This window comes from Loxodonta africana, chromosome 3, assembly GCF_030014295.1.
Source record: "Loxodonta africana isolate mLoxAfr1 chromosome 3, mLoxAfr1.hap2, whole genome shotgun sequence".
In the NCBI taxonomy this organism is placed as follows: domain Eukaryota; kingdom Metazoa; phylum Chordata; class Mammalia; order Proboscidea; family Elephantidae; genus Loxodonta; species Loxodonta africana.
The window spans coordinates 213,747,849-214,036,206 of NC_087344.1; the positions used below are offsets into that span (position 1 = coordinate 213,747,849).

Below are 288,358 nucleotides of genomic sequence, written 5' to 3' on the forward strand. Positions count from 1 at the left end.
AAACCATTCATGTAATCCACCATATAAATGAAACAAAAGACAAAAACCACATGATCTCATCAATTGATGCAGAAAAGGCATTTGACAAAGTCCAACACCAATTCATGATAAAAACTCTCAGCAAAATAGAAATTGAAGGAAAATTCCTCAACATGATAAAGGGCATTTATACAAAGCCAACAGCCAACATCATTCTAAATGGAGAGAGCCTGAAAGCATTTCCCTTGAGAACGGGAACCAAACAAGGATGCCCTTTATCACCGCTCTTATTCAACATTGTGCTGGAGGTCCTAGCCAGAGCAATTAGGCTAGACAAAGAAATAAAAGGCATCCAGATTGGCAAGGAAGAAGTAAAATTATCTCTATTTGTAGATGACATAATCTTATACACAGAAAACCCTAAGGAATCCTCCAGAAAACTACTGAAACTAATAGAAGAGTTTGGCAGAGTTTCAGGTTAGAAGATAAACATACAAAAATTACTTGGATTCCTCTACATCAACAAAAAGAACATCGAAGAGGAAATCACCAAATCAATACCATTCACAGTAGCCCCCAAGAAGATAAAATACTTAGGAATAAATCTTCCCAAAGATGTAAAAGACCTATACAAAGAAAACTACAAAGTACTAGTGCAAGAAACTAAAAGGGACCTACATAAGTGGAAAAACATACCTTGCTCATGGATAGGAAGACTTAACATAGTAAAAATGTCTATTCTACCAAAAGCCATCTATACATACAATGCACTTCCGATCCAAATTCCAATGACATTTTTTAAAGTGATGGAGAAACAAATCACCAACTTCATACGGAAGGGAAAGAAGCCCTGGATAAGTAAAGCATTACTGAAAAAGAAGAAGAAAGTGGGAGGCCTCACTCTACCTGATTTCAGAACCTATTATACAGCCACAGTAGTCAAAACAGCCTGGTACTGGTACAACAACAGGCACATAGACCAATGGAACAGAACTGAGAACCCAGAAATAAATCCATCCACATATGAGCAGCTGATATTTGACAAAGGCCCAGTGTCAGTTAATTGCGGAGAAAATAGTCTTTTTAACAAATGGTGCTGGCATAACTGGATATCCATTTGCAAAAGAATGAAACAGGACCCATACCTCACACCACGCACAAAAACTAACTCCCAGTGGATCAAAGACCTAAACATAAAGACTAAAACGATAAAGATCATGGAAGAAAAAACAGGGACAACATTAGGAGCCCTAATACAAGGCATAAACAGAATACAAAACATTACTAAAAATGTCGAAGAGAAACCAGATAACTGGGAGCTCCTAAAAATCAAACACCTATGCTCATCTAAAGACTTCACCAAAAGAGTAAAAAGACCACCTACAGATTGGGAAAGAATTTTCAGCTGTGACCTCTCCGACCAGCGCCTGATCTCTGAAATCTATATGATTCTGTTAAAACTCAACCACAAAAAGACAAACAACCCAATTAAAAATTGGGCAAAGGATATGAACACACACTTCACTAAAGAGGATATTCAGGCGGCTAATAGATACATGAGAAAATGCTCTCAATTATTGGCCATTAGAGAAATGCAAATTAAAACTACGATGAGATTCCATCTCACTCCAACAAGGCTGGCATTAATCCAAAAAACACAAAATAATAAATGTTGGAGAGGCTGTGGAGAGATTGAACTCTTATGCACTGCTGGTGGGAATGTAAAATGGTATAACCACTTTGGAAATCTATCTGGCGTTTTCCTAAAAAGTTAGAAATAGAACTACCATACAACCCAGAAATCCCACTCCTCGGAATATACCCTAGAGAAATAAGAGCCTTCACACAAACAGATATATGCACACCCATGTTTATTGCAGCACTGTTTAGCAAAAAGCTGGAAGCAACCAAGGGGTCCATCAGTGGATCAATGGATAAATAAATCATGGTATATTCACGCAATGGAATACTAGGCGTCGATAAAGAACGGTGACGAAGCTGTGAAACATTTCATAACATGGAGGAACCTGGAAGGCATTATGCTGAGTGAAATTAGTCAGATGCAAAAGGACAAATATTGTATAAGACCAGTATTACAAGATCTTGAGAAATAGTTTAAACTGAGAAGAACACATTCTTTTGTGGTTATGAGAGGGGGGAGGGAGGGAGGGTGGGAGAGGGTTATTTACAGATTAGATAGTAGATTAGAACTACTTTAGGTGAAGGGAAGGACAACACTCAATACAGAGAAGGTAAGTGCAACTGGACTGGACCAAAAGCAAAGAAGTGTCCTGAATAAACTGAATGCGCTCTTGAAGGTCAGCGGAGCAAGGGTGGGGGTTTGGGGACTATGGCTTCAGGGGACTTCCAAGTCAACTGGCAAAATAAATTCTATTAAGAAAACATTCTGCATCCCAGTTTGAAGTGTGGCATCTGGGGTCTTAAACGCTAACAAGTGGCCATCTAAGATGCAGCAATGAATCTCACCCCACCTGGATCAAAGGAGAATGAAGAACGCTAAGGTCACAAGGTAATTATGAGCCCAAGAGACAGAAAGGGCCACATGAACTAGAGACTTACATCATCCTGAGACCAGAAGGACTAGATGGTGCCCAGCCACAACCGCAGACTGCCCTGACAGGGAGCACAACAGAGAACCCCTGAGGGAGCAGTAGAACAGTGGGATGCAGACCCCGAATTCTTATAAAAAGACCGGATTTAATGGTCTGACGAAGACTAGAAGAATCTCGGCGGTCATGGTCCGCAAACCTTCTGTTGGGCCAGGACAGGAACCATTCCCGAAGTCAACTCAGCAGACATGGATTGGACTGGACAATGGGTTGGAGAGAGATGCTGATGAGGAGTGAGCTAGTTGCATCAGGTGGGCACTTGAGTCTATGTTGGCATCTCCTGTGTGGTGGGGAGATGGGAGGGTAGAGGGGGTTAGAAACCGGCAAAAAGTTCACGAAAGGAGAGACTGGAAGGAGGGAGTAAGCTGACTCATTAGGGGGAGAGTAAGTGGGAGTATGTAGTAAGGTGTATATAAGTTTATGTGTGAGAGACTGACTTGATTTGTAAACTTTCACTTAAAGCACAATAAAAATTATTTTTAAAAAAATGTGTGTCAGCTTGGCAAGGCCATGATTCCCAGTATTATATGATTGTTCACCATTTTGACATCTGCTGTGATTTTCCTGTGTGTTGTAAATCCTACGTCTATGATGTTACTGGAAACCCTTGTGGCATAGTGTTTAAAAGTTGGGCTGTTTAGCAAAATGTCAGCAGTTCGAGTTCACCAGGTACTCCTTGGAAACCCTACTCTGTCCTACAGGGTCACTATGAGTCAGAATCAACTCGACGGCAATGGGTTTTTGTTATGATATTACCGAGCTGGGATTATCAACAGTTAAGTTAATGCAACAGGACAAAATCCACAAGATAAGTTGCGTCTTAAGCCAATCTCTTTTGAGATATAAAAGAGAGAAGCAAGCAGAGAGACAGAAGGTCCTCATACCACCAAGCAACAAAAGCCAGGAGAGTAGTGCATCCTTTGGACCCAGGGTCCCAGCTCCTCGACCTGGGAAGATTGATGACAAGGTCCTTGTCTAAGAGCAAATAGAGATAAAGCCTTCCCCTGGAGCTGGCACCCTGAATATGGACTTGTAGCCTCCTAGACTGTGAGAGAATAAATTTCTGTTTGTTAAAGCCATCCACTTTTCGTATTTCTGTTGTAGCAGCACTAGATAATCAAGAACAGAAACAAACCCAAAATTTAGCTGAATTGTGGGTAGAAGTGCCACCAGCTGGTGTGGATGAACTCTTTGTTACTGGTGTGCTATAAAATAAGTATTACAAGTGAGTACTGAGACAGTATTATAGCAAATTGACAGAGTAATTATTTGGCAATTGAGTATAATAATAAAAATGGGCTTCTATTGCCTCCTTTTAAATTTTTGGCAATTCATATGTATTCATTGTAAAATTATTAGTTCTCTTCATATTGGAAATAAAATACTGCTCACTCACATTGAAAGTTTGAGAAGCCAAAAAATTTGAAATTGGATAAAGAAATACATTAAATTATTTGCTGTGGTAGATTTTTGAATTGCCCTCTGTAATAATTCAGATGATATAATTTTCCTCCTTTGAAACCCCATTAGATTTTAACATGTTTTTTAGGATATCCTTTAGTTGCTCCGTCTAACCCCCCTCAAAATTTACATATGCAAAAATTTGAAGGTACTATTTATGGGGTGTGCCAGGTAATGTTCCGGAATCTGACTCATATGTTCCACGATTGCAGTGCCTGGGGATACCCAGTTTTCACTCTTGCATTCACTTCTGGGAAGAAGCCCTGGTTGCACAGTGGTTAAGGCATTCGACTGCTAAACAAAAGGCTGGTGGTTCAAAACCACCAGAGGCTCCGTGGGAGAAAGGTGCGGCAGTTTGCTTACATAGAGATTACGACCTGCAGTCAGCTACAGGGTTGCTGCTGTGAGTCGGAATTGATGGGAGAGATTTTTTTTGGTTTTGGTTTTGGTTTTGGTTTCACTTCTGCACTTTCATATATACACACACTAAATGGACCTAAACTTATGGGTCCTATAGACAGTTACTGATAACCCTGATTATTAAGTTCTAATTCTGTGCCTATGCTGGGTGAACAGATAATTACTGTTGGTGATGATTAATTTTAGCTTTGCTTCTTTCATATATTGGAAGACATATTTAAGGAAGTTATGAAAATCTTTGAGGTTTTATTTAAATAATTTTAATCCTCAAGTTTGTTTTTCATTACACCATTGAATATTTAAAGTCAGCTAATAAATGCTTGTATTATTTCTCAAGTGAAGTTTCTAAAAGTCAATAGGAGCAGTTTGGTAAAGAATATAATCAAAAGCAAGAACATCTTCATAATTATAACTTTCTGTATTTGGAAGAAATTTTTATCGCTGTTCTTATTTTGCCAATTCTCAGGAGCCACGAAGTTTACTTGTGCCTGTAAACTCTCCAGAACTGTCTGAAGAGAACAGTCCTACTGATACAAAAGTTCCACTGCACCAAGAAGATTTCATAAGGAAATTACTAATAAATATTGATCAAAAAGTTAACAGTGCTTCTCTGCAGAAGTCTGCAATGAGCTTGGGATCTCCTATTATCAGTGTAGCTGACGTTAGCAGCTCTTATGATTCTTCATCAGGCATTGGTAAGTTTACTTTACCTTAAATGTATTTTTCCCAAGATTTTACACATCTGATTTTTTTTTTTTTACCTTATATATATAAAAAAAAAATAGACGTGAATTAATAAAATACCTTAATTCATTCAGTACTGATTTGCTGCGTGGTAGACACTCTACTAGGCATCAAGGGTACATGATTCTTGTCTACAGTGATAGATTATTAGTGAAGACCTAGATAATTATAACCAGGTGTCACAGAGGAAGTGCAGGTGGTTAGGGAAGTAAACAGGAGGGAATGAATATCCAGGGAGATAAAAAAAAATAAAAATAAAAAACAACCATTGCTCTTGAATCAATTCTCACTCATAGTAACCCTATAAGAAAGAGGAGAACTGCTCCATAGGGTTTCCAAGGCTGTACATTTTTTACAGAAGCAGACTCCGACATCTTTCTCCCACGGAGCTGATGGGGTGTTTGAACCACTGACCATTCAGTTAGCAGCCAAGCACTTAACCACTGTGCCACCTTTCCATCTCCTATGACCCTTTGCCGTCGATTCAATTCTGACTCATAGAGACCCTATAAGACAGTGTAGAACTGTTCTATAGGGTCTCCAAGGAGCTGCTTGTCTATTCGAACTTCGAACCTTTTTGGTTAGCAGCTGAGCTCTTAGCCACTAGGCTACCAGGGCTCTCTTTCATCTACACCAAAGCAGAAAGGAGACTGCAATATTTTATGCAAATAACAATTGCCTTCTATATTTCTTTGCCAAAGGCTCCCTCCCCTTGGGATGTATTTTCAGAAGCCCTGATATGCCATTTTTTCCACATGTTGCTGTAAAAAAATTAGCATAATGTGCTTATGAAAATACATTGCAGGGTAGGGAGAGGTTGGCAGACAAATATAGACCGTGGGTGTTATTTTCTTAAAAATATAGTAATTGCTTTTAAAAGGGGATATGAACTACAAAGCAACCTTATCATGGGAGTTTAATCCTAGGGATCAAGTCAAAAGAAATCCTTGGGAATCTTTGAATTTATGTGTGGCTCTCATGTTTTTTACATTGTATTCTCAGGCTACCCTACAAACAGTTTCTTGTAAAACAGTGAATTAGTATGGTATACCATGGATACTTTCAATTAAAATAGGAGATAAGACTTACACAGTGGTAACTGTGTGCTGGGCACTCTTCCACATGCTTTACGACTTGAAACTTTTTGATCCTTAGTGCAATAGGAATTATCATGTGGTAGGTAATGCATTTATCTCCATGTTACAAATGGGGACACTGACAAGGTCACACAATAAGTGGCAGTGATATGACTTTGACAGTAGGCTTGGTAGCTCCTTGACATCTGCTGTATTTATCAGGGATAGTAACAATGGGCTCAAGCATAAACGAGGATGTGAGTGTGGAGCAGTACCCGACAGTGTTTCCTACTGTAATACACAAGGTTGCTATGAGTCGAAACTTTCTAGATTGGCACCTAACAACAGCAACAGCTTTTAGAAAGGAAAGATCTCCAGTGATCCTGGTGCAATGATCCCAGTATAAAGTCCTCTGGCTCCCCAGAGGGCTAGTATATGGGAGACATGTGTTTGTCTATCAGATAGACAAGTACATGTCAGTCAAAGTTTTCCTAGTAGTCTACAAACGGGAAGCATCACTTAGACAAGGGATTTATGCTGACCAGTCCTTCACACGGATCATGTGGTGGGGCTGAAGTTGTGGGAGGTGCCTGTCAGATTCATCTGGAGGACTTTTCACAGGTCATAAATTCTCAGGCCCGAAGGAGCCCTGCTTGCCCAGTGGTTAAAGGAGTTGGCTACTCATCAAAATATCAATCATTTGAACCCATCAGCTGCTCCTCAGGAAAAAGATATGGCAGTCTTTCTTTACATAAAGATTTCTGCCTTGGAAACAATATGGGGCATTTTCTACTCCGTCCTATAGACAGGATTGCTACGAGTTGGAATCGACTCAATGGCAAAGGGTTTGGTTTTTTGGGTTTGGTTAGAGAGGATTGGGGTGAGGCCCAAATACATGTCTTTTTCAAAATCTCTCTGAGGTCACTGCTAAAGCAGGCATCTTCATCCTCCTCCTTCCTCCAAGGTGAAAACCACTGCTTTGGATTAATCAGTTTATTAAGCTATGTCTAGCTAGGATGTTTTGGTATTCTGCACAAAATCATTGTCCTGTCCAGTTGGGATTGAACTCTTAGTAGTTTGTCCTCAGATCCCTCGTGAACGCTTGAAGCAGTTTTACCTTCATCAACATTACTAAAGAGTGAAGCTGTGCTGTTGATTTTAGGTTTTAATAAATTTTAAATAGAATAGTTATAAATAGTATTTTATAATTTTTGTAATGTTTTAATTAGTACCATATACATGATTTTTTTGGTAAGTAATCATGATAAAAATTGTTTTGGTACTTATTTTAAAATTTTTATTGTGTAAACAAGTAACAAAAAGCTCGTCATTTTAACCATTTCTAAGTACATACAATTCAGTGACATTAATGACATCCACCATATTGTGCTACCAATAATTAATAGTAATTTGGTATAAATTATAAGTTTATAATTGTAATTGTTATAACTTAAAGGAGCCCTGGTGGTGCTAACGGTTAAGCACTTGTCTGCTAACCAAAAGGTTGGTGATTCAAACCCACCTTGACTCTGTGGACAAAGATCTGGCAATCTGCTTCTGTAAATAAAGATTACAGCCAAGAAAACCCTATGGAGCAGTTATACTCTCTCACATGGTGTCACTGTGAGTTAAAATCGACCGGACATCATCTACCAACAAGTATGGATTTGTTTTTTTCATTGCATTTTCCATGCTTTTTTTTTTTCCTTTATTATTTAAGAAGAAAAGAAGAAAGAACAAATACCTTTACAGAGAAAGAGGGTCTCCTTTGGTGGCACCCTTAGACCAGAAGTATTTGATAAACAAATGCCATCAAACATGCCTCTGAGAAGAGGAGAAACACCTAAGAAAAACAAATTTCTTGGGACCCAGCTTCCGTCTATTCTAAAGAAGACCGTTAAGGTAAATTTTCCTGTATTTTCACTCATATTTCATGTGTACATACTTGGTACAGGGTCTTTCCAAACTCCTGACACAGGAAGGGTTTCAATTAAGTCATTTTTTGACAAAATAAATAAATTACAAAAAAGTCTAAAGGAAAGCTCATCCATTTGGACGCTGGACAATAAAAATCTATGTTGTTAACTATGGTTGTAATACAGGCCAGGCACAGATAGGCCATGGAGCCTTTCCACTGAATAGCAAAGCTTCATTAGGTCCCCTGACAGCCACTCATACAGGGACACATAAGTGGCCTTGCAATTCTAGTAAAAATTTACCACTGAAGATAATTTGGGTGTATCTTAAAAAAAAAAAAAACATAAAACCCGTTGCCATCGAGTTGATTCTGACTCATACTGACCCTATAGGGCAGAGTAGAACTGCACCATAGGGTTTCCAAGGTGGATTTGAACTGCTGACCTTTTGGTTAACAGCTAAGCTCTTATTCACTGTGCCACCAGGGCTCCAAAACATAACCATATGGACTTTTGTATCATTTTGCTTTAGAATTTTGAGACTATTTTAAAGTCTTTAATTGTTAGGTGAAGAAAAGGAACCTTGTATGACCGAACACATCTACTATATGTCATCAGCTATTTAGAACCTTTTATCACCTATACCTAGGTTATGTTGTCCTCTCTTGTTTTTAGATGTGTATAAAGGTCTGGCTCCATAGCTCACCTTCATCTAGGGCCTATGAAGTCTCTGCTTTATTTTTGCACCAAAAGGAGTGGTGAGGGATGGGTGGTTTCCTCCCATTTTGGGGGGACTTAGAAGTGAGCAGCCCACCTTCCGTAGACCAAAGGGGATCAAATAGCCACGGGAGATATTTCTTCTGATCGGGACCAGAGCATTCTTGCCCCTCGCTCATCAGGAGGCTCCTTCCATCTTCCTCCCTGAAATTCCTCTATTAGAACCTGCTTGCTGCTATTGTTTTCTTTCTTTTTCCTCTAATGAGTGGGAATGACAGCCATCTCTACCTTGGTCTTCACATACAAGGTAAAAAAAAAAAAAAAAGTAGCACGGCTAAAACATGTGTTCCTTTATGATTAAAAAAAAACTGAAATTCTTAGTTAACTAGGCACTAGCAAACCACACATTAAAGTTGAAAAACAGGACTTTCAAAGACACATAAGGATATAAGGAAAAAACAAAGAAGAAATCATACTCCACAGATATGAGGTTACAATATGAGTGGCTTTTACTCGTCAATGATATTATTATTTAACGTAATATTATGTGTGCTTTTATGTTCTGAGTTTTGTTAATTTTGTTATTTGTTTATTATTTATGTACAGGTGCCAATGGACCAGGTTCCAAATGTGTTCAGTACAGGCTATGGAAACACTTCCTGTACGACAACAGCAGGGACAGCTTCTGTGGAAAATCTAAAAGTTCCTGAAGATTTTTCAGGTAACAAAGTCTTCCCTCCCCATTTCTGCTGTTATGACACCCCCCTAAAAAAAAACCCAGTGCCTTTGAGTCGATTCAGGCTACATCATTATACTTTGTTAGTATAAGTCTGTGCTTATTATTTATGCATTTGTTGTTGCATTGCTTGTGGAACTTAACTGCTAAGTTTGTTGTTGTGTGCTGTCAAGTCAATTTTGATTCATAGAGACCCTGTTAAATTTACCCCATGAGAATACACACAACTGGTCCTTATATTTGCCTATACTATATAGGGTTGCTGAGTCGGAATCAACTTCACGGCACTGGGTTTGGTTTTTTGGTTTTATCACCTTTATTGGAGATCTCTTTTTCTTTTTTTTTCTACTTTCCCACATGCAGAAGAATAACTGTGTAGTCTTCTTCTTCTGTCTTCAAAACTCCGTTAATTTTTTTTTTTTTCAGAGAAGGTATGGTGGTTATGAATTCCCACAACTTTATTTGCAATGTCTTGATTTCATTCTAATTTTGAATGATAGCTTTGCTGAGTAAAGAATTCTTGGTTGATAAGTCTTTTCTTTCACTACTTTAAATATGTCATTCCATTACTCCTGGAGCTCTGATGGTGCAGTGCTTAAGAGACCGGCTGCTAATCAAGAGGTTAGCAGTTCAGATCCACCATCCACTCCTTGGAAATTCTACTGTGGCCTATAGGATCCCTGTGAGAATCAACTAGATAGCAACAAGTTTGGTGTCATTTTCCTCCTGGCCTCCAGGGATTCTGAGGAGAAATCCACACTAATTCTTATCAAGGACCATTATATGTTATATTGTACTTTACTCATGCTGCTTTCAGGACTCTCTCCTTGTCCTTGGTTTTCAAAAATTTTATTAAAAATATATCTTTGTGTAGACCTCTCTGTATTCCTTCTTTTTGGAGTTCACCTGGCTTTGTGTATTTGCAGGCTTGACTCCTCATTCAGGTCTGGGAAATATTCTGCCATTATATCTTGGAAAATTTTTATAGCTCTTTCTATCATTCTGGAAATCCAAAAATCCTAATGTTGGCTTCCTTAATTGAGTCCCACAATTCATTTGGCTTCGTTCGCTTTTTGTTGCTTTTTTTCTCTTCTTTCTCTTGAGGCTTGATATGTTTAGTTACCCTGTCTTCTAGTCCACTTATTCTGTCTTCTGTCTGCTTGAATATAATTTGAATCCTTCCCTTGTATTTTCCATTTCAAGTATTTATTTCAATTCCAGTGTTTTTTTTTTTTTTTTTTAATGATTTCTGTATTCTTCTTTTGAGTTTCTTGTTTGTTTGTTTTTTCCTGATTTTCATTAGTTTGTTTCCTGTGTGTTCTTTACTTTCTGTGAGGATATTTAACATTGTTTGAAGGTCCTCTGTTTTTCACACTAACCTGGCCTACATAAAACTAATTTTTGCTTTTTTATGGTTTTCTTTTAATTCAGACATTTTCTCTCATGTTCATGGATGTCTTTTTTTGTGTTTTGTTGTACTTGAGGCATTTGAGTATATTATTGAATTAATTCCAAGACTCAATCTTCTCTTTTTCTAAATCATACAATTTTCCCGCTTTCTCCTTATTTCCTTGCTCTTCTCCAAATATCAAACTCACTCTTGCTATCAAGTTTTCCAGCACTGACTCAACAGTTCTGGGGACGTGTGTCCCCTCCCCTCTTCAATGGGAGTGAACCAGGTAGTTTTTTTGTTTGTATTTCATGGACTGTGCTTGCTTTTTCCATCTTGTATGCTGGCAGGATAGGAGGGAACCCTTTAATGAGATACAGAGTTTCCTTAGGCACCCAGTTTTAGGTTTGTGTGTAGTCTTCTCTGCCTCCGGTACCCATACATATGGCTGTCTGGCTAGCTACAGAGTCCAGGTCTCGCTGTATATCACACTCTCTTCCTTCCCAGGAACCACATGGTCCCAGATTTGACATGTCCCTTCTTAGGTCTGAGTGCACTAGCTTCACTGTTGTCGGTGCCCTCTCAGGTGGCTGGCTGCCTGTAGAGCCCTGGTCTCACTCTGTGCTGCATGATGTTCCCTTCCGGGAATGCCAGGGCACCAAGGTATCAGTGTGCCAAGGTGCCCTTTCCTAGGACCACTTTCCTATGCTTGCCTGTCTATGGGGCCCCAAATGGTGCTTGAATGTTTGAAAATTCCAAGTCTCACTGTGCTCTGTACTGGCTTCCACCCTCCCAAGTTGGCCGTGCTGTGCCTGGGAGGAGCGTGGGGTGAAGACACTCTGTGAACCCTGCTCTCTGGCAGTTAGCGTGTTACCTTTTACTTGATTCAGACTTCCCTTTGGTCCTCTAGTCCTTCATCAGTTGTCTGGAATTCTGAGGGTATTTAATGTTCCAATATGTTCTTGTTTTATTGTAGTTGTAGGGAATTTGAGGCATGGACTGCTTATACTGCATCTTGCTCTGACCCCTGCTTAACTGTTTCTTGAAACAAAGTCTTGTGAAAAGGTTTCCTTAAAACATTCATAGTTGAGTCATTAACAATAGTTGGCACTTGTATTCCACTTTCAGTTAAATATGTGTCTTAGTCATCTAGTGCTGGTGTAACAGAAATACCACAAGTGGACGGTTTAACAGAGAGAAGTTTATTCTCTCACAGTCCAGTAGGCTAGAAGTCTTAGTTCAGGGTGCCAGCTTCAGGGGAAGGCGTTCTCTGTCAGCTCTGGGGGAAAGTCCTTGTGATGGTTGCATCAGCCTTCCATCGGACTCGGAGCATCTCAGCACTGGAACCTCGGGTTCAAAGGATGCACTCTGCTTCCGACATTGCTTTCTTGGTGGTATAAGGTCCCCAAATCTCTGCTTACTTCCCTTTCCTTTTATTTCTTGAGAGTTAAAAGGTAGTGCAGGCCACACCACAGGGTAACTCCCTTTATATTGGACCAGGGATATGACCTGGTAAGGGTGTTACAATGCCACCCTACTCCTCTTTAACATAAAATTACAATCACAAAATGGAGGACAAACACAGAATACTAGGAATCATGGCTTAACCAAGTTAATACACATATTTTTCAGAGGACATACTTCAATCCATGACATTGCGATATGACTGTACAATGGGAGATTGTATCATACTAGTACCATGGCAAGTACACAGACTTTAGTTTTCATGTTACATTATTTTACCTGTGGCTTCCACTGTGAAAATATTTGGAGGAAGTTGAGATTTAAATCAGTGCAGAGAATCTTTAAATTTTTTTTTCCTGGCAGATTTTAAGTTGGAAGAGTTGTTTTACTGTTCAGTATATCCTATGCCAGTTTGGTTTCTATCAGAATCACATTTGGATTAATTAATCTTTAAAGAAACTCAAAAATCTAGAGACAGAATTTTTGATAGCATGCCTCATCAGTAAACAAATTTTGAGCTTATTCCATCTAATACTACCCTAGCAGCTGTGAAGAGATGGTTGAAACCACATATAGTAAGCCTAGAGCTCCAAGATCTCAGAAAAAGTACGAAAACTGAGAAAAACACGCGTGAGTCAGGAGAAAAGAAAAGAATATTCCCAAGACTATGGAGACATAATAAAGTATTCCCAGAGATTCCAGATCACCTAGAGAATCAGAAAAGTACAAAAAAAAGAGAGAAAAAAACACTTCAGTTAAGAAAAACATCAATATTTCCAAGACTCTGAAGTGCATTAGTATAAGCCTGTAACTCATGACAGACCTGGCCAGCATAAAAGATGGTATGAACTCACTACAATAACCAGGTGAACCAGTGAAGCAGAAAACCGATTCCTTAGTAAGCCCAAAAGGCAAGAAACTGATGAGATCATCATTAAAGTCAAAACATCCCCAATGACAACAGCGATATTAAACCTTTTAAAAACTACACAACAAATTGTGCAATCAGATCACCAGCAGTCAACAAGAAACTTGGTAGTGCTCCCAGAGAGAAGCCAGAGCCTCTGAGGAGCATCAGTAAACATCTAAGGAGGCCAGGTGGATGGAAATCTGGCAGGTTAGAAGAGCCTTGTGAAGACTCCTTGGGTATACCCAGAAGACACACAGATATTACCATGCTGTGACAGAAGCTGATCCAGGCATTCCCATCAATGCAGACACATTACAAGAAAGGCAGTTTCCTAAAAGACCTGTCATAAAAGAATTCCAGTTGAAGCCTTGAGGATGCAAAAGCCAACGGAAGGTGACTCTACCGAGTGTAAAGAAAGGTTAATTCACCAACTAAAAATAAGGTAAGAGCATTACATCATCATAAAATGTCATCTTGAGTGTATATTCTCAATTTCTGTATATTAATTTGTAAGAATATAATTTATAATAATTGGATATCCCTTTCCAGAAGAATTTGAATCCAAACTAATTCTATGTGATAGTAAAGGAAAAAAAATAACAGAAAAATGTTTGTGATTTTTAGAGGGACTATAGTAATTTGAAAAAAAAAAAAAAAAAAAACCTAGCTAACATTATTTTTCACATTTTAAGAACTTGTGGTCGCCAAGAGTCGGAAACGACTCGATGGCACTAGTTTTTTTTTTTTTTTTTTTTAAGGAAGGGGAGGAATGGTATTTATCCTCAAATGTGTGAAAAAGGGCTCAGAAAAAGGGTGGGCAGATCAATTCTGTGTATTTCCAGTCACTGCTACCAGGACCACTGCCTAGAAATAGTATAACAAATCCCAGGAATTTTTTTAAAATTAGAGCAATATAAATAAAGGGTGGGTATCCTTGAGAAGTACGTATCAGGATTGTTATAGAGATTTCTCCATTATGAGAAGTCTGATGAAATTCCAGAAATCAGGTTCTTCCTATTTAGATTTAGAAATTTTTTTTTTTTATAAATGATTTTTAAACAATTAGGAGTTCATGTATTGTCCATCTAATATGGCATTTTACTACAGTGGAACTTGTTATAATTAGATTTGACTTAGATCACATTCAAGCATGGTGATTGAAATTTATCTGAAATTCCTTATTTCTGGTTTATCAGTAGAGATTTTTTATTTTCATTGCTTTGTAGGAACATACTGTCAAGGCATTACCTTGAATATCTTAGATTACTTAGAAAATAAATTAGTGTAAAGTTTTGCAATGAATTCCTCCTTGAATTTACATATGATTAGGTTGTACTTCATGTTGGGTTTTGAAAATTCCTTTGCCTATGATCAGAATTTTCTAGACATCTTCTGGTATCTTTGGGATGGACAAGAAGACATCAGTCAAGAAAACTCCTTTTGTAATCTTTGTGAAGATGGTAAGTAGTCAGTTTCCTTTACATGTTATTTTTCTAACACCATATTTACGAGTTTGGGCAAAATTGGAGGGTTTTTTTTTTGGAATCACTGAAATCCCCGAGGTATAGGTTACCGTTGTAGCTGTTCATCTGTAATCTCTTGTCCCCAGTGTGCGCTCCCTGAGATTTCCAGGGACTAGCTGAAATCAAAGACGAGTTGTCATTCCTGTATGATGCTTTTGAGAAATTTACTGTGTATTCAGCATTCGGCAAGGCAGGCTGACCCTGTTTCCTTAGACTCCAGCCCACCCACCTCCCTCCTTCCTTCCTTCCTATGTTACCGTGGAGCACATCCTGGAAGCCTTGCTGTTGCATCTGTAAATACTCTGGCTATATCTGAAAAGTAAGCCTCTTAATGCATAGAACATCATTATCATACCTAAAACATGAGCAGTAATTCCTTAATATCATTAAATCGCCAGTCAGAGAACAACTTTACAATTTTCCAGTGAATATCAGGATGCAAGTAAGTTTCACACAGTGTAAGTGGCTGATATGTTTCTGAAATCTCTCTTTGTTTAAATCTCTTCCTCCCTCTCCTCTCTCCAATTTATTTTTCTATTTAAGGAGCAGGTTTATTTGTCCTGTGTAGTTAGTCACATTTTAGATTTTGCTGTGTCCCTGTGGGGGTCTTTTACACCTTCCTCTGTTCTCTGTATTTCTTATGAGTGGTACATAAAAGTAGGACTTGTTCATTTGCTTTTTTCTTGTTACCAAAGGAATTATTCAGTGTAACACTACAGTCCATTCAGAAGAATAAAAAAAAAAGTGTAATAGGACGTATTCTTGTATATATTTTATACTATCAGTGTTGTTCTTGTTTTTAATTGTGGTTTAAATGAATTTACAACTTCAAGTCAGTTTCTCATTCAAAAAAGTATACACACATTGTTATGTTACCCTAGTTGCTCTCCCTACAATGTGGCAACACGCTCCTCCTCTTCAACCTGTATTTCCCTTGTCCATACAACCAGCTCCCATCCCTCTCTGCCTTCTCGTCTTGCCGTCAGACAGGAGCTGCCCACATAGTCTTATGTGTCCACTTTAGCTAAGACCCGCACTCCTCACCAGCATCATTTTATGTCCTATAAAAAAAAAAAAAAATTAGTCATGTCTAATCTTTGTCTGAAGAGTTGGTTTCAGGAATGGTTTTAGTTTTGGGCTAACAGAGACTCTGGGGGCAATGACCTCTGGGGTCCCTGCAGTCTCAGGCAGACCATTAAGTCTGGTCTTTTTCCAGAACTTGAGTTCTGCATCCCACTTTTCTCCTGCTCCATCAGGGACTCTCTGCTGTGTTCCCTGTCAGGGCAGCATTGGTGGTAGCTGGGCACCATCTACTTCTTCCAGTTTCAGGCTGATGGACTCTCTGGTTTATGTGGCCTTTTCTGTCTCTTGGGCTTATATTTTCCTTGTGTCTTTGGTGTTCTTCATTCTCCTCTGCCCCATGTGGGTTGAGAGCAATCGATGCATCTTATATGGCCACTTGCTAGCTTTTAAGACCCCAGACACCACTCACCAGAATGGGATGCAGAACGTTTTCTTAATACACTTTGTTATGCCTGTTGACCTAGATGTCCCCTGAAACCATGGTCCCCACACCCCCAACCATGCAACTCTGTCACAGTGTTTGGTTTTATTCAGGAAACTTCTTAGCTTTTGGTTTAGTCCTAGCCAAAAAATTTTTTCCAGTCTGTTGGTTGTCTTTTTACTCTTTTGGTAAAGTCTTTGGCTCCATTTTTAGGAGCTCCCAGTTATCTAGGTTTTTTTTTTCCCCCAGTTATCTAGATTCTCTTCTGGTGTTGGTATATTGTTAGAAATGTTTTGTATACTCTTCAAGTATTAGGTTTCCTAGCATTGTCCCTATTTTTTCTTCCATGATATGTGTCATTTTAGATTTTATATGTAGGTCTTTGATGCATTCGAGTTAGTTTTTGTGCATGATGTGAGGTATGGGTCTTGTTTCTTTTTTCTGCAGATGGATATCTAGTTATGCCAGCACCACTTGTTAAAGAGACTGTCTTTTCCCCATTTAACGGACTTGGGGCCTTTGTCAAATATCAGCTGCTCATAGGTGGATGATTTTATGTCTGGATTCTCAATTCTGTTCCACTGGTCTATATATCCGTTGTACCAGTACCCGGCTGTTTTGACTACTACAGCAGAATAATAATTTCTAAAATCAGTTAGTGTGAGGCCTCCCACTTTGTTCATTTTCGATAATGCTTTACTTCTCTGGGAACCCTTCCCTTTTCCATATGAAGTTGGTGATTTGTTTCTCCATCTCATTAAAAAATGCCGTTGGAATTTGGATCAGGATTACATTGTATCTATAGATTGCTTTGGGTAGAATAGACATTTTCACACTGTTGAGTATTGCTACCCATGAGCGAGGTGTATGCTTTTCCAATTATGTAGATTTGTTTTCTTGTGGTAGTGTCTTGTACTTCTCTTTGTATAGGTCTTGTACATCCCTCGATAGATTTATTCCTAAGTATTTTGTCTTCTTGGGGGCTATTGTAAATGGTATTGATTTGGTGATTTCCTCTTTGACGTTCTTTTTGTTGGTGTAGAGGAATCCAACTGATTTTTGTATGTTTATTTGTACCCTGATACTCCGGCTCAACTCTTCTATTAGTTCCAGTAGTTTTCTTGTGGATTCTTTAAGGTTTTCTGTGTATAAGATCATATAATTTGCAAATAGAGATACTTTTACTTCTTCCTTACCAATTCGGATCCCTTTCTTTCTTTTTCTAGCCTATTTGCTCTGGCTCGGACCTCCAGCACGATGTGGAATAAGAAGAGTGACAAAGGGCATCCTTGTCTGGTTCCTGTTCTCAGGCGGAATGCTTTCAGACTCGCCATTTAGGATGATGTTGGCTGTTAGCTTTGTATAAATGCCTGTTATTATGTTGAGGATTTTCCCTTCTATTCGTATTTTGCTGAGAGTTTTTATCATGAATGTTGTTGGACTTTGTCAAATGCCTTTTCTGCATCAATTGATAAAATCATGTGTTTTTTTCTTTTGTTTTATTTATGTGATGTATTACATTGATTGTTTTTCTAATGTTGAACCATCCCTGCATACCTGGTATAAGTCCCACTTGGTCATGGCGAAATATTTTTTTGATATGTTGTTGAATTCTATTGGCTAGAATTTTGTTGAGAATTTTTCTGTCTCAGTTCATGAGGGATTATTTGTCCGTAATTTTCTTTTTTGTGTGCAGTGTCTGCGCTTGGTTTTGGTATCAGGTTATGCTGCCTTCATAGAATGAGTTTGGGAGTATTGCATGGTTTCCTTTGCTCTGAAATACCTTTAGTAGTAGTGGTATTAACTCTTCTCTGAAAGTTTGGTAGAATTCTCCACTGAAGCCACTGGGGCCAGGACTTTTTTCTTGTTGTTGTTGGGAGTTTTTTAGTTACCTTTTCAATCTCTTCTTTTGTTATAGGTTTATTTAGTTGTTCTATCTCTGTTTGTGTTAGTTTGTGTAGGTAGTGTGTTTCTAGAAATCTGTCCATTTCCTCGAGGTTTTCAAATTTGTTAACAGTATAATTTTTTGTAGTATTCTATTACAACTCTTTTAATTTCATTTGGGTCTGTTGTGATATCACCCATCTCGTTTCTTATTCGGGTTATTTATTTCCTCTCCTGTTTTTCTTCAGTCAGCTTGGCCAGTAGTTTATTGATTTTTTTGGTGTTTTCAAAGAACCAGTTGTTGGTCTCTTAACTCTTTCAATTGTTTTTCTGTTCTATATTTCATCTACTAATTCTCTAGTTTTTATTACTTGCTTTCTTCTGGTACCTGAGGTCTTCTTTTTCTGTTCTCTTTCTATTTGTTCAACTTGTAGAGATAATTCTTTGATTTTGGTCCTTTTCTTCTTTTTGGATGTGTATTTCTATTGCTATAAATTGACCTCTGAGCATTGCTTTTTCTGTGTACCAAAGGTTCTTGTAGAAAGCGTTTTCATTCTTATTTGTTCTATGAATTTCTTTATTCCATCTTTAACTTCTTCTATAACCCATTAGTTTCTGAGCAAGGTGTTGTTCAGTTTCATGTGTTTGATTTTTTTTCCCTTACTTTTTCTGTTATTGATTTCTACTTTTGTGGCTTTGAGGTCAGAAAACGTGCCCTGCAATATTTCGATGTTTTAGATTCTGTTAAGGCTTGTTTTATGACCTAATATGTGGTCTATCCTGGAGAATGTTCCATGCGTGCTGGAAAAGAGAGTGTACCTGGCTGCTGTTGGGTGGAGTGTTCCGTATGTGTCTAGGAGCTCAAGTTGGTTGATTGTGGCATTTAGATCTTCCATGTCTGTACTGAGCTACTTTCTGGATGTTCCATCCTTCCCCAAAAGTGGTGTGTTGGTCTCCTGCTATTAATGTGACGCTATTTCTCTTTTCAATGCCGTTAGAGTAGGTTTTATGTATTTTGGAACCCTGTTGTTGGGTGTGTAAATATTTATTATGGTTATATCCTCCTCGTATATTGACCCTTTAATCGTTACATAGTGTGGTGGATTTTACTTTAGTCTACTTTGTCTGAAATAAATATTACCACTATTGCTCTTTATGATTGATGTTTGCTTGATATACATTTTTCCATCCTTTGAGTTTAAGTTTGTTTGTGTCTTTAAATATTAGGTGTGTCTCTCGCAGGCTGCATATAGACAGATTTTTTTAATCCATTCTGTCATTCTTTGTCTCTTGATTGGTGCATTTAGTCCATTTACATTCAAGGTAATTATTGATAGGTATGAGTTTAGTGCTGTCATATTGATGTGGTTTTTTGTGTCTGTTGTTGACTTTTTCCACTTAATTTTCTGTGCTGAGTTGTTTTTCTTTATATATTGTCTTTTCCTCTTTTTCAGTGTTCTTGCTTTTGTATTTGCTGAGTCTTTATGTTTCTCTTGGTTTTTTAAAATTTTTATTTTGATGTGTTGTAGGATTGTTAGTTTTCTTTGAGGTTGCCTTAATATTTACCCCTACTTTTCTAAGTTTAAGTTCTAAGTTTTCTTTATATCACCTTGATTTCCTCTCCATATGAAAGATCTATGATGATATTTTTTAGCCCCTCTTTTTTTGATTTAATGCTGTCATCTTTTGCATAATGTCATCTCTCTTTCCCTGCTTTGAGTGTTTTAGCTTTATTTTTGTGATTTCCCTAATTGCATTGATATCTGGTTGCTCTGCCCTGTGTTCTAATTTTGGTTTGCTATCTGATATTGATTTCCTAACCAGAGGACTCTATTATTTATTGTAATTTTGGTTTTGTTTTTGCAAATTCTCAAATGCCCTAATTTTGCCTTCAAATTGCTGGACATACAATTTTTGGCTGGCAATTTTTTTTTCCTTCAAGTCTTTATATATATGGCATCACATTGTCTTCTTGCCTGCGTGGTTTCTGCTGAGTAGTCTGAGCTTAGTGTTATTGACTCTCCTTCGTAGGTGACTTTTCATTTATCCCTAGCTGCTCTTAAAATTCTCTCTTTATCTTTGGTTTTGGCAAGTTTGGTTATAATATGTCTTGGTGACTTTCTTTTGGGATTTACCTTGTGTGGGGTTCAATGAGCATCACGGATAGCTATCTTCTCATCTCAAGTTTTCCGCCAACAAATCTTCAGCAATTCTCTTTGTATTTTTTGTTATCACCCCCACTTCTTGTATTCCAATCACTCATAGGTTATTTCTTTTCATAGAGTCCCAGATAATTTTTAGAGTTTCTTTTTTAAAATTCTTTTATCTGATTTTTCCTCAAATATGTTGGTTTCAAGTGCTTTATCTTCAGCCTCACTAACCCTGACTTCCATTTCCTCCGTTCCACTCCTATGACTTTCTATCGAGTAGTCTAATTCTGAAATTTTATTGTTAATCTTCTGAAGTTCTGTTTGCTGTCTCTCTATGGGTTCTTGCAGCCTATTAAATTTGTCATTTTGCTCTTCTCTAATCTTCTTACATTCCTCTAATGTTATGTCTGTGTGTCCCTTGGCTTATCCTGTGTTTTGCCTGATCATCTTCCTGATCGTTTGAAAAGCTCTGTATATTAATCTTTTGTATTCTACCTCTGGTAATTCCAGGAAGTTGTCTTCATCTGGGAGATCTCTTGATTCTTTGGGAGCTTGCTGAAACCATCATGGTCTGCCTCTTTATGTGATCCGATATTGACTGTTGTCTCCAAACATCAATAAGTTGTATTTATTTATTTTGTTTGCTTACTGTGTCCTAGCTTCTTGTTTTGTTTTGATATGCCCAGATAGGCTGCTCAAGTGAGCTAGTTTGATTATTAGTGCCCTTGTAGCTCTAACGTCTTGTCCCCAGATGATTAGAGCTCTTACTAGGTTTAGGAGCCCAGGAGTCTGTTTACTTTTCTTGTATGGGTTCAGCTCAGGTGTCCAGGAAGTCGGTCACAAAGTGTGTGGTGCTGGCTCTCACCTACAGTCTTAGACAAGCAGGGGCGATTGTTGTAGGCACAGGTATTTGGCTGCAGTAGGCAGTCACATACTAAACAAGACGGGGGTGAGAACTGTCCCTGTGTGTGAGGAAAGCATGTCCTTGTTCCCTAGAGCACCTAGGTTGGTGGGTTTTGCCATCAGATTATGGGCACCCAATGCTGCTGGTTTTAAGGACTGGGAGGCACCACTTATCCTTGGACCCCTATTGTGGATGGCTATGTGGCACGGGGAAACCACCAGTCCTCAAGCCCCTGATGTGGGTAGATGAAGACCCTGCTTAACAGGCAGAGCAGTCTGGAATGTCACAAACCTGCCTCTACGCCATATAGCTGAAACAGTTGAAGTCAGACTTCAGGTATATACCCTGTTGTACCATGCTGATGAGGGCCTATGCTGTTGAAATGGGCTCACCCAAGACTATGCAGGGGTGAGGGCATTCAAACTCTGTGGGCTGCTTATGCCTGTGCCTAGGCAAAGGAGCTGTTTATGCCCTGAGTTCCCAGCTTAAGGGAGCCCGCAGATTGTTTTTTTTCCCCCATTTGTTAATTTGTTTCTTCTCCAAGGGCAGGAAATGGCTCAGGAAATGCAGCAGTTCCTATTTTCTGTCCAGAGAAAGCTTCTATCACTGATGCCAGTTTGGGACTTGGTGCAAAGCAAGGCACGGTCAGTTAAATGGGAGAGAATTTATTCCAAAGGGGTGTTTTTTGGTCTGCGTGTTGGATTAGACAGAAGTACTTATCTTTTACTGAAAGCATCACTTTTTGCTGATTCTGGAGGCGTGACTGAACTCTCCACCGCTCAGTCTCTCCCACTGTGGAAAATGCGTCCTGAATGTCACACTTGTGTTACTGCGCTGACGCCAGTAGATCCAGCCTACAGGGTGCCAGTTCCTGCAGGGTCAGGTCTGGCCATTCCTCCCTGCTTCTGAACCATCTCTCCCTCCCCTTGCCACTTAGTCTGATTCCTCAATTTTGCCTTTGATGTTCAGGGCTCCTAGATTGTCATATATAACCAATTCACTTGTTTTTCTTGGGTCTTTGTTGTAAGAGGGCCCACCGGAAGCATCTACTACCCCGCCGTCTTGGCCCAGCATCTCTTTTTCTTTTTTCATAAAATACAATCATACAGCACATGCTTGGTTTGGAAATTGAGTTTCCTTCACATAAGAAAATAGCATCTGCATTGCTCATTTAATCCTCTCATTCTCCCCGAGCTGGGAAGAATGGACTTGGTGGTCTTTCTGATTCTTCATTTTATTACAGCAGCTTCTCAATATGAATTTGAGTTTGAATAGGTTGTCTGTGTTGATACCACAACTTGTATCAAACTGAAGGAAAATTTCCTAATTTGTACATTCCAGATTTCAGCATTTAAATTAATAAATGTCATAATTTCTTTTGAGTATGGGTGATGGTTTCTTATACATGATGAGAAAATAGTGGCCTAAGCCTTGTGTGGTCACATCTGCTTTTCCCTTCCCCCCTACTTATTATTCCCATCCTAATTGTTTGCAGGCATTCACGTAACATTCTGGCTGCAGGGGAAGTGTGATGGTCAGAGCCACGGTGGACACAGCTATAAGGTAGGTCTAACTAGAGGATACTGAGCCTGAAATGCTGGACCAAGATGACAGAATTTCATTTCACGTGCACTGGGGGCTGTTGAAAGGTTGTGAGGAGCAAAGTGGCATACAGAAAATCCTGTCCTAAAAGCCTTAATCTGGGAGCCTTGCGTGGGACTCAGGAGAAGAAAGACAGATGTCTAAGAAGGACATTAAGACTGTCCAGATTTGTGGCCATGAGGGCCTGAGCTGACAAGGGAACAATGCGATGAGAAAATGGGCAGACTGTATGGGACTGTGGATGGAGAAATGTCCAGGTTTTGCTGAAGAGTAGACAGCATGCCCTTCCCATTGGGCACCACTGGAGAATTACAGGAGGCTGACCCTCCTGTAAGAATGGCATATGGGTGAAGGGTGGCACTACAAATGAACACAGGGAAGTTCAAGGAAGCAACTGACCTTCCTTACGGTTGATGGATTAGATTTTGGAGATAGACCCATAAACCCAACGAGTGCAAAAATTGCTAAGGATGTTAGGATTCATTTGGGCTAGTGGCCGCTGCAAGTGTTCCTAGGACCCGCACGGTCCTCTAGCGAGGACCAACCTGGAGCTGTGGGACACAGCTACCAGGGAAAGGCTAAAATGCCTGGGCTCTGCTTCTTGCCCCCTCTGTGACCTCACCCCACTCAAAACACACCCATATGTTTATTCATTTGAATAAAGCACTATAGGTTAAAAGAGGACATTTAGAAAACCACATCAAATTTTAAAGTTTGGAATCTGACTTCCTTGGAGGAGAATAATTTTTTCAAAATCACACAGGGCCAGTGCTTCCTCCCCTAACACAACTGATTTGGGATAATTTCAAAAGACCCAGTGAGAATGTCCAGGAGTCAGTGTGAAACACACAGCTGACCATTGAGGCAGCCATGGTGTCCTTGTTTGTTTCATCACAAACACAGGATGTGAACCTGCTATTCCCTGTCCCTGCCAGGAGCTAATAGGATCCCAGACACTGTGCATATCCTACCACAGGAAGGCTCAAAAAACCCATGCCTGCAGACAAGTGAAGAAGAATGTGAAAGAGAAAGGGTACTTGAGAGACAGGAAGCTTAATGAGAAAGTGAGGGATGAGGGAATGGTTTCAACACTTTTTTTTTTGCTTGTTTGTTTCAACTCTTTCGAGCCTAATTTCATTTTTCTATGTTTTCTTCTGTGCAAGAATTTATAGCATATCCCCTTTTCAGCAAGGAGCTGCAGCAGAGGACAGGGTTCATAGGCATGATTTTTCAAATGAAAGAGTTCACTAAACTGCACCCCTACTTTGAAAACTCAGATCTAGATTATCATTTCCCATACGTATGTATTAATATCTATTTAATATATATCTATTTTCAGAATTAGTAGGCAAACTTTTTCTGAGGACTAAAATTGTAGATCTAAAATGTCAAATATAAAAGTACAGTATATCACATTTCTTAGTCTATGGATTTAACTGCCTTACTGTAGTGTATCATTTTTATTATGAGCAGAAAAATCTGATTTTTTGTTTGTTTGTTTCAATAACCACTTTTAAATATATACTATGTGAAATTTCCCTTTCTTACTGGGCAGCAGGTTCATTGATCGTATCTTGGTCCTATTTCATGGGTTTTCTGTCTTTTTGCATGTCATGAGACTCAGTCCAGCTCATTTGTAAGACTGCACAGGATGCTCCAATTCCATTCCACAGTCTTTCTCGTGGCCTCTAATTTCTGTCTTGGGGTGATTCGAGGAGGCCTTGTTTGTTCTGAGGTGCCCCCCTAGATGCTTGCTCCTCTAGAGCTGTGAGCTGGAAGAAGGGTCCTGAAGGAAAGCAGCAGCAATTGCCTCTCATGACTGTTCAACATGCTAGAGATATGGGTGTATCCCGAGCCCTACTCTGGTTCTGACTAGTTTCCTTCAATGCTGCAAGCCTCTACTAACACAGTCTGGCATGCATTGTGCACCCAAGCCTCTCCACTGCTGGAAATCAGGGACAGATTACCCAGTAAGCACAGTAGGCATGTGCTTAGAGCATCAACAAAAGTGGCACCAGAAAAATCAAAAGCCACACTTCAGGGGACTGGCAGGACACTCAATTAAATTGATACCATTTTGCAAATTTGGTATATGACAACAATTATATTTTCTTTGTCATTTGGGACTGATCGAGTATAACCTCACATTCAGCTCTCTCTCATCGGCCACATAATGTGCCGGCAGCGCTATAATCACTTGACTCGTGAGGTATCTGGTCCTGCCCAAAGCTAACGAGAAAACGTCTTCAGATTGAGCACACCCTCGTATTTGTATCATGGTCTTTGCGATCACTCTCGTCTCCTTTGAGTATCAGCAGTGCTCTAGTGACCTGTGAAGATGCAGCATCAAAGGAAGGAAAGTGAACGCACAAGTTCTTAAATATTATTTCAGGACAAAAAACACTTGTAGAGACCAGCAAACACTGTACCGCAAACAAATGAAATTATATCCCACTGTATTGTAACTACTATTTCTTTTGACTATCGCAGAACTGAAGAAAAAAAATTATGCTCCAAAACAATTTTTTTTAATTACAAATTTTCAAATCAAGCCCTGGTGGCTCATTGGTTAAGAGCTTGGCTAAAAACCCAAAGGTTGGCAGTTTGAATCCACCAGCTGTGCCTTGGAAACTCTATGGGGGCAGTTCTACCCTGTAGGGTCACTATGAGTCAGAATCAATTCAACAGCAACCGGTTTTTTAATTTTCAGATGTAAATTTTTGTGTTAATGTCCAAATTCGAATGTAAGTTTTATTTTATAAACTGCACTCATTTTATAAATTTATTTTCACTCATTCAAATCTATTTTTATGGTAGAACCAAATTTAAAAAATGACAATTATATATCCAGGTGAAATAAAACAACTAAGTAGAGACCAAAAATGAGACCTTACAGAAGAAAAGCAGAATATCAGAAAGACGTTTACCTGTGTTTTATTGACTGTGCAAAGGTGTTCAACTGTGTGGATCGTAACAAATAACGTATAACAGTGCAGAGAATAGAAATTCAGGCACACTCAATTGTGCTCATGAAGAATGTGTACATGGATCAAGAGGCAGTCATTGGAATAGAACAAGGGGATACTGCATGGTTTGAAGTCAGGAAAGGTGTTCGTCAGGATTGTATCCTTTCACCATACCTACTCAATCTATATGCTGAGCAAATAATCCGAGAAGCTGGACTATATGAAGAAAACGGACCATGAGGATTGGAGGAAGCCTGGTTAACAACCTTCATTATGGAGATGACACAACCTTTCTTGGTGAATATGAAGAGGACTTGAAGCACCTACTGATGAGGATCAAAGACCACAGCCTTCAGTATGGATTACACCTCAACATAAAGAAAACAAAAATCCTTACAACTAGACCAGTAAGCAACATCAAATAAACAGAGGAAAGACTGAAGTTGTCAAGGATCTCATTTTACCTGGATCCACGATCAACACCCAGGGAAGCAGTAGACAAGAAATCAAAAGACACAGGAGGCAGGGCCAAGATGGCAGAGTAGTCAGACGCTTCCAGTGGTCCCTCTTACAACAAAGACCCGAAAAAACAAGTGAATCAGTTATATACATGACAAGCTACAAACCCTGAGTGTCAAAGGCAAAGTTAAGAAATCGGACTGAGTGACTGGGGAGGGAGAGACAGTGAAGAAGCAGTGAGGCGAGGCTAGTGGTAGTGTTCCAGGACGCCACTGCTTCAGCAACAGAAAGCAAGTGAAGTGGGGCACCCCTGACCCACTCATGTGACTGCCACAGGGCTGGCAGTGGCATTTAGGACACGGCTGCTTCAGTGAAAGAAGGCAAGCGAGGTGCCACAGCCCCAACCCCTGGTGCGACTGCAGAGCCAGTGCACACCATCTGCACACGCCTCTGGAATCTGAGATAAATCAGAGGTCCCAGCACATAAGTGATTTTCTCTAATTTACAACATGGATCTAATAGCTCCTCCTTTTGACAGAACTCTCTCCTATCTATCTGATCCCTCCTCCCTCTGCCCCAGCCAGCTTCATTAACATTTGATTTCCCTGGGCCTGAGATAGGTCCTGCTGCTCTCTCTGAGCCATTCTCCTGGCCTTGGAGAAGGAACAAATTAACCACAGGGGGAAAAATATTCTGCTGACTCCCCTAATCTGGAAACTCAGAGCAGAAGCGGCCCCAGTCCAGGCACAGGTGGACCATAGATTTTGTCTTCACCCCAGCATAGATCCATGTGGTCCCATTATAGCAGATAGGATCTGGCAGTTATATTGCAACGGCAAATCTGTTTGAGGACTGACTGTAACTGTTTCATCTGTGCGGTGGAGTGTCAGGGTTTTTGATGTTTGATACTGCTCTGCCTATTAAACAGGGCCCTCACCTACCCACCGCACACAGCAGGGGCCTGAGGACTGGACGCCACCTAGCCACCTGTGACAGGGCTCCAAGAATAAGCAGTGCCTACCAGACCTCCAGACCTTACAGTTAGAAGCACTGGATACCTAGAGTATGGCTGCAGAGTCCACCCACCAGAGCTCCGTAGAGAACAGGAATGTGCTTTCCTCACAGACATTCGGGGGAAGATTGTCAGCCCCCTACTTTCCTCAGAGTATGACCCCTTAGAGCTACCAGAAACCTGTGCATACACCAATCACCACTGCTCCTCTAGGATCATAGATAAGAGCCTGTACCACACACTTGGTGAGTGACTACTGGGACACCTCAGCTGAATATATTCAAGAATAGTGAATGGACTCCTAGACTCATATACCTGGTAACAGCTCTAGGCATCGGGTAACAGGACAGTGCTTCAAAGACTCCAGTAATCAAGTGAGCTCACTCTAGTAGCCTATTTGGGTATACCAAAGCAAAACAAAGCAAGAAGCTAGGACACAGTGAGCAAACATAAAATAAATTAATACAATAAATTATAGATGGCTTGGAGACACCTGTCAATATAAAATCACATAAGAAGGAGACCATGATTGTTGCAACAAACTCCCAAAACAAAGAATCAAGGACTCTTCTGGATGAAGACATATTCCTGGAATTACCAGACGTAGAATACAAAAGATTAATATACACAACTCTGCAAGACCTCAGGAAGGAGAACAGGCAAAATGCAGAACAAGCCAAGGAGCACAAAGATAAAGCAGTTGAGGAGGTTAAGAAGATTATTCAAGAACAGAATGAAAACTTTAATAGGCTGCAAGGATCCATACAGAGACAGCAATCAGAAATTCAAAAGATTAACAATAAAATTTCAGAATTAGACAACTCAGTAGGAAGTCAGCAGAACAGAAGAGAGGAGATGGAAGTCAGAATTAGCAAGATTAAACATGAAACATGTGGCAACAATATACTCAAAGAAAAATCAGATAAAAGAATTAAAAAAAATGAAGAAACCCAGGAATCATGTGGTACTCTATCAAGAAGAATAACCTACGAGTGATTGGACTACCAGAACAGGGAGGGATAACAGAAAATACAGAGAGAATTCTTGAATATTTGCTGGCAGAAAACTTTCCTGACATTGTGAAAGATGAAAGGATATCTATCCAAGATCCTCATCGAACCCCATATACGGTAGATCCCAAAAGAAAGTCACCAAGACATATTATAATCAAACTTGCCAAAACCACAGTTAAAGAGAAAATTTTAAGAGAGGCCAGGGATACACAAAAAGTTACCTACAAAGGCGAATCAATAAGAATAAGCTCAGACTATGCAGCAGAAAAACCACAGGCAAGAAGGCAATGGGATGACATATATAAAGCACTGAGGGAGACAAACTGCCAGCCAAGAGTCATATATCCAGCAAAACTGTCTCTCAAATATGAAAGTGAAATTGGGATATTTCCAGATAAACAGAAAGTTAGGGAATTTACAAAACACCGGATCAAAAAAAAAAAAAAAGAAATACTAAAGGGAACTCTCTGGTAAGAAAGTCAATAATATCAGATATCAACCCAACACTGGAACACAGGACAGAGCAACCAGATATCAACCCAGATAGGGAAATCACAAAAATAAATCAAGATAGAAAAGCGCTCAGAGAATCAGTGATGTCATTATGTAAAATATGATAACATTAAATCAATCAAGAGGGACTACATGAACTAGTTATAGATCTTCCATATGTAGAGGAACTCAGGGTGATATAGGGAGATACAAGTTAGGTTTAAATTTACAAAAATAAGGGTAAATATTAATGTAACCACAAAGGAGACGAACAGTCTTACACATCAAAATAAAATATAAGAAAAACATAAAGACTCAGCAAAAACAAAATCAACGACAATGAAAAAGAGCAACACCCAATTTACAAAGAAAAACTACTCAGCACAAAAAACTAAGTGGAAAAACGAAACTGTCAACAACACACAAAAAAGACATCAAAATGACAGCACTGCACCTATGCCTATCTGTAATCACGCTGAATGTAAATGGACTACATGCACCAATAGAGAGTTGCAGAATGGATTAAAAAAAAGATCCGTCTATATGCTGCCTACAAGAGACACACCTTAGACTTAAAGGCACAAACAAACTAAAGCTCAAAGGATGGAAAAAATATATCAAGCAAACAACAATCAAAAAAGAGCAGGAGTGGCTATACTAACTTCTGACAAAACAGACTTCAAACTTAAATCTACCACAAAGGGACAGTACACCAGGAGGGTATTACCATATTAAATATTTATGCTCCCAACGACAGGGCTTCAATATACATAAAACAAACTCTAACAGCATTGAAAAGCAAGGCAGACAACTCCACAATAATAGTAGGAGACTTCAACACAGGACTTTCAGTGAAGGATAGAATAACCAGAAATAAGCTCAATAAAGACATGGAAGATCTAAATGCCACAATCAACCAACTTGATGACCTCATAGACATATACAAAACACTCCACCCAACAGCATCCAAGTATACTTTCTTTTCCAACACACATGGAACATTCTCTAGAATAGACCACATATTAGGCCATAAAGCAAGACATAACAGAATCCAAAACACTGAAATATTACAAAGCATCTTCTGTGGCCAGAAAGTCATAAAACTAGACGTCAATAGCAGAAAAATCAGGGAAAAGAAATCAAACACATGGAAACTGAACAACACTTTGCTCAAAAACAAATGGATTATAGAACAAAATTAAGGATGGAATAAGGAATCCAATGAGAATGAAAACACTTCCTGTCAGAAACTTTGGGACACAGCTAAAGCAGTGCTCAGAGGTCAATTTATGTATAAATAAATGCACACATACAAAAATAAGAAAGGGCCAAATCCAAGAATTATCACTACAGCTTGAACAAATAGAAACAGAGCAACAAAAGAAACCCTCAGGCACCAGAAGAAAGCAAATAGTAAAAATTAGAGCAGAATTAAATGAAATGGAGAACAGAAAAACAACTGAAAGAGTTAACAATACCAAAAGCTGGTTATTGAAAAGATTAACAAAATCAATAAACCATTGGCCAGACTGACAAAAGAGAAACACGAGAGGAAGGAAAAAGCCCAAACAAGAAATCAGATGGGTGATGTCACAACAGACTCAACAGAAATTAAAAGAATCATAACAGAATACTATGAAAAACTGTACTCAAATAAATTTGAAAACCTAGAGGAAATGAACAAATTTGTAGAAACACATTACCTACCTAAACAAACACAAACAAATAGATACAGAACAGTGAAATAAACCCATAACAAAAGAAGAGATTGAAAAAGTAATAAAAAAATCTCCCAACAAAGGGAAGCCCTGGCCCTGACAGCTTCACGAAGAATTCTACCAAACTTTTAGAGAGGAGTTAACACCACTGCTACTAAAGATATTTCAGAGCACAGAAAAGGATGGAATACTCGCAAACTCATTCTATGAAGCCAGCATAACCCTGATACCAAAACCAGGTAAAGAAACCACACACACACAAAAAAGAAAATTACAAGCCTATATCCCTCATGGACTTAGACGGAAAAATCCTCAACAAAATTCTAGCCAACAGAATTCAACAACATATCAAAAAATAATTCACCATGACCAAGTGGGATTCATACCAGGTATGCAGGGATGGATCAACATTAGAAAAACAATTAATGTAATCCATCATATAAATAAAACAAAAGACAAGAACCACATGATCTTATCAATTGATCCAGAAAAGGCATTTGACAAAGTCCAACACCCATTCATAATAAAAATTCTAGAGGAGGGGGGCCAAGATGGCTGACAAGGTAGACGCTACCTCGGATCCCTCTTGCTACAAAGACTCGGAAAAACAAGTGAATCGACCACATACACAACAATCTACGAACCCTGACCAACAAACACAGATTTAAAGAGTTGACCTGAGTGACAGAGACCGAGAAGGAACAACTACGGGGAAGCAGCGACTGTTTTCAGAGCCTGGAGCCAGGGTCCCAGCCGAGGAACCTTGGCGCGGGGCTTTGGACTGGGTGCAGGGGAGCTGAGCACTGCATCCTGTGACGGCACAAACACGGGGTGCAGCCCTACCCCCCTGAACTGAACTCGGGAGGGGGCCCAGCTAGTATGCGCGGGTGGCGCGGCAACGCGGCTGGCAGGAGGAGAAGTCACCGGGAGGCAGCGACTGGTATTGGTGCCGGGAGTGCAGCGTCCCAGCTGGGAAACCTTGGCGCCGGGCTTTGGACTGGGAGCAGGGGAGCTGAGCTCGACATCCTGTGACGGTGCAAACACAGGGCGCAGCCCCAGCCCCCTGAACTGACCTGGGGGGGCCGAGGCGATCCGCGGGGATGGCGCGGCGACGCAGCTGGCAGGAGGAGAAGTCACCGGGAGGCAGCGACTGTTTTTGGAGCCTGGAGTGCAGCGTCCCAGCCGGGGAACCTTGACGCTGGGCTTTGGACTGGCAGTGGAGGAACTGACCCCGGCTTCTGAGACAGCGCAAGCAGGGGACGTGGGCCTGACCCTCGGGGGCAATCTCTACACAGCCAGCGCACACAGGCGACGCGCCCCTCGGGAATCTCAGATAGAACAGTCATCCCAAGCAAGATAAGTAACTTTGTCTATATTCTGGGGTGCTACTCTCTCCTGTTTTTCTGAACCCTCCCCTACCCTTCTCAGGCAGCTTCATTAACATTGGAATTTCCTGAGCCAGAGGGAGAACTGCTTCGTGGTTTTTCTTTTCTTTTTTTTTCTTTTTTGGTCTTTTCCTAACCCATTCTTCTGGCCTGAGAGAAGCAACCACAAAAAACCCAGGGACCAAAAATCCTTCCCTAATTGGACTAAAAACACAGAACCAGCTCCAGCCAAGCATATGTGATCCACAGTCTCGGGCTTTCATCCCTACAGGGAACAAAGTAGCTATTATAATGCAAAGGCATTTCTGATAGGGATCTGACTGCATTTGTTTTAGCGGATTTACTGGAAAGACAAGTTTCCCAGGTCTGATATCTCTGCGTATTCAACAGGGCCCTCACTGACCCACAACAGGGAACTGAGGGCTGAGGCTCACCCAAGACCACCTAGCCTCCTGCCTTAGGGTTCTAAGGAGGGTGACACCTACCCATCTCTAGAGGTACTTGCATTGGGGGCCTAAGGTACAGCTGCAGAGCCCACCCACCAAGGTGCTTTAGGAATAGAGACACACCTACCTCACTGACACCTGGGGGAAGCCTGTCAGCATCCTGCACCCCTGGAATGTGAACCCCAGCTGCTACTAGATTCTGGTGCACACAACTATCACCACTACTTCTCAAGGTGAATAGGTGACAGTGTGCATCACACGCCTGATGACCCAAAATCAGATTCTACTCAAGAATAGTGAATGGACTCAGGCATATATATCTGGTAACAGCCCAAACCAGCTGGTAATAGGTCATAAGTAAGTCAAGGGCTACAACAATCAAGACAGCACAATCTCGTAGCCCATCCACGTATATTGAAAGAAAACAAAACAAGATAAGACTCAGGGAGCTAATATAGAAAAAATCACTATAATATCTTAGTGATGGCTAAGAGACAGCAGTCGATATCAAACCACATAAAGAAGCAGACCATGACTGCTTCTACAACCCCCCAAACTAAAGAATCAAAATCTTTCCCAAATGAAGATACAATCCTGGAATTATCAGATACAGAATATAAAAAACTAATTTACAGAATGCTTCAAGACATAAGGGATGACCTCAGAAATGAAATAAGGGAATCTGCAGAAAACGCCAATGAACACACTGATAAAGCAGTTGAAGAACTCAAAAAGATTATTCAAGAACAAAGTGGAAAAATTAATAAGTTGCAAGAATCCATAGAGAGACAGCATTCAGAAATCCAAAAGATTAAGGATAAAATTGCAGAATTAGACAACGCAATAGGAAGTCAGAGGAGCAGACTCGAGCAATTAAAATGCAGAGTGGGAAATCTGGAGGACCAGGGAATTAACACCAATATAGCTGAAAAAAATCAGATAAAAGAATTAAAAAAAAATGAAGAAACCCTAAGAATCATGTGGGACTCTATCAAGAAGGATAACTTGCATGTGATTGGAGTCCCAGAACACAGAGGGACAACGGAAAACACAGAAAGAATAGTTGAAGATCTACTGACAGAAAACTTCCCGACATCATGAAAGACGAAAGGATATCTATCCAAGATGCTCATCGAACCCCATTTAAGACTGATCCAAAAAGAAAAACACCAAGACATATTATCATTAAACTTGCCAAAACCAAAGATAAAGAAAAAATTTTAAAAGCAGCCAGGGATAAAAGAAAGGTCTCCAACAAGGGAGAATCAATAAGAATAAGCTCAGACTACTCAGCAGAAACCATGCAGGCAAGAAGGTAATGGGATGACATATACAGAGCACTGAAGGAGAAAAACTGCCAGCCAAGTATCATATATCCAGCAAAACTCTTTCTGAAATATGAAGGCGAAATTAAGATATTTACAGATAAACACAAACTTAGAGAATTTGCAAAAACCAAACCAAAGCTACAAGAAATACTAAAGGAAATTGTTTGGTCAGAAAACCAATAATATCAGATACCAGCACAACAAAGGTCACAGAACAGAACATCCTGATATCAACTCAAATAGGGAAATCACAAAAACAAATTAAGATTAACTAAAAAAAAAAAAAAATGCTCAAAACAGGGAATCATTGAGGTCATTATGTAAAAGATCACAATAATCAAAAAGAGGGACTAAATACAGGTGGGATAGAACTGCCATATGGAGAGGGAGACAAGGCGATATAGGACAACAAGTTAGGTTTTTACTTAGAAAAAAAGGGGTAAATATTAAGGTAACCACAAAGAGATATAACAACTCCATAACTCAAAATAAAAACCAAGAAAAACGTTAATGACTCAGCAAACATAAAGTCAAATACTATGAAAATGAGGAACACACAATTTACAAAGAAAAACATCTCAGCACAATAAAGTAAGTGGAAAAATGAAATTGTCAACAACACACATAAAAAGTCACAAAATGACAAATCTAAACACATAAAAAAAAAAAAAACACATACTTATCTATAATTACGCTGAATGTAAATGGATTAATTGCACCAATAAAGAGACAGAGAGTCTCAGAGTGGATAAAGAAACACGATCCGTCTATACGCTGCCTACAAGAGACACACCTTAGACTTAGAGACACAAACAAACTAAAACTCAAAGGATGGAAAAAAATATATCAAGCAAACAAGAAGCAAAAAGAGCAGGAGTAGCAATACTAATTTCTGACAAAATAGACTTCAAAGTTAAATCCACCACAAAGGAGAAAGAAGGACACTACATAATGATACAAGGGACAATTGGCCAGGAAGATATAACCATATTAAATATTTATGCACCCAATGACAGGGCTGCAAGATACATAAAACAAATTTTAACAGAACTGAAAAGTGAGATAGACACCTCCACAATTATAGTAGGAGACTTCAACACACCACTTTCGGAGAAGGACAGGATATCCAGTAAGAAGCTCAACAGAGACAAGGAAGACCTAATTACTACAATCAACCAACTTGACCTCATTGACTTATACAGAACTCTCCACCCAACTGCTGCAAAATATACTTTTTTTCTAGCGTACATGGAACATTCTCTAGAATAGACCACATATTAGGTCATAAAACAAACCTTTGCAGAATCCAAAACATCGAAATATTACAAAGCATCTTCTCAGACCATAAGGCCATAAAAGTGGTAATCAATAACAGAAAAATTAGGGAAAAGAAATCAAATACTTGGAAACTGAACAATACCCTGCTGAAAAAAGACTGGGTTATAGAAGACATTAAGGAGGGAGTAAGGAAATTCATAGAATGCAATGAGAATAAAAATACCTCCTATCAAAACCTCTGGGACACAGCAAAAGCAGTGCTCAGAGGCCAATTTATATCGATAAATGCACACATACAAAAAGAAGAGCCAAAATCAGAGAACTGTCCCTACAACTTGAACAAATAGAAAGTGAGCAACAAAAGAATCCATCAGGCACCAGAAGAAAACAAATAATAAAAATTAGAGCTGAACTAAATGAATTAGAGAACAGAAAAACAATTGAAAGAATTAACAAAGCCAAAAGCTGGTTCTTAGAAAAAATTAACAAAATTGATAAATCATTGGCCAGACTGACTAAAGAAATACAGGAAAGGAAACAAATAACCCAAATAAGAAACGAGATGGGCCACATCACAACAGACCCAACTGAAATTAAAAGAATCATATCAGATTATTACGAAAAATTGTACTCTAACAAATTTGCAAACCTTGAAGAAATGGATGAATTCCTGGAAAAACACTACCTACCTAAACTAACACAATCAGAAGTAGAATAACTAAATAGACCCATAACAAAAAAAGAGATTGAAACGGTAATCCAAAAACTCCCAACAAAAAAAAGCCCTGGCCCGGATGGCTTTACTGCAGAGTTCTACCAAACTTTCAGAGAAGAGTTAACACCACTGCTACTAAAGGTATTTCAAAGCATAGAAAATGACGCAATACTACCTAACTCAATCTATGAAGCCACCATTTCCCTGATACCAAAACCAGGTTAAAAAAAAAAAAAAAAAAAGACACCACAAAAAAAGAAAATTACAGACCTATATCCCTCATGAACATAGATGCAAAAATCCTCAACAAAATTCTAGCCAATAGAACTCAAGAACATATCAAAAAAATAATCCATCATGACCAAGTGGGATTTATACCAGGTATGCAAGGCTGGTTTAATATCAGAAAAACCATTCATGTAATCCACCATATAAATAAAACAAAAGACAAAAACCACATGATCTCATCAATTGATGCAGAAAAGGCATTTGACAAAGTCCAACACCCATTCATGATAAAAACTCTCAGCAAAATAGGAATTGAAGGAAAATTCCTCAACATAATAAAGGGCATCTATTTTTTTTATACACAGCCAACAGCCAACATCATTCTGAATGGAGAGAGCCTGAAAGCATTTCCCTTGAGAACGGGAACCAGACAAGGATGCCCTTTATCACCGCTCTTATTCAACATTGTGCTAGAGGTCCTAGCCAGAGCAATTAGGCTAGACAAAGAAATAAAGGGCTTCCAGATTGGCAAGGAGGAAGTAAAATTATCTCTATTTGCAGATGACATGATCTTATACACAGAAAACCCTAAGGAATCCTCCAGAAAACTACTGAAACTAATAGAAGAGTTTGGCAGAGTCTCAGGTTATAAGATAAACATACAAAAATCACTTGGATTCCTCTACATCAACAAAAAGAACATCGAAGAGGAAATCACCAAATCAATACCATTCACAGTAGCCCCCAAGAAGATAAAATACTTAGGAATAAATCTTACCAAAGATGTAAAAGACCTATACAAAGAAAACTACAAAGTACTACTACAAGAAACTAAAAAGGACCTACTTAAGTGGAAAAACATACCTTGCTCATGGATAGGAAGACTTAACATAGTAAAAATGTCTATTCTACCAAAAGCCATCTATACATACAATGCACTTCTGATCCAAATTCCAATGTTATTTTTTAATGTGATGGAGAAACAAATCACCAACTTCATATGGAAGGGAAAGAAGCCTTGGAGAAGTAAAGCATTACTGAAAAAGAAGAAGAAAGTGGGAGGCCTCACTCTACCTGATTTCAGAACCTATTATACAGCCACAGTAGTCAAAACAGCCTGGTACTGGTACAACAACAGAATTAAGAACCCAGATATAAATCCATCCACATATGAGCAGCTGATATTTGACAAAGGCCCAGTGTCAGTTAATTGGGGAAAAGACAGTCTTTTTAACAAATGGTGCTGGCATAACTGGATATCCATTTGCAAAGAAATGAAACAGGACCCATACCTCACACCATGCACAAAAAGTAACTCCAAGTGGATCAAAGACCTAAACATAAAGACTAAAACGATAAACATCATGGAAAAAAAAATAGGGACAACCTTAGGGCCCTAATACAAGGCATAAACAGAATACAAAACATTACCAAAAATGACGAAGAGAAACCAGATAACTGGGAGCTCCTAAAAATCAAACACCTATGCTCGTCTAAAGACTTCACCAAAAGAGGAAAAAGACCACCTACAGACTGGGAAAGAATTTTCAGCTATGACATCTCCGACCAGCACCTGATCTCTAAAATGTATATGATTCTGTCAAAACTCAACCACAAAAAACTAACAACCCAATCAAGAAGTGGGCAAAGGATATGAACACGCACTTCGCTAAAGAAGATATTCAGGCAGCTAACAGATACATGAGAAAATGCTCTCCATCATTAGCCATTAGAGAAATGCAAATTAAAACTACGATGAGATTCCATCTCACTCCAGCAAGGCTGGCATTAACCAAAAAACACAAAATAATAAATGTTGGAGAGGCTGCGGAGAGATTGGAATTCTTATACACTGCTGGTGGGAATGTAAAATGGTACAACCACTATGGAAATCTTTCTGGTGTTATCTTAAACAGTTAGAAATTGAACTACCATACAACCCAGAAATCCCACTCCTCGGAATATACCCTAGAGAAATAAGAGCCTTCACACAAACAGATATATGCACACCGATGTTTATTGCAGCTCTGTTTACAATAGCAAAAAGCTGGAAGCAACCAAGGTGTCCATCAATGGATGAATGGTTAAATAAATCATGGTATATTCACACAATGGAACAGTGACGCATCTGTGAAACATTTCATGACTTGGAGGAACCTGGAAGGCATTATGCTGAGCGAAATTAGTCAGAGGCAAAAGGACAAATATTGTATAAGACCACTATTATAAGATCTTGAGAAATAGTATAAACTGAGAAGAACACATACTTTTGTGGTTACGGGGGGGGGGGCCGGGGGAGGGAGGGTGGGAGAGGGTTATTTACTGATTAGTTAGTAGATAAGAACTACTTTAGGTGAAGGGAAGGACAATACTCAATACACGGAAGGTCAGCTCAACTGGACTGGACCAAAAGCAAAGAAGTTTCCAGGATAAACTGAATGCTTTTTTTTTTTCAAAGGTCAGCGGAGCAAGGGCGGTGGTTTGGGGACCATGGTTTAAGGGGACCTCTAAGTCAATTGGCAAAATAAATCTATTATGAAAACATTCTGCATCCCACTTTGAAATGTGGCATCTGGGGTCTTAAATGCTAACAAGGAGCCATCTAAGATGCATCAATTGGTCTCAACCCATCTGGATCAAAGGAGAATGAAGAACACCAAGGTCACACGATAACTGTGAGCCCAAGAGACATAAAGGGCCACATGAACCAGAGACTTACATCATCCTGAGACCAGAAGAACTAGTTGGTGCCTGGCTACAACTGATGAGTGCCCTGAGAGGGAGCACAACAGAGAACCCCTGAGGGAGCAGGAGATCAGTGGGATGCAGACCCCAAATTCTCACAAAAAGACCATACTTAATGGTCTGACTGAGACTAGAGGAATCCTGGCAGTCATGGTCCCCAAACCTTCTGTTGGCCCAGGACAGGAACCATTCCCGAAGACAACTCATCAGACATGGAAGGGACTGGACAATGGGTAGGAGAGAGATATGATGAAGAGTGAGCTATTTGTATCGGGTGGACACTTGAGAGAGTGTTCCATCTCCTGTCTGGAGGGGGATCGGAGGATAGAGGGAGTTGGAAGCTGGCAAAATTGTCACGAAAGGAGAGACTGGAAGGGCTGACTCCTTAGGGGGAGAGCAAGTGGGGGTATGGAGTAAGGTGTATATAAACTTATATGTGACAGTCTGACTTGATTTGTAAACGTTCACTTGAAGCTCAATGAAAGTTAAAAAAAAAAAAGTTGGGGCATAAGGAGAAGCCATAACTTTAGAAATGTCTCAACTTTACATGTGAATGTAATTGCATTGCGACTACTCTTGCTAGGGAAATTCAGTTAGACTTGAGGGCCTTTGCCCTGTTGAGCGATTGGGAGTATGCTAGACTTGCTCTGGACCTGAAGATTTTTGAAGTATAAAGCAGATGTGTGTGGAAGAAAGAGCATCTGGCGAAGAGAACTTGCTTCACTGCATGACACTATTTTCCTGCACTCTAGTGGAGTATCTGTTGAGCAGTGGAATTTCTGTGGAGCCACACGACAGAGAGCATGTGTGTTGGATATATGTCAGCACAGGATGGGAAAGCCAAGCACACATATGACTAGTCCAGTGCAAATCTCATTTCTAATCCTTGAGTACACTTTTTCACTCTAGTACATTTCTTGATGTCATATATGTAAGATTTGAAGGTACGTTATCTTCAATCATCTTCAGCAGCCCCTGAGACGTCGTGGATTCAGTCTCCTGGTGCCAGCAGATCCACTTGGGCTCACTGTCTCTCCAGGTTCCCAGGAGCCGTCCCAGAAATATGCCAAGAAATTTGGAAGACAGCTACTTGGCCAATGGACTGGAAGAGATCCATATTTGTGCCAATGTCAAAGAAAGATGATCCAACAGAATGTGGAAATTATCAAATAATATCATTAATATCACATGAAGTAAAATTTTGGTGAAGATAATCCAAAAATGGTTGCAGCCGTACATCGACTGGGAACTGCCAGAAATTGAAGCCAGATTGAGGAGAGGATGTGGAACGAGGGATATCATTGCTGACATCAGATAGATTCTGGCTAAAAGCAAAGAATATCAGAAAGATGTTTACCTGTGTTTTATTGACTATGCAAAGGCATTCAACTCTGTGAATCGTAACAAATTATGGATAACACTGTGAAGAATGGGAATTCCTGAACACTGAATTGTTCTCATGAGGAAACTGTACATAGACCAAGAGGCAGATGTTCAAATAGAACAAGGGGGTACTGCATGGTTTAAAATAAGAAAAGGTGTGCATCATGGCTGCATCCTTTCACCATACTTATTCAATCTGTATGCTGAGCAAATAATTTGAGAAACTGAACTATATAAAGAAGAACATGACATTTGGATTGGAGACTCTTTAAGAACCTGCAATATGCAGATGACTCAACTTTGCTTGTGGAAAGCAGAGAGGACTTGAAGAACTGATGAAGATCAAAGATTACAGGCTTCAGTATGGATTACACTGCAACACAAAGAAAACAAAAATCCTCACTAATGGACCAATAAGCAACATCTTGATAAATGGAGAAAATATTGACACTGTCAAGAATTTAATTTATTTGAATCCACAATCAATGCCTATGGAAGCAGCAGTCAAGAAATAAAACAAGGTATTGCAGTGGGCAAATCTGCTGCAAAAGATCTCTTCAAAGTGTTAAAAGGCTAAGATGTCACTTTGAGGACTAACATGCTCCCAACCCAAGCCATGGTATTTTCAATTGCCTCATGTGTGTGTGAAAACTGTACAATAAATAAGGAAGACCAAAGAAGAATTCATACCTTTGAAGTATCATGTTGGTGAAGAATACTGAATATACCATGGACTGCCAAAAGAACAAACAAATCTGTCTTGGAAAAGTACAGCCAGAATGCTCCTTAGAAGTGAAAATGGCAAGACTGTCTTATGTACTTTGGACATTTTATCAGGAGACACCAGACACTAGAGAAGGACATCATGCTTGGTAAAGTAGAGGGTCTGCTAAAAAGAAGAAGACCCTCATCTAGATGGATTAACGTAGTGGCTGCAACAACGGGCTCAAACATTGGAACAATTGCGAGGATGTCGGAGGACCAGGCGGTGTTTCATTCTGTTATACATAGGGTTGCTATGAGTCAGAACTGACTTGATGGCACCTAACAACAACATCCAAATATTGTTGTATACATTTTAAGAAATAGGTTATGTTATGTAATATTGTGTAAGCTTAATTTTTTTACAGAGCCTCACAGACAAATGAAAATATGTAGTTTTTCTGCTTCATTTTGTTCTAAAAGCTTGCTTCAGTCTTGAACACGGTTTCTATTTTGTTATCAAGTTGCAAGTCATGAATACTGTGTTTTCATAAAACTGTTCTAAGAATCTCAATACTTTTTTTGAGAACTATTTCTTCTTGTTCTAAGAAACTTTGAAATAAATCAGTCTATTTGAAAAAAAAATTCTAAGCAAAATAGGAACAGAAGGGAAATTCCTCAACATAATAAAGGGCATGTATACAAAGCCAACAGCCAATACCATCCTAAATGGAGAGAGACTGAAAGCATTCCCCTTGAGAATGGGAACCAGTCAAGGATTCCCTTTATCATCATTCTTATTCAACATTGTGCTGGAGGACCTAGCCAGAGCAATTAGGCTAGATAAAGAAATAAAGGGCATCCAAATTGGTGAAGAAGTAAAGGTAACTCTGTTTGCAGATGACATGATCTTATACACAGAAAACCCTAAGGAATCCTCCAGAAAACTACTGAAACTAATAGAAGAGTTCGGCAGAGTCTCAGGTTACAAGATAAACGTACAAAAATCACTTGGATTCCCCTACACCAACAGAGAGAACATCGAAGAGGAAATCACCAAATTAATGCCAGTTACAATAGCCCCTAAGAAGATAAAATACTTGGGAATAAATCTAACCAGAGACATAAAAGACCTACACAAAGAAAACTATAAGCAACTACTGCAAGAAACCAAAAGAGACCTACATAAGTGGAAAAACATAACTTGCTCATGGATAGGAAGACTTAACATTGTAAAAATATCTATTCCACTCAAAGCGATTTATAGATACAATTCCAATCCAATTTCCAATGACATTTTTAATGAGATGGAGAAACAAATCACCAACTTCATATGGAAGGGAAAGTGGCCCCAATAAGTAAAGCATTACTGAAAAGAAGAACGAAGTGGGAGGCCTCACTCTACCTGATTTTAGAACCTATTATGCCACCCCAGTAGTCAAAAAAAACCTGTAACTGGAACAACAGACACACAGACAAATGGAACAGAATTGAGAATCCAGACATAAGTCCATCCACATATGAGCAGCTGATATTTGACAAAGGCCCAAAGTCAATTACATGGGGGAAAAGATAGTCTCTTTAACAAATGCTGCTGACAAAACTGGATATCCATCTGCAAAAAAAATGAAACAAGACCCATACCTCATACCATGCACAAAAAGAAACTCAAAATGGATCAAAGACCTAAATAAAAAATTTAAAACAATAAAGATCATGGAAGAAAAAATATGAAAAACACTAGCAGCCCTAATACATGGCATAAACAGTATACAAAACATGACTAACAACGCACAAACACCAGAAGAGAAACTAGATAACTGGGAGCTTCTAAAAATCAAACACCTATGCTCATCCAAAGACTTCACCAAAAGAGTAAAAAGATTACCTACAGACTAGGGAAAAGTTTTTAGCTATGACATTTCCGATCAGCATCTGATCTCTAAAATCTACATGAAACTACAAAAAATCCAATTAAAAACGGGCAAACGGAGAATGTCTTTCCATGAAGATCTCTGACACAGGGAGGGGGCCAAGATAGCTGCATAGGCAGACGCTACCTCGGATCCCTCTTGCAACAAAGACTCAGAAAAACGAGTGAATCGATCATATACATGACAGTCTACGAACCCTGACCATCAAACACAGATCTAAAGAGTTGACCTGAGTGACAGGTGAGCGAAAAGCTGCATCCTGAACCAGCGACCGCTTCTGGAACCCGTGACCCACCCCACAGCCTTGAGCCCCTGCGGTTCCCTGGTGCCCAGTGGCGCGGCTGATTGCGGCTTGCTGAGGTGGGGCTGGCACGGGACACAGTCCTAACCCCTAGCCCCCTGGGGTAACCTCCGTAGAGACTCAGCCAGCGCAAGCAGGCTGCACACTGTCGGGGCTAACGAGAGAACGAACAACCACGGAGAAGCAGCGACTGTTTCCGGAGCCTGGAGCCAGCATCCCAGTTAGAAAACCTTGGCGCCAGGCACTGGACTGGGCGCAGGGGAGCTGAGCAGGGCATCCTGAGATGGTGCAAACATGGGACACAGCCCTAGCCCCCAGAAGTGGCCTCGGGGGAAGCCCAGCCAGTGCACGCAGGCAGTGCAGCAACACGGCTGACAGGAGAAGTCACCGGGAGGCAGCGACTGATTCTGGAGCCCGGAGTGCGGCGTTCCAGCCGGGTACCTTGGTGCCAGGCTTTGGACTGGGAGCGGAGGAACTAACCACGGCTTCCCAGCAGCGCAAGCACGGGACTCAGGCCTGACCCTTGGGGGCAATCTTTACTCAACCAGCGCACACACGGTTGACGCGACCCTCGGGAATCTCAGATAAAAGTCATCCCAAGCAAGATAAGTAACTTTGTCTACATTCTGGGGGTGCTACTCTCTCCTATCTATCTGATCCCTCCCCTCCCCTCCCCTTCCCAGGCGGCTTCATTAACATTGGAATTTCCTGGGCCAGGGAGTGAAGTGCTTTGCGGTTTTTTTTTTCTTTGTTTGTTTTGTCTTTTCCTAATCCATTCTCCTGGCTTAAGAGAAGCAGCTACAAAAAACCCAGGGCCCAAGAATTCTTCCCTGACTTCCCAAAATTGGACTAAAAATACAGAACCAGCTCCAGCCAAGCATTTGAGATCCACAGTCTTGGGCTTTCATCCCTACAGGGAACAAGGTGGCTATTATAATGCAAAGGCAATTCTGATAGGGATCTGACTGTAATTGTTTTAGCAGATTACTGGAAAGACAAGTTTCCAAGGTCTGATATCTCTACCTATTAAACAGAGCCCTCACTGACCCACAACGGGGAACTCGGGGCTGAAGCTCCACCCAAACCACCTAACCTCCTGCCATAGGGGTCTGAGGATAGTGACATCTACCAATCTGTAGAGGTACATGCATTGGGTGCCTAAGGTACAGCTGCAGAGCCCACCCACCAAAGTGCTTTAGGAATAGAGACACACCTAACTCACTGGCACTTGGGGGAAGCCTGTCAGCATCCTGTCCCCCCCTGGAATGTGACCCTCTGCTGCTACTAGAATCTGGTGCACACAACTATCACCACTACTTCTCTAAGTGAATAGGTGACAGTCTACCCCACACAATTGGTGACCCAAAATCAGATTCTACTCAAGAATAGTGAATGGACTCTTAAGCTTGTATTTCTGGTAATGGCCCAAACCAGCTGGTAAGAGGACATAAGTGATTTAAAGGCTATAACAATCAAGACAGCGCAAACTAGTAGCCCATCTAAGTACATTGAAAGAAAACAAAACAAGAGAAGACTTGGTGAGCAAATATAAAATAAACCATTACAGTATCTTATAGATTGCTCGGAGACAACAGTCAATATCAAACCACATAAAGAAGCAGACCATGATTGCTTCTACATATCCCCAAATTAAAGAATCAAAATCTTTCTCAAATGAAGATACAATCCTGGAATTGCCAGATGCAGAATACAAAAACTAATTTACAGAATGCTTCAAGACATCAGGGATGACCTCAGAAATGAAATAAGGCAATCTACAGAAAGAGCCAAGGAACAAACTGATAAAGCAGTTGAAGAAATAAAAAAGATTATTCAAGAACATAGTGGAAAAATGAATAAGCTGCAAGAATCCATAGAGAGACAGCATTCACAAATCCAAAAGATTAACAGTAAAATTACAGAATTAGACAACTCAGTAGGAAGTCAGAGGAGCAGAATCGAGCAATTGGAATGCAGAGTGGGGCAGTTGGAGGATAAAGCAATTGACACCAATATAGCTGAAGAAAAATCAGATAAAAGAATTTAAAAAAGGGAAGAAACCCTAAGAATCATGTGGGACTCTATCAAGAAGAATAACTTGCGTGGGATTGGGGTTCCAGAACAAGGAGGGATAACAGAAAATACAGAGAGAATAGTTGAAGATCTGTTGGCAGAAAACTTCCCTGACATCATGAAAGACAAAAGGATAGCTATCCAAGATGCTCATCGAACCCCATACATGACTGATCCAAAGAGAAAATCACCAAGACATATTATCATCAAACTTGCCAAAACCAAAGATAAACAGAAAATTTTAAAAGCAGCCATGGATAAAAGGTCTCCTACAAAGGAGAATCAGTAAGAATAAGTTCAGACTACTCAGCAGAAACCATGCAGGCGAGAAGGCAATGGAATGACATATATAGAGCACTGAAGGAGAAAAACTGCCAGCCAAGGATCATTTATCCAGCAAAACTCTCTCTCAAATATGAAGGTGAAATTAAAACATTTACAGATAAACACAAGCTTAGAGGATTTGCAAAAACCAAACCAAAGCTACAAGAAATACTAAAGGAAATTGGTCAGAAAATCAGTAACATCAGATAACAACATAATACAAGGTCACAGAACAGAACATCCTGATATCAACTCAAATAAGGAAATCACAAAAACAAATTAAGATTAATTTTAAAAAGAAAAAAATGCTCAAAACAGGGAATCATTGAAGTCATTATGTAAAAGATCACAATAATCAAAAACAGGGACTAAATACAGGAGGCATAGAACTGCTATATGGAGAGGAAAACAAGGCGATATAGGATGATACAAGTTAGGTTCTTACTTAGAAAAATAGGGGCAAACATTAAGGTAACCACAAAGAGGTCTAAAAATTCCATAATTCAAAATAAAAACCAAGAAAAACATAACGACTCAGCAAACATAAATTCGACTACTATGAAAATGAGGAACACACAATTTTCAAAGAAAAACATCTCAGCACAAAAAAGTAAGTGGAAAAATGAAATTCTCAACAACACACATAAAAAGGCATCAAAATGACAACACTAAACACATTCTTATCTATAATTACACTGAATGTAAACAGACCAAACGCACCAATAAAGAGACAGAGAGTCTCAGAGTGGATAAAGAAACACGATCCATCTATATGCTGCCTACAACAGACACACCTTAGAGACACAAAAAAACTAAAACTCAAAGGATGGAAAAAAATATATCAAGCAAACAACAATCAAAAAAGAGCAGGAGTAGCAATATTAATTTCTGACAAAATAGACTTCAACATTAAATCCACCACAAAGGATAAAGAAGGATACTACATAATGATTAAAGGGACAATTGACCAGGAAAATATAACCATATTAAACATTTATGCACCCAATGACAGGGCTGCAAAATACATATAACAAACTTTAACAGAACTGAAGAGTGAGATAGACACCTCACAATTATAGTAGGAGACTTCAACACACCACTTTCGGAGAAGGACAGGACTTCCAATAAGAAACTCAATAGAGACACGGAAGAACTAATTGCTACAATCAACCAACTTGACCTCATAGACTTATACAGAACACTCCACCCAACAGCTGCAAAATATACTTTTTTCTTCTAGTGCACATGGAACATTCTCTAGATCACATATTAGGTCATAAAACAAACGTTTGCAGAATCCAAAACATCAAAATATTACAAAGCATCTTCTCAGACCACAAGGCCATAAAAGTGGAAATCAATAACAGAAAAATCAGGGAAAAGAAATCAACTACTTGGAAACTGAACAATACCCTGCTGAAAATAGACTGGGTTATAGAAGACATCAAGGAGGGAATAAAGAAATTCATAGAATGCAACGAGAATGAAAACACTTCCTATCAAAACCTCTGGAACACAGCAAAAGCAGCGCTCAGAGGTCAATTTATATTGAAAAATGCACACATACAAAAAGAAGAAAGAGCCAAAATCAGAGAACTGTCCCTACTGTCCCTACAACTTGAACAAATAGAAAGCGAGCAACAAAAGAATCCATCAGGCACCAGAAGAAAACAAATAATAAAAATTAGAGCTGAACTAAATGAATTAGAAAAACAATTGAAAGAATTAACAAACCCAAAAGCTGGTCCTTTAAAAAAATTAACAAAATTGATAAAACATTGGCCAGACTGACTAAAGAAATACAGGAAAGGAAACAAATAGCCCAAATAAGAGACGAGATGGGCCATATCACAACAGACCCAACTGAAATTAAAAGAATCACATCAGATTATTACGAAAAATTGTACTCTAACAAATTTGCAAACCTAGAAGTAATGGAGGAATTCCTAGAAAAACACTACCTACCTAAACTAACACAATCAGAAGTAGAACAACTAAGTAGACCCGTAACAAAAAAAGAGATTGATAAGGTAAACAAAAATTTCCCAACAAAAAAAAGCCCTGGCCCGAATGGCTTCACTGCAGAGTTCTACCAAACTTTCAGAGAACAGTTAACACCAGCACTACTGAAGGTATTTCAAAGCATAGAAAATCATGGAATACTACCTAACTCATTCTATGAAGCCACCATTTCCCTGATACCAAAACCAGGTAAAGATACCACAAAAAAAGAAAATTACACACCTATATCCCTCACGAACATAGATGCAAAAATCTTCAACAAAATTCTAGCCAAAAGAATTCAACAAGATATCAAAAAAATAATCCACCACGACCAAGTGGGATTTATACCAGGTATGCAAGGTTGGTTTAATATTAGAAAAACCATTAATGTAATCCAACACATAAATAAAACAAAAGACAAAAACCACATGACCTTATCAATTGATGCAGAACAGGCATTTGACAAAGTCCAACACTCATTCATGATAAAAACTCTCAGCAAAATAGGAATTGAAGGAAAATTCCTCAACATAATAAAGGGCATCTATACAAAGCCAACAGCCAACATCATTCTAAATGGAGAGAGCCTGAAAGCATTTCCCTTGAGAACGGGAACCAGACAAGGATGCCCTTTATCACTGCTCTTATTCAACATTGTGCTAGAGGTCCTAGCCAGAGCAATTAGGCTAGACAAAGAAATAAAGGGCATCCGGATTGGCAAGGAGGAAGTAAAATTATCTCTATTTGCAGATGACATGATCTTATACACAGAAAACCCTAAGGAATCCTCCAGAAAACTACTGAAACTAATAGAAGAGTTTGGCAGAGTCTCAGGTTATAAGATAAACATACAAAAATTACTTGGATTCCTCTACATCAACAAAAAGAACATCGAAGAGGAAATCACCAAATCAATACCACTCACAGTAGCCCCCAAGAAGATAAAATACTTAGGAATATATCTTAGCAAAGATGTAAAAGACCTATAGAAAGAAAACTACAAAGTACTAGTGCAAGAAACTGAAAGGGACCTACGTAACTGGAAAAACATACCTTGCTCATAGATAGGAAGACTTAACATAGTAAAAATGTCTATTCTACCAAAAGCCATCTATACATATAATGCACTTCTGATCCAAATTCCAACGACATGTTTTAAACTGACGGAAAAGCAAATCACCAACTTCATATGGAAGGCAAAGAAGCCCCGGATAAGTAAAGCATTACTGAAAAGAAGAAGAAAGTGGGAGGCCTCACTCTACCTGATTTCAGAACATATTATACAGCCACAGTAGTCGAAACAGCCTGGTATTGGAACAACAACAGGCACACAGACAAATGGAACAGAATTGAGAACCCACATATAAATCCATCCACATATAAGCAGCTGATATTTGACAAAGGCCCAGTGTCAGTTAATTGGGGAAAAGACAGTCTTTTTAACAAATGGTGCTGGCATAACTGGATATCTATTTGCAAAAAAATGAAACAGGACCCCTACCTCACAGCATGCACAAAAACTAACTCCAAGTGGATCAAAACCTAAACATAAAGATTAAAACGATAAAGATCATGGAAGAAAATATAGGGACAACGTTAGGAGCTCTAAAGAAGGCATAAACAGAATACAAAACATTACTAAAAATGATGAAGAGAAACCATATAACTGGGAGCTCCTAAAAATCAAACACCTGGCGGAGCCAAGATGGCGGACTGGGCAGACGCTACCTCGGATCCCTCTTACAACAAAGACACGGAAAAACAAGTGAATCGATCACATACATAACAATCTACGAACCCTAAACAACAAACACAGATTTAGAGACGGAGAACGAACTAATACGGGGAAGCAGCGATTATTTCCAGAGCCTGGAGCCAGCGTACAAGTCAGGTACGGCACAAGCACAGAGAGCTGCTCCACCCCCCTGAACTAACCCCGGGAGGGAGACCAACCGGTTCCACGGGCGGCGTGGGACGCAGCCGGTAGGAGAAGTCCCCGGGAGGCAGTGATGGGTCTTGGAGCAGGAAGAGCAGCGTCCCAGCCGGGGAACCGTCTCACCTGGATTTGGATTGGACGCAGGTACGGCATAAACACGGAGAGCTGCTCCACCCCCCTGAACTAACCCCGGGAAGGGGCCCAGCCGGGTCACGTGGGCGGCGTGGGACACAGCCAATAGGAGAAGTCCCCAGGAGGCAGCGACTGGTATTGGAGCAGGGAGAACAGCGTCCCAGCTGGGACACTCGGTCACGGCACAAGCACAGGGAGCTGCTCCACCCATCTGAACTAACCCCGGGAGGGGGCCTACCTGGCTCGCGGGGGCGGCACGGCCATGCGGCTGGAGGGACGAGAAGTCCCCGGGAGGCAACGACTGATTTTGGAGTCGAGAGTGCACCGTCCCAGTAGGGGAGCCTTTACGCTGGGCGTGGGGCTGGAAGCGGAGGATCTGACCGTGACTCCAGCGGGCCAGACCCCCCGGGGGCAATCTCCACACAGACCGCACACATAGGCGACGCGCCCGAGGGAATCTCAGATATAATAGTCATTCCAAGCAAGACAAGCAACTCTGGCTATATTCTGAGGTGCTACTCTCCTATCTCTCTGTTCCCTCCCCCACCCTCCCCAGGCGGCTTCATTAACATCCGAATAGCCTGAGCCAGAGGGAGAACTCTGATAGGGATCTGACTGCATTTTTTTTTTTAGCGGATTTTCTGGAAAAACTAGTTTCCCAGTGATGGCTCGGAGACAACAATCCATATCAAACCATTTAAAGAAGCAGACCATGACAGCTTCTCCAACCCCCCAAACAAAAGAATCAAAATCTTTCCCAAATGAAGATACAATCCTGGAATTATCAGATACAGAATATAAAAAACTAATTTACAGAATGCTTAAAGATATCACAAATGAAATTAGGATAACTGCAGAAAAAGCCAAGGAACACACTGATAAAACTGTTGAAGAACTCAAAAAGATTATTCAAGAACATACTGGAAAAATTAATAAGCTGCAAGAATCCATAGAGAGACAACATGTAGAAATCCAAAAGATTAACAATAAAATTACAGAATTAGACAACGCACTAGGAAGTCAGAGGAGCAGACTCGAGCAATTAGAATGCAGACTGGGACATCTGGAGGACCCGGGAATCGACACCAACATAGCTGAAAAAAAATCAGATAAAAGAATTAAAAAAAATGAAGAAACCCTAAGAATTATGTGGGACTCTATCAAGAAGGATAACCTGCGGATGATTGGAGTCCCAGAACAGGGAGGAGGGACAGAAAACACAGAGAAAATACTTGAAGAACTCCTGACAGAAAACTTCCCTGACATCATGAAAGACAAAAGGATATCTATCCAAGATGCTCATCGAACCCCATTTAAGATTGATCCAAAAAGAAAAACACCAAGACATATTATCATCAAACTCACCAAAACCAAAGATAAACAGAAAATTTTAAAAGCAGCCAGGGAGAAAAGAAAGGTTTCCTTCAAGGGAGAATCAATAAGAATAAGTTCAGACTACTCAGCAGAAACCATGCAGGCAAGAAGGGAATGGGACGACATATACAGAACACTGAAGGAGAAAAACTGCCAGCCAAGGATCATATATCCAGCAAAACTCTCTCTGAAATATGAAGGCGAAATTAAGATATTTACAGACAAACACAAGTTTAGAGAATTTGCAAAAACCAAACCAAAGCTACAAGAATACTAAAGGATATTGTTTGGTCAGAGAACCAATAATATCAGATATCAGCACAACACAAGGTCACAAAACAGAACGTCCTGATATCAACTCAAATAGGGAAATCACAAAAACAAACAAATTAAGATTACTTAAAAAAAAAAATACACATAACAGGGAATCATGGAAGTCAATAGGTAAAAGATCACAATAATCAAAAAGAGGGACTAAATACAGCAGGCATTGAATTGCCATATGGAGAGTGATACAAGGCGATATAGAACAATACAAGTTAGGTTTTTACTTAGAAAAATAGGGGTAAATAATAAAGTAACCACAAAAAGGTATAACAACTCTATAACTCAAGATAAAAGCCAAGAAAAACGTAACGACTCAACTAAAATAAAGTCAAACACTATGAAAATGAGGATCTCACAATTTACTAAGAAAAACGCCTCAGCACAAAAAAGTATGCGGAAAAATGAAATCGTCAACAACACACATAAAAAGGCATCAAAATGACAGCACTAAAAACTTATTTATCTATAATTACCCTGAATGTAAATGGACTAAATGCACCAATAAAGAGACAGAGAGTCACAGACTGGATAAAGAAACACGATCCGTCTATATGCTGCCTACAAGAGACACACCTTAGACTTAGAGACACAAACAAACTAAAACTCAAAGGATGGAAAAAAGTATATCAAGCAAACAATAAGCAAAAAAGAAGAGGAGTAGCAATATTAATTTCTGACAAAATAGACTTTAGACTTAAATCCACCACAAAGGATAAAGAAGGACACTATATAATGATAAAAGGGACAATTGATCAGGAAGACATAACCATATTAAATATTTATGCACCCAATGACAGGGCTGCAAGATACATATATCAAATTTTAACAGAATTGAAAAGTGAGATAGATACCTCCACAATTATAGTAGGAGACTTCAACACACCACTTTCGGAGAAGGACAGGATATCCAGTAAGAAGCTCAATAGAGACACGGAAGACCTACTTACAACAATCAACCAACTTGACCTCATTGACTTATACAGAACTCTTCACCCAACTGCTGCAAAATATACTTTTTTTTCTAACGCACATGGAACATTCTCTAGAATAGACCACATATTAGGTCATAAAACAAACCTTTGCAGAGTCCAAAACATCGAAATATTACAAAGCATCTTCTCAGACCACAAGGCAATAAAATTAGAAATCAATAACAGAAAAACTAGGGAAAAGAAATCAAATACTTGGAAAATGAACAATACCCTCCTGAAAAAAGACTGGGTTATAGAAGACATCAAGGAGGGAATAAGGAAATTCATAAAAAGCAACGAGAATGAAAATACTTCCTATCAAAACCTCTGGGACACAGCAAAAGCAGTACTCAGAGGCCAATTTATATCGATAAATGCACACATACAAAAAGAAGAAAGAGCCAAAATCAGAGAACTGTCCCTACAACTTGAACAAATAGAAACTGAGCATCAGGCACCAGAAGAAAACGAATAATAAAAATTAGAGCTGAACTAAATGAATTAGAGAACAGAAAAACAATTGAAAGAACTAACAAAGCCAAAAGCTGGTTCTTTGAAAAAAATAACAAAATTGATAAACCTTTGGCTAGACTGACTAAAGAAATACAGGAAAGGAAACAAATAACCCGAATACGAAACGAGAAGGACCACATCACAACAGAACCAAATGAAATTAAAAGAATCATTTCAGATTATTATGAAAAATTGTACTCTAACAAATTTGAAAACTTCCTAGAAGAAATGGATGAATTCCTGGAAAAACACTACCTACCTAAACTAACACATTCAGAAGTAGAACAACTAAATAGACCCATAACAAAAAAATGGATTGAAACGGTAATCAAAAAACTCCCAACAAAAAAAAAGCCCTGGCCCGGACGGCTTCACTGCAGAGTTCTACAAAACTTTCAGAGAAGAGTTAACACCACTACTTCTGAAGGTATTCCAAAGCATAGAAAATGACGGTATACTACCCAACACATTCTATGAAGCCACCATCTCCCTGATACCAAAACCAGGTAAAGACATTACAAAAAAAGAAAATTATAGACCTATATCCCTCATGAACATTGATGCAAAAATCCTCAACAAAATTCTAGCCAATGGAATCCAAGAACACATCAAAAAAATAATTCACCATGATCAAGTGGGATTTATACCAGGTATGCAAGGCTGGTTTAATATCAGAAAAACCATTAATGTAATCCATCACATAAATAAAACAAAAGACAAAAACCACATGATCTTATCAATTGATGCAGAAAAGGCATTTGACAAAGTCCAACACCCATTTATGATAAAAACTCTCAGCAAAAGAGGAATTGAAGGAAAATTCCTCAACATAATAAAGGGCATCTATGCAAAGCCAACAGCCAATATCACTCTAAATGGAGAGAACCTGAAAGCATTTCCCTTGAGAACGGGAACCAGACAAGGATGCCCTTTATCACCGCTCTTATTCAACATCGTGCTAGAAGTCCTAGCCAGGGCAATCAGGCTAGACAAAGAAATAAAAGGTATCCGGATTGGCAAGGAAGAAGTAAAGTTATCACTATTTGCAGATGACATGATTATATACACAGAAAACCCTAAGGAATCCTCCAGAAAACTACTGAAACTAATAGAAGAGTTTGGCAGAGTCTCAGGTTATAAAATAAACATACAAAAATCACTTGGATTCCTCTACATCAACAAAAAGAACATCGAAGAGGAAATCACCAAATCAATACCATTCACAGTAGCCCCCAAGAAGATAAGATACTTAGGAATAAATCTTACCAAGGATGTAAAAGACCTATACAAAGAAAACTACAAAGCTCTACTACAAGAAATTCAAAAGGACATGCTTAAGTTGAAAAACATACCTTGCTCATGGATAGGAAGACTTAACATAGTAAAAATGTCTATTCTACCAAAAGCCATCTATACATTTAACGCACTTCCGATCCAAATTCCAATGTCATATTTTAAGGGGATAGAGAAACAAATCACCTATTTCACATGGAAGGGAACGAAGCCTCGGATAAGCAAAGCACTACTGAAAAAGAAGAAGAAAGTGGGAGGCCTCACTTTACCTGACTTCAGAACCTATTATACAGCCACAGTAGTCAAAACAGCCTGGTACTGGTACAACAACAGGCACATAGACCAATGGAACAGAATTGAGAACCCAGACATAGATCCATCCACGTATGAGCAGCTGATATTTGACAAAGGACCAGTGTCAGTTAATTGGGGAAAAGACAGCCTTTTTAACAAATGGTGCTGGCATAACTGGATATCCATTTGCAAAAAAATGAAACAGGACCCATACCTCACACCATGCACAAAAACTAACTCCAAGTGGATCAAAGACCTAAACATTAAGACTAAAACGATAAAGATCATGGAAGAAAAAATTGGGACAACCCTAGGAGCCCTAATACAAGGTATAAACAGAATACAAAACATTACCAAAAATGATGAAGAGAAACCCGATAACTGGGAGCTCCTAAAAATCAAACACCTATGCTCATCTAAAGACTTCTCCAAAAGAGTAAAAAGACCACCTACAGAGTGGGAAAGAATTTTCAGCTATGACATCTCCGACCAGCGCCTGATCTCTAAAATCTACATGATTCTGTCAAAACTCAACCACAAAAAGACAAACAACCCAATCAAGAAGTGGGCAAAGGATATGAACACACATTTCACTAAAGAAGATATTCAGGCAGCCAACAGATACATGAGAAAATGCTCCCGATCATTAGCCATTAGAGAAATGCAAATTAAAACTACGATGAGATTCCATCTCACACCAGCAAGGCTGGCATTAATCCAAAAAACACAAAATAATAAATGTTGGAGAGGCTGAGGAGAGATTGGAACTCTCATACACTGCTGGTGGGAATGTAAAATGGTACAACCACTTTGGAAATCTATCTGGCGTTATCTTAAACAGTTAGAAATAGAACTACCATACAACCCAGAAATCCCACTCCTGGGAATATACCCTAGAGATACAAGAGCCTTCATACAAACAGATATATGCACACCCACGTTTATTGCAGCTCTGTTTACAATAGCAAACAGTTGGAAGCAACCAAGGTGTCCATCAACGGATGGATGGGTAAATAAATTGTGGTATATTCACACAATGGAATACTACGCATCGATAAAGAACAGTGACGAATCTCTGAAGCATTTCATAACATGGAGGAACCTGGAAGGCATTATGCTGAGCGAAATGAGTCAGAGGCAAAAGGACAAATATTGTATAAGACCACTATTATAAGATCTTGAGAAATAGTAAACCTGAGAAGAACACATACTTTTGTGGTTACGAGGCGGGGAGGGAGGGAGGGTGGGAGAGGGTTTTTTTTATTGATTAATCAGTAGATAAGAACTGCTTTAGGTGAAGGGAAAGACAATACTCAATACATGGAAGGTCAGCTCAATTGGACTGGACCAAAAGCAAAGAAGTTTCCGGGATAAAATCAATGCTTCAAAGGTCAGCGTAGCATGCGCGGGGGTCTGGGGAACATGGTTTGCGGGGACTTCTAAGTCAATTGGCAAAATAATTCTATTATGAAATCATTCTGCATCCCACTTTGAAATGTGGCGTCTGGGGTCTTAAATGCTAACAAGCGGCCATCTAAGATGCAGCAATTGGTCTTAACCCACCTGGAGCAAAGGAAAATGAAGAACACCAAGGCCACACGACAACTAAGAGCCCAAGAGACAGAAAGGGCCACATGAACCAGAGACCTACATCATCCTGAGACCAGAAGAACTAGTTGGTGCCCGGCCACAATCGATGACTGCCCTGACAGGGAGCACAGCAGAGGATCCCTGAGGGAGCAGGAGATCAGTGGGATGCAGACCCCAAATTCTCATAAAAAGACCAAACTTAATGGTCTGACTGAGACTGGAGGAATCCCGGCGGCCATGTCCCCAGACCTTCTGTTGGCACAGGACAGGAACCATCCCCGAAGACAACTCATCAGAAATGAAAGGGACTGGTCAGCGGGTGGGAGAGAGACGCTGATGAAGAGTGAGCTAATTATATCAGGTGGACACTTGAGATTGTGTTGGCAACTCTTGTCTGGAGGGGGGATGGGAGGATAGAGAGAGAGGGAAGCCGGCAAAATTGTCAAGAAAGGAGAGACTGAAAGGGCTGACTCAAGAGGGGGAGAGCAAGTGGGAGTAGGGAGTGAGATGTATGTAAACTTATATGTGACAGACTGATTGGATTTGTAAACATTCACTTGAAGCTTAATAACAGTTATTAAAAAAAAAAAATCAAACACCTATGCTTGTCTGAAGACTTCACCAAGAGAGTAAAAAGACCACCTACAGACTGGGAAAGAATTTTCAGCTGTGACATCTCCGACCAGCGCCTGATCTCTAAAATCTATATGATTCTGTTAAAACTCAACCACAAAAAGACAAACAACCCAATCAAAAAGTGGGAAAAGGATATGAACACACACTTCACTAAAGAAGATATTCAGGCGGCTAACAGATACATGAGAAAATGCTCTCGATCATTTAGCCATTTAGAGAAATGCAAATTAAAACTACAATGAGATTCCATCTCACTCCAACAAGGCTGGCATTAATCCAAAAAACACAAAATAATAAATGTTGGAGGGGCTGCGGAGATTGGAACTCTTATACACTGCTGGTGGGAATGTAAAATGGTACAACCACTTTGGAAATTTATCTGGTGTTTTCTTAAAAAGTAAGAAATAGAACTACCATACAACCCAGAAATCCCACTCCTCGGAATATACCCTAGAGAAGTGAGTCTTTACACGAACAGATATATGCACACCCGTGCTTATTGCAGCACTGTTTACAATAGCAAAAAGCTGGAAACAACCAAGGTGTCCATCAATAGATGAATGGTTAAATTATGGTACATTCACACAATGGAATACTACGCATCGATAAAGAACAGTGAGGAATCTATGAAATATTTCATAACATGGAGGAACCTGGAAGGCATTATGCTGAGTGAAATTAGTCAGATGCAAAAGGACAAATATTGTATAAGACCACTATTATAAGTTCTTGAGAAATAGTATAAACTAAGAGGAACACATTCTTTTGTGGCTGCGAGAGGGGGGAGGGAGAGAGGGTGGGAGAGGGTTATTTACTGATTAGTTAGTAGATAAGAACTTCTTTAGGTGAAGGGAAGGACAATACTCAATACAGGGAAGGTCAGCTCAACTGGACTGGACCAAAAGCAAAGAAGTTTCCAGGATAAACTGAATGCTTTGAAGCTCAGTGGAGCAAGAGCGGGGTTTTGGGGACTATGGCTTAAGGGGACTTCTAAGTCAATTGGCATAATAAATCTATTATGAAAACATTCTGCATCCCACTTAGAAGTGTGGCGTCTGGGGTCTTAAACGCTAACAAGCGGCCATCTAAGATGCATCAATTGGTCTCAACCCATCTGGATCAAAGGAGAATGAAGAACACCAAGGTCACACGAGAACTATGAGCCCAAGACAGAAAGGGCCATATGAACTAGAGACTTACGTCATCCTGAGACCAGAAGAACTAGATGATGCCCGGCCACAACTGATGACTGCCCTGACAGGGAACACAACAGAGAACTCCTGTGGGAGCAGGAGATCAGTGGGATGCAGACCCCAAATTCTCATAAAAAGACCAGACTTAATGGTCTGACTGAGACTAGAGGAGTCCCAGTGGTCATGGTCCCCAAAACTTCTGTTGGCCCAGGACAGGAACCATTCCCGAAGACTATTCATCAGACATGGAAGGGACTGGACAATGGGCTGGAGAGAGATGCTGATGAAGAGTGAGCTACTTGTATCATGTGGACACTTGAGACTGTATTGGCATCTCCTGTCTGGAGGGGAGATGGGAGAGTAGGGAGAGTTAGAAACTGGCAAAAGGGTCACGAAAGGAGAGACTGGAAGAAGGGAGTGGGCTGACTCATTAGGGGGAGAGTAAATGTGAGTATGTAGTAAGGTGTATATAAGCTTACATGTGACAGACTGACTTGATTTGTAAACTTTCCCTTAAAGCACAATAAAAATTATTTTAAAAAAATGGGCAAAGGATATGAAGAGGAACTTCACTAAAGAGGACATTCAGTTAACTAACAGATACATGAGTAAATGCTCACGATCATCAGCCATTACAGAAATGATAATCAAAACTACAATGGATTCCATGTCACTCCAACAAAGCTGGCATGAATCCAAAAAACACAAAATAATAAATGTTGGAGAGGTTGTGGAGAGACTGGAACACTTATACACTGCTGGTGGGAATGTCAAATGGTACAACCACTTTGGAAATCAATTTGATGGTTCCTTAAAAGGCTAGAAATAGAACTACCATACAATTTAGCAATCCCACTCCTTAGAATATACCCTAGAGAAATAAGAGCCTTTACTCGAACAGATATATACACATCCATGTTCACTGCAGCCCTGTTTATAATAGCAAAAAGATGGAAGGAACCAACGTGCCCATCAACGGATGAATGGATTAAAAAATATGGTATATTCACGCAATGGAATAAAACACATCAATAAAGAACAATGATGAATCCGTGAAACATTTCATAATATGGAGGAATCTGAAAGGCATTATGCTGAGTGAAATTAGTCAGTTGCAAAAGGACAAATAGTGTATGAGACCACTATTATAAGAACTTAAGAAACAGTTTAAACATAGAAGAAAATATTCTTTGATGGTTACGAGAGTGGGAAGGGAGGGAGAGAGAGGAGTATTCATTAAATAGATAGTAGACAAGAACTATTTGAGGTGAAGAAAAAGACAACACACAATACAGGAGAGGTCAGCATAACTGTAAAAAAAAAAAAAGCAAAGCAGTTTCCTGAATGAACTGAATGCTTCGAAGGCCAGCATAGCAGGGGCAGGGGTTTGGGGACCATGGTTTTAGGGGACTTCTAGGTCAATTGGCATAATAAAATCTATTAAGAAAACATTCTGCATCCCACTTTGGAGAGTGGCATCTGGAGATTTAAACGCTAGCAGGCAGCCATCTAAGACACATCAACTGATCTCAACCCACCTGGAGCAAAGGAGAATGAAGAACACGAATGACACAAGATAATTATGAGACCAAGAGACAGAAAGGGCCACATAAACCAGAGACTACCTCAGCCTGAGACCAGAAGAACTAGATGGCGCCCAGCTACAATCGATGACTGCCCTGATAGGGAACACAACAGAGAACCCCTGAGGGAGCAGGAGAACAGCGGGATGCACACCTCAAATTCTTGTAAAAAGACCAGATTTAATGGTCTGACTGAGACTAGAAGGACCCCAGAGGTCATGGTCCCCAGACCTTTTGTTAGCCCAAAGAGGAACCATTCCCAAAGCCAACTCTTCAGACAGGGATTGGACTGGGCTATGGGATAGGAAATGATACTGGTGAGGAGTGAGCTTCTTGGATCAAGTAGACACATGAGACTATGTAGGCAGCTCCTGTCTGGAGGGGAGATCAGAGTACAGAGGGGGTCAGAAGCTGGCTAAGTGGACATGAAAATAGAGTGGAGGGAAGGAGTGTGCTGTCTTATTAAGGGGAGAGCGACTAGGAGTATATAGCAAGGTGTGTGTAAGTTTTTGTATGAGAGACTGCCTTGATTTGTAATCTTTCAGTTAAAGAACAATAAAAAATTTTTAAAAAATGAGACTTGAGACACACCAGCCCAGGAACAAGGACCAGAAGGCAGGAGGGGCCAGGAAAGCTGGTAGTAGGGAACCCAAGGTTTAGAAGGGAGAGTCTTGCCATGTCATGGGGTTGTTAACCAATGTCATAAAAAAAATCTGTACTGTTTAATGAGAAGCTAGTTTGTTCTGTAAATCTTCATCTAAAGTACAACAAAAAATAAAAGAAAAAAATGAGCATGCAAAATAAAAGGTCGTGTAGTGTACATGCAGAAGAATAATAATTATTTTTAGTAATAAACCATATAGTATTATATTACTGTCAACAATAAAAATGCAAAGTGCTATGCATGAACACTTAATAACAAAAACAAAGATAATACAGAGACACTACTGTTAAAGGGGGTACTTTCAGTTAGTTTTCAAGTAGTGTCTGAATATTTATGCCAGGGCCCTTTTGTGCCTGGCAGCTTGTGTTTGCTGCTCTTATGATGGGAGCAGGTCTCATGACAGCTGCAGGGCCAACTAGTTCTTCCACGGATCAGGCAACAGCTTTAACCCTCCCAGTCCCGACCCCTAACCCAGGGAGCTGGAGTAATATCTCCCCATGTGGGCCCATCAAGCTAATGGCAAATCTCCATCACAGGGCAGGTCCTGCTTTGAAGTCAGTAAAAGTGAAGTTGTTTCCACAGTAATGGGAGAAAACGCTGATTTCATGGAATCAAAGAGAAACTCTAAACATCAGCATCTTAGCCATTGCAGCAGTGAGCATATTTACTGATCCAAGAGACACAGAAGTGGAAAGAAATGACCAGGGGAAGGAAGAAATGATGGTTGATAATAAAGCAATACTTTCTATGTTTAATATTCCACGGAAATATAAACATTGGACATAAAAGGTGGTTTTAGGAAACTGGGTGAAAATGTGAACATGTGGGAGATGTCATTAGGAAGTGAGAATGAAGTCACAGGGAAACACTATCCCTTAATTCAGCCTGGAATTTCTTATTTGAGCCTCATCTTTAGAAAACTCTCGTAATTTCTGGGCCTACTGGATTTTTCAACTACTCACTGTAAGCCATAGCACCTACTGCTCCATCCCTGCACCAGCAGAATCCCCTAGGTCCCTGGTTCTGTACCTTGTGCACCACTTCCCCATTGAACTCCCTCCCCGACAATCAGCACCTGACACCCAACACCTACGGGTACAACTGTACTTACATCACCACAGCTGCATTACTGCTTTATCCTCTAGGCCCTATGCTCCTGCTGCAATCTTTTGCACTTGCTTTGTACACATTTATATTTTCCGTGCTCATCTTGATAAAGAAAATACAGAAAAGTTATGTTTTCATTTCCCCCCATATCCAACACAATGTCTTGCAAATAACAAGTGTCCAATAAATTCTCACATGATTGATACCTGAATGAATGAATAAATATATGAATGAAGAGTTCAGAGTTAAGGGCATCTGGAAAATTACAGATTTGTTTTAAAATCCTATATTCAATTCTTTTTTGCTGTGCAAAGTTGAGCAAATTTCTTAACTTCTCAAAGGTTTAGTTTGCTTTTGTGAAAAAGAAACGTCCCTGTGTGGATCAGATGGTTTGTGCTTGACTCCTAACCTAAAGGTGGGAAGTAAAAACTCACCCAGGGGTACCATGAAAGAAAGGTCTGGTGATCTGCTTCCATTAACATTACAGCAATGAAAACCATATGAAGCAGAATACTCTGTCATATGTGGGGTCGCCATGAGTCAGCATCAACTTGACGGCAACAGGTTTTATGATTTTCTGAAGAAGAATGGGAAATCTAATAAACTGAATTAATTGTGATATTGGATGGTTAAATATTAAGATGTCTGTAAAGAACAGAATCTGAGACATTAAAGGTTTGAGGTTATTATTCTGTCTTAGAAAATTAATACTCTGGAAGGTTAATACTCTAACGAGGTAGTGAGTGAGGCATGATCATGGTAACAAGTGATGAGGCCCACGTCACCAAAAATCAAACCTCAGAACACACCTCCAGCCTATTTTGGGGTTACTCTTGAGTTCTTTAAAGAAATATTTAGCTTTTTCATTTAGATACTAACTTGAATCACATATACTCTGGATCATCCCAATGGGAACTACGGAATTCAGTCCTGCCATTTCATTTCACTGCCTACATTCATGTCTGTGCTTATAATCGTGTTTACTTGAAATTTCATTACTTTTACTCGAGAAAACAAAATAGAAAAGAGGTCAATGCAATACTATGAGTGATGTTCTTACCAAGTGAAAGTGAGATGAACTTACAGAGCAAATGAAGATTTTATTTTATTTTTGCAAATGAAAATTTCAGAGAGATGCACATAAAGGCAGGTAGAGGGGAAACTGAGTCAGGGAACACAGGAGACATCTACAGGTAGCAGGCACTCCTGTGTCCCTGCACCATCATCTTCGTGTCAGAAAACAGCACCATCAGTCGTGAGTGTTAATTTAAATTTCATTAGTTATACTAAATGCCTATTACAGAGCAGGTACTTTGCTCAACTCTGGGAATCTAAAGGTAAATGTGACTCAGTTCAAGTCTCCTCCAAACACAGTGTAGCCATAGGTGGAAATGAAAAAAAAAAAATTTTTTTTTTACATGAAAGGCTTTCCGTAAAAACCAGTTCTACTTGCACAGCTATTTAAAAGGCTGAAGAATATCAAATTAAGTTGGCAATGCGACTTTTACAACATCTCATGCCAACAATGATATCACTAGAGGAGGAAACCCATGGCCATCGAGTCGATTCTGACTCACAGTGACCCTATAGGACAGAGTAGAACTCCCCCATAGGGTTTTCCAGGAGCACTTGGTGGATTCAAACAGCCGACTTTTCGGTTAGCAGTCGAAGCTCCTCACCACTATGCAACCAGGGCTTCCAGAGGAAGAAACAGCACTTACGATATGCACAACCCTACACTTCGATCAGCATCTCGATCCAGACCTTAGCGTTCCAGACTACAATGAAGAAGTGCAGGAATCTGGCTTCCATGGGAGGCTGGAGTCTGTAGAGCACCACACTGTCTGCTTTGGTGTTTCCTGGAAAAGCCTGGGAGAAAACAGACAAAAGAGATCACTGTATTTGCAAAATATCCTCTTCACACTGTCACCTCTCAGGACAATGAGCAATGCGTGGTTCACTTTGTTAACATGCAAAACATTGCCTTCTTTAACAAAACTGCTGGTGTTTAACAGAGATGTGACAATTTACCCTCAATTCAGGGATTAGCTACCATTGTCTAAAAACCCAAAAGTTTCCTTATTTCCAAGGTAGTTTAAATTTCATGGAGCCTCTGGGTCATGCAAACAATTAACAGGTCCACATGATCAGCTACTAACTGAAAAATCAGAAATTGGAGTCCACCAGAGGCACCTGGGAAGAAAGGCCTGGAGATCTACTTCCAAAACATCAGCTAATGAAAACCCTATGGAGCACAGTTTTGCTCTGACATTGGGGTTGCCATCAGTTGGAGTCAACTGGAATAACTGGTTAAATTTCACTGGCACCATTAAACCAGCATCAAAAACCTAAATTTCTTAGAACCAAAAACAAATCATAGGTACCATACAGAACAGAGTAGAACTAACTGCCCAATAGGGTTTCCAAGGATCAGCCAGTCCATTTGAACTGCTGACCTTCTTGTTTAGTGGAACACCAAAAATTAGTGTAATGGAATATATTTATTGTGAGTACATAAGATTTGATTCAGGTGGTGCCACCTGAACATGTTGGGAAGGCATTCCAAAGAGGGGACAGTGAAAACATTATACAGGACATCGTTAGGTTAATTTCTCAGAAGATAACATCAAAGCATAGGGTAGATTACAGAAACAGTCACCAAGACATGCTATACATCCTAAAACAGCCTCTAGTCAGATGCTGGAGTTTCTGCTTCTGAAGTTGGCTGCACATAGATAATTTTCCAAAGGAACCCAATGCCTAAGGACAAACTTCTCTGCTAAACTGTTCCTACTAAGCTATTATTTGACCTGAAGGTGACTCCAAGGAACCAATTCCATCAAGGTTCAAAAGGACACCTAAAGTTGGATGGCCTATGTGGGTCACTCCAATTCCATGAACACAAAAACCTGGATTCCAGGAAAATCAAAATTATTTTGCCATTAGCTATAAAATACATGGTACCCTCAAAAGGCTTGCTTTTAGAAAGCAAACGGCAATTAAATTATTTTTTCCTAATCTCAGATTCATCAGGATACTCCCATGTAATCACACCATTAAGTATAATTAATCAGAATGGTAACTTGCAAAAAACATGCAGTAATGTAACAGACAGGGTTAAACCGTTCCCACTCCTCCCACGACCCCCTCCCCTAGACCTATGAGTTCCTGGTAAGACATTTCTGTGTAATAACACAAGGTCATCTTACTGCTTCTCTGCTCAACATCAGCTTCACTACTCACTCACCAACGGCTCCCCCCCATTCGCACATGAGCGATATGCCAGAAAGCTGTCCTTAGATAAACTTCATGTATCATAACCTCAACATGTCATATTGCACACCCACTGCACCCCATACATGTTAATTAGTTCCTGAAATTGCCCGCCTATTTCCAAAAACTTCATGAATTATGCATGAGTTCCCTATCCTGAACCCCATACATGTTAATTAGTTCCTGAAATTGCCCGCCTATTTCCAAAAACTTCATGAATTATGCATGAGTTCCCTATCCTGAATCCTATAACTGCCCTTAAATTCCCAACCACAGGGAGCTTGATTTGGGGCTTAGACTCTTAAGCTGCTTGCTTGACTGGCTTGTAATAAAGTCCACTTTCTCTTCCTCAAAGGCCTGGTTTCTGTCAATTGACTCGAGGGGTCACACCGGGCAGGACCCATTCCCATCAGGTTACAGTAAGAACCCTAGACCCTAGAATTTGAGAGCTAGAGGGACATGAAAAGTGTTGTAGTTCAAAACAACTTATAAATGCAAAACCAAAATCTAGGCAGGTAAAAGGTTCTCTGAAGAGGTGGGTAGGGTAGCACTTAAATAGACAGCATAGCCAGGACTAGATTTCAAACTCAGTGTTCTTCAATCAGGCAGTCCCCACAAACAAGGCTGCTCCCAGCAAGGCCTGTCTCATGCAGCACCTAAGAACTAAAGGTACCTGCAGGTAGCTTCTGGGGAAATCAAGGATAACACACCCACATTACCTGCCTCAGAGAGCGGAAGGCGTTTCCCAGCAGTCTCTGGGTTCTAACTACACTGGCGCATAATGAGAGCAAAGGAAGTTTTTTTACATGATTTTTGCATCCATTTTCTGTTGATATTTTTGCATAAGGGAATTTTAAAACAAGATACCTGAGAAGATCTGAAGTGTCTGATTTGAGGTTTGGGCGCTCCTCCTCTGTGGCTACTACCACGTCCACCCTAGGAATAGCCATTTTCCCTATGGTTTCTAAGAGAGGAATGTCCGGTAATGATGAGGTAACTACACTGTGACCTCCCCGCCCCCATCACATACCCTTATAATCAACACACTATAACTAATCAAAGAAAGAGACTTATATCCTTTCAAGGCAATCGCCTTATGAGTTTCCATTACAGGAAGTCTTGCCTTAGGAGTTCCTGCCACCGAAAGTCCTAACAGTTCCTGACACAGGAAGTCCCACCTTAAAATGATCTACTACCAATCAAGTAACATCTTTGGATGATATAAGCCTGTAATTACCAATCAAGCGATGTCTTTCAATGATTTAAGTTTGTGAATAGCAATCAAGTACTGTACTCAGGACCTTTTTTCCCACTTATAAAATGTTACTGTTTAGTCACCACATTGGATTATTGAATTCCACATCGTGGAGTTCACTCTATTCCCAGCTAGAGCTGTCTCTTTTCTTTCAGGAAATCTCTCAATTTTGCATTAATCAGAGATGAATAGTTACTGTAGGATATTTTTAAAAGAACAATTAGCATGTATGTGAAGAAAGGGTAGAAATTACTGTATACATAGGTTCACACAGATCTCTCACTGATGACTTGATTAGTAAATAAGATAAAACTATATGCTCCTTCAGAAGTGACAATGTTGAACTTCACCTGAGCCTGTGATCCCAGAAAATCCCTCTACCTTTGGTGTTCCTGGATGTGGCTTCCTACAAAGACCCACCATCTGACTTAGATGACACTCACAGATGGCTCCCGTGTTTATCTATGACAAGGCCAGGTACAGAATTTCAAAGTCTCACTCGTAGGCTCATAATTGATTACCTGAACTGCTTATCCCCACTGATCAATTAGAATGAAATGTTTGCTAACCAAACTTTAGCTACACTTCTCTCCTTTCCCCAGATCCCTGAAGTTTGGCCCACCTCAGCCTGAGCCAGCATACAGCCCCTCCTGATACCAGGCTGGCCTCAAAGTAACACATTACCTGATGACAGCACCCTCCTCATCCCACTTGCGCACACCTGATTTTTTCTAGACTTTTCTACTTCTCTATATAAAAGAAAAAACCCTTTTGCCTAACTGGAGTCCCTGGGTGGTGCAAATGGATAGCTTGGCTGCTAACCAAAAGGTTGCAGGTTTGAGCTCACCCAGAAGCACCTCGCAAGAAAGGCCAAATGATTGACTTCTGAAAAATCTGCCACTGAAAACTCTATGGAGCATAGTTCTACTCTGACAAACATGGGATCACCATGGGTTGGAATTGACTCATGGGCAACTGATTTGGTTTTTGCTTAACTCTTGAGAAGCTTCCTGATCTAATTCTCAGAGTGTTTTCTTTTCCCGTTGCAATAGTCCCACTTCCCCTATTGCAATAGTACCTTTTCCCGCTTTGAAATTATACTTTTGAATAAAGCCTCGCCTTACTATGTCAGGATTTCTTTTTTATTTGACAGAGGGAAGGGAAAACTTAGAAAATACAGCATCAACATTAACACGCAGGGTCTATTCCTAATAAGCCTTTTCTGCCAGCTTGGCAAATCTCTCTGTACTAGTGATTCTGAAGATATTCTGTACGTTTTACATAAAAAGGTGAATAAGTGAGTACGTAGTATTAAAAATAATAAAAATTCAACAAAATGTTAACATAAGGTTTATTGTGAGCAGTTGCTGTATATGCATACAGGGAGACCATTTTTTGTTTTAGTTTCCTTTTTTTAATTTTTATTGTGCTTTAAGTGAAATTTTACAAATCAAGTCAGTCTCTCATATAAAAATTTAGATACACCTTGTTGTATTTCCATGTATATTCAGCCAGCTTCTGTCCCCCTCTGCTTTCTCATCTCCCCTCCAGACAGGAGCTGCCCACATATCTCATGTGTCTACTTGATCCAAGAAGCCCACTCCTCACCAGTACGATTTTCTATCTTATACTCCAGTCCAATCCCTGTCTGAAGAGTTGGCTTTGGGAATGGTTCAGGTCTTGGGCTAACAGAAGGTCCGGGGGTCATGAACTCCGGGGTCCTTCTAGTCTCAGTCAGATCATTAAGTCTGGTCTTTAGATGAGAATTTAAGGTCTGCATCCCACTGCTCACCTGCTCCTTCAAGGGTTCTCTGTTGTGCTTTCTGCCAGGGCAGTCATCGGTTGTGGCCAAGCACCATCTAGTTCTTCCGGTCTCAGGCTGATGTAGTCTCTGATTTATATGGCCCTTTCTGTCTCTTGGGCTCATAATTACCTTGTGTCCTTGGCATTCATCATTGTCCTTTGCTCCAGGTGGGTTGAGACCAATTGATGCATCTTAGATGGCCACTTGCTAGCATTTAAGACCCCAGACGCCACTCTCCAAAGTGGGATGCAGAATGTTTTCTTAATAGATTTTATTATGCCAATTGACCTAGATGTCCCCTGAAACCATGGTCCCCAAACTCCCGCCCCTGCTACAGTGGTGTTCAAAGCCTTCGGTTTCTTCAGGAAACTTCTTTGCTTTTGGTTTAGTCCAGTTGTGCTGGCCTTTCCTGTATTGTGTGTTGTCTTTCCCTTCACCTAAAATAGTTCTTGTCTACTATCTACTTAGTGAATACCTCTCTCCTTCCCTCCCTCTACACTCTCATTACCATCAAAAAGTATTTTCTTCTCTGTTTAAACAATTTCTTGAGTTCTTACAATAGTGGTCTCATACAATATTTGTCCTTTTGCAACTGACTAATTTCACTCAGCATAATGCCTTCCAGGTTCCTCCATGTTATGAAACATTTCACAGATTCATCGTTTTTCTTTATTGATGTGCTGTATTCCATTGTGTGAATATACCATAATTTATTTATCCATTATCTGTTGATAGGCACCTTGGTTGCTTCCATCTTTTTGCTATTGTAAACAGGGCTGCAATGAACTTGGGTGTGCATATATCTGTTTGTGTAAAGGCTCTTATTTCTCTAGGATATATTCCAAGGAGTGGGATTGCTGGATTGTATGGTGGTTCTATTTCCAGCTTTTTAAGGAGCCGCCAAATCGATTTCCAAAATGGTTCTACTATTTTACATTCCCACCAGCATTGTATAAGTGTTCCAGTCTCTCCATAACCTTTCCAACATTTATTATTTTGTGTTTTTGGATTAATGTCAGCTTTGTTGGAGACGGAATCTCATTGTAGTTTTGATTTGCATTTCTCTAATGGCTAATGATCGTGAGCATCTCCCCATGTACGCATTAGCTACCTGAATGTCTCCTTTAGTGAAGCGCCTGCTCATATCCTTTGCCCATGTTTCAACTGGGTTAATTGTCTTTTTGTTTTTGAGATTTTGCAGTATCATGTACAATTTACAGATCAGATGCTGATCAGAAATGTCATAGCGAAAAACTTTTCCCAGTCTCTAGATACTCTTTTTGCTGTTTTGGTGAAGTCTTTGGATGAGACTAGGTGTTTGATTTTTAGGAGCTCTCAGTTATCTAGTTTCTCTTCCAGTGTTTGTGCATTGTTAGTCGTGTTTTGTATGCTGTTTATGCCATGTATTAAGGCTCCTAACATTGTCCCTATTTTTTCTTTCATGGTCTTTATCGTTTTAGATTTTATATTTACATATTTGATCCATTTTGAATTAGTTTTTGTGTACGGCTTGAGGTATGGGTTTTTTGTCATTTTTTTGCAGATGGATATCCAGTTATGCCAGCACCATTTGTTAAACAGACTGTCTTTTCCCCATGTAACTAACTTTGGGCCTTTGTCAAATATCAGCTGCTCATATGTGGATGCATTTATATCTGGATTCTCCATTCTGTTCCATTGGTGTATGTATCTGTTGTTGTACCAGTAACAGGCTGTTCTGACTACTGTGGCAGTATAATAGGTTCTAAAATCAGGTAGTGTGAGGCCTCCCACCTTATTCTTCTTTTTCAGTAATGCTTTACTTATCCGGGGCCTCTCTCCCTTCCATATGAAGTTGGTGATTTTTTTCTCCATCTCATTAAAAAATGTCATTGGAATCTGGATCGGAATTGCATTGTATCTATAGATCACTTTTGGCAGAACAGAGATTTCTACAAAGTTGAGTCTTCCTATCCATGAGCAAGGTATGTTTTTCCATTTATGTATGTTTCTTGGTTTCTTACAGTAGTGTCTTGTAGTTATCTTTGTGTAGGTCTTTTATGTCTCTGGTAAGAGTTATTCCTAAGTATTTTGTCTTCTTGGGGGCTACTGTAAACGGTATTGATTTGGCGATTTCCTCTTCAATGTTCTTTTTGTGTTGGTATAGAGGAATCTAACTCATTTTTGTATGTTTATCTTCTACCCTCATACCCTGCTAAACTCTTCTATTAGTTTCAGTAGTTTTCTTGAGGATTCTTTAGGGTTTTCTGTATATAAGATCATGTCATCTGCAAATAGAGATACTTTCACTACTTCCCTACCAATCTGGATGCCCTTTATTTCTTTATCTAGCCTAACTGTTCTGGTATAGAGATATCATTTTGATTCCAGAAAAAACAATGGTCCAAAGAAGCTAGGTACAATGAGGTTAAAAAAGAAAAGAGGAGGAGGAAATTTAGAAGATCAACCATTGGCTAATCTTAATATGAGTGACTGAACCCTTCCCTCCCTCTTTTATTGAGATCAACTGACATCAGGTAAGAAGACTGTCTCTGGCCATCCACCCACATATCTTTTGAAAGTCACATTCAGCAAGCCTGGCTTTGAACAGGAAAGAAAAGACTAGCAACTTTGGGTTAAAGAAGAGTAGCTGGAAGGATCAATCCAGGTCAGGAACTTCCTTACAGTGAGTATTTAGTTTTCTGCATAAGAAAATCCTAAAATCAATATAAGATATCTACTCTCAGTTTCTCTCTTTGACAGTAGATTTCACGGAACAACAGTTTCCTAATAGGTCAAATGTTTGAAAAGCGGCAATTATTCCTTATGATTTCAGAGTCAAAGGCCCAAGTTTCTGCCCTTGAAGCTCTATATTTCCTTTTTTTTGAATCACTGCAACATAGTCTTAATCTGATTTATCATCCTGTTTTCACCAGATGCTGCAGAAAGTTATAACACCACTAACTGTAATGTTGCATTTTAAGAGACAAATCCAGTCCCATCCAAGGGACCTATCAGTTTATGTTCTGAAAACAAGACCTAAGGGCTCTAAGTTCTTTTTGAAATCTACTGAAAAGAGTTAAAATTATCTTAATTCTATGTAAAAATATAATGCAGAGTTTTGGGTGTGATTTACCAAATTCTGTACATTTTAAGCTCACAAATTAAGCTACATGACACAGAAAGCGGAATACAGAGCCTTCATTATTTAACAGTAATGAAATTAGGGAGCATAGAGAGTTGCTTCTTTCTAAGACTCTCTTTCAGTGGAATGACTAACTCCTCGATGCCTGGGGCCTGCAAAAGATACAAATGCATGGAGTAGACCAGATATAAGAAAGACGTGAGTAATTAATTCAATCAAGAATGACATTTGCCTAGTTATTGTTATTTTGCTTTTTAAACATTACATCATGCTTAATAACTGTAGGGGTGAATGCAAACCAAAAACAAGGAAAAAACAAAAAACAGACACATATATTTCTGCCCACCCTTGTGCAAAAAGAAAAAGAGTACCAGTCTCTCTTTTTTCTTTTCTTTTTTTTTAACAGCATTTCTTCAGAGTGCTTGCAAGTTGAAATTCTTGGCGACCCTATAAGGACAGAGTAGAACTGCCCCAAAGGGTTTTCAAGGAGTGGCTGGTGGATTTGAACTGCCAAAGACATTTTGGTTCTCTACCAAGGTCTTAACCCCTTCACCACCAGGGCTCCTTTGAAATGCATATATATTCTTTTAAAGGACTAAATAAACTTGCCAGTTTTACAACCCAGGAAGGTTTTCTCGAGAACCTAGGATACATCTCTTTGAAATGTTAAATAACAGAAAGGTAGCACCCCTCTCTGCATGGGAGTTTAAGGTAGGTACCAGTTGCTGTCAAGTCTACTCCTATAGATAGTTGCAGTTTGGAACTGGTGTAGACTGGTTAAGAGCTTGGCTGCTAACCAAAAGGTCAGCAGTTCGAATCTACCAGCTGCTCCCTGGAAACCCTATGAGGTAGTTCTACAAACCACAGTTTCTGCAGTAATCAGCCCTCAAATGGTCAGGGCTTGGTCAATAACTGCCAGCTTCCCTAATTTTTTGCCTTCACTCCCAACTTGGGATCAGAGAAACATACTCCCCTGACCAATTATGTAGGGTGCCCTGCTTCTCCTTAGCCTTCGTCCAGCTTCCCATGCCAACAACGTCCAATAAGAGCACACCCTATGCAGCCGTTTTTTTTTTTCCCCACTGTTAAACTTTCCCTCTCCACTGCCTGCCTTTGAGTCTCTTTAAAATACAAGTGACGGTGGCTCACACCTTTGTCAGAGCCAGCTTTGAATAAACTGCTTTTGCTTGTGCTCACTTGAGTGGCCTTTGTTTATTTCCCCAAATGAAAATACTATAGAAAACTCAAATACCTTGGTGAATTCAGTCAATTACAATGCCACTGTATTTCTCAGATTTGGTAACATTTCCTCTCTTGCTAGCAAATGAAATGCCAGCTCTGAATCATTTAATCTTTTCTGTCTTTTTCAGCTTCAATGTAATCTTTACCTGCATCAGTACCATTCTGCAAATGCTAACAATTGCTATGCCAATTGCAGGTGAAACATTTACCTCCCCTGCATGCTTCAAAAGAGAAATTCAGAATGTCTGTCCACAACCTTTAAACTGGACATTGAGGCTGACCTGGGTAAAGAAGCCAAATCCCAGCTCTACCACTTCCCAGCATGTGGTCTTAGCTGTCACACTCTGCTGTAAGCTGCAGGTTGTTCATCTATAAATCTGGTTTAGTAAACCCTAACTCTAAAGGCTGGAGTAATAATTAAGTGAGATAATACATAAAAACAGTCAGCTCATCACCTAGCTCCAGGTAAGCATACTGCAATTGGTGCCTTCCCAGGTTGTACCTATGGTTGCAGCTGATGTTTTAATTACTGTCTTAGGCTGGGTTTTCTAGAGAATCAAAACCAGTAAAGCTTACAAATATATATAGGGAGGGAAATTTACATCAAGGAAATGGCTTACAGGTTTATAGAAGCTGGAACATTCCAAGTCCATGGGTCAGCATAGAGGCTTGGTTCTCCTGATTCATGTAGCCGCAGGGGCTGGAGAACTCAAGTTTGGCCGGACAGAGAGCAGAGCTCTTCTTCACAGGCTGTACAGACTGATGGATTCCAAGATCAGCAGGGAGGACCAAAGGTAAGCTGCTAGCTTAAGTACGAAGAGCTGAAAGTCAGACGAACAGGAGCCAGCTGCAGGATATAAAGCCAGCAGTAGACCAGGAACCTTGCCAGAATGTCCACTTCTATTCAATGCAGGCCACCTGACCAACCTTTTACTCACAGCAGATCCTATTATGGAGGTGATCACATTATATCAAATCTCATCATGGAAGTGATCACATCATAATACGACTGCCAAACTACATCACAACTGCCAAACCACTGAGAATCATGGCCCAGACAAGTTGATACACAACCTTGACCATCACAGTTACTCTTGTTGCAGTTAGCTGGGAAGGTATCTGTCAGGGACAACTCATCTGCCAGACTCTGAATCCTATTATTTATAATGCACGACATGTTCAATGCCCAAGACAACCAAGCAAACAGTCAAGGCAAGAACATCAGCTACTACATGCTCTTTGGTGCCCAAAGAATAATTCACTCTACTAGAACTAGAGTCAATATTTATTGAACTGTAGGTGACACATTTTGTAAACCTCAGAATGAATTACATAATAAACGTTTTCCAGGAAATCTACCTATAATTGTTCTATTTTCTTTATGTTTATTCTTTCCTTTCTGAATTAATTTGCTTTTGAATACAAACTCTGGAAAGTATACTTCTGATTGAAAGGGTCTAGTTTAATGGAATTAATGTAAAAGAATTAAAATTTAAGAAGTTTAAATATGCATAATCTATTTTAATAATATAGCAATAGTAAAGCATTAAAACACATTCTTTACAACTTCTGAGATCTTCACACTAAGCAAAAAAAAAAATCATGACATAGTATTGTTTGTTGCCATTGAGTTGATTCTGACTCATGGCTACCTCCTGTGTGCAGAGCAGAACTGCCCTATAGGGTTTTCAAGGTTGTGGTCTTTTCAAAACAGATTTCCAGGCTTTAATTCCAAAGCTTTCTAGATACATTCAAACCCCTAATCTTTTGGGTAGTAGTCTAGCACTCAACCATTTGCACTACCCAGGGACCTGTTCCTGACGTATAGTTTCATATATATTCAGATGATTGACTACATTACTCATACTCATTGCTGTTGAGTAAATTGCGACTCATAGCTACCCTATAGGACAGAGTAGAAGTGCCCCATAGGGTTTCCAAGGCTGCAAATATTTACAGAAGCAAACTGCCACATCTTTCTCTTGTGGAGAGGCTGGTGGGTTTGGCTGGTGGGTTCCAACCGCTGACCTTTTTGTTACCAACCAAGCGCTTTAACCACTGTACCAAAAGTGCTCCATATATATATATATATATACACACTTATTTTTCCATTAAAAAAAGAACTTCAGTGTAAGGCACTGTTGTCCAAGAGTTAAATGGAGACTAAAAGTCCACATGATACCACCTCACTATAATGCTTCTCAAACATGTCATTTACCCTACCACAGACATGAGGGTAATAATAGCACTCACTCAGCAAGCTATTTGAAATGGTATTCCTCTCAAAGCACTAAATGGTGTTTTTCCTTAAAAAAACAAACAAAAAATAAAACTTAAAAAAAACGATTATTTTATCCTAACAACAATAATTACAGAAGAACTAGCGAATGTCTTGAAAGGGGAAAAAAAAAAACTGTACCAGCTATTCCAGCCTAGAAAAAGCTTTCTGATAGTTCCTGTGTTTTTGTAAGAGTCCCAAGGAATGCATTTCCTCTGTTGTCTAGTAATCCCCACGATAAGAAGGGATAAAGTTAGAAGTGTGTCCTTGGTTCAGATGGTGTTTAATGAGAAGTTAAGAGCTACCTGTACAACTGGGCTCAAGAATCAAATTTCTCTTGGTCCTCTAAGGATTCAAAATACTCACCTAATGTCACATCAAGGACAGGATCACAAATTTTTAAGAATATCTTAATTTACTATCATGAAATACATTAGCACTGAAACTTCAGGAAAACTGGATTCATGAATTATCAGAAGTCTGCAACATGGCTTTTAAGTAAAAACAGGCACTTTGCTCTTTAGTGCTTATCTGCTGTCTTTCAGTAATAGTTTTCTGGGATAACCATTCCTCCCATGGGTAACAAGACACCTAAAAGACACATTTTTTTTCAAGTTCTTACCAAAAGTTCATCTGAAGGTAAAAAAGTCATCCAGGAAAGTAAAACTTTAAGTAGATAAAGTATTGTTTATATGCACTACACCAAGCAATCCACTCAGGGTTTTAACAGTTTTAAAAATTAAACCACGGTACGGGTGAACAATGACTGGTGTAGTTTCGATGAGGTATTACTTTGACATTTTAGTCTCAGAAGGGGTTTCCCCAGTATCCAATGTCTTCAACAACCAGAAAAGGCCAGCAGCTTCTTGTATCCTACGGGATTCAATACAGAATGCCTGCACCTCTATAAACAAGTCCTGCACATTAATAATTTTGTTACGGATCAAGGATCGGAGGAAGACACAGACAAGGTGCACCAAATGATACTTAAATTGTTCACAAGTAGAGATGTAATTGGATATATAAAGGTGGATAAATTCAAGAGGTAGATCAACAGCTGTAGTTAGCTGATTTAGAACTTTCACTGAATGTAAGGACATGTCCATATTGACCAGCACTTAAAAATACTTGGTTATCTGGCTCAACTGCATTAATTTCAGCAACATTTCTATAGCAACTAAAGACTTCTTTTCCACGAGATCAGGAAGATCGGCTGGAGTCAGGCCAATATGATAGACAAGTTTTGCATTTTTTTTCCAACTCACCAAGGAACGTGTTTGTTGAGGAGAAGATAAGGGGTATTTGAAGGCTTTGGCCATTGTTTGCTTCATCTCTATACCAGTGCTACTCTTAACAGACATTGACTTATCCCACTGAATTGCATGGTCAGTCTCTGTCAGATTTAGCCATGCCAACTCATCCTCACAAACATGGAGTGGAGGTGTTAGAAAAACGCTGGTCGAAAATGGCTTTCAATAGGTGGTTTTGGTCCACTGACTAAAGCTTCCGTGTTTTGAGAGGCAACCAAGCTGTCAAATCCAAAACTGGAAGAATTGAGGTCTGGGTCACTGAGAATGCTAGGGAAGCTAGCTTTACTCTGTGTTGGCAATTCTGACTGGCACTCAGCTAAGGCTGCTTGAAGCCCACTTATGTCCACACACTGGCCCCTGTTTCCAACACCCATGAAAGCAATCTGGCAAGGTGCTTTTAGAAGAGTTCCCTTGATGGTTCCAGCATCGGCTGGGAAAGAAAAAACTTTTCTCTTGGAGTTATAGGAGGTAAAAACCCTGAGAGTCGTGGCCAGTCTGGCTCCTGGCTGCCACGCGCAGGCTTCACAGGGTTGAACAGGTGCTTGAAACTGGTAATAAAGGGGTTGGCAGTGAGCAGGTTGAAGTTGTCAAGGATTTCATTTTACTTGGATCCACAATCAACACCCAAGGAAGCAGCAGTCAAGAAATCAAAAGACACATTGCACTGGGCAAATCTGCTGCAGAAGACCTCTTTAAAGTGTTGAAAACAAAGATGTCACTTTGAAGACTAAGGTGCACCTGACCCAAGCCATGGTATTTTCATCGTATGCACACAAAAGCTGGACGATGAATAAGGAAGGCTGAAGAAGAATTGATACCTTTGAATTGTGGTGTTGGTGAAGAATATTGAATATACCATGGAATGCCAAAAGAACAAACAAATCTGTCTTAGAAGAAGTATAACCAGAATGCTCCTTAGAAGCAAGGATGGCGAGACTGTGTCTTACGTACTTTGGACATGTTATCAGGAGGGATCAGTCCCTGGAGAAGGACATTATGTTTGGCAAAGCACAGAGTCAGCAGAAAAGAGGAAGACCCTCAATGAGGTAGACTGACACAGTGGCTGCAACAATGAGCTCAAGCATAACAACGACTGTTAAGGATGGCTCAGGCCCAGGCAGTGTTTCATTCTGTCATGCATAGTGTTGCTATGAGTCAGAACTGATTTGATGGGACATCGCTGTTACCCTGTGTTGGGCTTTGTTTTTTGCTTTTTTAATCTTGCTTTGTTTTTTTGGATTTCCCTGTCTGGGTTGATTTCTGGTTGCTCTGTCCAGTGTTCTAGTCTTGGGTTGATATCTGATATTATTGATTTTCTAACCAAAGAACTCCCTTTAGTATTTCTTGGGTTTTGGTTTGGTTTTTACGAATTCCCTCAACTTGTGTTTATCTGGAAATGTCTTAATTTCACCTTCATATTTAAGAGACAGTTTTGATGGATATATGATTCTTGGCAGGCAATTTTTGTCCTTCAATTTTTTAAATATGTCCTCCTGTTGCCTTCTTGCCTGCATGGTTTCTGCCAAGTAGTCCGAGCTTATTCTTATTGGCTCTCCTTTGTAGGTGACTTTTCCTTTATCCCTCACTGCTCTTATACTTGTCTCTTTATCTTTGGTTTGGGCAAGCTTGATTATGTCTTGGTGACTTTCTTTTGAGATCTACCTTATGTGGAGTTTGATGAGCATCTTGGATAGATATCTTCTCATCTTTCACAATATCAGGGAAGTTTTCTGCCAACAAATCCTCAACAATTTTCTCTGTATTTTCTGTTATCTTCCCTGTTCTGGTACTCTAATTACTTGTAGGTTATTTCTCTTGATAGATTCCCACATGATTCTTAAGGTTTCATCATTTTTTTTTTTAATTCTTTTATCTGATTTTTCTTGTGTCAAGTGATTTATCTTTGATTTCAGAAATTCTAGCTTCTACTTGCTCAATTCTGCTCCTCTGGCTTTCTACCGAGTTATCTAATTCTGTAATTTTATTATTAGTCTTCTGAATTTCTGATTTCTGTCTATGGATTTTTCCAGCTTATTAAACTTTTCATTATGTTCCTGAATAATCTTTCTAATTTCTTCAATTGCTTTATCTGTGTGTTCATTGGCTTGTTCTGCGTATTGCCTCATTTCCTTCCTGATGTCTTGAACGGAGGCTGAGAACATTTCCCTTGAGAATAAGAACAAGACAAGGATGCCCTTTATCACCACTCATATTTAACATTGTGCTGGATGTCCTAGCTAGAGCAATAAGGCAAGAAAAAGAAATAAAGGGCATCCAAGTTGGTAATGAAGAAGTGAAATGCTCCCTCTTTGCAGATGATATAATACTATACATAGAAACCACAAAAGCCTCCATGAGAAAACTACTGGAACTAATACAAAGATACAGTATAGGCACAGGATACAAGATAAACATATAAAAATCAGTTGGATTCCTATACACCAGTAAAGAGAATGATGAAAAGGAAATCAGGAAAACAATACCATTTATAATATTCCCTAAAAAAAAAAAATACTTAGGAATAAATCTAACCAGGGATATAAAAGGCTTATACAAAGAAAACCATAAAACACTATTGCAAGAAACCACAAGAAATCTACGTAAATGGAAAAACGTACAACAATCATGGATAGGCAGACCCAAAATTGTGAAAATGATAATTTTACCCAAAATGATTTACAAAATATGATGTAATCCTATTCCAAATACCAACAACATTCTTTAAAGAGATGTAAAAATAATCATTAACTTATACAGAAAGGGAAGAAGCAGGATAATGAAGCACTACTGAAGAAGAAGAATAAAGTAGGAGGACTAGCACTACCTGACCTCAGAGCCTACCATACAGCTACGGTAGTCAAAACAGCCAGGTACTGGTACAATGATACATTGACCAACTGAACAGAAATGAGAACCCAGATCCAAATTAATCCGCCTACACTTACCAGATCTTTGACAAGGGTCCAATGTCCATTAAATGAGGAAACGACAGTCTTTTAACAAATGGTGCTGACAAAACTGGATGTTCGCCTGTAAAAAAATGAACAGGACCCATACCTCACACCATATACAAAAACTAATTCAAATTGGATCAAAGACCTAAATATAAAACTAAAAAATTCATATAAGAAAAAATAGGATCAACGCTAGAGGCCCTAATACACGGCATTACCCGGATACAAACCATAGCCAACAACACACAAACTTCAGAAGATAAGCTGCATAACTGAGATCTTCTAAAAATTAAACACTTATCCTCGTCAAAAGATTTCACCAAAAGAGTAAAAAGAGCACCAATAGACTGGGGAAATTTTTTAGCTATTATAAATCATACAAAAGTCTAATCTCTAAAATCTGCAAGAAAATCTAACATCTCTACAACAAAAAGACAAATAAACCAATTAAAAAATAGGCAAAAGAAATGAACAGACATTTCACCAAAGAAAACTTATTCAAATGGCTGACAGGTACATGGGAAATGCTCAAGATCGCTAGCCATTAGAGAAATGAAAATCGAAACCACAATGAGATACCACCTCACCCCAGCATTACTGGAACCAATCAAAAAAACAGGACATAACAAATACTGGAGAGGCTGCGGGAAGATTGGAACTCTTATGCACTGCTGGTGGGAATCCAAAATAATGCAACCGTTTTGGAAATTGATACGGTGCATCCTTAGAAAGCTAAAAATAAAAATACCATATGATCCAGCAATCCCACTGCTAGGAATATATCCCAGAGAAATAAGAGTCATCACACAATTAGACATATGCACACCCATGTTCACTGCAGCATTGTCCACAATAGCAAAAAGATGAAAACAACCTACATGCCCATCAACAGATGAATGGATAAAATACTATAGTACATGATGAATGGATAAAATACTATAGTACATACACACAATGGAGTATTATGCAAAGATAAAGAACAATGATCAATCTGTGAAGCATCTCACGACAGGGATGAATCTGGATGGCATTATACTGAGTGAAATAAGTCAATCACGAAGGACAAATACTGTATGAGACCACTACTGTAAAAGCTCATAAAAAGGTTTACAAACAAAAAGAAACAATCTTTGCCGGTTACAAGGGAGGGGAGGGACGGGGATGGAAAACACTAAACAGACAAATAGATAAGCAGTAACTTCAGTAAAGGGTAAAACAGTAGACAACACTGCGGAGGCCACCACGACTTGTACAAGCCAAGGTCATGGAAGCTCCTTAGACACATCCAAACTCCCTGAGGGACTGAACCGCTCGGCTAAGGGCTATGAGGCCCATGGTCTCAGGGAACATCTAGCTCAATTGGCATAACACAGTTTATAAAGAACATGTTCTACATTCTACTTTGATGAGTAGTCTGTGGGGTCTTAAAAGCCCGTGAGTGGCCATCTAAGATACTCCACTGGTCTCACCCCTTCAGGGGCAAGCGAGAATGAAGGAAACTAAAGATACAAGGGAAAGATTAGTCAAAAGGACTAATGGACCACATCTACCACGGCCTCTACCAGACTTAGTCCAGTAAAACTACATGGTGCCTGGCTACCACCACTGACTGCTCTGACAGGGAACACAATAGAGGGTTTGGACAGACCTGAAGAAAAATGCAGAAAAATATTCTAACTCACAAAAAAAATACCAGACTTACTGGCCTGACAGACTGAGAAATCCTGAGAGTATGGCTCCCAGGCACCCATTTAGCTCAGTAATGAAGTCACTCCTGAGGTTTACCTCTCAGCCAAAGATTAGACAGGCCCATGAAACAAAATAAGACTAAAGGGGCACAACAGACAAGGGGCAAGGACCAGAAGGCAGGAGGCAGCAGGAAAGGTAGTAATAGGGAACCCAAGTTTGAGATGGGACAATGTTGATATGTTGTGGGGTTGTTAAAGATGTCATAAAACAATATATGTATTAACTGCTTAATGAGAAGCTAGTTTTTTCTGTAAATCTTCCTCTAAAGTACAATAAAAAACACAGTTGGAAACAACCCAAGTGTCTATCGAAAGATATGAATACACAATACGTGACATAAAGATACATGAAATATGTTGCAGCCATAAAGAGCAACGATGGATGAACCCTGAAAACATTCTCTTGAGTGAAATAACTGAAATCCCAAGAACAATTACTGCATGATCCCACTTACTTGAAAATCTACAATATGCAAAGATATAGAGCAGAATGAAGGCTAGGAAGGCTGGAGGCAAAAATCATGGGGAGTAATTGCTAAAAACAAAGCAAGGACAACAAAACAAATATTCAAAACCAAATGAAAAGGAACCTAAGAAATTCTAAAAAAAAAAAAAAAAAAATTTTATTATTAATAATATATTTAAAATATGTTATAGCTTACTATATAAAGGCAGGCCAACCACCATTCTGCCAACAAACCAAAAAAACCCAAACCCAGGGCCATCGAGTCAATTCGGATTCATTGCGACCCTATAGGACAGAGTAGAACTGCCCCCATAGAGTTCCCAAGGAGTGCCTGGCGGATTCGAACTGCTGACCCTTTGGTTAGCAGCCGTAGCACTTAACCACTACGCCACCAAGGTTTCTACAATATGCAAAGATATAGAGCAGATTAAAGGCTAGGAGGGCTGGAGGCAAAAAGCATGGGGAGTAATTGCTAAAAACAAAGCAACAGCAGCAAAATGAATACTCAAAACCAAATGAAAAGGAACCTACGAAATTCTACCACATACTGTTAATATTGTATTTAAAATATGTGATATTTTACTGTATAAAGGCAGGCCAACCACCATTCTGCCAATGAAAGAGTACATAATTACTACAAAATGTGGTCGTACCAGAAGAAATAGATGGTGCCTAGCTACAACTGATGACTGCCCTGACAGGGAACACAACAGAGAACCCCTGAGGGAGCAGGAAAGCAGTGGGATGCAGACCCCAAATTCTCATAAGACCTGACTTAATGGTCTGACTGAGACTAGAAGGACCCCGGTGGTCATGGCCCCCAGACCTTCTGTTGGCCTAGGACAGGAACCATTCCCGAAGCCAACTCTTCAGACATGGATTGGACTGGACAATGGGTTGGAGAGGGATGCTGGTAAGGAGTGAGCTTCTTGGATCAGGTGGACACTTGAGACTATGTTCGAACCTCCTGCCTGGAGGGGAGATGAGGGGGTGGAGGGGGTTAGAAGCTGATGAAATGAACACGAAAAGAGAGAGTGGAGGGAGAGAGCGGGCTGTCTCTTTAGAAGGAGAGTAATTGACAGTGTGTAGCAAGGTGTATATGGGTTTTGTGTGAGAGACTGACTTGATTTGTAAACTTTCACTTAAAGCTCAATAAAAATTATTTTAAAAAAATGTGGTCGTCATGTTGGAAATAACATACACAGCAGGCTGGTTAGGCTACAAGGAATCCATTTGTACTACAGAGAAGCAGTTACTGGATCATTCCAGAAAGAGGTGTAGAATACACTATAAGGAAGGAGACTCACCATAAGGCACAGAAGTCCTTGGGTGGGTACAAGCAAGGTTGGAGGCCTGTGTGGAGTCAACTGGGGTCCATCATGTTCACCTGATACCCTATGGTTTGTCTGTAGCTGCACATAACATTGGGGAAAATAAAGAAGGTCAGGTCACCCTATCAGAAAAACAGAACACTGAGATGAGCCTCCCAGTGCTAGCAGCATCCTAATGGCTTCAGAAAAGAAAGGAGTTAGGAAAATAAGATCATGTCTATTCACAGGTGGGCTTCCCCATGCTCTCTAAATCCACCCTCCCTCAGGGCCAGGGCTTCCCCAACGCCCTCCCTTGTCACTTATCTGACCTCAACCCCTGCCTTGCTTCTCCCACTCCCACTGAACTGGCACCAAGCCTACCTGGGAAAGTGGGGATCAGAACCGAGAGATGAGACACACCAGAGGAAAGTGAATACATTCTCTCTTTGGGGTCCCGAGGCCTCCTGTGACAGAAGAGACAAGCGGTGTGGCTGGGAAGTCCTGCTACAAGAGGGATCTGTCATATTCTTCCAGATTGTTCAAGGAACACACACCCAGTTCCTCATCTCCCTTACCTGTCTGCTCCCCTGAGCCACCAGAGTGAGGCCCGGCCCCACATACCTGCTCAGGTTTGACTGAAACCTTCACCTGGATATCAGGTCTCCCAGCACAGGGACACATGAGAAGGTTCACACTGCCCACAGCCACGGCTGGAGAGATTCTGGCTGTGAAAGTCTGGCTGTTTTTCAGCTAACTGAGGTCCCGTCAACTCAGGGTTCTTGGGCCCTTTCTTTCCAGGCCCAGGTACTAACATATTTTCCTACCTTCTGGTTACTGGTGCTCTGAGGGGCAGCCTTTTGGTAGGACTGCCAAGCCAGGCTTGGGCCAGGTGCACCTTTCTTATCAAAGTGAAATCTTTCATTTTTACAACTTTAAGGGGGTCCTCTACAGCAGATCTGCCCAACATAATATGTCCTCTGATGTCCTGATTATTACTTCCATGGTTCTTGATTGTTGATTAAAAGGCCATGAAATCCTTGACAATTTCAAATATGTCTCTATTTCCTTCGGTTGTCCAGTGTGACAAATTTCATTTTCTTTATGTTCAGCTATAATTCATACTGAAGGTGTGATCTTTGACCATCATCAGGTAGTTCTTCAAGTTTTCTTCATTTTCAGCATGCGAGGTTGTGACATCTTCATATCCCAGGTTGTCAATGACACTCCTCCAATCCTCATGTCCCATCCTTCTTCATATATTCTGGCTTGTCAGATTATTTGTTAAACATACAGATTGAAAAATAGGATGAAAGGATACAATATTGCTACACCTCTTTTCCATGAACACATGGAAGGGCCTACATACCCCAAATGCCCCACTCACAATCTCTGATAAAGTACCTCAATGATGTCTAACTGTTCTTGCTTAGCACATTCTAATAACACACAGGCACTTACACAGACAGATACACACACTCTGACAAGTGTTGTAAATATTTATCAATTCACTCTCCACTGGGAGCACTGCAAGCCTTGATTTGTAAAGGCTGACAATTTACCTGATACAAATAATCCCGCCACGGCCCATTTCAAGGTGCCAGCCTGATGTCGCTGGTCCACAGTTGGGCATATATATGCTCCATCTACTATCCCAAGTTAACAGGAGCTGATTCCAGCATAACTGATCCACTCTCCTATGAGTATGTACACACATTCCACCTGCACCACGAGAAGAACCCTTAACTCCCATCCCTAATATGTAAACCAAATATCACTATATATCTCCAGAACACGCATCTCACAACTCCTGAACACACACATACAAATACTACCCATACCCTGGATATACAGACATACCACTTTTACTACCTATAGTTTTACTAAAAATCTATGGACCGTGAATATTCACAGCCATTCCTACAACTATATATATGCTCTCCACACTTTCCTGAACAGGCCCATGTACAACCAAGAGTACCCATATATACTCAGTGACCACCGTACACACAATCAAGCTCTCTATCACCACCAAGGTCACAATGTCATCTCATAGGCCACCGTAACACAGACCCACACAAAATACCACATCTCTAAAACACATATAATACACAATTCCCAAAAAGCATGCCCAATTTATATAAACCCTCTCAGTTTCCAAATATGCATACTTAACCTCCTACATCCTCCAGAATAAACACCCTAGAAAACCAATGAAACTAAATACAAACACAGCCACATACAATCTATATTATAAATATATATATACGTATACCACACAAACACAGAAAATGCACATACAAGCTATTCCACCGAATTCTGCAAGAATTAGACCAGAATAGGCACAAAGAGGAACCCTGACTGCTTTCATACAGACAAAACCCCCATACACTCACCCGAAACCCAACCATGAGTATACACCCCCAACATTCAGAGATGCAGATAAAACTCCAAAACACCAATAATCCTAGCACTCTAGCTAATACACAGATACAACCTACACCCCTACCTGCCCAGGTGCGCACACATACCAGACACCACACACATGCACACACACGGACACAAATATCCCCAATTCCTCAAAGTATATATCACCCAAAACACTATAGATTATAACACATCTCTAGAATATAGCCTCACTTTCCCAACCTCCACATATGCCCAAACACACATAGAAATACCCTAACATTCTCCAAAGAAATACAGGTAGAATACTCCAAGAACAACTCACGCATCCACTCATGACTTACACACACCAGTATATACTCCCCACTCACAACGAAATATCTCTTGCACTTCCTATATAAATACACTGAAACCCTATTCCAGGTCCCATAGCCCACTTTTCTAAACTGCTGCATTCTCAAAGTCTCACACATAACCATATCAGCATGCCTCTAGTATGTGTAAATACAATTATCCCACTCTCCGTGCAAATACAGAACCTCATCTTTTCATCAGATACACACGCCCTCGTTTCCCAGAAAATAGCATACCCCTTACTAAAAAATATTACACTTAGCCCTAGAAAATACTCACCCAAACTGCCGTGCCCCTTCATGAAACACACAACCTCATTACACATACAAGCTGTCCTCATATCCCAATTATAACCTAAAGTATCCAGGATACAAAAAGTATGCTAAAATATGACTCTGTATCTTCCAATACCAATGTAACCTCACGACGCCTACCTATACATAATCCAACAACTCAAAATACTCAAACAGAAATCAATCCCCAATTTTCCAGAATACAGAATTATAGAAACCCCAGAATAAACATGGAAGGATGCATGTGCAACTCCAGAAAAGCACCCAAAGCAACACAACCATACAACATGCCCTGAGTACACACCAGTGACTCTCCCTCATTCCCCAAGTATATAAAAAGAACTGGTCCTACACCCAAACTAATATACACAGGTACACTCCCTCAAATGCCCTGATGGAAAGCAGAGAAACCTGCCATTATGTACACTCAAAGACCCAAAATTCATGGCAGAAGAGCCACACCCAAAGTATTCCACCGAGCCACAAACTGTAAACAGCTCACCTCCAAGTCTTTCAGTGCACATGCCTATATCTCATGTCCTGCACACTCCCACAAAAACACACTCATATTTAACCCCAAATATTCCTGTAGACACCACCAATCCACACACTTAATACAAATATCAACTTCCCATGAACCCATTAAACACATACACAGCCTCCAAACTGGGAATTCATATAAACACATTTCCAACAGCGCCCCTATAGGTGAGTAAAGCATAGTAACAAAATTACTAAGGATAAGTTTGAACAGCCTTTACCTTTGTTTGTAAGAGAATTGACAGGAGGAAGTGAAAGAGCAGCGCACTGCTGTGTGCAGGGTCCGAGGCCTTGCCCGCATACAGCCTAGCCCAGCTGCTAGACCTACCCTTAGGGACCCTGCCTTCCCTGCTCATGCCCACATGCCTCCCTGAAGAGGACCTTCCGCAACTGATGCCCGAGGACTTTAAAGGGCAGCAGTTCGAGCACCCCAGAGCCCTCTCCCAGGAAACGGTGTGCATGCGTGACCCCCTAAAGCAAGGCGGGAATGGGATCACCTGAGCCCTCGCGGTGCAGTGGTTAAGTACTAGGGCTGCTAACCAAAAGGTCACCAGTTTGAATCCACCAGCCATTACCTGGAAACCCTATGCGGAAGTTGTACTCTGTCTCTAAGGCAATGGGTTTATGGAGAGCAGTGCAGGAGCAAAAAACAGAGCATCTGGGGTGCATTCCGAGGCTTCCTGGAAAGCAGGCTACACCTCCTCACCTGGAAGCTCCACGTTAGCCCTTCCACCAAAGCAGCATGTCTGAAGCTACCACTCATGATTTGTAAAAATTGTGGTCATTGCTGTTTTGTGCCATGGAGTCCATGCCCCCTCACAGGCACCCTATACGACAGAGTAGAACTGCCGATTAGGGTTTCCTAGGCTGTAATCTTTATGGGAGCAGACTCCCTGCTCTTCTCTAGAGCCAGAGCCTCAGTTGCTGGGTATTTGGTTAGCAGCCCGGCAATTAACCTTGCACCATCAGGGCTCCTAACCTAAAGCATACCCTTTTCCATGGAGTCAATTCCGACTCACAGAGATCCTACAGGATAGAGTGGAACTGACCCATAGGGTTTCCAAGAAGTGGATAACGGATTTGAACTGACAAATTTTGGTTAGCAGTCAGGCTCTTAACCATTTGGCACCACTTAAAATATAATATCCTCTAATTGGGGATAGTGCTCTTACACATTTAGATACACTTTGGACTGCATTCATTTCTTCTTCTGAATGGACTTCCAAAAAATACTATTTCTTTTTCCTATTCACTCTGAAAATTCTATTACACAACTGCACCGCCAAAGAATTTTAGACCTGGGAAACACTGTAAGATATGCTTTCTCCTGACACCATTCTTATGTTTTTTCCTACTATGTTTGCTGTCATACAGTATTTTTCATGCTGCATTTATTCACTACATAGACATTTCACAATGAATGTTGATGTACCAATGTTTTGTCCGAAAAGTACTTGTTACCTTGAACAAGACAGCTGAGAGGCAGGTCCCAGAAAGTAGCCCTGGCCTCACCTAGGTCCTTCCTCCTCACAAGCTGAATGGCTTAAGCTGTATCCTTAGCATTTATAAATTGGATAAAAATTTGTGGAATTTTTATTCCAAAATAAATATTTATGGAATGAAAACAACTCCATTTACAACAGCATCTAAAAGAATAAAATATATAGGAATAAATGTACCCAGAGATGTGAAAGGCTTATACAGTGAAAATGATAAAATACAGCTGAAAGATATTAAAGCAGACCTAAACAGATGGAAAGACAGTTGGTGCTCATGGATTAAAAGACTTAATATAACCAAGATGTCAGTACTACACAAAGTGATCTACAGATAGAAAACCCTAATCAAAATTCCTACAGCACTCTTTACAGAAATGGAAAAAAAATCCTCATTTTTCTATTGGAAGACAAGAGACCTGGATGGTGAAAGCAATTTTGAAAAAGAATGAAGTAGCAGACCTCACATTTCCTGACTTCCAAACATATTACAAAACTACAGTAAATCAAACCAGCCTGGTGCTGGTTTAATGATAGACATACAGACCAAGGGAACTGAACTGAAAATCTGGAAATAAACCCAAACCTCTCTGGTCAACTGATTTTCAGCAAGTGAGTCAAATCCATTTAAAGGCAAAAGTATAGTCTCTTCAACAAATGGTGCTGGCTAAACTGGATTTCCTCAGGCAGAAAAATAAAATAAGAACCATACCTCACACCATAGACAAAAACTAAATCGATATCTATTAAGGACCTCAATTTAAGTCTAAAACCATACAGTTCTTGGAAGAAAATATAGGAGCAAACCTTTTGGACCAAACTGATTTTCAATGATAGATTATCAAACACAATAATGAATGTACAAGGATCAGAAAATATATAACTGGGACCTCATAAAAAGTTAAATAATGGGGGGCGGAGCCAAGATGGCGGAATAGACAGATGCTTCGGTCTAGCTCTGTTTACAACAAAGACCCGAAAAAACAAGTGAAACGAGTATATTTGTGACAAGCTGGGAGCCCTGAGCATCAAAGGCAAGCTTAGACAACAAACTGAGGGGCAGGGGGAGGAAGGGGCCGTTCAGAAGTGGAGAGGAGTTACTGGGCCTGAATCATGGGGAGCCCTCAGGCACCATTCCCAGAGCGGCAGCAGTGGGCTGATACTAGCGTTCGGCTGCAGTTTCCTCATGAAGAAGCAGCCAGCCACACAGCTTACTCACACCTCAGGAACCCGAGGAGAACAGCGCTCTCGGCAAAAGCTAAGTACTTGCGTATATTTTACCGCGCCCCCCTTCACCCACAAGTTGGCTTCAGCGGCTGAATCCTTGGGCCTGATAGACCCTGGTGAGCACCTAGAGCCTCAGGAAGGAAAAAAATTTGGAACTGGGCGGAAAAGATAATTTGCTAGCTCCATTAACTGGGGGAGCTCAGGACAGAAGCGGCTCCTGTCCAGGCATAAACTGTCTGTGGACCTTGAGCACCTTTCCCTTCTGCATGGGCCTGTGTGGGCCTATTTTGGGAGAATAGGCCCTTGTTGGCAAACTCCAACCATTTCAGCTGTGTGGTGGAGAGATGGGTGTTTGACGTTTGACACTGCTTTGCCTATTAAAAAAGGTCCTCACCTACACACAACATGTACCTAAAGACTGGTAGCTCCACTCAGGTCACCCAGCCACCCGCAAAAGGGGTCCAAAGATAACTGATACCTCCCAGTCCTTACAACCAAAAACTCTGGGTGCCCACGGTCCCTCTGCAGAACCCACCTACCTGCACGCTCTAGGGAACAGAGACGCATTTTCCTCAGAGACACTTGGGGGTCGGTTCTCAGCCCCCTGCCTTGTTCAGAGCATGAGCCCCTGCTGCAATCAGATACCGGTATATACGCCAATCACCCCTGCCCCTCTAAGACTGTAGGACAGAGCCTGTACCACACACTTGATGATCAGCTACCTGGAAACCTGAGCTGAATTCATACAAGAAAACTGAATGGACTCCTAGACTGATATACCTGATAAGAGCTCTAGCCAGCCTGGGACAGGACACCAGAGCTCCAAAGGCGAAAATAATCAAGCTAGCTCACTCAAGCAACCCATAGGGGTATACCAAAATGAAACAAAGCAAGAAGCTACGACATAGTAAGCAAGCATAAACTAATACGTTAACTTATAGATGGCTCAGAGACAACAGCCAATATCAAGTCACATAAAGAAACAGGCCATGATCACCTCAACAGGCTCTCAAAACAAAGAATCCAGGGATCTTTTAGATGAAAGTGCATTCCTGGAATTACCAGATGCAGAATACAGAAGTTTAATATACAGAACCCTTCAAGAATCGGTTCGATTCTTGTCCATTCGGCTCCACTTGGCTTGAATACTGTTGATTCAGCTTGATTAGGCTCGATTCAGCTCGATTCAGCTTGATTTGGCCCAATTCAGCTTGACTCGGCCCTATTGGGAACTATTCGGCTCTTTTCTACTCTATTTGACTTCTTTCGATTCCACTGCATACCATTCTACTCCATTCTACACTATTCTACTCTACCCTACTCTAATTTACTGTAATCGATTCGATGCGGTTCAACGCGATTTGTCTCGTTTTGTCTCCATAGGAATCAATTCAACTCTATTCGACTCTGTTCTTCTCTACTCTATTCTACTCTACACTATTCTGCTCTGTTGTACTCTTTTCTGCTCTATTCTATTGTATTCTTTCTATTCTCTTCTACTGTGTTCAATTCTATTCTACACTATCCTACCATACTCTAATCTATTCTATTGGATTCAATTCCACACATTTCAATGCGATTCAGCTCAAATCGGCTCCGTTCCACTCCATTCATCCCCATTCAGCTCAAATCGGTTCGATTCAGCTCTAATCAGCTCTAGTCGGCTCTATTCGGCTCTAATAGGCTCTGTTCAGCTCCATTCGGCTCTATTCAACTCTATTCGACTCCATTCAACTCCATTCTACACCATTCTACTCCATTCTTCTCTATTCTATTGTATTGTACTCTACCCTACTCTAATCTGTCCTAATCGATTGGATTCGATTTGACGTGAATCGATGGGATTCAATGCGATTCGATGGGATTCGATGCGATACAGCACGATTCCGTGGGATTCCACGCGATTCGTCTTGATTTCTATCAATTCGGCTCTTTTTGGCTCTATTTGGCTGTATTTGGATCATTTTGGCAATATTTGACTCTACTCGACCCTATTCTATTGTTTCAGTTCTGTTCTGTACTATTCTGTTCTGTTCTACTGCATTTTATTCTACCCTACCCTCCCCTAACTTATCCTACTGTTCGACACAGTTAAAAGCGATTCAACCTGATTCGGGTCGCATCGGCTGGATTCGGCTCCTTTCTGCTCCATTAAGCTCGATTTGGTTCTACTCAGCTCTTTTCCACTCTATTTGGCTCTTTTCGGCAGTATTCTACTCTATTTGACTCTACTCTACTCTGCTCTACTATATTCTATTCTTTCTGTTCTGTTCTATTCTTGTCTATTCTATTCTACCCTACCCTAACCTTACCTGCCCTACACTAATCTACTCAATTTGATTAGACACATTTCAACGCGATTCAACATGATTCGTCTTGATTCACCTCAAATTTGGTCGATTTGGCTGTATTCAGCTCTGTTCGGCTCTTCTCAGCTCTATTCAACTCTGTTTGACTCTATTCTACTCTTCTCTCCTTAATTCTATTCTTTCTATTGTGTTCTGTTCTATTCTAGCCTCTCCTACCGTACACTCCTCTACTCTAATCTATTTGATTCAATCCAAAGCATTTCAACGCGATGCCATGCAATTAGGCTTGAACTGGCTCGATTTAGCTCTATTTGGCTTGAAACGGGTCAATTTGACTCGATTCTGTTCAATTCAGCATAATTAGGCTAAATTCGGTTCGATTTGAACTTATTTGGCCCTGTTCAGCTCTATTCAGCTCTTTTCTACTTTATTCGTCTCTATATGGCTCCATTCGATCCCATTCCACACCATTCTACTCTGTTCTACTCCATTCTACACTATTCTATTCTGTTCTACCTTACCCTACCCTAATCTATTCTAATTGATTTGATTCGATTCATCGCGATTTGTTCCATTTCCTTTCCATTCGACTCAATTCAGCTCGAATTGGATCTATTCATCTATATTCTGCACTACTCGACTCTGACTATTCTACTCTACTCAACTCTACTCCATTCTACTCTTTGTATTCTCTTCTGTTCTATTCTATTCTACTGTCCCCTACCCTACCAAATCCCACCCTAACCTACCCTCCAACCCACCTAATCTATTCTAATCTATTCAATTTAGTTTGATTCGGTTCAATTCGACACCATTCCACCTGATTTGACACAATTCGATGGGATTCGATGAGATTCCACAAGATTTGACGGGTTTTGGTGGGATTCGATGGGAATTGATGGAATTTGATGAGATTCGATGCAATAGGATGTGGTTAGGTTAGGTGCGATTTGGTTCGATTTTGCTCGGTTCATTTTGTCTCAATTCGGCTCGTTTTAGCTCCATTTGGCTGCATTCAGCTCGAATCTGGTCGATTCAACTCAGTTTGGCTTGATTCAGCTCGATTCGCTTCGATTCGGCCCTATTTGGCTCTATTCAACTCTTTTCTACTCTATTCATCTCTGTTTGACTCCATTCAACTCCATTCCACACCATTCTACTCCATTCTATTCTACAGAACCCTACCCCACCCTACCCTATCCTAATCTATTCTATTCTTTTCTTTTCTATCGTATTCTATTTTCTCTATTCCATCCTATGCTATTCTACCATGCCCTACACTAAACTAACCTACCCCGACCTATGCTGTTCTATTTTATTCTATTCCACCCTATGCTACCCTACCCTATGTTACCCCACTGTACCGTACCCTACTACTTAAGGGTACTAGTTAAGTGTACTACTTTGGGGAAGGGTACTACTTAAGGCAAGGGTACTAGTTCAGGCTACTAGTTAAGGCCAGGGTACTAGTTAAGGTAAGGATATTAGTTAAGGGTACTAGCCAAGGCCAGGATACTAGTTCAGGGTACTAGTTAATACATGGGTACTTGTTAAGGGTACTGGTTCAGGCAAGGGTACTAGTTAAGGAAAGGGTACTACTTCAGAGTAGTAATTCAGGGTACTTGTCAAGGAAAGGGTACTATACAAGAAAAGGGTACTATACAAGACTAGTTGTCTAGGCTACTGATCTATGCCACTAGTCTAGCTGACTAGTCCAACTTACTAGGCTAGGCTATTACTCTAGCCTTCTCTTGTCTATTCTACTGTAGTCTACTTTCGTCTACCCTATCATAAACTACACTACCCTCACCTATTCTATTCTTTTCGATTTGATTCGATTGAAAGCATTTCAATGCGATTGGACACGATTATGCTTGAATCGCTTCGATTCAGCTCGATTCTGCTCGTTGCGATTCGATTCGGCTCGGTTCAGCATTATTCGGCCCTATTTGGCTCGATTCGACACTTTTCTACTCTATTTGTCTCTATTTGACTCCATTTGACTCCATTCTATGCTATTCGACTCTATTCTGTTCTACCCTACCCTACCCTACCCTAATGCATTCGATTCAACGCGATTCGAAGCAATTAAACGCGATTTGTCTCATTTTGTTTCCATTTGGCTCGATTTGCCTAGAATTGGCTCTATTCAGCTATATCCTGCACTATTTGACTCTATTCAACTCAATTCTACTCTACTCTACTCTAGTGTACTATATTCTATTCTTTCTCTTCTGTACTGTTCTATTCTACTCTATTCTACCCTCCCCGCCCCACCCCTACCCTTCTCTAATCTATATGATTTGATTCCACGCATTTCCACGTGATTCGACGCGATTAGGCTTGAATCAGCTCGATTCGGTTCGAATCAGTTCTATTCGGCTCTATTTGGCCCCATTTAGCTCCATTCGGGTCAATTTGGTTCAAATTGCGTCAGTTCTGCTGGATTCTGCTCGATTAGGCCTTCTTTGGCCCTATTCTGCCCTTTCCTGCTCTATTAGACTCTTTTCTACTCTATTCATCTCTATCTAATAGTCTCTATTGACTCCATTCAACTCGTTTCCACACCATTCTACACTATTCTACCCTTCCCTACCCTAATCTATTCTAATCAATTCGATTCGTTTTCATCTGATTCGAAGCGACTGACGCGATTCGTCTCGTTTTGTCTCCATTCGGCTCAATTTGCCTATGTTCAGCACTATTTGACTCTATTCTGTTGTATTCTTTCTATTCTGTTCTGTTCTCTCCTATTCTGTTGTACTCTATTCTACCCTACCCAATCCCACTGAATCCCACCCAAACTTACCCTACATTAACCTATTTGATTCAATTCGATGCGATTTGACGGGATTCGACGAGATCCGAAGGGATTCAAAGGGATTCGAAGAGATTTGAAGAGATTCCATGCGATTTGATGTGATTCAGCAGGATTCTATGAGATCTGACGCAATTCGAAGTTATTCGACATGATACGACGCGATTCGCCATGATTTGACGATATTCGACAATTCGACGCGACGTGAAGTGCTTTGACCCGATTTGATGCGAAAGGACGTGATTTGAAGCGATTCGACACGATTCGATTCGATTTGATGCTGTTCTGTGACAGTCGGTGTGATTCTGCTTGATTCAGCTCAATTAAGTGCGTTTTGGCACTATACCTCTTTTCGGCTGTATTCAGCTCCATTCAGCTCTATTCGTCTCTATTTGGCTCTATCTGACACTGTTCTACTCTACTCTCCTCTACACTATTCTGCTCTGCTCTACTCTTTTCTACTCCATTCTATTGTATTCCTTCTATTCTGTTCTACTGTGTTCAATTCTATTCTACTCTATTCTAGCCTACCCTACTCTATTCTACTGGATTCAATTCCATGCATTTTGATGCGATTCGGCTCAAATCGGCTCCATTCCACTCCATTCATCCCCATTTGGCTCAAATCGGTTTGATTCGGCTCTATTTGGCTCTAATAGGCTCTACTCAGCTCTATTTGGCTCTATTAGACTCTACTCAACTGAGTCCATTTAACTCCATTCTACACCATTCTACTCCAACCTACTCTATTCTTCTCTCTTCTATTGTATTGTACTCTACCCTACTCTAGTGTATTCTCATCTATTGGATTTGATTCGACTTGAATCGATAGATTTCAATGCAATTTGATGCGATACACCACGATTCTGCGAGATTCGGCACGATTCGTCTTGATTTCTATCGATTCAGCTCTTTTTGGCTCTATTTAGCTGTATTTGGCTCTATTTGGCAATATTCAAATCTATTCTATACTCAACCCTATTCTATTCTTTCAGTTCTGTTCTGTTCTACTGCATTCTATTCTACCCTACCCTACTCTAACTTACCCTACCATAATCTGTTCAATTGTATTCGACACACTTGAACGCGATTCGACCTGATTCAGGTCGTATCGGCTTGATTCAGCTCCTCTCAACTCCACTAGACTCGATTCGGTTCTACTCGGCTCTTTTCCACTCTTTTCAGAACTATTCGACTCTGGTCTACTCTACTCTACTGTTCTCTACTCTATTCTTTCTGTTCTGTTCTATTCTACCCTACCCTTACCTGCCCTACACTAATCTATTTGACTTCTAATCCAAACAGAAATTAAACAAAACCTCAATCATTTAAAAAAAAAAACAAAAACCAAACCCACTGCCTTTGAGTCAAATCTGACTCATAGCAACCCTGTAGGACAGACTAGAGCTGCCCTATAGAGTTTCCAAGGAGCACCTGGTGTATTTGAACTGCCGACCTCTTGGTTAGCAGCCGTAGCACTAAACCACTATGTCACCAGGGTTTCCCAATCATTAATAGCCTCAAAAAATAAGAGAAGATTTACATCCTAAGAAAGAAACAGGTGCTATAAAAACAATCATTCAGAGAAAAATAATTTTCAGAAAGCTCATAATGATTAAAAACATACTAACAAAAATAAAAATAAAGTTAATAAAAAGCTTGGGAGATAGAGTTGAATAAATCTCACACAGAGTAAGAGCCCACCCCTCACTCAAAAAAGAAAACAGTGAAAAAAGATACAAATGTTAGAGGACAATTCCGTGTGTCCAGCACAGAAATAATAAAATTTCAAAGAAGTAGGGATATGAAAACAACATTATCAACAAAATATTTCAGACAGTTTTTCAGAGCTAAAGGATTTAACATTTCTAATTTAAAGGGCTCTACCATAATTCTGGCACCCTGGTTAAGTTTTGGGCTGCTAGCCGAAGGGTCAGTGGTTCAACTGCACCAGGTGCTCCTTAGAAACCCTGTGAGGCAGTTCTACTCTGTCCCACAGGGTCACTTTGAGTTGGAATTGACTTTACACCATTGGGTTTTGGTTTTTTGGTACTGTAATTCAGGAGCCCTGGTGGTGTAGTGGTTAAGAGCTCAACTGCTAACCAAAATGTAAGCAGTTTGAATTCACCAACCACTCCTTGGAAACTCTATGGGACATTTCTACTCTGTCCTATAGAGTTGCTATGAGTTTGAATTGACGACAACAGCTACCACAATTCAAAAAAAATGGACGAAAACTGACCTAAGGACACATCGTTATAAAATTTCACACGCTTTAGAAGAAAAAACATGGCATGTATTAGAATGGCTTTTGATTCTTCATTGTAATACAGGAATCAATAATACAAATAAAGAAAAGAAGGACTTCAAAATTCTGAAGTTAAATTATTTCCAACATAGAACCTTGTACCATGTCAAACTATTAATCAAGTGTAAGGGTATGATTTTCAACAAAGTTCAAAAATATACATCACACACACTCTTATCAAGAGGTTTCTGTAGGATAGCTTCTACCAAAAGGGAGACTAAACCAAGAATGTGACAGATGTTCAATACAGCCAACAGGAGAGAGACAAAGAGAATCTAAGTGAGGATGACAAAGTGAGATTCCAAAATGGCAGCTCTATGATAGATGTAGAAGACTTCAATCCAGAGTGCATCACTGGAGCTTATCATTGTGACTCAAGAAATAGACACATCAAAGGCACGTCTCCAATGTGCATGTTGATATTCTTTTCCTCTTTTTATATTACTTTATTAAAGTACAATTCACATACAGTAAATTGCAAGATATTATTGTTTTAATCTGAAGACAACTGTCACATAGACTTGGCCTAGTTTCTTTCTGAACTTAACTTTTCCTGATGGGTACAGATTCTTCTCCCCACTCCACTTCCTTTGGCTTGGATCAACTGGATACATTTATTTTACCTAACAGACATAATTTGCTTTGATCTACAGCTAAGAATGAAAGTTAGGAAAAGAGATATAAAAATAAAAAATATAAAACAACACACATTCAAGACAGACTTGTGCGTACTATTTTAACTTTTAGAACTAAACAATATATTGTTTAGTAAAATACACAGAGATGATAGAATTGCTTTTTTCTAAAAAAACAAAATGTACTTAGCACAACATCAGGGTAATGGTTAGTTTCTGTGAGACAGAAGGATGAATTTAGGGATAGGCCGTAGTTTTCCAGAATGGGAATTTCAGAACACTTAATTGTGCTCATGAGGAACCTGTACATAGATCAAGAGGCAGTTGTTCGGACAGAACAAGGCGATACTGGATACTGTGTGGTTTAAAGTCAGGAAAGGTGTGCATCAGAGTTGTATCCTTTCACCATACCTATTGAATCTGTATGCTGAGCAAATAATCTGCGAAGCTGGACTATATGAAGAAGAATGGGGCATAAGGATCAATGGAAGACTCATGAACAACCTGTGTTATGCAGATGACACAGGCTTGCTTGCTGAAAGTGAAGAGAACTTGAAGCACTTACTGATGAAAATCAAAGACCACAGCCTGCAGTATGGATTGCACCCCAACATAAAGAAAACAAAAATTCTCACAACTGGACCAATTAGCAACATCACAATAAATGGAGAAAAGGTTGAAGTTGTCAAGGATTTCATTTTACTTGGGTCCACAATCAACATCCATGGAAGCAGCAATCAAGAAATCAAAAGATGCATTGCATCAGGCAAATCTGCTGCAAAAGACATCTTTAAAGTGCTGAAAAGCAAAGATGTTACCTTGAAGACCAAGGTGTGCCTGACCCAAGCCATGGTATTTTGAATTGCATCACATGCATGTGAAAGCTAGATGATGAATAAGGAAGACAGAAGAAAAATTGACACCTTTGAATTGTGGTGTTGGGGAAGAATACTGAATATACCATGGACTGCCAAAAGAATGAACAAATCTGTCTTGGAAGAAGTACAAACAGAATGCTTCTTAGAAGCAAGGAGAGCAAGACTACATCTTACATACTTTGGACATGTTGTCAGGAGAGATCAGTCCCTGGAGAAGGACATCATGCTTGGTAAAATACAGGGTCAATAAAAAAGAGGAAGACCCTCAATGAGACAGAGTGACACAGTGGTTGCAACGTGGCCTTAAACATAAGGATTGTGGGCATGGTGCAAGACCAGGCAGTGTTTTATTCTGTTGTACACAGGGTTGCTACGAGTCCGAACCAACTCAACAGCACCAAACAACAACAACATCTGTTAACGATACAAACCATTTTCAGGAAAAAAAACAAGTTTCTCACATGCCAGGGTATTTATTTATAGTGCAAAGACAACTGAAAAACATGTATAATTTTTACAAAAGCTCATGAAAAATGAGCTATAATAATTTGGTTATAAAATTTAAAAGGTAAAAAATGTAGCACTGTAAGCTAAATATAAATACAATTGACATAATATAGGCTTATTCTTTTTAAAGAGGTAAATAGCAGGAAATTATTTTCTCAATAGAAAAATACAAAAAGGAGGAATGCAGAAAGAACAAAAAATATTTAAAATGGCAAAATAAAGATAAATAATAGTTTATAATAATGCATGTAAATAAGATATGCCAAGAAAACACAGAAGCCAACTGAAAGAACTTCCAGTGGCAAATCTGGAATAATTTGAGCAAAAAAACCACAAAGGATTGGATTATAACTCAAAGTACAAAATAAATAGTCATGAGCCCACACCAATATAAATACATGACTGAATACTTTAATAAATGAAGAACAGGCAATCCTTTCCTGCAGAAGAATTCCAAATAATTCTCTGCCACCACAAAGGTTAAACATAGCTCCCTGTTACTTAAGCATAGTTATGCATGACAACTTCCATTCAAAGAGTGTAATATGAAAAGCAGAAGAAAAAGAGTAACATTACAGTGGAAAAACCTGACAAACACTATCTTAGCTGGGTGATTAAGGTCAACATCAACAGTGATAACTCAGGATGACAGTATTTACTCTTGATAGATGTGATGAAAATGGCACTTACCCTTGTGATCTTCCTCCCAGCAACGCACAACCTCAATCTAATCTTCAGAAAAACATAAGATGAATTCCAATAAAAAGACAGTCTATAAAATACATAACAAGTACTCCTAAATACTGCTAAGGTCATTGAATCAAACTAAAAAATTAAACCGATTGCTGTCAAGTCAATTCTGACTCATAGTGACCCTATAGGACAGAGTAGAACTACCCATAGGGTTTCCAAGGAGTAGCTGGTGGATTCAAAACTGCCAACCTTTTAGTTAGCAGCCTGAGCTCTTAACCACTGTGGTATCCTGGTTGGAATCTTGGAACAGAAAAAAGACATCAAATAACAAATAAAGAAATTGGAATAAAGTATGGACTTTAGTTAATATATCAATATTGTTTTACTAAGCATAACAAATTTAGTATACTAATGTAAATGTTAACAATAAAGAAAACTGTGTGTAGAGTAGATGGGAACTCTGTATTATCTTTCCAAATTTTCTGGAAACCTCAAACTTCTAAAAATATCTTAAAAAAAATTGTATTTTATATATTGGCAATGAACACATGTACATCAAATATAATACCGTAATACCATATAGAACTGCTAAAATAAAAATAGTGGTAAATAGAACATCTATAGGACTTATATGATGAAAACTAGAGAATGCTGACAAAGCAAACCAAAGATCCAAATAAGTTGGGAGACATACGGTGCTCAAGGATTGGAAAATTCAACATAGCAAAGATGTCAATTTTCCCCAGATTTATATACAAGTTTAATGCAATTTCTATCAAAATACCAAAGATCTTTTTTAATGTTTTTATGAAAATATACGTTAAAAAAAAAACCAAACCCGTTGCAATTGAGTCAATTCAGACTCATACATGAAAAAAGATATACCCTTCCAACAAATTCTACAAGTACAATCCAGTACCATTGTTTACATTCAGGTTGTGTAGCTGTTCTTGCTCTCCCTTTACTCCACAACCATCAGCATACAGTAACTGCCTCCTGAGCCTCTCATCTAACCCTTTAAGATGCTGTTGTCATTGTGATCCCACATAGATAAACCTTTGAATCATTTCCTATCCCACTGCAGTGCAGGAAATGCGTAGTGAAAGGTGCCGTTTAAGCAGATAATGGTGCATCAATATTCTATAGTGTTATAAAAACATCAAAATTCATACATTTATAGAATATTTAATAACATTGATAAATGTTTTTCTGTACACAAAATGAGTTAAGTGAAAAGATAACAATGAAAAAATTCCTAAAGTGTGGTCCCAATTTTGAAATACATATACATGCATGTGTGTACATATATATACACTAATATAATTAATTTACATTTGATTAATAAATATTATAAGAAAGTAGAATAAAATGCTTACAGTGGTTGTTTCTAGGTTGTAAAACTACATTTTTACAGTATTTCACATGCCATACACTGAGTAAATATTTAGATCTAAAAATTCTGGAACCAGACATATTTTGAACTAGAAGTCTTGGAAAATAAATTGTGTCCACTAAATGATGGCCTTAAAAACATCAGTGAGAGGATCATTTCCCACATAATTTTCTTTTCACAGCATCTCTCACATCTGTTTCTCAGACTGTATATTAGAGGGTTCAGCATTAGAATTATAACTGTGTAGAACACAGCAATGATCTTGTCTTGCTGGGGTGAGGTGATGGCCCCAGGTTGAGCATACATGAAGAACACAGTCCCATAGAATAAACTCACCACTGCTATATGGGAACCACAGGTGGAGAAGGTCTTACTCCTGCCCTGAGATGAGGGGATCTTCAAGACAGTGGAAAGGATATAAGCATAAGATACCAGAATAGCCTTTGTCGTAGCAATGATGATAAAAGCAGAGAAAACAAACAGCACAATCTCATTCACAAAGGTGTCAACACATGAGATCTCAATCAGGGCTGGGACATCACAGAAAAAGTGGTCCAAATCTGTTTTCTTCACAGAAATGCAAACTCAAGGTGAAACCTGTTTGTACTACGGAGTTAATGACTCCACAGATATAGGAGCCAGTTACCAACCAAACACAGACCTTCATGGGACATGTGCACTGGGTAAAGGAGAGGAGAGCAAATGGCTGAGAATCGATCAAATGCCATCACAGCCAGAAGAAAGCATTCAGTTGTGGCAAAGAGGGCGAAGAAGAAAAATTGGGCTGCACAGCCATTGTAAGAAATTTTCTTTTCATTAGACAAGAAGTTGGCCAGAGTTTTAGGAGCAATGTCAGTGGAGTAGCGGAGGTCTAAATAGGACAAGTTTCTAAGGAAGAAATACATAGGGGTGTGAAGCCTGAGTCCACCCAAATGACGAATATCATGCTGATATCTCCGAACACAATGACAATGTAGATTAGCAAGAACGCTAGGAATAAGAGCATCTGTAGCTCTGGAGGGGTTCTGAGACCCAGTAGAATGAACTCAGTCACCTCTGAGTAATTCCTATTCAGCTCATTCTTCATGCCTGAGGTATAAGTGCAACAAGAGGGACAAAAAAAAGAAATAATCGGAATACTTTTTTTTTAGTAAAAATAACTCAACCGATGAACCAGCAGAGAAAAAATTTTCCTTCGTCATATTGTTCCCTATATTTTCCAAAACAGCAATGAATGTTCAAAGACTGGGTTACGATGTGAACAGGTTTTCCTAGTGAACAGTACAATTTGATTGATTAGATATGCAATATGCAATATACTTATTTGCAAATGAAGCAGATTAGCCCTCTAGGCGTGCTCTAGAAAAATGGATATTCTAGGGAAATATCTGAAACCAACAGCTGTTTTTTATTGCTTGATTCATTATCAGTTTTCTGCCAGTGAAAGTTGCCTTCCTGAGTGAAGGATGTATCTCCCTGATAGCCTGAGTCATTTTAGATTTTTATTCAGAGTGAAAACCTGGCTCAATTGATAGTCTCATTTTCTTAAAAATAAAAAATGTTATTTTAGTTTTCTTTATCTGCTATAGGAAAATAATATACAACAATTATATCTGGAGCCCTGATGACACAGTGGTTATACAGCTTGGCTACTAACCAAAAGGTCGGCAGTTTGAAACTACCAGCCGCTCCTTGGAAACGCTATGGGGCAGTTCTACTCTATGGGTTTGGGGGTTGTTTTGTTTTGTTTTCTTGTAGTAGAAGGATGGCATCAGTCATTATAACAAATAATCTTGATAAATCAAAGCTTTGTCTTGTTACACATTAGCTTCATATCTTTGTTTCTTCCATCATTTTTGTCCCTATGATTGTATATAATCTTAGCGGCACAGTCCATGTGCTAAAAGCAGAAGTGATTCTTGCTTATATTCACTAAACTTGTTGAAATGAGGCTTTTATTGTCTTCCTTTCTTCTTTCCTTCTTTCCCTCTTTTTTTCCCTTTAGATTTTGCAGATTGGAATGCAACTGGAGAGTTCTAAGGTCTTGGTCAGTGAGTTTTCTGTCTTTTCAGATATAGACAAACCTAATTACAAATCAAAAGTTCTATGCATATGAATAACAGAAGGCACACAGGACAATTCAGCTCAAAGATGGTTGTAAATGAAAAAATGTAATAAATATGTATTAACACAAACTTGAGTTACATTTATTTCAGTTTATCTTGCTATGACTATAAAATATTCTTAAATAAAATACAGTGGAGAGGTAGAGAAAGAAAGTAATTTTTTATTCTAACTTTATGAATGGGGGAACTGAGACAAAAACAGATTTAAGAGACTTGTATGGATCATGAGATTGATCAGTGTACTAGTTTTCTCTTCAATGCTTTACCATTAAATGTACAAAAAAAGAAAACCTGACAAATTATAAATTCAACAATTCTCATACTATGAAATTGCCATGTTGTAATTTTCATTATTGTTATGGTTTCATCAATATTTTGACATTATTTTAATGCAGTTTGGCTCTATGGAAATATATTAGAATTAATTTGGTCCAGTCATAAATTCTACTTTTTTGAAAAAAATTAAAGCTGAAGGTAGATGTCAATTGATTCTAGAAAGCAGAGGAATGGTCAAAAGTACCTGTTGCAGAGCCCCTCAGCTAGAAAACTTCATATTTTACATAATAAGTTTCTGATTAGGACAGTACAAAAGAAAAAAGGGGAGAAATGTAACTAATACAATCTAAAACAAAAGGGTATGGAGAATAAACATTAGGCAAATATAAAATATCATCAAGAATGAATGCTACTTCTTATGTTATTAAACACTTTCCTATGTGTAAAGTCAAGCACATGCATGAAGAAACAAAAATATGAAAGGAAAGAAAGCAAACCTTTGTTTCACAAGAAGTCTTTCTGCATTTCCTCGCTGCCCAGATCAAGTTTCAACTTGCTAAGATGAACAAGTACTAGTAAAAGTTGTAGTCTATCTCTTATTTTTTATTCTTGGTTTACTTTTTCATTGATTGGACCAACAAATAGCTGTGGGGCAGATCCTCAGAGAAATTCTCTTGTGGGGAGAGAAACTAAAGCGGTGGGCATTCCCTCTGCAGGCTATTCACCAGGGACTCACAGTTCCTCTCGCCAGCCAAGCATTTTGTGTTACAATGCAGAAAGAAAAATGAGAGAAGAAATATCAATTAATAAACTTATCAGACATTTGGAAAGTTAAAAGTCTTCTCTGGAAGACATTTGAGCTAATCTACTGACAGAAGAGAATAATAAACATAATTGGACAAGAAGTACTTGATTCTTCTTTTATCTTCATGATTTATACCCAGTGCTATTTATTATTTTTCATTTGAATTAATTACAACCCTTACTTTGAGTAATTTATTTCTTGCCTCTACTGTAATTAAATTATGCTGTGGTAAGTCAGGATTCACTTAGGAACACAGAAACCCTTTTAATTCAAACAGAGGAAAATTCATAAAGTGAATAGGCTAAGCAGTCAATGAAGGAAATGAAAAAAATAAAAGCACGTGATGTTGAAGTAGCAGAGATCAGCAATAGCAGACAGTCATAGCAATTACCTATGATTTCAAGGCACAGGGGGAGGTTGTGGAAAAGATCGTTGAAGCCCTGGAATTTCTTCAAGAGTGAGATTCATGCTGGGGTTTGACTAGCAGGAGTTAGGACCAAAGGAAAAAAACACCCCAAGAAGCAGATGAAAAGAAATACCCTCTCTTCATTCCTCTCCAACTTGCCTTTGTAGTATTAAAGCAGCTATAGACAATATGTAAACATATGGGTGCAACTGAATTTGGCTGACCTCTACTCTAAAATATAAAAAGATCCCTCAACTAACATTTTTTAAGGAAGAAACAATCTTACAAAAAAAAAAAAAAATCCAAACTCTCAACAGTCATATTCTGTGTCTTCATAGAAGGTTGGTTGGTACCTTTGTTCAAGCAGTTTCCCTATAGTAAAATATGTTTGATTTGTTCAGTATAGATGGTAAGTTAAAACATTGCAAAACATCTTAGTAATAACAGAGCATATAGTTCTAAACTGATATCCACTGATTATATTGCAGGTTACCAAAAACTTTATTTACAAGCAAATTCTGAGTTATAATGAAACAACTTAGAGAAAGAGGACAGGAAGTCTCCAAATCACTGAAGAAAACATAAATAACATTTTTATGATTTGAGAATTTTTTGTCAAGTATTTTAAGACCTGTGCTTTTCCATTTTTTCACATATCATTAATTTGCTCATTCATCTTAACATGACGCTACACAAAATTTCTCATTTCCTTTAATTAATGATTAAACCGTTTCTGCTGCAAAATAACAATAGTTAAGTGATACAGTGTGAGCCAATGGACAGTTCGTGATGCCCATTGCCATTTCGAATTATGACTCATAGCAACCCAATAGGCCACAGCAGAACTCCCCCATAGGGTTTCCAAAGCTGTAAATCTTTACAGAAGCAGACTGCCACATCTTTCTCCTGCAGAGCGGCTGGTGGCTTCAAATCTTTCAGATAGCAGCCAAGTGATTTAACCATTGCCTCACCAGGGCTCCTAGCTGGTGATAATGATGTCTTAAACCCTTTCTGTATCTGCTATGTATAAATAATGAAGAAAACCCTAAAGTCTCTCCTTAGATGCAGGAAAAGTATTTGAAAATATTCAACAGCCACTTATGTTACTTTTTAAAAATCAATGTTTATGTATTGGTTAGATTTTTAGGTATAAAAATTTGTATTAATTTTTAGTGATTATTCTTGAAGAAAACAATATATACTCTTTCTTAACTTTTCATGGGGTATTTTAGTTAGTAGTGTATCACTTCATGCAAACTCTAGAAACCTTGTGACCATGTAGGTGTATTGACAAATTTGCTACTGTGTTTATCCTATATAAAGTCCAAAACACAGCGTCTTGGGCTGGGTTCTCTAGAGAAGCAAAACCAGTAAAGCATATAAGTATGTATATACAGAGAGAGATTTATATCAAGGCAACAGCTTGCGCAATTGTAGAGGCTGCAATGTCCCGTCTGTGGATCAGGATAGGGCTTCTCCTGACTCACTTAGCTGCAGGGGCTGGCGAACCTGAGATGGTTATTTGAAGAGCAGGATTCTTCCTCACAGGCTGTGAGGACCGAGGAATCCCAAGATCAGCAGGCAAGACCACAAGGCTTCTCCTGATTAACCTAGCTTCAGGGGCTGAAGAACCCAAGATTGGCAGGTAAGCTGCTAGTTCAAGTCCCAAGAACTGGAGGTCAGATGAATAAGAGGCAGCTGTAGAATCCGGAACAAGCCAAAAGCCTTGGCAAGGTGAACAGGAAGGAAGCAGGTGGCAGAGGGCAGAAAGATGCAGGCTGAGGGGGCTGCAAGCCGCCACAGGTCCTGCTCCCACAGGTACCACTTAGCAGATTCCACCATGGGGGGTGATCACATATTAAATTTCAACGGGGAAGTGATCACAACATTATATGACTGCCGAAACACTGAAAATTATGGCCCAGCCAAGCTGACACACAATCTTAACCATCAGACACAGCTTTATAATTTTGGCTTCAAACAGTTGCTTATATTTCAAAGAGAATAAGAGAATAAAAATTGTCTTTATATTTGCCAATGCCAGTATTTTTCATACATCTCTGCAGATCCTACTTTATGATTATCATCTGCTTTTAGCATAAAGAACCTCCTTTAACATTTCATAGAGTGGAAATTTGGCATAATACATTCTCTTAGTTTTCCTTTACTAGCAAAGTGTTTTATTATTCTGAAATTTTAAATTGTATTCTTCCTAAAGATAGCATTTTGGGCCCCTCCCCAATAACACTTTAAAACATTGCCCCCATAGTTTCTGAAGAGAAGTCCACAGTTATGAAAATTGTTGTTGCCCAATATATAATGTGACATTTTCTCTGGTAGCTTTCAAAAGTTTTTTATTTTGTTTTTCTTTTCTTTCTTTTTTTTTCTTTCTTTTCTGATTTCTCTTAGGTTATGAGTATATCATTTTTAATACCATTTTTATTTATATCATTTTATAAATCATTTTTATTTATCTATTGTGACTACAAGGAGCCCTGGTGGCACAACAGTTAAGCACTCAACTGCTAACTGTAAGACTGGTGATTCAAAGCCCCCCAGAAACTCTGTGGGAGAAAAGACCTAGCAACCTGCTCCCAGAAAGATGACAGCCTACAGAACCATGGGACAGTTCTGTTCTGTCACATGAGGTCAGCATGAGTTGGAATCAACTCAACAGCTCCTAACAACAACAAAAATGGTGATTATGTATCTGTGTGTATTAGTGGATGCTTTAGGGGCAATATATATACTTAACTTCTCACAGTCTGCTAAGAGTCAATATTTTACCACTTTTTTAATGTATTTACCACCTCAAAGGTTTTATATCTTCCCCCTTATATTTGTCTTATATATCAAATTTACATACATTGAAAACAACATTATAATTTTTGCTTTCATCTAACAAATGTATTTTTTCTTTTGTGTTTATTTTATTTTATAGACTTTCATTTTCAGAGTAGTTTCAGATAAGAAAAAAATCTACAGGAAATACAGAGTTTCCTTATACTCCCTCTCCCCCCCAGCACACACTCACACTGTTTTTTTCTATTATTAATGTCTTGCAGTCACATGGCATATTTCTTACAGTCGATAAACCAACATTGATACATTATTATTAACTAAACCCTAGTGGCGTAGTGGTTAAGTGCTACAGCTGCTAACCAAAGGCTCGGCAGTTCGAATCCGCCAGGCGCTCCTTGGGAACTCTATGGGGCAGTTCTACTCTGTCCTATAGGGTCACTATGAGTCAGAATTGACTCGACAGCACTGGGTTTGCTTTTGGTTTTTTATAGTTTACATAGGTCCCTGGGTGGTGTACATGGTTTGTTCTCCACTACTAACTTAAAGGTTGATGGTTCAAACTCATCCAGTGGCACCACAGAAGGGCCTGGTGATCTGCTTCTGTAGGGATTATAACCAAGAAAACCCTATGGGGCATAGTTCTACTCTGTAACACATGGAGCCTCCATGAGCTGGAATTGACTAGATGGCAACAGGTTTGGTTTTTGGTTATAGTTTACACTAGGGTTCATTATTGTGTTATATAGTCCTACGGATTTTGACAAATGTATAATATCATATGTCCACCATTACAGTATCATACAGAATGCCCTTCATTCTACCTCTTTATCCCCCTCCTCCTGAACCCTGGGAATCACTGATCTTTCTAGAGTCTCTATAGATTTACCTTTTCCAGATGCCATATAGCTGGAAACATACACTATGAACCTTCTTCAAATTAGTTTCTTTCACTTAACAATATGGTTTTAAGGTTCCCTCTTATCTTTTCATAGCTTGATAACTCATTTCTTTTTATCACTGAATAATACCCCATTGATGGATGTACCACAGTTTATCCATTTACCTATTGAAGGACATCTTGGTTGCTTCCAATTTGGGGCCATTATAAACAAAGCTGCTATAAACATTCACGTGCAGACATTTTTGTAGACATATATTTTCAACATAACAATAACAACACAGTAAGCCTATGTTTTATTTTTTAAGAAACTGCCAAATTATCTCCCAAAGTTATTGTAAAATTTTGCATTCCCACCATCAATGAATAAGAGTTCCCAGGGGTATTTTTTTAAACGTCAGGGGACATGAATGGTATATTTCCCAAAAGGTTTATCATTTCCATTGTTCTCCTTTCATTTTTGATGTTCCAGGTTTCATCTGGTATCATTCCCATTTGTTGGAAGATCTTTTTTTTTTTTAGCAGATTTGATTTTTTTTCTTTAAATAGTTCTGATGGCAACAGATAATTTTAGTGTTTGAGAAGATGTTTATCTTCATTCCTGAAGAATATTTTCACTGGCTATTAAGGTTCACATTTCTTTTTCAGTACTTAAAATATGTGCCACTTCCTTCTGGCCTCCAGGTGTTTCAGATTAGAAACCTGCAGTCATGTCAATTACTGATTCCTTAATGTTAATGCTTATTGGTGATGTATTTTGCTTTGTCTGTTTTCAGGATTTTTTTTTTTAATTTTGTCATTAGTTATCAGCAGTTTGATTTACCATGTTCCTGAACATGGTTTTCTTTGGTTTGTTCATCTTGGCTTTCACTGACCTATTTCAGTCTGTAAATTTATGTCTTTTCCCAAATTTGTGGTGGGTATTTTCAACTGTTAATTATCTTTTCCTGTGCACAAGGGGATTTTTCCCAGTTCCCTGTATGCTGCATAGCTTTGTACTGTGTCCTGAACATTTTGAATATTATGAGACTCTGAGTTTTGTTTAAATCCTATGGAGAATATATTAAATTTTCATTTTACCAGAGAATCAACCCAGTTGAGTTTAGTCCACAAATTCTGACCACCTTTCTGGAGGTTGTGGCTTCAATGTTATTTCCATTTTGTAATCTTTGCAGTGTTGCTCTGATCAGCGTTATTCTGCACTAGCTGGTAACCAGTCAGGAACCTGAGCAGTTTTCTGTCTCTTTCTTCACTCCTCATGGCCTTTATTATGCCATTCCTTATCATATCTTTGCATGTACATTTTAGTAGTGAACCCAAGAATTCATAAAAAACTTTATTGACTCACTTCCTCAAGCCTTTCCTTCTTCATGATCTCCCCAGTCCTTTGTTTCCTTGAATCAGATTATCATATGGTCTACTATGCCAGGAACGATAACTTAAAGAGACATGGCATTGCATTCATCATCAAAAGGAACATTTCTAGACTTATTTTGAAGTATATCACTGTCAGTGATAGGATAATACCCATACGCCTGCCAGGAAGACCAGTTAAACGACTATAATTCAAATTTACATACCAACCAAAGGCCAAAGATGAAAAAATTGACGATTTTTATCAACTTCTGCAGTCTAAAATTAATTGAACATGCAATCAGGGTGCAATGATAATTACTGGAGATTGGAAGGTGAAATTTGGAAACAAAGAAGAAGGATCTGTAGTTGGAAAATATGGCCTTGGTGATAGAAATGATGCCAGAGATTACAGGATATAATGTTGCATGACCAACAACTTCTTCATTGCAAAAACCTTTTTTTCACCATAAATAGAGACTATACACATGGGCTTCACCAGATGGAATACACAGGAACCAAATCAACTACATCTGTGGGAAGAGATAATGGAAAAGCTCAATATCAATAATCAGAACAAAGCCAGGGGCTGACTGCAGATCAGACCATCAGTTGCTCATATGGAAGTTTCAAGCTGAAGCTGAAGGAAATTAGAACAAGTCAATGAGAGCCAAAGTACCATCTTGAGTATATTCCACCTGAATTTAGAGATCATCTCAAGAATAGATTTGACTTGTTGAACACTAATGACCAAAGACCAGATGAGTTGTGGAATGACATCAAGGACATCATCCATGAAGAAAGCAAGAGGTCATCAAAAAGACTGGAAAGAAAGAAAAGACCAAAATGGATTCAGAACAGACTCTGATACTTGCTCCTGAACATCAAGCGGCTAAAGCAAAAAAGAAGAAATGATGAAGTAAAAGAACTGAACAGAAGATTTCAAAGGGCTGCTTGAGAAGACAAAGTAAAGTATTATAACTACATGTGCAAAGACCTGGAGATAGAAAACCAAGGAGAAGAACACACTCTGCACTTCTCAAGCTAAAAGAACTGAGGGAAAAATTCAAGTCTCAAGTTCTAATATTGAAGGATTCTACAAGGAAAATATTAAACAACTCAGGAAGCATCAAAAGAAGGTGGAAGGAATACACATTCACTATACCAAAAAGAATTGGTCAATGTTCAAACCACTTTGGTAGGTAACATATGAGGAGGAACCAATGGTACTGAAGGAAGACGTCCAACTGCAGCGAAGGCACTGGCGAAAAACAAGTCTCCAGAAATTGATGGAATACCCATTGAGATGTTGCAACAAATGGATGCAATATTGGAAGTACTCATTCATCTATTACAAGAAATTTGGAAGACTACTGCCAACCAAATGGAAGAGATCTATACTTATCCCTATTTCCAAAAAGGGTGATCCAACCAAAAGCGGAAATTATCGAAAAATATCATTAATAGTACACACAAGTAAAATTTTGCTGAAGGTCATTCAAAAGTGGCTGGAGCAATACATTGACAGGGTACTGCCAGAAATTCAAGCCAGATTCAGAAGAGGATGTGGAAACAGAGCTATCATTGCTGATCTCAGATGGAACTTGGCTGAAGCAGAGAATACCAGAAAGATGTTTACCTGTGTTTTATTGGCTATACAAAGGCATTTGACTGTGTGGATCATAACAAATTATGGATAGCATTGCAAAGAATTGAAATTCCAGAACACTTACTTGTGCTCACAAGGAACCTGTACACAGATGAAGAGGAGATACTGGATGGTTTAAAGTCAGGAAAGGTGTGCCTCATGGTTGTATCTTTTCACCGTATTTATTCAATCTGTATGCTGAGAAAATAATATGAGAAGCTGGACTATATGAAGAAGAATGGGGCATAAGGATTGGTGGAAGATTCATTAACAACCTAGGTCATGCAGATAACACAATCTTGCTTGCTGAAAGTGAAGAGGACTTAAAGCACTTACTGAAGATCAACGACCACAGCCTTCAGTATGGATTATACCTCAACGTAAAGAAAACAAAAATCCTCACAACTGGACCAATAAACAACATCATGGTAATTGGAGAAAAGACTGAAGTTGTCAAGAATTTCATTTTATTTGGATCCACAATCAACACCCACGGAAGCAGCAGTCAAGAAATCAAAAGACGCATTGCATTGGGCAAATCTGCTGCAAAAGATCTCTTTAAAGTGTTGAAAAGGAAAGATGTCACCTTGAAGACTAAGGTGGGCCTCACCCAAGTCATGGTATTTTCAATCACCTCCTGTTCATGTGAAAACTGCATAATGAATAAGGAAACTGGAAGAATTGATACCTTTGAATTGTGGTGTTGGAGAAGAATATTGAATATACAATGGACTGCTAAAAGAAGGAAAAAATCTGTCTTGGAAGAAGTACAAGCAGAGTGCTCCTTAGAAGCAAGGATGGGTAGACATCCTCTTACATACTTTGGACATGTTGTCAGGAGGGATCAGTCCCTGGAGAAGGACATCATGCTTGGTAAAGTAGAGGGTCAGCGGAAAACAGAAAGAATAAAATGGATTGACATAGTCGCTGCAACAATGGGCTTAAGCATAATAAGAACTGTTGAGGATGACGCAGAACCGGGCAGTGTTTAGTTCTGTTGTACATAGGGTCACTATGAGTCGGAACCAACTCAACGACACCTAACAACAACAACTTGAGACCACAGATCCTCCAATTGAAGTAGTTTTCTCTGTTCATATTGATGTACACTTTTGGGGTTTGGTTTGCATTGGCTCTTGTTAGGGGTGTACAGAAGGAAAACAATGGTAAATGGTCAGTTCAGTAGTAGTTTTGATTCTCCTCTTCTTCCCCAATGCACTCGCTAATATTTGCTAGTTGTGCTGTTGAGTCAATTCTGACTGACAGCAACCCTATATGACAGACTTGAATTGCCACATAGGGTTTCCTAGGCTGTGATCATTGTGGGAGCAGATTGCCAGGTCTTTACTCCCAAGGAACTGCTGACCTTTCTGTTAGCAGCTGAGCACTTAACCATTGACCACCAGGGCTCCTTTTATTTACTTTTTAGTGTCCTTTAATAGCTATTTCAAGAATTCTGTCCAAGTTTTAGAGCTGAATTCAATGGGAAAGATGCGTGCTGACTACATCTAATTAATTTTCACCAGTAATATAGTTATTTTCACCAGTACCGTAATTCTATATTGACAGTATTTTATTTATCACTTTAAAATTGTCCTTTCACTTTTTTTGGTTTACATTGTTTCTGACAAAAAGTCTGTAATTAACCTTTTGTTTCCATGTAATGTAATATCTCTTTCTCTAATGACTTTGACAATATTCTCTTTTTCACTCATTTTCAGAGGCTTTTTTTTTTTTTTACACTAATGTGCCTTGGTTTTCTGTTTATCCTTCTTGGGGTTTTGTGAGCTTATTGGGTATTTTGGTTTGTGGTTGTCTTCAACTTTGAGAATTTTTCAAACATTATTGCTTCTAGTCGACTGGATTTTTTCCTCGATTTATGTTTGTAATTTTTTTCCAGTGGTCACTGTTTTTGTTTTTAACTTACCTTTTTTTTATTTCATTTGTTTCAATTGCTGTATCTTCAGATTCATAATCTTTTCATTTGCAATGCTGACTCTGCTTTTAATTCCACCCTGTCTTTTTTTAGTTCAGATTTTTTATATTAGTATTTCCACCTGTTCCTTTTCTCCATTTTCCATTTCTTTTCTCATTACATTCACGCTTGCCTTTAAATTCATGTGAATATTTATGACAGTTATTTTATTGTTTATGTCTGCTAATTTATTCATCTGTCCTATGTGCATACGTTTCTCTTGACTTACTCTTCTCCTGGTGATGGATCATATTTTTATGTTTCTTCCTTTGTCTAGAAATTTTTGGTTCTATGTCAAACATTATATATGTTTTAATGTTCTATGTTTAGATTTTTTTTCCGATTTTTCCTTTTTGTCTTTCTAAAGTGTATGAGTGTTTGTTTTGGTAGACAGTTATTTGAAGATATCAACTTTATCCTACTGAAGATTGTTTTTAAGGGATATTAGGAATGTTTTTCAGCAACAGATGCTCTAGGGTTACTTTAGCTCAACTATTAAACCATTAAAAAAAAACTACTAGGGTGTGCCTTTTAGGGAGACTAAACTGACTGCCCTATGGAGTCAATGAGGTCTCTCCATTTTGGGTATAAAATTTTATTGTTTCCCAAACCTGTGTGAACTCTCAGAATTTTTTGGTTTATAGCTGCTGGGTAGTTTTTTTTTCCCCCTTATTTTTTCCCCCCTAGAGTCATGGATTTTTGTCCATGGTGTCATAGTGGTTAAGAGCTACTTCTGCTAACCAAAGGTCAGCAGTTTGAACCCACCAGGTGCTCCTTGGAAACTCTATGGGGCAGTTCTACCCTGTCCTATAGGGTCACTCTAAGTCAGAATTGATTCAACGGCAATGGGTTTTTGTTTTATATACAGATTATTATTCAGCCAAAGATTCAAGGTGACACATTTCCTGATTTCTGGAGTTCTCAGTGCTGGTCTTTCCTCTCTTGAAGGCTGCTTTACAAATTCTAACAGCCTTGACCTCCCTTAAATTCAACCTCTGATTTCTCAATAGGTTCATGAGGCTCTGCTTTCTTGACAATCTCCCTGCTCTAGAGTCATAGGATATACTTGGTTTGTCTCATATTTCTTGGAGATTATAGGATATACTTGGTTTGTTTCATATTTCTTGGAGATTACAGGCACTCATGGCTTATTGTACAATATCTGAAAATGGTTGGTTCACATAGTTTTCTCCAGTTTTCATGTTTTGTGACGGAGGACAAATCTAATAGGAGTTATTCTTTCATGAGTGGATGTGGAAGTATCTTAAAATTAATTGATTTTTAAATGTTTAACCATCTTTATATATGTGGTATAAACACACTTCAACGTGGCTTATTATTCTTTACGTATTGATTTATTCTGTTTGTTATTATTCTCTTTAAACCTTTTGAAGTTATGGTTATGAGAGATGTTTATCTATTTTCTTTTCTTTTATGATGGACTCAAATACAGTTAGAAATTATTCTTTTTGTAACTATTCCTGAGAGAATTTTGTAAGATTGGTCTTGTTCCTTAAATGTTTTTAAAATAAATACTGGTGAGGTAATTTGTGCATGGACATTCTTCATGGGGATATTATTAATAAAAATTCAATTTCTTTAAAAGATATTTTAAAATTCAGTTTCTCTTTTATATATCTTTTTTCTTTTTAAATATTTTTATTTCACAAAAAATCAACTTTATTATTAAACATTTTGCTTGTTTATTGCCTTATTTTATTTTTTTAAATATCTTGAAGTACTATATTGATAGTTCCTTTCTAATTCCTGATACTTGTGATTTATAGTTTTGGTTTTTTTTCTTCTGTTAAGTTCGTTAGGGTTTTATATATTTTATAAATCTTTCAAAGAAAAATATTAATTCTTATGGATAGTCTTGATTTGTCTAACTTTTTATCTATATTATTTTCTTTATTTGGTTTAATTTGATGTTTTTTATCTCACCGTGTTAAGATAGAAGCTTCATCCATTAATTTTTCTGCTTTTCTTTTTAAAATAATATTTGAATATAAGACTTACATATACCCCTATAAGTACTTTTTTTTGCTGTATTCCAAAAGTTTTTTTGTTTTATTATCATTTAGTTGATACTAAATTAAAATTTAGTTTAATTCTTTACCCATGAATATTTAGAAAGTGTTTATATTTAATGTCATGCCTATTGGTTTTCCTAGTTATCTATTTCTTTTTTACCTCTATATCAAGTTGTTCATGATCAGAGAACATACACTGAAGAATATAAATCCTTGAATTTGTTGAGTGTTTCTTTATTTCCCACTCTATTCCCAATTTTGGTAACTTTTTGTATGTATTTAAAAGTAGCACATTGTTATTGCTAATGTAGTTGTTGGAAGTTTAAGTATGGGGACATTTATGTTGGATTTTGATATATTTTATAGATTAGATATCCAATACCCATCTCATGTTCTTTCTGACTGAAGATGTTGAGAAGCTACAATGTTTCCTGTTGCTGTGATTCTTAACACAGATTTCATCCTACCAATTAGATCCATGCTAACAGAATTTGAAAGACCAAAGTGAAATGGAGATCATCTTCCTATTTCTATTGGCTTTTTCTGCTGGTTAGGAAGATTATGGAAACATGTGGGGTTTATTATTATTATTTTCTGCAGCAATATTAAAAAAAAATAAGTATTGTGAATTCTGAGGTGGTGATGTCTGTTTGCTTCCATGCATCTGATCACCGTTATGACATTGTGTTTTTAAATCATTCCTCTATTGGTGGACTTTTTTTGGGAATTAATCCTATATTGATCTAGGGATCATTACAAGATCATCAGAAAAATTTCCTCCAATCTTTCCAAATTTTACAGGCCTCAATTCTGCTTAATGAATATCTTTGAATTTATAATACCTAAAGTGTTTTCCGGAAAGCCTGGTGGCATAGTGGTTAAGTGTTATGGCTGCTAACCAAGAGGTCAGCAGTTCGAATCCACCAGGCGCTCCTTGGAAACTCTATGGGGCAGTTCTACTCGGTCCTATAGGGTCGCTATGAGTCAGAGTCGACTCGACGGCAGTGGGTTTTGGTTTTTTAAAGTGTTTTCCTTTGCACACTGACTAAATTTTACTAATACTGTATTAAAATAAAGAGAAGCTCTGGTCCTGCATCATTCTGCCATCAGGACACTGAGAAAGTTCTAGATCGATTCTAGTAATATATGCTGACTAAAACCTGGATCTTGAAAAATCATAACATTAAATTAAATTATTGAAAGATTTAAGAAAAATGACATTCTTATAATACTTAGCTTATTACAAAGAGTTTCATGTCTCTAGTTCTAATCTAGTCTTTCAATCACTCAGTAGTTATTATGGATTGAATGGTATCCCCCCAAAATATGCATTGAAATCTGAACCCTGTGCTTGTAAATATGACCCTTTTGGAAATAGGGGTATTCTTTTGTTGTTTTTGAGGTCACGACAAAGTATGGTGTGTCTGAAACCTAATCACTTTTTTGAGTTATAAACAGAACAGGAGACACATAGGTGGGAGACACCATATTAAGACACAAATGGTAGATGTACCTACAAGGCCCCAAAGGCCAAAGATTCCTGGCAGCTACTGGAAGCTAAAATACACAAAAAAAGAAACTTCCCCTAGAACCATGACATGAATTTGGACTTTTAGCCTCCTGAACTGTGAGAAAATAAATGCCTGTTCTTTAAAGCTACCCATCTGAAGTATTTTTTGTTATGTCAGCACTAGGTGACTAAGATGGTAGTTATGAAGGGATTTTTAAATATACGTCCTCATCACTTGTAAAGGTTTTTACAGTGTTGGTCTCTGCTACTGGCAGGTTGAGTACTCAGCAGTGGCTGTAGGCAAGGAGCCCTTGTTGTTCTTATCATTGTTAGGTGCCATCCAGTCAGTTCTGACACATAGTGACACTATGCACAACAGAATGAAATGCTGCCCTTTCCTGTGCGATCTCCGCAATGGTTGCTACGCTTGAGCCCATTGTTGCAACCACTGTGACAATCCATCTCATTGAGGGACTTCCCCTTTTTCACTGACCCTCTACTTTACCAAGCATGATGTCCTTCTCCATGGACTGATCTCTCCTGAAAATATGTCCAAAGTATGTGAGACATAGTCTTGCCATTCTTGCTTCTAAGAAGCATTCTGGTTGTACTTCTTCCAAGACAGATTTGTTAGTTCTTTTTGACAGTCCATGGCATATTCAGTATTTTTGTCAACACCACAACTCAAAGGCATCAACTCTTCTTTAGTCTTCCTTAAATGTGTCTTTCGATTTCTTGACTGCTGCTTTCATGGATATTGATTGTGGATTCAAGTAAAATGAAATCCTTGACAACTTCAATCTTTTCTCCATTTACCATGATGTTGCTTATCAGCCCAGTTGTAAGGATTTTTGTTTTCTTTATGTTGAGATGTAATCCATACTGAAGACTGTGGTCTTGGATCTTCATCAGTAAGTGCTTCAAGTCCTCTTCACTTTCAGCAAGCAAGGTTGTGTCATCTGCATAATGTAGATTGTTAATGAGTCTTCCTCCAATCCTGATACCATGCTCTCTTCATATAGCCCAGCTTCTGGGATTATTTGCTCAGCATACAGGCTGAGTACGTATGGTGAAAGGATATAACTTTGATGCACACCTTTCCTGACTTTAAATTACACAGTACCCCTTGTTTTGTTCAAACGACTGTCTCTTGATCCATGCACAGATTGCTCATGAGCACAATAAAGTGTTCTGGAATCCCTGTTCTCCACAATGTTATCCGTATTTGTTATGATCCACAGTTAAATGCCTTAGTCAATAACACAAAAGTAAACATCTTTCTGGTATTCTCTGCTTTCAGTCATGATCCATCTGACATCAGCAATGATATCCCTGGTTCCATGTCTTCTTCTGAATCCAGCTTGAATTTCTAGCAGTTCCCTGGACCAGTTAAGCATAAGTCGGTTGATTGTGGCAATTTGATCTTCCACATCTTTATTGAGCTTCTTTCTGGATGTTCTGTCCTTCACCAAAAGTGGTGTGTTGAAGTCTCCCACTATTATTGTGGAGCTATCTCACTTTTCAATGCTGACAGTTTGTTTTATGTATCTTGCAGCACTAAAAAAAACCCTTTTTGTGGGTTTTTTTTTTTTTAGTTTGTTTTATGTATCTTGCAGTGCTGTCATTGGGTGCATAAATATTTAATATGGTTATACCTTCTTGGTATATTGTCACTTTAGTCATTATATAGTGTCCTTCCTTATCCTTTCTGATGGATTTAACTTTAAAATCTATTTTGTCAGAAATTAATATTGCCACTCCTGCTCTTTTTCGATTGTTGTTTGCTTGATATATTTTTTCCATCTTTTGAGTTTTAGTTTGTTTGTGTCTCTAAGGTGTGTCTCTTGTAGGCAGCATATAGACGGATCTTGTTTTTTAATCCATTCTGTCACTCTCTGTCTCTTTATTGGTGGATTTAGTCCATTTACATTCAGCTTAATTATGGATAGGTATGAAGTTAGTGCTATCATTTTGATGTCTTTTTTTGTATGTTGTTGACAGTTTCTTTTTCCCACTTAATTTTATGTGCTGAGTAGATTATCCATATATATTGTCCTTTCCTCATATTCGTTGTTGTTGATTTTGTTTCAGCTGAGTCTCTATTTTTTTTCTTGTATTTTATTTTGATGAGTAGGATAGTTTGTCTCCTTTGTGGTTACCTTATTATTTACCCCTATTTTTCTAAATTTAAAACTAACTTTTATTTCTTTGTATCGCTGCATCTTCCTCTCCATATGGAAGATCTATGACTACATTTCTTAGTCCCTCTTTATTGTTTTAATGTTGTCTTCTTTTACACAATGACATCGCTGTTCCCATTTTGAGCATTTTTGTATCTTGATTTATTTTTGTGATTTCCCTGTCTGGGTTGACTTCTGATTGCTCTGCCCAGTGTTCTAGTCTTGGGTTGATACCTGATATTATTGATTTTCTAACCAGAGAACTCCCTTTAGTATTTCTTGTAGTTTTGGTTTGGTTTTTACGAATTCCCTAAACTTCTGTTTATCTGGAAATGTCCTAATTTCACCTTCATATTTGAGAGACAGTTTTGCTGGATATATGATTCTTGGCTGGGAATTTTTTGCCTTCAATTTTTTATATGTCATCTTGCTGCCTTCTTGCCTACGTGGTTTCTGCCGAGTAGTCCGACCTTATTCTTATTGACTCTCCTTTGTAGGTGACTTTTCGTTTATCCCTAGCTTCTCTTAAAATTCTCTCTTTATCTTTGGTTTTGGCAAGTTTGATTATAATATGTCTTGGTGACTTTCTTTTAAAATCTACCTTATGTGGAGTTTGATGAGCATCTTGGATAGATATCTTCTTATCTTTCATGATATCAGGGAAGTTTTCTGCCAACAAATCTTCAACAATTCTCTCTGTATTTTCTGTTATCCCTCCCTGTTCTTTTACTCTAATCACTCCTAGGTTATTTCTCTTGATAGAGTCCCACATGAGTCTTAAAGTTTCTTCTTTTTAATTCTTTTATCTGATTTTTCTTCAAATGTATTAGTGCCAAGTGTTTTATCTCCAAGTTCAGAGATTCTGCCTTCCACTTGTTCAATTCTGCTCCTCTGGCTTTCTATTGAGTTGTCTACTTCTGTAATTTTATTGTTAATCTTCTGAATTTCTGACTGCTGTCTACAGATTTTTCCAGCTTATTAAATTTTTCATTATGTTTCTGAATAATCTTTTTAATTTCTTCAATTGCTTTATCTGTGTGTTCCTTGGCTTTTTCTGTATATTTCCTCACTTCCTTCCTGATGTCTTGAAGGGTTCTGTGTATTAATTTTTTGTATTCTCCCTCTGGTAATTCCAGAAAGGCATTTTCATCTAGAAGATCCCTTGATTCTTTGTTCTGAGTGCTTGTTGAGACGATCCTGGTCTGTTTCTTTATGTGTCTCAATATTGACTGTTGTCTCCTAGCCATCTATAAGTTATTGCATTAGTTTATTTTATGTTTGCTTACTGTGTCCTAGCTTCTTACTTTGATTTGTTTTCATATGCCCAAATGGGTCTTGACTGAGCTAGCTTGATTATTTTTGCCTTTGGAGCTCTGACATCCTGTCCCCAGATGGCTAGAGCTGTTATCAGGTATATCAGTCTAAGAGTCCATTCACTTTTCTTCTATGAATTCAGCTCAGGTGTCCAGGTAGCTGATCATCAAGTATGTGGTACAGGCTCTGTCCTACAGTCTTACAGGGGCAGGGGTGATTGGTGTACGTACCGGTATCTGATTGCAGCAGGTGGTCATGCTCTGAACAAGTCAGGGGGCTGAGAACTGACCCCCGAGTATCTCTGAGGAAAGCACATCCCTGTTCCCTAGAGTGTGCAGGTGGCTGGGCTCTGCAGACGGACCATAAAATAGGCACCCAATATTTTTGGTTTTAAGGACTGGGAGGTATCAGTTATCCTTGGACCTCTGTCATGGGTGGCTGGGTGACCTGAGTGGAGCCACCAGTCTTTACGCCCCTGGTGTGGGTAGATAAGGACCCTGTTTAATAAGCAAAGCAGTGTCAAACATCAAACACCCCCCTCTCCACTGCACAGCTGAAACAGTTGGAGTCTGCCAATAAGGGCCTATTCTCCTGAAATAGGCCCACACAGGTCCATGCCGAGGGGAAAGGTACTCAAAGTCCATGGACCATTATGCCTGGACAGGAGCCACTTCTGTCCTGAGCTCCCCCAGTTAGTGGAGCCGGCAAATTATCTTTTCCCCCAATTGCAAATTTTTTCCTTCTCCAAGGCTGGGAAGATGGCTCTAGATGCTTAACAGTGCCTGTCTCAGGCCCAGGGAATTCAGCCACTGAAGTCAGCTTTGGGGTGGGGGGAGGGGTGTGGTAAAATATATGCAAGTACTTAGCTTTTGCTGAGAGCGCCATTCTTCTCTGGTTCCAGAGGTGTGAGTAGGCTGTGTGGCTGGCTGCTTCTCCCTGAGGATACTGCCGCTGAATGCTAGTACCAGCCCACAGCCGCTGCTCCGAGAACAGTGCCTAAGGGCTCCCCCGCTTCACTTCCGGTGACTCCTCTCCGCTTCTGAACCATCTCTTCCTCCCCCGCCCCACTGTTCTTTCTCTAAGCTTGCCTTTGATGTTCAGGGCTCCTAGCTTGTCATAAATACACTTCTTTCACTTGTTTTTTGGGGGGGTCTTTGTTGTAAAGAGGGCTCGCTGGAAGTGACTGTCTATTCCGTCACCTTGGCTCTGCCTCTAATTTGGTGCTTCCTTAAAAAGCTAGAAATAGAAGTACTATATGATCCAGCAATCGCATTCCTTGGAATATATCATACAGAGATAAGAGCCTTCACATGAATAGACAGATATATGCAAACCCCATGTTCATTGCAGCACTGTTTACAATAGCAAAAAGATGGAAACAACCAAGGTGCCCACCAACAGATAAATGGGTAAACAAATGGTATGTTCACACAATGGAATACTACACAACGATAAAGAACAATGATGAATCCGTGAAACATCTCATAACCTGGATGAATCTGGAAGGCACTGTGCTGAATGAAATTAGTCAGTCACAAAATTACAAATATTGTAAGAGATCACTATTATAAGAACTCAAGAAAAGGTTTAAACACATAAGAAAACATTCTTTGATAGTTCTGAGGGTGGGGAGGGAAGAAAAGGGGTATTCACTAATTAGATAGTAGACAAGAATTATTTTAGGTGAAGGGAAGGATAGCACACAATATAGGGGAAGTCAGCACAACTAGACTAAACTGAAAGCAAAGAAGTTTCCTGAATACAACCAATTTCAGGGACAGAGTAGCTGGGGCAGGGGTCTTGGGACCATGGTTTCAGGGGACATCTAGGTCAACTAGCATAAAGTGTATTAAGAAAACGTTCTACATCCCACTTTGATGAGTGGCATCTGGGGTCTTAAAAGATAGCAAGAAGCCATCTAAAATGCATCAATTTGTCACAACCCACCCGGAGCAAAGGAGAATGAAGAATACCAAAGACACAAGGAAAATACAACCCCAAGAGAAAGAAAGGGCCAAATAAATCACAGACTTCATCAGCCTGAGACCAGAAAAACTAGATGGTGCCCAGATACCATAAATGACTGCCCGAACAGGGAACATAACAGAGAATTCTTGATGGAGCAGGAGAAAAATGGGATGAAGACCTCAAATTCTAGTAAAAAGACCAGACTTAATGGTCTGAGTGACACTGGAGGGACCCCAGAAATCATGAAGCCCAGACTGTCTGTTAGTCCAAAACTAAAACCATTCTTGAAGCCAACTCTTCAGGTAAAGATTAGACTGGACTATAAGACATAAAATGATATTGGTGGGGAGAGTGCTTCTTAGCTCAAATAGACACACAAAACTATGTGGGCAGCTCCTGTCTGGAGGCAAGACAAGAAGGCAAAGAGGGACAGGTGCTTGTTGAATGGACATGGGAAATACATGGTGGAGAGGAGCGTGCTGTCACATTGTAGGGAGAGCAACTAGGGTCATATAACAATGTGTGTATAAGTTTATGTATGAGAAACTGCCTTGAATTATAAACTTCCACTTAAAGCACAATAAAAAAATAATTAATGGGAAAAAAATTGCCAAAACCAGTATTTCTAACAAAAATATGCCACGATAATATCTCCTATTATGCAGAAAGGCAATAAAGTTGGTACTTTGATAGCACTTACCTCAGCAGAGGAAATCTGAAGGGGACAGGGAGTACAAGAGGCAAAATACAATGGACCCACTGTGGTGCCAACAAGCACTCCAGTTCTCCTGGAGATCGGAAGAGAAACACGCTAGTGAAGACTCTGCTATTGGCGCACCAGTCTGTCGTAGAGACGTAACTTTCACCAAAGCCTTCTGCCACAAAGAGATTTTTATTATGACATATCGGAAAGCAGAATGGGAATTTGACTGCAAGTCCTGAGGCTAGTAACAGACCAAAATCCAAAGAAGTACAATGTAAAAGTGCTTTTTATAGAATTTTGACAGGTGCTGATTCATTATGACTCACAGGCTGTTTTTTCAATTGCCTTATACACATGCAAAAGCTGGATGATGAATAAGGAAGAGCAAAGAAGAACTGATGCCTTTGAATTGTGGTTTTGGTGAAGAATATTGAATACGCTCTGGACTGCCAAAAGAACAAATAAATCTGTCTCAGAAGAAGTACAATCAGAAGGATCCTTAGAAGCAAAGATGGTGAGACTACCTCTTACATACTTTGGACATGTTATCAGGAGGGATCAGTCCTGGAGAAGGACATTATGCTTGGTAAAGTGGAGGTGTGACCCTAATACCTCGCAACATGCTTTCTCCTTTTCAAAATAGGTTATAGAGAGCTTGATTATAACTAACGCCATAATGATAGTCTAAGTAACCTATACTTTTTTTGTTTTTTTTTCTTGGCATTTTGTACACTCTCACTTTCAAAGTCCTTTTTGATTATACTAGCTGCACTGGTCTCTTTCCAAAGGGATGTGGGGCCTTCTCAGCTCTTGCGGCCTTTGCTTCCTCCCTTTTCTTGTTCTCTCGGGAGATGGCCTTCAGCCTGCAAGAGGGCAGCTAGGAAAGTTGCCTGGTGCTTTTGGTCTGCAACTTTCTTTCTTATGCCTTATCTCAATCAGAATAAACTTGACTGGCCAGTTCCACTAGCCAGGAGATTTTCATTTTTTCATTTTTTTGCCTGTTACAAACCTACAGATTCGAGTCCAGATGTCCAGCATGCATATCTTTAGTCTAATAAAGGGTTTCTTGTAGTTGTTTTGTGATGCATACACAGCGGACCATCTGTGGGCTATGTGCCTGAACACGTTAGGTAATCCTTGTAAAAATGATGTATAAGCTCTTATGTAGAAACTGCTTTCCAGGACTCCAAAAAGAGAGCCTGTGTTGCTGCCGGATTCCCCATTGGTACCACCTCCTAGTAAACTTTCTCTCTCTGACTTGGAGTACGTTTCATTGGCTGGACTGCCCCAGTGCACTGACCTCAATCAGGTAACAGAGGGTCAGCAAAAAAGAAGACCCTCAAGGAGACGGTTTGACACAGTGGCTGCAAAAATGGGCTCAAGCATAATAATGATTGTGAGGATAGTCAGGCCAGGCAGTGTTTAGTTCTGTTCTACGTAGGATTGCTATGAGTTGAAGCCAATTCAATGGCACTTAACAACCACAGACACATCCAAACACCTTGAGGGACTGAGTTGTGGGGCCTGGAGGCAGGGAACCATAGTCTCAGAGTACATATAGGTCAATTGGCATAATACAGTTCATAAAGAAAGTGTTCTACATTCCATTTTGGTAAGTAGGGTCTAGGGTCTTAAAAGCTTGCGAGCGGCCACCTAAGATACATCTGTTTTATCTATAAGTTTATTCAAAAACATTTCAGTAAACATTTAAGGTAGTATTATACAGAATTATTTACTGCATAACCAAGTAGTATCATCGAACCTACTAACAAAAAAAAACAAGGAAAGTAATTTTATATAACAAAGCTTATGCTGCTCAGAGCATGTTTTGTTTATAAAGGCAAGGAAACTTATAGCTCTTATTTCAGTGTTTTGATTTCAGACCAGGATTTTCTTGCACAGTATTTTTTCCCCCGGTTTTTAATGTCTGTCTTGTTTTTTTGTTTTGTTTTGTTTCTTCTTATGAAAACTGACATAAGACCTTATAACAAGAAACTTCCAGGTTGTGAACTAATTGCACAACAATAATCTTTCTTGTTGAAAACCTGTAAGAATACTGTAGAAAAATGTATTTCTTCTACAGCATTCTCCTTGTTTCCTGTCCTAGTTGAAAGAAGTCTTTATTTCTGCACAGTGTGTTTAATGGTTTGACCAGACACCATAAGTTCAAGTGCCAGGTAAGATCCTTATTCACCATGTTGTTATGTATGGGTCAGTTACTTAATCTCTGTAGAAATGTCAGCTTGTTTGGCTGCTACTGTGGCAACTGTGCTCATCCCATTACACAGTCAGAGCAAAATAATATTCTGCTTCCTTAAATCAAATAAAAGAAAAATAAAAAGAAATCTCGATATTCCCCATAAGTGGCCGACTCTAACAAAAACAGCTCTATTCCTGAATTTTGCAGTGGTTATGTCTGCAACTATGTCATTGTCTTCAGGATGTAATAAAATTCTTGTTTTTACCAGTAAGCGCAGACTAAGTAGATTATCAGTAACTTGATTAACATTTGAGATTTTTTTTTTTTTTTTCTTTTTTGCCTTTAAATGACTGTTGCTTTTTTTTTAATCTGGTAATTCAGCCCTAAAGCCTGGACCCGTCAACAAACGTTCATTGCAAGTAAACTACTTCCTTTTTTTTTTTTTTCTCTGAATCTTTGCAAGGTAAACTGAGAGTGCCCAAGTGGACTCATATCAAACCTGACCAAAACCTCATAGCCTGAGATTTACGACTCATTGGCTGTTTTCACATTCCCTTTTTCAGTTACAAGGTGAATGCCACGTGACAGTACACCTCTGACACTCGCTTTTTTAATAAGTGTTCTAGTTCTTGGTGAACTCTGATTCTGATTCTGGCTTATGGTTAGCCTCATGTTTCCCCTTAAAGATCTGGTATCATGGTGTGACAGTCTCTGTTGGAGAGCAGTTGACAGGAAATCTGTCCTTTTTATTGTCTGAAAGCTTTGTTATTTGCTGTAGTTTTGTATTGTTGTGACCTGCAACCACTTAAAAAGAAAAAAAAAAAAGTCCTCTCTGGAAGGAAGGCAAGATCTTTGAAATCTGGAACTACTGTGACCAGTTATGGACCTTTGTGCTATGCTCACTTAGCTGAGGTTGAAAACTGACTCTTCTAGCTCTCATTGTGAATATGTGAATGAAAAATGACTTTTTTACCCTCAAAAAAGGAAGGAACTCAATTTTTTCACAAAGATATTTTGCAACACTTTCTTTGCTGTGACCAACTCTTTTTATCTCAGGAAAAAATGTTCGGAAATTAATTGGTTATAAAACTATTTGTACATGTTATACTGATATATTTCATACATATTACTACGTAAGGGCACAAATATTTAAAGGATTTCTAAAACTTTTTTAAACTAGTCTTGCGTGGCAGAAAGTTCTAATTCTTAGAACTGTTCATGGTTTGATTAACAACTGTGTGAAATAGTCTCAATGAACAAAAGAATGGCAATACAAGTGAATGGGAAAGGCTACTTTTGATTTGTCCAGAGTGTTATGACCTTGTGAAAAATCTAATAGTGTAGTGTTGAATGCATGTTTTTTTCTCTCTCCTCTTTCACATGAAAATTAGAAAGACTTATAGAAATATACGAATGAAGACTCAAGCTGGGAAACATGCTCCACCTGCTAAGAAGGAGTCTTAAAAGGGTCCCTAGCTCTACCTTCAATTTTCCTGAACAAATACAACTCAGAAAGCAGCACATAATAAATAGGGAGAAATTCAGCCAAAAAGTGTTTCTGAACTTGCTAGTTTACTCAATAGTTGAACAAGAATACTTTGTTTTATGAGTGAGAAATATATTGTCAGCAAACAGATTGGTATAACTTTACTTACAGAGATAAATAATAAAGCAGATTAAAAAGTTCCTTACATTTAATAAAGTTACTGTATTATTGGCTCATAGAGATGTAAATGGCATTTTCGAAAATGATAAAATTGTAACATATTCTAGGGAAAAAAAGGATGAGAGATTCCACATTAAATGCTTCACATTTACTGGCTACTTTAAGCTTCAGACACTTGCTGAAACTGTTACACAAAAAGGAAAAAAATTAGCTCAGAATTAAACTAGTGGTCTTGGTTATTAAGCTAGGTGGAAAGAGCAAATGAGTGAAATTTGCTAAGAAGAGAAAAATGCAAAGTAAAATTGAGTGCTTTAAAAAAAAGGTAAAGACATTTTTATTTGATGTATAAACATAAAAAATAAACATAGTAAACAGTTATTAATTTTACTAATTAAGGTAAATATTTCAGTGAAATAATTATTTTGGCCTAGAAAGAATGATACTTAATTTCCCTGATTTTATCACAGTTTTAACCTGAAAAATAATTTTTTAGTCTAGTCAACATTTAGGATTCTTTTCTCATGTAAAGACTAATCAGTTTAAATTTCCTAAATTGCCTCCACTAGTTTTTTACATCAAATATGTTATTATTGGTATAACAAAATGATTAAAATTATACCTATTAAAATTTCAACTGAATTGAAGGTGAAGTGTTCACTCTTGTGAGCTTCTGGTAATGCTGCATGTGAGAAGGTTTTAGTTATTCCATTTACACTCTTTTGGGAAAAAAATTAAATATCTTTCTGTCAAAATGCTGGATCTCCAAGTATAAATTTAATATGCACCTTAATCTCTTTTTACATGTAATATAAACTGGCCATTACATATTTGAAAAAATATGCAGAATTTGGGATTGTGTTATGTTCATTTTTCACACTTTAAGACATCAGAGAAGGTGCATGACTATAAGAGAAAGTGTACAATGTAAGAAAAGGAGAGTAATGTTAATTTAAAGTAAAAAATCTGGCTGTGCCAACATTCCCACACGTCTGTCAGTTTGTCATACTGTGGTGGCTCGTGTGTTGCTGTGATGCTGGAAGCTATGCCACCAGTATTCAAATACCAGCAGAGTCACCCATTGTGGAGAGGTTTCAGCAGAAGTTCCAGACTAAGACAGACTAGAAAGAAAGGCCTGTCGGTCTACTTGTGAAAAACTTAGCCAGTGAAAACCTTATGAATAGCAGCAGAACATTGTCCAATACAGTGCCAGAAGATGAGCCCCTCAAGTTGCAAGGCACTCAAAATACAACTGGGGAAGAGCTGCCTCCTCAAAGTAGAGTCAACCTTAATGACACGGATTGAGTCAAGCTTTCAGGACCTTCATTTGCTGATGTACCACAATTCAAAATGAGGAGAAACAGTTGCAAACATTCATTCATAATCAAACATGGAATGTACAAAGTATGAATCTAGGAAAATTAGAAATCGTCAAAAAAGAGATGGAACGCGTAAAGATCGATATCCTAGGCATTAGTAAGCTAAAATGGAAATGGTATTGGCCCTTTTGAATGGGACAATCCTATCGTCTCCTAAGCAGGGGATGACAAAACATCCACTTTTCTATGCTTTTAAACAAGATTTTAACAAAGTCTATTTCTGAATAAGTTGGAATTCCAAATTACTGTTTTTACTATTCTGTTCATTTTCACTCTGGACTGAGACTGTAACACTTTCTAATGGCTTATGCTCATATCTTATGTCTCTTTCATCAACTTTTTGCCAAATTCAGGCTTCAAATTCAGAATAATGAAACAGTTTAGATCTTTCCCAGACAACATTTACAAAGATTTTACCCAAACGTTTTAACAGAAGAATTTCATGACATTTTCCAAATTTATAATTAACTGATCATTATGGTGAAAGCCTTCCTGTTTGTCAAGCCTACAAATGAAAAGAAGTGGTAAATCTAAAAGAGATAGAAGCACCACCCTGTCCCACCACAGCAAAGTCTCAAAAAGCTAAATAAAACAGAGACAAACGTCAGTCCTGGGACCCTAAACATCAAACGGAGAGACAAAGAACTCAACCACCAAGCACAGAATAGAATAAGAAGAAACTGACAGAGAACACAGAGTGAGGAAAGATACAAGTGGAGGTCCCCTATCAGCTAACGCAGCATGGATTAGCCATCTTGGACTCCTGTCAGAGATCAGCATACAGAGAATAGGGAAAGCAGAGTCACAGAGCTCCCAGCAAAAGACAGAGCACCTGGTAACCAATGACACAGGCTTTCCCACACCCCATCCTTCCTTCCCCTTCTTGGCATCTGCTGCTTTCCAGCAGGCCAAGTAACGACTTCCCAGAGGGCCAATCCGCCACTTTCCAGCAGGCCCCAACCGTGGCCCAGGAACCACCAGCCCTGTGCCATATGGATTCACTGGGTCCACACCAGCAGGCTCCTTCAGTGTCATTTCTTTGCTTCTGGCGTTGCTTTTTTCAGCTTCTTTTGGTTTCTTTCCTGCCTTTCACCTCCTCTCCCTCCTTTCTATCAAAGACTTCACTCCATGTGCCATCTTTGCTTCTTTTTGACAGACTGTGAATCTCGTTGCTTGGCTGGGGAACTGCTTCCTCAGTCTGTGCCAACACCCTGGTGGGATCCCTGGGAACTTCTTTTTTTCCTCTTTCTCTTTGATTTGTTTCTCTTTCATTTTTTATTTTTCTTCATTTCTCAGTTTCTCGTCTCTTTCTACTTACCTTCTTTTCCTGTCTCTTGAATACCTGGTGCTGTGTGTCATCTCTATCCATTCTAGCCAGGCTGTATTGGGCGGTTTGGGAGCCACTTTCCCAGTCTTTGCAGCAGCACCAGTGGGATCCCTGGGAGCATTTGTTTTTCTTATTTCCTTTTTGTTTTTCTTCTTTTCTCATTTCTTGTGTCTCCACTCCAACAACAGGCTCCCTGAGCACTTTCTCTTTTTTTTTGGCTTCTGTTTCTCTCTCCTCTTTCTTTTTTTCCCATACCCAACAGAGCTCCACACATCTAACTCCCCTCTCCTCCTCCCTCCTGTCTATCTGCACCATGTTATGAACATCACACTTCCAAGCAGCACAGGCATGGTGTACTGGAACCTGCCCTGCACTTACCCCGGCATGCCCTGTTGGCCCCAGTACATAGCACAAACAACTCATCCAAGCACCTCCCCTTCAGCTGGACCTATCATGCTGCACCATAACTGAGCGACTTGCCCTGCGCATTGCACAAGAAGGTGAAAAGTATCGTGTATACAAGTGAGCAAACAAGAAAGAACGCATAATCCACCTGCTCAGACATAACCAAATAAAACAATAAAGCAGGACAAAACAAAAAATGTATAATTAATATAAAAAAGGAAAATAACTACTCAATGTCACCAAGGCAGGTGACAATATCAAAACACATAAAAAACAGGACTGGTCGGTTCCAGTAGACATCCAAAAAAGAAAAAAAAAAGCACCAGATGACTTTCCAGTAGAAGAAAAGGCACTGGAACTACCCGATAGGGGATTCAAATCTCTAATATTCAGAGCTGCCCAGGAGTTGAAAGAAAAAGCAGACAAAAATGAGGAAAAAATAGACAAATTCATGGAAAATGCAGACAAATCCATGTAAAATACAGAAAAAAGATAAAATAATTTGGGAAAATAATACAGGAACAAAATGTCAAAATTAATTCACAACTGGAAATCTTACAAAAACAACAATTAGAAATCCAAAAGATAACAAGATTTCAGAAATGAATAATGACATAGAAGGTCTAAAGAGGAGGTGTGAAACAATAAAAGAGGATCAGCGAAATAGAACACAAATACTCGGATATTATTTTTGAGGAAAAATCTGAAAAAAGAATGAAGAAAAATGAAGAAACCCTGACAATGATGTGGAATACAATCAAAAGCAAAAATTTGCGAGTGATTGGCATTCCGTAACAGGCAAACAAAATGTAAAACACAGAGGATCATTGAAGAATTGCTTATAGAAAACTTCCCCAATACCATGAAAGATGAAAAGCTGACCATCCACGAAGCTCAATGAATCCCATACAGGATAGCCCCCAAGAGAAAATCACCAAGACACATCATAATCACACTGTCTAAAACCAAAGACAACAAAACAATCCTGAGAGCAGCTAAAAAAAAAAAAAAAAAGTCACGTACAGAGGGGAAACAACTAAGCTCTGATTATTCCGTAGAAACAATGCAGGCAAGAAGGCAATAGGATGACATATATAAAACCTTGAAAAAATAAAATTGCCAACCACTAATAATATATACTGACAATTCTCATTCAAATATGATGGTGAAATTGGGACATTTCCAGATAAACAGAAATTGAGAGAATATGTAAAAACCAAACCAAACTTACAATAATTATTAAGGAAGTCCTTTGTTCTGAGAACAAAGAACATCAGACCACAGCCTGAATCTAAGACACAAGAATGCACCAGCCAGATACCAACCAACCTAGGAAATAAACTCTCAAGGGCTATTCAAAACCAAAACATTTACAACAGGGAACCAGAGAGGTTAATCTGTAAATGACAACATTTCAGAACAATAAAAGAGGAAATAAAGAGTGTGGATACAGAATTTTCTAACGGAGAGGAAGGAAAGGTGATACCAAGTAATAATAATAAAAAAAATTCAAACCTGGGAAGAGAAGCGTAAATTTCAGGGTAACCACAAAGAAAGTTAACAAACCTACTCATCAAAATAAAGAAGAAAAACATAAAGTCTCAGTAAACACAAAATCTACAAAAAAAAAAAAAAACACACAAACAAATTAGCACAGGAGAGTAGGAAAAACAAAGAAATTGTCAGCACCACAAAAGAAAAAGCACTACAAAATAACAGCAATAAAAGTACCTATCAATAATTAAAGAAAAAAAAAATTTTTTTTTTTTAATTATAGCAAATGTAAATGGTCAAAATGCACCCATAAAGAGACAGAGGATGACAGAATGGATAAAAAAACAAGAGTCATCAATATGCCGTCCACAAGAGACATACCTTTAGAAACAAAGATATAAATTTATTAAAAATCAAAGGACATAAAAAACATTATCAAGAAGCAGCTACCAAAAAAGAGTAAGAGTGGCAATACTAATCTCAGATAAAATAGACTTTAAAACAAAATCTGCCATAAAACACAAAGGGGGACACTATATAATGATTAAAGGGATGCTCTATTATGAAGGCTTAACCATAATAAACATCTGCACACCCAATGACAGGGCTTCAAAATACATAAAGCAAACTCTAACAGCACTGAAAAGAGAAACTGACAGTTTCACTGTAACAGTAGGAGACTTCAACACACCACTCTTGGTAAAGGACAGAGCATCTAGAAAGAAACTCAACAAAGATACAGAAGATCAAAGGCCACAATCAGGCAACTTGAACTCAGAGACATATATAGAACACTCTGCTCAACAGCTTCAAAATACACATTCTTTCCCAAGGCACGTGGAATGTTTTCCAGAATAAACCACATCTTAGGCCACAAAGCAACCATCAACAAAATCCAAAACACTGAGATAATACAAAGTGTCTTCTCTGACGACAATGCCATCAAGGTAGAAATTAACAACAGGAAGAGCAAGGAAAAAAAGTCAATTACATGGAAACTGAATAACATCCCATTTAAAAACAACTGGGTAATAGAAGAAAACAGAGATGGAATCACAAAATTCCTAGAATCAAAAGAAAATGAAAACACATCATACTAAAACATTTGGGACACAGCAAAAGCAGTCCTCAGAGGTAATTTAGAGCAATCGATGCACACATTAAAAAAAAAAGAAAGGGACAAAATCAAAGCATTAGCTACACAATTTGAATGAATAGAAAGAGAACAGGCAAAAAAGTCCACAGCCACCAGAAGAAAGCAAATAATAAAGATCAGAGCAGAAATAAATGAAATGCAGCATAGAATTAAAAATATATATATTAGAATCAACGAACCAAAAGTTGGTTCTTTGAAAAGATCAAAAAAATCGACAAACCACTGGACAAACTGACAAATGAGAAACAGGAAAGGATGCAAATAACCCAAATAAGAAATAAAATGGGGGACATTACTACAGACCCAACTGAAATAAAAAAGGATCATAACAGAGTTTTATGAAAAACTATACTCCAATAAATTTGAAAACCTAGAGGAAATGGACAAATTTCTAGAGACACTGTACCTACTCAAATTAACACAAAATGATGCTGAAAATCGGAACAGACCCATACCAAGAGAAGGGGTTGAAAAGGTAATCAAAAAAACTCCACGCCCCCCCCCCCCCCAAAAAAAATAAAGCTCTGGACCAGATGGCTTCACTGGAGAATTCTACTAAACATTCAGAGAAGAGCTTACACCAGTACTACTTAAACTATTTCAGAACATAGAAAAGGAAGTGATACTTCTGAATTCAATCTATGAAGCCAGCATAACCCTGATACCTAAACCAGGCAAAGATACCACAAAAAAAGAAAATTACAAATCAATATCTCTCATGAATATAGATGCAAAAGTTCTCAACAAAGTTCTAGCCAACAGAATTCAGCATCATACCAAAAAAATAATACACCATGACCAAGTAGGATTCATACCAGGTATGCAAGGATGTATCAACATTAGAAAATCAATCAGTGTAATTCACCACATAAATAAAAGGAAAGAAAATAATCATATGATCATCTCAATGATGCAGAAAAGCTATTCGACAAAGTCCAACACTCATTCCTGAAAAACTCTCAATAAAATAGGTATAGAAGGGAAATTTCTTGACATAATAAAGGGCATATATTCAAAACCAATGGCCAACATCATTCCTAATGGAGAGAAGTAGAAAACATTCCCCTTGAGAACAGGAACAAGACAAGGATGCCCTTTATCACCACTCCTACTTAACATTGTGCTGGAGGACCTAACTAGAGCAATAAGGCAAGAAACAGAAATAAAGTGCAACCAAAGTGGTAATGAAGAAGTTAAACTGTCCCTATTTGCAGATGATATGACACTATATATAGAAAACCCAAAAAACTCCACGAGAAAACTACTGAAAGTAATAGAAAGATTCAGCAGAGAAGCAGGATACAAGATAAACATTCAAAAATCAGTTGGATTCTTATACACCAAAAAAAAAAAAAAGAATGATGAAAAGGAAATTAGGAAAAAAATAACATAATAACCCCTAAAAAAATAAAATACTTGGGAAAAAATCGAGCCAGGGATGAAAAAGACCAATACAAAGAAAAACACAAAACACTACTGCAAGAAACCAAAAGATATCTACATAAATGGAAAAATATACCATGTTCATGGATAAGTAGACTCAACTTTGTGAAAATGACAATTCAACCCAAAGCGATTTACAAATGCAATGCAATACCAATCCAAATACCAACAACATTCTTTAAAGAGATGGAAAAACTTATCATTAACTTTATATGGAAAGGAAAGAATCCCTGGATAAGTAAAGCACTATTAAAGAAGAATAAAGTAGGAGGATTCATACTACCTGACCTCAGAACCTGCTATATAGCTATGGTAGTCAAAACAGCCTTGTACTAGTACAAGATTGACAGATACATCAGCCAATGGAACAGAATTGAGAATCCAAATGTAAATCCATCTACCTATAGTCACCTGATTTTGGCCAAGGGCCCAAAGTCCATCAAATGAGGAAAAGGTAGTCTTTTTAACAAATGGTGCTGGCAAAACCGGGTGTCCACCTGCAAAAAAATAAAACAGGACCAATGCCTCATATCATATACAAAAACTAATTCAAAGTGGATCAAAGACCTAAATATAAAGCCAAAAACTATGAAGTTCATAGAAGAAAAAACAGGATCAACATTAGAGGCCCTAATACATGGCATTAACAGGATATAAACCACAATCAACAACACACAAGTGCCACAGAATAAGCTAGATAACTGGATCTTCTAAAAATTAAAAATACACTCATCAAGAGAATTCACCAAAAGAGTAAAAAGAGAACCTACAGACTGGGAAAAAATTTTTGCTTATTACAAATCAGACAAAAGTCTAATCTCTAAAATCTACAAGAAAATCCAACACCTCTACAGCAAAAAGACAAATAATCCAACTAAAAAATGGGCAAAGAAATGAACAGACACTTCACCAAAGAAGACATTCGAGCGGCCAACAAACACATGAGGAAATGCTCACTATCTCTAGCCATCAGAGGAATGCAAATCAAAACCACAATGAGATACCATCTCACCCTGGCATTACTGGCATGAACCAACAGAAAATAACAAACGTTGGAGAGGCAGCGGGGACTCTTATGCACTGCCGGTGGGAATGCAAAATGATGCAACCATTTTGGAAAACGATATGGCGCTTCCTTAGAAAGCTAGAAATAGAAATACCATAACCCAAACCCAGTGCCGTCGAGTCGATTCCGACTCATAGCAACCCTATAGGACACAGTAGAAATACCATATGATCCAGCAATTCCACTCCTAGGAATATAACCTTTAGAAATAAGAGTCATCACACGAATAGACGTATGCACACCCATGTTCACTGCTGCATTGTTCCCAACTCCAAAAAGATGGAAGCAACCTAGATGCCCACCAACAGATGAATGGATAAACAAATTGTGGTACATGCACACAATGGAGTATTACGCAATGATAAAGAACAACGACGAATCTGTGAAGCATCTCATAACATAGATAAAACTAGAGGGCATTATGCTGAGTGAAATAAGTCAATTACAAAAGAACAAATATTGCATGAGACCACTACCATAAAAACTCATGAAAAGGTTTACTTACAGAAAGAAACAATCTTTGATGGTTATGAGGGATGGGAGCAGTAGAGATGGGAAAACACTTAACAGACAATAGGGAAGTGGTAACTTTGGCAAAGGGTAAGACAGCACACGATACTAGGGTAGCAACCACAACCTGTACAAGGCCAGGCCAAGGTAGCTCCACAGTCACATCCAAACGCCCTACGGGACCGAATTGCTGGGTTGAGGGCCGTGGGGATGATGGACTTCAGGAATATCAAGCTCAACTGGCATAACGTAGTTTATAAAGAATATGTTTTACATTCTACTTTGGTGAGTAGCGTCTGGGTCTTAAAAGCCTGTCAATGGCCATCTAGGATACTCCATTGGTCTCACCCCTTCGGGAGCAAGGAATAATGAAGAAAACTAAAGACACAAGAGAAAGATTAGTCCAAAGGACTAATGGACCACATTTACCACGGCTTCCACCAGACTGAGTCCAGTACAACTAGATAGTGCCTGGCTACCACCACTGACTGCTCTGACAGGGATCACAACAGTGACCTGGACAGAGCTGGAGAAAAATGTAGAACAAAATTCTAACTCAAAAAGAAAGACCAGATTTGCTGGCCTGAAAGAGCCTGGAGAAACCCTGAGAGTATGGACCCTGATACACTTTCAGCTCAGTAATGAGGTCACTCCTGAGGTTCACCCTTCAGCCAAAGATTGAACAGACCCATGGAATAAAACAAGACTAAAGGGGCACACAAGCCCTGAGGCAGGGACTGGAACCCAGGAGGGATCAGGAAAGCTGGTAATAGGGAACCCAGGGTTGAGAAGGGAGAGTGTTGTCATGTCTTGGGGATCTTAACCAATGTCATACAACAGTTTGTGTACAAGCTGTTTGATAAGAAACTAGTTTGTTCTGTAAACCTTCATCTACGTTTGAATTTAAAAAAAGATAAAAAATAAAAAAATAGATAAAATAAAATCAACAACGCAATTGGTAGAAGATAAACGATAATCAAAGCATGGTATTTTTCTTCTCTAGAAAATTTTTTACAGCCTCTCTGACATCTTTGTTTCTCAGAGAGTAAATCAAAGGATTCACCATGGGGGTGACTAGGGTGTAACATAAGGAGGCCACTTTACTCATTTCAGGAAATCTGTCAGGAGTGAGATACATAAAAAAGACAGCACCATACAGCACACTCACGACTCTCATGTGGGAGCTACAAGTGGAGAAGGTTTTCTTACGTCCCTCAGTGGAGCGTATCTTGAGAACTGTAGTCACAATATACATGTAAGAAACAATAATGACTCTGATGGTAGGCAAGATGATGATGGTACAAATAGAAAAAGACACCACTTTCTAGATAAAGAGATCAGAACATGAAATCCTCTGAAGTGGGTGAATATCACAGTAGAAATGGTCAGTGGCCTGAGAAGCACAAAAGGATAAGGTGAATGTCATGCTGGTCTGAAGAACTGAACTGATGCAGCCACAGAAATAGGAACCAGCCACCAAATGAGTGCAGAGACCTGTTGACATCTGAATAGAGTAGAGGAGTGGATTGCAGATGGCAATGAAGCGGTCATAAGCCATGGCTGCCAGGAGAAATCCCTCAGTCACAATAAAGAGGGCAAAGAGAAAGAACTGAGTCACACAGGCTGCAAATCAAATGGACTTGCTCTCGGACCAGAAGTAGATCAGGGCCTTGGGCACAATCTCAGATGAATAGAAGAGATCAATGAAGGAGAGGTTGCCTAGGAAGAAATACATTGGTGTGTTCAGCCGGGGATCAGTCATGATAATGGCCATCATCCCAACATTCCCTAGAAGAATTACAGCATATACGAGCAGAAATAGCAGGCAAAGGAGAATACGCAGGTCTGGGCTGACTCTGAAGCCAACAAGAATGAAGTCAGTCACTTCCGAATGATTCCTCCTTTCTCTGGTGCTGAGAGGCACCATGCAAAATAAAGGAAGGAATGCTTTGATTTGACCCTAGTGTTACACTTAATTCTTTAGTGTTAGAATTTAAAGCTACTTTGTAATAATTCTTAATTTTAGCCTTAGAACAGAGATACTGTGACATAAATGGAAGCCAGTTACAATTGATAATGAATTCAAAGGTTAGTTTCATTTCCTAATTCCAGCAATTGGTGGAATTAACTCTTTTGTCTCTGTTCGAGTGCAAAGTCTTCCCACCGCAATGCATTTCACATTTACAAGTACCACTTCTCTGTGTATTTTCCACCCATGATTTACACAATAACTTCAATATCATGAAACGGTTGTTGAAAGTGAGCAAATATAACTGACATTTTCTAAACAATTTATATAGTCTCAGTTTGGAGATAGAGGGGGCTTCATTGGCCAAAGTGAGGAATAATTCAGTACCAATGAATACGAAGAATGTGAATGAATTGAAAAATCACCTAGGAGATGCAATTATTTTTTGTGGGTCACAGGTACTATATACCCTCTAGGAGAAAAGTTGTGCACATCAAAACACAAAAATAATTTTCCTGCCTTTACCAGGATTTCTCTTCTAGATGGACTCACAAAGCCCTAGCATAAACAAAAAATTTCTGCATTTCCTGAGCCCAAGGCTTACAGTTCTGGGAGAAGAAGACCATACACAGTTTAGCTAGAGGACATATTTTAGAAATGGACACAGAACAAAAAGATACACATGAGGAAATCCTTGAAAGCGTATTTGTTTATCTTCCAATATACCTTTCATGGGCATCGTTAATTCATTCACCACATAGCTCAATTAGACTTTGAACTCCTTGTATGAACAATATGGCCTACCCTTTCTCTCGCCTCAGGCCTTTATATGCATAATTTTCTCCAAGCAAGAATTAAATACCAAACATTTATGCAGTATTTATTATATGCCAGGCCCTTTTCTAAGTAACTTACAGAATCTATACAATAATAATATGAGAGAGGTCCTATGATGTTCCCTAGTGTACAGATGAGAAAACTGAGGCACAAATATATGAAGAAGACTGTTGAATGTCAACTGCTAATGTCAGAAGCAGAATCTGAAGCCAGGAAACCTCCAGAATCCAGCTCTTTATTACTATACTACACCACATTTTGATAAGGGGCACTTCTAGTGTCCTTACCTGACTTACTATAGAGGTGAGTTGAAGTTTCACATCTTCAGAATAAGCTACCTAATTCTCCAGTCTTCACCAAAACATCTTTGTATACATCATGCTTCCAAGGTTATAGCTGTCATCAGAGTATTTCAATACTCTTTCAATACAAACAAGTAGTCCATTTATGACCTATTATTTTAAAAGGTACTTTTATCTCGTATCCTCTTGTAACTTCTTAGATTCAGTTAAAAGTGAAGAATTGCAATGTTTTCCTCCCTAGACAATAATTTTCTTAAGATCAAAATTCAGCTTGGTTTCTGTATATCGTCAGCATCAGCATAACGTTCTGTGTCTGACAATTGTAATTAATCAGTACATATTTATTATACAGGTAATATGAAATGATAACTGAGCATGAAGATTCATAGAAAAACTTGAGGGCTCTGTAATAGTTCCAGGGTTAGTACTGGGTTCAGTGTAAACAGACCTAAGTCTCAGTTTGCTTCTCTCACTTTCTGACTGGGACCTTGGACCAGTTACTCATGCTGTCTATGTCATCCTCATATACAAAGTGGGGATAAAAATAATATAACCCTCAAAGGTTTCTTGGGGATATAAAAAGAGATAATGTATGTAAATCAGTTAGCATCATTTTTGGCAGAGAAAGTACTCAACAAATGCGAGTTATTCTTTTTATTTTTTATTATACCTTACCTTCTCAATCTCACAATTCACACCAAAATAATTGGTGCTAATGAGGTTTATATTAATAATATATAAAGGTGCTTTTGGATTAACCATTTGAAGCTGAAGGAATGAATCAAAGAAATTGTAACAAGCTTAAAAAGAAAATAACTGAAGTACAATATTTTGCCTAAGGGAGAAGATGGCAGAGAAAAATGGCATTTTGTGTTAATGTTATTCAAGAATATATTAATGTTGAAAATAAAATATTTACCAGCCCCATGAAAAATAAATATGCAAATAATTTATTGTCAACAGAATTTTAATTAGGTGCTACTTAGTGTCTGGAGAGTTGTGAGGTAGTTAAGCAGTGAAAACACAGCCTGTAATAGTCATGAAATATTATTTTTAATAAGACATTTTATTTATTAACCTTACGAGCAAAAATACAGATTATTGTAAGATTTACTCCTAATAAACTAAGCAAACTTTAATAGGTTTATGACTGAAAACATTCACACATTAAAAAGATAACACTTCCTACAGCAGCCAATAAGCAAGCAGTCCATTTATGACTTAGTATTTGTCAAAAATGCACGTGTTTTAAAAGTTACTTTTACCTTGTATCCTCTGGTAATTTGTCAGATCCAGTTAAAAGTGAAGAATTCCAATGTTTTCCTCTTGTTATTGTTTTCACTCTGGGAATGGTAAACATAAAGTTAATCAATGACTGTGCCACAACCTCAAGTGCTGAAAATCAACTCTTTGAGATAAAATGAACTACAAAAAAATTCCCAAATACATGTTCATTATCCCAGTTTTATATTCTTCCCATATAGGACTGGAATTTGTTTTCCTCGTTGCTCTATTTAAATTATTGGCCTTTCCTTTAATAGTTTGTTCCATGAAAAATGCTATAGGTCTTTTTAGAAGAGAGATGAAGTGAACTTTCCAAATTATGCTCTGCCATACTGAAGTAATTCCAGAAATTATATTCTGTAGTCATGCGAAGTAAACCTGAGGAATCAATCGGCAGGATATTCTCTCGCTTCCATTTCTGGATGCTTATACTCTTTCAACGAAGAAACAAAGATTGCCATGGATATGTAAGAAAAGTAGAGGCGCTGAGCCAAAGGTAATGCTGACAGTCTGCCAAAACATCTGCAGCAGTTATCCACAATGGATTTGATTGGACATAGCAGTGCAACATCTTCAAATAATTGCAGCATTGAGGCTTCCCTCATCTTCTGGGAAAGAAGGAAGTTTAAGTCAGTTATTAAGACATCTAGACCTAGGCTCCATGAGGACCACAGAGGCTCTAGATTAAAACATAATAACAATAGAGTCTAGTAGAAGTCAAAGTGCATACGAAGAATTTTATGGGTCCCTGTTTGTGGGGATCCTTTGGGAGGAGAAAAGAGATCTGTCAATTTTGATTTCTTCACTGAAAAAGAAGCATTTTAAATGTATTATTAGAGCAAAGTTTTGGTTGCCAAAAGAAACAGATAGGAAATATTGTACTTCAGAATAAATTTTCTATTCGTTTGGTCTTAGCAGTAATCTTAATGCCTTGAAATGTACCTAGCAGGGTGACTCAAACCTTTTATGAGGATCTGAGCTTTGTGTTCTTGTCTCTGATGGAGTACTCTAGTTGCTCATTAAGATTTACCATCAGACATGACAGTACTAGAAGGCATTCTGAAAAATTCCCTGGGTTACGGCTGTACTCCTCCTTCTCTCCTTATTAACACTTTCCTTGGCTAATCAGAATCTGTCACCCAAAAGAATACAAAGCATCCATTGTACCTCTTGGTTCAATGAAAAGAAGAATCCACAAGTGTCCAGAAGAGTCTCAATTTGTAGTGTATTTTAGAAATTGATTGTCCCTTTGTAAAACTATTCCTCTTTTGAGTAGAAATTATCAGAGTCCAAAGACATATGGGTAGAAAAAAAAAAAAAGGTACAAGGAGTTTAGTAGATTTTAAAGTGACATTCCCAATTTTACCCCTAGCACTTAGACTTGCAGTTTCGTTATCGGAGAAATAACCTCATACGTTGGTTCCTAATACAGAACACAGATCACATGTGGATGACAGTGACCCAGCCTCTCATGACGTTGACATCAACACTTGATCCAAGAACTGATTCTTCAGTGAGCGATTATGCCACTCCAGTAACGCATCAGATTCTCTTTGATTAGTTGCATGAACAGTCTATCGAATTTCATGGGTATGAGTTCATTGCCTTCCTATTCTTGTAAAATGAGTACCTTGCTACAGTGCAATAGCGTAATATAGCATGACAGTGATTAAAACGTTTGTTTATTCCATATCAGGCAGTATTAACTGAAGCAACTTGAACAGAAAAGGCAACATCTATATACTTAGAGCAGTGTCCACACAAATTGCTCTTCCCCCTCATGGAAAAGTTCCAATGAGATTCGCCTGAAAATTGTTAGCTGGCTGGTAGTTCATTCCATTGATGAATTAATTGAATGGGAAGTGAAGTGAATGGGAAAGAGACTAGAAGATAACAGGTCATCGCCTTCACCAGATTATTGAGAATGTAATTTTCAAAGCATTCATATGGGAAACTAATATTCCCCATTTTTCTAACCACTTAGGTCCATCCATAAAGAAACCACTTTGTCAATAATCCTCCAAACTTGTTGCTTCCCAAGCTCCTGGTGATTCGGTTAAATCATCAGCCACTGCTCAAACGTCATTGTAGGTGAACATCTCCGTCGTACTTCCAGGCAAACTGACCAAGATACACAGCTTGAAATTATGTGCGCTAAGGATACTTTCATTACAGGAAACAGCCTAAAGTTGGAATAGTAAGCTATATTGTCCATTTCCTTCTGATGCCCATATTCAACGCTGCAGCATCTATAAACCGGGCTGGATTTAATTTTTTCCTCAGAAACTCTGAATACAGAATGTTTCGTGCTAATAGGTATAGGCTGAGATACAGATACACTGGAATATAAATCATTACTCATAAAACTTCAGCCGGTTATCATATATACCATTTGCCCTTAATAACAATTCTGTCCAACCCAAGTATATGCCTGAAGGATTATATACCATATGTTCACCTTAACACAGTCATTTGTATCCATAGTAAAGAATACAGGGCCCAAGTTAGGAGCTTTTGATCAAAAGATAACTTGCAGGAAATTTGCTTTTCTAGAAACCTCAGAAGACAGTGCTGTGATTTTTCCAATCAGGGTTTGTAATAGTTTCCACAGAACATCTGATAGTCCATAAAGACTCGAAGCATCCCTGGATATTCTTATTCATGAGTTCAAAGAAGCAACACTTCTCTTCCTGAAGAAGCTGAACCAGCTGAAGAACACTGTCATTTTATGGCCCGTGGAAAGTTGGGTGCTTCTTTGAGGGGTGGGGCCATATCGGGGACTCAGTGTTGGTCTCTGCTGCTGGCAGATTGGGCACTTGGCAGTGGCTGTCACCAAGTCTGCGTTGATGAGTAGAAGTCTATGTTGCTGGGCCCATGCATAACCTCCATCCCTGCCATCATGGCCGCTTTGTTCATGAGCAATGATGGGAGTACCTGGGAAAGGAGAATGAGTGGTTTCCACAAAACACGTCATCCTACCCACTTGATTGTTAAAGTCTTCGTCTGCTGAGGTCACTCTTTAGTGAGCATTCACATAAGGCACAAATATCTTCACTTCTTTGGCCCATTCAAAGAGGTATATCCACATACCACTTCCCCATAAATCCTTATCTCCAGTTTCCCAATTGTGCCCTTCCAAGTCCTTGACAATCCAGCTAAACCACTGGCCACAGCCCATGGATCAGTATACATACAATCGCACATCTGGCCATTTCTCCTTCCAAGCAAAGTGAACACCCAGGTGCACAGCTCAAAGTTCTGCCCATTGGGAGGATTTCCCTTCCCCACTGTTCTTCAGGGAGGTCCCAGCAAGGGGCTATAGTGCTGCTGCTCTCCATTTTCAACGAGTGCCTCCATATTGTGCAGAACCATCTGTAACCAAGGCATGAGTTTTCTCATCTTCAGTCACCTGACCATAAAGAGCTCCCATGAGGCCACAGGTGCAGACTGGGAGATGAAAGGTATGTGGCAGGAGTGGAGACCATGGCATCTGGGCATTTCCTCATGCAACTTACTTGTGCCTTCAGGTCCTGCTGAGGCCCGATCTTGTATATACCACTTCAATTAATGATGGAGTGCTGCTGGGCACATCCAACTTTATGACTCTGTGGGTCAGAAAACATCCAGTTCATAACGGGCAGCTCAGGCCACATGGTGACTCGGTGGCCCATGGATAAGCGTTCAGTCTCTACTAAGGCCCAGTAACAAGCCAAAAGCTGTTTCTCAAAAGGAGAGTAGTTAAATGCAGAGGATGGCAGGGATTTACTCCAAAATCCTACAGATCTGCACAGTGATTTACCAAGAGGGACCCGTCCTTCTAAACAGGGATGAAGAAAAACGCATTGGCCAGATTAATGGCTGCATACCAGGTACCAGGAGGTGTGTTAATTTGCAGTTCACTCCTGCAAGGAAACTCCTCTTCCAAACTGATTGGCTGCTCACATCAGATCACAAAATGGAGACTGATTACATAATTTCTGCCAAACCCCTGAGAATCATGCCCTAACCAAACTGACACATAACATTAACCATCACAGTGGTGATGAAAATGTTCTGAAGTAGATACTGAGGATGGTTGAATAAGATTGTAAAAGTACATAAAGCCACTATGCTACATGCTTTAAAACTATTAAAACATTTTATTCTATGAGAAATCTACCTGTTAAAATAGTATAAAATATAAAGTGATCTGGAAAAATACTACGACAAAATCAAAAAAATTCCCACTCAGGTGAGTTGAAGAAAAGATGTGGTTCTGGAGCTGAAATTCCCTAGCTGTGAATGAGGAGTGGCTGTGGAGGATGTGCAGCAAATGACTCAACCTCTGGTGACCGAGGCACAGCTGGAGATGGAGGACCTGGCGCTCTATAGAGCTCTGATGTTGAGCAGGAGCAGAATCGATACCAGGAGGTGGCCTTGGAGCCATTTCTGGAGGTGGCACAGGATTCAAACCTACCCCTCCAGCTGTCTGTCCATCTGATATTGGTGACGGAATAGTTGGTGCACTATGGAGCTCCAGCGTTAGCACAGGGGCAGGATCAACATCAGCAGGTGGTCCAGGGGCTGGTTCTGAAAAGGATCCACGACGTCCCTGTCCCCAGGAGGTCACAATCTGTAGGGGAGACACGAAGATGGATAAAAGAATGGAAACAAGTACATGCAAAGAGAAAAGCATATTTTATAGAGAAAATAAGGTGCTGTGAGATAAGGCTCGTGTGTGGTCCAAAAGACCTCATTACAGTGACATTTATGCGTGACCAGAATGACAGGAGGGACCAGCCCTGCACGAGTCTGGGGACAGTGTACCAGGGAGAAGATACAGCTGGTGCAGAGACTGGGAGGCAGATGTGAGTTTGTCCAGAATGGGGGTTGAAATGCAGCCAGTATGGCTAGAGGGAACTGAGGAGGAGAGGAGGCAGGAAGGAGGAGGACAGGTCCAGGATCCATGACCTGGTGGGCTGGAGGAGTTATCTCCTGCTCTGTGATAACAACACCCCCAAAACTAATGACTCACAACACAACACAGCACACAGTCTCTGTAGGCCAGGAATCCAGGCATGGCTTACCTGGTGACTGCCCCAAGTTCTCAGGACCCTGTGGTTGTGGTCTCAACTGAGTCTTGACTGGGGAGGATCTGCTCCCTACTCACTTCCATGTTATGAGCAGGACTCTGTGAGCTGTTGGTCTGGAGGGCCTCACTCCCTCTCTGTCTGTTGATCAGGACCCTCCCTCAGGTCTTTGTCACATAAGTCTCTCCATGGGCAGGTCATACATCACAGCTCCTTCCTGGGCAAAGAGAGAGAAATAAATGACAGACAGAGAGAGAGAACTGAGAAAGAGAGAGAGAATAAAAGAGAACCAAGAAACATTGCCCCAAATGGGGTCATTATGAGTTGAAATCGACTCAGTGGCACCTAACAACAACATTCTTGAGAAGCGAGTCCCTGAGTCCAATCCAAAGTGGGGGAGGATGTGGAGACCAGGAGGTAGGATTGTTGGGAGCCAATGTGCAGGCTGTTCACCCCCTACTCTGAGATGAGACACTGTCAGATTCTATATAAAGGGAGTTACTGAAGGGTTTTATGCACAGGGTGACAATATCTGACGTTCATTTAATTCCAACCCCATCCTAGTGCAGATTGGGGAAATGAGACCAAGAGTGGAAGTGACTTTCCCAAGCTCACAGCACCAGAGCCCAGCCCTGTTTGGAGATGTACTCCATGCTGCTTCCCACCCCTGCTTGAAATTCTTCCATCTCTGAGTTTGTGCATTAGGTACAGGGGCAGATTATCCAATAGGCAAGGTAAGCACGGTGGTGAACACCACATCTTTGATGTGGCAAAACCCATGTGAAATTGTTCACTAAAGATTAGAAAGTAAGCACAAGTAGACCTGTGCTTACCTTGCTTACAGGGTCATCTGCCCCCCGTCAGGGACTGTATATCTGAAAAGAGGCTTTGATTATATAGGAAGGGGCTGTGGGGTTTGGAAAGGCAGGTGCCAGCCATACCTAGAAGCAGAGTACTAGATGCAATGAAAAAATATAAAAAGGTGAAAATGTTCATTACAGATGATCTGGTAAGCAGGTAAGCCATGTGCTTACCTTGCCTATTAGATAATCCACCCCTGACTAGCTACAGGTAATGCCAGCCCACGGGTTCGATAGGTGTTGCCTCACATATCTCTGCTGAGGTTCCTAGGAAGAAGACGCTAGAATGATCCCTATTGTGTAGGTAGAGGCACTGGGGAGGCTCTGAAAACCACAAAGACTTGTCCAGGGTCACAAACTGGTTGAGAGGGATGAGCTTTGTCTGAACCCAGCTCTGTCTGCTCAAAGCTAGGGCCCGGGATACGCCCAGGCCTTCCCCAGGTTCTCGAGGCAGGCGAGGGCTGTGTTGGTGTCACTGTGTACAGTTATGGAGATGGCATGGGGAGAGGTGAGCATTCAGCAGCACAGAGGGGACTTTGGGGAGGTCTTAACTGACATCAGGCCCAAGTCAGGAGGCCAGAACGTGACCTCACTTCCTTGACGACAGAGTATATAGAACTTGGAACCCTGGTGACCAGCCCCCTACCCAGCTCACTTGAGTGGGGACACTCAAACTAGGAACATATTTTCTTGTTGTCTCCCATCTTCCCTTGTATCAAAGCTTGAGAGACCGAGGAGTTCAACACTTTCAACAAGGCTGAGACATGGTCTTGTCCCCCAACCACGAAAGCTCAGGCCATTCACCAAAAAGAATCCAAAGGTAACACAGGATGGCCCAGGGCTGCCAATCCAGGCCAGGCCACCACTGTGATCCCACCTGGGCAGATCCACACCCATCCCCAAGTTCATACCATTCCCCAGGCCATGCCAGCCCTTGTCCTCATGGGGTCCCCAGTAATGGGGGCTGGGAGGAAATGTGGACAGAACTGATGAGGCAGAAAGTTGTTGGCTGAGGCAGGGTCCATCTGGGAGAGAGATGGTAGGGGTCAGGGAAGGAGGCACCATGTGATCTGGGGAGATCTGGGAGAGGAGGAGTGATAATAAGGATGATGAAAATGGTGCTGCTGCTTCAGGACTAGCACACCTTGAGGGCAACCCCTAGGTCCACCCCCACGGTCTCTCACCATACTGGGTTCATGCGGCTGAGTCTAACTGTGGCTGGGACTATTCCATCAGGTTCAGTGCCCTGGGGAGCCTGGGGGCTGGGCTGGCAAATGTGGAGGCCTCTTTCACTTTCCTGCCCTGACCACCCTGCTAACACAGAACACTGGGATATAAGTCTACCCAGGGGTTCCAGTTCAGACCAGGCCTTAGGGAGGGACTCTCGGGGTCACAGGCTGAGTCAGCACTCTCACCTGGGCCTTCTCAGAGATCCAGCTCACCCTGAGTGTGGCAGTGAACGTGCAGCCCTAGCTGCTGGCATTGCCAGGGCCACTGCAGACCCTGTGCCTGCCCAGCTTCTGCCAGATCCTGCTGCAATAGGCAGAGGTTGATTTTTCTATCCATGGACTTGGTCAGGGCTGGATGGTGAAGCCCGCAGGCCGACCCATCCAGCATGTGGGAACTGGGAGCTCCTCGGAGGCACAAGGGTTTGAGGGGCAGAGAGGGAAGCAGGCAGCTCGGAGCGGGTCTTGATGCCTCCCTGGCCACTGCTGGCACTGTTTCTGCAGAACTGCCCGCAGGAGATCCCCAAGGAGAAGGAGAATGGTGTCATCTACTCGGTCTACCCCAGGAAAGGGGCCAGGAAGGGCTGGCACAGGTTCTGGGTGAGTGCAGGGGGAGGGGAGTGGCGTCCCCACCCAGGGCCCCGAGACGACCAGAGGGGGCCCGGGCCCCAGAAACTACCCTGTAGATCTCAGGTCCTCCCCAGGACTTTCCGTCTCGAGGGCCCCCAGTCCCCTCCCAAAGGAATCAATCTTCCTCCCCTCCCCGCTGCTCTCCCTGCCCTGGCCAGCTACAAAGTCACTCTTCCCATATTTGTAGGAATATCAGGAACCAGTTTTTTTTACTGTCCTCACTTAAGTTCATGCACCTTTTGCATGTTGCTGCTGTTTTAGTGTTTAACTTCCAACCCCAGGGCCCAGGGAGCAGTAGGCTGGACTGTCCTTCCACACCTTCTCCCAGCTTCACACATCATCACACTTAGCAGGCTTCTTTTACCCTAAAGTGCAGGGTTCAGACTATTACACACCGTTTTCTACAACCTGCAGTCTCCGGGAACACATCACATGACCCTTTCAGGTCAGGGGCTGTATCCTGACTCGCTGCAGAATGTTCCAGAAGGGAGGCCTATCCCCACAGGGACTGAGCCTCTCACTGCTGCTGGCCCTGGACTGATTCCTTCTGCTGCCCTTTCAGCAGGGCTGCAGGAACGCTTACGTGTGTCCTCATACAGTGACCCACCCAGGACAGACCCCCAGGAGTGGCATGCTGGGGAAGGATGTGCACATTTCAAGTTAGGATCACTAGAGCCAGACTCTTTCCCAAAACAGCGGTCGCAGCCCTGGGGCCGAGCAGTTTGTGATGCTAGCTGCGTCTCTGCATTGAGCCTGTCACGGTGTTATGGTTCTTTTCCATTTTGCCAGTCTGCTGTCAGGGTGGCCAATAAAACTGCAGGGTGGTTTTGAGGCATTTGTTGTCCCTGAGAAGCTGAGCCACCTCTCAATCCTTTACCAACCATTCACGTTTGTCCTCCCTGAGCCATCTGGTCAGATTCTCCGTTCTCCAGGATCTCCAGGCTCTCACCCTGGGCTGGATCTGGGTGCTCCATAGCTTCGGGTTCTCAAAAACCCCTTTAATGCACAGGAAGAAAAATCCGTGTCTTGCTTATCTCATGGGTGTGTCCGCTCTGTGCACTGTCTGCAGCTGGGAGGGAGTGAGCTTGCACCAGATGTTCCCCTCTGAGTCAGGAGCAGAGCAACCCTCACACAGCACAGAAGAGACATCAGGGAAACCTAGTGTCACACAGTTCCGGGTTCTGACCAGGTGACTTCGAGCAGATACTGGATATCACCAAGCCTCTGTTTTCACATCTCTGGAATGGGGTGTTTTGTGAGGACACAGTGGGATACTGTTCTTTCTACGGGGAGATACAATGGTTACTTTAGTTAATAAAATCATTTCAGGTTCCTAACGTTTTTAATCATCTCCTACCTCCAATTCTGCCTGGAAAGCTGAGTCCTGTTTCCTGCTGAAGGCACTCATGTTCCACCTCCCGCAACAGGTCACTGAGGGAGAGGGAGTTCCTGGTCCAAGCTCCGGGCCCCCAACCCTCCTGGTGGTTCGTGGGCTGCCTCTGACAGTATGTCCCCACTTTGTCCACCCCAGTGTGTCTACAGTTCACATGCGGATCTGGATGAGGCCCGGGTTATGGAAACGTTCAAGAAAGGCTCGCTGGAGAAGCTGGTGGAGCTCCTGGTGCCCGCCTACCTAAAGGGTGACATCTCCTACATCGAAATCTTTCTGGGAGCCTACAGAACCTACACCACCACCCAGCAGGTCCTAGACCAGCTGCTCCAAAGGTGAGTGCCCTGCCTTCCACAGCCTAATGGGGACTCTACCTCCTACCAATTGTGAGTCTGGAGAATGTCACTTCACCACTCAGTGCCTCAGTTTTCTCCCCTGAGAAGTGGGGTGGTAAATGTCCAATCAACTAGAATTACTGTCAGGACCACACGGGATAAGCCATCGAAAGTGTGTACCCGGAGCCCAGCTCTATGGTAAAGGGTGCTGGAAGGACTGAAATGTTCACGTTTATTATTTTCCTTTCTCCCATGAAGAAGCTGTCTGCCTCACCCCTTATTTACTACATGCCTTTGAGCAAACCTACTTCCCATTTGTAAAGGGGAGGTGGAGATTCCATTTAGTGGGTGCCTGATTTTTTTTTTTTTTTTATATAACCAGAACAGGGATCCATGGATGCTCGTAGAGGGGACCCAGGACTCTCAGACACCTGGGAAGGTGCTGGTTGGGTTCACTCATTCACCAATTATCCACGAAGCCCCTACTATTGCACGCACTGTTCTACGTACTTAGCATTTTTCACTGAACAAAGCAGATAGGCAGCCCTGCCATCCTGGGCCTCCAGTCTGAGAGTCACACAGGAACACGAGATATCTTAAGCAGGTAGTGCCCACAGTGCATTAGATGTGACACCCTCACATCACCTCTAGGTATGGATGTAACCACACCTATTCTGCTGAGTACGGTGAGCCCCAGGAGCAGCTGAAAGGGTGAGTGGACTTTGGGTGGTGAAGGAGGGGCTCCTATCTCTACAGAAGGGTGGAGGTTTTAGGGGGCCTGTGTCTGGATTGGGGGAAACCCTGGTGGCGTAGTGGTTTAGTGCTATGGCTGCTAACCAAAGATTCCGCAGTTCAAATTCACCAGGCACTCCCTGGAAGCTCTGTAAGGCAGTTCTACTCTGTCCCATAGGGTCGCTATGAGTTGGAATCGATTTCATGGCACTGGGTTTGGTTTTGGATTTTGGTGTCTGGATTAGGGTTGGCAGACCTGGGGCCCCACGTATCTAGATTCTAGTACAGGGATGAGTTTAGGGGAGCTCCCTGCAGGATGTAAACAGTCATAGAGAACTGGGAGTGGAACCTGGGCATCCCGGAGAGCAGAGGGGAGGCTCAAGGCACAGAGAGGCCCCTGAGAGAATTCATCTTCCCACTATTCCCTCACATCACCGGTTGCCCCCTCCTCTGTTTGGGGTCCAAAACAGGAGGTCTGGGGGGACAGGGGGTGGAGAAAATTGCTCCCAAATCCCGATCACCAGTCGCGGGTGCTCAGCTGCATGCGGGGCCCCTGTCCCAGGGGAGAACAGTGTCCGTGGGAGAAGAGACCCTCACACACATGCAGAGAACCAGGCAGCATGCTGGTGCACACGCTAAGAGGAGGGCCTGAGGACCTGCGCATCTGGGTCAGGGGACAGACTCCGTGTGTTGCCCAGCATCAGATAATCCTGGAGCACTACTGTGTGCCAGGCTGTGAGGTGAACATGCAGACATGCATCTCCGTGCCCTTAGAGGGTTACCGTCCAGTGGAGAGAGGGCCAGGGGACAGAAAGGGATGTAACTCAGGCTCCCCGAGGAGTGATAGTCGGTCAGAACACTGATGGGGAGCTCCGTGGGACAAGGCTCTGTGCTAGCCTCCTGTCCTGCCACTGTCCTGGCAGCCAGAGGGCATGATGCAGGGTGCTGCTGACCTTTGGAAAGTCAGGGGCAGACAGAGGGACTGGCCCCTTGCAGGGGTGTCCTCGGAGGGCAGTATGGTGGGAAAAGCCAGGCCTCTGACCCTGCTCTTCACCACCCACCCCCAGAGCCATCTCTTTTATCCTGGGCACATGGCTGAAGGAATGCTCAGAGATTTTCAATCAGCCCCCGGACTTCCCCTGCCTAAAGCTCGTGGTGGAGTATGTGCAGGTGAACATGGCAGGCTCACATCTGGAACACTGTGCCCAACCTCTCTTGGCACAGCTGTATCAAATGGAGGTCACTGAGGCAGAGCCAGAGGGTGAGGAAGACTGGGCATGACTGCATGTGAGCTTCTGAGGGGCAGGGGGGAAGACCCCCAGAGGTTGGGGTTGAACCAGTGTTCAGAGTAACTTCAGAACCTCCTCTGGTGGACTACAGTCTGGGAAGACTTCCTGGGGTGGAAATCTTGGGAATGGGCTTCTCTTCGTGGCACTGGGTTGTTTTCCATCACTGGGAAAGCATGAGGAACGGCAGTCATGTTGGTGAACCTTTCTCCTCTTGCAGCTCTAGAGCCGGGGCCAGCACCAACTGCAAAAGGAGCTCAAGAGCTAACTTTGCCCCAAGAACCAGCTCCTGGACAATCTCCTGGGGTACATTCTGCTCCTGTATGAGCACCAGAGCACCATAGAGCACCACCTATTGTGTCATCAGCTCCAGCACTGGCACCAGATAGAGAGCTGGGAACGGGTGGATCCCTCTCCTGGGCCACCTCCAGAACTGGCTCCCGAACCACTGGCTGATGTCAATCCCGCTCCTGCTCCTATTCCAATACTGGAGTTTGATGGAGCCCAGGTCTTCCCCCAGCTCCACCACCAGCATCAGATGGAGAGTCAGATGGAGAGGTGGATTCCCATCCGGAGCCACCTCCAGAACGGGATCCTGGACCGCCAGCTGACATCGATCCAGCTCCTGCTCCAAGACAGGAGGTCAACAGAGCACCAGCTATTCCATCACGAGCTTCAGCTCTGGCAGCAGATGGATAACCCACTGGAGGTTCACATTCTTAAGCAGGGCCACCGCCTTAGCCGGATCCTGGACCACCTGGTGATGTCGATCCTGATCCTCTACCGACACCGAAGCTCAATAGAGCACCGCCCACCCCATCAAAGGATGGAAAGCCCTCAAGAGAGCTGGGTTTTCACCCTGGGCAACTTCCAGAACAGACTCAAGGACCACTTCCTGAGTCAGATCCTGCTCTTGCAGCAACATTGGAGCTGGGTAAAACAACAATTCCAACATCACCAAGTTGAGCACTGCCACCTGACAGAGAGCCTGCTGAAAGATTGGATTATCTCCCTGGGCCAAGACTATAATGAGCTCCTGGACCACCTGCTGAGGTCCATCACAAGCCTGGACTAACACTGGAGCTCCAAAGATCACCATCACCAGCTCCAAAGCTGGTACCAAATGGACAGCCAGCTGGAAGATCAGACTCTTATTCTGGCTCCTGGACCACTGGCTGATGTCAATCCTACTCCTGTACCTGCAGAAACACCAGAGCTCAACGTAGCCCACAACCCTCCATCTCGATCTTTGGCCGGGCACAGGAGAAGAGCCTGCTGGAGGGCCCGATTTCCATTCTGGGCCACCTACAGAAATGGTTCCTCAGCCAACTGCTCCGGCACCAACACTGAAAATCCTTAGAGCACCAGCTCTTTCATCACCAGGTCCAGTAGTGGCACTAGACAAAGAGTCAGCTGGAAGGGTGGATTTCCATCCTGGGCCACCTCCAACTGGCTCCCGGACAAACAGCTGATATCAGTCCTGATCCTACTCCAACACTGGAGCCCCATAGGCTATTAGGTTCTCCACCTCTAGCTCTGCCTTGGGCACCAGAGGCAGAGCCAGTTGCCATACCTCCTCAACAGGAGCTCCTCATTCACAGCCAGGAAACATCAGCCTCAGAACCAGGCATTTTCTTCTTCTCGCCTCAGTAGGTATTTTTTTTGCTTTTGTTGTAATATTTTTCCAGCTCAATTTATACTTTAGAGTTTATACTATATTAACTGGTAGATTTCTCATTAAATAAAGTTTTGTTTAAATAGCTTGAAAGTGTGTAATAGAGTGGCTTTACCTGCTTTCACAATCCTATTCAACCATCACCAGTTATCTACTCTAGAACACTTTCATCACCACTGTGATGGTTAGTGTTACGTGTCAACTTGGGGAGGCCATGATTCTCAGGGATTTGGCAAAAATTATGTAATCCTCCTCCATTTTGTGATCTGATGTGAGCAGCCGATCAGTTGGAAGAAAAGTTTCCTTGGGGATGTGGCCTGAAAATTAATATATCTTCTGGGGTATGCAGCCATTAATCTAGCCAATGCTTTTTTCTCTATCCATGTTTTAAAAGACCAACAGAAGTAGTCTTCCTTCAGCTGGTAAGGCCAGCAATACACCTTCATTATTTTATCTCAGGGGTACATTAACTCTCAAGTTCCACAGGGAACTTGATCGCTTTTCCCTTCCAAAAGACGTCACGCTGGTCCATTACATTAATGGCATTATGCTGACTGAACCTAGTAAGAAAGAAATATCAATACTCTAGACTTGTTGGTGAGACCTTTGCATGCTAGAGGGTGGAAAATTATTCTGACAAAAATCTAGGTGCTTACATCTCAGTGATATTTCTAGAGCTTCAGTGGTGTGGGGCATGTTGAGATATTCCTTCTAAAGTTAAGGATAAGTTGATGTATCTGGCCCTTCCTACTACTAAAAAGGAGCCACAACACTTGTTGGGCCTCTTTGGATTTTGGAAGTATCATATCCCTCATTTGGGTGTGCTACTCCAGCCTATTTATCAAATGACTTGAAAAGCTGCTAGTATTGAGCAGTGCCCACAACAAGAGAAAGCTTTGCAACAGGTTCAGGCTGGTGTCTAAGCTGCTCTGCCATATGACCTGGCAGAGCCAATGGTTCTGGAAGCATCAGCAGCAGATAGAGATGCTGTTTGGAGTCTTTGGCAGGCTGCTATTGGTGAATCACAGTGCAGATCGTTAGGATTTTAGAGCAAAGCCCTGCCATCCTCTGCATTTAACCACTCTTAGACAAACAGCTTTTGGCTTGTTACGGGCCCTTAGTAGAGACTGAACACTTAACCATGGGACACCAAGTCACCATGCGCCTGAGCTGCCCATCATGAACTGGGTGTTGTCTGATTACAGAGCCATAAAGCCAGATGTGCACAGCAGAACTCCATTATTAAACGGAAGTGGTATACAGGATATCGCGCCTGAGCAGGACCTGAAGGCCCAAGTAAGTCGCATGCAGAAATGGCCCAAATGCCCATGGTCTCCACTCCTGTTACATTACCTGGCCTTTCTTAGTCTTCATCTATGGCCTTATGGTCAGTTGACTGAGGAAGAGAAAACTGGTGTCTGGTTTGCAGATGTTTCTCTGCATGATATGCAGGCACCACTTGAAAGAGATGACGTCATGTCTGTTTGCTACACCACCCTGCCCAGTAAAAGCATTAGCCCCTCCACTTCCATCTAATGAGATTAGCCCTAGCCCGGCTGCCTCTAAAGAGCCCTTGCCTGATTCATTGCCTGGGGCATCATCTGAGGCAGATGTTTTACAACGCAATGCTGAATGTTCTCAAAACAATTCCACACTACAGATTCTGACTTCTAGATCTATAACTAGACTTAAGTCCCAGCAAGCCCCAAAAGGTGAAGTACAAAGTGTGACCCAGGAGGAGGTACGCTACACTCCAAGAGAACTGCTTGACTTTTCTAATATGTACAAACAGGAACCTGGGGAATAGATGTGGGAATGGTTATTAAGGGTGTAGGATAATGCTGCAAGGAACATAAAGATGGATCAGTCTGAGTTTATTGATATGGGTCCACTAAGCACAGTTCTTCATTCAATGTTTTAGCTCGAGAAGTTAGGGAAAGATCTAATAGTTCCTTTGGTTGGGTTGCTGAAGCATGGATTATGCAGTGGCCTGCACTAAATCAAGTTGAAGTCCCAGACCTGCCTTGGTATACTGTAGAAGGTATTCAGAGGCTTAGGGAAAATGCTAAGGTGGATTTATCAGGTTAAACCCACACACCCACACATGGAATGCCCAAAAAACACACTTTTACCACAACTGTGAGGAACAAATTTATGAAGGGAAATCCAGCATTCTTGAAGACTGCTGTGATTCCTATTTTATGTAAATCAGATTTGACAGTGGGAACTGCCCTAACTGAATTAAGACAGCTAAATACAATGGGGCTGATCGGACCCTGTGATAGCAGGGGCCAAGTGGTGGCACTCAATCGAGAAGGACAAGGTGGGCATGGTAACAGTAATGGACAGCAGAGTCACAGCAGTAATCAGAATAGTCTGACTTATATGGACATACGGCTCCTTAGTCATGGTATTCCTAGGAGTGAAATAGAGATGAAATCTACTATTTACTTATCTGCACAAACAGATGAATTCTAGGTCAGGTGAACAGCAGTCTAACTCAAATCGCCCTCAGTCAACTCCCATACCTGAGAGAATTTAAAGACCCACAACCCCTTGAATGAAGGGAAGGCCAGGTCCCCATGAGGAAGGGCTCAAACACACTGCCAAAAATTTATATTGTTATTCTCTCTCCTAGCCTTCCTCAAAGGGATGTATAACCTTTTATGAGAGTGACTTTTCATTGGAGAGAAGAAAATAATCAGACTTTTTGGGGATTACTGGATACTAGCTCTGAACTGACACTAATTCCAGGAGACCCAAAATGGAACTGTAGCCCACCAGTCAGGGTGGGGACATATATAGGTCAAGTTATTAACAGAGTCTTGGCTCATGTTTGTTTCACAGTAGGTCCAGTGGGTCCTGGAATCCCCCTGTAGTGATTTTCCCAGTTCCAGAATGCATTATTGGAATAGACATACTCAACAACCTGCAGAAGCCCCACACTGAATCCCCAACAAATGGAGAAAGGGCTATTTTGGTAAGGAAAGCCAAGTGGAAGCCATTACATCTGCCCTTACCTAGGAAAACAGTAAACCAAAAGCAATACTGCATTCCACGAGGAATTGCAGACATTACTGCCACCATCAAGGACTTGAAGGATGCAGGGGTGGTGATTCTCACCACATCCCCCATTCAACTTGCCTATTTGGCCCGTGCAAAAAACAGATGGATCTTGGAGGATGACAGTAGATTATTAACAACCTAACCAGGTTGTGACTACAATTGCAGATGCTGTGCCAGATGTAGTTTCATTGCTTGAGCAAATTAATACATGTCCTGGTAACTCGTCTGCAGCTATTGAGTGGGCTAATGCCTTTTTCTCCGTGCCTATTTGGAAGGACCATCAGAAGTTTGCCTTCAGCTGGCAAGGCCAGCAATACACCTTCACTTGCCTGCCTTAGGGCTCCATGATCGCTCCAGCCCTATGTCACAAATTAGTCAGCAGGGGCCCTTAATTGCCTTTCCCTTCCATAAGATGTCACACTGGTCCATTACCTTGATGACATTACTCTGGTTGGACATAGTAAGGAAGAAGTATCAATGACTCTGGACTTACTGGTAAAACATTTGCCTGCTAGTGCATGGTAAATTAATCCCACAAAAATTCAGGCTCCTACCACCTCAGTGAAATTTTTAGGGAACCAGTGGTATGGGGCATGGGGAGATAATCCTTCTAAAGTGAAGGATAAGTTATTGCATCTGGCTGCTCCCACAACTAAAAAGGAGGCACAATGCCTAAGGGCCTCTTTGGATTTTGGAGGCAACATATTTCTCATTTGGGTGTGCTACTCCAGCATATTTACCAAGTGACTGGAAAAGCTGCTACTTTTGAATGGGGCCCAGAAAAAGAGAAGGCTCTGCAACAGGTTCAGGCTGCTGTGCAAGCTGCTCTGCCACTTGGACCGTATGATCCAGCTGATTCAATGGTGCTTGAAGTGTCGGTGGCAGATGGAGATTCTGTACGGAGTCTCTGGCAGGCCCCTATTGGTGAATCACTGCACAGACCCTTAGGATTTTGGAGCAAAGCCCTGGCATCCTCTGAAGGTAACTACTCTCCTTTTGAGAAACTGCTTTTGGCTTGTTACTGGGCCTTAGTAGAGACTGAACGCTACAAAGACAGCTCATTTTTTTCATTACACATTCTGCTTCTGCAGTTTTTCTGCTCCTTTAACATCCTTTTTCTTCCTGTCCTCCTATTTAATGTCAGCTGCTTGTACCCAGGCACTGTCACCTCAATCTCCACCATTTTGTCACGGAAATATCAACAAGCTACTCCAGTATCAGCTTCCAAGAGACCTTGAGGAAGTCCCTCTGCCCATATGTACCTCAGCCTCCTCTATGTGTCAGAAGGATGGTGGTCACAACCCTGATTGCTCAAACGTGAAAAGAACTCAGAACTGTAAAAAAACAGACACGTTTACGTAAGTGATTATTATTACCATTAGCACCTTCACCTGCCTTTACAGGAAAGTTCTATTTCCTTTTAACCTTTATGGCTCTATGAATGCCTTGATTGAGCCATCTTCTGCCACCTATCCACAGGAATTATTTTCATCCCTTCACTGATTTATTATCTGTTCTCCATCTTAACCTTTCACTCCGGCCTCTTAGTTTAGCTGTTAAATGACTACCTGAGTTTTCTAGACTCAAGGACCGGGAACCCCAGGGAGGAAAGGTGCAGAGTAAGGGAAGCTCAGGGATGTTAGCTAGCCAAGACCAGAGCTGCAGGTTTTAAGGGCCTTACACCCTGTTCTTCAACAGCATTTCCCCTCGGCTCCTCAGGTCTGCCATGGCTGAGCTCAAAGGCCAAGTGGGAGCAGTTCAGTAAGCAACTGTCTGCAGAGGGCCCTGCCTACAAGATAAAATGGACCAGGTCTCAATAAAATGTGCTCATTGTAGTGAGGGCAAAACAAGTGAGGGTTAGGCACTGATATGACAATGGCAATGTCTGAAATGGCAAGTGGACAACCACTGCTCTGAGCTGTTTATCTCTTTAATTGCTTTCTTGTTAATCATCTTTTACCTATTCGCCCATTCTTCTGGAGAAGCGGGTAGAATAAAGTTGAAAGCTATGGAATTAGTCACGCAACTCTAGCACATATTTTAAAAGTGTTGTCATTAGCCTCTTCCAACTCACATCTTCTAAAGAAAGTAAGAGCCCTGCTTTGTTGTTGTTGTTGTTAGGTGCCATCGAGTCGGTCCCAACTCATAGTGACCCAACACACAATAGAATGAAACACTGCCCGGTCCTGAGCCATCCTCACAATCGCCGCTATGCTTGAGCTCATTGTTGCAGCCACTGTGTCAATCCACCTCGTTGGGTGAGGGTCTTCCTCTTTTCCGCTGACCCTGTACTCTGCCAAGCATGATGTCCTTCTCCAGGGACTCATCCCTCCTGACAACATGTCCAAAAAGCCCTGCTAATAGACTGTAAATCCTCTGGGAATCGACACTATGACTTTCAACTTAATTTTGTAGAATGCATTTTATAGAACACATGTATTTTTCACCAACTGGAATCACGGTAGAGGGTCCAGGACACTAAAAAAAAAAATTGGGAGAAAAATGGAGAACAAAATTCAAATTCACAAAAAAGACCAGACTTACTGGTCTGACAGAGACTAGAAAAACCCCTGAGACAAGGGTCCCAGAACACTCACGACTGAAGCTACTCCTGAAGGTCACCTTTCAGCCAAAGATTAAAAAAAGAAGATTAGCAAGCCTATAAAACAAACAGTAACACACGTGAGGAATGTGCTCCTTACATCAATCAAGTATATGAGACCAAATGGGCAACATCTGCCCAAAAGCAAAGACGAGTAGACAGGAAGGGACAGAAAAAATTGGATGAAAAGGGAATGGGAAACCCAGGGTGGAAAGGGGGAGAGAGCTGACACATTGCTGGGATTGCAACCAGTGTCACAAAACAATTTATGTAGACATTTTTGAATGAAAAACTAATTTGCTTTGTAAACTTTCACCTTAAGCATAATAAAATAATAAAAAAGTATTTTATTACATGTATTTTATTTTATTAAAAAATACATACATTAAAAAATTTAGACCCTTAAATTCTCCTCTGCCTTCCTCCCTCTCCAAATCTCAATGAGTCTTCCTCTTTCTCTAGACCCCACATCATCCAGAGCTATATTCCTTTCCGGATCATCTCCTTCCTTGGACCTTGAGGTCTCCAGATACCCCCTGACCCCATTCCTAGCAACCCATCTCACATCTCACACTTTCAGCCTTCTTCACTTGCTTTTCCTTGAATGCTGATTTTCAAAGGGACATCACTTGCATGGGACATCATGCCTTTGTTCTCACCTTTCAAGCCATCCATTACTTCCTCTGGAACTCACTGCTGGTACAAAGCAGTAGAAATCTTATTTCCCACAGCAACAAAACACAGGGCGAACTAAATGGTCTCCCCTCTTTCCTATCACCTCACAAAAATGAGGTGCAAGGAAGGGAAAATTATTATAACCAAGGAGGAAGGAAAACCCTTGGGCTGTGCTAGATCTGAGAAATGATGATGATGGGAGGGATGACATCAGAAAGACTCCATGAGGACTAGGATTACTATTCAGTAAAACTCCATCGATTTGCTGGTAATCACAGCAAAATTGCAAAAAATCATTGGTGATCAAAGACATGCAAAAAGATAACAATGAGATTTCACATCATGCATCTTAACCTAGCAAAAATTAGAGAATTGGAGAATGCCAATTGTGAGTGAGGATTTAGGGAAACAGGCCCTCCAAGAATTACTGGTGGACGGTGGTCCTTCTGGAGGGCAATCAATACCACCTAGCCAGATTAAGTACAGACAGTCCCCAGGGTATGAACATCCAATTTATGGACAACTCACAATTAAGAATAGACTGCCTGCCATAAAGACTATTATGATAAAAATTTGAGTTAAGTACAACGGTTCATAATAATGAATGTAAGCACTACCTTGCGACGCTCATGAAAACACTGTGCGGTTTGGGAGTGTTTCTTAATTGTTTTACGTGCATGTTGTTGTTGTTGTGTGCCGTGGAATGGGTTCCGACTCACAGTGACTCTACAGGACAGAGCAGAACTGCCCCATAGCAGCTGGGAAGGAAAAATGGGGACACTATGGGCCTTAATATATGGTATAAACAGAATACAAACTATAAAAATGCACAAACACCAGAAGATAAATTAGATAACTGGGAGCTCCTAAAAATTAAACACTTATGCTCATCAACAGACTTCACCAAAAGTGTAAAACAAGAACCTACAGATCGGGAAAAAATTTTGGCCTCTGACACATCCCACAAGGGTCTAATCTATAAAATACTTCAACACCTCAACAATAAAAAGACAAATAACCCATTTAAAAAATCAGCAAAGGATATAAACAGATACTTCACCAAAGAAAACATTCAGACAGCTAACAAACACATGAGGAAATGCTGGCAGTTATTGGCTATTAGAGAAATGCAAATCAAAACTACAATGAAATACTATCTTACCCCAGCATTACTGGCACCAATCGAAAAACAGAAAATAACAAATGTTGGAGAGATTGCGAGGAGGTTGGAACTCTTATGCATGACTGGTATAGGAATGTAAAACGGTACAACTATAGAAAATGACACGATACCTCCTTAAACAGCTAGGAATACAAATACCATATGATTCAGCAATCCCACTCTCGGGAAAGTATCCTAGAGAATAAGAGCCATCACATGAATAGACATAGGCACACTCACATTCACTGAAGCATTATTCACAATAGCAAAAAGACGGTAACAATCTAAGTGCCACAACAGAAAAACGGATAAACAAGTTATGCAACATACACACAATGGAATACTATGCAATAATAAAGAACAATGAGGAATCCACAAAACACCTAATAGCATGGATGAATCTGGAGAGCATTATGCTGAGTGAAATAAGTCAATCACAAAAGGACAAATAATGTACAAGACCACTATTACAAAAACTCAAGAAAAGGTTTACACACAGAAAAAACAATCTTACAAGAAGGGGAGGGGTGGGGAAGGGATGTCACTAACTAGATAGTAGACAAGTGTTAACTTTGGCTAAAGGAAAGACGACACACAATATAGGGACCTCAGAACACCTTGACAAAGGCAAAGTCATAAAAGTTTCCTAGACACATCCAAACACTTGAGGGACCATGTTACTGGGGCTGAGAGCTGGATACCATGCTCTCAGGGAGTATCATGGTTGACTGGCATAACACAGCTCATAAAGAAAATGTTCTGCGTGCTACTTTTGTGAGTAGCATCTGGGATCTTAAAAACTTATGAATGGCGACCTAAGATGTATCTATTGGTCCCATCCCATTCGGAGCAAAGGAAAAAAAAAAAAAGACAAAAGGAAAATATTGGTCCAAAGGGCTAAAAGACCACATGAACCACAGCCTCCACCAGCCTAAGCCCTGAAGAACTAGATAGTGCCTGGCTACCACCACTGACCACTCTGACAGGGATCACAATAGAGGGTACTGGACAGTGTGGGGAAAAAATGTAAAACAAAATGCAAATTCACAGAAAAAGACTAGGTTTACTGGTCTGACAGAGACTGAAGGAACCCCTGAGACTATGGCCCCCAGACACCCTGCTAACTCAGAATTGAAGCCACTCCCGAAGTCTACCTTTCAGCCAAAGATTGGACAGGTGTATAAAACACATAACAACACACGTGAGGAATGTGCTTCTTAGTTCAATCAAGTATACGACACCAATGGGCAACACCTGACTGAACAGCAGAGACGAGAAGGCAGAATGGGACAGGAAAAATGGACACATGGATGCAGGGAATCTGGGGTGGAGAAGGGGAGAGTGCTGACACGCTGTGGGGATTACAATCACTGTCACAAAATAACTTGTGTATAAATTTTTGAATGAGGAACTAATTTGCACTGCAAACTTTCACCTAAAGCAAAATAAAAATTTTTTTTAATTAAAATATAAATTATCATGGAACTCTGCAATTCTACTCTTAGGTATCTATCCAAGAAAAATTAAAAGTATATACACACAAGGACTTGTTTGTGATAATGTACACAGCAGCATTATTCATAAGGGTCAAAAAGTAGAACCAATCCAAACGTGCATCAACTGGTGAACAGATGAACACAATATGGTGTATCTACACAATGGACTACTACTCAGCAATTAAAAGGAGTGAAATACTGATGCACGCGGGAACACGGACGAACCTTGGAAACATTATACTTTGTGAAAGAAGCCCGATGCGAAAGACTACACGTCATATGATTCCATTTATAGAAACATCCAGAAAAGGCAAATCTCCAATGAGAGAAAGCAGATTAATGGTTGCTTGAGGGTGGAGGATTGACTACAAAGGGCAGGATGGATTTTTCTAGGATAACTGAAATGTTCTACAACTGGACTGTGGTCATGTTTGCACAATTCTCTAAATTTACTAAAAATCATCCAGCTGCATGCTCAAGCCAGTGAATTTTATCATCTGTAAATTATACATCAATAAAGCTATGTGTGAAAAAATTCAATGTTATAAAATACAAAGAGGCCACGGAACTGCTCCAGAGTAAATGAAACTAAAGACATGACAATTCATGGAATAAGTGATCCTGGACTGGATCCTGTAGTGGAGGAAAAGAAAAATGCTAGAAAGGGCATTGTTGGGTTAAGTGACAAAACTGACCTATGGGCAGTACGTAAAATAGATAAAAATACTGCAGCAAAGTTAAATTCAACTAGGTTGGTAATAGTACCATGGCTACAGAAGAGAATATCCTTATTCATATAGGAAATACACACTTAAGTGTTTAGAAGAAACATGAGGTATGCAACTTACTTCCAAATGGTCCCAGAAAAAAAAAAAAAAACTTTACACACACACACACAAAGAGAGAGAGAGGAGGGCAGCCACAAAAAGAGGAAAAATGTTAACAATAAATGAATCTGGCTAAAGGGTATATGGGTGCACTCTGTATTACACGGCAACTTTTCTAAAAGTTTGAAATTATTTCCAAATTAAAAATGAAAAAAAAAGAATTTCTACTGAACAGCTTTTGCGCACCAGGTACTGTGCGAGGTGCTGGTTACACAGAGAGAGGACCATGAGAATTCCTGAGCTCTGCCTTCAAGGAGCTCAGCCTGCAGTAGTCAGCAGCCTAGTGGTCCACCTCTTCAGTGTGAGCTCCCTAAGGGCGGGAAATGTTGAATTTTTAAAGAAGCGGGAGTTGCGGGCGGGGAGAGCAGAACATTCAGAGTTGCTGCAGTAGCCTGGCACCCCGTGCCCATCTCCAGTTCAGAAGACAATTCCTTCGTAACGACAAATGGCTGTTAAGTGAACAAGCAGCAGAGAGAGTATTCATTACACAGAATTTATTGTACACTGATCAACAAAATGCTTTTTCTTTAGGTCACTTACCAGGACAGCGACATTGCTTTGTTATCAAGAACGAATCCTTGTAATGAAATGCTATAATGAGACTGAAATCATACTTTCTTCATTAATAAACTGTCGTCTTCTTCATAATAAACATTCTTCAGGGTTTATTAGCTGCTTTTCCTTTGTATCTGCATGTACAGCACTTCCTCATAGATGGCATAGAGTAGTCAGCTTTTTCAGTGGAGAGTTCACTTTTAGATTTCCTTCACTTCTACAGCTCATGAACCACAAGCTGAGGGGACAGAGGGAGCAGTAGAAGCAGGTGACCCGCGGCCCAGCAACTGAGCAGGCTGCACCGCTATTCATTTTTGAAAACAACACTTGCCAATGCACCATATTTCAGGTGTACAAGTGAGTGATCGCAATCGCAGTAACCATGTTGTGCAACCGTCACCCTACAGGCAGCATCCTGAGCAGGGGTGATGGCATCCTGGTCAGGCCAGTCGTCTACTGCTGCCTTGTGCTGTTCGTCCACCGCTCACCTGGTGTAAGGAGCTATCAATCAGATGCATCATAACACTTCTTAATTAAGAAATATATACTCTACATTGAGGTTCTTTCTTTGAGAAAAGAATAAAACCTGTTTCTAGAACATGGAAGAAATTGGGTTTCTTCCATACTAACTAGAAACGCCAATACTAGGCCAGAGGTACAGAGATTATTAGGCTTCAGTCACAGAAGACAAGATGCCATATTCTCCCTTCCTGAGCACAATGATTTTAGGATTTCCTAAAAATTAAGATCAAGTCCTTTTGTCAAATATATCTAGCATCAGCCCACAGGGAGAAAGACTAAGGCTTTATCAAGGAATTATTCTTATCAAGGCATCATTCTTATCAAGGAATCATTTTGAATTAAAAGTCAAGTACTCACAAAGAGTTAAAAACAAATGAGATGTCCCAAAATAGATCACTTAACCAGCACTTCATACTCTTTTTTTGGCTTGTACTATAGAAACACTTCTGGATTGACTGGAAGATAGAACTGAATGCTTCTTGGGTCAGTAGAGGTGATCCCTGGCTTTAGACCAAACACCTTCCTGCAGGCTGCATCTTCACTGAGTAGAGTCCTATAACGCACATGGCAGACACTCTGCCCTTGGACTGGCACACACTGCAGCTTTCATCTGCTCAGATGGGGAAATGGGAAGAAAGGGCCAAGGTGTGAAGGAGGATTCTTTATCAGGCACAAAGTAACCAGCAGAAATATGATGCAAAGGAGACACTATGCTGTGAAATATGTAAAATGATCCACAAAACTGAATAAAGCAGGAGAGCCCTCCATGACCCTCTGCTGTTCTTTAGCCCTCCTGAGGCAGGGACAAGGATGAGCTCTGAGTGCCTGGAATTAGGAGAGGCCCTACTCTGGCTGGGATTAAAATGGAGTCTTTTGTGCTCTGGGTAAAACCACCCTTCAAGAAGACTCTGGTGGGAGACCTTAACCGGGTCCTCGAATATCCACACTGCTCTCCCCACATCCCATTCCCTATAGTCATAGCCTTGGGATATCACGTTTACGTTAACAACAGTCACCATGAGAAGCCCAGGACTTCAAGGTTACTGATCATCCCTGCAACTTTTATTGTCATATGGCCTCTTCATCCCTTTCCTGACCCTGTCTCCCATCCTTCCCCAGTGCCTGAAACCCTTCCCCTGTGCTCTCTGGAACTCACAGCAGTCATCAGCAAGATGCTCCATATCCTTGGCCTCATCTCTGAATGCTCCCCTCCTCTTCCTGACATCTGGTTCTTGCCTAGCTCTCTTAACAGCTGGCGATTTTATCGCCATATTCCTTGAACCACACGGGTTAGAGAAAGGATGGATGTCCATATTGCTTCTCTTTACTGCATCCAGACTATTCTCTCTCCATTCCTCTTCCATAAGAACCCTCAGCTTTGAATTTCACAAAATCAGATGTAGCACCAGGTCCCCCTCACTCTGGGAAGATCTGGGTTCCTGGCTCCTGGACCTTCCCCATCACTGCTGTAACCATGATGCTCGGGAATATCAATACTCACACAGATGATCCCTCCAATACTCTGGCTCTCGGTCTTGTCCTCCACCCTAATTTCAAGGACATACACCAGTTCTTAACTGAAATTCCTTCCATGTTACTCTCCAGCACCACCATCTCCTCTCTTTCAAGTTCCCACCCTTTGGTACCCCAATTCCTGCAAACCTGACTCCACTGAGATCTGCAACCCCCTGATCCTACCACTTAACACTGTCTCTCACCCTCCTAATATCCACTTCAATTTCTTAACCAGTTTAAACTCCAAGATCAATTATCATAACCACATTCTCTCATATATCCTAAACCCTTTTTCTCACTGTCATGTGGACCTGCTCCTTGGCAAAACCAACATGATTAATTTCAACACTCCACTTACTTGTATCTCGGCCCACAGAGAGAAAAAACACCCATCCCAAAGAATGGCCTCATTCTAAATTCACGACCTGGAACCTAACGTGGACACCCTTACCACTGCTGCACAATCGGCAAACTCCTCAAAAGTGTCATCTCCAACTTTTCTCCTCCCTTTTCTCTTGACTCCACAGGAGCTTCATGAAATGAACAGACACTGAATACTGCCACCAGATTTTAGACTAAAACAAATTTAGTTCTGTGAAAGAAAATTTTATATGAGACTGACTTCAAGTTTCTAAGGAGGTATATATGTCCCAAGTTAGAATATGCACCCAAAGATTCCCCTTAGCACAGGTTCTTAGGATGAAACTAAAAGAGAACGGTGGCAGAGGGCACTGAAGATTTAAGCCCCTAACGAACTTCCTTTAAACCTACTCTGATTCTTTAGGCCATGGGCTCATACCCTACTGACCCAGAATAATGCCCATTAGCTACAGACAAATGTTTTTAATTCTCTGAACCTGGAGAAAACAAAAACAATTCTAAATAATGGGATGTTAATGGAAAAATAATAACATTATCAAAAACTCCAAAAACCCTTGCTGGGTATTGTTTGTGCACCAGGTCAACAGGCTATGATTTTCCAATGTGAAAAATAATTAGTCTGATGCTGTTAGAGGAAAACATTCACATCAGAAAAGCAAAAACTGGATTAAGGAATGACTGATCCCTAATTTTATTTGCAAAGCTAAAAAGTGACCTTTTCTCCTATAAAATATATTCTCTTACTTTTTCTCCAGCACTGCCATACTAGAAGACTATTTTACATTTTAGACTCACTGGCCATGTTATCAGATTTCAATTGCAAGTTTTTAGAATATCTAATGCATTGCCAATAAATGAAAGTACCAGCTCCTTTTTAAAATAAAATGCGAAAACTGGTAGCAACACTCAGTTAAATGATGTTGGAGGTCCATAAAATTATGCCAAATCTCTCCTTCAGTGGAAAACATTTGCCATTTTTCCTTTCCTATTTGGGTAAACACTCAAGGTAAATATTACATTTGAATACATGTGTCATTAAAATCTCCCCTAGGCAGGTACTTAATATATTCCACACCACACACTACTTGATAATATATTGCCTTGAAATTATTTTAGACTTTAAGCTTCTAGAGAACAAGGATGCTCCTCTGCATGACATCCAGTGCCACAGTGTGTACGTAGCTGAACTTAACACATGATGTTGCAAACACTCCATCCGAAGGGCCAAGCACATTTTAAATACTGTGAGGACTTTTGAGAATGGGGCACGCTCTCTGTACAAACATTCAGGCTACACGGCAAAATGCCAAAGCAAAAATAAAAATCATCTGGGAAAAAATACTAAGATTTTATTGAATACTCCTTGTGTATCCACATATATACATATGTACATGATTTTTGCATAAATGAATTTATAATTTTCATGCTGTCCTGTGACATGAATTGTTGTTTTAACTTGCTAACATACCATAGATATCTTCCCATAAAAACAAAGAACACATCATTTTAAATGGTTATATAGTATTCTGTGGTACATATGCATCATATTTAATAACATATCTCCTGCTAACGGATGTTTAGGTTATTTCTAGTTTTTTCTTACCAACAAAGCTACGATGAGTATTTTTGTGCACGTATCTCTTCACAGCTGTATCTTCTTAGGATAAATTCTAGAAGGTGAATTGCTGGGCCAAAAGGTAGGCAGAGTTTACATCTCTACATATGCTGTCAAACACCCCTCCAGAAAAGTTATAACAACATACACTCAACTACACTGCTCAAGAGCTCCCCTCTCTTGCCAATACTACTGTCAAACTTTATCATCACTGCCTATAGAATTGCATTTTAGAGCTATTAATATAAATATTTCAGTTGGACAAATCTTCTCAATCTTGTGTATAGTGATTTTTATCATACACAAACTTTTAAATGGTATGTAATGAACTTAGCAATTTTCCTTTAACATTTTCTAATTTTCATGGCATTTAGGTAGAAAGGTTCCATCACTCTAAAACTTTTTAATCATCAATATTTTCTGCTAATACCATTTTTCTTAACCTTTCTGAAACCAAACACTCCTTTCAGAATCTGATGAAACTACAACTATCCAGAAAAATGCCCCAAAATATAAAAATTTTGCAGACAATTTCAGAGAGCTCAACCATTCGTTAACCGGCTGTGTGATCTTGGGCAAATCATGTTTTCTATTTATATGTTTCTCTGCCAACAAATGTAGCATATTTATCATAGGACTATGTGTACACATGTCACAGACATAACCACTCTATCCACAGGTTAAGCTGGCTGCCTTCTAGCTTCTTCTCTTGTGTGTACTCCATCCCCACTGCCTTGCTCCTCTGCCCACGTGCTATACACGAATAATTTGTGAGTAAACTTGTAAAGAGGAGTTCCCTTTTATTTCTGCCAGTTAGCATCTCTGGTCCAGCCCACACATATAAAGAGGTTTGGAAGAATTAGGAAAGAATGGAAGAAGTATCCCTTTCTATTTTCTATCCTCTGGGCTCATCTCAGAGAGCTCTTAAGTTTATTTTGTAATTTTTAATTTTTTTATTAAAGTTCTTACTTGCTCATCACTTATCTTTTGGCCACTCTCGGTTTCTATAAATCCTCCGTTTTTAATGTTTACCACACTATAGGACAGGTTTTAAAATAAAACCCTAAAGGGTTACCAGGAATTGGAAAACCTTAAAACTTATGAAGGACATAAACTACTGCGTGGTTGAGAGAAGATAATAAAAGTGAAACTAATGACTACTCCAGGAGGAGGTAAGGGACACTGTATATTGCTTCCTAAGTAGCAAAGAAGGAAGACTATGTCAGGTGCAAGGAGTAAGGGCTTCATGCAAAAGCTAAGTTGTATGATCCCAATTAGAGTCAAGAAAATTACAGTACTTCAATGATGAGTGTTTTTACAGCATCTCCTTGAAATTCAAAGGAATGACCCCAAAATCTGGGTCACAGCCCAAGGTTTGCTACACAAAAGCTCCTGACTGGTTGTGGGCAAGTCACTGTCCTCACCTACATTGCTCATCCTCAGCTGAAACATCACATTCTTACAAAAGTCCTCCTGGACCCTAAGCCAGCTTCCCACGTGGACTTCTGAAGCTATGCTGTTGTAGCGTGCCACTGAGTCAATTCTGACTCATAGCGACCCTATATGACACAGCAGAACCGCCCCAAGGGTTTCCTAAGCTGTAATCTTTATGGGAACAGATCATCAGGTCTTCTCTCCTGCAAAGTGGGTGGTGGGTTCAAATCATCAACTTTTCAGTTAGCAGCCAAGCACTTAACCATTGCGCCAACAGGGCTCCTTTCTGTAGCTCTACATACTTAAATTTCTCATCAGACATTTAATTATTTCTTCGGTGTCTATCCTCTGCATGTCATGGTATGCTCCATGTAGATGTTCACCTTATATCTCCTGCTCCTTGCACAGCACGTAGCACAAAAAGGTGAATGAATGAATGAGCAAATGAAGGGATAATTGAATCAATAAACTGATGGACCAAAAAATGAGGTCGTATACCAGATGATCTCCAGAGTGTGTTAAGATGTTAATGTATCAAGGCCATTTTTTTTTTCTTTTTGAACTCTACAAATGCCTGAGTCTAATTAGGTTAAAATATTTACGGATCAGCTATTTTGAACAGAGTCTTGTACTTGGTCTACAGGGGGAAAAAGGGTGAGTAAGGATACGTGAGAATTATGTCTCATCCCTGCCCGTCAAAGAAATCGGTCTGGCTAGAAAGGGAAAAATTGCATTGAACGACTAGGATGAAGGAACAGTACAACTTTAATGAAAACAATGACTTCACAAGTATGACTGAGAACCCAAGGAACAGAGCAACTGATCTGAGTATAAGGAGTTTGGGAGACTCTCCCAATTATGTGGGTGAGAGCACACTACACAGAAAGGTGACCACACAGCCAATTTAAATGAGACCTCGTGGGAAAAACCTAGACCCCTCCCATCTCCTCAAAGTGAAGGGGAAAAGAAGCCCCTTAAGTCAAAATTGGGGCTCCTGAGATTACAAGCTTTTCATGGGGATACAACACAAGGAAAAGTAAGATCCACCTCAACAGATAAAGTCAGATATGGCCAAACTGATACTAACGCAGAACGCCTTCCTGAGAACAAAAAACCAGTTGCCATTGAGTGGATTCCGACTCATATCGACCCTAGAGGACAGAATAGAACTACCAAATAGAGTTTTGAAAGTGTGTCTGGTGGATTTGAACTCCCCACCTTTTGGTTAACAGACTTAGCACTCAACCACTACACTACCACGGTTTCCCAGGCTATCTTAGAGGCATGAAAATTTGAAACCTTCCAGAAAAATAAATGTCACTCTGGGGAGAGCCAGGCAAGCTGAAGAAAAAATATAAGAATTGTAGGTAAGTTAGGGGGAAGGGACCAAAATAGACTACAAACAGAAACTATTAATATAATGAAGCTCCCATATTCGGAGCTCCTGCTATGTGCATCACACAGGGCAGGTGACACAAAGAATGCCAGAGAAGCACATGGCATGGCCCCTGCCTTGTAGAGACCTCATTGTCTTACTGTGGAGCCAAACTCTGTAATGGAGGAAAAAAACACCCTATTAAGTAACAAAGGCCCCTGTTCCCAACCAAGATGTGGCCCCAAAGAAGCAAAAGGAGGTAAACAGAGAGGCCTGGAACAGAACTGTGAATCAGGGCTTTGTCCTTGGCACCTCTTGGTCTCCTCCTTCAGCCTCTCCTCCCTCTGGAGCACTCCTCACCCACTCCTCTTGCCCCAGGGAAGAGGACTTGTAGGTGCCAAAGTGGCCTGCCCTCCTAGTCAAACAACAGAAGCCAGGAAGGGAACTCCAGACACAAAAGCGTGGCAGGGAGAGTGCCAGGCAGCAGTGATTCCTGTGGTTGAGCTGGGGGTGAGCTCCAGCCCTAGACTAAAGGAAAGCTGCAAGCCAGTTCTCATCTTCCCTGAGGAGCAAATCCTCAGAGAACCAGCCAGTCCTGCTCTGTCCCGCCAGATCATCTTCCTAAATTAGGAGAGAACAGGAGAGTGCTCCCAGAAGTGGGAGAGGGATTCTGAGTAGCCCACACAGCAGGAAATAGAGGTTTATTAAAAAATGAAGGCGGATTAGGCTACCTGACCCCTAACACAAGTCAGTGAAACAGTAACAGTTGAGCTCCTGTACATCTCTTTCCATTTTTTTTTTAACTTCTCTCATTCTTTCTTATACTTTGGAAACCCTGGTGGCATAGTGGTTAAGTGCTACAGCTGCTAACCAACAGGTCGGCAGTTCAAATCTGCCAGGTGCTCCTTGGAAACTCTATGGGGCACCTCTACTCTGTCCTATAGGGTCGCTATGAGTCGGAATCGACTCAACAGCAGTGGTGTTCCTTATACTTTATAGCTTTTTTTTTAATTGTACATTAGGTTAAAAGTTTACAGAGCAAATTAGATGCCGATTCAACAGTTTATACATAAAGTGTTTCATGGCCTTGTGTGTCAGCACTCTCCCCATTTCCACCCCGGGTTCCCTGTTTTCTCTTATTCCGGTTTTCCACCCCTTCCCGCCTTCTCATCTTTGCTTTTGGGCAAATACTGCCCTTTTGATCTCATATAATTGATTGTTCTAAGGAGCACGTTCCTTTCAGGTGTTATTGTTTATTTTACGGGCTTGTCTATTGTTTGGATGAAGGCGGTCTCTGGGAATGTCTTCAGTTCCAGGCCAGAGGGGGGTCTTAGGGCCACAATCTCAGAGGTTCTTCCAGTCCCTGTCAGAACAGTTCTGGTCCTTTTTTGTGAATTTTATTTTTTGTTCTACATTTTTCTCCTGATCTGTCTGGGATCTTCCACTGGGACCCCAGTCAGTCACTATATTAATAACTTTAAAAAAAATTCAAAATCAATAGTTTAAAAAAATTCATCTTGCTCAAAGACTGCGTTTATTGCTCCCTCCAACTATGAATATTTCTAGTGTGGAAGGACACAGGGTTCAGGCCCCGATGCCTTCTCTTCAGAAGGAATAACAAGTAATTTAGGGCAACTCAGGCCCACAGTTTATTGTTACAACTCTTCCTTTTCTTTAACCCTAAACTCACTCAAACACAGACAATCTCCCCTCTGTCAGTGCTTATACAGTGAAAAGATCAGCGTTCCTGTTGCCAGCCCATAAGACCTCTCCATTCAAAGAAGTTACACTAGATAATATTTGTCATTATGAGTCTAAAAAATAATCTATCTTAACTCCTCTCCAAAAGAGGGATCTGGGAAGAGTAACGCATTCTGCTGGATCTTTTTACACCACGGTTATTCCTATGGTCTTTTATATGTTTCCCTCAGAGCCTGAGCCTGAGGTAAAAACAGAGGAAATTACAATATTTTGACAACTGGTAAGGATCCAATTAGCAATATACGTGAATGACCAAGGAAGGGAGAAGAGTCCAAGAAGCTGTGTTCAGTGTTTCTCAGCAATAAACTCAGGAGGAAAAGAGAGAGATGAAGTTAATTCAATGAGAACACACATATATATAAGCTAACCAGGCCAAGCTAATAACTAAAAGCCAACAGATCAAACTAGAGAAGCAATACAAGCAAAACTTAGAAGTTATGCATACTTGAATGGAAAATAATTTAAAAGTTTTATTTTGGTACAGAAACAAGGAAAAGAGAAAAAGGAGGAGTAAGAAAGAAGGAAAAGGGCAGAATAAGGTAGGCTTTGAGAAACTAAAATTTACAGGTGTAACATACAGCTTCAATCATTTGAGCAAGAGGTAGAAAATGATGTTTTAAATAGAAGGATGAAAAGAAACACTGATGTGCTCTCAGCGCCAGCCCGAGGAGGGCAGAGCTGCCAGGAGAGCATCAATGTTTGATAACACTGGCAGGCTTGTTCAGGCCAAGCGTGTTATCACTGAGAATCAATATGGGGCAGTCTGCTTAAATGAACTTCCAAGGGCTTGCCCAAGCTATCCTGTTCATGTCACGCTGCATTTTGTTAAGTGATGTTTGGAATAAAAAGCTTATCGGTTGGGCCTTAGAAACCCTTTGTTTTAAAGAAGTATTCCTTGTCATGACAGCTATAATCTTAGCATTTGACACTTACGATAAATCTCACTACACCTGAGAGGAAACAAATGCTGAGCAAACGAATCAGTGCTCGAGGATGCAGAGTGGCTGTGAAATTGCTGTCAGTTGCTGATACGGGTAGATATGCCATGCAGGACACCATGTGTGTGCATGAACATAATTTCCATAATCACTGGGGGTGGGGTGGGCAATGGACCTTTAGGTGCATACTGATAGCATAGGGGTGCTGAGATCCTATCACAGAAAGATACAGTTTCAGAAGATGTGACAGTGGCAAGTAGAAGATAACTAATCAAGAATTGAGATGTCGACCAGCCCTGAAATTCCAATCATCAATAAGTTAATCAGCAAGCACATGTGATGAGTTTATATTCAGAGCTCTGTGCTAGACAGGCAGAAAGAGGACATGGGAGGGAGAGTACCCCAAGGCCACGCTAAGTGCTTCACCTCACTTTATGTTCACAAGCAACCTATCAAGTAGGTATTATGATTCTCATCCTGCAAATAAGAAAATAATATTTACAACAACAAAAAAGAGTAGCTGCTGAGGCTGCTTACGTATAGCCAAAAACCTCATGGGATTTGCTTCTCTGGTTTGGAGGTTTAAGGTCATGGATATCCCAATTAATTGGCCAATAACAGTGTCTCTGTTCTGCCACCTGGTTTGTTGAGTAGTGCCTGCGGTCTTTCAAGTGGCCATCCAAAGCACAACAAATGGTCTCTATTCGCCTGGTGCAACAGAGGAAGAAGGGGAGTCAGGAATAAGAGGAGGATACAGAATGTGTAGCTAACAGGCTCCATGAACAACTGCCTCCTTTCCCATGGGACCAGAAGAACTGGATGGTGCCCAGCTACCATTGCTGAATATTTTGATTAAAGATTTTATAACAGAATCCTGGTCAAAAGGGGGAAAATGAAAAATAGATTTTCAAATTTTCATGGAATCCAGACATTCTGGAGCCATAGAAGCTGGAAGAACCCCTCAAACTATTGCCCTGAGATAATCTTTAAAACTTAAACCAAAGATATCCCCTGAAGTCTTGTGAAAACCAAACTATAGTTTAGCTTAACTAGTAAAAAAGGTCTGCCTAAGCCATTATGCTCTTTGAAGATCTATCTATAGGGAATCAAACTGACAAGAGCAACTCAAAAGAACAGATAGGAACCTTAGAGGGCAGTGGGTTTATGTCAATGGGGGAGGAACAACTCAGAAAAGGAGGGTGAAAATGGGTGCACAACTCAAAGACAGTGCCACTGAACTGTACATGTAGTAACAGTTAAATTGGTGTATATTTTGCTGTGTATATTCTTGACAACTACAACAAAATAAATTTTATAAAAAAGAAAATTAAGGCTGAGTGAAATTAAGTACTTTGCTCAAAATCACATTTCTAAAAACTGATAGATACAGGATGGGAATATAGATTGATCCAGCTACTAACCCCAAGGTTTATCAAGGCCATCAAATATTCACACAAAAAAGGAGGGGGACATCTATGCAGGAAGGAGAGAAAGGGGGCACAGACCAGTTTGGATAAATGGACATGTTGTGCGTACAAAGAGCAGAAAGAAAGGGAGGCTGCAGTCAGACTGGGGACAGCCTTTATACCCAGTTAAGAAGCACTTTGTCTTACAGCCCACTGCGAACCACAAAACTCTGGAAATGATGGACTGACATAAAAGAAAATGCAAAAGATTAAAGGACCTAAACAAGGTAACAGCATTCATGGAAGAAGAGAAAAGATAAAGAGGTATTTGGAGATACCTTAGAAGGGAGAAAAAGGTAAAATCCAGGACTGTAAAAATGGGATTTTGGTCTCTTTTCTAAATTGGGGTCTCTAAATATTTCCTGGAAACCCTGGTGGTGTAGTGTTTAAGGCTACAGATACTAACCAAAAGTTCGGCAGTTTGAATCTACCAGGTGCTCCTTGGAAACCCTATAGGGCAGTTCTACTCTGTCCTGTAGGGTCGCCACAGGTTGGAAGTGGCTAGGCAAAAGGTTTTACATAATGTCCTGACCTTTAATATTTGGCAAATATTTTATTACTGTCAAAAATTAAAAGTGATCAATGATGGTGCCCTACAGCCACCAATGACAGCCCTGACACGGAACAAAATGGAGAGTCCCTGAAGGAGGAGAAAAGTGGGATGTAGTACTGAAATTCTCTTAAAAGCCCAGACTTAATGGTCTGACTGATATTGGAAAAACCCTAGAACACATGGCCCTCAGATTCTCTGTTAACCTAGAACTAAAATCATTCAGACAAAGAACAGGCTGGAGTATAAGACATAAAACGATACTCGTGAAGAGTGTGCTCCTTACTTCAAGTAGATACACGAGACTAAATGGGAAATTCCTGTCTGCAGGTGTGATGAGAAGGCAGAAAGGGACAGAACTGGTAGAATGGACACAGGAAATCTGGAGTGGAAAAGAGGAATGTATGATCACATTATACGGACAGCAACTAGGGTCACGTAACAATGTGTGTATAATTTTGGTACGAGAAACTACCTTGAGCTGAAAAATTTCACCTAAAGCACAATAAAAAACACAAAATAAAATAAGAAAAAAAAGTGATCAGCAAATGTTCTTTCTTGTGGAACAGGGAAAGCTATTGCTAGCTAGGAGAATCATGCTCCTCCTTGCCTGCTTTCTTCCTTGTTTCTGATGCCCCCTCTAAGGAGGTGGGTGCTAGGAATGGGTCACATTTAAAACCATTAAATCAGACAAGCTGGAGGCGGGGCCAAGATGGCTGACTAGGTAGAAGCTACCTCGGATTCCTCTTGCAACAAAGACTCGGAAAAACAAGTGAATCGATCACATACATGACAATCTATGAACCCTGACCATCAAACACAGATCTAAAGAGTTGACCTGAGTGAGAGAGACTGAGAAGGAACAACCACGGGGAAGCAGCAACTGTTTTCGGAGCCTGAAGCCAGCGTCCCAGTCAGGAAACCTTGGCGCTGGGCTTTGGACTGGGCACAGGGGAGCTGAGCACGGCATCCTGAGATGGCGCAAACACGGGGCGCAGCCCTAGCCCCCAGAATTGACCTCGGGGGGAAGCCCAGCCAGTGCATGCATGCAGCGCAGAGACGCGGCTGACAGGAGGAGAAGTCACCGGGAGGCAGCAACTGGTTTTGGAGCCGGGAGTGCTGCGTCCCAGCCAAGGAACCTTGGCACTGGGCTTTGGACTAGGAGCAGAGGAACTGACTAAGGCTTCTTAGACAGCACAAGCACCGGACACGGCCTGACCCTCGGGGGCAATGTCTACCCAGCCAGCGCACACAGTCTACACGCCCCTCGGGAATCTCAGATAAAACAGTCATCCCAAGCAAGATATGTAACTTTGTCTATATTCTGGGGTGCTAGTCTCTCCTGTTTGTCTGAACCCTCCCTCCCCTTCCCAGGCAGCTTCATTAACATTGGAATTTCCTGAGCCACAGCGTGAACTGCGCTGCAGTTTTTCTTTCTTTTCTTTTTTTGGGTCTTTTCCTAACCCATTCTCCAGGCCTGAGAGAAGCAGCTACAAAAAACCCAGGGACCAAAAAACCTACTAACTGGACTAAAAACACAGAACCAGCTCCAGCCAAGCATATGTAATCCACAGTCTTGGCTTTCATCCCTACAGGGAACAAGGTGGCTGTTAAATTACAAAGGCATTTCTGATAGGGATCTGACTGTAATTGTTCTAGCAGATTACTGGAAAGACAAGTTTCCCAGGTCTGATATCTCTGCCTATTCAACAGAGCCCTCACTGACCCACAACAGGGAACTGAGGGCTGACACTCCCCCCACACCACCTAGCCTCCTGCCTTAGGGGTCTAAGGAGGGTGACACCTACCAATCTGTAGAGGTACTTGCACTGGGGGGCTAAGATACAGATGCAGAGACCACCCACCAAGTACTTTAGAAATAGAGACACACCTACCTCACTGGCACTTGGGGGAAGCCTGTCAGCAACTTGCCCCCCCCCCCCAGAGTGTGAACCCCTGCTGCTACTAGAATCTGGTGCACACAACTATCACCACTACTTCTCTAGGTGGATAGGTGACAGTCTGCACCACACACTTGGTGACACAAAATCAGATTCCACTCAAGAATAGTGAATGGACTCAGGCTTATATATCTGGTAACAGCCCAAAGCAGCTGGTAATAGGACATAAGTGATTCAAGGGCTACAACAATCAAGACAGTGCAATCTAGTAGCCCATCTACGTATACTGAAAAAAAAAAAACAAAACAAGATAAGACTCAGTGAGCAAATATAGAAAAATCACTACAATATCTTAGAGATGGCTCGGAGACAGCAGTCGATATCAAACCACATAAAGAAGCAGATCACGATTGCTTCTACATATCCCCAAATTAAAGAATCAAAATCTTTCCCAAATGAAGATACAATCCTGGAATTGCCAGATACAGAATATAAAAAAACTAATGAACAGAATGCTTCAAGACATCAGGGATGACCTCAGAAATGAAATAAGGCAATCTACAGAAAAAGCCAAGGAACACACTCATAAAGCAGTTGAAGAACTCAAAAAGGTTATTCAAGAACATAGTGGAAAAACTAATCAGTTGCAAGAATTCATAGAGGGACAGCATTCAGAAATCCAAAAGATCAACAATAAAATTACAGAATTAGACAATGCAATAGGAAGTCAGAGGAGCAGATTCAAGCAATTAGAATACAGACTGGGAAATCTGGAGGACCAGGGAATTAACACCAACATAGTGGAAAAAAAATCAGATAAAAGAATTAAAAAAAAATGAAGAAACCCTAAGAATCATGTGGGACTCTATCAAGAAGAATAACTTGCATGTGATTGGAGTCCCAGAACACGGACGGATATCAGAAAACACAGAGAGAAGAGCTGAAGATCTGTTGGCAGAAAACTTCCCTGACATCATGAAAGATGAAAGGATATCTATCCAAGATGCTCATCGAACCCCATTTAAGATTGATCCAAAAAGAAAATCACCAAGACATATTATCATCAAACTTGCCAAAACTAAAGATAAACAGAAAATTTTAAAAGCAGCCAGGGATCAAAGAAAGGTCTCCTACAAAGGAGAATCAATAAGAATAAGTTCAGACTACTCAGCAGAAACCATGCAGTCAAGAAGGCAATGGGATGACATATATAGAGCACCGAAGGAGAAAAACTGCCAGCCAAGGATCATATATCCAGCAAAACTCTCTCTCAAATATGAAGGTGAAATTAAAACATTTACAGATAAACACAAGCTTAGAGAATTTGCAAAAACCAAACCAAAGCTACAAGAAATACTAAAGGAAATTGTCTGTCAGAAAACCAATACTATCAGATACCAGAACAACACAAGGTCACAGAACCCGAACATCCTGATATCAACTCAAACATGGAAATCACAAAAACAAATTAAGATTAATTTTAAAAAGAAAAAAACACTCCAAACAGGGAATCATTGAAGTCATTATGTAAAAGATCACAATAATTAAAAAGAGGGACTAAATAAAGGAGGCATAGAACTGCCGAATGGAGAGGAAAACAAGGCGATATAGGACAATACAAGTTAGGTTTTTACTTAGAAAAATAGGGGTAAATATTAAGGTAACCACAAAGAGGTATAACAATTCCATAACTCAAAATAAAAACCAAGAGAAACATAACGACTCAGCAAATGTAAATTCAAATACCATGAAAATGAGGAACACAGAATTTACAAAGAAAAACGTCTCAGCACAAAAAGTGAGTGGAAAAACGAAACTGCCAACAACACACACAAAAGGCATCAAAACAACAGCACTAAACACATACTTATCTATAATTACACTGAATGTAAACGGACTAAATACACCAATAAAGAGACAGAGAGTCTCAGACTGGATAAAGAAACACGATCCATCTATATGCTGCCTACAAGAGACACACCTTAGACTTAGAGACACAAACAAACTAAAACTCAAAGGATGGAAAAAAAATATCAAGTGAACAACAAGCAAAAAAAGACCAGGAGTAGCAATATTAATTTCTGACAAAATAGACTTTAAAGTTAAATCCACCACAAAGGATAGGAAAGGACACTACATAATGATTAAAGGGACAAATGACCAGGAAGATATAACCATATTGAATATTTATGCACCCAATAACAGGGCTGCAAGATACATAAAACAAACTTTAACAGAACTGAAAAGTGAGATAGACACCTCCACAATTATAGTAGGAGACTTCAACACACCACTTTTGGACAAGGAGAGGACTTCCAGTAAGAAGCTCAACAGAGACACGGGAGACCTAATTCCTACAATCAACCAACTTGACCTCATAGACTTATACAGAATACTCCACCCAACCGTTGCAAAGTATACGTTTTTTTTCTAGTGCACATGGAACAGTCTCTAGAATAGATCACATATTAGGTCATAAAACAGACCTTTGCAGAATCCAAAACATCGAAATATTACAAAGCATCTTCTCAGACTACAAGGCCATAAAAGTGGAAATCAAGGAAAAGAAATCAAACACTTGGAAACTGAACAATACCCTGCTGAAAAGAGACTGGTTTATAGAAGACATTAAGGAGGGAATAAAGAAATTCATAGAATGCAACGAGAATGAAAACCTTTCCTATCAAAACCTCTGGGACACAGCAAAAGCAGTGCTCAGAGGTCAATTTATATCGATAAATGCACACATACATAAAGAAGAAAGAGCCAAAATCAAAGAACGGTTCTTACAGCTTGAACAAATAGAAAGCAAACAACAAAAGAATCCATCAGGCACCAAAAGAAAACAAATAATAAAAATTAGAGCTGAACTAAATTTTTTTTTTTAAATGAATTAGAGAACAGAAAAACAATTGAAAGAATTAACAAAGCCAAAAGCTGGTTCTTTGAGAAAAATAACAAAATTGATAAACCACTGGCCAGATTGACTAAACAAATACAGGAAACAAATAACCCAAATAAGAAACGGTATGGGCCATATCACAACAGACCCAACTGAAATTAAAAGAATCATATCAGATTCTTACGAAAAATTGTACTCTAACAAATTTACAAACCTAGAAGAAATGGATGCATTCCTAGATAAATACTACCTACCTAAACTAACACAATCAGAACAACTAAACAGACCCATAACAAAAAAAGATTGAAAAGGTAATGAAAAAACTCCCAACAAAAAAAAAAAAAACCCTGGCCCGGACGGCTTCACTGCAGAGTTCTACCAAACTTTCAGAGAAGAGTTAACACCACTACTACTAAAGGTATTTCAAAGCATAGAAAATGATGGAATGCTACCTAGCTCATTCTATGAAGCCACCATATCCCTGCTACCAAAACGAGGAAAAGACACCACAAAAAAAGAAAATTACAGACCTACATCCCTCATGACATAGATGCAAAAATCCTCAACAAAATTCTAGCCAACAGAATTCAACAACATATCAAACAGATAATCCACCATGAACAAGTGGGATTTATACCAGGTTATGCAAGGCTGGTTTAATATTAGAAAAACCATTAATGTAATCCACCATATAAATAAAACAAAAGACAAAAACCACATGATCTTATCAATTGATGCAGAAAAGGCATTTGACAAAATCCAACACTCATTCATGATAAAAACTCTCAGCAAAATAGGAATTGAAGGAAAATTCCTCAACATAATAAAGGGCATCTATACAAAGCCAACAGCCAACATCATTCTAAATGGAGAGAGCCTGAAAGCATTTCCCTTGAGAACGGGAACAAGACAAGGATGCCCTTTATCACCACTCTTACTCAACATTGTGCTAGAGATCCTAGCCAGAGCAATTAGGCTAGATAAAGAAATAAAGTGCATCCAGATTGGCAAAGAAGAAGTAAAATTATCTCGATTTGCAGATGACATGATTTTATACACAGAAAACCCTAAGGAATCCTCCAGAAAACTACCGAAACTAATAGTTCAGCAGAGTCTCAGGTTACAAGATAAACATACAAAAATCACTTGGATTCCTCTACATCAACAAAAAGAACATCGAAGAGGAAATCACCAAATCAATACCATTCACAGTAGCCCCTAAGAAGATAAAATACTTAGGAATAAATCTTACCGAAAATGTAAAAGACCTATACAAAGAAAACTACAAAGTACTAGTGCAAGAAACTAAAAGGGACCTACATAAGTAGAAAAACGTACCTTGCTCATGGATAGGAAGACTTAACATAGTAAAAATGTCTATTCTACCAAAAGCCATCTATACATACAATGCACTTCCAATCCAAACTCCAATGACATTTTTTAATGTGATGGAGAAACAAATCACCAACTTCATATGGAAGGGAAAGAAAAGCATTACTGAAAAAGAAGAAGAAAGTGGGAGGCCTCACTCTACCTGATTTTAGAACATATTACACAGCCACAGTAGTCAAAACAGCCTGGTACTGGTACAACAACAGGCACATAGACCAATGGAACAAAATTGAGAACCCAGATATAAATCCATCCACATATAAGCAACTGATATTTTACAAAGGCCCAGTGTCAGTTAATTGGGGAAAAGATAGTCTTTTTAACAAATGGTGCTGGCATAACTGGATATCCATTTGCAAAAAAAATGAAACGGGACCCGTACCTCACACCATGCACAAAAACTAACTCCAAGTGGATCAAAGACCTAAACATAAAGACTAAAACGATAAAGATCATGGAAAAAAAATAGGGATAACGTTAGGAGCCCTAATACAAGGCATAAACAGAATAAAACATTACAAAAAAAAAAAAATTTTTTTTTTTTTTTTTTTTAAATGACTAAGAGAAACCAGATAACTGGGAGCTCCTAAAAATCAAACACCTATGCTCATCTAAAGACTTCACCAAAAGAGTGAAAAGACCACCTACGGATTGGGAAAAAATTTTCAGCTATGACATCTCCGACCAGCGCCTGATCTCTAAAATCTACAGGATTCTGTTAAAACTCAACCACAAAAAGACAAACAACCCAATCAAGAAGTGGGCAAAGGATATGAACACGCACTTCGCTAAAGAAGATATTCAGGCAGCTAACAGATACATGAGAAAATGCTCTTGATCATTAGCTGTTAGAGAAATGCAAATTAAAACTACGATGAGATTCCATCTCAATCCTACAAGGCTGGCATTAGTCCAAAAAAACACAAAATAAGAAATGTTGGAGAGGCTGCAGAGAGATTGGAACTCTTACACACTGCTGGTGGGAATGTAAAATGGTACAACCACTTTGGAAATCTATCTGGCGTTTAAAAGTAAGAAATAGAACTACCATACAACCCAGAAATCCCACTCCTCGGAATATACCCAGAGAAATAAGAGCCTTTATATGAACAGATACATGCACACGCATGTTTACTGCAGCACTGTTTACAATAGCAAAAAGTTGGAAGCAACCAAGGTGTCCGTCAACGGATGAATGGTTAAATAAATTATGGTATATTCACACAATGGAATACTACGCATCAATAAAGAACAGTGACGAATCTGTGAAACATTTCATAACATGGAGGAACCTAGGAGGCATTAGGCTGAGTGAAATTAGTAAGATGCAAAAGGACACATATTGTATAAGACCACTATTATAAGATATTGAGAAACAGTATAAACTGAGAAGAACACATTCTTTTGTGGTTATGAGAGGAGGGAGGGATGGAGGGTGGGAGAGAGTTATTTACTGATTAGTTAGTAGATAAGAACTACTTTAGGTGAAGTGAAGGACAATATTCAATACAAGGAAGGTCAGCTCAACTGGACTGGACCAAAAGCAAAGAAGTTTCCGGGATAAACTGAACGCTTCAAAGGTCAGGGGAGCAAGGGTGGGGGTTTGGGGACTATGGCTTCAGGGGACATGTAAGTCAATTGGCAAAATAAATTCTATTAAGAAAACATTCTGCATCCCACTTTGAAGTGTGGCGTCTGGGGTCTTAAATGCTAACAAGCGGCCATCTAAGATGCATCAATTGGTCTCAACCTACCTGGATCAAAGGAGAATGAAGAACACCAGGGTCACAAGGTAATTATGAGCCCAAGAGACAGAAAGGGCCACATGAACCAGAGACTGCATCATCCTGAGACCAGAAGAACTAGATGGTGCCTGGCTACAACCGATGACTGCCCTGACAGGGAACACAACAGAGAACCCCTGAGGGAGCAGGAGAGCAGTGGGATGCAGACCCCAAATTCTCATAAAAAGACCAGTCTGACTGAGACTGAAAGGACCCCGGTGGTCATGACCCCTGGACCTTCTGTTGGACCAGGACAGGAACCATTCCTGAAGCCAACTCTTCAGACATGGATTGGACTGGACAATGGGTTGGAGAGGGATGCTGGTGAACAGTGAGCTTCTTGGATCAGGTGGATATAAGAGATTATGTTGGCATCTCCTGCCTGGAGGGGAGCTAAGAGGATGGAGGGGTTTAGAAGCTGGTGAAATGGACACAAAAAGAGAGTGGAGGGAGGGATCGGTCTGTCTCATTAGAGGGAGAGTAATTGGGAGTATGTAGCAAAGTGTACATAAGTTTTTGTGTGAGAGACTGACTTGATTTGTAAACATTCACTTAAAGCACAACAAAAATTATAAAAAAAAATATTAACAAGACTTTAGATTTCTTCTCACCCTATATCATGGATTGTATTATGTCCTCCAAAAATGTGTGTAACAACTTGGTTAGGCCATGATTCCCAGTGGTCTGTGATTGTCCTCCATTTTGTGATTGTAATTTTATGTTAAAGAGGGGTAGGGTGGGATTGCAACACCCTTACCAGGTCACCTCCCTGAGCCAACGTAAAGGGAGTTTCCCTGGGATCTGGCCTGCACCACCTTTTATGCCTCAAGAGATAAAAAGGAAAGGGAGAGAAGCAGAGACTTGGGGACCTCATACCACCAAGAAAGCAGCACCAAGAGCAGACCACATCATTTGGATCTGAGGTTCCCGCGCTGAGATGCTCCCAGACCAAGGGAAGACTGATGCATCACAAGAACCTTCCTTCAGTGCCCACAGAGAAAGAAAGCCTTCCCCTGAAACCACTGCCCTGACTTTGGACTTCTAGCCTACTGGACTGTGACAGAATAAACTTCTCTTTGTTAAAGCCATCCACTTGTGGTATTTGTTATAGCAGCACTACATGACTAAGAGTCCCTACACTCACAGTACGAAAATGCCTTCTAAATGAGAATTTTCCAGAGGCTTCAGAAATATCTATACAAATCACCTAATCAGACAATTTCAGACTTGGAAGGAATCTTAAGCAACACCTGCCACTTTACCAATCCCAGCGAACAGGTGAGAAAACTGAGGTTCAGAAAAGCAAAGAGAGTTGGGGTCACATAAAGAGGCAATGTTAATAAGCTGTTGTGACTATCACTATCTAGTACTAGCAGGATTTTTTTCCCCAACAATTTTTACATGTACAATTCAGTGACATTGATTACATTCAGCATGTCATGCAACCATTACAACTATCCTTTTCCAAATTATTCCACCATCATTAACAGAAACTCAGTGGCCCCTAAGCACTGACTTCCCCTTTACTCCTCCCTCCCACCCCTGGCAATCACTAATAAGCTCTGGTCTCTATAGATCTGCCTATTTCATGTAAGAGGGATTGTACAGTATTTTTCTGTGACTGACTTATTTTGCTTAGCATAACGTTTTCAAGGTTCATCCACCTTATAGCATGTATCAGGATTTCATGGCTGAATAATAACCCATTGTTATGTATATTCCACATTTCGTTTATGCATTCATCTCTTGATAGACATTTCCTTTGTTTTCACCTTCTGGCTACTGTGAAGTGTGCTGCAATGAACACTGGTATACAGGTTGCTGTTTGCATCCCTACTTTCAGTTCTTTGGGCCACATGCTTAGGACTGGAACTGCTGGGTCATGTGTTCTACGTTTAACTTTTCTGAGGAACCACCAAACCGTTTTCCACAGCGACTGTGGGATTTTGCATTCCCACCAGCAATGAACAAGGGTTCCAATTTCTCCACATCCTCTCCAACACCTGTTATTTTCCTCTTTTTTTTATTATAGCCATTCAAGTGGGGGTGAGGTGGTATGGCATTGTGGTTCTCATTTCCACCCTCCTCATGACTAATAATGTTGAGCTAGCACCAGCAGAATTTTAGGATTCTTCATTTTTTTTTTTAGCACCAGCAGAATTTTAGGATTCTTCATTGGTAGTAAAAGCAAGCTCATCAGTTCATTTGAAGACAGACAGAAATAAACCTCAAATAAGCTGGGCATAGAATACGAACTGCAAGAGGAAGCAGGTGACTGGGGTACTGGCACCAAAGGCAGTGTTCTCTACCTGGGTCAGGGTCAAAGCTGAGGGCCTCATTATACACGGTAACCTCCCCATCACTGGCAACGGCACCCATCTCCCTCAAACATCACCTCTACAAAATTCATTTCAAAGAACAGCCATCAAGTTATTTCCAAAGAGAGAATAGATGAATGAACTCTGCCTCATAAGGTCAATAAAACCAATATCCAAGTTTTGCGTTGTGAATGAAATCTGAAAAGTACAGAATTTAGGAAAATCCATACTTCTTAGAAGTTTCAAGTTTCAGAAGAAGCTGATTTGAGAATAACTTTGATCTGCCTTCTGTGTCAGCACTGAAGTACAGTGACTAATTAACCAACGGTATTTTTACTAATACTGTCACCCCTACCTTCAAGGTATGTAATTATTGGATATTGATCAGGTTTAAAAGTCACATGTATATTTCCAGAATCCTACCTATGTGTGTAGACTAGCTTTACAAGCAAAGAATTAGAAACTATTAAGTTATGGGGAATTTTGATTGAATCATGATTTCAACTTCACGTTCCATTAACTAATTTATGCAAAGTACTTTCAAAACCTGTATTATGATGCTTAATTGTTAGGTTACATTCCGCCTTCTCCTCCACTACACACACACACACACACACACACACACACAAAACCAGCAGAGTAACCACAACCATCCCTCAGTCCTCACAACACCCATTATCCCAACCTTATAGAAACAGTTTGGCTTTCACAACTATTTTCTTTGAGCTTCTCTTTGACTGAGATCTCACAAAGCTTCTCGAGATCTTCTAGACCAGAGGCTACACACTGCTGGTTTGCCAGCTCCATTATTTCATCTCCTGCAGAAATTCCCAGAAACAGCAGTGCCACCTGCTGGTAGGGAGGGCACAATCTGCTTTCTGGAAGCCTACGGGTGACAGGAATGGCAGCCTAGATTTCCATCTTTGGGAGCCTTTCTTTTTTCTAGCCCACATTGTAAGCATAAGCTACAACCTGAGATGTGTAACCTCCACAGGAACCTCCATTGTGACTGGCAGGTCATCCGGAAGCCATGTAAAGCAAAGCCAGGCTAGCCAACAATGAGGCATTTCTGCCTGGAAATGCCTCCTCAACGTCCCAGATGCAAGAGCCTCACTGAATTCAACATTTCCTGGCTCTCCTTTTCCCCCACTGCTTCAGTATCAGATAAGCACTCCCAGCCCTGACCTGCGGCTATGCTATCTAGCTCTCACATCCTAAGGAAGGTACTCAGACCCCTCTCAATGTGAAGGCTCTTACATGTACACAATGTGACAGAGATCCTTCTTAAGGGACACTACTGCTTAGGCATGCAGGTCGGACTCAAATCTCTTTCATTCGCTCTCCATCCTCCCCTCGCCTAACCCGAGGGACAGAAAGGACAGAAAGGAAATGATTTTATTGTTGTTTTGAAATTAACACTAGTGAGCTTTCATTGATTCAGAGCATAAACCCTTGTGCTACAGGTCACTGATACATGTCGCGTCCCGCAAGATGAACTCAGCCTGCCGATCTTCCTGGTTTCCCTTCCTTAACCCGATCAGTGTTTTTCAAACTTTTCACAGCCCCTTCCACAGGCTGAACGTAAGAACTGCCTTTGTGTAGTTTTCACAGGCAGTCCCCAGTTACAAACGTCCGACTAATGTGCAACCTGTAGTTACAAACCAATCCCAGTAGAGCCTATTTATATTAAAAATTTGAGATATATACAATGGTTCCTAATAATAAACTGCCGATACTTCGGGAAGTACATTAAAATACTGTTATTATTACCATTATTATCATGTTAAAGATATTTTAGTGTAGCTGGAAATGACTCTTTAAGGTTTATGTATAGAAAAGGAATGCTACACGCTGAGACAAACATTTGATTAACTGACGTTAGATACAAACTGTGCCTAACTGTTCCGACTCATGTACAAATTCAACTTAAACACAGATTTAGGAATGGAACTCGTTCAGAATCCGGGGGCAGACTATATGACAAAAATGACATTTTTTTTTGAGGCCAGAAGCATATGCTTTTTCAAGTTATACTACCTCCCTCAACCTTCAGAATTCCTTCCCCCACCATCACCAATACCAACTTAAAAATTTTAGGCAAAATTTTAAGTTATTCCTGATGATTTGCTTTGAGTTCCAAACTATTAGCCGAAAACCTGTATTTCACTTTACTAGGGACAGTTGTTATGTTCCCAGTGAGCTGGAGCTTCACAGCAACTTCTCCTTTTACTTTCATTCACCTCAGAGTTCTCATCTCCCTAACAAATGTTAAGTGTTTCCTCTTCAATTTTTTTTTAACTTGCCAAGCTAAGTGATTTCCTATCAAGTGTAGACATTTTGCCAGGATGCAGGGGCAGATTAACCAGTAACCAAGGTACTCACAGGGTTACAGTAAGCAAGGTGTGCAACAGGCTTAATTGTGTTTACTTACTAATCAGTAGAGCACAATTTCACAGGCATTTCACCACATCAAAGAAACAAGCAGGGTTGGGTGCCTCATACCACCAAGAAAGCAGCACCAGGAGCACAGCGTGTCCTTTGGACGCAGGGTCCCTGTGCCTGAGAAGCTCCTTGACCAGGGGAAGCCTTCCTCCAAAACCGACAGAGAGAGAAAGCCTTCCCCTGGAGCCAACGCCTTGAATTTGGACTTGTAACCTACTACACTGTGAGAAAATAAATTTCTCTTTGTTAAAGCCATCCACTTGCGGTATTTCTGTACGGCAGCACTAGATGACTAAGGGCCTGGAGTTGGCACACTGATTTCAGACCTCTAGCTTCTCAGACCGTGAGAGAATAAATTTCTCTTTGTTAAAGCCATCCACTTGTGGTATTTTTGTTATAGTGGCACTAGACAACTAAGACATCTCCCCTTTCCATCGTTCCCTCTCATCATCAGAATCCTTAGCCTGATGACTAGTCAAGTCACGCCAAACAGCAATTTTTTGTCTACACTCTTCAATCAGTAAGTTGGTGGGTGTACCTGAAGGGCAGTCGCTGCAAAGGTGAAATTTATTATCAATGGAGGATTTGTTGGGACAATGTCGGTAAGAAGGGCTATAAAGGTCTGAGCCATAAGCACTCAGCATCATAAACGTTCTTCTCCTGTAAGAAGATGTGGAGCTAAAAGATATGTTGTTGGCAGTGGACTTAAAATGTCCCCCAAAATGCCATTCCAAGAAATCAATGAGGCTTTCCCCAGGCAAACTGTTCTTCTCAATTAAACAGGCTCAGAGCAATGGGACATGAAGGCAAGGAGGCAAAACAGATTTGTCCACAGGACCAACCCACAAGCACATAGTAGGATCCAGATAACATTTATTCCATGCCCAGTCCTTAATCTCTTCCTCAGAGGTCAGCTGCGGATATTTACTAAGGATACCCAAGAAATCAGGAAAACAGGAAAGATCAAGAAGGTTTGGGTTAAGTTTTGCCAGGCCCAACTCTACTTGATTTATCTTTCTTAAGAAATTAGACTTTGAAAAAGTGAAAGAAGACCCCCATTTTATTTCCCTAATTTCCTTTATGCCCTCCTTTTTGTCCTGATCGCAACTGAGGCCGTCACAATCCAGAGGTAATTGGGAAGCAGCCTGTCTGGCGGTTGTGTCAGCTAAAATATTCCTTTTAGTTTCTTCGGTCTGGGAACATTTTTAGGTTGGTGGGCCTGACTTTTTCCAATAATAGCAAATGCCAGGAACTACTGATTGAGGAACCCTGGGTCTATTACCAAACCGGAGTTTTAGTCCTTTATTACAACCTGGAGATTGTAATTGTTGTAACTGTAATGCCATTAATTTATTCTGTCAGGTTTTATCCTTCTGCTCCAATTCCCTGGCTCCTTGTTCTAAGGTTTGGGCTAATTTATAAGCCAAGATCAATCCTGAAGTTTCAACATTTTCCAATTTAATTGATGATGTCTAACTGAATTGGCCAGTTTGGGGTGGAGCCCTCCAAAAAAATAGAATTAAAAGAGATCTGGCTCCAGCATCTTCTAAATTTAACACTAATGATCCACAAAAAGTTTAGTTAAATAATCCCTATAGTTACAAACATTTTCATCTTTGTCCTGCTTATAAGGCTGAACCTTAGCCCAGTTTATCTTCTGGGGAAAAAACCTTGGGGAAATTTCACTAGATCTGCAACAATAGCTTTATTCTAAGTTAGTAATTCTAGACCTGGGACATTAGGTTGTATAGGTAATGGTTTCTCAGGTTTTTTTTCTATTTAGCCTTTACATTTTTATGCACCTTTGATGGAGCCCTGGTGATGCAGTGGGTAAGAGCTTGGCCGGTAACCAAAAGGTTGGTAGTTCAAATCCACCAGTCACCCCTTGGAAACCCTATGGGGTGGTTCTACTCTGTCCTGGAGCTCGCTATGAGTCAGAATCGACTCAATGGCAATCATTTGGGCTTTTTTTTTGATCTACTTTTGAGCATCCCTAGGTTCTAGTAACATGTGTAATAGATTACTTAAATATGCTCATCCAGGTTCATAAGTTTCTGACAAAATCTTAAACTTCTGACAAAACTTTTGATGATCTTCGCAAGAACCAAGAAATTCTTTAACAATCGCATGAGGTTTCACTTTAGTCCAGGGGGCAAAAGCAACCTCAGGAGGTCTTCCCCCTGCCTTTGGATATTTTATTTTGAAAGGCATCTCAATTACTGCTTTATTCTCTCTTGTAGCTGCCAGGTTGGTTTCTTTGAGGATTCCCTGGAGTAACAAGGAAGCTCACACAAAGTATTGTCAGGACAAGAAAGTATAGATGGATACAGAGAAGCAGCCTCCAGAGGAGCAGTGGGAGGAGGAGAAAATGCTGTAGTGACAGTAGAATTTTGGAATTGCAATTCTTTATTTTGCCTGCCTGAACACTGTGTCTTTGAGTAGGCAAAACTATCATCATTTTGTCTCTTGGAAGCTTCTAAAAACGAATTAAAATAGTCTTCCCACTGGTTCTGATTGGTCCAAGAACCTTTAGCCTCTAACTTGCTGCTCAGAAAAGTTAATTTAGTGAGCTCAAACCCCCCCCAAGTTGGCCAGGGATTTTCTGTAGTAAGTACATGCTACCACCAAAGATACTGAACTGAAATGGGGGTCACAGTTTTTGGCCATGTAAGTGGTGGGAGTCACAGAAGGAGGTCCGCTATGGTCTTTGGAGGTGGCATTCACCATCTTACTAAACACTTGTACGTGCTGACAACCAAAGAGTGCGTTAAGCTTAATACGCCTTTAGAGAAAAAAAAGGAAACATTTGCGCAGAGAGTTATATTTTTCATCTGCTAGATGGTGGACATGTCATGCTCAAGACTTCTTCAAAATGTCCAGACCATGAAAAGAAACAACTGACCAAAAACTTAAAAGGTACACTGAGAACTTCAGCACCTTCAGGGTTTGAAAAAAATCTATGAGTATTTCGCTGTGGTTGAGATGTGTTTTCTTGTGGCATTTAAGAGGTTGACTTGTGCCCTTATTTTATTTATTTGTTTATTTTTGCAGCTTATAAGACCCAAAAGCACCTCAGTAGACAGTCATTCAAATCATGAATTAGACTGTAAATGAGACCAAATGGGCAACACCTGCCCAAAAGCAAAGGCGAGAAGGCAGAAAGGGTCAGAAAACCAGGATAAATGGAAACAGGGAACCCAAGGTGGAAAAGGGCAGAGTGTTGACACATTATGGGGATTGCACCAATGTCACAAAACAAGTTGTGTATAAACTGTTGAATGAGAAACTAATTTGCTCTGTAAACTTTCACCTGAAGTGCACACGCATGCACGTGAACACACACAAATCAAAACTCACGAATTAGAAACAGGCAAACAGAAAACAAAAGAAAGATAAGCATGAATACACTTAACAGAATACAGCCAGTAAGTGGCAACTTCGTAACACCCAAACTGTAGTTGAAAACACAATCCTCCAACAAACGTGTTCAGTAGCGAATGAGAAAGTGAAAGTTGAGAAATGGCTTTGATAAATCCCAAAGATCCATGCCGAAATACTTGGGGCTCACTCTTGGGAGCACTCACGTCTGGACAGGTCCCAAGGGGTCCGAGACAGCAGGAGCTTGTCAGTGCCTAACTCTGGTTTTTCAGCTCCTCCTGGTCCACTGGGGAAGACATCACCGAATCCCACCAAGACTCTGCCAAATATTGTAGAGAAAAGACTCTCCAATTCTGTTAAAGTAAAAAAAAAAAGACATGTATTGAAGGCAGTATGTCATTCGAATGGAGATCGTGAAAACCTCAGAGTTTGAAGCTCACAGATCCAAGGGAGGGGGTACAAATCACATCTAGGTATAGTGTCATAGGAGGAGATAGAAAACACAATATTCTGATTGGTTTACAGTGACTGAGGTCAATCAAAGGTGAGACAAAGCAAAGCATGATTTTTAACACTGCTGGTTACATTAATACAACTGGAATACATTGGCTAAAGGACAAAATTGCAAGGTATGTGTTTGCAGAGGGGGGCCTCAGGACCGTCAAAAAACAACGACATGACGATGGCATGACAGGTACTGTCAGGAATAGGTTGTTAAACATTACCTCACTCAGAATATAAGATTTTCTGAAGAGATCTAACACAAAGCGTTTCGATAAGGTTTGGTTACAGGCCCCAGGACACGTAGTGTCCACATCCTTAGCCTGACCACAAAGAAAAGAATTTCATTAATGACAGGGTTGGCTCCTAAGCAACAGGGTTTGAATCTATGTGAAAGGTTATACTGAGCCTTAGCATTAGTTCAGCCATTTTACTTTAGGTCAGGTGCGTCTTTTGATTTTATGTCCCATATCATGCTTTAGGTTGTTAAGTGAATACAAGTTGAAGACTGTATGTTTTCTTGGTGACTTTTTCTTTCTATACCTACTACATACCACTCCTTTATCCTACCAATCTTTCTTAAATTCTTATGCCTGATATTAATGTCTGTTTCGTTTTTATTTATAGTGATTAATATACTTGGACTTTTTTCTACAATCTTATTTGGGTTTTTCTGTTTACCATGCTTTTAATTTGCCTCTATTTTTCTTCTTTCTTATCTGCTTATCAATTCACTAAAAATTCTCTCTGTTATTTTTTTAATTCTGTATAGTTTGGAAATTACACATTCTATTTTTCTTATTTTGGTGAATAATCTGAAGTATTTAGCATGCATATCAGTAATGAAAAGTACCTGAGTGGCACAAACAGCTTGCACTTGACTACTAACCTAAGTCACCCAGTGGCCCTGTGGAAGAAAGGCCTGGTGATACGCTTACATAAAGACTACAGCCGAGAAAACCATATGGAGCAGTTCTAGTCTGTAACACTTGGGGTTGCCATGAGACAGGGGCTGACTCAACGGTAACTAACGAGAACATCAGTTATCTGACTCCTGTCATATTCAGGACTGCCATAATCATTTAAACAGCCTTTCTATATTTGCGTTATTGATCCCACCTCTCTAGTATACAAGTCAGAACTCAAACTTTCTGCGTCCCTTGCAGCTAGGCTGCAGACCTATAACTTAGTCTCTGGTAACCAGAAGCACCTGTGAGAGTAGGCAATGTAAGCTATGCAAGCTATGCCTTCAGCTTCCATTTTCCTGGTAGAGGCAGAGGAATTCAGCTTGCAGAGGTGGCAGTGGTTGCAAGATCAAACTCCTGATGCAGAATTGACGTTGATGCTGACAGCAGGGGCCAATGAAGAAAAGTTGAGCTCCTGCTGTTTGGTGTTCCATGGGAGCAGTAGCAGTTTATCATGCTTATTCTGTTGCATGGTTTAGGGCACTTCTAGGACCTTAGCCAAAGCTTTGTTTTTCTAGGCCTCCCAATGACTCTGAGAGCTGATGAATAGAATTTTAAGAAATTCCTTAATGAATTCTGTTAAATTGCAACAAAGAACCTTAAAATCCAAAGTTAAGGACTATTTCGCTCCTCCTTCTGAATAAAAGGAGTCTACCCACCAGACGAGTTGTGGAATGATATGAAGGACATCACGCATGAAGAAAGCAAGAGGTCGTTGAAAAGACAGGAAAGAAAGAAAAGACCAAGATGGCTGTCAGAGGAGACTCTGAAACTTGCTCTCGAACGTCGAGCAGCTAAAGCAAAAGAAAGAATTGATAAAGCAAAAGAACTGAACAGAAGATTTCAAAGGGCATCTTGAGAAGACAAGTACTATAATGACACGTGCAAAGAGCTGGAGATGGAAAACCAAAAGAAAAGAACACGCCTGGCGTTTCTCAAGCTTAAAGAACTGAAGAAAAAATTCAAGCCTCGAGATGCAACAGTGAAGGATTCTATGGGGAAAATATTAAACGACGCAGGAAGCATCAAAAGAAGATGGAACAAATACTCAGAGTCATTGTACCAAAAAGACTTAGCCTATGTTCAACCATTTCAAGAGGTGGCATATGATCAGGAACCGATGGTACTGAAGGAAGAAGTCCAAGCTCCTCTGAAGGCATTGGCGAAAACAAGGTTTCAGGAATTGATGGAATATCAATTGAGATGTTTCAACAAACAGATGCAGGGCTAAACGTGCTCACTTGTCTATGCCAAGAAATATGGAAGACAGCTTCCTGGCCAACTGACTGGAAGAGATCCATATTTATGCATATTCCCAAGAAAGGGATCCAACCGAATGTGGAAATTATAGAACAATATCATACGCAAGCAAAATTTTGCTGAAGATCATTCAAAAACAGCTGCAGCAGTATATCGACAGTGAACTGCCAGAAATTCAGGCCAGTTTCAGAAGAGGACATGGAACCAGGGATATCATTGCTGATGTCAGACGGATCCTGGCTGAAAGCAGAGAATACCAGAAGGATGTTTACCTGTGTTTTATTGACTATGCAAAGGCATTCGACTATGTGGATCATAATAAATCATGGATAACATTGCGAAGAATGGGAATTCCAGAACACTTAATTGTGCTCATGAGGAATCTGTACATAGATTAGGAGGTAGTTGTTTGGACAGAACAAGGAGATACTGATTGGTTTAAAGTCAGGAAAGGTGTGCGTGAGGGTTGTATTCTTTCACCATACCTATTCAATCTGTATGCTGAGCAAATAATACGTGAAGCTGGACTATATGAAGAAGAATAGGACATCTGGATTGGAGGAAGACTCATTAACAACCTGCGTTATGCAGATGACACAACCTTGCTTGCTGAAAGTGAAGAGGACTTGAAGCACTTACTAATGAAGATCGAAGATCGCAGCCTTCAGCATGGATTGCATCTCAACATAAAGAAAACAAAAATCCTCACAACTGGACCAATAAGCAACACCATGATAAACGGAGAAAAGATTGAAGTTGTCAAGGATTTCATTTTACTTAGATCCACAATCAACAGCCATGGAAGCTGCAGTCAAGAAATCAAAAGACACATTGCATTGGGTAAATCTGCTGCAAAGGACCTCTTTAAAGTGTTGGAGAGCAAAGATGTCCCCTTGAAGACTAAGGTGTGCCTGACCCAAGCCATGGTATTTTCAATCACATCATATGCATGTGAAAGCCAGACAGTGAATAAGGAAGACCGAAGAAGAGTTGACGCCTTTGAATTGTGGGGCTGGCAAAGAATATTGAATATACCATTGATTGACAAAAGAATGAACAAATCCGTCTTGGAAGAAGTACAGCCAGAATTCTCCTTAGAAGCAAGGATGGAGAGACTGCGTCTTACAGGCTTTGGACCTGTTGTCAGGAGGGATCAGTCCCTGGAGAAGGACATCATGCTTGGCAGAGTGCAGGGTCAGCGGAAAAGAGGAAGACCCTCAACGAGGTGGACTGACACAGTGACTGCAACAATGAACTCAAGCATAACAACAATTGTAAGGATGGCTCAGGACCGGGCAGTGTTTTGTTCTGTTGTGCATAAGGTCACTATGAGTTGGAACCGACTCAAGGGCACCTAAAAACAACCCACCAACCACTGCCGTTGAGTCGATTCCGACTCACAGTGACCCTATAGGACAGAGTAGAACCACCCCATAGAGTTTCCAAGGAGTGCCTGGCAGATTTGAACTGCGGACCTCTTTGTTAGCAATCGTAGCGCTTAGCTACTACGCCACCAGGGTTTCCAAAAGGAGCCTAGAATGTTTTAATTCAGAACTCCTTCTTGCTATCATCTACCATATTTTTAATGACTAATACTTAAATTCACCTTGTTTTTACAGTCTAAAATACTGGCACTTAAAAAAGAATAATACTTATTTGGATTAACCAGGATATTTGCTAATTTATTGGTTCACCCTTTATGCTCCCATCTCACTTGTTCCTTTAGGGTTCAGTTTTTTTCTGGTTCAAGTGTACCCTTTAATATTTCTTTCGATGAGGGACTGTGAATCCCAAATGTCAAAATGTATTGTCCTTCCTTTTGAAACATAGCTTAGCTAGGTATGGAATTTAGTTTCTCAGTTCTGGTTTCTCAACACTTTGAAGATATTTTCCATCTTCTGTCAATTTTTGCTGATAAGTCCAATGACATGTCCCTGTCATTCTTTTAGGGTAATTTGACTTTTTTCAGTGGTAATTTTTAACATTTTTTTTGTGTTTGGTGTTCTATAGTTTCACTGTTATGTGTAGGTCTCAGTTTTTACAATTGTTCTGCCTGACACTTAGTGTCTACCTTTTTTTTTTAATCTGATGACTCATGCTTTTCTTCAAGACTGAAAAATTCTCAGCCATGGTCTCCACGAATAGTATCTCTTCTTCATTTTCTATTTTCTTTCCAATGAAACTTTTAGATTTTTGTTGGATCTTCTAATTTTATCTTTTAAGTCTCTGAACTTACTTTTGATTTTTTTTATCTCCTTGCATGTATTTCAGACTCTTTATAAAGCTCATTTTGATAAGATAGGTAGAAGGTCAGTGAATGAAAGGAAGACCTCAGCAATATGGAGTGACACAGTGGCTGCAACAATGGGCTCAAGCTTAGCAACAATTGTGAAGATGATACAGGACTGGGCAGTGTTTCATTCAGTTGTACATAGGGTTGCTATGAGTAGGAACTGACTCGACCACACCTAACAACAACAATGGGGATTATCTGGCTGAAAGGCATCAATAGTTGCCTATTTCCTACTTTGTTAGCTACTCTTCTTGGCTTGCAAGGCCCTCATGAATCCAGGCCTGCCATTTACTAGCTGGGTAACTCTGGGCACACTTCTGAGGCTATTGAAAACTGAAATGAGATAAAGGATATACAGTGCAGACCAAGTACCTGACATGTGGTAGTAACCAAAAACCCATTGCCATCAAGTAGATTCTGACTTACAGCGACCATATAGGACAGAGTACAACTGCCCCATAGGGTTTCTTAGCTTGTAATCTTTATGGAAACAGACTGCCACATCTTTCTCCCCTGGGGTGGTTGGTGAGTTTGAACTGCTGACCTTTAGGTTAGTAGCCAAGCCCTTGCCACCGGGGCTCCTTATGTAGTAGTATCTAAACCATACCAAACCCATGGCCAGAGTTAATCGTTAATCCCGACTGATAGCGACCTATACGACAGAGTAGAACTGCCCTGTAGAGTTTCCAAAGATTTGAACTGGCAGTCTTTTGGTTAGCAGCTATAGCCACCGCTACGCCACCAGGGTTTCCATGTAGTAGTACAGGAAATAATATTTGTTGTAGTTGTCCAGCTCACAGCAATTCTGTATGATATCTGTCCTCACACCATTTTAGACACGACTTCTGCATAGAAACTTTGATCAATTTCAAGACCTTGCTGCTTTGGCTGTAGTGATTGGCTAAGACACGGTCACATGACTCTAACCCAACCAGTTAATCATTCCTTTCTCCCGTGTACTGGCTGGTGGATTAGAGCCCCCAACCTTTCAGTTAGCAGCCTAGTGCTTAACCACTGCCACCAGGCCTCCTCTTCAAATCTGAGGTCAGGAATACTGGCTTTTTTCCTTTATCATTGCAGAGTACTTAAAATGTGTTAGTAGAGGTCTTGGCTGTAGTAAAGGAGAATGAAAGTGACCTGGAGAAAAGGGGAGGTAGGTGAGGGTGGCAGACAGAGGGATTACTGACAACATTCAAGTTTCTAGTTTCACTGGCTTTGATGATATGGGACTTTACTTTCAGTAATATAATTTTTTTTTTTTTAATGTGCTTTAAAAAAAATTTTTTTTTTTTTTTTTTAGGTGAGAGTTTACAGCTCAAGTTAATTTCTCATACAAAAATTTATACACATATTGCTATTGGACCCTAGTTGCAATCCCTAAAATGTGACAGCACACTCTGGCTTTCCACCCCACATTTCCAGTGTCCATTCAAGGAGCTCCTATCCCCTTCTGTCTTCTCATCCTGCCTCCGTACAGGAGCTGCCCATTTAGTCTTTTGCAAAAAAAAAAAAATTTTCTTTTTATCAACTTGAACTAAGAAGCATACTGTTGACAAGTTATTATTTTATATTTTATAGTCTATCAATTCTATGTCTGAACAGCTGGCCTAGGGAGTGGTTTTAGTTCTAGGTTAACAGAGAACCCAAGGGCCATGTCTTTGGGGGTTCCTCTAGTCTCAGTCAGACCATTAAGTCTGGTCTTTTTATATAAATTTGAGTTCTGCACCACACTTTTCTCTTGCTCTGTCAGGGACTCTCTGTTATGTTCCCTGTCAGGGCGGTTGCTGGTGGTAGTCGGGCACCAACTAGTTCTTCTGGTCTCAGGCCAGTGGAGTCTCTGGTTTATGTGGCCCTTTTGTCTCTTGGGTTAATATTTTTTGTGTGTCTTTGGTGTTCTTCATTCTCCTTTGCTCCAGGTGGGTTGGGACCAATGGATGCATCTTAGATGGCCTCTCGCAAGCTTTTAAGACCCCCAGATGTCACCCACCAAAGTGGGATGCAGAACATTTTCTTTATTATGCCAGTTGACCTATTTGTCCCCTGAAACCATGGTGCCCAGACACCTGCCTCTGCTATGCTGTACCTCGAAGTGTTTGGTTGTGTTCAGGAAACTTCTTAGCTTTTGTTTTAGTCCCGTTGTCCTGACTTCCCATGTGTTGTGTATTGTCCTTCCCTTCACCTAAGATAATTCCGGTCTACTTTCTAGTTAGTGAATTCCCCTCTCCCCCCCCCCACCCTTGTAATCATCAAAGAATGTTTTCTTCTGTTTGACTTTTTTCTTGAGTTCTTATAATAGTGGTCTCATACAATATTTGTCCATTTTCAACTAATTAATTTCACTCAGCATGCCTTCCAGATTCATCCATGTTGTCAGATATTTTTCAGACTCATCATTGTTCTTTACCTTTGCATAGAATTCCATTGTGTATATATACCATAATTTGTTTAACCATTCGTCTGTTTATGAGCACCTAGGTTGTTTCCACCCTTTTGCTATAGTGAGCAGTGCTGCTATGAACATGGGTGTGCATATATCTGTTCGTGTAAAGGCTCTTATTTCTCTAGGATATATTCCAAGAAGTGGGATTGCTGGATCGTATGGTACTTCTTTTTCTAACTTTTTAAGGAAGAACCAAATCGATTTCCAAAGTGGCCGTACCATTTTACATTCCCACCAGCAGGCTATAAATGTTCCAGTCTCTCCACACCCTCTCCAATATTTATTAACTTGTGGTTTTGGGATTAATGCCAGCCTTGTTGGGGTGAGATGGTATCTCATTGCAGTTTTGGTTTGCATTTCTTTAATGGCTAATGATCTTGAGCATTTCCTCAAGTATCTGCTAGCCGCCTGAATGCCTTCTTTGGTGAAATTCCTGTTCATATCCTTTGCCCATTTTTTAAATTGGGTTATTTATCTTCTTGTTGTTGAGGGTTTGCAGTATCTTATAGATTTTAGAGATTAGATCCTGATCAGATATGTCACAGACACAAATTTTTTTCCAGTCTGTAGGCTGTCTTTTTAACTCTGGTGAAGTCTTTTGATGAGCATAAGTGTTTGATTTTTAGGAGTGGTCCCGGTTATCCAGTTTCTCTTCTGGTGTTTGTAAATTGTTAGTTATGGTTTGTATTCTGTTTATGACATGTATTAGGGCTCCTAGCATTGTCCCTATTTTTTCTTCCATGATCTTTATCATTTCAGATTTTATATTTAGTTCTTTGATCCATTTTGGGAGTTTTTGTACGTGGTGTGAGGTATGGGTCTTGTTTCATTTTTTTTTTTTTGCAGATGGATATGCAGTTATGCCAGCACCATAAGTTAAAGAGCCTGTATTTTCCCTATATAATGACTTCAGACCTTTGTCCAATATGAGATGCTCATAGGCAGAAGGATTTACATCTGGGTTCTCAATTCTGTTCCATTGGTCAATTCGTCATTGTATCAGTACCAGGCTGTTTTGATTACCACGGTGGTATGATATATTCTAAAATCAGGTAGTGTGAGGCCTCCCACTTTGTTCTTCTTTTTCAGTAATGCTTTACTTATCTGGGGCCTCTTCATTTTCCATATGAAGCTGGTGATTTGTTTCTCCATCTTGTTAAAACACGTTGTTGGAATTTGGATCAGGATTGCATTGTATCTGTAGATCGCTTTGGGTAGAACTGACATTTTTACAATGTTGAGTCTTCCTATCCACGAGCAAGTTATGTTTTTCTGCTTATGTAGGTCTCTTGGTCTTTGCAGTAGAGTCTTGCAGTTTTCTTTATATAGGTCCTTTATGTCTCTGGTTAGATTTATTCCTATGTATTTTAACTTCTTGGGGGCTACTGTAAAAGGTATTGATTTGGTGATTTCCTCTCTGAAGTTCTCTTAGTGTAGAGGAATCCAACTGACTTTTGTCAGTACTGTACATTTCTACATTTCTTTAATATTTGAATATTTTATAAGCAGGAGAAATCTTATACATATATTTTTTAAATATCAGAATTCAACATGAATTTTATTTTGTTGCTCAATTCCTTACATTTTTTATTCCTATGTTTCAGAATAAATGGTTATTACCCTCTTGCCAGCTATGGAAATGTAGTTGCCGTAATAATAACATTAAATTTGTACAGCCCTTCAGAGTTCCCACAGCCTTTCATTTCATCTTACTTGATTCTGGGAGATGAGCAGGCCAGGTAAGGTCAAGTTTAGATTTTACAAATGGTAAAATTGAGATGCAGAGAGGTTAAATGATGTTCAGAGTCAGGAAGGGTAAGAACCCAGCTAGGTCTTAAACATTCTCTAGCAGGAGAGTTTGGCATTTACTATTCATAAAATTGTCAGATTTGGTGCATTATAAAACACATTCACTAATTGTTGGTAATTAGAAAAATTCAGAGGAGCCCCGAAAAGTCTTATTAGATCAATTACAAAACCTCCAAAAATGCATACTTGGTCCATAATTTAAATTCATGTTCTCAAAAGCACTTTCATTCTCCCAAAAGTTAATCTTCACCGTGTTCCTAATCAAGTTTCCACTGTGCTTTTAAATTCTAGAACTTTAATCTAGAGGAGGGATGATTGGGGGGAATTTTATTGACTTCTGACTAGACATCCACAGTGGATAACAGTTTATGTATGCATGAAGCTAAATTCTTAAGGTAGAACCCTGTATCCCACATAGCACATGGGTAATTATTTACAAAAGTCACCTGTAATTACAAAATGCTTTAGTAGTATTATCACAACACCTTTGTTTTGCAGAACCCAAATGCTTTCATAACATTAACTCATTCACTTTCACTGAACAGATAAGGAGAGGTTGGGGGACAAATAGCATCCCTATTTTATCTGCCAGAGTTGATGAAGTAAAGGGAAAAGAGTGAAGTACTGAAGATAATACAAAGCAAGGGCAGTTGGACTTTCTTTTTAGTACTGTCATGATTGTTGCATCTCACTGTTATGAGAACTTCTCCATTTTAAGTAGAAAATGTAATTTATGATGATGAATATAATTTTCGGTAGAAATTGTTTCTATAGCATCAACGCACTGAGATGTCAAAGAATACTGGAAGGCTTGTACTATTAGTTAATCTGCATTGTTTCTGATCTTGCAGATTCTGGTATTTTCATTTTTTATGGCGCTAAAGATAAGCTTTTTGTTATAAGTGAAGCATTATACTAATCTGACAGTTCTAGGATAGGTCCCCTTTCCTGCAACCAGGTTGCCCTTAGACTCAAATCGATCCTCTAAATATAAAGTCTGTCCCAAGAGATGCAACTGATGTGGGGAAAATGGGACTATTTAAAACCAAGTCTGACGTCACACATTCGTGTTCTAACCATCTGTACTTTAATAATCTTTTATTAACCAGGGGCTGGTCCCGCCTGGGAGGACAGACACAAGCATCTGTACCTTTTATTAGCCAGGGGCTGGTGCTGCCTGCGAGGAGAGACACAAGAGTGCAATAGTCTTCTGCCATACAATCCTGGAATGGTAACAGTGTGCAGCTGCCTAAGAAAGAGAAGTCATTTCAGAGCTGTGGGGTGGTGTGGGGTGGGAGGGAGTCATTCATTCCTCTTCTCCATCCAAGGGCGATACTTATCAAAAATCTTGCACATCTTCTTTTTACATTTAATTGATTTCTCTTGCGTGGGAGGCAGAATCCTTCAGGGGAATGAGAAGAAAGGGGGTAAGGGGAAGCAAGCCTGGCAGGGGGGCTTTCTAGAGGGCATCCATACCCTTGCTTAAGATTGGGAGTGCTGGCAAAAAAAAAGCTCAGGCGTCCACAACCTGTTTGGCTACAAACATGCCTCCCTTCCTTCCAGAGAGCCAGCATTGTCCCTCTCCCCCAGGATTGCTGCCCCCAGGTATTACCTCACATCCCTCCAGTGCCTCACCATGCTCCCCAAATCCTGGGCCTTCATGGGGAGGGAGGAGGGCGGAGAGGGGAGACAAAAGAGTCTCCATTCTACCTGGACATGCAAGTAGCTGGCAGTTTGCCTTCCCCACCTCCCTCTGTGCTTGCTTACCGCCCCAGCCAGGGCAGCAGACACCCCCACATGACCACCTCTCACCCCACTCCCTGGGCTCCTTCAGCCCTCCCCCACCCAAGCCCAGGGGCGCATCCTCACTCTTCCTCCAAATGCGAGTCCAGCTCACCCCCCTCCTCCAAATGCGAGTCCAGCTCACCCCCCAATCCAGGCCGCTATGGAGACGGCAGCAGCCCCCAGGTTCCCACTCCTCACGCCTGCCCATTCCCACCCCTCAACCAGCTCCTTCACCCTCCCAAGGCTCGGAGGCGTGTCTACACTCTAGGTCCACGTGTGAATCACGGGCCGCTGCCCCCACCCCGTGTCCCCCTCAGTCCCGGGCTCCGCCCACCGCGCTAGGCCGCGCGCCAGGGAACCCAGACACCTGGCCGCCCCTCCCCAGGGTCCCCCACGTTCCCGACTGCCCCGCCCACGGCAGCCGCAGCTCCGCGCCCATCCCTCGCTGCTTTCTCCTCCCCACCCTCTCCCCTTCCGGCAGACGGGGTGGGTCACCAGCGAGCGCAATGGCGAAGCCAATGGGCGCTCAGCTTTCTCTGGCCTCGCCCCCGCGCGGCGGCCAATCGCGGCGGGCGGTGGTGGTAATGCTGTGGAGTGGAGTTTCGATGCCGCTCCTGCCGCGGGCTGGAGCGGCGCTGCCGCGGGGGCTGACGGGGTATTTCGGGAAGGGGGCGTGAGGGGGAGGAGGCGGCAGGGGCTGTGGCGGCCGCTCGGGCAGCATGTGGAGGCGGCCGAGAAAAAGAGAAAGAAAGGAAGGAAGAGGGCGTGGAGTCCTTAGAAGGAGGAGGCGGGACCGGCCGGGCTCCTCACCTCTCTGCGGCGGCGGGCGGCCCGGGAGGCGGTTCCCCCCGGCCCGCGGGCTCCTCAGCTCAGCCGGCCGCCGACCCGCGGCCCCGGGCAGCTGCTGAGGCCACCGGGGTGGCAGCGGCGGGCCGGGGCGTCGGCGGAGGCTGGAGTGGGCGCGCCGGCGACCGCCATGGCGTTCCTCAAACTCCGCGGACCAGGTAGGTAAGGGGCGACGGAGGGGCAGCGCTCCGACTGAGCAGGAAGGGAGGTAGGGCGGGCCGGCGACGTGGGCGGCTTGGACGCCTGCCCGGCGGGGTGGGTGTGCGGGAGGCAGGGGTCCCGCCTCGGGGACAGGCGTCTACACTCTCCGTCCGCGTGTGAATCGCTAGCGGCTACCCCTACCCGGTCTCCTTCAGTCCCGGGCTCCGCCCACCGCGCGGGGCCGCGCTGTCGGCCTGCGCCTCCTGTCGCCTGCCAGGTGAGGCTCAGGCCTGACAGGTGGCTTCCCGCAGGCGGGCGGAGCGGCGCGGGCGGCCGGGACCCAGGGTCACGACCTTGCTTGTTTGCTTCGCCAGATAATTCCAGGCCCTTTTTTTCCTGGTTCAGAGTGGTTGATTCTGCTTAGGGAGTAGTTATTCAACGTGCAGGTTGCTAGATTTGTTTTCTTTTGACATTTTTTGCACGTTCTTGGTTACTTGGCTTGGGAAGAGCTGGTCAGGGATCACCTGAAGTGCCCTAAAGACTCGTGACTTTCTTGGCCTGAAAGAAATATTTTGTGCGTAGGAAGGAAATCGCAGCGGTATCAGAATGATTTGTTTGCCTAAATACATAGGTAACGAGGCTTTCAGGAGATGCAGGCCCTTGCAGACGTTTGTATCTTTCCTTAAGGGAAAAGGAAACGTGAAATTTACCGAGTCGTAGGAAACTTATTAGTGCTGAGAACTTATTTTTGCCTTCCTCCCTTCCTTTTGTGAACAGAAGATAATTGGACAGATTTGAAGGAATAGTTACTCGCATGCATTAGGAAATTATTCCATAAATCAGTACCTGTTTTGCAAAATAATGGGGGAAAACTTGAGATGTGGTTTTTAATATTGTTTTTTAGTGAATATTGTGCCTTGCGTTCTGAATCTAAGTAGTATTATGAATTCTCATTTCCTAAGTGAATTTCATGTTTAGGGTGGTGCTGAAGGTGTGTATCATTTGGTAGCAGAAGGGGTCTACTTGGTGTTGACATCATCTCAGGACATGATACTTTGAAAAACTGTTCAGTCACGTTTATGCCTTTTATTTCAAATTGTAGTACTGCGCTGTCCAGTATACACACTACCCAGTGCCGTCGAGTCGATTTTGAATAGCTGGGGGAAAAAAAAAACCTGTTGCTGTGGCGTCCATTCTGACTCATAGTGACCCAGTAGGACAGAGTAGAACTGCCCCCATAAGGTTTCCACGGAGCGGCTAGTGAATTCTAACTGCCGACCTTTTGGTTAGTATCCTAGCTCTTAACCACTGTGTCACCAGCCACTAGTCACTTGTGGCAGTTAACATTTAAGTTGATTAAAATTAAATCAATTTCAAAACTCACTTTCTCAGTCCTGCTAACCGCGTTTTAAGTGATCAGTAGCTACATGTGACTGTTAACTATCCTACTGGACAGCACAGATAGTAGAACATTTCTATCATCGGAGAAAGTTTTATTGGACAACACTGTTAAAGAATAACAAGCAAAGCACAGTTGAAATAAAACAGATTGGTTTCTCTTTGGAAACCAATTCCCGTACAGTTATCTCACATTATACTCCAAGGGTGTGAAACTCAAGATCTAGATTTTCCTCTAATTTTTACCATTCTAAATAACTTTGTCTTCCCATAGGTAATGGGTGAGGTAACGATTGTTCGCTTTCTTTAGTTTCTAATCCTGTATTTTGGGAAGGTTATTTTTATGATTTAAATCATTGTATGTGTTAGGGATTTCGTGAACTTTTAGGAGAGCACACTATTTTATTCACTGTCAGGTTTAAACAGAAATAGGATTGTGTTTTTTTTGGTCGTAAAATCCAGTTGCACCTTTGTGTACGGTATTTAGGAATTGCACTCGTGAGGTGACTGTGATGCTACTCCAGTTTTATATAATATCTAGTAATACTAAGTGGTAGAGTTGATCTGTTAAAACGTCGTCTGTAAACTTGAGGGTAATTGGATAAGTTAATAAAATGGCCTGGCTCAGAGGGGGTAAAAGCATTGAGGTTTACCTGTAAATCACTAAGCCGTTGGCTTATCTGGTCTCTCTTTTGGAAGACATTGAGAAACAAGTTTAATTTTTAATTTTGCCTAGTTTACACGGAATAGCTGTTTTAGAAGTCGTCTTGTATGCTGATACTTTACAGTTAGAAGTGATGGTAAAAATGAAATGGAATGTGAATACTATTTGAACTTTCTCAGCTACAGAAAATCAGCTCAGCTGAGATGAATTATTTTATTTGGAGGAAAGCAGGATGAGATCTGAATAAGTACAGGTGAGTTTTAAAGCTCGAAGGTACTTGACATACATTTAACTCAAAGAATAACAGTTAAAACATAAAACGAATTGGCTTCATTTACATTTGAGGCTGGAGGTAGTAGAACCTACTTTTGTAAATCTATTTCCATATTCATCTTGTATTTTATTTTCTTTAGTTTTGTAAAATACAGCCTAATATGTATAAGCTGTAGATGGGTAGTGGTCATTTTTTCATTATGTGTTTAAGCATCAGGAGAGTTAGAGATGGTTTAAATATAAAATCAGTGAGCAAATAAAACAGTTTGTTCAAATACCAAATCAGTAATCTGAATGAGAGAGCTTTGCTTCATCTTATGCCAGTATCTAATTATGTGGGTAAAAAGTTATTACTTACTTGCCCAGCCCAGTGCCGTCGAGTCAATTCTGACTCATAGTGACCCTATAGGCTGAATTGGTGAAAATAATTTGAGACTTTTTAAACTAAAATTAATTTTCTATTCTTTTTAAAGTGGAAACATGAACTTTTCCCCAGATTATTTCGCTTTAGTTTACACAGCATGAATCTGTAACAATTGTAGAGTTTTATTCAGCAGGTATTGCTGTCAGTATTTTTCTCTTTGAAGTTAATAAAAATGTAATCCTACATGATTGCATTTTAATTTATTAGTAGTGATTCATAGTACATTCATTACAATAAGAAAGATAGAAGATCTTGATTTGTAGATCAGGGATCACAAATTCACATGCCTATGGGGACTACAATAGGGAGTGACGTCTGGAGATCACGGCATATAGGAGCAGGTATGTTACTTGCTGCCATGGTTAACTGTGCAGGTATGGCTAGAGTCTTTAGAACTCCTTTTTTTTTTTTAAGGAATTCAGCGCTCTGGATTCTTAATACAAAATCTCTTTGAATTTAATGGTGTGGTTTTAAAAAGAGGCTTGTAGGGGACTAGCTTGCAACCTGTAGTTTTAATCAGCTTGAGAAAACAAAGTAGTAAGTAAGATTCCTATTAAAAAGTTTTCTTCAAGGTAAAATGACCAAATTGGTCATAAACTTTAAAAAATTGAGGTATAATTTAGGTCACATATATTGAAAGCTGTATATATTGACTTGTGGTGACCCCATGTGTACAGAGTAGAACTGTGCTCCATAGGGTTTTCAAGGCTCTAGTGGTTAAGTGCTACGGCTGCTAACCAAAGGGTCAGCAGTTCAAATCCTCCAGGTGCTCCTTGGAAACTCTGTGAGGCAGTTCTACTCTGTCCTATAGGGTCGCTCTGAGTCGGAATCGACTCGAGGGACCGGGTTTGGTTTGGTTTTTTTTTTTTTTTTTGACCTTTCAGAAGCAGATCGCCAGGCCTGTCTCCTTAGGCTCCTTTCGGTGAGTTTGGACCACCAACTTTTGGCTAGTAGTTGAGAGCTTAAACATTTGCGCCACCCAGGACTCTGAGATGTAATTTATATAACATGAAACTCACCCTTTTAAAGTGTACAGTTCAGCGATTTTAAGTATATTCACAAAGTTGTGCAGTTATTACCACTGTCTAATTTCAGGTCATTTTCATTACTCTGAAAAGAAACCTCATATCCCATTAGCAGTCACTCCCTATTCCCTCCTCCCTTCAGCCTCTGGCAATCACTAATCTACTGTCCCTATGGATTTACTTATTCTGATTATTTCATATAAATGTGGTTCTTTCTGTCTGACTTCCTTCATTTAACATACTACTTTTAAGGTTCATGAATGTCGTAGTATCAGTCAGTTGGTCATAAACTTTTATATTATGTTTCCATTGCCATCGAGTCAATTCCAACTCATAGTGACCCTATAGGACAGACTAGAACTTCCCCATAGGGTTTCCAAGGTTTGGCTGGTGGATTCAAACTGCTAACCTTTTGGTTAGCATCCTCTATAGCTCCATATCATGTTTAAAACCAAACCCAGTGCTGTCGAGTTGATTCTGACTCCTAGCGACCCTATAGGACAGAGTAGAACTGCCCCCATAGAGTTCCCAAGGAGCGCCGGGCAGATTCGAACTGCTGAGCCTTTGGTTAGCAGTCCTAGCACTTATCACTACACCTCCAGGGTTTCCACATCATGTTTAGGGATTCCTAAAAAAGTTCCTATATTTGTGTGCTGTTTCACTGCTTCCTGTAGTGTTTGTTGATGTTGTTGTAAGGTGCTGTCAGGTCAGTTCTCACTCATAGTAACCCTACTTACAAAAGAACGAAACATGTCTGGCCCTGCGCCATCCTCATGATGGTTGTTATGCTTGAGCCCATTCTTGCAGCCAGTGTCAGTCCATCTCATTAAGGGTCTTCTTCTTTTTTGCTGGTCCTCCACTTTACCATGGCAGACAGGTTTCTTCTGAGCTTCCAGACTAAGACTAGGAAGAAGGATCTGGCAGTCTACTTCTGAAAAGACTTAGCCAGTGAAAACCTTATGAATAGCAGCAGAACATTGTCTAATATAGTGCTGGAAGATGAGCCCCCCAGGTTGAAAGGCACTGGAAAGATGACTAGGGAAGAGCTGCCCTCTCAAAGTAGAGTCCACCTTAATGATGTGGATGGAGTCAAGCTTTCAGAACCTTCATTTCCTGATGTGGCACGATGTCTTACATGCTTTGGACATGTTATCAGGAGGGACCAGTCCCTGGAGAAGGACATCATGCTTGGTAAAGAGAGGGTCAGCAAAAAAGAGAAAGACCCGCAATGAGATGGATTGACACAGTGGCTGCAGCAATGGGCTCAAGCATAAAAATGGTTGTGAGGGTGGTGCAGGATCAGGCAGTGTTTCGTTTTGTAGTACATAGGGTCACTGTGAGTCAGAGCTGACTTGACAGCACCTGACAACAACAATCACCTTACCAAGCTTGATGTCCTTTTCCAGGAACTGGTATCTCCTGATAGCTTGTTCAAAATAGTGTGAGATGAAGTCTCTTCGTCCTCCCTTCTAAGACGCATTCTGGCTGTACTTCTTCTAAGATGGATTTGTTCGTTCTTTTGGCAGTCCATAGTATAGTTGATATTCTTTGCCAACACCACAACTCAAAGGCATATATATACATAAAATGTATATATTGCATATATAATTTGGGATGTTGTTATGTATGTTTTCTGAATCTGTTTTATAACTGGAGTTAAACTTTGCAGTAGTACTACAGGCCCGGGGCTCCCTTCTGGGTTAGTGGTCATTAGGTGAGGGTTCTTGATATGTTGAAGGTTTTTATGAACAAGCTTTTTAGTTATCTAGTGCTCTTATGACAGATACCTTAAGTGGATGGCTTTAACAGGCAGAAATTTATTCTGTAAGTTTATGAGGCTAGCAGTCTGAATTCAGGGCTCCAGCTTCAAGGGAAGGTTTTCTCTTATTTATCAGCTCTGGAGAAAGATCCTTGTCATCAATCTCCCCCTGGTCTAGGACCTTCTCAGTGCAGAGAACCTGAATCCAAAGGATGCACCCATTCCTGTTTCTTCTTTTGGCGATAATGAGGTCTGTCTCCTCTCTGCTCCCGTCTCTCTTTTATATCTCAAAAGAGGCAACCCAATCCCGTAGATTGTGTCCTGCCTCATTAATATCATGTTGTCGTTAGGTGCCGTCGAGTCGGTTCCGACTCACAGCGACCCTATGCACAACAGAAAGGAACACTGCCTGGTCCTGCGCCATCCTTACAATCGTTGTTATGCTTGAGCTCATTGTTGCAGCCACAGTGTCAATCCACCTCGTTGAGGGTCTTCCTCTTTTCCGCTGACCCTGTACTCTGCCAAGCATGATGTCCTTCTCCAGGGACTGATCCCTCCTGACAACAGGTCCAAAGCCTGTAAGACGCAGTCTCACCATCCTTGCTTCTAAGGAGCATTCTGGTTGTACTTCTTCTAAGACAGTCCATGGTATGTTCAGTATTCTTTGCCAGCACCGCAATTCAAAGGCGTCCACTCTTCTTCGGTCTTCCTTATTCATTGTCAAGCTTTCACATGCATATGATGTGATTGAAAATACCATGGCTTGGGTCAGGCACACCTTAGTCTTCAAGGTGACATCTTTGCTCTTTAACACTTTGAAGAGGTCCTTTGCAGCAGATTTGCCCAATCCAATGTGTCTTTTGATTTCTTGACTGCTGCTTCCATGACTGTTGATTATGGAACCAAGTAAAATGAAATCCTTGACAACTTCAGTCTTTTCTCCATTTATCATGATGTTGCTCCTTGGTCTAGTTGTGAGGATTTTTGTTTTCTTTATGTTGTTTTCTTTATGCTGCGGTCTTTGATCTTCATTAGTAAGTGCTTCAAGTCCTCTTCACTTTCAGCAAGCAAGGTTGTGTCACCTGCATAACACAGGTTGTTAATGAGTCTTCCTCCAATCTTGATGCCCCATTCTTTATATAGTCCAGCTTCTCGTGTTATTTGTTCAGCATACAGATTAAATAGGTATGGTGAAAGAATACAACCCTCACACACACCTTTCCTGACTTTAAACCAGTCAGTATCCCCTTGTTCTGTCCAAACAACTGCCTCCTGATCTATGTAAAGTTTCCTTATGAACACAATTAAGTGTTCTGGAATTCCTGTTCTTCACAGTGTTATCCATAGTTTGTATGATCCACACAGTCAAATGCCTTTGCATAATCAATAAAACAGAGGTAAACATCCTTCTGGTATTCTCTGCTTTCAGCCAGGATCCATCTGACATTTCATTGCAGTTAGGATTTACAACACATAGGATAATCACATCAGATCACAAAATGGTGGGCAGTCACACAGTACTGGGAATCATGGCTTACCCAAGTTGACACGCATTTTATGGGGGACACATTTCAATCCATAATAGTAGGGTTGGCATATCTCAGTGAGTAGAGAGAATAACTTAACTACTATTTTAGTAAGTTCACAGTTAATCCAGTACCCACTAAGGGGGTAGAACATTGTACTTTGAACTTTGTTTATGGAGGCACAGGGGAAGATGATCCTTGAAAAATCTTGTAATTTGGGATACAGAATGCATGAAGTGCCTGAAGAACACTGAGGCCCGGATATTGAGGTACTTTATATCAAGGGTACTCCTTTTCTGCTGGAGACTGTGGGACACCCAAGAGTATTAGCTACTGTCTCTGCCCTTAACGATCTTATTGGCTATGAGAGGAGAAAAGATGCATATAAATACAGCATGTGTGAGATACTTCACATGAAAAGCGTTGTGGAGGTTGAAGACAAGCATATAAAACATTATTTGAAAATGTAATGAACAAGTGTATTTTATGTTTCCTAACTTTTTGGGTAGCTTGTATAATACAAGGAAACCCTGGTGGTATAGTGGTTAAAGGCTACTGCTGCCAAACAAAAGGTTGGAAGTTCTAATCCACCATGCGCTCCTTGGAAACCCTATTGGCAGTTCTACTCTGTCCTATAGGGTCACTATGAGTCGGAATCGACTGGACGGCAACGAGAGTTTTGGTATAATACAAAGTAGAACATGGTGAACTCTATTAAGAGATGTAGATAACTTTTTTCGGAATTCAGAAAGGAGCGGATGATCTGATTGTGGACAGAGGGAGGGTGTCATGGCAGGGGAGGTATTTTAGGTTCAGCTGGAAATATTTGTAAAAAGCAGACAGTTGTGCATGGAAGCAACAAGAGGGAACCATAAGGTCAAGCCCGAAAGAGGATGGTGTGCCTATGTTGGGATGGTAAAGAGAGAGAGAGCCCTGATTGGTGCATGTAGTTGAAAAAGATCGGGAGATAAATTACCTAGGTTAACTGTGACTACATTATGAAGTACTTTAAGTATCAGGCCAAGAAGTTTGGATTTGACTGGTAGGCAATGAGAAGTCATTGTAGCTGTGCTTTCTTAGAGTCTGTAAAGGACTTCGAGAGAAATGTGCATATTTGTACTTAATCAAGACGGCCCATAACTTTCATCAGATTCTCAGAGGGGCCTATGATCCCTGAAAGTTAAATTACCACTCTATTACAGGTTTTAGAAGGGTAGATTACAAAAGACAGATAAACACCCAAGGCCAGTTGGGTGGCTATTGCTATAATTCAGACTGTATGTAATATGTTTGAGTATAAACTGAGGACATTAAGTACTAAGCAGAAGTTTGAATGGAAGTGAATATATCTTTAAAGGTCCCACATAACCGTATTAATGGCTCACTTGTAAGTACAATTGAGAGTGACCGTCATATATTTTGGAAACCCTGGTGGCGTAGTAGTTAAGTGCTATGGCTGCTAACCAAAGGGCTGGCAGTTCGAATCCGCCAGGTGCTCCTTGGAAACTGTATAGTGCAATTCTGCTCTGTCCTATAGGGTTGCTATGAGTCAGGTTTTTTTTTTTTTAATCATATATTTTTGTTGTTGTCGTCATTATTTAGTCCCAGTAGGATAAATTAAACTTTATGAAAATGAAGTCAAACATTGATTATGGCAGTAAAAAAGAATCAGATAATCCAGGTGTTCAGATTTGGGTTGTGTTAGGTTTTTTAGCCTTTTATCTTGTTATTTGATTTTTATTATTCTAGTCTAACATAAAATTGGTATTTAGTGAATGTACTCTGGGGTGAAGTGACCCTGGGAAAATGCTGTGTGTCTGGAGAGAGTAGTTTAGGATTAAGTCTTTTTGTGTTGGGTAATATTCCCGGTAGACAGCCACATGAAATCAAATCAGTCACACAGTAATACTTCTGATTGAAAACAAAAGTTAATGAAATCTCCAGTTACTTAGTAATGTTTTAAACAGTTACTAGTATGTCGTGTGCAAATATAAAGTTAAAATGATTACAACTGTCAAATACTTTAGGTTTTATTTCCACCATTCCCCATTCTTTTTTATATGATAACTATAATTACTAACATTCTTCTCTGTATTTGCTGATTGGCATTGGAAATAGTCTGGATGCAGTTATTACTTCACAGCTTTAGGGAAAAGGCCACTTAATTTATTAGTTTATTATCAACTTAAAGGTCAATCTTTTGTACTTGTAAGGATTTAAGGCCACAGATAACATTAAAACATGCAGCATAGGATAATTTAAACACTTAAGAAGTAAAATCATGTAAGAAATATTTGTTCTAAAACTTAGAATGAGAGTTATTACAATTGAGGACTACATTTAACTTTATTCCCTGTTATCTAAGGTATAAAAAAAAAAGAGAGAGATTGACTTTATGTCTTACAGTAGCAAGCACAAATTACTTTGAAGAGGTAGCCTTTTCTTTTGCATCAGTTTCTGGATTCAAAAGCTGGATCACTATCTCATTTTTAGACAGCTTTATTGAGATATATTCACCTACCATACAGTTTACCAATTTAAATTTTACGGTTCAGTTCACAGAATGGAACAACTCATTATGATCAATTTTAGACCATTTTTATAATACCAAAAAGAAACCCCTCGCCTCTAAGCTGTCACTCCCTAAATCCGTATCCTCTCCAGCTGTAGATGACCACTGAACTGTTTTTGTCTCTGTAGATTAGCCTCTTCTGGATATTTTGTATAAATGGGATTAAATAACATATGTTCTTTGTGATTGTCTTCTTATCTTTGGAGATATATCTATTAAGATCCTTTTTTCATTTTTTAATTGGGTTATTCGTCTTTTTATTATTGAGTTGTAGGAGTTCTTTATATATTGTAGATACAAGTCCATTATCAGATATAACATTTATCAGATTTTTCTACCAGTCTGTAACCTGTCTTTTCACTTTTGTGATGGTGTCCATTGAAGCATAAAAGTATTTAATTTTGATTAAGCCCAATTTATTTTTTCTTTGGTTACTTGTTCATTTGTTGTCATATCTAAGAAATATTTGCCTAATTCAAAGTCATGAAGAGTGTAGTGGGTTGAACACTGGTCCTGAAAAAGACATGTCCAAGTCCTTACCCGAGGATCCTGTAAATGTGATCTTACCTGGACAGAGGGTCTTTGTAGATGTAATTAAGGTAATGATCTCGGGATGAGATCACCCTGATTAGCGTGGGCTCCAAATCCAGTGGAATGTCCTTGTAAGAGATAGAAAAGGAGAAGACTGAGAGACCTAGAAACACATGGAAGAAGGCAATGTGAAGATGGAGGCAGAGACTGAAATCATGTACCCTCAAGCCAAGGAACAGCTGGAGCCTGAGCTGCTGCAAGAGGCAAGAAAGAAGTCTCCCCTAAAACCTTTGGACGAAGGGCAGCTCTGTGGACACCTTGATTTTAGACTTCTGGCCTCAGCTGTGAGAAAATAAGTTTTTGTTGTAAGCTACCAAGTTGTAATTTGTTAATGGCAGTCCTAGGAAACTAGTACAAAGAGTTGTATAGTTACAGCTCTTACATTTTGGTCTGTGATCCATTTTGACTAAGTTTTGCATATGCTATGAGGTAGGAGTTTAACTTCATTTTTTTGTGTGTCTGGACTATTAAATTGTCTTGGTATCTTTGTCAAAAATCAACTGACTGTAAATGTGAGGATTTGGTTCTGGACTCTCAATTCTGTTCCACTGGGCTATATCAGTACCATACTGTGTTAATTACTTGTTGAAAAGTGTGAGTCTCCCAACTTTATTCTTCTTTTTCAAGATTATTTTGGCTTTTCTGGGTTACTTGCATTTCCACATAAATTTTGAGATCAACTTGTTAATTTCTGCCAAAAAGGCTGTTGGACTTTGATGGGAATTGTATTCAATCTGTAGATCAGTTTGAGGAATACTGCCATCTTAGCAATATTGTCTTTCAGCCCATGAACGTGGGATATCTTTCCATTTATTTAGTTTTTTTTTTTTTTTTAATTTCTTTCAATGATGTAGTTTCAGAGTACAAGTTTCTTAATTTTATTTTCGGATTGTTTATTGTATATAGAAATACAGTTGTCTTTTGTATATTGCTCTTGTGCCCTGCAACTTTGTTGAACTTGTTTATTAGTACTAATAGTTTTGAGTGGATTCCTGAGCATTTTCTGTATATGAGATCATGTCATCTGTGAATAGAGAGAGTTTTACTTCTCTCCAGTCTAGCCCTTTATTTCTTCCTCTTGATGAATTGACCTGAGCAGAATCTCCAGGACAGTGTTGAATACAAGTGGTGAGAGTGGACATCCTTATCTTGTTGCTGATCTTCTGGGGAAAGCGTTTAGTCTTTTATTTTAAGTATGATGCTAGCTGTGAGTTTTTCATAGATGGCCTTTATCAGTTTCAGGAAGTTCCTTTCTATCTCTAGTTTGTTGACTGGTAGCTTCTTATACATGGATAAGAAGTTCCCACCTTGGGTCCATGATAAAGCCATATAACTAGAAGGAAAAATCCCCTGGCTTTAGCCAAGGTCATATATTGTCAGAATTTGTCCATTCTCAAGACTTCTAAATATTGCTTTTTTATTAGTGATGCTCAAATTTGTGATTCAGGTTTTGAATTTTCCCCTAAGTTCTAATCTCTGTGACATTTGCTTATTCAGTAATTCCAATTAGCTACCAGCCTGTCATTCCAAATTCAGCACGACTTTATTCATGCATTCATTTGATTGATTCATTTATTGTACATTGAATGCTATTCCAGGGTCCAAAGGATACAAGAATATGTTTGGAGAAATGTCTGAGGTAAGAATGGCTCTAACACAGAGGACCTGGCGTGTCAACAGAGGACCCTCTTGGAGATACGCAGGGGCCGTATCACGAAGATCCTGTGAGCTAAGTTCTAAGGAGTTAGAACTTTATTCTGAAAGTAGTAGTGAGCCACTGAAAGATCTGAAGCAGGAAATCAGTGTCAGATGTGAATCTTGAACAAATCGTGAGGAAGGAGAGCTAGTGTAGAATATATAGATTGATGCTGAAAATGAAGCTGGAGGTTGGGGAACTGCTAGTTCTATCATTTGAAAAGAAAAGAAAGCCTGAAATAAGACACTGGAAGTGGAGCTCTGGTGGCACAGTAACTAAGAGCTACAGTGAGCCGTGGCTCCTAACCAAAAGGTAGGCAGTTCAAATCCACCAGCCACTCCTTGGAAACTCTGTGGGGAAGTTCTACTCTGTCCTTTAGGGTTGCTGAGTCGGAATTAACTCGATGACAATGTTGGTTTTTTGTTTTTTAAGTGGGGATAGATCTGTAGATTTTTAGGAAGTGAAAAATGGATAGTACTTGGTAACTGGATTGTAGAGGCTGAAGGAGCAGGACAGTACCTCCATGATTACTATGGTTTTGACTAGGGGGCCTAGGTGGTTAGGGAACACACAGAGGGAACTGGTTTGGCAGGAAGGTGAATTCATATTTGGATATGTTGGGGTACTAGCAGGACATCTACATTGGAGAAGTGTTATAGTGTTGTTAGTTGCCATCAAGTTCATTTCGACTCATGGCGACTCCATGTGTGCAAAGTAGAACTGGGTTTTCAAGGCTGTCATCTTTCATAAGCCAATCGATCATCAGGCCTGTCATCCAAGGCACATCTGGGTGAGTTCAAACCATCAACCTTTTGGTTAGTAGTCGAGTGTTTTAACCTTCTGCACCACCTTGGGAATCCTAGGCAGTTAAATGTGAGGCTGGGTTCAGAGAAAAGTGTTTTAGGTGATAATTAATGTGAATGAGGTCACTCAAGAAATGAGCAGAGCTTATGGTCAATGAGAGTATAATGGAGGCTATAGGATGAATAGAGGAAAGGAAACCTGAAATTAAGCTACAAGAGGTAGGAAGAAAGCTACAAGAGGCTGCTATTACAGGCCAAAGTAGGGAAGAATTAGCTCAATTTTTCGTTATCGTTTAGTTTTCCTTTTATCCAGTACATTGTTTTAAACTTTAACATGAAAATTTTTTGTTTTGTTTTTCCCATTTGCCTTATGCTCTTTACTACCTAAGCCAGTGTTTCCTAACTTGCACATATATCAGAGTCACTTGGTGAGATTAAATGCAGGTTCTTTGGGTCCTGGTAGACCTACTGAATGAGAATCACCTGGGATGACACCCTAGAATCTGTATTTTTTTTTTTTAATAACTTTTATTAAGCTTCAAGTGAACGTTTACAAATCCAATCAGTCTGTCACATATAAGTTTACATACATCTCACTCCCTACTCCCACTTACTCTCCCCCTCTTGCGTCAGCCCTTTCAGTTTCTCCTTTCTTGACAATTTTGCCTGCTTCCCTCTCTCTCTATCCTCCCATCCCCCCTCCAGACAAGAGTTGCCAACACAATCTCAAGTGTCCACCTGATATAATTAGCTCACTCTTCATCAGCGTCTCTCTCCCACCCGCTGACCAGTCCCTTTCATTTCTGATGAGTTGTCTTCGGGGATGGTTCCTGTCCTGTGTCAACAGAAGGTCTGGGGAGCATGGCCGCCGGGATTCCTCCAGTCTCAGTCAGACCATTAAGTTTGGTCTTTTTATGAGAATTTGGGGTCTGCATCCCACTGATCTCCTGCTCCCTCAGGGGTCCTCTGCTGTGCTCCCTGTCAGGGCAGTCATCGATTGTGGCCGGACACCAACTAGTTCTTCTGGTCTCAGGATGATGTAGGTCTCTGGTTCATGTGGCCCTTTCTGTCTCTTGGGCTCTTAGTTGTCGTGTGGCCTTGGTGTTCTTCATTTTCCTTTGCTCCAGGTGGGTTGAGACCAATTGCTGCATCTTAGATGGCCGCTTGTTAGCATTTAAGACCCCAGATGCCACATTTCAAAGTGGGATGCAGAATGATTTCATAATAGAATTATTTTGCCAATTGACTTAGAAGTCCCCGCAAACCATGTTCCCCAGACCCCCGCGCTTGCTCCGCTGAGCTTTGAAGCATTCATTTTATCCCGGAACCTTCTTTGCTTTTGGTCCAGTCCAATTGAGCTGACCTTCCATGTATTGAGTGTTGTCTTTCCCTTCACCTAAAGCAGTTCTTATCTACTGATTAATCAATAAAAAACCCTCTCCCACCCTCCCTCCCTCCCCCCCTCGTAACCACAAAAGTATGTGTTCTTCTCAGGTTTACTATTTCTCAAGATCTTATAATAGTGGTCTTATACAATATTTGTCCTTTTGCCTCTGACTAATTTCGCTCAGCATAATGCCTTCCAGGTTCCTCCATGTTATGAAATGTTTCAGAGATTCGTCACTGTTCTTTATCGATGCGTAGTATTCCATTGTGTGAATATACCACAATTTATTTACCCATTCGTCCGTTGATGGACACCTTGCTTGCTTCCAACTTTTTGCTATTGTAAACAGAGCTGCAATAAACATGGGTGTGCATATATCTGTTTGTATGAAGGCTCTTGTATCTCTCGGATATATTCCTAGGAGTGGGATTTCTGGGTTGTATGGTAGTTTTATTTCTGTTTAAGAAAACGCCAGATAGATTTCCAAAGTGGTTGTACCATTTTACATTCCCACCAGCAGTGTATGAGAGTTCCAATCTCTCCTCAGCCTCTCCAACATTTATTATTTTGTGTTTTTTTGGATTAATGCCAGCCTTGCTGGTGTGAGATGGAATCTCATCGTAGTTTTAATTTGCATTTCTCTAATGGCTAATGATCAAGAGCATTTTCTCATGTATCTGTTGGCTGCCTGAATATCTTCTTTAGTGAAATGTGTGTTCATATCCTTTGCCCACTTCTTGATTGGGTTGTTTGTCTTTTTGTGGTTGAGTTTTGACAGAATCATGTAGATTTTAGAGATCAGGCACTGGTCGGAGATGTCATAGCTGAAAATTCTTTCCCAATCTGTAGGTGGTCTTTTTACTCTTTTGGTGAAGTCTTTAGATGAGCATAGGTGTTTGATTTTTAGGAGCTCCCAGTTATCGGGTTTCTCTTCATCATTTTTGGTAATGTTTTGTATTCATTCTGTTTATACCTTGTATTAGGGCTCCTAGGGTTGTCCCAATTTTTTCTTCCATGATCTTTATCGTTTCAGTCTTTATGTTTAGGTCTTTGATCCACTTGGAGTTAGTTTTTGTGCATGGTGTGAGGTATGGGTCCTGTTTCATTTTTTTGCAAATGGATATCCAGTTATGCCAGCACCATTTGTTAAAAAGGCTATCTTTTGCCCAATTAATTGACACTGGTCCTTTGTCAGATATCAGCTGCTCATACGTGGATGGATCTATGTCTGGGTTCTCAATTCTGTTCCATTGGTCTATGTGCCTGTTGTTGTACCAATACCAGGCTGTTTTGACTACTGTGGCTGTATAATAGGTTCTGAAGTCAGGTAAGGTGAGGCCTCCCACTTTCTTCTTCTTTTTCAGTAGTGCTTTGCTTATCCGGGGCTTCTTTCCCTTCCATATGAAATTGGTGATTTGTTTCTCTATCCCCTTAAAATATGACATTGGAATTTGGATCGGAAGTACGTTAAATGTATAGATGGCTTTTGGTAGAATAGACATTTTTACTATGTTAAGTCTTCCTATCCATGAGCAAGGTATGTTTTTCCACTTAAGTATGTCCTTTTGAATTTCTTGTAGTAGAGCTTTGTAGTTTTCTTTGTATAGGTCTTTTACATCCTTGGTAAGATTTATTCCTAAGTATCTTATCTTCTTGGGGGCTACTGTGAATGGTATTGATTTGGTGATTTCCTCTTCGGTGTTCTTTTTGTTGATGTAGAGGAATCCAAGTGATTTTTGTATGTTTATTTTATAACCTGAGCCTCTGCCAAACTCTTCTATTAGTTTCAGTAGTTTTCTGGAGGATTCCTTAGGGTTTTCTGTGTATATAATCATGTCATCTGCAAATAGTGATAACTTTACTTCTTCCTTGCCAATCCGGATACCTTTTATTTCTTTGTCTAGCCTAATTGCCCTGGCTAAGACTTCCAACACGATGTTGAATAAGAGCGGTGATAAAGGGCATCCTTGTCTGGTTCCCGTTCTCAAGGGAAATGCTTTCAGGTTCTCTCCATTTAGAGTGATATTGGCTGTTGGCTTTGCATAGATGCCCTTTATTATGTTGAGGAATTTTCCTTCAATTCCTGTTTTGGTAAGAGTTTTTATCATGAATGGGTGTTGGACTTTGTCAAATGCCTTTTCTGCATCAATTGATAAGATCATGTGGTTTTTGTCTTTTATTTATGTGATGGATTATATTAATGGTTTTTCTGATATTAAACCAGCCTTGCATACCTGGTATAAATCCCACTTGATCATGGTGAATTATTTTTTTGATGTGTTGTTGGATTCTATTGGCTAGAATTTTGTTGAGGATTTTTGCATCAATGTTCATGAGGGATATAGGTCTATAATTTTCTTTTTTTGTAATGTCTTTACCTGGTTTTGGTATCAGGGAGATGGTGGCTTCATAGAATGAGTTGGGTAGTATTCCGTCATTTTCTATGCTTTGGAATACCTTTAGTAGTAGTGGTGTTAACTCTTCTCTGAAAGTTTGGTAGAACTCTGCAGTGAAGCCGTCCGGGCCAGGGCTTTTTTTGTTGGGAGTTTTTTGATTACCGTTTCACTCTCTTTTTTTGTTATGGGTCTGTTTAGTTGTTCTACTTCTGAATGTGTTAGGTAGGTAGTGTTTTTCCAGGAATTCATCCATTTCTTCTAGGTTTTCAAATTTGTTAGAGTACAATTTTTCATAATAATCTGAAATGATTCTTTTAATTTCATTTGGTTCTGTTGTGATGTGGTCCTTCTCATTTCTTATTCGGGTTATTTGTTTCCTTTCCTGTATTTCTTTAGTCAGTCTAGCCAATGGTTTATCAATTTTGTTAATTTTTTCAAAGAACCAGCTTTTGGCTTTGTTAATTCTTTCAATTGTTTTTCTGTTCTCTAATTCATTTAGTTCAGCTCTAATTTTTATTATTTGTTTTCTTCTGGTGCCTGATGGATTCTTTTGTTGCTCACTTTCTATTTGTTCAAGTTGAAGGGACAGTTCTCTGCTTTTGGCTCTTTCTTCTTTTTGTATGTGTGCATTTATTGATATAAATTGGCCTCTGAGCACTGCTTTTGCTGTGTCCCAGAGGTTTTGATAGGAAGTATTTTCATTCTCGTTGCTTTCTATGAATTTCCTTATTCCCTCCTTGATGTCTTCTATAACCCAGTCTTTTTTCAGCAGGGTATTGTTCATTTTCCAAGTATTTGATTTCTTTTCCCTAGTTTTTCTGTTATTGATTTCTAGTTTTATTGCCTTGTGGTCTGAGAAGATGCTTTGTAATATTTCGATGTTTTGGACTCTGCAAAGGTTTGTTTTATGACCTAATATGTGGTCTATTCTAGAGAATGTTCCATGTGCCCTAGAAAAAAAAAGTATATTTTGCAGCAGTTGGGTGGAGAGTTCTGTATAAGTCAATGAGGTCAAGTTGGTTGATTGTTGTAATTAGATCTTCCGTGTCTCTGTTGAGCTTCTTACTGGATGTCCTGTCCTTCTCCGAAAGTGGTGTGTTGAAGTCTCCTACTACAATTGTGGAGGTATCTATCTCGCTTTTCAATTCTGTTAAAATTTGATTTATGTATCTTGCAGCCCTGTCATTGGGTGCATAAATATTTAATATGGTTATGTCTTCCTGATCAATTGTCCCTTTTATCATTATGTAGTGTTCTTCTTTATCCTTTGTGGTGGATTTAACTTTGAAGTCTATTTTGTCAGAAATTAATATTGCTACTCCTCTTCTTTTTTGCTTATTGTTTGCTTGATATACTTTTTTCCATCCTTTCGGTTTTAGTTTGTTTGTGTCTCTAAGTCTAAGGTGTGTCTCTTGTAGGCAGCATATAGATGGATCGTGTTTCTTTATCCAGTCTGTGACTCTCTGTCTCTTTATTGGTGCATTTAGTCCATTTACATTCAGGGTAATTATAGATAAATAAGTTTTTAGTGCTGTCATTTTGATGCCTTTTTATGTGTGTTGTTGACAATTTCATTTTTCCACATACTTTTTTGTGCTGAGGTGTTTTTCTTAGTAAATTGTGAGATCCTCATTTTCATAGTGTTTGACTTTATGTTAGTTGAGTCGTTACGTTTTTCTTGGTTTTTATCTTGAGTTATAGAGTTCTTATACCTTTTTGTGGTTACCTTATTATTTACCCCTATTTTTCTAAGTAAAAATCTAACTTGTATTGTTCTATATCGCCTTGTATCACTCTCCATATGGCAATTCAATGCCTCCTGTATTTAGTCCCTCTTTTTGATTATTGTGATCTTTTACCTATTGACTTCCATGATTCCCTGTTATGTGTATTTTTTTTTTTTAAGTAATCTTAATTTGTTTGTTTTTGTGATTTCCCTATTTGAGTTGATATCAGGACGTTCTGTTTTGTGACCTTGTGTTGTGCTGATATCTGATATTATTGGTTCTCTGACCAAACAATATCCTTTAGTATTTTTTGTAGCTTTGGTTTGGTTTTTGCAAATTCTCTAAACTTGTGTTTGTCTGTAAATATCTTAATTTCGCCTTCATATTTCAGAGAGAGTTTTGCTGGATATATGATCCTTGGCTGGCAGTTTTTCTCCTTCAGTGTTCTGTATATGTCGTCCCATTCCCTTCTTGCCTGCATGGTTTCTGCTGAGTAGTCAGAACATATTCTTATTGATTCTCCCTTGAAGGAAACCTTTCTTTTCTCCCTGGCTGCTTTTAAAATTTTCTGTTTATCTTTGGTTTTGGTGAGTTTGATGCTAATATGTCTTGGTGTTTTTCTTTTTGGATCAATCTTAAATGGGGTTCGATGAGCATCTTGGATAGCTATCCTTTCGTCTTTCATGATGTCAGGGAAGTTTTCTGTCAGGAGTTCTTCAAGTATTTTCTCTGTGTTTTCTGTCCCCCCTCCCTGTTCTGGGACTCCAATCACCCGCAGGTTATCCTTCTTGATAGAGTCCCACATAATTCTTAGGGTTTCTTCATTTTTTTTAATTCTTTTATCTGATTTTTTTTTCAGCTGTGTTGGTGTTGATTCCCTGGTCCTCCATATGTCCCAGTCTGCATTCTAATTGCTCGAGTCTGCTCCTCTGACTTCCTAGTGCGTTGTCTAATTCTGTTATTTTATTGTTAATCTTTTGGATTTCTACATGTTGTCTCTCTATGGATTCTTGCAACTTATTAATTTTTCCAGTATGTTCTTGAATAATCTTTTTGAGTTCTTCAACAGTTTTATCAGTGTGTTCCTTGGCTTTTTCTGCAGTTATCCTAATTTCATTTGTGATATCATTAAGCATTCTGTAAATTAGTTTTTTATATTCTGTATCTGAGAATTCCAAGATTGTATCTTCATTTGGGAAAGGTTTTGATTCTTTTGTTTGGGGGGTTGGAGAAGCTGTCATGGTCTGCTTCTTTAAGTGGTTTGATATGGATTGTTGTCTCCGAGCCATCACTGGGAAACTAGTTTTTCCAGAAAATCCGCTAAAAAAAAAAAATGCAGTCAGATCCCTATCAGAGTTCTCCCTCTGGCTCAGGCTATTCAGATGTTAATGAAGCCGCCTGGGGAGGGTGGGGGAGGGAACAGAGAGATAGGAGAGTAGCACCTCAGAATATAGCCAGAGTTGCTTGTCTTGCCTGGAATGACTATTATATCTGAGATTCCCTCGGGCGCATCGCCTATGTGTGCTGGCTGTGTGGAGATTGCCCCCGGGGGGTCTGGCCCGCTGGAGTCACGGTCAGATCCTCCGCTTCCAGCCCCACGCCCAGCGTAAAGGCTCCCCTACTGGGACGGTGCACTCTCGACTCCAAAATCAGTCACTGCCTCCCGGGGACTTCTCGTCCCTCCAGCCGCGTGGCCGTGCCGCCTCCGAGAACCAGTTGGGCCTCCTCCCGGGGTTAGTTCAGATGGGTGGAGCAGTTCCCCGTGCTTGTGCCGTGACCGAGTGTCCCGGCTGGGATGCTGTTTTCCCCGCTCGAATACCAGTCGCTGCCTCCCAGGGACTTCTCCTACCGGCTGCGTCCCACGCCGCCTGCGCGACCCGGCTGGTCCCCTTCCTGGGGTTAGTTCAGGGGGGTGGAGCAACTCTCCGTGTTTATGGCGTACCTGCGTCCAGTCCACATCCCTGCGGGACGGTTCCCCGGCTCGGATGCTGCTCTTTTTGCTCCAAGACCAGTCACTGCCTCCCGGGGACTTCTCCTACCGGCTGCGTCCCACGCCGCCCGTGGAACCGGCTGGTCTCCCTCCCGGGGTTAGTTCAGGGGGGTGGAGCAGGTCTCTGTGCTTGTGCCGTACCTGACTGGTACGCTGGCTCCAGGTTCTGGAAACAATCGCTGCTTCCCCGTATTAGTTCGTTCTCCGTCTCTAAATCTGTGTTTGTTGTTCAGGGTTCGTAGATTGTTATGTATGTGATCGATTCACTTGTTTTTCCGTGTCTTTGTTGTAAGAGGGATCTGAGGTAGCGTCTGCCTAGTCTGCCATCTTGGCTCCGCCTCTAGAATCTGTATTTTTTAAAAATCTTCTGTGATAAAGAATGCTCTTTACCAAGCTTGTTTCTTTTTATCCCTGATGCCAACTAACTTATATTTACTAGTCCCTTTGCTGGAAAAAAAAAAAAAAATTTTTTTTTTTTTTTTGCTGTTAGGGATGGCCATATGATTGAGATCCTTCTATAGGAAATTAAGCAGAAATGTTATCCATTGCAAATACGAAGCCCCCTTGATCAATCCTCTCTCTTCCCTACCTTCTGTCTGGCAGTTATATGTATGACAGAGCAACACTGGAAACGAGGGGTCAAATAGAGCTGAGCATCTGTCAGCCTGGGTCGTCTCCACCCTCCTCAAACTGATCATTAACACTGATTTTGGTCTTTCTGTATGCATGGATTAAAAATAAACTATTGTGTTATGCCACAGTTTTGGAATTTACCTATTATAACATCCACTGTTACATTAGCCAGTATGGTTTCTTAGATTACTATTTAATGATCAGAGTTTGGGAACCATGGCCCTTTGTCTATGCCATTTGTATTTTTAAACTCATTTATATGGTAGGGTAGTCTTCAGTTTCAAACAATGTATCACATTAGGCAAATCTGCTGCAAAGACCTCTTTAAATTTTTAAAAAACAAAGATGTCACTTTGGGGACTAAGGTGCACCTGACCTAAGCCATGGTATTTTCAGTTGCCTCATATACTTGTGAAAACCGGACAATGAATAAGGAAGGCTGAGAAAGAATTGGTGCCTTTGACGTATGGTGTTGACAAAGAATATTTAATATACCATGAACTGACAGAAGAGCAGACAAATATGTCTTGAAAGAAGTAGCAGCCAGAATGCTCTCTAGAAGCGAGGATGGTGAGATTGTATATTTTTGGCATGTTATCAGGAAGGACCAGTCCCTAGAGAAGAACATCATGCTTGGTAAAGTAGAGTGTCAGCAAAAAAGAAGACCCTCAACAAGATCAGTTGACACAGTGGCTACAACAATGGGCTTAAACATAGCAAGGATTGTGAGGGTGGCACAGTTACTGGGCAGTATTTCTTCTGTTGTACACAGGGTGGCTGTGAGTTGGAACTAACTCGATGGCACCTGACAACAATAGTCTTCAGTTGTTTACTTGCAGGCATTGTAGGTAAATATTGTGGTTTTTTCTGTAATAATTTTAATGGAAATGCTTTTGTTAACATCCTGATAATTTTATTAAATGACAAACATTTGCATGCTTACTGCCTCCTGGTCTTTGATGCTGGGGATACATCTATATATAAAACAAAGGGTCTGCCTTCTGGTATGGAATAAGATGGACTTAGATAAGGGCAATTATCTTACCTGTACTTTGGAGCACCAAGGGAGAAGTGGCTAATTGAACCCAAGGTGGAGTGGGTGGAGTCCTTCTTGATGTTTATATCCCTTTTGTAAGATTGTTCTCTTTTATACTTGTTGGACAGGAGTCATACCTAACCTCTTTAAAATACCCCTTTAAACGAAAAAAACCAAACCTGTTTCCATTGAATTGATTCCAACTCCTAGTGACCTTAGAGGACAGAGTTTCCAAGGAGCGCCTGGTGGATTCCCTTTAGAAAATCAAAAACAAGTACATTTTTGGTAGATTTGTGTTACGTGGGGTGTGCTGAACATGTGCCTTTTCTTAATCTCTATCACTAAGAAAATTATTTAAGAGAACTATAGATTTTAATCTTGATGCAGATTATGTTGTTAGATGTTTCCTGCAATTAACAAAGAAAAAAATTTAAAGAAAACCTTATTGATGATATTTACTCTTTCCCTCTTCTTTTGCAGGGAAATTTTGAATTGGGAATGGTGAAAGTCAGAAAGAACCTACTTTCTTCCTAAGCATGGTATGCTAAATCTGTGTAAGTTCCGTAGGGTAAAATCACATAATTAATCAAACAGGACTTGGAAAGATATGTCTGTCTGTCTTGTCAAACCCATTGCTGTCCAGTTGATTCTGACATGACGACTTCATGTGTGTAGAGTAGAACTGCACCCTGTAGGATTTTCTTGGATGTAGTCTTTATGGAAGCAGATCGCCAGGTTTTTCTTCCGTAGTGCCACTGGGTGGGTCCGAACCTCCACCCTTGAGGTTAGTAGCTGTGTGTGTGTGTCTGTGTGTGTATATGCATGTGTGTGTTGTAGATGGGTGCATGTGTAGATGAATAAACAAGAGTCTTCTATATTGCATAGTTCTCTAAATACTTAGGGATTTCCCCCAGTTTTGAAAGCTTACACGCTAGGCAGTGTGTGGTTGCAGTGTCAAACTGGATCGTTAACCAGCGTGAGGAAAGCGTTCCCAGGAGAACTATAAAAGGCTGAGCAAGTGACAGCCACAACCTGGAAAAGTAGGCGTGGCATGCTCTTGGAGTTTGTTGGACTTGTTTGTTAACAACAGTTGGCTTTTAAAGGATATGTAAGCGACTGCAGCATCAGTAGGATAGAAACCAGGGGACTAGATCAGAGTAGCAAGTGTGGTATTATTAGTTAGGCAAGACAGATAAGTAGCCTAATCCGAGGTACGAGCAAGTAGTTAGAAACTAGTGTGTCTGTGAGAGCCTGCAGGATTCAAATAGGAAAGATGTCTGGGATCAAGAGACTTCAGTAAATGAGGCCAAGGAGCTATGTAACCTTGCAGACATTCTCAAGTGATCTTGTAGCAGGGACAGTGAGAGAGAACCTGGTTAGAGTATTTCCTAATAGAGAAGCTAGTCAAGGGGGAAAATGAAATATGGGCTGTATGTCCTATAGAAATGTTTCTGGGTGATTGTGTGTATGTTCAGTAATGGCTAATCTACTCACTTAACAATGGATGAACTTGTTATTTTAAAGAAACTTACTGTAAATTATTTAAAATGTGAAGTCCTTTAATAGAATAAGTGATCTTTTAGCTTATCTTTTGTCATAAAACTGAATTGCTATATATCACCTTCACTTAAATGTAGATGCTCTGAAGGTTTGACTGTTACGAGTGATCACTACAGAGACTATTTTTTATGTTCTCATGAATTACTGGAGTCCTGGCGCCATAGCGCTTAAGAACCCAGATGCTAACCAGAAGGCCGGCAGTAAATCTACCAGCCACTCCTTGGAAACGCTGTGGGGCAGTTCTGCTCTGTCCTGTTGGGTCGTTATGAGTTGGAATCGACTCGACAGCCTCACGTTTCAGGTTTGGTAAATTACTGGCTTTAGAACCACCTATGTATTGGCTGTTGAACTGTTGCTTTTTAAATGTTCGTAATTAACTCGTTTGTATTTTCTCCTTACTGACAGTGTTTCACCTAAAGCTTACAGACTCAATTAATGTCAAATGAACTCCTTACCTGCTCACCTTGTGCCCCTCTTTGCTCCTTGGAGCCGCAGTTCTGAACTTGAAATTTCTTTTTTCTGACCACAGCTTCTTTCATTCTTGGTTCTTCCAGTGAACCAGAGCTTTGCTGTATTAAGCCTACTTCACTTAGTTGCTCAGTTCAGTGTGGCCACAAACTGACCTCTTTAGAAGCCTTGACCTTTTGATTTGCACAGTCTGGTTAGAGCAGTGTTTTTCAAAGTGTATGTACTGCTAAAGGGACAAGGTGGGCAAACCTCACCTTTATCATTTCCTTGTCAGCAGTCACTTACATGGCACTTTGTCTGTCTTACCCTAACCACCCAGAGTTAAACTAGACCTCATCCCTGGCCACCTAGGGCCAAGGTCATTGGGTACCAGCCGTAGGCTCAGAAGTCTGCACAACTCCCATCACTTCAGACCAGCTGGCCCCTCTCTCTCTATCTCTCTCTCTGTCTCTCTCTTTCTTTCTCGTCTCCTGGGACTAGCCTGTGTAGCCTTTCTCTGTCACCCAGCTGCCCAGACCTGGGTCTTCACAAATCTCTGTCCTGCTAACCCCTGCTGGCTTATTGCCCCCTATGGGTTTGCTAATTCTCTCTAACTGCTTATAAAATTCACGGAAACTTTTTAATTTGTTGTTGTTGTGTGCTGTTGAGTTGATTCCAACTCAGAGTAACCCTTTTGACAGAGTATAACTGCCCTGTAGGGTTTCCTAGGCCATAATCTTTACGGGAGCAGATTGCCAGGTCTTTTCTCCTGCGGAACCGCTGGGTGGGCTCGAACCACTGGTTAACAGCAGAGAGCTTAACCATTGTGCCACTAGGGCTCCTTTACTTGTACCTACATTTACCCATTTATTATAATCAGAAAGGGTACAAGCAAAGAAAGACTCCAGACAAGGCCTGGGAGAGGGCCCTGTGGCGCAGCGCAAAGACAGTGCCTGACTTTCATCTTTATCCTCCCATCTTGTCAACTGGGGATTATGTGCCTGATGATTTTATACATGGTGTTAGTTGATGAGGACTGAGGAGGGATGGCAGGAGATGAGACTAGGGGAGGAAGAATATATAGGAGCAATTCTAAGCTAAGGGGCTTGAAATTTGTTCTTACAGCTGTGGGGTGGCAACCGTTGGAAAATTTTATTTAGAGTTTTGTCATTCAGTTTGAGCCTTTAGGAACCAACTTTGCAAAGACTGGGCTCTGAATGCTTAGAGATGGTAGTGACAAATCACAGGTTCAAAGAGGAAGGTGAATCTGCCTTTTTCTCTGGAATTGGTCCTTCATTCTTTTGGGCAGTTAAAAGCTGTTTGTATCCAAGAAACTACTTCCCTGCAGGCATGAAATATTTACAAATTTGTGACAGAGTGATGTATAGTATATGGAGAGGGAATCATGAGAGCTCTCTGTGAGGTTTGTCCAGCAACAGTTTGAGAAAACCACTATTATGGGAGCCCCGGCTGGGGCAAATGGTTAACGTGCTCAGCTCCTAACCAAAAGATTGGAGGTTGGAGTCCACCCAGAGGTGCTTTGGAAGAAAGGCCTGATAATCTTCTTACAAAAAAACAGCCATCGATAACCCTGTGGAGCACAGCTCTGCTCTGACACACGGGGTTGCCATGAGTTGGAATTGACTGGACAGCAGCTGGTGTTTTGGTTTGTTACAGGCTGAACAGATTGCTTATTGTTTGTGTGTATGGAGTGGGGTGTGTACTGAAAGCCTAAACATCCTCTGGCATCTTATTTATTTTTGACTGTTCAAGGAAGGCTGGGCTGATAATAGCAGTGCCTTTTAGTAGTTGACATAACAGGGAGTGTTTGGCCTTTTACTTACTTGGAACCCACAACTTTTTTTTTTTTTCTTAAACCATAGGTAGGCTAGGTAAGAGGCTTTGTACTTGCTTCTTAGAAGAAATTTAAGAGCAATAAATTGACTGCCTTCAAATTTTTGCTAACAGTTCTTCACAGAAGTAAAAAATACAGAATCCCTGCCTGATTCCTTTGTAAACAATCCTTGTGATTGCCAGCTTGCCAAGGGATGCTTTTTTCTTTTGAGTAATTTCTGGGGAATACCTTGCTTTGGATCACCCTTACTTATTGCCCAAAGTTGCCTTCGGGAGTACAGGTGCTCTTTTCCCCCTTTATTCATAAAACCATTAAATTCTACTGTTTTCAGGAATTTAACATTGTTTTCATTGAAGTGATGTAAGTTAAAATTGAAACTGTGAGAGAATTTACCTATTTAGGCTTGAGCTTAAAATTTCCCAAAGTTAGGAGCCATAGTTTTGCCAACCACCAAACATAGAACAAGTAATTTTGAATTTATGGACATAATTATGTCATGGCCTTTCTAAATACAAAAATATAACTTTCACTTAGACCATTGAATACTTTGGTTATATCTTTACTGATACTGGTGAGAATGTAGTGCAATTGGTCCCATTATAGTTTTTTCTATTTGCCTTTTTTTCCAATTATGTTTTAGGTGTAAGTTTACAGAGCAAATTGGTTTCTCATTAAAGAATTAATACACAAATTGTTTTAGGACATTGGGTGCCAACCCTTTGATGGACCAATGCTCTCCCCTTCACGCTGGGTTCCCTGTTTCCATTTGTTCAGTTGCCTGTCCCTTCCTGCTTTCTTATCTTTCCTTTTGGGCTGGTGTATTCATTTCGTCTCATAAACGTGGTTAAATTATGCAGCCAGTCCCTCAAGTGTGCTATTGTTTGCCATATAGACTTGTCTAATCTTTGGCTTAAGAGCGAGCCTCTGGAGTACTTTTCTACTGAGTTAAAAGGGTATCAGGGGCCATAGGCTTGTGATTTCTCAAGGTTCTGTCAGACCAGCAAGTCTGGTCCTTTTTGTGTGTTTGAATTTGAATTTTGTTCTTCATTTTTCTCCTGCTCTGTCCAAGGACTCTGTATTATGATTCCTATCAGAGCAGTTGGTGGTGGTAGCCGGGTACCATCTAGTTTTTCTGGGCTCAGCCTGGCAGAGATTGTGGTAGTTGTGGTCCATTAGCCCTTTGGACTAAGCTTTCCCTTGTGTTTTGTTTTTTTTAATAGACTGAGGTAATCCTGTTTACTTTTCTACATGTTTATGGTGTCTCCCTGTACTGGAATGTGAACTTTAAGAGGACAGGGACCATGTGTCTTTTATATATTGCTGTATCCCTGTCATGGATTGAATTATATCCCCCTCAAAAATGTGTGTTTACTTGGTTAGGCCATGATTCCCAGTATTGTGTGGTCCTCCTCCATTTTGTGATTGTAATTTTATGTTAAAGAGGATTAGGTTGGGATTTTAACACCCTTACCAGGTCACATCCCTGATCCAGTACAAAGGAAGTACCCCTGGGGTGTGGCCTGCACCAGCTTTTATCTCTGAAGAGATGAAGGGGAAGTAAGCAGAGAGTTGGGGACTTCATACCACCAAGAAAGCAGTGCCAGAAGCAGAGTGTGTCCTTTGGACTTAAGGTTCCTGTGTGAGATGCTCCCAGACCAGGGGAAGACTGATGACAAGGACCTTCCTCCAGAGCTGACGGAGAGAGAAAGCCTTCCCCTGGATCTGGCGCCCTGAATTTGGACTTGTAGCCTACTAGACAGTGAGAGAATTAGTTTCTTTTTGTTAAGCCCCTGCATTTGTGGTATTTCTGTTAAGGCAGCACTAGATGACTGAGACAATCCCTATCACCTATTAACAGTGCTTTGCGTATAGTGGACACTCAAGTAATTGCTGAATGAATTCTGATTTGGTGTGGCTTAGATGGTATCCTGACATATTGAAAAAGCACCTCAGGTTATTTTGGTGTGCACTCCCATGGTTGAGAAACCTTGGTCTATCTTCCCTTTCCAATGTGTGTGAGATATAGAAGATATCACTCTTGAAGTTGGTAACCTCATTTCCCTAGTAGGAAAAGTTTAATTTGGTAATGTTATTCAAGTGTTGTTTGTAGGTGGGACTCAGAATGGACAATTGCATTCCATCATCAAATGATTAAGTTTAGGAAAGGAGGGAACATAGACCTAAAATTGAGTTTATTCCTTTTTTTTTTTTCTTTTTGTGAAAAAAAAAAAAAAAAAAAAAAACAGGCAAGGTTAGACTTCCTAAATGGTTTTCGTCCAAAACACTAATTAATTCTCAATGTTGGGTAGGATAGGATTTTGCTTCTGGGGGACATTTTGACATCTAGAGATGTTTTAGATCCCTTATGGCTCAGTGGTTAAGAGGTCAGCAGTTCAAATCCAGCCACTGTGTGGGAGAAGGATGTGGTAGTCTGTTTCTGTAAAGACTACAGCCTTGAAAACCTGATGGGACAGTTTTATAGGGTCACTAGTCACACTCATCTCGAAGGCACTGGGTATAGGGTCACTATGAGTCGAAACGGTCTCCACTGGCAATAGGCGTTTTAGTTTTAATTTAAATATGCACATATCTTACATTTTAAAGACTTGTTTGTGTATGTAAGTCAGTAGTTTTCAAAGTGTAGTCCTTGAACCCTTAGGACTAAAACCTGTTCATATTAATAATAAAATATTATATGCCCTTTTCTCTTTTATTTATTTATTTTAATAATTTTTATTGTGCTTTAAGTGAAAGTTTCCAAATCAAGTCAGTCTGCCACATACAAGCTTATATACACCTTACTCCATACTCCCACTTACTCTCCCCCTAATGAGTCAGCCCGCTCCCTCCTTCCAGTCTCTCCTTTCCTGACAATTTTGCAAGTTTCTAACCCTCTCTACCCTCCTATCTCCCCTCCAGACAGGAGATGCCAACACAGTCTCAGTGTCCACCTGATACAAGTAGCTCACTCTTCGTCAGCATCTCTCTCCAACCCATTGTCCAGTCCCTTCCATGTCTGATGAGTTGTCTTCGGGAATGGTTCTTGTCCTGGGCCAACAGAAGATTTGGGGACCATGACCGCTGGGATTCCTCTAGTCTTAGTCAGACCATTAAGTCTGGTCTTTTTTATGAGAATTTGGGGTCTGCATCCCACTGATCTCCTGCTCCCTCAGGGCTTCTCTGTTGTGCTCCCTATCAGGGCAGTCATCGGTTGTGGCCAGTCACCATCTAGTTCTCCTGGTCTCAGGATGATGTGAGTCTCTTGGTTCATGTGGCCCTTTCTGTCTCTTGGGCTCATAGTTATCCTGTGACCTTGATGTTCTACATTCTCCTTTGATCCAGGTGGGTTGAGACCAATTGATGCATCTTACATGGCCGCTTGTTAGCATTTAAGACCCCAGACGCCACATTTCAAAGTGGGATGCAGAATGTTTTCATAATAGAATTATTTTGCCAATTGACTTAGAAGTCCCCTTTTTAAGCCATAGTCCCTAAACCCCCGCCCTTGCTCCGCTGACCTTTGAAGCATTCAGTTTATCCCGGAAACTTCTTTGCTTTTGGTCCAGTCCAATTGAGCTGATCTTCTATGTATTGAGTATTGTCCTTCCCTTCACCTAAAGTGGTTCTTATCTACTAACTAATCAGTAAATAACCCTCTGCCACCCTCCCTCCTTCCCCCCACTTAACCACAAAAGTATGTGTTCTTCTCAGTTTATACTATTTCTAAAGATCTTATAATAGTGGTCTTATACAATATTTGTCCTTTTGTCTCTGACTAATTTCACTCAGCATAATGCCTTCCAGGTTCCTCCATGTTATGAACTGTTTCACAGATTAGTCACTATTCTTTATCGATGCGTAGTATTCCATTGTGTGAATCTACCACAATTTCTTTACCCATTCATCCGTTGATGGACCCCTTGGTTGCTTCCAACTTTTTGCTATTGTAAACAGAGCTTCAGTAAACATGGGTGTGCATATATCTGTTCGTGTGAAGGCTCTTATTTCTCTAGGGTATATTCCGAGGGGTGGGATTTCTGGGTTGTATGGTAGTTCTATTTCTAACTGTTTAAGATAACGCCAGATAGATTTCCAAAGTGGTTGTACCATTTTACATTCCCACCTGCAGTGTATAAGAGTTCCAATCTCTCTGCAGCCTCTCCAGCATTTATTATTTTGTGTTTTTTGAATTAATGCCAGCCTTGTTGGAGTGAGATGGAATCTCATCGTAGTTTTAATTTGCATTTCTCTAATGGCTAATGATCGAGAGCATTTTCTCATGTATCTGTTAGCTGCCTGAATATCTTCTTTAGTGAAGTACGTGTTCATATCCTTTGCCCACTTTTTGATTGCGTTGTTTGTCTTTTTGTGGTTGAGTTTTAACAGAATCATATAGATTTTAGAGATCAGGCGCTGGTCGGAGATGTCATAGCTGAAAATTCTTTCCCAATCTGAAGGTGGTCTTTTTACTCTTTTGGTGAAGTCTTTAGATGAGCATAGGTGTTTGATTTTTAGGAGCTCCCAGTTATCGGGTTTCTCTTCGTCATTTTTGGTAATGTTTTGTATTCTGTTTATACCTTGTATCAGGGCTCCTAAAGTTGTCCCTATTTTTTCTTCCATGATCTTTATTGTTTTACTCTTTATGTTTAGGTCTTTGATCCACTTAGAGCTAGTTTTTGTGCATGGTGTGAGGTATGGGTCCTGTATCATTTTTTTGCAAATGGATATCCCGTTATGCCAGCACCATTTGTTAAAAAGACTATCTTTTCCCCAATTAACTGGCACTGGGCCTTTGTCAAATATCAGCTCCTCATATATGGATGGATTTATATCTGGGTTCTCAGTTCTGTTCCATTGGTCTATGTGCCTGTTGTTGTACCAGTACCAGGCTGTTTTGACTACTGTGGCAGTATAATATGTTCTAATATTAGGTAGAGTGAGGCCTCCCACTTTCTTCTTTTTCAGTAATGCTTTACTTCTCCGGGGTTTCTTTCCTTTCCATATGAAGTTGGTGATTTGTTTCTCCATCACATTAAAAAATGGCATTGGAATTTGGGTTGGAATTGCATTGTATGTATAGATGGCTTTTGGTAGAATAGACATTTTTACTAAGTTAAGTCTTCCTATCCATGAGCAAGGCAGGTTTTTCCACTTATGTAGGTCCTTTTTAGTTTTTTGTAGTAGTACTTTGTAGTTTTATTTGTACAGGTCTTTTATATCTTTAGTAAGATTTATTCCTAAGTACTTTATCTTCTTGGGGGCTACTGTGAATGGCATTGATTTGGTGATTTCCTCTTCGATGTTCTTTTTCTTGATGTAGAGGAATCCAAGTGATTTTTGTGTGTTTATCTTATAACTGGAGACTCTGCCGAACTCTTCTATTAGTTTCAGTAGTTTTCTGGAGGATTCCTTAGGGTTTTCTGTGTATAAGATCATGTCATCTGCAAATAGAGATAATTGTACTTCTTCCTTCCCAATCCGGATGCCCTTTATTTCTTTGTCTAGCCTAATTGCTCTGGCTAGGACCTCTAGCACAGTGTTGAATAAGAGCAGTGATAAAGGGCATCCTTGTCTGGTTTCCTTTCTCAAGGGAAATGCTTTCAGGCTCTCTCCATTTAGAGTGATGTTGGCTGTTGGCTGTGTATAAAAAAAAAAAAAAAAGATGCCCTTTATTATGTTGAGGAATTTTCCTTCAATTCCTGTTTTGCTGAGAGTTTTTATCATGAATGGGTGTTGGACTTTGTCAAATGCCTTTTCTGCATCAATTGATAAGATCATGTGGTTTTTGTCTTTTGTTTTATTTATATGGTGGCTTACATTAATGGTTTTTCTAATATTAAACCAAAAGCTTGCATACCTGGTATAAATCCCACTTGGTCGTGGTGAATTATTTTTTTGATATGTTGTTGAATTCTACTGGCTAGAATTTTGTTGAGGATTTTTGCATCTATGTTCATGAGGGATACAGGTCTGTAATTTTCTTTTTTTGTGACGTCTCTACCTGGTTTTGGTATCAGGGATGTGGTGGCTTCATAGAATGAGTTAGGGAAATATTTGGTCATTTTCTATGCTTTGAAATACCTTTAGTAGTGGTGGTGTTAACTCTTCTCTGAAAGTTTGGTAGAACTCTGCAGTGAAGCTGTCCGGGCCCAGGCTTTTTTTTATTGGGAGTTTTTCAATTACCGTTTCAATCTCTTTTTTTGTTATGGGTCTGTTTAGTTGTTCTACTTCTGATTGTGTTAGTTTAGGTAGGTAGTGTTTTTCCAGGAATTCATCCATTTCTTCAAGGTTGCAAATTTGTTAGAGTACAATTTTTAATAATAATCTGATATGATTCTTTTAATTTCAGTTGGGTCTGTTTTGATGTGGCCCATCTCGTTTCTTATTCGGGTTATTTGTTTCCTTTCCTGTATTTCTTTAGTCAGTCTGGCCAATGGTTTATCGATATTGTTAATTTTTTCAAAGAACCAGCTTTTGGCTTTGTTAATTCTTTTAATTGTTTTTCTGTTCTCTAATTCATTTAGTTCAGCTCTAATTTTTATTATTTGTTTTCTTCTGGTGCCTGATGGATTCTTTTGTTGCTCACTTTCTATTTGTTCAAGTTGTAGGAACAGTTTTCTGATTTTGGCTCTTTTTGTATGCGTGCATTTATCGATATAAATTGACCTCTGAGCAGTGCTTTTGCTGTGTCCCAGAGGTTTTGATAGGAAGTATTTTCATTCTTGTTGCATTCTATGAATTTCTTTATTCCCTCCTTAATGTCTTCTATAACCCAGTCTTTTTTCAGCAGGGTATTGTTCAGTTTCCAAGTATTTGATTTCTTTTCTGTAATATTTCTGTTATGATTTCCATTTTTATGGCCTTGTGGTCTGAGAAGATGCTTTGTAATATTTCAATGTTTTGGATTCTGCAAAGGTTTGTTTTATGACCTAATATATGGTCTATTCTAGAGAATGTTCCATGTGCGCTAGACAAAAAAGTATACTTTGCAGCAGTTGGTTGGAGTGTTCTGTATAAGTCAATGAGGTCAAGTTGGTTGATTGTAGCAATTAGGTCTTCCGTGTCTCTATTGAGCTTCTTACTGGAAGTCCTGTCCTTCTCCAAAGTGGTGTGTTGAAGTCTCCTACTATAAATGTGGAGGTGTCTATCTCACTTTTCAGTTCTGTTAAAGTTTGTTTTATGTACCTTGCAGCCCTGTCGTTGGGTGCATAAATATTTAATATGGTTATATCTTCCTGGTAATTGTCCCTTTTATCATTATGTAGTGTCCTTCTTTATCCTTTGTGGTAGATTTAACTTTAAAGTCTATTTTGTCAAAAATTAATATTGCTACTCCTGGTCTTTTTTGTTTGTTGTTTGCTTGATATATTTTTTCCATCCTTTGAGTTTTAGTTTGTGTCTCTAAGTCTAAGGTGTGTCTCTTGTAGGCAGCATATAGATGGATCATGTTTCTTTATCCAGCCTGAGACTCTCTGTCCCTATATTGGTGCATTTAGTCCATTTACGTGCAGCGTAATTATAGATATGTATGTGTTTACTGCTGTCATTTTGATGCCTTTTTATGTGTGTTGAGTATTTCATTTTTCCACTTAATTTTTGTGCTGAGACGTTTTTCTTTGTAAATTCTGTGTTCCTCATTTTCATAGTATTTGAGTTTATGTTTGCTGAGTCATTATGTTTTTCTTGGTTTTTATTTTGAGTTATGGAGTTGTTATACCTCTTTGTGGTTACCTTAATATTTACCCCTGTTTTTCTAAGTAAAAATCCAACTTGTATTGTCTTTTATCGCCTTGTTTCCCACTCCATATGGCAGTTCTGTGCCACCTGTATTTAGTCCCTCTTTTTGATTATTGTGATTTTTATATATTGACTTCAATGATTCCCTGTTTTGAGTGTTTTTTTTTTCTTTTTAAAATTAATCTTAATTTGTTTTTGTGATTTCCCTGTTTGAGTTGATATCAGGATGTTCTGTTCTGTGACCTTTTGTAGTGCTGGTATCTGATATTGGTTTTCTGACCAAACAGTTTCCTTTAGTATTTCTTGTAGCTTTGGTTTGGTTTTTGCAAATTCTCTAAGCTTGTGTTTATCTGTAAATGTTTTAATTTCGCCTTCATATTTGAGAGAGAGTTTTGCTGCATATATGATCCTTGGCTGGCAGTTTTGCTCCTTCGGTGTTCTATATATGTCATCCCATTGCCTTCTTGACTGCATGGTTTCTACTGAGTAGTCTGAACTTATTCTTACTGATTCTCCTTTGTAGGAGACCTTTCTTTTATTCCTGGCTGCTTTTAAAATTTTCTCTTTTTCTTTGGTTTTGGGAAGTTTCATGATAATATGTCTTGGTGATTTTCTTTTTGGATCAGTCTTGAATGGGGTTCGATGAGCATCTTGGATAGATATCCTTTCGTCTTTCATGATGTCAGGGAAGTTTTCTGCCAACAGATCTTCAACTATTCTCTCTGTATTTTCTGTTATCCCTCCGTGTTCTGGGACTCCAATCACATGCAAGTTATTCTTTTTGATAGCTTCCCACATGATTCTTAGGGTTTCTTCATTTTTTTTTTTAGTTCTTTTATCTGATTTTTTTTTCAGCTATATTGGTGTCAATTCCCTTCTCCTCCAGATCCCCCACCCTGCATTCCAGTTTCTCAAGTCTGCTCCTTTGACTTCCTGTTGAGTTGTCTAATTCTGTAATTTTACTGTTAATCTTTTGGGTTTCTGAATGCTGTCTCTCTATGGATTCTTGCAGCTTATTCATTTTTCCACTCTGTTCTTGAATAATCTTTTTGAGTTCTTCAACTGCTTTATCAGTGTGTTCCTTGGCTTTTTCTGTAGATTGCCTTATTTCATTTCTGATGTCATCCCTGATGTCTTGAAGCATTCTGTGAATTAGTTTTTTATATTCTGCATCTGGCAATTCCAGGTTTGTATCTTCATTTGGGAAAGATTTTGATTTTTAGTTTAGCAGTCATGGTCTGCTTCTTTATGTGGTTTGATATCGCCTGCTGTCTCCGAGCCATCTCTAAGATATTGTAGTGATTTATTCTATATTTGCTCACTGAGTCTCATCTTGTTTTGTTTTCTTTCAGTATACGTAGATGGGCTACTAGATTGCGCTCTCTTGAATGTTGTAGCCCTTGAATCACTTATATCCTATTACTAGCTGGTTTGGGCGGTTACCAGGTATATAAGCCTGAGAGTCCATTTACTATTCTTGAGTAGAATCTGATTTTGGGTCATCAAGTGTGTGGTGCAGACTCTCACCTATCCACCTAGAGAAGTAGTGGTGATAGTTGTGTTCACCAGATTCTAGTAGCAGCAGGGGTTCACACTCCAGGAGGGGCAGGATGCTGACAGGCTTCCCCCAAGTTCCAGTGAGGTAGGTGTGTCTCTATTCCTAAAGCACTTTGGTGGGTGGGCTCTGCTGCTGTACCTTAGGCCCCCAATGCAAGTACCTCTACAAATTGGTAGGTGTCACCCTCTTTAGACCTCTAAGGCAGGAGGCTAGGTGGTCTGGGGGGAGCTTCAGCCCTCAGTTCCCTGTTATGGGTCCGTGAGAGCTCTGTTGAATATACAGAGATATCAGACCTGGGAAACTCGTCTTTCCAGTAATCTGCTAAAAAAAATTAGTCTGATACCTATCAGAATTGCCTTTGCATTATAATAGCCACCTTGTTCCCTGTAGGGATGAAAGCCCAAGGCTGTGGATCACATATGTTTGGCTGGAGCTGGTTCTGTGTTTTTAGTCCAATTAGGGAAGGATTTTTGGTCCCTGGGTTTTTTGTAGCTGCTTCTCTCAGGCCAGGAGAATGGGTTAGGAAAAGACCAAAAAAAAAAAAAAAAACGTGCAGCACACGTCACTCTCTGGCTCAGGAAATCCCAATGTTAATGAAGCCGCCTGGGAAGGGGAGGGGAGGTTTCCGGTAAATAGGAGAGAGTAACACCCCAGAATATAGACAAAGTTAATTATCTTGCTTGGGATGACTGTTTTATCTGAGATTCCCGAGGGTCGTGTTGAGTCGACTGTGTGCGCTGGCTGGGTAGAGATTGCCGCCGAAGGTCAGGCCCGCGTCCCATGCTTGTGCTGTCTCAGAAGCCACGTTCAGTTCCTCCGCTCCCCGTCCGAAGCCCAGCGCCATGGTTCCCTGGCTGAAACTCCGCACTCCAGGCTCCCAAAACCAGTCGCTGCCTCCTGGTGACTTCTCCTGTCAGCTGCGTTGCTGCGCTACCTGCGTGCAGTGGCTGGGCTTCCCCCGAGGTCACTTCTGGGGGCTAGGGCTGCGTCCCGTGTTTGTGCCATCTCTGGATGGCGTGCTCAGCTCCCCTGCGCCCAGTCCAAAGCCCGGCGCCAAGGTTTCCTGACTGGAACGCTGGCTTCAGGCTCCGAAAACAGTCACTGCTTCCCCGTGGTTGTTCGTTCCAGTCTCTGTCACTCAGGTCAACTCTTTAGATCTGTGTTTGATGGTCAGGGTTCATAGATTGTCATGTATGTGATTGATGCACTTGTTTTTGCAAGTCTTTGTTGCAAGAGAGATCCGAGGTAGCTTCTACCTAGTTAGCCATCTTAGCCCCCACCCTTTTCTCTTTGATGTTTGGATTAAAGATGCAAAAGCAATGCTGAGTAAAACAGCTGATACCTTAGCAGGAAATCAAGGCAGTGGCACTGAATTTTCTAGTAGTGTATATTCTTCTCTGTCATGAATACTTCATGTCATACAGTTAAAAAAAAAATTCATTTTTCCTTCAGATTCTTTTTCAGTACAAATTAAATTTTACTATACTTGGCTCTAGAGTGTCTGTGTGATAAAATGGGTATGTGCTGCAGAGGGAAAGAGTTTGTGTGATTGAGTTGCTAGCTCAGCTACCTCCCTCCCCATTTTCATGTAGTATCTTCTTTAATTGAAAAAACAACTGAAAAACCATTGTTATTCAGACTTTGGTATTTGGCAAACATTTCTTTGAAAATGAACAAAATGAACTTGTTACTAATGATAAAATTGGAGCTTTCAGGCAAAAAATTAGAATTTGGGGATACCTGTATGGGCTACCTTGAGCTTGATAGCATTCTAGTAGAGACATTTGTGGTAATAATGATAGGATAGTAATGGTGATATTATTTAATGAACTGTGTCAACATTTGGAAGAACTGAATAACTCAGCAAACCAACATTTTCCAGATGGCGTTATGAAATCACACAGAGGTAAAGATCCCATTCAAAGAGCAAGTTAGACAAATGGATTTTGTGTGTGTGTGTGATAAAATATGTATAACAAAACATTTGGCATTTCAACTATTTGTATATGTACAATTCAGTTACATTTATTACATTCACCATGCTGTGCAGTTGTCATCCCTATCCATTTCCAAATTTTTTTGTTATCACCCTTAACAGAAACTCCATACTCCTTAAGGAATAACTTTCTATTTTCCCCTCCCACCTGCCCTTAGTAAGCTCTAATAAACATTGGTCTCTATGCATTTGCCTGTTCTAGGTATTTTATATAGGTGGGTCATACACTATTGTCCAGTAGTGTCTGACTTAGTTCACTCAGTGTAATCTTTTCAAGGTTCATCCATGTTTTAACATGTAACAGAACTTCATATTTCTTCATGGCTGAATTGCTGCATTGTATGGATTTCCCACATTTTATCCATTCATCTGTTGATGAATACTTAGGTTGTTTCCACTTTTTGGCAATTGTTAATAATGCTCCCCCCACGTGTCTGTCATTTTGTTGTACTGTGGGGGCTTGCGTTTTCCTGTGACACTGGAATTTCTGCCACTGGTACTCAGATACCAGCAGGGTCACTCATGGTGGACAGGTTTTAGTGGAGCTTCCAGACTAAGGCAGACTAGGAAGAAGGACCTAGTCGTCTATTTCTGAAAAGAATTAGCCAGTGAAAACCTTCTGGATAGCAGTGGAACATTGTCAGAGGCTGTCCCAGAAGATGAGCTGCCTCCTCAGAGTAGAGTTAACTTAATGACGTGGATTGAGTCAAGCTTTTGGAACCTTCGTTTCCTGATGTGGCATGACTCAAAATGTGAAGAAACAGCTGCGAATATCCATTAATAATCGGAACGTGGAATGTACAGAGTATGAATCTAGGAAAATTGGAAATTATAAAAAACAAAATAGAACACATAAACATCAATGTCCTAGGTGTTAGTGAGCTGAAAAGGACTGGTACTGACCATTTTGAATTGGACAATCATATGGTCTGCTACGCCAGCAGCAACAACCTGATAGCATTGCATTCATCATCAAAAAACATTTCAGGATCTATCCTGAAATACAGCGCTGCGAGTGATAGGATAATATCCATATGCCTGCCAGGAAGATCAGTTAACGTGACCTACTTTTCAAATTTATGCACCAACCACTAAGGTCAAAGATGAAGAAATTAAACATTTTTTAACAACTTCTGCAGTCTCCAATTGATTGAACATGCAGTCAAGATGCATCGATAATTATTGGTGATTGGAATGCAAAAGGTGGAAACAAAGAAGGATTGGCTGGTGGAAAATATGGCCTCAGTGATAGAAACGATGCTGGAGCTCGCAGGATAGAATTTTGCAAGACCAATGACTTTTTCATTGCAGATATCTTTTTTGAATAACATAAGTGTCAGTTATATACACAGGCCTCACCAGATGGAATACACAGGAATCAAATCAACTACATCTGTGTAAAGAGATGATGGAGAAGCTCAGTATCATCAGTCAGAACAAGGCCAGGGGCCGACTGCAGAACAGACCATCAACTGTTCATATGTAAGTTCAAGTTGAAGCTAAAGAAAATTAGAACAAGTCCAGGAGAGCCAAAGTACAGTCTTGAGTATTTCCCGCCTGAATTTAGTGACCATCTCAAGAATAGATTTGACACGTTGAACACTAATGACCAGACAGGTTGTGGAATGACATCAAGGACATCATATGTGAAGAAAGCAAGAGGTCATTAAACTGACAAGAAAGAAAAGACCAAAATAGGTGTCAAAAGAGACTCTGAAACTTGCTCTTGAACATCAGGTGTCTAAAGCAAATGCAAGAAATGATGAAGTAAAAGAGCTGAACAGAAGATTTCAAAGGGTGGCTCCAGAAGACAAAGTAAAGTAACCCGGAGTTAGGAAACCAAAAGGGAAGAACATGCTGGATGTTTCTCAAGCTGAAAGATCTGAAGAAAAAATTCAAGCCTGAAGATGCAATATTGAAAGATTCTATAAGGAAAATATTAGATGACACAGGAAGCATCAAAAGAAGATGGAAGGAATATATAGTCACTATACCAAAAAGAATTGGTCAACATTCAACCATTTCAGGAGGTAGCCTATGAGCAGGAACCAATGGTACTGAAGGAAGAGGTTCAAGCTGCACTGAAGGTATTGGCAGAAAAACAAGGCTTCAGGAATTGATGGACTACCAATTGAGATGTTTCAACAAACAGATACAGTGCTGCAAGTGCTCACTTGTCTATGCCAAGAAATTTGGAAGGCAGCTTCTTGGCCAGCCAACTGGAAGAGATCGGTATTTGTGCTCATTCCAAATAAAGGTGATCCAACTGAATGCAGAAATTATCCAACAGTATTAATATTACACACAAGTAAAATTTTGCTGAAAGTACATGTAGAATGAGCTGCAGCAGTATATCAACAGGGAACTGCCAGAAATTCAAGCCAGATTCAGAAGACGAGGTGGAAAGAGGGGTATCATTGCTGATGTCGGATGAATCTTGGTTGAAGGCAGAGATAACCACAGAGATGTTTACCTCTGTTTTACATTGACTGTGCAGAGGCAGTCGACTGTGTGGATCATAATAAATTATGGATGATTGCCAAGGATGGGAATTTCAGAACACTTAATTGTGCTCATGCAGAATCTGTACATAGATAAAGAGGCAGTCGTTGGAACTGAACAAGGGGATACTGCATTGTTCAAAGTCAGGAAAAGCGTGTGTCAGGGTTGTATGCTTTCACCATATTTATTCAATCTGTATGCTGAGGAAATAATCTGAAAAGATGGACCATATGAAGAAGAATGAGGGAACAGGATTGGAGGAAGACTCGTTAACAACCTGCAATATGCAGATGACAAAACCTTGCTTGCTGAAAGTGAAGAGGACTTGAAGCACTTATTGATGAAGATCAAAGACTACAGCCTTCGGTATGGATTACACCTCAACATAAAGAAAACAAAAATCCTCACAACTGGGCCAGTAAGCAGCATCATCATAAACAGAAAAGATTGAAATTGTCAAGTATTTCATTTTACTGGATCCATGATCAACACCCATGGAAGCAGCAGTCAGGAAATCAAAGGACACATTGGGTAAATCTGCTGCAAAAGACCTTTTTAAAGGGTTAAAAAGCAAAGATGTCACCTTGAAGACTAAGGTTGGCCTGACCCAAGCTATGGTGTTTTAAATCGCATCTGCATGTGAAAGCTGAACAATGAATAAGGAAGACTGAAGAAGAATCAATGCCTTTGAGTTAATGGTGTTGGTGAAGAATATTGAGTATACCATGGACTGCCAGAGGAATGAACAATCTGTCATGGAAGAAGTACAACCAGAGTTCTCCTTGGCAGCAAGGATAGCAAGACTTCATCTCTCATACTTTGGGTATGTTATCAGGAAGGACCAGTCCCTGCAGAAGGACATCACACTTGGTAAGGTGGACGGAGGGTCAGTGAAAGAGAGGAAGACCCTCAACGAGGTGGATTGACACAATGGATGCAACAATGGGCTCAAACATAGCAACAATTGTTAGAATGGCACAGGACCATGCAATTTTTTGTTCTGTTTTGCATAGGGTCACCATTAGTTGGAACCAACTCGACGGCATCTAACAATAACAACAACAATAATAATGCTCCAGTGAACATTGGTAAGCAGGAAACAGACCCTGAGTCTTAGGCTGGGTTTTCTAGAGAAGCAAATTCAGTAAAGTGGATAAGTACATATGGAGAGAGATTTGTGTGAAGAAAATGGCTAATGTCATAGAGGCTGGAATGTCCTAAGTCCATGGATCAGGCTGGAGGCTTCTTGTGAATCACATAGCTGCAGGGCTGGGGAACCCAAAATCGGCAGGCAAGATGGCAGGTAAGCTGCTAGCTCCAGTCCCAATAACTGGAGGTCAGACAAACAGGAGCCAGCTGCAGAATCCAGAACGAGCAGAAGTCCATGAGCCTTGCCAGCAAGTCTTCCTATATTGATTGCAGACCACACCCCCAAGGAAACTCCCTTTCAACTGATTGGCTACTCACAGCAGATCCTATCATTGAGGTGATTACATTATATCAGATCTCATCATGGAAGTGATTACATCATTATACGACTGCCAAACCACTGAGAGTCACGGCCCAATCAATTTGAAACACAACCATAATGATCACACCCTGCTTTCAAGTCTTTTGGGTAGGTATATACCTAATAGTGCAGTGGCGGAGTCATATGGTAGTTCTGTGTTTAACTTTATGAGGAACCACCAAACTTTTCCACAGCAACTACACCATTTTACATTCCCACCAACAATTGATTAGGGTTCCAATTTTTCCATATCCTTGCCAACACTTCTTATCCTCTATTTTTCTGGTAATAGTTATCCTAGTGAGAGTGAAGTGCTATTGTGGTTTTGATTTGCATTTCCCTAATGATTAATGATGTGTCAAGCATCTCTTTTTTCCCTTAAGTTAAAATTTTTTTAGTTTATTGTAGTTTAGGTGAAGATTTACAGAGCGAACTAGTTTCTTATTTAACAATTAATACACATACTGTTTTGTGACAGTGGTTGCCAACCCCACGACATGTCAACACTCTCCCCTTCTCAATCTTGGGTTCCCCATTACCAGCTTTCCTGTCCCCTGCTGCCTTCTTGTCCTTGCCCCTGGGGTGGTGTGCCCTGTTAAGTCTCCTTTTGTTTTATGGGTCTGTTTAATCTTTGGCTGATGGATGAACGTCAGGAATGATGACTTCATTACTGAGCTAAAAGTGTGTCTGGGGGCCATACTCTCGGGGCTTCTCCAGTCTCTGTCAGGCCAATGAGTCTGGTCTATTTTTGTGAGTTAGAATTTTGTTTTACATTTTTCTCCAACTCTGTCTGGGACCCTCTACTGTGATCCCTGTCAGAGCAGTTGGTGATGGTAGCCGGGCATCATCTAGTTGTGCTGGACTCAGTCTGGTGGAGGCTGTAGTAGTTGTGTTCCATTAGTTCTTTGAGCTAATCTTTCCCTTGTGTCTTTGGTTTCCTTTATTCTCCCTTGTGTTGAGCATCTTTTTATGTGCTTATTGGCTGTTTGTATGTTCTTTAGAGAAATGTCTGTTCAAATGCTTTGCCCATTTTTAAATTTGGTGGTTTGTTTTTTGTGGTTAAGTTCTAGGGTTTTTTTGGTTTTGGTTTTTTTAATATTCTGGATACTAAACCCTTATCAGATATATGGTTCCTAAATATTTTCTTGGATTCTGTAGGTTGTTTCTTAACTTCCTTGAAAAAAATCCTTTGGAAGTTTTTAAATTTGGAGAACTGGATTTATCTGTTTTATCTTTTGTGCTGCTTTTGGTGTTATATCTTAGAATCCGTTGTTGGAAACTGGGTCCCAAAGCGTGTTTTATTCTTAGCATTTTACGCTTTTAGTTCTGACATTTAGATCGTTGATCTATTTTGAGTTAGTTTTCATACATGGTGTGAGGTATGGGTTCAATGTCATTCTTTTGCAGTCTTTTTCTCAGCACCATTTATTGAAGACTATTCCCCAATTGAATGCATTTGGCACCTTATAAAAAAATAAGTTGACTGTAGAAAATGAATTTATTTCTGGACTCCCAATTCTATTTAATTCATTTATATCTTTGTCATTATACCAGTACCAAACTGTTTTGATTACTGTAGCTTTATACTAGTTTTTGAAATAGAGAAGTTTGAGTCCTCTTACAGAGTTTTTATTTTTCAGGGTTGCTTTGGCTTTTTGGAGCCCCTTGCAGTTTCATATCAATTCGAGGTTTGACTTTTCCATTTCTGCTAATAAACTGTTGGAATTTGTGTAAGGATTGCATTGAATCTGTTGACTGGTTTGAGTAGTATTGACACTTTAACAATATTAAGAACGTGGAATGTGTTTTCATTTATTTAGGTGTTTAATTTCTTTCAGCAATGTTTTATGGTGTTCAGTTAAAAGTCTTTGTCCTCCCTGGTTAAATTAATTCCTAGGTATTTTATTCTTTTAGATGTTTTTGTCTTTGAGATAGTTTTCCTTGCCTTTTTAAACTAATTTTTTTCTTGCTGAGAGTATATGCAGCAAAATATATACCAATTCAACACTTTCTCCATGTACAATTTAGTGACATTGATTGCATTCTTTGAATTGTGCAACCATTTTCACCCTCCTGAGATAATCCTTCCCCATAAGCATAAACCCTAAGACTCTTACATAATCTTTTGAATCGTGTCGTCAGTTTGATCCCACATAAATAAGTCTTAAAAGAACATAATGCTCAAGGCATTCTTTACTAGTTAAGCTGAAGTATTGTTTGGTTTTAAGAAGACTTAAGGGAATATTTTTGGTTTTAGGTTTAAGGTTATCTTAGGGTAGTAATTTCAGAAATTTGTCCATCCCCCATGGCTCCACAAAGTCTTGAGTCTGAGAATTTGAAGTTGTGTTCTGCATTTTACCCATTTTGATCAGAATTCTTCTGTGGAATCTTGGATCAAAATGTTCAGTAATGGTAGTCAGGCACCATCCAGGTCTTCTGGTCGCCTGGCAAATGAGGGAGTTGTTCATGGATGCAATTATCCACACATTCCATTTCTACCTCCTGTGCCTGACTCTCCTTCTTCTCCTTCTTCTGGCAAATAGTTACCAGTTGTTGTGCCTTGGATGGCAGATTGCAAGCTTTGAAGACCCAGGCACTGCACAGCAAACAAGGAGGTAGAACAAAAGCACTAAACACAGTATTAGGCCAGTTAACTTGGATGTCCCGTGAAACCATGACCCTAAACTTCTGAACCAAGGAACCAAATCCCAGGAGGTATTTGGTCGTACAGAAGCAGTCTTAGCAGCTCCTCTCTTTTTGTTGTTGTTGTTTTTGTAAACATATCTGTTGCACAACTTTTGCCAGTTCAGCTTTTTACAGGTGTTCACCTTAATGACAGCAGTTTCATTAATTGGCTGTATAACCTTGACTTTGACGAATATAATTTTTCCATCACCATAACCCAAACCTCAGTTCCTTATAAGCAGTAACCCTCTTTTTTTCCCCTGCTTCCTGGAAAAAAAAAAAAAATTTTTTTTTTTTTTCCTGTCCCAGTAGCCACTAAGAAACTTTGGTCTCTATACATTTGCCTTTTCTTATCTTTTTCTATAAGTGAGGCCGTACAATATTTATCTTTTTATGGTTGACTTGTTTCACTCAGCATAATGTCTTTAAGCTCCATCCATATTAAAGCATGTATCAAGACTTCATTTCTCTTACTGACTGAATGGTATTCCATTGTATGTATGCTCCACATTTTTGTTTATACATTTGTCTGTTGATGGGCATTTAGGTTGTTTGGCTGTTCTAAATAGTGCTGCAGTAAACATTGGTGTACAATGTTTACTCTCTTCAAGTCTCTGTTTTCAAGTCTTTGCAGTATATGCCTAGGAGTGGAATTGCTGGGTTATCTGATAGCGTTTTTAGTGTTTTGAGGAACTGCTACACTGTTTTCCACAGTGGTCGTACCATTTTGCATTCTACCAGCAATGGATAATGGTTCCAGTTTCCCCACATCCTCACCCTGACCATATTTGTTACTTTTTTTTTTTTTTTAAGCCAACCTAAGCAAACAAAAACCCATTGCCTTCAAGTAGATTGCAACTCGTTGCAGCCCTCTAGGACAAAATAGAACTACCTCATAGGGTTTCCAAGGAGCAATTGGTGGATTCGAACTGCTGACTTTTTGGTTAGCAACTGAGCTCTTAACCATTATGCTACCAGCCTGGTGAAATGCACCCTCACTGTGGTTTTGATTTGCATCTCTTGATGACTAATGATGTTGAGTATCTTTTCATGTGTTTGTTGGCCATTTGAATGTCTGTTTTGGTGAAATGTCTATTCAAGTCCTTTGCCCATTTTTTGATTGGGTTATTTGTCTTCTTGTTGTTAGGTTGTTGAGACTTTATATGTATTTGGGGCTTTAGATTCTTCTCGAATATATGGCTTCCGAAGATATTCTCCCGGTCGGTAGCTTGCCTTTTCACTTTTTGGTAAAGTGTTTTGATAAACAGAAATCTTTAATTTTTATGAGGTCCCATTAATCTATTTTACCTTTTGCTGTTTGTGCTTTTGTTATTGTATAGGTAATCCATTGTTCAAAACTAGGCCTGACAGCGTTGCCTCTGCATTTTCTTCTAGCAATGTTATGGCTTTAGTTTTCACATTTATGTTCTTACTCCATTTTGAATTTGTTTTTGTATGTTTCATTTTTCTGCATATGGAAATTCAATTTTCCTAACACCATTTATAGAGGAGACTTTTCTTTCCGTATCGAATGGAACTTAGCACCCTTATCAAAAATCAGTTGATCACAGATGTGTGGATTTATTTCTGGACTCTCAGTTCTATCCCATTGATTTGTGTTTCTTTTGTTACACTAGTACCAGACCGTTTTGATTGCTGTGGCTGTATAATATGTTTTCTACTGGTCAAGTTTTGATGTCCTATCAAAGAAGAATATCCACAATTATCTGAAAAGGCTGTTTTGTGTGAGTAGAGATTTTCTGCATGTTCTTGAATGAAGACAGTTTATTTCAACACATTAAATAAAGAAATGGCTATGAGACACCAACTTTTTTCTTTTTAATTCAGACATTAAAGAGTTTCGTAAAAATGTGAAACTGTGCTACTCTTTTCACAAAATTCTTTTGAAGATAATTGTTTTCATAGCAAATTTATTTCTGTTAATAGGTAAATGATATTTTATTATGAAATGAATTTAAAAATAGTTTTTTTAGATTTTTAGTTTTAATTTGGAATGCAGTAAACATTAGTAGATACAACCCACATGAGCAAACTTCTTTGAGGAACTCAGTAATCTATACATGTGAAAGGGTCCTCTTAACAATTTTTAAACCAAATAGACTCCTAAGAGTTGTCCCTCAGATATTGTTGAACGTCAGTTTGTGTCTCTTGTTAGGCTAGTCTGCCATAGATTAGGCGATGGAATTGGGCTTTGAAGGAAAGTTTTGACCTTTTCATTTAAGACTTGAATATACTTTTAATGTATAAAATATATGACAGAATTTAAATTGATGGTTACATTTTGACTTCATATGGCTAAAGAAAGTGTTACCTGCAGATCAAATGAGTGGATAATTATATCCAGAAGAAAAAAGAATTTCAGAAAATGATGAATAAAAAATACTGAACTGTGAACTGCAAATAATTGTGGAACAAGCATTGTCTTAAACTGTTGGCATCGAGTGGATTCGGACTCATAGGAACCCTAAGCATTATCCTAATGGGAATCTTAATTAGACAAACAAGATTAGGTTTAGTAAACACCTTAAATGAAAGAGATTGCAAAGTATAAGAGGGGGTACAGTAGGAGTATTTTAATTACTGATAACACTACAGATTTACCCAACCATAAAGAAATAGAAATAATAGTTTATTTGTCTCTGTGAACTAACTCTGTGTTTGAGTAAATTGTTGGTAGGTACTATGAAAGTTAAAAAAAAAAAAAAAAAAAAAAGAAATTTTTTTTTTTTTTTTACTATGAAAGTTAATTGTGGGGAACATTTATGAGAACCTTACTGAAGGTAATTTAGAGACTTCACAGATATTTTTCTTTATCTGTATAAAATTAATCAGGATTACCTTGACTTAAGAAGTCCTGATGGTACAATGGTTAAGGACTCAGCCACTACTTAAAAGCAATGAACAATCTGAAAAGGAAATTTAGAAAACAATTCCATTTTCAATGACATCTTAAATAATACAATACCAAAGAATTAGTTTAACCAGGAAGCTGAAAAAAGTGTACACTGAAAACTATAGAAAAAGGTCGTTGAAAGAAATTAAAGAAGATCTGAATAAAGGGAAAGACACAGTTAATATTGTTAAGATAGAAATACTACCCAAAGTGACCTAGAGATTCAACATGATTCCTATCAAAATGCCAGTAGTCTTTATTGCAGAAGTAGAAAAGCCAATCCTCAAATTCATGTGGAATTGCAAGGAGCCCCCGATAGCCAAAGCAATCTTGAAAAAGAACAACAAAGTAGGAGGACTCACACTTCTATTTCAAAATGTACTATAAAGCTACAGTAATCCAAACAGTCTGGTACTGGTATACAGATAGAGATATAGACCAACAGGCTAGAATTGGGAGTCCAGAAATAAACGCATGTATCTGTGGGCAACTGATGTTGAACTAGAGTGTCAAGTCCCTTCAGTGGGGGAAAAAATAGTCTCTTCAACAAATGATGCTGGGACTGTTGGATCTCTCTATGCACAAGAATGAAGTTTGACTCGTATCTCATACCATATATACAGATAAAATCAAAATGGATCAATGACTTAAGTGTAAGAACTAAAACCATGAAGTTCTTAGAATAGGGGTGATGCTTCAGGACCTAGTTTTTGACAGTGGATTCTTACATATGATGCCAAAAGCATGAACAATAAAAGATAAAATAGATAAATTCGACTTCATCAAAATTAAAAACTTCTGTGCATCAGAGAAATTTATCAAGGAAGTGAAGAAACAACCTACAGAATGGGAGAAAATATTTGGGAAGCATGTAATATCCAGAATATGTATTAAGGCACAGTGGTTAAGAGCTAAGGCTGCTAACCAAAAGTCCGGCCATTTGAATCCACCAGTTGCTCTTTGGAAACCCTATGGGCCAGTTCCACTTTGTCCTATAGAATCGCTATCAGTCAGAATCAACTTGATGGCAACGGGTTTGGGTTTTACCTGTGGCGATTCAGTGGCAAAATTCTCAACCTCTATGTGGGAGACCCCTGTCTGTCAGTGGAGATTAGCTGAATATGATGCCGAATAGGTTTCCGTGGAGCTTCCAGACTAAGATGAACTAAGAAGAAAGGCCAGTGGTAATCTTCTTCTGAAAAATCAGCTAATGAAAACCCCATGGATCACAGCGGTCCGTTCTGCAACCGATCATGTGAGTGATATAGGACTAGGCAGTATTTCATTCCGTTGTGCATGGGGTCTCCATGAATCAGAGGCGGACTCAGCAACACCTAACAGCAAGAACAACTCAACAACAAAAAGACCAACGACTCAGTTAAAAATGGGCAAAGGACTTGACTAGACATTTCATCAAAGAACTATCCAAATGGGCAATAAGCGTATGAAAAGATGCTCAAAGGCCATTAGTCATGGTTGTTAGTGGCCATTGAGTCAAGTTGCTAGCATTCCACCCTGACTTGCGGAGACCTCATCCACAACAGAATGAAATGCTGCCTGGTCTTGTGCCGTCCTGTCCCCATGATGAGTTGCAGATCGGCAGGCTTTTCTTCCTAGTCCGTCTTAGTCGGGAATCTCCACTGAAACGTATTCAGCATCATAGCAACACACAAGCCTCCGCTGACAGACGGGCGGTAGCTGCACATGAGGTGCATTGGCCTGGAATCAAACCTGCATCTCTTGCATGGAGGGCAAGAATTCTACCCCTGAACCGCCACTGCCCCCTTAACAGTGTTTCATAGCATCTTCAAATTTCGTGTCCTTGAAATTAAATTTATCGTTTTCCTTTCCCCAAAAATTCTGTTACTCTCTGTGTTTCCCTCGTTGGTGAACGGTGCTATCATCTGTTCAGTTCCAGAAGTCATAAATTCAAAAGTCATTCTTAACTCCTCCTTCCATCACCCTCCCATAGTCACTTGATTACTAAGTTCTGTTGATTCTGTCTTAATATCCTAGAAATTGTTCCTCCTCTTTCATTCCTTCTGCTATGGTTCAGGTTCTTATTTGAACCATTGACTACTGCATCAGCCTCTTAATTGCCTTTCTGGACTTTAGGCTGACTCTTTGATCTTTCTTGTTAGTGCATTCAATTCTTAATATTTCTAAGATACAAATTTAAATAGTCACACCCGTGGTTAAAATTTTCAATTATTGGCCATCACCTTCATGATAATAAAAAAAATAGTGGCATTAAATATAGCTTAGTGCATTACTTATTGCGGTGCAGTGAATTAATATGGCCCTTGTAGCCATGGTCTTTGTAATTCCCACCAAATGACTGGGTGAGACTATGCGAATGAGGTGCTTGTGGCCCACCAAAGGGATTGGCAAGTTTGTTAATAATATAAATAAGGGGCATGGCACCTTGTGGGAGTACAACCATGCAGATAGGTGTATGCAGCCCTAATGAGGGGATTGATTAGTTTTACCATCTGACTAGGCTTAAAATGAGCCATCCCAGAGGTGGAGGATTTCAACACCACTAAGAAAGAAGAGTCAAGAGTGGAGTGCATCCTTTGGACCCAGGATCCTTGTGCTGAGATCCTCCTAGATTCAGGAGACAGAGAGTTGTGACACCAGAGATGGTGAGAAATAGCCGCAGAGAAATGGTGGCAGCAGAGGCAGCAGAACCAGGAGACTGGCAGGAGGTGGTGAGGTTGGCTTCCCAAGCCACAGAGCGAGAGAGTTGAGCACCTGTGGGGTGCCTCCAGGTCCTTACCGGCAGAGTTAAAAGAGCTTTGTAACACTTACCTGAGCAGGGCAGAGGCCAAGGGACCAGAGAAAGATGTGCCTGCAAAGACACTGAGAAGAGGCTGTCCTGATCAAAGAACTGTGTCCTGAGCATCCCTGAACCTGAATTGTCACCTGTTACTTCCCTAATAAACTCCATAATTATGAATATTGTCTGTGAGTTCTTTGTGGTCATTGCAACAAATTATTAAACCCAGCAGAGGAGTAGAGAGTGCCGTGGGAGGGACGGTTGGTGTCATAATTGGTAAAAAGGTTGAAAGGTGGAGGCATGTCTGACTCCTGCCTTGTAAGAACCAGCATGGGCTGTTGATTTTGATTCTCCTTCTCGCATATGAAGTTAGAGGAGGTCAGATGCCCTGCTATGCCATTTTTACACTTGCGTTTTCTGATTTTATTCTTTGAACAGTCCTTTGCTACTGTCCTGGTTGCACAGATGAGGAAATTGAGATCTAGATTTAAACCCAGGATTGTCTGTTTTTAAAGTTTATGCTCTTAGGCACTTTCTTATGTTACTTATATAGTACATTCAAGACCCCTTCTGTTGTGGCTCTTACCCACTTGTCTAGTGTCTACTTGACATTTTTTAAGGTAACTTCCTTGAGGGCAGAGATCATATCCCACACCAGGCATTTTCTTAAAACATAGTAGGCACTTGGTAAATGTTTGTTGAATGAGTGTTAAGCAGTGATGAATAGCAGGGGACAGTGAGACTAGCCCAGTGTAGAAAGACATGAAAGAGACATCTGAAGAAAAGGATTCCTCTGGCTGGCCATGTTCATAAACGGTCAGCCTTTGGGTTAAAGCAAAATAGTGAGAGGTAACCGAATGAGGGAAATGAAATCCAGAAAGGGTGATTAAAAGAGAGAAACTTTTTGTTTTTGATATGAATGAATTGTGTCCTAGGGTTGTAAGAACCTGAAAATGAAGCCTCTAAATACCTTTTTATTTTTAGGACTTGTGGAATTAAAGAGAGAGATGCCTGAAAACTAGAGACAGAGAAGTATATTTTTCAGAAAGGGGAAGAAGGAAGACTATAGAGCTTGATATGGCCCTCAGGTGAGAGTCTAGAATAAATTACTTAAAGGATAAATTGTTTCCAGGAGAGGTGAAGCACTAATCATTAGGAAGTAGCCTGAATTCATTAAGAAATAAAACAGCAGAGCCTTCTTTTTGCACATGGAGCCTGTTGTTTTCCATCCATTGGATGAGATATAAGGTGTACTCATCAAAAGCACAGATGGCACAGATCATGGGAGGGAGAGGGTGTTAGCTAGGATGGGCTAGATTCTGCTGTAGTAATAACCTCAAATTTTGGTGGTTAAAAACAAAAGAGATTTATTTTTTACATAATATATTTTTGGTGATTCCAATTCAACAGGTTTCACACATATTACTTAATGACATTGGTTACATTCTTTTTTTTTTCCCCCTATTATTGCATAGGGTGTATTTGTTTTTACAAAAGCAGAATAACTATAACAACACTGATCTACCATGCCTGATATGGTCAGTGTGCCCCATCCGTATTTCCTGGGACCACAATATCATTTTTAAAATTTTATATTCTTGAGAATATGTATACACCAAATTCACCACATACACCAATTCACCACATACACCATAACATACACCAATTCACCACAATTCAGTAACACTGATTACATTCTTCGAGTTGTGTAACTATTCTCACTCTCCTTTTCGTTTCTAGTGTTGTTCCTCCCACATTAACATAAACTCAATGCCTCCTAAAGTTCCTATCTAATCTTTTGAGTTGCTGTTACTTTGATCCCATATAGTCCTTCAAAGAGCACAGTGCTCAAAACAGACATTTTTTTACTAGTTAATCTAGACTATTTTTTAGTTTTAGGAAGACTTCAGGAGATTTTTTTTGGTTTAAGGTTTAAAGATTATCTCAGAGCATTAGTTTCAGGGATTCATTCAGCCTCCATGGCTCCAGAAAGTCTGGATTCCATGAGAATTTTAAATTCTTTTCTGCATTTTAAATTTTAAAGTCTTTGCTGCTAACCAAAAGGTCAGCGGTTCAAATCTACCAGGCACTCCTTGGAAACCGTATGGGGCAGTTCTACTCTGTCCTATAGGGTCACTATGAGTCGGAATCGACTCAACAGCAACGGGGTTTTTTTTTTTTTTTTTCTGCATTTACCCTGTTTTGATCAGGATTCTTCTATAGACTCTTTGCTCAAAATGTTCAGTCATAGTAGCTGGGCACCATCCAGTTCTTATGGTCTCATGGCAACCAAAAAAAACCCCGATGCCCTCAAGTCTATTCTGACTGATAGCAACCCTGTAGGACAGAGTAGAACTGCCTCATAGGGTTTCCAGGGAGTGGCTGGTAGATTTCAACTGCCAGCCTTTTTGGTTAGCAGCTGAGCTCTTAACCACTGCCCCACCAGTTATTCATGGAGGCAATTAGCAACACATTCCATATCTCCTCCTGTTCCTCATTCTCCTTCTTCCTCTGTTGCTCCAGGCAAATAGAGACCAATTATTGTGCCTTGGATGACCACTTGCAAGCTTTTAAGAACCCAGGCACTATGCAAGGAACCAGGAGGTAGAAAAGAAGCACTAAATATGTTATTAGGGCAATTAACTGGGATGCCGTGTGAAACTGCGACTGATGATGACCCAGTATATGCAGAGTAAAACTGTTCTCCACAGGGTTTTCAAGACTGTGACCTTTCTGAGGCAGATCACCAGGCCTGTCCTTCGAGGTACCTCTAAGTGGGTTCAAACTGCCAGTCTTTCAGCTAGCAGTCAAGCACTTAATCGTTTGCACCACCCAGGGACTCCTGAGACATCGTACCCACTGTTTTTAATGACCTCAGGAGATGGTGAAGTTTACTTCTCTGGGTAATCTCTCTGGCATTAACCAGAATTTTTTTTTTTTCTTTAGCTTTAAGGCCGTACAACCCACCATACATTGGGCCACCTCACAGGAAACTGATCAAGAGAACAGGAGACATTCAATGATGAGAGTTCTCTTTCTTGGTGTTTCAGGAGAACTAGAAAGAGTCACAGCCTTTCCTTAATGTTGATGTATTTATTGAGGAGGAAAGAAATTATGTAACAGGGAAGTGTGGGGCACTGTTTGAGAACTTGGTTTTATCTGGCTAGTTATGGAACATTCTTATGCCTTGTTGTTTAAGGATTTCTTTGTTATTTTTCAGGATTTGTTTTTAGGAAGACAGGAGGAAAGGAAGACATCTCAGGATCCCATTTCGAGGGTCCTTTGGCTACATTTCCGCTGTCAGAACATTTTCTCCAAGATTCCTGGGCCAGACACCTGGATTTCCAGATGGGTTTTGTAGTCAAGGAGATTTTATAGAGGGGAGGTATTTCAGTTATGTAGAAAAGTTCAGTTATCTAAAGAATTTATTTTATAAAATACCACAAAACTTTGTGACTTAAAACAACAGCAGTTTATTACTTTTCATGATTTTGTGGACTGACTAGTATCAGCTGGGTGGTTTTGTTCCACATGGTGTAGCTGAGGTCACTCATGGGCTACATTTAGCTGGAAGCCCGGCTGGGACTAGGACATCTAAGGTGGCCTCTCATTCTCTAATACCTCTCACCATTTGGTAATCTAGCCCAAGTTTCTTCATACCATGGCATTTAGTTTCCAAGAAGGAACATTTCAAGAGGACAAGCCCCAAGATGCAAGCACTAATCAAGCCTCTGGTGGCATCGTTTTGCTAATGTCTCATCGGCCAAAGCAAGTCACATGATCAAGTCCAGAGTCAGTGTGGGAGGAGGCTACACAAGGGTGCAAGCACCAGGAGGTTTTGTTCACTGGAGGCCACCACTGTAACAATTTACCACAAGTGAGCAGGGCAATTTTGCACACCAGGTCTCCTCAGTTGTCAGTGCTTAGGTATGGATGCATAACCTAAGATCTGGTCCTTGACTTTGCAATTCCAGAAACTCTATGTGATTAGGGGTTCATGCTTAGCCCCATGCTTTTATCTGAAATTGCCTCTCATCATCACTTGAAGACGTGAATTTAGGTTGTCATAGTTTTATCTCAGGACTCTGTTTTCTTGGCCACAGATGGTTGAACCAGAGTGGACACCTGACCTATGATTCTGTTGGCTGAGCTGGCCCAGTTGGACTTTCTCCTATGACTTTGGAATGGGAATACTGAGAGACTAAGACCCAAACTGGTGAAGAGATTATAGAAGATCTAGATACTCTAAAATGAGTTTGGAAATATATCTTAACTCCTGAGATGACTAGAAAATGAGACTGCTAAACCATAGTTTAAGTGGTTAAATGCTATAGCTGCCAACGAAAAGGTCGGCAGTTCGAAACCACCAGGTGCTCCTTGGAAACTCTATGGGGCAGTTCTACTCTGTCCTCTAGGGTCGCTATGAGTCAGAATCGACTCGACGGCAGTGGTTTTAAACCATAGTTATTAAGAGATTGGCTGCTAACCAAAAGGTTGGCAGTTTGAATCCACCAGCTGCTTCTTGGAAACCCTACGGGCAGTTCTACTTTGTCCTATAGGGTCGCTATGAGTTGGAATCAACATGGTGGCAACTAGTGGATGTATGTTTCTGCTCATTCTCTTATGCTCCATGACAATATCTAGCTGCAAAGGAGGCTGGGAAATGTAATCTTTAGCTGAGTAGCCATGCACCCAACTACTATGAAAGAAGGAGAAAATATATTTTAGTGAAGACTTAGCTGCTGCCTCCTTCCCCCCTACCCTCTCCTCATGCAGCATATAGTGTTCAATTCATGGTTACCTTTCAGGAGGGAGAAAGACAAGAGTGTATTCAGAGGGAGTAAACAGGATGATGAAGGCCTTAAAATCAGGCCATAAGCAGATTGGTTGAACACTTGGGGATTGTTATATTGAATATTTAGGAAATGAAATGGCTGCCTTTGAATGTTTTATGTGCAAAAAGAGATAAAGGCTATTCTCTACAGCCTCCAGGAGTAAATATAATGAGAGGAAGCTAACCAGTAACCAGTTGCCATCAAGTCAGTTCTTGACTTGTGGCTCAGAGAAATATATTTATGTTCATTAAAAGAAAAGAAGATTCTAGCAGAGTTGTCCAGAATGATTTACACCTCAGGTACATTTTGAACTAGAAGAGACAAAAAAAAAAAAAAGTTTATTGAGTACCTGTTATGTGCTCGACACTATTGAGGCACTTTCACAGATTTGTTGCTTCCAACTCTGAGAGTCTATTGCAGCTCCACATACTTTTCTCCAAACCCTATTTTTTGTGACTCACTGACAAGCCTACAAAGACCATATATGAGTTAAATTTGTGGGGTAGAACATCCTAGGATAAACCCTGGAGGGTGTTGTGTATGTTCTAGTTGTGAGTTCTATGGTAGATGGAGAAGTTGGCCAGGGTGCGGAAAGAAGGAAGCATATCACTTAGTTATTTTCTGATTTTCAGCGGCAACCTGAGGTCTTCCAGAAGGGGTTATATAGTCCTGACCAGCACAGCTTTGTGGCGGCCCTCCTGTCTGCCATATTATCACACTGGTGAGCCCAGAGAGTGCTGCCAAGAAGTGTGAGAGGGCTGCTTTGAAAGCTCTGTCCAATGTACGAATATCCAGTGTCTTCCACATAGCTCCTGTGGGTACTGGTGGGAGACAAGATACCTTTCTTGATATGAGTTCCTGGTGGTTTACTGGAGTCAACAAGAGTGTTTTGTTATTCCTTGTACTTCTGGATCCAAAGTTCTAAGGGAACAGAGGGGCCCCCAAATCTGCAATTCACATAAACAAATTAAAGTGACAGAGTAACAGGAAATGGGCCAGGGCGCAGAAACAAAGACGTTCACCAGAACCATGGGGCAGGGTATCAGAAACTAGCCCACAAACTTCTTTAAAGTTGTCTCTCAGAAGCAGCCAGATGAAACGAGCCCCCAGAGACATGCCCCCAGAGACACGCGTAGAACATTGACCTGTGACTGCTGTGTGACCTTTCACCAGGGGCAGCGAAGGGCTGCAGCTGCAGCTGCAGCTGGGTATCAAACTCAGGGAGTGAGAGACTGTGCAGGCATGACACCCCATAATAAGTCCTACTGTGAATCCCAGAGGCCTATGGGACAGGAGCCATCTTAGAAAGCAGCTGCGCATGCACCTTAGGTAGCCTATCCCCACCCAAAACTGGCTAGTTGCCAGAAAACCCCACCTATGCCCCTGAATAAACATGAATCTTTTTCCTGCTCAAGTATTTTTAAAAGCCCTTGAAGTCCTTCGTTCCGTGAGACGGGGATAAGCGTTGCCTAGGCCTTCCTTATCTCTGCTTGCAAGCCTCTTCAATAAAGCTTTGCTGGTGTGCCTTACCTGCTCATTCTTGACCAGCGAGAGGCAAAAACCTTATTTAATTAAAGGCATAGAGACTCTGGCAACAGTTCTGAATCTCCTAAATATTTCTACTTGTTTGTCTTTGATTGAACACTCACCTCGGTCAATCCTAAGCTCTAATATTATGCTGGTCTACCAGTATGGACACTAAGTGACAAAGTTTTAGGAAGGGACCCTAAAACTTTAAACCTCCTTGAAGCTTGTTATAAACTTTAGTGTTTATGTGCCCACAAGTAAGAATTTCCACACTTCCCTGGGAAGTTGGGGAAGAGCTAAGAGATTGAAGTAGAAATGTATTTGGACATAAAAATATTTTAGTCAAGCTGTGAAGAAGCTGCACAGGGGATGATTTGAGGCCCCTGGAGCCATCAAGTAGCATGATTGACAATACTGTTTGGAGAACAAGGGTGTCCTTTGTGAACAGTTCCTCACACTTACCCACACTCCACCTTCCAGCCCTGTCTCTGTGTCTTTTAAATCTAGTACCTCAGATTTGGTTAGATGATAATAGACGCTTGTCATGCCCAAGTGAAAGGTTCCAAAGGGAGGTTGGAAGGGTCTTATAACCCTGAGGAAGAAAGGGGATGTTTACAGCCCAGTTGAACCTATCCATCTAAAGAGCTTTAGCCAGCTTCCTCCCAGATGGCCTAATGGAAAGCACACTTCATCACAGCAAGTGACAATTTTTTCCCAAAAAAAACACAGAAGGTAGACTTAAATGAAAAAGGCATATTCTTTCAATTCACTTCCTAAGGCCCTCTTACCTTTTGTCTTTAGCCTACTTGTAATAAGTGCTATCAAATTAGCCAAGAATGACTCTATCTGAGCATCCAAGAGTAGGGGCCTGTCTACAGAAATTAGTGCCTATGGCAATTAGTTTTAAATAGCTGAACGATCTCTCACAGCTGGCAGTGGAAACTTCGATGGCCAATAGAAACTGCTCATTAGAGCCCCTCCTCAAGCTGCACTCAGGGTACACACCCTACTTGCCATACCATAGTTACACCTCTGTCAAGAGGAGTGAAACCAAAGAGATTGTGGGTGAGTATGATGTCATTTCTCCTCATAAGGATTATTTCCTTGTTCTAGATTGCAAAAAGTGAAATTATTATGTTAAAAGATACGAACATTGTTAAGGACCTTGATACATGTTGCTGAACTGCCTTCTTGAAAAGTAGTACCAGATCATGACACTGAACTCAAGTTCCTTATAGACCCACTGGTGTCTTTGGACAATTTCTCATAGTACCTTAGCATTGTGTATTTCTAAAGCTAACAGCTATACTATATTCCTGAATCTTACCCCCGGCTCCCATTCTTACAATTTAACCCTAACATTGATACTTAGAACTCTTTGCCCTACTCACTCTAGGGACTGAATGTACTTCAAAAATTAATATTAGAATAAGTCCTTATATGTAAAGCTCTCATTCCAGGATTATACCAGCCTGAATATATACCCACTACACCAGCCATACTCTTGACACGAACTTAGCACATCAACTGGCAGCATTTTGTTATTGGAAAAAATAAAGACATGTTCCTAAGGAATCTCAGGGTGCCTCCTACATGTACTTTTTAAAATGTGCTTGTCATTAAAGTATTTGCATTGTGTGTAGTCCCTTGATGCGGAAATAGACAAAGGAAAAAAGGAGACTTTGTTATTCGTTGCTGTATTTCAGCACCAAGAACAATGCGGGGCACATAGTAGAAGCTCAATAAATATTTGTTAAATGAGTGAAATTTTCCTTCTTTTGTTGAGAAGTTGTCTCATGGGGCATTTGGATGGTCTAAGGGTCATAAAAAGGATGCCTTTTGGGGTTTCTTCCTCATCCACTTTTCAGGGAATCAGCCATCCATTTGATACCAGCTCTGCAGTCCCAGAAATCTTGTTTATATAACATGATGTAGCCTTGCTATAGATGATTGACTCAGATATACTTTCTCTTATTTTGGAATTGCACTAAGAGATTTCTATTTGTGACTGTACTGGTCTTTGGAAAGACCTTTCAGGAAAAGTGGGAGTGAAATCACGGTCTCCTCTAGGTGGAGATGGAGAGCAGAGAAAGGCCATTTGCAGAAAGAGACAACACAAAGAAGAGTAAAGGCGAAGTACAGTAAAAATGAGCTTAGATTCCACTGTGTACCCACTAGAGTTGCTAAAATGAGGACAGACAATACCAACTGTTGGTAAAAATATGGAGCAACTGGAACTCACTGCTAGTTGAAATGTAAAATGGTACAACTACTTTGGAAAACAGTTCAGCAGTTTCTTACAAAGTTAAACGCACACTTGCCATATAACCCAGAAACCCTACTCCGTGTATATTCACAACATACAGATTTCCTCCGAGATGTGCTGGAATGTTCCCTGAAGCACCATTTTAAATAGTCCCAAATGGGAAACAATTCAAATGCCCAACATTAGTAGCCTGAATGACTAAATTGTGGTATATTCACAGAACGGAATGCTCCACAGCGGTAAGAATGAATGAATTACTGTGACATATGGACGACATTAATGAATCTCATAAGTAAAATGCTGAATGAAGAAAGTGTAAAAAAATTAATGTGTGCTGTTAGATGTCAGGACTGTGGCTAGCCTTGGGGAATGATGAGTGGAGGAGTGGAAGTTTCTGAGGTGCTGGCAATGCTCTGTTTCTTGATCTGGTGCTGGTTACATTGCTGTGTTTAGTTTGTGAAAATTTATTGAGCAGTGCACTTATGACATACACTTTTAAAAAAAGACATGGGCTTTACGTATTCATATTTCAGTAAAAAGATTTAGGAAAAAATTTTTAATCTGAAATTTTAAAAATAGTCTAGAAACAGATGAATGCCTGCTAATGTTAGCAGCATTCCTTAGATTCCATGAGAAACCTGTACTGTTGTTTAAAATTCCTTTTCTGGATGTAAGGTATCTTGTCTGGGTTTCTTCAGCCTGGGTATCTAGCCATTAATTCCCAAGCCTCTTCCACTGGACGGAAGCTCTCCTAGTGACAGATTTTTGGCCCACAAATATCCCTTTCCCCTCCCCCATCCTGGCCATCTTCGAAAGTAGATGAATCTGTTCTCTGCAGGAAATTAAGTACATATTCATCAAATTGTCTAAGATTGCAGATGTTTAGTCTCAACTAACTCACCAAATCCTCATCTTCCCCAGAAAGGAAGCAGCATTTCCTATTTGCCTGGGATGAAAGATGGAGAATGCTGGCAGCCAGATCACCAGCCAACACAGTCTTGGGACACACAGTCTGGGATGTCTTGTAGTCCGCCGAGACACTACGGGTTGTGGTTAAAACTGTGCTGAGAAGTTTGGTGATTTATCCCCCAGTTCAGTCCCCTAGATGGTTTCCTGAGAAAACAAGCAAACTCAGTCCGGTTACTCCCACACAACTTCAAAAGGACAAACACCTAGCCCATGAAGTGGAGGTTATGGAGCAATGAGGTGCTTGCAGCTTAGTAAAGATTGGACCCTTGGCACTGGGCCCTAATCTTTGCCACGTGGCTCATCTACCCAGCTCTACTTCAAACCCAGACAACCAAAGTAGCACCTTTATCTAGACAGGCTCAGATTTTTCCAACTTCATTCAATACAATAAAGAATCATTGCGAAGCCAAAGTTCTGGATTTCAACGCTTTACATCTGTTCAGCATCTTCTGTGACTACTTTCCCTCTGACCTTTCTTCTTGGATTGAATGCATGACCTCACTTGCCTCTAACCACAATAACTAGGACTCAATGACGATGTCTGCTTGGAAATAAAATTTGGCTTCGGTAGCACCTTTCTGCCTCTGTATGGTTTAGACATCTCCAGAATTTTTTGTACCAGGAGACAGAAGAGGGAGATCTGGCAATTGGGCGCTTCTGGAAAGTCTGCTTAGTGTCAGTGCAAAGTGAGAATTTCATTCATTTACCCAACAGGTGTCTACTGAGTACCTATTATGCCCGTAAATTATCCTATGTACTGACAGAGAATACAGCCATAAGCAAGATAGATAAAAATCTCTTCCCTCATGGGGTTTATATTCTAGAAGAAAGGAGATAGACAATGAACATATAAACAGATAAAAGGATAATTTCAGATAGCCATAGAGCTATGAGTAAAAGTGAAAAAATGTGATGAGAGAAAATTGCTGAGACTAAGATTTGGTAGGGTGGTAGAAGACCGCTCTGGGGAACATAGCATTTAAGCTGAGACTTAAATAATAACATGATTTGGGGAAAAGAGTATTCTGGACAGAAAAAACAGCAAGCACAAAGGCCTTAAGGTGGGGACAAGCTTAGTTGTTCAGGAACAGAAAGGACAGTGTGGCTGGCGTGAAAGAAAGGGATTTCAGATGAAGCCCAAGGGTATGCAGGGGCTAGATCATGTGAGATCGTAGGCTGTGATAAGGAATAAAATTTGCTTGCCTGATGTAGACAGATGATTCAAATTCTTGGAAAGCCTCAAAGGGAAATAAAATACAGTAGTAATTGTGGGAGAGGCAGTATAACCTAGTGGTTAGGGGTCTAGACTCTGGAAACAACTCTCTGGGACTACATGCCAGCTGTACCACTATGCTGTGTGAGTTTAGCAAAGTGACTTAACCTCTCTGGGCCTTGGTTCCTTTACCTCTAAGGTGGGGATAATAATTCATCCTCACAGATACTATTTTGCATTGAGGATTAAATAAATTTATCTCTCTAAGTTTTTTTTTTTTTTAAGATGCTTAGAACAAGGCCTGGCATGTACTATTTGCTCGAGTATTTTAGTTGTTCCATTGTTGTTGATGTTATTAATATTATAGACTTACTACTAATGGGAAAAAGACTTTCAATGAGCTCTTCACTATGTTCTGCTTTAGTTTTAAAAATTAGTTGAGTTATGTTGTCATAGATTGCATTATCTGTCTTTAACTCTTCCTTCCTTCCCTTCTCCTGCCCTGACTTCTCTGGGTGGAGTGTATCTCCTTATTCCACTGACTTTGGGCTTGGTCATGGGTTAAAGATTGAATTGTGTCCCCCAAAATATGTGTTGGAATCCTAACGCTATACCTGTGGGTGTAATTCTTTTGGGAATAGGGTTTTCTTGTTGTGTTAATGATGCCATTTCAGTGTAGGGTGTGGCTTAAGCCTAATTACTTCTAAGTTATAAAAAGAGTAGATTAGACTCTTACAAAGCTGATTAGACTTAGAAGCAAGCACAGATGGAGGGAGGATAAATGCCACATGAAGATTGCCAAGGAACCAAGGAACACTGGGGCTACAGAGGCTGATACAAGGATCTTCCCCCAGAACAGCAAAGAGAGCCTTCTCCTACAGACAGCGCCCAAATCCATTCTCCGCCATCTTTGCTCTCTGCACCTCTTGTTTTAGCTTAAAATTTCTGAGTGGGTACTACTTATTAAGTGAGCCTAAGTCATGTGTTTCAGCTTTCAGGATAACCTGGGAATTGCCACATAGTGGGCAGTAACATCTGTGACCACCAGCCTCGACCCAGTGCACAGCTATTCAGCTGAAACACAAGAATACAGCCAAACCAGCTGTTAAAATATTTCCATGCCACTTGTAAGTTATCACTACTCCTAGTCCCCCAAGTGCCCCACCAACATGCAGGAAACCTCAGCCCTCCCCCAAGACATCCTAGACCACTCCTTTGATTCAGCAGCTGAAGGGTTAATGCTTGGAGCAATAAGAAACAATAAGGATTCTCCCCTAGCTGCTGTGGCAGAGAGTAATGCCAGTGATCTCTGGTTATGAAATATTTTGGTTCCCCCTCTGCATATGGGTCTTCTGCTACACCAGGTAAACACTCTAGTGGGCATAGGGTAGAATGGAAAGAGTCATGGGTCTGGCCTTCCACATCATGCCAGGTCCCGTCCATCCTGCTACAAGATGAGGCTGTTTTCCTGCCATCCCAACATCAGTACCTGCTTGTCAGGCTTGAGCCAAAATGCTTCCATAAGTCATGGCCATCTGTGAGTGGAATCTAACAAGGGGAAACCAGGACCGTGGAGAAGTGATGATTTGTGGTGCTTACTATGAAATGCGTATGCCACAGGTATTTGGCTTGCAATAATTTGTGTTTAAGGTCCAGATCCAGTACCTATAAAACCCTGTACCTAGAGCCCACATGAAAGGAAAGCTAAACTTTGTCTTCGTTCTTGCCAGACCCATTCACACACACAGGCTTATATGGGAAAGAACTGCATGGTATCTTCCATTCTGTGTATATTTTCCAGGGTAGTCAGATGTAGGAGGAAAATGTATTTAACTCAGTGAGGGAGTTCAGTTTGTGAAAGAAAACTCCTGTGGGAGGGGGAAAGACTGACAAGTCACAGGGAATTAGACAAGCTCTCCAAGTCTGCAGAGGAGCTGCAGTTCCAGCTTCCCTTATGCTGTGGCCCATCTCAGGAAATAAAGTGGTCAAGTTTGTTCAGGGACCGCTGCCCACGCTCCATCACTGAAGTGTGGTCCAATGGTCAGGAAGGTTCAGGAAAGTAAGGACTGCCCCGATATGAGACCCCCATCCCTTCTAAACAGACTGCTGAGCAGTAAAACAGTTCCAACATTGAGGGACTTTGTTTTTCATCATCACTTTTTGCCTGTGAACATGGCTCGGCTGTAGTCATAAGGTCTCTGGTTGGGGTTATTCTGCAGGAAGATGGACTAAAAAAGTGGGGGTGCCTGTGTGTGTGTTGAGCTAAAAGAGAGAGGAAGGAGAGGAGAAAGACAATGGAAAAGAAAACTAAAGCAGTATTTGAGGCATATGAAGGGAGAAAGACTAAGAAATTTTCTTTCTTGGCTTAACTGAAACAATGAAACAGAGCTGAGCTTTCAGTACCCAAAGACCACTGTATAAGGGGACTTCAGGGGGATCACTCAATGGTGATCAGTGAGCTAGAGCAACCCAGCCCGGGGTTGGGGCAGAGGCCACGAGGCTCATGTGTTGGCCACTCTGTCTCCCCTTTCATCTCTAGGTTAGACCTGATGACCAGCATCTAACACCTGGTGTTCCCTGACAAGGTGGAGATAGCCTGTTGTTTTTTAGTCTTTAACTATTGTCATTTGTACTCAAATCTTCTGCAAAAGACCTCTTTAAAGCATTAAAAAGCAAAGGTATCACTTTGAGGACTAAGGTGCCCCTAACCCATGCCTGTTGTTTTTTAGTCTTTAACTATTGTCATTTGTACTTAAATCTTCTGCAAAAGACCTCTTTAAAGCATTAAAAAGCAAAGGTATCACTTTGAGGACTAAGGTGCCCCTAACCCATGCCATGATATTTTTAGTGACCTCGTATGCATGCCAAAGCTGTACAATGAATAAGGAAGACAGAAGGGATATCTCGACATGCCCCACATCACTGGACCCCTAGAAATTTCACCCCTAGAATAATCCCTGAATTTTTGTGGGATTAATTTCCCACCCTATAGCATGCAACCATTTTGCCAGTAAGTCCAGAGTCAGTGACACGTCTTCCTTACTAGGTCCAGTCAGTGTAATGGACCCATGTGATGTCTTGTGGAAGGGAAAGGTGATAAAGTTCCCTGCAGTGTAAATTATGACGTATGGCTGGAGAGTTGTAGCCATGAGGTAGGGAACTGAAGGTGTATTGCTCATGCAGTTGTTGTAGTGTTGTTGTTAGGTGCCATCGAGTCGGCTCCAACTCATAGCGACCCTATGCACAACAGAACAAAACACTGCCCGGTCCTGCACCATCCTTACAATCGTTATGCTTGAGCTCATTGTTGCAGCCACTGTGTCAATCCACCTCGTTGAGGGTCTTCCTCTTTTCCGCTGACCCTGTACTCTGCCAAGCATAATGTCCTTCTGCAGGGACTGGTCGCTCCTGACAACATGTCCAAAGTACGTAAGACACAGTCTCGCCATCCTTGCCTCTAAGGAGTATTCTGGCCGCACTTCTTCCAAGATGGATTTGTTCGTTCTTTTGGCAGTCCATGGTATATTCAATATTCTTCGCCAACACCACAATTCAAAGGCATCAACTCTTCTTCAGTCTTCCTTATTCATTGTCAAGCTTTCACATGCATATGATGCGATTGAAAGTACCATGACTTGAGTCAGGCGCACCTTAGTCTTCAGGGTGACATCTTTGGTCTTCAACACTTTGAAGAGGTCCTTTGCAGCAGATTTGCCCAATGCAACGCGTCTTTTGATTTCTTGACTTTCCTGCCATGGCTGTTGATTGTGGATCCAAGTAAAATGAAATCCTTGACAACTTCAATCTTTTCTCCATTTATCATGATGTTGCTTATTGGTCCAGTTGTGAGGATTTTTGTTTTCTTTATGTTGAGGCACGATCCATACGGAAGGCTGTAGTCTTTGATCTTCATCAGTAAGTGCTCCAAGTCCTCTTCACTTTCAAGAAGCAAGGTTGTGTCATCTGCATAATGCAGGTTGTTAATGAGTCTTCCTCCAATCCTGATGCCCCGTTCTTCTTCATATAGTCCAGCTTCTTGTATTATTTGTTCGGCATACAGATTAAATAGTGGTTTTGGGTGAAAGAATACAACCCTGATGCACCCCTTTCCTGACTTTAAACCAAACAGTATCCCCTCGTTCTGTCCAAACAACTGCCTCTTGATCTATGTAAAGGTTCCTCACGAGCACAATTAAGTGTTCTGGAATTCCCATTCTTCTCAATGTTATCCATAGTTTGTTATGATCCACACAGTCAAATGCCTTTGCATAGTCAATAAAACAGAGGTAAACATCCTTCTGGTATTCCCTGCTTTCAGCCAGGATCCATCTGACATCTGCAGTGATACCCCTGGTTCCACGTCCTCTTCTGAAACCGGCCTGAATTTCTGGCAGTTGTAGAGATGAGAATCTCCCAAGTCCATGGGTCAGGAAAGAGCCCTCTGATTCACATAGGCACAGGAGCTGTAAACCCAAGATTGGCAGGCCAGAGAGCAGGGCTCTTGCTCACAGTCTGTGAAAATGGGCAAATCTCAAGATTGGCAGGAAGACCACAGGTAAGCTGCTAGCTCAAGTCCCAAGAACTGGAGGTTAGACAAATGGCAGCCAGCTGCAGAGTCCAGAACGAGCAAAAGCCCCCGAGCCCTTTCTGAATGTCTGCCCACACTCGATGCAGGCTACATGCCCAAGGAAGCTCCCTTCAACTGATTGGCTACTAACAGCAGATCCCATCATGGGGCTGATCACGTATTAAATCTCAATAGAGAAGTGATCACAACATTATAGGACTGCCAAAACACTGAGAATCATGGCCCAGCCAAGTTAACACACAATCTTAACCATCACAGATCTTGACCTCCTTGCCCTTCCACAAGACATCACCCTGGTCCATTACATTGATGACATTATGCTGATTGGACCTAGTAAGAAATAAGTATCAATGATGCTAAACTTATTGGTAAGACATTTGTATGCTAAAGGGTAGGAAATTATTCCAACCAAAATTCATTTCCTCTATACCTCAGTGAAATTTCTAGGGCTCCAGTGGTATGGGGCCTGTCAAGATATTCCTTGCAAAGTGAAGGAAAAGTTGATGTATCTGGCCCCTCCCACAACTTAAAAGGAGGCACAGCACCTGTTGGGCCACTTTGGATTTTGGAGGCAACATATCCCTCATTTGGGTGTGCTATTCTAGCCTATTTATCAAGTGACTCGAAAAGCTGCTAGTTTTGAGTGGGGCCCAGAACAAGGGAAGGCCTTGCAGCAGGTTCAGGCTGATGTCCAAGCTTTTCTGCCACTTGGGCCATGAGATCTGGCAGATCCAATGCTTTTGGAAGTGTCCATGGCAGATAGAGATGCTGTTTGGGATCTTTGGCAGTCTCCTGTTGGTGAATCACAGTGCAGACCCTTAGGATTTTGGAAAAAAGCCCTGCCATCCTCCACAGAAACTTGTTTCTCCCATAGCCAGGATTCATGGGTCCAGGAATCAAGGGATGGAAACAGAAGTGGCACCATTCCCTATTACCCCTAGTGACTCACTTGCAAAATTTTTGCTTCCTATCCCCAAGACACAAGGGATCTTATCCCCAAGACCCAAGGGATCTTAGTTTCAAAGTGAGGAATGATCCCAGCAGGAGGCAAAACACTGATTGAACTGGAAGTTAAGAATGCCACCTAGTCACTTTGAGCTCCTCGGCCTCTGGATCAGCAGGCAAAGAAAGAGGTTACCATATTGGCTGGTGTGATTGATCCTGATTACCAAGGGGAAATCAGAGTGATATTGCATAATAAAGGTAAAGAAGAGGGTTTCTGGAATACAGGAGATCCCTTAGGACATCTCGTAGTACTACCATGCCCTGTGATTAAAGGCAATGGAAAACTACAGCAACCCTATTCTGACATGATTGCTAATAGCCCATACCATTCAGAAATGAAGGTATGATTCACCCCACCAGGCAAAGAACTATAATCAGTTGAGGTGCTTGCTGAGGGTAAAGGGAAAACAGAAGGGGTGGTAGAAGAAGGTAGTTTTAAATACCAGTTATGACCACTTGATCAGTTGCAGAAATGAGGACTATGATTGTTATGAGTATTTCTTCCTTGTATGTGTGCATCAAATATTTCTGTTTTCTTCACTTAAAAAAATAGAAGATGTAAATGGTACTAGTGCAGTTAGGCCAAGAGGGGAAGTGACTTTCCCAAGATCACAGCACCAGAACCCAGCCCTGTTTGAAGGTGTACTCCATGCATGCTGCTTCCCGCTCCTGCTTGAAATTCTTCCATCTCTGAGCTTGTGCATTAGCTACAGGGGCAGATATTCCAAAAGGCAAGGTAAGTGTGGTGAACACCACACCTTGATGTGGTGAAGCCTATGTGAAACTGTTCACTACAGATTAGTAAGTAAGCACAGGTAAACTTGTGCCTACCTTGCTTACTGGGTCATCTGCCCCCATCAGGGATTGTAAATGGAAAAAGAGGCTTTGATTCTGTAGGAAGGTTCTGTGGGGTTGGGAGAGAGACAGATGCCAGCCATACTTAGAAGCAGAGTCTTTGATGTGGTGAAAAAATGTGAAAATGTTCATTACAGTTGATCTGGTAACCAGTAAGCCCTGTACTTACCTTGCCTATTGAATAATCTGCCCCTGATTAGCTAAGTGCAACATCAGCCCACGGGTTCTTATCTCACAAACACTTGCTAATGTCCCTAAGAAGAAGATGCTAGAATGATGCCCACCGTGTGGATGGGGGGAATGGGAAGGCTCTGAGAAGCACAGAGACTTGTCTAGGATTGCACACTGCTTAAGAGGGATGAGCTGTGTCTGAACCCAGATCTGTCTGCTGCACCCAGGCCCTCCCCAGGTTCTGTGGGGGAATGGGGGAGGGCTGTGTTGGTGTCACTGTGTACAGTTATGGAGATGGCATGGGGAGAGGTGAGCAATCAGCAGCCCAGAGGAGACTTTGGGGAGGTCTCATCTGAGGTAGGGCCCAGGTCAGGGGACCTAGAACATGACCTCACTTCCTTGACACCAGAGTATGTAGAACTTGGAACCCTGGTAACCAGGCACCCACATCGTAAACAAAGCCCCCTACCCAGCTCAGTTGAGTGGAGACGTTCAAACTGAGAACATGTTTTCTTGTTGTTTCTCATCCCCTGTTGAACCGAAACTTGAGAAACCCAAGAGTTCGACCCTGTCCCGAAGCCTGAGACATGGTCTCATATCCCACCCCCAAAGGCTCTGGCCACTTTCCAAAAGGAACCCGAAGGTAACACAGGGTGGCCCAGAGCAGCCAGTCCAAGCCAGGCCACCACTGTGATCCCACCTGGGCAGCCCCACACCCCTCCCCCAGGTCATACCATCCCCTAGGCCATGCCAGCCCTTGTCCTCATGGGGTCCCTGGTAATGGGGGCAGGGAGGAAATGTGGACAGAACTAATGAGGCAGAAAGTTGTTGGATAAGGCAGGGTCCCTTTGGGAGAGAGGTGGGTGGGAGTCAGAGAAGCAGGGCCATTTGATCTGGCAAGATTTGGGAGGGGAGAAGTGATGATGAGGATGATGAAAATGGTGCTGTTGCTTGAGACAAGCTCCAGCCCCACAGCCCCTCACCATCACTGGGTTCATGGGGCTGGGTCTGACCTGGAATGGGGTGGTGGCCGGGCCTAGTCCATCAGGTTGGGTGCCTTGGAGACTGGGAGCTGGGGCATCAAGGCGGAGACCTCCTTCAAGTCCCTGCCCCAACCCCACTGATCACATAGAACTCTCTGGAACCTAAGTCTGCCCAGAGGTCCCAGTTCAGACCAGGGCTTTAGGGAGGGACTGTCAGGGTCACAGGCTGCGTCAGCACTCTCACCTGGGGCTTCTCTGAGATGCAGCTCGCCTGAGTGGGGCAGTCAAATCACAGTCCTAACTACTGGAATTGCCTGAGCCACTGCTGAGCCTATGCTAGTCCGGCTTCTCCCAGATCCTGCTGCAAAACTCAGAGGTTGATTTTTCTATCCATGGGCTTGGCTGGGGCCGGATGGTGCACCCCTAGGCTGACCCACTCATCACATGGTGACAGATGGGAAACTGGGAGCTCCTCCAAGACCCAGGGGGCACAAGGGCCTGAAGGGGCAGAAAGTGAAGGAGGTGGCTCAGAGGGGCCCTTGATGCCTCTGGGGCCACTGCCACCACTGTCTCCCCAGAACCAGGTACAGAAGATCCCCAAGGAAAAGGAGAATGGCATCACCCAGCCAGGGTCCAGGAAGGGCTGGTAAGTGCGAGGGAGGGGAGTGGGTCCCTGGGTGGGAACCTAGATGACCAGAGGGTGCCTGGGGCCCAGACACTGCCCTGGAGACCCCAGTTCTCTCCCAGGACTTTCCCTCTTGAGGGCCCCCAGTCCCCTCTCAATGAAATTGACCACCACCCTTTCCTGTCCTCCTACCCGCTTGCCATTGCCCTCCCTGCCCTGGCCAGCTACAAAGTCTCTTTTCTCATATTTGTAGAAATATCAGAAAGGAGTTTTTTATACTGACGTCCTTTCACATAAGCCCATGGATCTTTTTGCATGTTGCTGCTGTTTTAGTGTTTAACTTCCAATCCCAGGGCCCTGGGCAGCAGTCGGCTGGACTGTCCTTCCATACCTTCTCCCAGCCTCACACATCGTCACGCTTAGCAGGCTTCTTTTACCCTAAAGTTCAGGGCCCAGGCTACGACACATCTTTTTCTGCCACCTGCAAGCTCAAGAAACACATCAGGTGACCCGTCCAGTTCAGGAGCTGTGTCCTTACTACAGAATGTTCCAGAAGGGAGGCTTGTCCCCACAGTGACTGAGCCTCTCCGGCTGCTGGCCCTGGACTGATTCCTTGTGCTGCCCTTTCAGCAGGGCTACAGGAATGCTTACATGTGTTCTCATACACAGACCCACCCAAAACAGACTTCCAGGAGTGGCATGCTGGGGAAGGATGTGCACATTTCAAGTTAGGATCACTAGAGCCAGACTCCTTCCCAAACGGCAGCCACAGTCCTGTGGCCCAACAGTCTGTGACAATGGCTGTGTCCCTATATCAAGCCAGTTCCGGCTATTACGGTTCTTTTCCATTTTGCCAATCTGCTGTCAGGGTGGCCAATGGAACTGCAGGGTGGCTTTGAGGTGCTTGTTGGCCCTGAGAAGCCGAGCCCCTTTCAGTCCTTTGCTGGCCATTCAGATTCACTCTTCCTGAGTCATTTGTTCAGATCCTGGATCCTGTGGGGGTCTTTCTCCCACCCCAGGATCTCCAGGCTCTCACCCTTGGCTGGATCTGGGTACTCCATAGCCTCAAGTTCTCAAAAACCCCATGATGTACAGAAAGAAATATCCGTGTCTTGCTTATCTCATGGGTGTGTTCGCTCTGTGCACTGTCTCCAGCCGGGAAGGAGTGAGCTTGCACTAGATGTTCCCCTCTGAGTCAGGAGCAGAGCAGGCCTCACGCAGCACAGAGGGAACATCGCAGAGCCCTAGTGTTGGACAGTTCTGGGGGCTGGCCAGGTGACTTTGAAGAGACACTAGACATCACCAAGCCTCTGTTTTCTCATCTGTGGAACGGGGTGTTTTGTGAGGACTCACTGGGACACTGCTCTTCCTCCAGGAAGATACCATGGTTACTTAGTTAACAAAATAACTTCAGGTTCCTAATGTTTGTAATCATCTCTCCACCTCCAACTGTGCTTGGAAAGCTGAGCCCTGTTTTCTGCTGAAGGCACTTGTGTCCCGCCTCCTGCCACAGGTCACTGAGGGAGAGGGAGAGCCTGGTCTGAGCTCTGGGCCTCCGACCCTCCTGGTGGTTCATGAGGCTGCCTCTGACAATATGTCCCTCCTCTGTCCCACCCCAGTGTGTCTGTGGTTCTGATGAGGGCCTGGATGAGGCCCAGGTGATGAAAACCTTCAGGGCAGGCTCACTGGAGAAGCTGGTGGACCACCTGGTGCTCATATTCCTAAAGGGTAACTTCTCCTACATCAGAACCTTCCTGGGAACCTATAGAACCTATGCCACCACCCAGCATGTCCTAGACCAGCTGCTCCAAAGGTGAGTGCCACGCCCCCCACAGCCCAGTGGAGACTCTGTCCCCTACCAGTTGTGAGTCTGCAGAATGTCACTTCACCACTCAGAGCCTGTTTGCTCCACTGAGAAGTGGGTTGGTAAAGGACAAATCAGCTAGAATTACTGTCAGGACCCCGTGGGACAAGCCATGGAAAGTGTGTACTGAAGCCTAGCTCTTTAGTAAAGCATTTTGGAGGGGCTGGGATGTTCACATTTATTATTTTCTTCTCCCCCATAAAGAAAATATCTGCCTCAGCCCTCACTCACCATGTGCCCTTGAGCAAACCTATTTCCCATTTGTAAGGGGGAGGTTGAGATTCCATTTAGTGGGCCCTTGTCCTTGGTATTGCCAGAACGGGGATCTTGGAGGCTGGTAGAAGGGTCCCAGGATTCTCAGATACCTGGGAAGGTGCTGCTTGGGTTCACCCATTCACCAGTTTTCTACGAAGCCCCTACTGTTGCAGACACTGTTATAGGCACTTAGCATCGTTTAGTAGACAAAGCAGATAGGAAGCCCTGCCCTCCTAGGCCTCCATTCTAGTCGGGGAGTCAGACAGGAACACCAGACATTTTAAGCAGGTAGTGTCTACAGTGCATTAGATGTGACACCCGCACGCCACCTCTAGGTATGGATGTAACCACTCGTATTCTGCCCAGGATGCTGAACCCCAAGACCAGCTGAAAGGCTGAGTGGACTTTGGGTGGACAAAGAGGGGCTCCTGTCTATTCAGAAGGGTGGAGGCTGTACGGGACCTGTGTCTGGATTGGGGCTGGGCAGATTCTGGACCTCACACATCTGGATTCCACTACAGGAATGAGTTTAGAAGCACCTCCTGCAGGAGATAGGCAGTCATAGAGAGCTAGGGGTGGAACCTGGGCATTCTGGGGAACAGAGGGGAGGCTGGAGCCTCAGAGAGGCCCCTGAGAGAACCCATCCCCGCACAATCCCCTCACATTTCCACTTCCCCCCCCCAATATTGGGGGCCCAAAATAGGAGATGCGGGGTGGGAGGGAGAGAAACCTGCTCCTGAATCTCGATGCTCAGCTGCCATGTGGGGCCCCTGTCCCAGGGGAGAACAGTGTCCATGGGAGAAGAGACGATCATACGTGTGCAGAGAATCAGGCAGCATGCTGGTGCACACTCTCCAGAAGAGGGGCCTGAGGGCCTAAGCAGCTGGGGCAGGGGACGGCCTCCATGTGTCGCCCAGCATGAGATAATCCTGGAGCACTAGTGTGTGCCAGGCTGTGAGAAGAACATGCAGACACACATCTCCGTGCCCTTAGAGGGTTACTGTCCAGTGGGGAGAGGGCCAGCGGAGAGAAAGGGATGTAATTCAGGCTCCCCGAGGAGGGAGAGTTGGTCAGACCGTTGATGGAGAGCTCCCTGGGATGGAGGCTGTGTGCTAGCCCCCTGCTCAGTGACCAGGCCTGCCACTTTCAGGACAGCCAGAGGGTGTGATGCAGGGTGGTGCTGACCTTTGGAAGGATGGGCAGACATAAGCGCCCTTTGCAGGGGTGCCCTGGGAGGGCAGTGTGTCGGGAAAAGCCAGGCCTCAGACCCTGCTTTTCACCACTCACCCCTAGTGCCACCTCTTTTATCCTGGGCACAATGCTGAAGGAATACTCAGAGGATTTCAATCAGCCCCCATAATTCCCCTGCCTAAAGCTCGCGGTGGAGTATGTGCAGGTGAACATGCCAGGCTCACATCTGGAGCACCGTGCCCAACTTCTCTTGGCCCAGCTGGATCAAATGGAGGTCACTGAGACAGAGCTGGAGGGTGAGGAGGACTGGGCATGCCTGCATGTGAGCTTGTGAGGGGGACATGGGAAGACCACCAGAGGCTGGGGTTGACCTATAGCGCAGAGTAACCTCAGACCCTCCTCTGGTGGACCACAGTCTGGGAAGACTTCCTGGGTGGAAATCTTGGGAATGGGCTTCTCTTGATGGCAGTGAGATGTTTTTCATCATTAGAAAGGCATGAGGAAAGGCAGTCATATTGGTGAACATTTCTCCTCTTGTAGCTCCAGAGCGAAGGCCAGGGCAAGTTGTAAAAGTAGCTCAAGATCCATCTTTGCCCCAAGAACTGGCTCCTGCACCATGTCCTGGGGTATATTCTGCTCCTGTACTGGCACCGGAGCTCCATAGCACACCACCTATTACATCCCCAGCTCCAGCACCGGCACCAGATGGAGAGCCAGCTGGAGGGGTGGGTTCGCATCCAGGGTCACCTCCAGAACTGGCTCCCACACCACTGGCTAATGTCAATCCTACTCCTGCTACAACACTGGAGCTCCATACCACACTAGCTATTTCATCACCAGCACCTGCACTGGAACCAGATGAAGAGCCAGCTGGAGGGTCAGAGTCTTATCCTGGACCACCTTCAGAGGCAGCTCCTGGACCACTGGCTACTGTCAATCCTGCTCCTGCTCCAACACCAGGGCTCAGTGCAGCCCAGGCCCTCCTCCAGCTCCATCACCAGCATCATATGGTCAACAGGATGGAGAGGTGTATTCCCATCCTGGGCTACTTCCAGAACCGGAACCTGGACCACCAGCTGATGTCGATCCTGCTCCTGCTCCAACACAGAAGCTCCGTGGAGCACCAGTTGTTCCATGACGAGCTTCAGCTGTGGCAGCAGAGGGATAATCCCATGGACTTTCGGATTCTTAACCTGGGCCACCTGCAGAGCCAGAGGATGGACAACCTGGTGATATGGATCCTGGTACTGAACGGACACTGAAACTCAATAGAGCATCGCCAGCTCCAGCGCTGCCACCACATGGAGAGCTGGATTTTTACCCTGGGCGACTTCCAGAACACATTGAAGGAAAACTTCATGAGTTACATTCTGTTCTTGCAGCAACATTGGAGCTGGGTACATCAACAGGTCCTCCATCAGCAAGTTGAGCAGACAGAGAGCCTGCTGGAAGATCGGATTTTCTTCCTCGGCCAACACCATAATGGGCTCCTGGACCACCTGGTGAGGTTGATCATGCTCCTGGACTAACACTGGAGCTCCTTAGACCACCATCACGAGCTGCTTCACTGGCACCAGATGAAGAGCCAGCTGAAGGGTCAGAGTCTTATCCTGGGATACATCCAAAACCTGCTCCTGTACCACCTACTGATGTTGAACCCACTCTTGCACCAAAATCAAGCTTCACTGGCACAGGTCTTCCTTCTCCATTTTCATCACCGACACTAGATGAAGGGCCAGCTGGAGGGGCGGATTTCCATCCTGGGCCACTTCCAACTGACTCCCAGATAAACAGCTGATATTGATCCAGCTCCTTTTCTGACACTGGAGCTCCATACACCATTAAGTCCTCCATCTCCAGCTCAGTCTGGGGCACCAGAGGCCAAACTAGTTGCTGAACCTCCTCCACGGCAACTCCTTATTGACAACCAGGGGACATCTGCTCCAGAAGCAGACCCTTATTTCTCCTCACCTGAGTGGGTAGTTCTTGGTTTTGTTGTAGTATTTTCCCAGCTCAATTTATTCTGTATAGTTTATAGTATTTTAACTGGTAGATTTCTCATTAAAGTTTTGTTGTAACAGCTTGCAAGTGTGTAATATAGTGGCTTTATGTACTTTCACAATCCTATTCACCATCATCAGTATCTCCTTCAGAACATTTTCATCACCACTGTGATGGTTAATGTTATGTGTCGAGTTGGGTAGGCCATGGTTCTCAGGGGTTTGGCAGACATTATGTAATCATACTCCATTTTATAATCTGATGTGAGCAGCCAATCAGTTGGAAGAGGCATTTCCTTGGGAACGTGACCTGCAAATTAACACATTTTCTGGGGTATGCAGCCATTAATCTGGCCAATGTATTTTTCTCCATTCCTGTTTTGAAGGACCACCAGAAGCAGTTTGCCTTCAGCTGGCAAGGCCAGCAGTACACCTTCACTGTCTTATCTCAGAGGTATATCAACTCTCTAGCCCTATGTCATAATTTAATCCATAGGGAACTTTATCGCCCTTCATTTCCACAGTATGTCACACTGGTCCATTACATTGATGACATTATGCTGATTGGACATAGTAAGAAAGAAGTATCAATGACTCTGCAGTTACTGGTAGAATATTTGCCTGCTAGAAGGTAGGAATTATTCCCAAAAAATTCAGTTGTCTTCCTCCTCAGTGAGCTTTCTAGGGCTCCAGTGGTGTGGGCATGTCAAGATGTTCCTTGTAAAGTGAAGGATAAGTTGATGTATCTGGCCTCTCCTACAACTAAAAAGAAGGCACAGCCCCTGCTGGATGTCTTTGTATTTTGGAAGCAACATACCCCTCATTTGGGTGTGCTACTCCAGCCTATTTATCAAATGTCTTGAAAAACCGCTAGTTTTGAGTGGGCCCAGAACAAGAGAAGACCTTGCAAGAGGTTCAGACTGATGTGCAAGCTGTTCTGCCACTTGAGCCATATGATCCAGCTAATGAAATGATGCTTGAAGAGTCACTTGCAAATAACAATGTTATCTGGGGTCTTTGGCAGGCTCCTATTGGTGAATCACAGTGCAGATCCTTAGGATTTTGGAGCAAAGCCCTGCCATCCTCCACAGATAACTACTCTCCTCTTGTGAAACAGCTTTTGTCTTGTTACTGGGTCTTAGTAGAGACTGAACTCTTAACCATGTGCCACCAAATGACCATGTGTCCTGAGTTGCCCGTCATGAGTTGGGTGTTGTCTGACCCATAGAACCATAAAGCTGGATGTGCACAGCAGCACTCCATCATTAACTGGAAGAGGTATATACGATACAGGGCCTGAACATGACCTGAACACTCAAGTAATTTGCATAAGGAAATGGTCCAAATGCTCATGGTCCTCACTCCTGTCATATTACCTGCCCTCTCCCAGGCTACACCTATGGCCTCACTGGGAGTGCCTCTTGATCAGTTGCCTGAGGAAGAGAAAACTCGTGCCTGGCGCATTGACCGTTCTGCATAATATGTAGGAACCACTTGAATGTGCGCAGCGGCAGTGCTGCAGCCCATTTCTGGGACTTCCCTGAAGGACAGTGGTGAAGGGATATCTTCCCAATGGCAAAACTTCAAGCAGTGCACCTGGTTGTTCACCTTGCTTGGAAGGATAAATGACCAGATATGCAATTGTACACTGATTCATGGGCTGTGGACGATGGTTTGGCTGGATAGGCAGGGACTTGGAAGGAACATGATTGGAGAATTGGAGTCAAGGAGGTACGGGAAAGTGGTTTGTGACAGACTTCTCTGAATAGCCAAAGAACTCACATTAATGAGTGGTGACTCCTTGTCTTTTACCAGGGACCCTTGTTTCTGCATTGGGCCTTTAGTGCAGACAAAACCCCTTATTGCCCTAAACACCATTGTGGATTGAAATTATCATTGCTGGGTGTTTCGTCCTGTGATCTGCTGAACTGGAATAATGAAGAGAGGCATAGTAATATGTGTAGGACCTTTCCCACTTATTAGCTGTGAGATCTTCAGGAAATTACTGCCCCTCTCTGACCCTTGGTTTCCTCAGCTTTACAATGGGACTAATACTGTCTTCCTCACATCACTATTGTTGAGGATTACATTGCAATATTGGTGAAGCACGCAGAACGATGCCTGGCACATAGTAGGCAATCAATGAAAGGGAGTTAAAGCAAGAGATACAGGAAAGGTGGCCTATATGCACGTTCATTCTGGGAGTGCAGGGTAAAGTTGAGGGAAGGATTTCTTGTCACCCAGGGCATCAAACTCCTTACTATATAGTTGTCAGTTAGGTCCTTCCTTCCCAGGCCCCCACCTTCAATGCCTGAAGAGGTTCATTTACTCGAGTCTTTCCTGGGACAAGTACAGGTTTCACAAGGAATGTCTGAACCCATACAACGAAATGGAAACTATATACAGTTTATTGTGGTTAACAAAATTGTGTAGTGAGTAGACCACCACTAGTTTTTCCCTCTTCCTCAAGAAATGAAGCTGCCAAGTCATATTTGAGCAGATCTTGACATCCAGTTTTGCTATGCAGATGTAGGCCATGAATAAGACATTTGTATTTTAATAGGAAAGCAGCTCCTCTTGTAGCATGCAGAAGTGTAAGGAAGATTTGTACAAGTTACACAAGAAACTCAGGGGTCTCCTATCAGAGAAGGAATTGAATGTATCTTATCACAACCCACCATGGCCAACATCGGCACCAACCATCACTACTACCACCACCACTACCTCCACCACCATAACCATCACCATCTCCACCATACAACCCACCACCACCACTTCTACTACCACTGTCACCACCATCACCAACACCAATACTACCATTTCCACCACCACCATCACACGACCAACCATAATCCTCACCATAATCACCATCACCACTTCCATCATACAACCCACCAGCAGCATCGCACCACCTACTGTCACCACCATCGCCATGCTACCCATCACCACTTTCACCACCTCCCTTACACAACTCATCACCACCATTATTACCAGTACCATCATCACCATCACTCTTACCATCAATTTTACCACCATCATCAGTGAGCCCCCTGCCACCAAAACCACCCCCATTACTCTCAATAACAACATCATCAGCATCACCACCTCCATTACAAAACCTGTCACCACTACCATTACCACCCTCACGTTCACCATTATTCCTTTCCCTGTAATTCAGATCTCTAAGTTTGGCCCCTAATTCTTCTAAATGTGTGGTGTTCACTTGACCCTGTTCATCTAACCCCCTCTGGTGGCTATTATACAAATAACAGGTCGAAGAGCAACTCAGGGCAATGGCTGCTTTCTCTTTCATCAGTATTTCATTCATTCATATGAACATCACCTACTATACGTCAGACCTTACACTAGATGCTAGACATAAGAAACTAACAAAATAGAACACTGCAGTCTAGGGTGGTAGACAAACAAGTGAATAGATAATTACAAATTAGTGAAACAAGGGTCATGGAGAAGCATACAGAGAATGCTGGGAGTGTACAGAGGATACTTGGGCTGGCCTTGGCATTGGGTTAGGGGCAATGAGGGAAAGTGGAGAAGCTGGGGATTGAGAAGGGGAGGTAGAGTTCCTAAATTCAAGGAGGAGTAGGAGATAAGAGAAGTAATTGGGAATTCAGTGAGCTGCCAGGATGCTCGTTCAATATGGCAGAAGTCAGAGCACAGGTTTCAAGTGAGAAGAGCAACAGGTGGGGTCAGAGAGATTGGTTGCGGCCAGATCACAAAAGGTGTTTTATGTCACACTAGAGATTGAGCTTATATCCTCTAGGATAGTGGTCTCCAAATTTTTTTGATCATGTTCCTCATCAATAAAAATATTTGCATACACACCTCCAATACATGAATATTTATTCATTTATACATTTTATACCTAGGCAGTGTAGTGTAATGGTTAAGAGCTTGGTTTCTGGAGCCAGATGGACTATATTCCAAATCCTGGCTTCGCTACTTTTTAGAGGTGTGACCCTGAGCAAACAACCTCTGTATCTTAGCTGCCCCATTTTTAAACTGAGGTTAATAGCAGACTCACCACCTCTGAGGGTTGCAGAAAGGGCCAAATTCAGTAATTCGTGAGAACTTAAAACAAGCCTGGCACATGATAAATGTTATGTTAACTTGCTGTCAAGTTGATTCCGACTCACAATTACACTATAGGACAGGGTGTCACTGCCCCATAGGGTTTCCAAAGTGGATTGGTGGATTCCAACAGCCAATCTTCCAGTTGGCAGCTGAGCTCTCAAGCAATGGGGCACCAGGACTCCGAATATTATTCTATACATACACTATTGAGTGCCATTATAAAAGTGGAGTTGGAATTTATACCTAGTAGGGGCTCCACCAGAAACTCTGGTGGCGTAACCATTAAGTGCTACAGCTGCTAACCAAAGGGTTGGGAGTTCAAATCCTCCAGGCGCTCCTTGGAAACTCTGTGGGGCAGTTCTACTCTGACCTATAGGGTCGCTATGAGTCAGAATCGACTCAACGGCACTGGGTTTTGTTTTTGGTTAGGGGTTCCACCTACCCCAGAAAATCTGTTTTAACACAAACTCACTTCAAAATGTCAAGAATTATTTTTCATCCTCAAAACTTCTAACTGGAAGAGCAGATCACTTCTAACCCCTCACCCTACCTAACAGTAAATGGCCTTAGCCTCTCCTGATTGTACTTATACCAAACTCATCAGTGCAGGTAATTCCTGCATTCAGCTCAAAGCAGTGACGTGGGGCCTGGGATGGGAACTGAGAACCTTCTTTTATAACACGCTTCCAAGTAGTGCTGATGCTGCTGGTCCAACTACTACACTTTCATATTTTGAAAAGAAAATATAAATATCAAATAAACTACCTTTAAAAAAATATTTTTATTTTTCCAGCAGAACCAGATGGTGCCTGGCCACCATCACCAAATATTCTAACAGGGGTCCAAGAGAGCTAGAGAAAAATGGAGAACAAAATTCTAACTCACAAAAAAAGACCAGACTTACTGGTCTGACAGAAACAGGAGAAACCATGAGAGTATAGCCCCCAGACACTCTTTTAACTCAGTACTGAAGTCACTCCTGAGGTTCACCCTTCAACCAAAGATTAGATAGATGCATAAAACAAACAATAATACACGTAGCTCAACCATGTATACCAGACTAAATGGGCCTACCAGCCCAGGGGCAAGAACGAGAAGGCAAGAGGACACAGGAAAGCTGGACGCATGGAAAAGGGGAACCCAAGGTCGAAAAGGGGAGAGTGTTGACACGTCACAGGGCTGGCAAGCAATGTCTCAAAATTATATGTGTATTAATTGTTTAATGAGAAACTAATCTGCTCTGTAAACCTTCATCTAAAGCACAATAAAAACAAATAAATAAATAAAATATTTTAATTTTACTTATTAGGACACAGCACATTTTTGTTCTCACTGAAAAATATGTGTGTGTGTGTCTGTGTGTGTGTCTGTGTGTGTGTATATAAACCCTGGTGGCATAAAAAAAAATTAAGAATTCAGCTGCTAACCCAAAGGCCAGGGTTGGAAGTCTGAATCCACTAGGCTCTCCTGGGAAACTACCTACGGGGCAGTTCTACTCTGTCCTCTAGGATCGCTATAAGTTGGAATCAACTTGACAGCAACCGGTTTGGTTTTTATTTGTTGTTGTTTATGTATATGTACATGGAAACCTTGGTGGCGTAGTGGTTAGGAGTTTGGCTGCTAGCCAAAAGGTCAGCAGTTTGAATCTACCAGGCATTCTTTGAAAACCCTGTGGGGCAGTTCTGCTCTGTCCTAAAAGGTTGTTTTGACTCGGATACGACTTGTCGGCAACGCTTTGGTTTTGTTTGGTTTTATATATATATATGTGTGTGTGTGTGTTAGCAAACGTAAATATGCTCAATTTTTGACAATGTTGGTTTAGTTCTAAATTCAGATTATTCCAGTACTTGAAAAAGAACTTCAGCAACATGCACAGATACCAAATGGAAAAAGCGCTTTATGGACTTTGCCTAACAAGTTGTGACACTCATTTTTCAGCCTTATCCACCAGTTATGCAAAGCCCCTTGTTGAAATTCAGCTAACGATTTCCATTTTTCCTAATGTCAATCAGTTATTGTTGCAAAATAATTGGAAGGTTCTACATTTTCATATTGTTAACAAATTAGCTTATTTTAGCTTTTGATGAGGTTCGAATACCCTGTTTTCAAGCGTTTAAAGCATAGAAACGATGTTAATAGGTGGCCCACTTACATAATATTCTGCCTTAAGATCACGTAACACTGCAGACATTTCCACTATCCCTTGTCAGTATACTCTCTCCAAAGTATGAGTTTAATTTTTTTATTGTGTTTTAAGTGAAAGTTTACAGCTCAAGTTAGTTTCTCATACAAAACTTTATAAACACGTTGTTATGTGAACTTAGTTGCTCTCTCTACAATGAGAGCACACTCACCCTTTCCACCCCAGATTTCCCGCGTCCATTCAACCAGCTCCTGTCCCTTTCTGCCTTCTCAGCTCGCCTCTGGACAGCATGAGTTTGTTTTGAAAAGCTGTTACTCTTTCTGTCTTTCATTTTGTTAGGACATAACCGTTGCCCTGAAAAGACAAATGTAGTTATTTTTTTTCAAATATCCTTTAGGTGCCTTATTGACATCGTTTTCACCATGGAAAAGGTTAACAAGTTTGGAACATTATAGAAGAAAAATAACATCCTTAAATCTGCTAATTTTTAAGTACATTGCTAGAGGGAAACTCCTTTTTCCCCCAGGTTGGTAATTTATTGCACAGATTGAGAACCACATGATGAGTTGGCATTAGTTTCTCCATGCATGAGAACATACTAGTTGAGGGTCAGACGGTTTAGAATATGTTGCTTTCACAGCTGGAGTTTTTTCAGACCTTAATTTGAAGCATCAGACAAGCAAAGTAGTGCCCAGTATGTGGCCAGCACACAATTCATTTTACTGGTGAAAGTATAAGACTTGAAATATTTTTTCAGTGCCAGTGAACTGAAATTACACATCAATCTTGTCAAAGCCACGAATTCCGCAGCCTGTGTCCTTCAACATATGCAGCCAATATGATCCCTGATCTTGAAGCTGGAGCTTCATTTCAAAACTCTCTCCTCCAAACCCTCATATTTTTCAATCGTTTGATATCTTTAAGAATATATTTTCTCTACATTGAATCCCTGTTCCGGCAATCCTCTGAATTCTCAGTCTGCCACACAGTAGTAATTCCTCTTTTACTTCAACCTTGCAACACTGTGAAATGGACTGTTGTTGTCATTGTTGTTAAGTGCCAGGGAGTCAGTTTTGACTTAGCCACCTTACGTAAAACAGAAGGAAACACTGCCCAGTCCTGTGGCATCCTCATAATCATTGTTATGCTTAAGCCCATTGTTGCAGCCACTGTGTCAATTCATCTTTTTGAGGGTCTTCCTCTTTTTCACTGAACGTCTTCTTTACCAAGCGTGATGTCCTTCTGCAGGGACTCCATGATAAAAAAAAAATTTTTTATCATGATAGTATGTCCAAAATATCTGAGACGTAGTCTCGATGTTTACTTCTAAGGAGCATTCTGTTTGAACTTGTTCCAAGATATATTTGTTAGTTCTTTTGTCATCCATGGTATGTTCAATATTCTTCAGGAACACCACAAATCAAAAGGCAACTCTTCCTCAGTCTTCCTTATTCATTGTCCAGCTTTTGCATGCATATGAGGCGATTAAAAACACCATGGCTTGGGTCAGGCGCACCTTAGTCTTCAAGATGACAGCTTTGTTTTTTAACACTTTAAAGAGGTCCTTTGCAGCAGGTTTGCCCAATGCAATGCATCTTTTGATTTCTTGACTGTTGCTTCCATGGATGTTGAATGTGGATCCAAGTAAAATGAAATCCTTAACAACTTCAGTCTTTTCTCTGTTTATCAAGATGTTGCTTATTGGTCCAGTGTTGGGGATTTTGGCCTAGAGCTCCTATAAGACATTAAGAATTTAAGAAATAAATACCCAGCAGGCCCCTTCACAGCTAAGGAGACCCTAACATTCAAAATAAAATCTTACGGATCAAGTTTTACACTTCTTTCCATGTAGCAAACCCCTCCTAATGCCGGTTGCTGTGCAACTGGCAACTTATTCTCTAAGTTTCCTGGAAAACTAAATGGAGTAAAGAAAGTGGTGCCTAATATTTACCTGCTCTACTAATATTCTAATTCTGACTTTTCCACAGTTAGTCTATGGAAGGATTGCTCACCAGTTAGGAAAATAATTTCCTGCTCGACCTCATTTAACAAATGTGTGGTCCAGGTGAGACAGAACTTTGAGTGTCTCCGCAGAAAAAGATACCACCACTTCATAAGTCAAGAGTCTACCAGTCAATTGCTCTCCTGAGCTTTGTGTAAGAACATGATCGTCACTCTAGATTCCTGCTTACATTTCCCTGACTTAAGAATCTGCCTATTCTGCTCATTTCATATAAATGGAATCAGATAATATGTGGCTTTTTGTAAAGTGTCTGTCTTAATTCACTTAACATGATGTTTTCAAGGTTTGTCCATGTTACAGCATGTATTCCTTTTTATGGTTTAATAATATTCCATTGTATGGGTATAACATACATTTTTTTAATGCATTCATTAGTTGATGGACATTTAGGTTGCTTCCACTTTTTAGCTATATGAATACTGCTGCTATGAACATTTGTGCAGAAGTTTATGTTTGAACTACAGCTCAATTAGATGGATTTTATAGTGTTTGAAGGACCTAGTGATGATCCTAAGGGTTGTAACAAACCATAGGGAAGGTTATGTACATTTTTTACTCTTTTCTAAGGTAGTGTTTTCACTTTAGCAATAGAATTATAGCTGAATAGTATTTAAATTGCAATGTTGTAAGTCTAGTACCTGTAAGTCTTAATTAGGAGAATTTTGTAGTAAAAAATATTATCACTAAAAGATGTTATGATCACTTTGTTCTGTTATGGTTACACAAAAAAACATAAGCAATAATGAATTAATGAGGATGAACTTAATCTAACAATAATGTATCATTTGTAAGAGAGAACAAGATTAAGTCAAAACTTCAATTAACTTAAGATGAAAAACATGATAAAAGGGCATCTTTTTCCTAAAATTGTGAGAATGAGCATAAGAGAACTGTTTCCATGAATAAACAATACATCATATTATATTTTCAGAGTTGTTGTTTTGTATAAGTCTGTTTTTGCTATATTTTTGTAATTTCAAAATTAAAGAAAAATTCCAAAAATAATACAAAGAATTCCATATGTCCTGTTTGTAAATTCACTAATTGTTTTTATATGATTTCCTTTATCATTCTCTGTTATTTTCTCTCTCTCTCTCTATCATCTATCAACTATCTATCATCTATCTATATCTATATTTAATATGGATAGATATAAGTATATGTACATATTTTTTCTCACTGAGCAATTTGATATTAAGTTGAAGACATCATGCTTCTTTATCCTTTATTAACTCAGTGTGTATTTTTTAGCAAGAGCATTCTCTTATATAGTCAAAGTATAATTTAAAATTCAAAGCCAACTTAATGGCAATGGGCTTTTAATTATCAAAACCAGAAAATATAACATTAATATAATACTATTGTATCTATATTATATTGACACAATAAAATTCACAGTCCTTATTAAAATTTTATCAATTTTTTCAGTAATGTCCTTTGTATTCTCTTTTTTGGGGGGAGGCATCAATGATTACATATCGATTGTGTAGTCCAGCACATTTCATTTACCTATTATGCCTATTTAATTATCTAATCTGGACTAGTTTCTCAGCCAATCTTTGACCTTCTCGTCTTGAGATTTTGGAAGAACACATGTTATTGGAGCTAATGGGATTTTTCTTCAAGGTTAAAACAAGGTTCTGTTTTTTATTTTTTTCAGGAATAATACAAACATAATGAAGAATCCTTCTTAATGCACAATATTAAGCATAATGTTTTTCCCATTATTGGTGATGGTAATATTGGTCATTTGTTTAAGTTGATACCTTCCAGACATCTCTAGACTGAAAAGTTACTATTTTCTCCTTGTAATAATAAACAACTTATGGAGAAAAACTTTAAGATGATGTATTTATTGAAGGTTTCTAATGTCATCATTATTTATACATTCATTAGTTGGCATATTTTACTTTATCCTGCATATGCTTTATCCTGCATATATTTATTCATTTACATTTTATAACAATATTGACTCAACACTCTTATTTTACTTAATATATTACAATCCATTACTGTCATGCTTTATTTTGATGATCAGATTATCCAGTTATGGAGAGAGGGAGCATCTTCAGATTGGCTTCTGGATTTTATTCATATGTCCCTTTCATTTTTGTGTCCTTTCTTACTACAAGATGACCTTGGATTTCTTGTACGTTTCTTTATCTAGTTTTGAATACAGCCATTTCTTCAAGGATCCCTTGTTCAAATATGTATACATGTATATCTATATATATATTCATACTGATATCACTAATTCTGATACAACACCTTATAGGGTATTTAGTAGATTTTTTTTTTATGCTCCATATTTATTTCTCCCACAGTGAGAGACTTGAGTGTCATTTTCTTCAATCTCTCATTTGCACAATAAGAATAAACACAGAACGGTGTTTATTATCATTATAGAAATGATAAGCCACATCACTTTGAAAGCAAACCTACTAACTAGGATTCTTTTTTAAAAAATAAAGTTTATATTTGCTGAAATACACAAAGATGTGTTCAATTCGATGATGTTTAATGTAAGCAACATCCTCATTATCTGTCAAAATTAATATATCACCTGAAGGTTTATACACTGAGTTGTGGATTACTTTTGGTGTCTATAAAGAAGAAAAAAAATGTCAGTTGAAAGTACCTATATAAACATCATGATGATACATGAAGAAAATGAAGTTGTCAACAATTTCATTCTGCTTGCATCAACAATCAATGTCCATGGACTCTGTGACCAAGAAATAAGTAAACTGATGAATTGCATTGGTAATATCTGCTGCAAAAGACCTCTTTAAAGTTTTAAAAGGCAATGATGTCACTTTGATAACTAAGGTGCCTCTGACCAAACCCATGGTCTTTTCAATTGCCACATATGCATGTGAGAGCCGGAAATCAAAAAGGAAGACAGAAGAAAATTAATACATTCAAATTGTGGTATTTGTGAAGAATACTGAATATACCATGAACTGCCAAAAAAACAAATGAGTTTTAGAAGAAATACAATCAGTATGTTCACTTCTAAGAAAGTGAGGATGGAGAGATATTGGCTCTTTTACTTTGGACATAATCAGGAAATACCAATCACTAGAAAAGGACATCATGGTTGGTAAAGTAGAGGGTCAGTGAAAATGAGGGGAACCCTCCATTCGATGGATTGACACAATAGGTACAGCAACAGACTCAAACATGCCAACAATCATGAAGATGGTATAGGATCAGGCAACATTTTTATTTTATGCATAAGGTCTTCATCAGTAGGAGCCCAGTCAACAGCAGCTAATAACAACATAAAAAAATATATATATATATTTCCATTTAAAAAATAATCAGACATGCAGATGCTACACAACAGATAAAGAGAAATGCCAGATGGTAAGTGTTGACTGTTATTCTGATTAACACTATTGTTAGGCGCTGTTAAGTCAGTTCTGACTCATAGTGACCCTATATATAACAGACCTAAATACTGCCCAGTCTGCGCCATCCTCACAATCATTATTACACTTGAGCCCATTGTTGCAGTCACTGTGTCAGACCATCTCATTTAGGGTCTTCCTCTTTTTTGCTGACCCTCTACTTTGTCAAGCGTGATGTCCTTCTCCGGGACTGATCTCTCCTGATAACATGTCTAAAGTACATCAGACACAGTCTCACTCACCATCCTTGCTCCTAAGGACATTCTGGCCTTGCCTCTTCCAAGACAGATTTGCTTGTTCTTTTGGCAGTCCTTGGTATATTCAATATTCTTTACCAACACCATCAATCCTTCTTCGCTCTTCTTTATTTTGTCCAGCTTTCACATGCATATGAGACAACTGAAAACACCATGGCTTGGATCAGGTCTTCAAGGTGACATCTTTGCTTTTCAATGCTTTAAAGAGTTTTTTTGCAGCACATTTGCCCAATGCAATGAGACTTTTGATTTCTTGACTGCTGATTCCATGGGGGTTGATTGTGGATCCAAGTAAAATGAAATTCTTGACAACTTCAATCTTTTTGGTGTTTATCATGGTGTTGCTTATTGATCCAGTTGTAAGGATTTTTGTTTTCTTTATGTTGATGTGTAATCCACACTGAAGGCTGTGGTCTTTGATCTTCCTTAGTAAGTGCTTCAAGTCCTCTTCACTTTCAGCAAGCAAAGTTATGTCATCTGCCGTAATGCAGGTTTTAA

General features: G+C 40.6%; 1 protein-coding gene, 1 long non-coding RNA gene and 2 pseudogenes across 28 annotated transcripts; 1 reads left to right on the top strand and 3 right to left on the bottom strand.

Annotated features, from left to right (window-relative positions):
• Positions 1–61,688: 61,688 nt before the first annotated feature.
• LOC135230834 (uncharacterized) lies at positions 61,689–191,738 on the bottom strand. 2 transcript variants are annotated; one of them, XR_010321609.1, is made up of 5 exons: positions 190,306–191,738; positions 143,846–144,065; positions 143,236–143,391; positions 138,761–138,838; positions 61,689–62,998 (listed from the first exon to the last, which is right to left on the bottom strand). It is a non-coding gene; the product is annotated as an uncharacterized LOC135230834 (long non-coding RNA). The 2 variants fall into 2 exon arrangements; XR_010321608.1 differs by lacking the exon at positions 61,689–62,998 and having other exon boundaries at positions 137,860–138,838; positions 190,306–191,737.
• LOC135230856 (CCR4-NOT transcription complex subunit 11-like) lies at positions 74,762–76,016 on the bottom strand (annotated as a pseudogene).
• Positions 134,371–137,144, bottom strand: LOC111749140 (olfactory receptor 9K2-like; annotated as a pseudogene).
• Positions 191,739–201,799: 10,061 nt separating the features above from the next.
• On the top strand, positions 201,800–280,562 carry LOC104847275 (atrophin-1-like). Of its 26 annotated transcripts, XM_064282980.1 has the most exons (12): positions 201,818–202,156; positions 204,387–204,454; positions 224,520–224,578; positions 247,527–247,634; positions 252,567–252,670; positions 254,803–259,009; positions 261,132–261,865; positions 263,384–269,654; positions 270,573–270,640; positions 272,239–272,432; positions 274,032–274,225; positions 274,470–280,562. In XM_064282980.1, the coding sequence occupies exons 11-12, from the start codon at positions 274,141–274,143 to the stop codon at positions 275,189–275,191; spliced, it is 807 nt and encodes a 268-aa protein (XP_064139050.1). In that variant the 5' UTR covers positions 201,818–202,156; positions 204,387–204,454; positions 224,520–224,578; positions 247,527–247,634; positions 252,567–252,670; positions 254,803–259,009; positions 261,132–261,865; positions 263,384–269,654; positions 270,573–270,640; positions 272,239–272,432; positions 274,032–274,140; the 3' UTR covers positions 275,192–280,562. The 26 variants fall into 26 exon arrangements, 25 of the variants coding, with proteins under 25 accessions (XP_064139060.1, XP_064139067.1, XP_064139069.1 ...); XM_064282979.1 differs by having other exon boundaries at positions 224,520–224,593; positions 261,132–269,654; XM_064282978.1 differs by having other exon boundaries at positions 261,132–269,654.
• Positions 280,563–288,358: the final 7,796 nt, after the last annotated feature.

Coding starts and splice junctions, on each gene's coding strand:
- LOC104847275 (XM_064282990.1), top strand. CDS start 274,141: ATGCCAGGCTCACATCTGGAGCACCGTGCCCAACTTCTCTTGGCCCAG. Junction 274,226..274,469: donor CACTGAGACAGAGCTGGAGG/GTGAGGAGGACT, acceptor CTCCTCTTGTAG/CTCCAGAGCGAAGGCCAGGG.